General features: G+C 30.2%; 4 protein-coding genes across 5 annotated transcripts; 3 read left to right on the top strand and 1 right to left on the bottom strand.

Annotated features, from left to right (window-relative positions):
* Positions 1-5,204: 5,204 nt before the first annotated feature.
* Positions 5,205-158,291, top strand: LOC141529304 (homeotic protein ultrabithorax-like). 2 transcript variants are annotated; one of them, XM_074245809.1, is made up of 4 exons: positions 5,205-8,566; positions 57,707-57,748; positions 130,152-130,556; positions 156,013-158,291. In XM_074245809.1, exons 1-3 carry the CDS (start codon positions 7,873-7,875, stop codon positions 130,463-130,465), a joined length of 1,050 nt encoding a protein of 349 aa, XP_074101910.1. In that variant the 5' UTR covers positions 5,205-7,872; the 3' UTR covers positions 130,466-130,556; positions 156,013-158,291. The 2 variants fall into 2 exon arrangements, with proteins under 2 accessions (XP_074101910.1, XP_074101911.1); XM_074245810.1 differs by lacking the exon at positions 57,707-57,748.
* LOC141529330 (uncharacterized) lies at positions 112,405-113,299 on the bottom strand. The gene is made up of 2 exons (XM_074245830.1): positions 113,197-113,299; positions 112,405-112,884 (listed from the first exon to the last, which is right to left on the bottom strand). Exons 1-2 carry the CDS (start codon positions 113,251-113,253, stop codon positions 112,405-112,407), a joined length of 537 nt encoding a protein of 178 aa, XP_074101931.1. The 5' UTR covers positions 113,254-113,299.
* Positions 158,292-210,571: 52,280 nt separating the features above from the next.
* On the top strand, positions 210,572-211,567 carry LOC141529329 (uncharacterized). Its single transcript, XM_074245829.1, has 2 exons — positions 210,572-211,040; positions 211,116-211,567. Exons 1-2 carry the CDS (start codon positions 210,728-210,730, stop codon positions 211,565-211,567), a joined length of 765 nt encoding a protein of 254 aa, XP_074101930.1. The 5' UTR covers positions 210,572-210,727.
* A 344-nt stretch (positions 211,568-211,911) lies between these two features.
* On the top strand, positions 211,912-213,118 carry LOC141529771 (uncharacterized). Its single transcript, XM_074246464.1, has 2 exons — positions 211,912-211,955; positions 212,025-213,118. The coding sequence occupies exons 1-2, from the start codon at positions 211,946-211,948 to the stop codon at positions 212,717-212,719; spliced, it is 705 nt and encodes a 234-aa protein (XP_074102565.1). The 5' UTR covers positions 211,912-211,945; the 3' UTR covers positions 212,720-213,118.
* Positions 213,119-243,793: the final 30,675 nt, after the last annotated feature.

Below are 243,793 nucleotides of genomic sequence, written 5' to 3'. Positions count from 1 at the left end.
TGAACGCTCAAGTCTATGTAAAAGCTGACCAGAGCGATGAAGAATGAATGCTGGTTTAGCAAGAGCTGTAGATTTATTCTGCTCATCGCGAGTGCAATGTCCTCTCAGTCTTTCTTTTTGTATTTTTTCATTTTTTACTTCCCGTGGTTTTTTGTTCGCTTTTTTCGTCATTACTATCGTTACCAACTCGAACTACCCAATAAAAATTATCCGGTGTTACCGATTCTTTACTCTAATTTTGCTTCATCTTCAAGGAAACGGTAGCGTCTTATTAATTGCTATTTTCATCAACAATTCTTCTTCTCAGTTATTTATTTATAGGTAGTTAATTAAGATAAATTAAACATCCTCAATATTGATTAAAAAAAATTTCATCATAAACTGATCGACTACTGAGATAAAGAAGTACTAACATGCAATAAATAGAATTTTATAAATTGTGTACTTTCTGATCAGTATTGTATATTTCGGCTCTTTTATTCTGTAATCTACTTTTATTGGCCATAAATCAATCATCAACCTAGTAAAGACATAATGTCCTTTTTTAGGTTGTTTTATAAATTTTCTTTTGGTTTTCACAATTTATTATAAATTTAAGCAAAGAGAATGCAGCTGGTGTATAAAACTTATAAGCTCTCCCGTTTAGTTAAACTCCACTTTAAATACTAAATGAAGTTGAAAAAATTTTATATTAAAAAGTTTAAGTCAATTGTATGAAGTCGATTTTAAAAAATTCTGATTGGTCAGGTATTCAATTAACTTTTAAACTTTCATTGATATAATTGAATACTTTATAAAACTAAAAGATTATCGCTATCAATAAATGTATAGAACGTCGTTACTTTTTAACCAATATGAATCGAACAGATAAAAATTCAATACGATACAAACATTTTTTTTAGGAAAACTGAAAGAGTTCTGCACAGTAAAAAATTTTGCGTCATTGCGTCAAAAAATTTTGTGTTAAATATTTAACACTTTGATGTGTAAATTTAACATTTATTGTGTCAAATTAACACACAAAAGTAATAGACAAAAAAAAATAAACTTGAATCAATAAAACAATTTTGAAAAATTTTATTGTCTTGATGTGAGTATAAAAATTTTTAAACTAATAAATTTTCTTTGGTTTAAGTAATTTTTTACTTGATTCAAGAATTTTCCTCTTGTCTTGAATTAATTTTTTATTTCACGTAGAAACATATTTGCTTTTGTTACAACATGAATCGTCTGGCCTCTGACAAAATTTTGTTTTACTTAAAGGAATTGAATATTTTTTTTAATAGTTGAAGCTAGTAATGAATTATTGAAATAAATATAATTTATCCAAATGTATAAGTAAGATCAAAATAAAATTTACGATATCTCTCGAACGAATCAACCGCTTTTGACCGAATTAGCGGCAATTGACGTAGTTTTTCTAGGTTAAGAGCTGATTAGATTTTAGAGTCGATCAATAGAGCCGTTTAAAAGTTATTTCAAAAAATCACCTTAAAAATTTTTAAAAACCTTTTTTCTCAGTTTTTCTGAAATTTCTCGAAATCTATCGATCCGAATCGATCCAAATTCACAGAAAATCTAAGTTTGAGAGAAATTTTTAGAACGCCGTCTAGTAGGTTTCGATCGGGTTAGTCGTTGAAAAGTTATGTCAGGGAAACTTCTTGTGACTTTAAAACGTCGAGATCTAGTTGAAACTCGATTTCTGTAAAACGGAGTAAAAACAATAACTTCGGATAACTTTCCGATTTTTAAAATCTTCGATTTTCCTAATGGGAAGTTAAAAATTTACTTGAATCGAGTAAATCATTATTAAGAACTTCATCAGATTCTTCGATAATCTACACAGAAAAAAAAATTTCTTGAACCAAGAAAATTATGAGGAAGACTGAAGTTATTTTGGAGCAAGAAGAAATTTTCTTGGTTTAAAAAAATTTAACTTCGTTCAAAAAATTTCAACTTTATTCAAGAAATTTTTAGTCTTCCTTAAGATTTTCTTGATTTAAGAAAATTTACGCTTGACTCAAGATTTTTTTCTTTCTGTGTAAAATTATCTTTTTTAACTTTAAATCTTTTATACCCGAATTTAATTAAAACGTTAATAGTATATTACACCCCTTGGGAAGGAAAATAAGAAAAGCCTCAGATCACATGTAATTGTTAGCCGAGGCGCAGCCGAGATTTAAAAGTTTAAATAAGAATTAATTATCACTAATTCTATTTAACGCAAAATTTCATTTATTGATTTTTTATTCAATAAGTAAATTTGAGAAATATTCATTAGATCGATGTTTTCAATGGGTCAATTCCAATAACAATAATAACACGACCAAGAATTGATCTCGAGTCACTAACTTCATTTCTATTATTATTATGTTATAATTTTTATTATTATTAATCTTTTTTAGTAGATTTCATAGAAATCTAACTATTGCATTGGTCCTTATAACGAAACTTTCGAAAAATTTTGCTATATTTCGACTCAGTTCGTCGAGCTGATTCAGCTATTCCAAAACCAAGTGTGTTATTTAGTGCGTTATTTTAACACACATCAAGTACGATGCTTTGATGGCATAAGCAAACTATACAATTTTAACACACCATAAAACGTGTAAAGAGTGACTATAAAAAAGTATAGTTTGTTTACGGCGTTAAATATGGAACACACTTCATGCGCGTTAACTCTCTTAAAAGAAATCAGTGAAATTCCACTGATTTCTTTTAAGAGAGTAAATTGCGCGCTGTACGCATACTGCATGATAAAAAAGTTAACTTGACTGAAGAAACAAAATCTTGAATCAAGAATACCATTTTGAAGAAAATGATTTTCTTGAATCACGAGAATAAATTCTTAAGTTAAGTAATTATTCTTGGTCTAAGAAACTTTTTTTGTCTCAAGAATTTATTCTCTTGGTTCAAGATTTTGGCTCTTGAGTCAAGTCAATTTTTTTATCAGTGCACACTCTTTAATCTAAAGCAATAACAAACGCGTTCTAATCCTGAACCAATAAAAAATCAGGGTCCATGTTTTTGAGTTATTTCGATACTCAGCTAACTTCAATCAACTATCAATTTTAAAATTTGGGATCAGGGTCCATTTGCTTCGATAATTTACATACTAAACTAACTTTAATTCAATCAAAAGTTTTATATTTTAGGATATATCTTCTAACTTTCAATAATGAACTTAATATCCATAAATTCCAGTAATTTTGTAATCTACTCTGATAATAAAATTAACTTGATTAAAAAAAAAGTATTAAAAAAAAAATGAATCCCGAAAATGTTTTTTGATAAACATCGTTGTTTTAAATTGTGCAGAAAAATTTTCGACTCAATTGAATTTACTTAGTGCAATAATCTCTTTGCCATATTTGCTACATTAATTAATACGATTTTCTATCTTGAATCAAGTTAAATTCTACCAGTGTAAACAGCAAATTAATATCGAGTCTGACTCATCAAATAAAAATTAACCTTATAATGCAATTAAGTAAGAAAGTTGATTTTTATCGGAGAAATAGAGGAGTAAAAGTAAAAATGAGCATGCTCTATAATATCATTGTCGGATAACAGTAGTGTATTGTCATTAAGTGAATCCCTGGCTGGTCGTTGGGGTATCTCCAATGGCGGTTTGAATGGGGCATTAGGCCCGTTTTAGCTACCCATTTTTAACTGGTCTCAATGAGAAAGCGTCGTCTGCTCTTCTCGATCTCACGCCCTCGTCTCATTTCCGACACGCGCCTCAGAGCACCACGCGAACAGAGCTTAAAGGCCCTGACTTTTATGATTCTGTTCGAGTGGTCGTAAAACCCAAGTTTACTACCGTCATGATTATCGAGCAAACTGCCTGCCACCTGTCGGAGCCCCACAAGTGGTTGAGAAATGATGGTAGACTTTTTATGAGATAGTTCTTCATTTACATTGATTATCTAATTTATCTCTCTTTTGGATTACTCATACATAAATGTCTATTTTAACTATTGTTTTTATTCACAACTCACCAGACACTATAGCTCTCCTGTATACGGGAGTAAATTCTCACTTTCTGATTTACGACCTTGTCAATACGTCACAATAATTTACTCAACACAATTCATCGCAAAACCTATACTAACACAACAATACATTTCAAATAACCGAGAAAATTTTTGTATAGCCTTCAGTTGGGTTAGGACAACTTATGACGGACATTACTCGCCTCGTTACAGAATTATTTATGGGGTGTTAACTTTAGGGGCGATAATCCAATGACATTTACATCCTAATATACAGTTGGATACTGCGGTAAACAGCTTGTTGTGATTTTAATATTCAATTTCAATACAAATTTCAAGTGAAAATTATAGTGATTATTGCACAATTCATAATCTGAAGCATTAAAGAGTGCTCTAAGATGGAAATAATGTTTTTGTCTCTTCTTCTTAGCTATTTTGATTGTTATACACCGTTAAAAAAATTAATTTCACATAAAATTTAGATTTGGAATCAAAATTAACTTTATAGTCAAATCTGCTATAGTTTTATTCTATTTTTCTTATGAAAATAAATAAAACAAACCGAATTTCATCAACTTTTTTTTTTTAATCTTTCATGCCGTAAAATAGTCAAGCTGACTTTACTAATAGCATTTTTCTGTGTTCATTCAATACTTTATTTATATATAACAATTTCAATTAGATGCAAATATTAAATGATTTTTATCGAAAAGTTCGATTAGATCTTTCGCCTAATTTTTTTGTTCGTAGAAAACTTCCATGCAATCTGCAATCCTTGCTGAAAAATGATCATAGACTTTTTAAAACAAACTATTAAACTTTTTTTATTTTGACAAGATAATCAGTATAATTTTATTCCAAATTCGGTAAGCATTTATTTGTGTTTTAAAATCTAAATTTCATTTGGAATGCATTATGATCAAAAATTTTTTTTGCACAGAACACACCAGTAATTGTTAATTAAAGAAGGCTGCATCTTATTAAGCAGATGATTTAATCAAGATCAATTCTGTAATTAAAAAAAATTGATTCTTCGTGATAGAAATCAAAGAAAAAAACCTTTTTTTTATTCGTTAAAATTTATTTTGTCTAGAAAGGACTTGAATATTTCAATACAACTCGGCGTCGTTTAATTGTAATTCATAATAAAAAAATAAATTATATCAGTCTTCTAAATATATTTATAAAAATATTGATAAATTGGTTTTCGTAAGCGCATGCGTCACAATTACAGCTGATGTTCAGTCTAATGAGTATAAAAAATACCGCGAAATATTTAAAATAAAAACTACGCAAACAATAGGCGATAGTAAATTTCTTTTGTCTTTGGCAGTTTTTAAATCATAAATCAACGATGGAATATATTTTTTGTTAAAAATTCAATTAATACTATGACCTGTGTACTTTGTGATTTTCCAAATTTTTTTACTTTTTTTTACTGCCACAGACATCGCAACAGAAACAGAAACTGAAAAATAAAACCGACTATTTATAAATCGCTCCCGCATGGATAAAGAATCGTCACTAAATTTACAAGAATAGAAAAAAAGCATTTGATATGCCACTCGACAGTATATATTGAACATAGAAATGTTTAGTAAAGCGATATCTTGAAAGTGTGATCCTGTGAATGTGTAGTGAAGCGGCAGGCACTTAAACGACGTAAAGGACGCGTTGGATGGGCCAATAATCGTTTAGACCACGTTGGGTTACGACGATGCTGGCAGTTTGAACGTCCGAATGGGTATGCCGGGTTAGTTCATGGTTGATTTCAAAGGTGGCGCCCTGAATACTCATAGTTTGGCGCCGGCACGCGTGTCGAGCGCATCGCGCGAAGTTACGTGGTTTTATAGCCCGTAGTGGGAGAAAAGGGGGGCGGTGCTTGTCATGATATGGGCGTTGTTTTCAAACGGGACTACTTTCTCCTCGCGTAGTAGTTTCGTGCGATGCCGTGACGAATTCTATTCTGATTGGTCCTTAAGCACCAGCTTTCCTCTCAACACTTGTTTCTGTTGCTGGCCAACACAAATTCTAAAAAACAGTCTAAAATTTTTAATTTTTCACTCGGCTGCTATTTCACTGTCAGTGGAATTTTTTTCTTTCAATCATTGACATCGTTAAATTTTTTAATTGTAGCTACTAGGGTTAGTCTGAATTTTTAATTTTATGACAGTTTAAGTGTTTGATTATTAGTCAATAATGAAGCAGTGTAAGCTCATAGACTGCTCTTTTGCCGCTTTATCTTCAGCTGCTGCTAGCGACAACTACTCTGATACAGAATAAGGTTCTGAGTTTAATCCGCGGCACATCGGTAGCTTTGTTAAATTGTCAACAGGGGGCAGTAATGTGCTCCAAAAATGACGAAGACAAAGCAGTGGGAATTGCAAAGGAGAAAGCGAAAAAGGGATATCAAAAATAAAGAAGGAGTGAGCAGGCGAGTTGCCGGTTTTAGAGGTGGGAGCGAAAGAGTGAGAGAGTGCGCATATCAAGTTTTGGGGTAAGAGTGGGAGTAAACAAGAGAGAACTCTGTAAAAGTGATTGAGTTAGAGAAAGATGAATGTCACGTGTAATCGAGCCGGGTAGAAAAGAGAGGGTGGAAATGGTGGAAACGGAGGAGAGCTCGGTTATCGCTTAAGAGAGGGGTACCGACACGTGAGAAACAAAGAGGGTAGTATTGGTGTGCGCCTTGTTCCCATACACCAAGCCGCTAGAGGAGGAGTGAGTTTCTGGATTGAAGTGAGAGCGATAAGGAGAGAAAGTTCTGGTTTCTATTAGTGGAACCGAGAAAGCTACTGAATTAAAGTGAGAGAGAGCTGACGAGAGGCCGGAGCTAGCAAGAGACGGTATGAGTGTACAGAGTGGCGGTATACGGGGCGCGAGAAAAGCAGTAGTGTGCCGTGGACCACCGCACTGGCATACCGTGGTTCGTTACGATTCCTTTAGTACAGCTTGCGTACTTATCCAACGTCATCGGCGATTCACATTTTCTCAAGTGCTAGTGCAGTGAAGATCGTACGAGCAACCGTCAAGCTTCGTTATTAACAAGTAGCTTTTATTGAGAACAATCATTTAATTACACACATTAGTAAATGCTAAATTATTATTGCTATAATAATAATATATAATAAGTATTATTATTATTATTATTATTATTATTATTATTATTATTATTATTATTAATGGTATTATTATTGATATTGTTATAATCATCACCGTTATTATTTATTGATTACACGTATTAACATAAACATAAACATAACAATAACTATATCGTAATCGTAATAAATAAATAAATAAATTGATACAAGGTGGTTAACGATTTAAAAAGCAAACATTAATAGCTTACATCAGGTCTTTAAAGAAAGGTCGCGTGCCAACTGGGCCGCACGGGACACCCGAAGCGGCGTTTATAGCCCGTCTTATTGCCCAGTTTATTACATCGTAACGGCTTAACGATAATCGGCCGCACGGGCCGACGAGTTCTCGGCAAAGGTCGTCCGCTTGAACAAACCATAAAACACGCTGTCATGAGCTACCCAAATACGCGCTGCGCTCTTTTAAACTATTGACGATTCTGACATAGATCAAGTTTATCTCACCGGCCGCCGATGACTTTTACGACCTCGCGGCCGGTTTTTCCTTATTTTTACTTTGTGAATTTTACTGTCCCATTGACACTTTATCAATCCTCGTTGTCATCATCATCATCATCATCATCATCATCATTATTAACTTAACTGGTGATTATTATTATTATTGTAATTTATAAAAAGAATTCTGTGATTTGTTTAAAAGTTTTAAAAATACGCTCGAGTTTATTTATAATTAAAAATAATCGTGTGTTTGAGTGAAAAGTGTGTTCAAGATACCCGGAATAATGAACTCGTACTTTGAGCAGAGCGCGAGTGGCTTCTACGGAAGCCACCATCATCAAACAAGTGCAGCAGGTCAGCACCATGATCCGGCGACCGCAGCAGCCTACAGCCGGTTTCCCCTTGGTCTGGGAATGTCGCCGTACGCTTCAAGCCAGCATCATCACCACACATCCAGCAGCCTGGGGATCCATCCTGGGAGCGGGACGAATACCAGGCCACCTCAGGATTCTCCATACGATGCGAGTGTCGCGACCGCCTGCAAGCTCTATTCTTCAACCCCAGAGGCGACCGGACACACGACGTCCTCGTATTCGAGCGCAGCGATAAAAGATTGCAAGCAGCAGGAGCAGGCAGTCGCTGCGGCTGCTGCAGCTCACCAAAACGGCTATGCTGCGGTGATGGCTGCAGCCGCTGTCAAGGACGTTTGGCAGTCGGCGACGTCAGGCGCGAACGGCCAAAGTAATCCCGTGGTTCGTCCATCCGCGTGCACGCCTGAAGGCACGCGAGTCGGCAGCTACGGCAGTCTCGTGGGCGGCGATCCCGCCTCGAGTCCCGGTAACAACGGCTCCTCGAGGTCCCTGACTTCCTCGTGGAACACCTGCAGTCTTAACTCCACCGCGAGCCAACCGGTCGCCACTCAACTACACCAACAACCCACTGGTAACCATACCTTCTACCCTTGGATGGCCATAGCAGGTGAGTTTGCATTCATTATTTCACCTATCTGATTATCATAACTGCCGGGATTAAATATTGCCGTGCAGCGCGTGCTCAACTGAATTAGGGCTACGAGAATATACCCACTCACGTGCTATCACATTTTTTATTTTAACTCAAAAATACGCACCAGATACCATCTTTCACTTTTTTTTCTTTATCTGCTCTCTCTATTATTTTCCAAGCTTTGCTTTTAATTTTCGTGGATGTGATGATAAAAAATCGACTTGATTCAAGAGAAAAAATCTAGAAGAATTGTTTTATCTTGAACCAAGCAGGAAATTTGTTAAAATAGAATGTATTTCTTGATATGAGTAAATTGTACTGAGTTCAATCATTTTTAGTAGATTTCATAGAAATCTAATTATTCTATTTGTCCTCAGAGTGGAACTTTTGAATAAGATGTACTCGATTTTTTTATTTCATTCGTTATGTTCGTGTGAATTTCATCATTTTTATAAGAACAATATATAAAGATTGAATAGAAAAAAATTAAGTGTAAGTTAATTGATCATTAGAATTTTCATTACTATTTTGTATACAGAGAACAAATCTACTTCCATTTCGGTTGCCGAATGGCACTTTTTTCTGGTTAAGTTGAAACAAATCTATCCTACAAATCTTCAATACAGGAAAAAAAATTCCAGTTCTTTAAATAATTTGGTGATACAAATGTTGATTTTTAATTTTCGTACAAAATTTTATTTAAGAAAGGATAAAAATATTAATTAAAATTTAATACAATCTTTGATAGTGAAAACTAGATTCTTAGATTAAAATAAAGTCAGTTTATCTCAATAAAAATTCACAGTTCTTTGAAAAATAGGGTGATATCAATGTTTGTTTTTAATTTTCATAAATCGTCTTGTGGTTTCTCCATCAGAAACTAAAATGGACAAAAACGATAATTTGGATTTAATAGAATATAATGGCATTATTTAGAAAAAGTACTCAGTTTAAAGTAGGAAAACGAGCAGTTTGTGCAATATAATTTTAAGTTAATTTGAACACTATGAAAAATTTTTTTCTGTGAAAAAAAGATAGAATAAAACCAAAGATTATGCCTCTTAATTATTTTAACAACAAGACAATTTTACACGATTAAGATACTTGTAAGAATATAGGTTAAGAGCATCTATTAAAAGTTTTATTGTTCAATTTATTGTCGTCACTGAGGAAGTGAAATAAATCAACAAAGTCCAACATGAATCAAAGCTAGATTTTAAATGATTTCACTTAAAAAATATCTTTCTTAAGATAAAAAGAATATCAAAAAAATTAAATAAAAGTTGGAGTAGATTAAAAATTAAAAATGAGTAGAAGCAGAAAATCAATTGTAAAAAATTAACATTACATAATTACTCAAAGAACTGAGAATTTTTTTATTGATTTAATCAAGATAGATATGGACGATAATTTAATTTTTTAATACAGTTTTCGTAAAGCTTAGTGCGATCAATGTATGTTACATTAATCATAGAGTATTAACATATTTATCGTCTCAGTGAAGCTAAAAATAGTTTATCGTCGAAGCAATCCACTCGGATGAGAATGGAACATTTTTGTAGTTCGGTGAAAGAGCATTAATGAATCGTCGACGAGCACCAATGATCGCAGTATCAATAGTAGCAGGAATAGCAATAAAAAATAGGATTAAGCAATAAATAAAAGTAACGAATGATTAAATTTAAATAAATGTTTTCTGTCGACAATAAAATTATTCCGGTAAATATCTTCATTGAGAGTATTTATAATCGAATATAATGAGAATAAAATATCATCACACCTTCGGGATGGTATAAAACATCTCACTTTCTAATCTGATACCTGTCAAAGAGAGGGTAGGAAGAGTCGGGAATGGAGAGCCCGCTCTTGATGATCTCGAGAGCAAATCTACGGGGAAACAGAATGGAGTCAAGTGCGTGTAAAATTGTCGGGTACGCGATATATAATAGAGAATAGGTTTGGGGGCTCGAGTGTTTCTTCCCCGATACGGGCAGCACACTTGCCCCTCCGGACACTGGGATTCCGGTAGTCAACTGTTTCTATCGTCCCTCTCTATTATCTTCTTTGTCCTGCTCCTGCTCTTCCTCCTATTCCTGTTCCCGTCTTTACTTGACGTACGCACGTATTCACATTACTATTATCGGTATCGGGACTCTTGACGTCTCTGTCTCCTTTGCTCTTTTGCACACAATCCTCCTCGATTTATGTATATGTTTTCTAAAGTTACTCATTCTTGTTTAGTTTGATAAATCCTATTCCCATGCTCTTTGCCATTCTGTCCTACGCTCTTTAATATCATTCTTCAATTTTATAGTCTTTTAGTTTGTCTGGTTCACTTATTTGACAGACTTATTCCCGTTTAAACGCTCATGATAGAATGAGATATTTTTTTTAGCACAAATAAAAATTGTAATTTATTATTAAAAAAATGAAATTGTGGAAAATTTAATTTTTTTATATAAAATCATTTGTTAATAATACTTAATATAAAATTAATCGCAGCAGAGAAAAAAAATCCATATGATTATTATGAGACTGCATGAAATGGATTTATCAATTTTTCAAGCTTACTAATTATCGAAATGATAAAAGAAGCTTTGTCTTCAGAACACGTACCAATATTTAAATATAAAAGGTCACTTTTCATAAAAAGTTGGTTTTATAGTTTGTCTCTAATTAAATTATACCTTTGAGAGGAAACTTTTTTTTTCCTTATAAAATTTCATTAGCTTACTACGAAAATTAATTGAGTTTAATTTTTTTTCTAATTAATATAATATCTTACGGGCTAAGTTTTTTGATAGTGAGATTTAAGTTAATAAACGAGATTTTTCTCCATGAAAAATAATCAATATTCTACATTTTGGACATATTATCTTTAACAACTGTCTTTATTTTTAAAAAAGTGATATATTTTTTCAAAATTTTGAACACATTTAGATTTTTAAAAGTTTATTTTATGACAAAAAAGGAAAATACAAAATATGTTTTGTGCTTTAAAACTTAAAAAAGACCTTTAATTTTTTTTCTATATCAAAATTAATGTATAAAATTTTATAAAAAGAAAATCAAAATTAATTTATAAATTTATAAATTTCATACATTGTTGAATGGTATTTATTGAAAAGAACTTTTCACTGTGTCAATAAAATTAAATTTTGCATCATTTTTTTATTTATCATTTGAATTATGTGAATACTATCTTAATAGTCTTAAATGACGCATATGAATGTTTATATATCATAAATAAACAGTTGTGTAGGAAGAGTAGGTTAATATACTGCGGATCGAAGAAATGATTAACGAGTACATAATCAAAACTAATATAAACAATTTTTGTCATTTTTTACATAATCATCTGTGGTAATTTTTATTAATAACATAAATTTAAATACAAAGTGCTAAATAAATTGCTGTGACGAATCGTAAAGTAAATAATTGTCAGCATATTATTAATTTAATTGTATATTTTTTCCAATTGTTAATTTAGAAAAAGAAACGAGAATGTGTGTTAAAAAAAACGAGTGTACCATTAAGAAAATTTAAATGGCAAAATAAGAGGTGATCTGATAGTATATAAATTTATAAATCACATTTTAATGACTTGTTTGACTACTTTTCAATGTCAGAAAATATTTATTATCTAAATGTATTTAAGATTTTGCCTTACCTCGTAAAGCTTTCAATGAATCTTCTTAAGAATGAGGCAACAAAAGTAAGTGTAAATAGCAAGTGTTCGTCTTTTGAATTAGTGGTATAAAATGTTCTATTAAACACATTGTATTATTTTTGAATGGGACAGAGTAAATGTTCCCACACCCCCGACGGAGAAAGCATTTTGCTTTCTCTGCACTGTTAGATCACTTTCACCGGCGACTTTCCAGATGTGGCCGGGGGTATTTATGGTCCCTCATCGAAGGGTCGGTGTGTCTATAGGGTAATTAGAGGGTGCAAAAGACACTGGTTTGAGGTCTTGCGTTATCTCAAACGCCTCATACCAACATAAGACATATAGACACAGACATTCTTTACTTTCTCTCTGTTACTCACTGACTCTCATCTGTTTATCCTGTAAAAATGAAATAATACCATGTTATTTCATTGTTACTCCGTGCAATTGCTTCCAAGCATACCGTTAACGGCGCACTGTAATTCCGGACGCTAGGACGGAAAAATTATCTCATTGAATCCCAACTCGAAATTTAAATCGTAGATTCAACGTAGGTTGATTGTATTAGACGTTGGAAACGTAGAATCAACGTATTGAACGTTAAAATCATCATTTGAACGTAATGGACCTTAAAAACGTATATGTTGAACGGATCCTACGTATTGTAAATGTGAAGAGAACCAATAATGGGTGAAAATAAGTAATATTAAAACTACTTAAATAACTACACATGCTTGAAACTTAATTAGACAAAAAAAATTTTTTTTTCAGTTCTGTTAAGGAGATTTTACATTTTTAGCTTAAATTTACCATTTTTTTTACGGAAATGCTTTATCGAAATTTTTTGCCCTTGGAATAGTTTCTAAAATTATGTAAAATTTTATGAAATATCATTCATACGATTTTATATAAAAAATAGCCTCATAAATCTGTATATAAAATGATAACTTTTTATACAATTTTATAAAATTTTGTACCACTAGATTTTTACAAAAAAAAAAAAAAAATTGAAACTTTTAACTTTCTGCTAAGAAAATTAAAAATATGTAGTTATCGTTTCTCTTTACATTTATAATACGTTAGATACGTTCAACATACGTTTTTAACGTCCACTACGTTCAAAAGACGATTTTAACGTTCAATACGTTGAATCTACGATTTAAATTTCAACTTGGGATCCCATAAAAAACAAACAGATTTAAATTAAAAAGACTCAAAAAAAAAAAGAAAGTAAATAAATAATGAAGAAATTATTGATGAATAAAGTAAATAAAATAAAATGTGTTGGAGCAGAAACACGTGGTTAGTAGCCTGACTACATCAGAAGTACAAACAGAGTGTGTTCATAGGAGATTTTAGGTGCAACGTACCTCGGGGAGTAACCTCGTACAATATAAACTAGCTACGAATAGCCCTGTAACCGTAACGCTGACGTTTACGACAACGAAATCGCAGCTTGGGTCGTTTACTTCTCCATCCAGTAGTTGGAGGACCGTGCAATGGGCTGTCGGTAACACAGATACTCTTTTTTTTACCAGTTTACCGATTCAGTGTGAGGTTTATTCTCTAGACGGTGGCGCACCGCTACTCGATCATGGAAGCTTATTTTTTTCTCATTCTCTTTCTCAATTTCGGCTATTACACGCGGAGCAATTGATTTTTAAATTAATTGGTCGTCATATAAAAATTAAATTTTTTTTTTCTTTTTTTTCGTCACTTTTATATTTATTGAAAATAATTTTAATCTTTATGCGGTTGAAATTGAGTTGTCTTCAGTTTTTATGATTGAGAAAATTATGCCGACAGTAATTTTATTTATCTAAATTACTGAATTTTTTTTTGTTGAAAGATACCAAAGCTTACAACAGTACGAATTAAATTTAAATTATCGTGTAAATTTTTTTATTTAGTCGCCGCTTCCGGTATTTCAATAACTGTCATGTGTTTTTTTTTTTTTTTTTGAGTAATCTTTAACTTGTTAAACTGTCTACAAAATTTTATCAAGGGAAAAAAATTAAAAATGAAATGAAAAAAACAGTACACACAACTGTCGACGTTAACGCTTATCAGTTTCGCGGTTGAAAATTCTCACACATGTGGAAATAATTATCCTAATGAAAATTTATAAGCAGTTAGTGCTATTATTCTTCAATAAAAATGTTTACTTAATAATATCATTATTATTACGAGCATCTCAAGGTGTATAATTTAAATAATTTGATTACATGCAATTGTTGTTGAAGTGAAGTAAAGTGAAGTAAAGTTCAACACAATGAAATCGAGAGTGTGAATAGGTTGTCGAAGATAGGCGTGTGTGAACGGATGATCGAGTAGCACTGCCTCTGGCTCCATCAACGAGAGCCAAGAGGTATCTTGTCTTGGCACATATATCTACACATGGGTCACACACCAATGGCCTCTAACTAAAGAGGCAGTCCCAAGTGGATGCTCTCAGTATTCATGTGTGTATTTGAGATGCCTTCCTTGTGTTGTTCCATGGCCTGGATGGAGGATGATGTACGTGCGACGCTCTGACTTACTACGCCCTTTTCCCTTCTCCCCGCCTGTCTCGCTTACCTATTACTCGTTTCAAAAACATTCGTACTAGTTTAAAAATCAACCAAAAGTTACTTTTATGTTTACAATCTGTATCATATCACGTTTTTTATATTTTTTTGCATAATAATCATAACTTATGCTTGAATCGTATTTTGGAGTATAAATTTTATTAAATATAATTTTTATAAATTTTGACAAAAAAAATACAACAAAATTGAAAAATTAATCACTTTTGTTTTATAATTAAAATTTGAAATTTAATTTTTTGAAAATTTTCATATATGATTCCATTTTTGGACATTGTCATAGTCTCTATTATCCATCTGCTAAATAGTACACAGAAAAAAAAATTTTCTTGAACCACGAAAATTATAAAGAAAACCGAAGTTATTTTGGAGCAAGAAGAAATTTTCTTGGCTTAAAAAAATGTAACTTTGTTCAAGAAATTTTAACTTCATTCAAGAAATTTTCAATCTTCCTTAAGATTTTCTTGATTTAAGAAAATTTACGCTTGACTCAAAACTTTCTTTCTTTCTGTGTAGAATAGAAAAGAGAATCCTAGAAACAAAAAAAATTATGACACTGAAATTGGCAGACATTGAAAATTATTTTAAAATTTTATAATAATGCAATTATTAAAAAAAAAATTAATTAAAAAATTGCACATGTGAAAATTAATAAAAATTACATTTGAAAATTTTTAGAAGCATTTTTATATTGTAATTGATTTTTTATTAAAATTTTTAAAATTGACGGCTGACGGCTAACTTCAGTATTATAAAAAATTCCCATTTTTACATCAAAAAGATTTGTATGCTAAATATTCAGCACAATTGAGTGTTGATTTGATAATTACATTGAACGAAAACAAAAAAATGAAAAACACTCAACATGAAAATTTTTTACCAAAATTTTTTTGACACAATGACGGATAATTTCTTAACGTATACAATTATTACCCAATATAATTATATTTAAAGATAAAAAATTTTAATCAGAAAAAAAATTAATTTTGTTACTGATAAAATTAATTCGACTTTTCCTTTCGTTAAAAATTATGTTTAATTAAGCTAATTGACTTATAAATTACTATGATAAAAATTTTCGTCTAACTTGTTATTAGTTACTTAATATAATTATATTTGTCACACGCACAGTGAAGGATAAGAATGAATGTCCGAGATTACTGGAGTTTTGCAATAATTTGAGAAAATACTTAATTTGATAGAAATAAAAATTCACTGTTCAAAAATAAATACCCAAATAACAAAATAATAAATCAATACATATGTAGAATTAAAAAATCAGTTGTTAACTCATCCGTGAATGAAAAGCATCCCCAGCAATAAACCTTAGTAATTCAGTGTGAAAAGAATTTAAGTCGTGATACTATGATGCGCCATTAATTTAGCGGACGTCCTCAAACCCGAATTATTTGTCTTGCCTGGAATTCCAGAGAACTAAGTGTCAAGAGTAGAATAAAAGTGAGATTTTAAACGAGAAAAGAGTCAGAGCCGTACAGCCGTAGTATAATAGTGTATATTGTATAGAATATAGAGAATATATAGAATGGAGTTTGTGTGTGATTGCCGTCGGTGCGCGCGCGACCTAGTACTACCATACAAAACTGGCTGACGTGTGCGATGCAACCTTCTCCCTCATTTTGATAAATAACCTGTTTGCATGTACAGTAAAGCAAGCTAGCTTCTCTTGGGTTACACCTATGCATACACAATACACAAATACCTGTACGGTATACACAGTACATAGTAGAGTACATAGAACAGAGACTATTTCACTATCATGCTGTTTTGTAAATTTTATACTATACGACAAAGAGTTATGTCCTCACCCACAACCCGCAACCTACGAGTAATTCTCTCTACACCGTCGACGGACGCCTATCAATTAGTATTCTCACGGTGACATTAAACCACCGAGGTGGCTGACGAGAAAAGTTTCAACATTCATTTATAACTTTTTCGCACATCCATCGCCCCAAACAATTATTATTTCTGTGTACTCCCGTTTTTATAAATTAATTTACTGCACGGCAATCAGTAAAGTGTTATTCTTTATTCTTCATTTTTCATGTGGTATTGCATACCACTCCAATATACAATATACAATGTATTACATATACACTTTTTGTTATCAAATATTGCACGATGAAAGCTCAATAAATTCTGAGCAATTAACGTCAACTCTATAATTAACATTAATACCCTCTTTTAATTTTTTGCGCTTCCCTCAAAGCGTTTGCGCCCGTACTCAATTAATCCTCTTTGAGTTAGTTCGATGTAATCACCAAGGCGGAAACTGGAAATAGATCTCCATGTGCACATAACTCGTTTATACTTTATGCACATTTAAGCATTACCTATATAAATGTATAAATATATAAATGTATCCTCTTTTCTCTGGTGTACCTGAAGGTGCAACTATATACCCTGTATCCGCCCTGATAGGCAGCCATTACAGGTAGCACCTGCTACCCTGACTAAAAGCCACAATGCCGTCATTGCCGACCACGTACACAACAAACTTTTAAGTTGTACAGTCCAGTGGCCTTTGCTTTCAATACTTGTACTTACTCACGCGGTGCAGTATGCAATGTAAGTGTAGGTACTTTTGCAGCATATATTCCATCAGTATGTTGTGCTGTGGTGAGTTCGTCTGTGTCTGGGAAAAAGGTCAAGTTTTGAGGATAATACTTGTCAAGATCGGGAAGAATACTTTTCCCATCAGAACATCATATCGCAAAGATAGTTCATTTTTGTTCATCCCATCGTATAATTCCTTTCTGTTCTGTTGGTCGTGGTCATCTCTTGTTGAGTTGTTGGATGGTTCCGTGGCATGGCCTTCATTGGGATACTCAAACTAAACCCAGCCCCGTGTTGAAGTTGTTCTGTTGTGTTCTGTTCACTCAACTGACGCGGCATGTCTCAAACTAGAGACCATAAAAGACTACTTCGATCACTTATTCCTTGTACCTGTTCATACACATCAATTTTCCTGTAGCTATTTATGTTCTTTATGCATTCTTCTCTCTTTTGCGATAGCCGCGAGTGCCTATTTCCTGCACAAGACGTAATATTCATGTACTAACATGTTTTTAAATCTTTAAAAAACTTTAAATTATTTTATACTGATTATACCTTTCAATCATGATTTTACAATTTTTTATTTCCGTATCTTTTACAATTCATCACGAAATATCACTTAATGCTGATGTAAATATATATATATATATATATATATATATATATATATATATATATATATATATATATATATATATTATAATAAAGTTTTTGAGTTAATTTAAACGCAACAGTGTGACACACTAAAACAAAGTTTAGTCTTGACTTATTTGAAAATAAGGTGCAATACAATATTAATAGAGTTAAAAGTTAGATCAACTACTCTAGCGACATATTTAACGGAGTGCTGGGAGATATTAGGCAGGCGTTAACGGACGTTACGTGTCGTAGCGTGTGTGGACAAACGTCGCCCGTTGTGCCATTAACCAGTGCAATTTACGACGCCGCGGTAGTGGTTACCCACTAACTCAGCACGTTCTTTGTCATGCTTTTCCACAGCATCAAATCTTCATTTTAGACCTGTCATCGCATAAACTATTTGAATATGTAAACAACTCACTGTTAAATTCATGGACATTTAAAGTCTATTTTATACTCTTTTATTATTTTATACTTTATATCCAACGGTTAACGTTTGAGTTGTTTAACTCTTTACAAGTGCACATTCTTCATAAGTCCCCTTGAAGAAAAATTATAAAGAAATGTGTTTTTAAATAACGAAAATGTAAACTAATAATAAAAGTTTACTTGAATGAAAACAAATCTTAAAAAGAGGTAAATTATTTTTAATCAAAAACAAATTTTTTTGAAACTTTAAAATTTTCTTAGCTTAAAGAATTTTCATTTTAATAAAAGTAATTTTTTTTTTTAAACATTTTCTTGAGCCAAGAAAATTGGTTCTTTAATGGAAAATTTATTTTTTTTAGATAAAAAAATGAACAAAATTTGAATAATAAAATATTTTCAATTTTTTTGTGAAATTCAACATAAAAAATCACAAAATTGATTTTTATTAAAATTTATTATTTTATCCTTTTTTAGGCTGATTTCTGAATCTTTCAATAAAAATTTACAAATTTATTATAGTTTATTTTTAAATTTAAAAATCAAAATGTTTGTATAATTTTTTTTCGGAAGACCGAAGATATTTTGGAACAAGAAGAAATTTTCTTGATTTAAGAAAACATTTGCTTGACTAAAGACTTTCTTTCTTTCTGTGTAGAGTATAATATTCTACTCACAAATTTTAACACTCTACACAATGACGAAAAAATTTTTACTGCGTATCTATTTCGGTTGCAGTTACAATAGTCAGCCAAAAATTGGATCAAGAAAATGTATTTTTAAACAAGTTTTACAGATTTTAAATCTAAATTTTTTTTCATTGGAAATTAACCAGGTGCATCATAAATGGATTATTTATTTCAATTGATATTTACAAATTACTTCCTCAATTTAAAATAAAAATATCCTTTAAAAAAGTTATTTAAATTTAACAAAAGCTTATAAGCATAATTTGTTCTTTCTTCACTCACTATAACTTGAAACAGGTTTTCCAGTTCAAGCAATACCGGCAGTCATTACATTGATTTACAATAATTCAAATATTCACATAATATAATTTATTTGATTAGTTGAATTATGTAAGAGATAATACAGTTGACATTATCATTATACCGGACAATAATTTTTCAATATATCTTCATTAACGTTTTTCTGTTAATTATTTATAACATGTTTAAATATTATATAGTATATATTAGTGCAGTTAATATATATTGTTAAATAATTGAGTCAATAGTACTGATGTGGAGATTGTGATATAATAAATACTTTCTGGAAACACTTACGGTCCAATACCATGGCAATAAACCGTGAACGTGAGTATTTCGAGGTTACCAAGGTGGAAGAAGTTGGAACGTGGAGGACGTAGCTCGTAATTCGGCTCGGTACAGGCAATAAAACTTAGTGTTCCGTTCACGGGCACGTTCGTCTTTACACGTCAATTGTGTCCCGGGATCATGCCGAATAAGATACACTAGTCAATCTATTGCCTAAGTCACCCAATACCAATACCAATACAAATATATTCCTCGGGGTCGAAATTCGAAATTCTCTACCCTCTGTCCTCTGTATGTTGTAAAAATCATTTGAATATTTTACAGCCCCCACGTACCGTTACCATTTTATTCTTTTCGCCGAAAAATATCGTAAAACGACCCAATCTGAGAACAATACCAAACGAATAACTGTTGGTTTAACCTCTCGTTTATTGCTTTGGGTCATTTACTTAATATTTAACTTGTCGGTTAGATCTTCAGAATAACTTCTGTCTTCAGTCCCTTGTATTTTAAACTACATTTAGTCTTCAGTCTCGTCAAAACCACCGTTCGCTTTACATCTTCATTTCTATCTAGTCTGTGCAAGTTTTTTTAGTTTATTTTATTTGTGTCAGTTTAGGTTTTTAAGAAAATTAATAACAATAATCAGATGAATAAAATAAAAAGAGTCATTATTGTCAGCTTAATGTGTCACATAAATATTGGTTAGTTTGATAAAAAGTGATGAGCTTGAAGATCAAAGAACTAGTTACCTCATAAATCTTATCCGAACTGATTTAAACGACTGTATTGTCAAAATAATTTAATCATACTGGAGAGTAAGATTAATTGCGATTCAACGAATAAATAAATTGTAGTTTAAAAAATTAAAAACACGCTCTAATAGCAAATCAAACTAAAAAGTGAAAAGTTATTTTGAATAATTTTCAATAAATTTTAGATAAGAATAGAGGAATTGATAATGTAATTTGTTGATTTTAAAGAAAGCACGGGATGCAAAAAAGTTTTTAGATTAAGAAAAATTTTTTTTTGGCTTAAGTTAAATTTAGTGAAACCAAAAATTGATTTTGATTCAAATTTTTTCTTTTAAAAATTAAATTTTTTTACTAGGATAAAATTATAAAATTATTGTATTGCCATAAGTTTTGACTACGTTTGTAAATTTTCAAATTTATCGGACCCATTGAAGTTGATAAAAATGGCGTTAATAGATTTCGTTACATCAATTTATAAATACTTAAAGATTAAGCTAAAAAAAAACGTGGAAAAAATTGTTAATGTTGAAGTTCGAAGTCCATCGATTTCAATTTTTGGTTTTCGTCATAAATGTACTATGGATAAAAAATTATTAAAGAAGTACATCAAAGAGAGCAGTAATTTATGTTGTTACCAGACAAATTGCAAGAAGCCTTGCCATTAGTGAGAAGAATGCAAATTGCTGAGATCGCAAAATAATTTGCGAAACTAAATGTGATTAAGAATAAATAAGAGATGAAGAATAAAAACGATAAGGATGAAGAGGAAGAAAAAGAATAATAATAACTGAAGAACGAATTTTCAGTGTTGAATCATCAAATCTCTTTTTCTCAAATCTTCTCGCTTAAAGATCCCGTTAGTTGAAATAACCGGAATGAACAACAAAACAAGGCACCTGAATTTTGTGATAACTACAGCAGGTTGTGTAGCTCCATTCGAATGCAATTCAAAAGCGATTCCGGCTGTTAAAACTGCCTGATTGCATCAAAGAAACAGTAAACTGTAACATTGATATCGGTTGCAGTTGAAAATAAAAAATAACAACAATAATGATAATAATAATAAATAAAATACGTTTATTACTTGAGCGCTCCTTCAGATTCAGAAACTACAAAATTCGCTTGCGAAACAAGTTTTTCATGGTACGCTTAGCTTATAATTCTGCAGTTCATCTAGATTCAGTACTGATCGATATCTATCGACGTTATTAGCTTCTGAATATCATGTAAAAATAAACTGTGATAGTGTGAAGAAATTCATTTACGTAATAACATCTGGGTGGTCTGCAGCTTAATTTTTTTTTTCATTTATTTTCGAGATAAATTGAGAATACAATAAAATAAAAAAAAATTAGCTCATGCACTGCGATGAATACAAAAAATTATAATTGTAATAAATGTTTCATTTAGTGACATACTCAAAACAATCGATTGATTAATGCTTTTATTTATTATTCAAGTGTAGTTTGTTGCTGAATATTTATGGTTAATTATTTCTTACGACACTAATAGTCATTTAAATCAATCTATCTATTATATTGTTTGATTCCAGTAACCTCAGTAAATTCAAATTAAAAACGATATGATACACTTTTTGTCTTTTGTCTTTATTGGCTGAGTGTATTGGCTCATTGTTCTGAATGCTGTTGTGATCAGCTCAAATTGCTCATATAAATGCATATGTGATGCTATTCATGATTTATTAATTTTAGCTTATATTGTATAAATTAATAATTCAGAAATGCTTTGGTTAATTTATCTTATTAATTATTTATCTCTAAATTGTGGATGTTCATTTCAAAATTTCATAATTGCTCCATTTGATTCATTTCAATTTACATATTATTAATTAATTCGGGGGTTAATTTACTTAGAGAATTATTAGTTTTTTTATTTTTATTTTAACATCAATTACGTGAATATTAATTTTTTGTTTGATCAATTGGAATTCAATTTTTTAAAGGTAAATTTATTTTATGAACTTGAAACATTTTAATAATTCCGTTCAAAATTTAAATAAAAAAATTGTTCTTCGAACATTTGAAAATTTTTTTTCTTTGTCAGTAACATTAAAATTAAAAAAAAAATTTTTTTTTTTTTTAAATTAATTTTTCATTTTTTATAATTTTTTTATTCAAAAAAAAAATTTATACAAAATTTTTGTATTTTCTTTTTAAATTTTTTTATCAAATAGATGAAAAATTTTTACATGCATCAATTTTTCGATTTAAAAATTTTTGTCAATTAAAAAAATCTTTAATTTTTCTAGGTTAAATAAAAATTAAACATATATTATCATTCTAATCAATGATTGCATTTCTTCACCATTTTTCCCTAAAGAATTTATTTAAATCTATTTCAAATTTATTTAAAAAATTAAAAAAAAATGAATATAATCTTAAAATAATTAAATCCTGAAGATAAAAATAGAAAAAAAAAATGTTAAACTTGTCTACAACAAAAAGATAAAAAAGATTGAAATATTGCTTAGAAACCTAATATGCCCCTATTAGCAGCACAACACAATTAATTTTGAATGTTTATTACATTTTCAACGTTCCCACTAAATTTCCCGGGCTCTGGTATAAATAAAATATTCATGCTAATTGATGTTAAATAATAAACAATAATTAATTAAAATATTCACCCGGTTTATCAGTAATAAAGCTCATTGAATAGTAATTAAACTCGAATAAAAAGCCAATAACTGGGTAGTTTTGTCACTAATTGACATTTAGTTTATTACTTTACTATGTGGAGTACATGAGGAAGTACTTTCGAATAATAAATTTCAGAGCATTCACTCAGTAGTGGTGTACTGTACTCTAGATTCGTTATTCATAAAAGAAATAAATAAGCGAGGCAAAAGAGCATGGAGTATGCTTTCGACACCGTCGGATCGCAAGTAAGAATTTCATGGGCATGAGTGGTTTTATCCTTGAAGAGTTACACATTTTCAGTCTCATGTTCATGTACTTTTATTTACCTGTATTTGTATTAGGTTTTACTGCAAAAAGTTTTTTATTTTATCCGATGAAAACAATAGAATTAAACAACGACGTGAGAATTGTTTTTAAATGTTAACACTTGTAGTTTTCGACTTCTTAAATCATTCCAGCTTTATGCTAACCGGGTTCTTTCTTCTGTCATTATGCCACCAATATAAACACAGTGTTGTTGTATATGTATAGATTTGTTGTACACACATGTAATGTGTAATATATATATATATATATATATATATATATATATATATATATATATATATATATATATATATATATATATATATATATATATATGTGTGTGTGTGTGTGTGTGTGTGTGTGTGTGTGTGTGTGTGTGTGTGTGTGTGTGTGTGTGTGTGTGTGTGTGTGTGTGTGTGTGTGTGTGTGTGTGTGTGTGTGTGTGTGTGTGTGTGTGTGTGTGTGTGTGTGTGTGTGTGTGTGTGTGTGTGTGTGTGTGTGTGTGTGTGTGTGTGTGTGTGTGTGTGTGTGTGTGTGTGTGTGTGTGTGTGTGTGTGTGTGTGTGTGTGTGTGTGTAACTCGATGCTGCAGATCCGCATGTAGAAAAAATTGGTATTCATACTGTCGATTGCTCATTACTTACACGATGTTAAATTACACCTGCTCACTCACATCTCTCACGCTCCCCATCTCTATAATATTATTATTTAGTTTTTATTCCGACTCGCTACTTTATTATTATATATAAATCGGATTATTTTTTTTAGTTATTATTTTTATCGTATTTATTTATTTATTTCGGTCATACTACTCGATGTTCCGTAAAGTATTTGGGCTGTTGAATAATAAAACATTCGATATACCGAAATGATCGATTGCATTTATAACAAGATCGTCGACTGGCAGAAGATCTTGACCACTCCTTCTAGGTAATGTTAGGTCTACGTGCAACTCCACAATTTCTCTCTTCTCTTTTCGCTCCATCATTTCTTCACCCTTTCGTTTTCTTCTTGTCGACCACAAAAGATTCTCTCCACCTAGTAATTTATTTCATGGAAGTAGAAATTTGTTGCGAATCAAAACTGCCACGTTGCCGCATTCTCAATAGTTGAACCTCCAAACCGGATACGATCTTTACATTTTTTTTTATTATTTTTATCTTCTTTGTTTACATTGGATTTTTTTTATCAGATTTAACTTTTATACTTCATTGAATCAAATCACTTTAAATCAGTACACTTATTTTTCGTTTGTGTCTTCTTATACAGTCATTTTTTACGTTATTAATCTAAATGTAATAAAACGGATATTCTTGGAATTTTTTTACGATATTTTTATTTATTTATTAATTTTTTTGCATTGGAAAAAAATATTATCTTATAAAAAGTAACTTTGTTGAGCCAATACATTTATTATTTCTTAACTTTGAATGACACGTATCAATTACTCAAATATTTACATTTACTTATAATAAATTACACCTGTGAAATAAATTTGATTGCAAAAATCTCTCGCTTAATATATGATTATTAATTATAAAGTATTTTGCGTTATAAAATGAAGATATATAAGTAAGTTATTAATTATAATAATATTTAGGCAGAAAAAAAATTTTACTTGAAACAAGAAAATTGACTTGAGTTGTTTTGGAGCAAGAATACATTTTTTGGCTTAGTAAAATTTTACTGCAACCAAAATAATTTTTCTTTTCCTAACTGCTTTCTTTAATTAAATTAATTAATTTTCCAATGAAAAATTTTGTTCTATTTCTGTACAATGATTTAAGAATAATTTTTTTTTTAATAAAAAATGAAAATAGAGTAATAATTGAATTATATTTGAGCGAATAAAGAGATTTATTTCTATTAGATTCAAAGCAGAAGCTAATTTTCTTGAGCTACAATTTTGTTGTTTTTTTTTTAATTTCTTCATTGTATGATACCTTACTGCTTCGAAAAACTGCAATTTAATTCCTGTACTCAACTCCAAAAAATATTTCATATTTTAAGTAATTAATATTAAAAATGTTCTTTCTATTCCAAATGAAAAAAATTATTCTTGCATTAATAAAATCTTTGCTAAGACCAAAATTATTTTTTCAAAACTGAGAAGAAATTTTTTGGCACAAGAAAAGTTTTTCTTAACATTATAATAAAAATATACATCATAAACAAAACATCAAAATTCGGTTGAAAATACAAAGTGTTATAATCCACTAATATTTTTTTTTTACATAAAAAGTAGGTAGTGTATCCTGATGTTTCGTTAACTGAGAAATTGTATTAATAAAGTATCAATTCTATGATTTTTTCTAAATTTTGAATCAGAACAAAAAAAAAGCTTGACCGCAATTTCTGAAAAATAAAATCATCTTCAATTTCAGCTTCTCATAAAAAAAAACTGAATAAATAAATTCAAGGTGTTGAATAATAATTAAAAATAAAGCATACAATCCAAGTTAGTTACCTCCTTTGAACAAACACTAAAAGACATAAAATAAAAAAATGTAGAGCAATTAAGAATATTTATTGAGTAAGTATAAGTGAAAAGGGCAAAATTGTCGCATTTGGTCCGAGCATCACCAACCGAATGTACATAAGCAATATGTCTTGGGTGAGTTTATAACGAGTTCGTGACTTGACATAATACAATAACCCTCGAACTCCGACTCTGAAATGTATTTTGTATAAGTTTAAACATTATTTTATAAAGAAATGTGAAATGTGGTAGTAGAAAAGAACAATTTACTTTTAACGGTCTTTGGAGGATCTTTGGTATATTTTTTCAGACATCCCTTCTATCGTTCGTTTTCACTAATCATACTTATATACGGGGTCCACTCTTTACTCATATATATGTATAAGAGTGCACAGACTTGCCAACGGGAATGTACGATAGGTATCTTAAAGCCTTCGGGACATACCTGTTCGACTAAAGTGCCGTGAATCATTCGTTCACCTTCGAAAATGAACAAGCCACACACTTTCGCATCAGCCAATGAGTTGCTCAAGCTTTTACCTCGCTAGTCAGTTATCACCGTGCTCCTGACATGTCTTTATACATTCGACTCGCGTTAGTATCATCATATCAACTTTGTATTATTATCAGTATCCGAACAAGAAGGGAGAGAGGGTAATCATTGGATGGACCTCGCTCTTAACTTTGTCCATCATTTTCTTTGAACTTTTTTTTTTAAATTACATGCAAGTATGTAAATAGATTTATCCGTTTATTTAATATTATCATATGTTTTTTATTTTTTAGTTCAATCCAACACTTACATAATTACACTCAAGATTAATAATAATAAGAATTTTCATTATTATAATGATCAATATTACGGAGCGGAGAATAGGGGAAGGTAGCCTGAAGCGGGTACCTCGCCCAAAGCGGGTAGGTGCTGTTTTATTGTGACATTGAGTGCGAATGTCAAATGATGCATTTGTAGTGATCATGGGAACACTCCTGAGTATTTGAAAGTTCTGATTAGGTGTTCAAGTTTTGACAAAAAGTAACAAAATACAAAATGAAGAAATTGCTAAATTTGTTAAAATTACGAATGGAATGTGTCATCGGATAATTCGAACACTATTACACTTATGATAATATTGATGAAACCATATTATTTTGGTACCATTTAACTCTAAAGGACGATACAAGTTCGGAAGGTTCCCTTTGTATTTTTGATTTTACAATTGTTTAGCAAAAAAATGTGTACCGGGGCAAAGCAGGTAGGACAAAGTGGGTACCTACTTGCGCTGTTCTGATCCAATTCTATATTTATTTTGTCATACAATATTATCAAGTTATACGTAAATATAAGAAAAAAGCGGAAATACATCCTTGATTGAAAACTTGTTATCAATTTCAATAGAACAATGCTTATTTTACTTAAAATTAATGCAATAAAAATAAGATCATTATTTGAATGATTGCAATGCCTAAAAATCTTTTTTTTATGTTAGCTAAATATATAATTTTATTATCAAAATTAGTTTTATCATTAGATTCATCTATTTGTAGTGCTTATCCGCTTTGGGCTAAGGGGTAGGGCAAAGCGAGTTTTTAAACAGTTTTTATTTTTTGTTAATAAGAAATTCTTAGGCCCAAACTAAGACAATATTCCTATCTAATATTGAAGTTTGATCACTTTTATGTCGGATAGAATAATATTCGTTAGTAAGTCGAAGAAAAACTAAAACTTCTAGGCCTTCTTCGTTAGCTTACTCGTTTTAGGCCACCCTCTCCTAATTACACTCAAGATTAATAATAATAAGAATTTTTATCATTATAATGATCAATATTACGGAGCAGAGAATAATTTTAAACTTTTGTCTTATTAAATGTGATGCTATTATTGGAGTAGATAAGTGTCGACAGGACCACGTGTTGACGGTGGAATATGTGCGTTCAGTAGTGGGCCACACGTGTGCAAAGTACCGGGCGTAGTGTATGGCATTACATATATACATAGCCTCCAAGTAAAGTAAAGACCAAGCAAGGGTAAGGATAAGAGCAAGAGCAAGGGTAAGGGAGAAAGAGTGAGTGAGTTTCTACACTAGGAACGTGTTCATGGAGTGTATAGTAACTCTTATGTAGAGACAGGAGCGCGTGCGCAGTTACAGCCGGACACCGAGGACATGGGTATAAACATTGTTGGGAAGATACGCCGATGTTACATGTACCGAATGAAAGACAAAGAAAGAATATTAAGGGACAAAGGCGCGGGATATTAAGATGAACGGTGCCAATAGTATGCTAATAAGCTCTCTTTTTTTTTCTCTTAATATATTTTTTGTCAGTATGTATTTTTTTAAAATAAAAATAACCATTTTTTTTTTAACATTTATTCTGTTTACTTGCATGTGTATAAGGTCACTCTCGTTTTTTGTAATTATCTGATGGATTTTTTACTCGGTGATTATTATCGAATTTGTTGGGTAATTGAAAAATTTCCCAAGCATCGAAGAAATTCTGATTTTTGCGATAAAAAATTTTTTATAAGTAATGACATTATGGGGATCAGATAAATTTTAATACCGATAAAAAAATTATTTGAGTCGAGATAAAAAAATCTTGAAATAAGTTTTGGATTAATCAGGAAAGTCTTCGAATCAGACGGAAAGAACAAGATGACACTGAATATCATCCCAGATTATATTGAGTGAAAAAAAATTTCAAATAGTAGCTTGTATAATCCAGATTATAGTGAGTATAATCCAGATATCACCCAGCATAATCTGGGATGATATTCAGTGTCATCTTGTACTTTCCGCGCAAGTAAAATTTACTGAAACAAAAAAAAAACTTTTTAGTTCATCACTGAAAAAAATTTTAACTCAATTTATGAAAAAATTTTGAATAGCTTTATTGTCTAAATTCAAGTAGAAAAATTTTTGAACTGAGAAATATTTTTCTTTATTTAAGTAAATTTTATTTGTTTTAATATTATTTTGTTTTGATTCAAAAGAATATAACTCTTTAAAATGGTTTTTTTTTTGGTTCAAAAATTTTTCTCTCTAATCAAGTTAATTTTTTTTCCAGTAAAAAGTTTTTTCAATTTATTCAAGTTTAAGAAATTCTAAAAATAATTTTCTCGATTTGAAATTTCCTCTTTTGAATCAGATTAATGTTTTTATCAGTAGGTGCCCGAAAGAAAGTGGAAACAATGAATGTTGAGTTCTGAAATTTGTTTTTTCATTTGAGGCAATTTTATTGGATCAAGAATGAAGTAAAGATTTGTTTGAAACTAATAAAATTTATAATTCAGTCACGATTGTTTTTTGGTAATTTTGTCAAGGATTCAACTGATGGAAAATTGAGAGTAAAAATAAATTTTTCATTTATTGTTATATGAAAAATATAATTATTAAATAAAATTAGATGACAACTAACAGAAATAAAAATTTGTTCAATAATCTCTTATAAATTTTCACCATTGGATAAATTTAACCACATTAACAATCAATTACTCAGTCATAAATATGGTAATTAATTAGTGTTAATTTTATTTAAAATTTATTTAGAGAATGTAATAAAATAATATAAAAATTTGTTCAGTTACGGTGCGATTAATTATTCTATTTCTGATTAACGATGCCAGAGGCTCTATGGGATTTATTGTCTTAGAGTTGTGGAATTCTCGGAAGTGTAAGAGAGAGAAGGCCCATTGGAGCTCTCGGGCCTCGAGACTTGCCTCATCGAATGATAGATTATAGTTCCGTTTACTATATCATTGTGGAAATGATGTATTGGCTCTAGAGTTAGATTACGTTGGGTCACGATCCCTATTATGTCTTTTTCTTTCTTTACAAATTATATTTAACGTCGTTCGGCTTTTCCTATATTATCGAAAAAAAAATTAGTCAATCTAATTGTAAACATAAGATTGTTGTTTGTTTAGAAAATGTACGACCTTTTTCATTTTTTGTTTGAAAATCACGATCCATTGGAAAATTGAAATTTTTTTTTTATTGATCATAATCTATCATTAAAATAAATCGATCCATTTCCACTCATGAACTTGCGTACATAAATAATAACGAATATAGAGTAGCTAATAATTTATTATGACATAATGGTCAAAAAATCTATCGTTGTTTTTTAATTCCGTCTCTAATTACCAAAATAAAAATGTAATTGAAAAACAGGTAAAGTAGGAATAAATAAACAGAGAAAGATACTTAGTCATTGCTTGTAAAACGAATGCATAGCGCTGCTATCGATCACACAGTGTATGTGGCCAGACTACTTTCGGAACGCGAATCAACGGTGTGCAACGCGCGGCAACACTGGGATCGATTTATGAGCTCAAGTTCTTCCAAAAAGAGCTATTTCAAACCTTGATTTACATACCTACCTATCGTGGTAGTCGGCTCAACTTATATATCCTATACGTCGGGTCTCCGACCCTAAACAACACTTGCGTTTCCAATCAGTTTCATTTTTACTAAGTAGTACGACTTATACATTGAGTTAATTTTTTAATTTATTTAAAAAAAAAATGATTGTTATTTTTACATGTGATACAAAGTTCTTAACCCTTAGATGTTTCTCCATTGTTGCTTACTTCTTCGTCAGACCGGCTTTTTAAATAGCTATGACTTGGATTTGCATGGACAAATTGTGACGTATCTATATAATTAATGCGTTGTACTTGAAAAAAAAAGAAAAAGAAATTTAATTGTTGAAAGTATTATAAAATTATAAAAATTTTCAAAAGGAATCAATAAAAATTTTGGTAAAAATAAAATCAACATATTTTTGTGACAGATCAATGCAATTGAGTGACTCTTAAGGTATAGGAGCGATATGACTTTATATCGTCTAATATTAATAACATTTTTTACAAAGTAAATTCAGAAAGGTTCACACGTGTTTATATATTTTCAATGAATATAGAAATATGTAAAATAACTTAAAAATATTCCACTATGTTTATTATTATTAAATTAAGCAGATACAAACAATACTTCAATAATTTGTGTTAATTTTATAAATCCGAACAAAAACAGTTTCACTGTAAAAAAATCGTGCCAAGTCCACGTTCATAAGACTATTAAGAAAAAAAAATTTTATTTCTTTACAAAAAGATATCAAATAAAAAATTAAAAAATCCAAGTAACCGATATGGTTGTATGATTTTCGAAAATTAAAAAAAAATTTTTGTAAATTTAAAAATTAAAAGAAACAATTTTGGAACGTATTTAGTGTGCGTAGTTATGAAATATTTCACTTTTTATGAAATTCCTAAATTGTATCTACTAGGACACTTAAAAAAAATCGAAGTACACAATAACGCACACCAAGTACGTTCCAAAATTGTTTCTTTTAATTTTTAAATTTACAAAAATTTTTTTTTAATTTTCGAAAATCATATACAACCATATCGGTTACTTGGATTTTTTAATTTTTTATTTGATATCTTTTTGTAAAGAAATAAAATTTTTTTTTCTTAATAGTCTTATGAACGTGGACTTGGCACGATTTTTTTACAGTGAAACTGTTTTTGTTCGGATTTCAGTTTTTTTTGTAATTATAATAAAAATTGACAATTTTAATTTAATACATTTCCGGTGGCAAACTATCCCCTTTAAGCTATAGTTCATGTAAAAGTTATTCTTGCGCCACCTGGCGTGTGTAATTGCAAGCTGTCAAATATCTTTTTTATCCTGCCTAGGCCCAAAATTCGGATTCTATCCATTCTATCTGAGACCCAAGTGATACTTTCTATCCTCGGTTTACCTTTCTATCCTCGGTTTACCCATTAGTGCGCATGTGCGACACTATGCGCGTCAGTACTCACACGCATCAAGCTTCAGAACAGCTGTCACGACGCCATTAGTGCAATATCTCGGCAATAATAACACATCAATTGTGATATAATTTACGTGATTTAGTTAATAATTTAAAAAGTTAAATAGTTATAAAATAATTAAAAACACTAAGATGAGCTCATCTGAAACGTCAGCGATGAGTGACAATGACGAAGAGGGTACTGACTACATTCAAGCTGAAGCCCAAAATATCACCAACAATTTGGTCGCAGCGAAATCCAGCGAAGAATATAATCGAACTTATCAAAAATTCATGGATTGGACAATTGAAAAAAAAAATAAAAATCTTACTGAAGATGTATTTTTGGTATACTTCAATTAACTTTCCAAAAATTTCGCACCATCAACTCTGTGGTCTAAATATTCAATGATTAAGACATTGGTTAACCTAAAACATGGAATTGACTTGCAAAAATTTACGAAGCTTATAACTTTTTTGAAAAATAACTCAAAAGGTTTCCGCTCAAAAAATCCAAGATATTGACATGGGATGAAATTAATAAATTTCTGGATACAGCTGCCGATGAAACTTGTCTAGTTCAGAAAGTAAGTTTTATAATAATAATAATGATAATAATAATAATAATTTAAAATTAAGTTAGCTGACATTTAAAAATTTTTTATAATTTTTTTAAAACTATCAGTGCAATTTTTTATAAATATTTTGAGTTCTAATTTAATAAGAGAAAAAGAAATCAAAATATTAAAAACGTCAGTTAACTTTATTATTAATAATAATAATAAAATATATACAATTTATTTACAACTTTTTTTTCTATTTACAAATATATATTTACACAAATTATAATTTTGTAATTAAATTACTATGTTTCAGGTCATTTTAATTCTAGGATTTTGTGGAGCGATGCGATGCAAAGAACTTGGTCTCTTGAATCATAATGATGTCGAAGATGTTGGGTCTAAATTTATCGTATCTGTTCGAGACACCAAAAATTATTACCCACGATCTTTTGTGATCATGGATAAATACTACGACCTTGTCAAAAAATACATTGCTTTACGGCCTGAAAACTGCACGAGTGAAAAATTCCTTTTGTGTTACAGAAATGGACGTTGCATTCGTCAACCAATGGGTAAAAACAACATTTGTATCGTACCCCAAAAAATTACAAGGTTTTTGAATTTACCCGATCTGGAAGGTTATACGGGACATTGTTTCCGTCGTACTTCAACGACACTGCTAGCGAACTCTGGAGCCAGTTTAACCACTATTAAACAACATGGAGGATGGCGGTCTACCACTGTCGCTCTAAGTTACATTGAAAATTCAGTGCAAAACAAGACAAGAACATTCAATAAAATAATCAATTCAGAAAACCAGCAGCCACTTAATGAAAAAAACGTACACCAATCTCAAGAAACTTATCCGCCAGTCAAAAGGACTCGATTTTCAGGCGTTTCAAGTAACGTAGATCTGCAAGATCCACAACCGTCTACTTCTACTTTCACATCTGCTCATGAATTAATTGCTGAAGAAGAAAGCGTACCTTCACCTACACGCATTGAAGAAGATATTGATGGCTTAGACTTCGACATTCCGTTTGAAGCGATACCACAAAAGAATCCGAATTTTCGGTTGACAGCTGAAGCTACAAAACAACCTTTAAAAAAAAGTAAAGAGTCTAAGAAGGAAACAAGAGAAGTATTGAGTGAATTGAAAAATGAAAAAATTTCAAATGCTTTTAATTTGATGTCCCCTGCTGTAAGATTTGAGAACTGCAATATTAACAGCATTAATATTTATACCAAGAATAATGATGATCTTTCGTAATTATGAAATGCGATCGAAACAAATAATTATTTTCTTATCGAGAGAATAATTGTATTTCGTTGTTTCCAAAGAAAGCTAATTTTGAACTTGTGATTATTAAAGTTAATATATAGTTATTTAAGTCACTGAGGTTTAAATAAACAAAGAAGTTATGTACGTGTTACTTTAAAAGCTATCAGATGATATAATTTAAAAAATTATATAATTTAAACTAATGATAAAGTTAATAATGTTATTTAAATATAAAATGTGATTTTCTAATAAACTTTTCGAACTGTTGATAAGAAAAATAATTGTATTTTGTTTTTTTCAACGAAAATATCAAGATTATAAAACAATATAATATAATTTAAAATGCGTATTTTTGAGGTGGGGGGGCTCCGCCCCCCAACCCCCCGCCGGGGCTTCGCCTTCGGCTCGGGTGGCAATCACATACCCGGGACAGAAAGTAGTACTTTGGTCCCATGTTACACAATATACTATTTTTCACTATAGTTTCCCATCTATTATAAGATTAGCATGCATCGTTAAATTATTTAGTCTCTGGCCGTCCGCTTTTTACATAAGAAAAAAGTTAAAATCTAAAAATCTGGGTCGCTATAGTTTGTGCTGATTATTTTTAATAATTTTAAATAGAAATTATAAAGATAATTGATAATAATCAAGTAATACGCGTAATAAAAAGCATGAGCTACTATTATAAAATATCATATAAAAAAAAAAATCAAATTAAATTTGAAAAAAAACTTGTAACCTCAAAAAACGATTCTGCTTACGGTATATACACACTCGGAAGTCTGGTTTGAGAACGGAACTTGGCGCCAGATTCTTCCGAATCTGTTGATAATTGTTTGTATAAGTTAAAATATTCTAAATTAAAGTTGAGCAAGTTGAGTTTATATATTATAAATTATATTATAATTTTAAACTTATGAATTTATTTTAAGTTCACCTGAAAATGCCATGAGACCTCATGGCGAAACGTAGTATGAACAAATAATAAAAAATTGAGTCTAAAAAAATTTTGATCGGGAATAACGGCCTTATGTATAACAAACCTTTTTATTAAATCAATAATATAAATTATGCATAAAACTTGATTATTCTTAGTGTGTTAATAGTTATAAATACAACAATTATTTCATTTAATATCATTAATTTTACACAAAAAAAAGGATATTTTGAAATAAGAAAATTTAATGTTCAGCTCTTTGCTGTTTATCATTAAAAAATAAAAAATCAGTTTTTGCATCGAAATTTTGAGCTATACATAATTTATTAATTTGGAGCAAAAGATTTTATTCTTTAATTATATATTGACTTGATAATAAAAAATCTTAATTCAAGGTAACAAAATTCAGAAGAAATATTTTCTGAACCGAAAAAAAATTTTGTAAGTTGAGATTTCCTTTTTCTTCTGTGTAGAAATAAAAATTTTTGTTTTAATCAATGAAATAATATTTTTTTCAACTAAAAAAAAATTTTATTTACTTAAATTTTTGTTTTCTAAAGTAATATGGGTCTTTGAGAGTGTTTTATTGAATGAAGAGTATATTTATACTTCATTTCAATGAAGTTATTTCTTGAATGATATTCCCTGCATCTAGAGAATTATTTACAATAAACAAACCATCATAACTAATGTAATGGCTTTTTTCACGCATTCAAGATAATTTGAAGTAATCGTTGAAAGATCGTAACGTAACTGTTTTATAATTACTGTATCGTGCAAGAATCAAGACAGACTTTAATCGTAATTCACTTGAGATCATACCAGCTGCCTGCTTATATACAATCGTCTGTTGTAAACCCTTCAATCAGAGAATATACAGCAGTAGCAGCTTTCACATGATTATGTAGCTTGCACAACCAGTCTTAATATTAACAAGATCATCATCATTTCACAAAGAAACATCTACATTTTCATAATAAAGTTCCATATTATACCTATCTCGTATTTTCTATTTCAAAAATAAATAGTCTCTATAAAATTAATACAACAAAGTGGAAATAACATATTATTTTACAGGATGAAGGTCGCTAGGTGTCATTAAACTTTTGAGGCGGCCTGTCTTCCTTGAACAGCCGTCAAGAATTATGATCGCTTTAGCATCATGGACGCTTCAAATTGATAGTTCATTGCCAGAACAGGAAATTCTTAACCAATGCCAAGTTACCAAGTACCGCGGCTTTGAAACGTCTAAAAAACCTGCAATATTATAAAAATATGCTACAATAAAATTATTAGAAAAACGTTATGAGTAATAAGTAGATATGATACATCACAGAAACAGCGATAAAAATATTTTTTATTAATGATTAAAAGTTTTTCCACAAAACCAAAATAATTTGTATTCTGTAGTACAATTAATTTAATCAAGATTAATTCTCTAATATTTAAAACTTAATTCACCGTAACAGAAACAAAAAAAAACATTAACATTTAATAAACTAATGAATATTTCCTATCAATCAATATAGAAAATGTTTGTACAAAAAAAAAAAAATTTCTTGAATCAAGAAAATTATAAGGAAGACGAAAGTTATTTAGGAGCAAGAAGAAATTTTCTTGGCTAAAAAAAATTTAACTCCGTTCAAAAAATTTAACTTAATTCAAGAAATTTTCCATCTTTCCCCTCATATTTTCTTGAGCTCAGAAAATTTACACTCCAGTCAAGAATTTTTTTTTTCAGTGTACCCTTTATAAGAAAATTAACTTGATTTAAACAAAAAATCTTGACCCAATAAAATCATTTTGAATCATGCAGAAAAATTATTAAAACAAGTTAAACTTACTTGTACTGAAAAAATTTTTTGGTTAATAAATTTGTTAATTAGTGCGAAAAATATTTGAAATAAAAATTGCAATATTAGATTTTTCTTTCGACTTATTTGAAGTTAATATATTTTTTTTTATTAAAAGCTTAATAAGCATTATGAGTCATGAATTTTGGGTTTTCCAAACTTTTTTCAATTTTTTCGTTTGTAGAGGAATTATCTGTCGCCGTAATTCTGGTCTAATAAACCTTAGTACAGTATATAGTGGTGTAGAGTATCATATATGAGAAAGTATACAGGGTATGGGATGAGGTTGAGTCGAAGTAGCATTATCAGCACGCGCCCGACCTTATGTGCTCACTAAATCTAGAATAACTGGCGCCACCAATGGATACTTACACGGCCTATATTGTGCTTTCGTTGTTGTGACTGTGTACGCTGCTACTTGTCTTCAATGTTTATTACGTATCTATCCATAAATATATATAATAATAAGTAATAACCTTTATTATAGCTATCCTGAAAGAGAAAATTTGAATGATGTTTGTTCAACACCTTGCCGGTATTTTGGCGTTTATGTACAGAGGGAGTGCTTGTCGATGCTGAATTTTTGATGCTAATTTGAATTTTTCTCGTTGGAATAGTCCGTCTTCCATTTGGTTGCTAATATAATGCTCATCTTTGCTCTGAATCGAGAGAACTGAAAGTGCGGACTGCTCAAGAGCGAATAGGAAGGTTCATTGGTCCAGGCATGGAATGGAAAAATAAAAGCAGCGATAAATAAAAGAAAAAAAAAAAAGAACAAACGTAAACTTGTGATAAACAATATGCGATAATATTTCTTGGCTACAATACAAAGTGCAACTTAAATTCGTACATATTTGCTCTTCAACTTTCATTTTTGCACTCATGTTAGTTTATTTTTTTTTTTTTTTTATCTATATTGTGCTTTGAATCGCTCCTGCGATTTGCAAGAGGGTTAAAATATGACCTGTGTAAAAGGGTGACCTCGTGCAAAACTCATTAAAAAATCTATTTTGTTGAAATGGTTTTGGTGAATAGTTGACGACCTGCGTTATTTAATCGTTTATTTTTGTTGTGACACTTATGAACAGATATAAACACTCTCTTTAATTTATAACTCAATTTATTGCTACTAATCGTGTAAAATTATTTTTAATATAAATTTAATTTATTTATGGTGATTCAGAAAAAATTATAAATATATATTAACCATAAAATTGAAAATTGTTAATACTAACGTTTTAAGCGGGGAAGTTTCTAAATTACCTGTAGGTATATGTAAGCTGTATATGCGATCTATATCGACCATCATTTAAAAGCAATATCAAAGGCCCGATCAATACTTTTAGCTTTATTTTAAATTTAATTTTTATTCTGGTTTGACCAATTTGACGTAATTTGTACACACTTTCGCCGCCAATAGTTTCGTTCCAAGGACTTTACTTCACCGCATTGACGAGGGCAACCATTTTCTGATAAATCTTGCAAAGTTACTTCTTTTTTTTTTACTTGTTTACAATATTATCGATAAATTTTATTTATTCCACAATTTTATTTTATCTACAGTGTTTTAAATTACATTTATTATGCATAAAAATTTTATTTTTATATTACAAAAAAATATCAGGTCGCACATCGTAAAATATAATTCTCACAAATCTCTTTTTTTACTTTTTTTAAAGAAATTTTTACTCTGAATGTATGTTATTTCACAGATAAAAGATTTCGATTCAAGAATAATTTTTTTTAACGTATAAGAAAATTTTTACGAAGAAAAAAAATATCTTGACGGAATTAAATATTTTTTTGATATTAAAAATTTTGTTTCAAAAATAAAATATATTCAAGTTATTTTTTAAATACGACATCATTATTTCATTTAAATCTAACCCATTCTGTTTTATGCAATAATTTTTCCTCGTAAAATCAGTATTAAGCATTCTACTGATTAAACAAAAAAAAATATATAATACTAAAATTATTTTGTAAAAGAATTTGAAATTTTCTTTAACCAAGAGAATTTTTTTTCCGTGAAAAACTTTTCTGATCTAGTCGTAAACAGTCATATCAAGATATGCATGAGAATAACATAACAATTTGTTGTAATTTTCGAATTTTTTGTCTTTTCTAGATGTGTACATCAATTAACATATCGTATTAAACAAAAATTGATTTAATAGTTGATTGAACTAAACATCAAAGCCAGATAAGCTTATTAGGAGAGAAAAAAAGAAATGTTTATTTTATAATTTAACACCTCAACCTTAACTTTCTTACAACGAGACGATTTCGCGATCATGCGCTCTCTGTCGAAGGTTTTCAACTCTACTCTTGGTCAAAAAATTATGTATGGGCGTATCGGAATACATCAATCTAGAAATGTCATGATATGGACTAATATACCTGTATGTGGCCTGATGTAGCTTATTTTTATATTAAGCCTTACCAAATTTTCTGATATGGTCATGTGTACACAGTAAAAAATATTGTGTAAAATCAACACAATTTCTGTGTTAAATACGGTCCACAGAAAATTAGTGTTAAAATGACACAAAGTGTGTTGATTTTTAACAGTAATTTTGTGTGGACCATATTTAACACAATATTTTTTACTGTATACAGACAGATCAGGTCGTATCAAAAAATTCTTTCACGGGTTTCACTTAGAATCAACTTGAGTCTTTGTCAATAATTTTTTTTCGTCTCAAGTAAGTCTTTCGAATATTTATTCCTGATTATAAAAACTTCCTTATAAACCGGCAAAATGTACTTTGAAATGGTTATTGTTGGATATTGTTCAAGAATACCAATTTCGTGATTTGGAAAAAATTTTTAAAGAGTTTTATAGTCAAGGAAAACTCATATGATAAAAGTAATTTTCGTGGTTCAAGTAAATCCTTCTTTTAGCTTAAGGAAGTTCGATTAGTTGTGTTGATAGTATCAAATTTTTTTTTAATTAATTTGCTACCAAATCATTATTTTATTCTCAACAGTAGTATGATACACTTGAGCAGTTTGAAAAATTACATGATGATACAGTCAGAAATACGCTGCCAATAAAACCGAATCAATAAGTAAAAAATAAAAAATAAATCTATTTCGTGAGTAATTTGTATTTAATGTAGGCAATTTATAAAATATAACTGGAGAATTTTTTTTCGATATTACAGAATCGTTTTTTATTATCTATATGTAGACTATATAAATCCAAAAAGAGTATAACAGAGTGTAACAAGGCAATGTATCCAGTTCTCTTGGTCGGGGGCCGTTTCATTACCCGGTCTCTACTCGTATCACGCTGCGTTTGCTAGACTGCTCGCAATTGCACCGGGTATGGATTCAAAAAATCACTTCTCCCCTTTCTTATCTTTATCTCTATCCTCGCCTATAGGAGAAAAAAATGATAAAATTGGGAGTAATGAGGTGAAACATTATTTTCTCAATAGTGATTTACGAAAACAAATAAAAAATAGGTATAACAAGTGGATCATGGAGAATTGAAACTCTTTTAGTAACTGTAGAAAAGAGGATCAAGGTAACGCATCCCCGCGGTGGCCTTTGCCATCTCAATGGAATGAAGTATGATGCATGGGACTATACGCATATGTGAGAGAATAAGACAGATAAAGAAAACAAGATGGGGAGCCTCCTTTGGTCTCCTCGGCGCCCTGGACCGCTTCAACGGCCTCCTTTCCGCTCTTATACCTCTCGAAGTGAAGCCCTCCCGCCTCCATTAGGCTATAAGTCCCAGCCGCGACCAGCCCGAAAAAATAATAACAACAATCATAATAAGAAAGAGACTAGAGGGACTATTCCTGTTACGTTGCATTCCTCTTGTTCAAACTTGCTGGACCACCCTGGATTCGGGACTGTATAGCACCCATGTCGAGATCCTGGGAATATTCAATGTTGATATTGAATTTTGTACTAACTCTAACTATAACCAGCCGTATCAAATGTTTTCGATATCTCACATCATTTCTTAAAATTTATGAAAAATTATTGGCACTAATACACGGCTGGAAAAATTATCTTGATTCAAGAAAAATATTGTTGGTCAAACTCATGAAAAAATTTTTCTGACATTGACGAGTGAATTTCTTGAATCCGTGAAATTTTGAAAATAATACTTTTTTTGGAATCGATAAGTTTCTTTTTCAGTTAACAATTGATCCTGAACTTGCCTCAGTAAATATTAATGCTACCTGATTACAATAAGAGTATTATTGTATTCCATGATAGAAGTATTTTTTAAAAAGATTATTTAATGACAGCTGCACACAGCTATGATTTCACATTCGCGCGGGAAGCTTGGATGTCTTCCAGAATACTTGGCTATACTCCAATTGCTAAGTAATTAATTACTTATTCAGTCTGTGTTGTTGCCTGGCCTATGAATCACAGATGATTGTGCTAGGTAGAATTTACGATTGGGGTCGGTGAAGAAGTAATCAATTTATAAAATACCGGGAGGCTATACACCTGGACAGGTTCTGAGAGATGTGCCGTAAACTCCTTTACCCTCACTTTCTTCCTCTTGTTGTAAAATATGATACATCTCGTTGCTAAATTGCTATCCATTGCATAAACAAATACATCACTATTTCGCATTCATTCACTGGACTACCACTGAAAACTGACAGTTATTCATTTCTGTGCTACTTGCTCAAACAATGTACACTTTCATTTGTTCTACTCGGAGGAAGAGGAGGAGGAGGTGTATGTGTCGAGGGTGGACAGGTAATTTCAGTTATCCAAATACTTAACGTGTTCACCAGCTGTAACATAATACTACCACGTTTACCATTGTTATGAGTAGTTAAACACGTGTTTACATACATACTTGAATAAATATAAGCAGTATACATACACATACACATATACATGTACATTAATGAACAGAATACCTGGTTGGGTAGACATGTCTGTGAATGTGCGATGAAAAGTTGTGTTAGTAACAAACATGATGGTTTTCAGCGATTACAAAGAGCACATCGTTGCCCGTAATGATTATTAATTTTTAATTATCCCTCTACGTGATTACTTATTACGCTATAAAACAGAAAAAAAGATCTGATGAAGAGAGAAGCATGTAATCTTGGGTAATGATGCTCTGTCAGTATAAAAGAGATCACTTGCTGTGTGCAGTGTCTTAAAATGTACATCCCATTCAATTTGCATAAAGTTTGCCTCTTTCACGCCTGCACTAGCTGGGTTCACGTCTGGATGCTTATTGCTCATAATCGAAGATGCTAAGTTACTAATTAATCTACAATCTTCCGTTTAATCATCCTAATTGATAATCAACCGTATTTGTTAATAATAATCTAATGAATTACCGTGTGCATTTAAAAAAATACTAAGCTTACAAATGATTTATTTTACCTGGCGGTGTTTTTATGGCTACTGCAGGGTTATTGCTAAAAAGTGCTGTTGCGTATTTACGACTCATTAATCACGCTGTTAAGTAACTTTTAATTAAAAATAAAAACAAAAATCTACATAGGGAAAATGTTTTTTGTTAGCAAGTCTATGATTTTTTTTAAATCGTTGCAAAAAGTAGTACTTTAGAATACTGGGAAAAAGTTTTTAAATTTAAAAACTATCACATTGATAAAACAATCGATTAATGATAAATAATTTAAAAATAATAAAATTATATTCAATTGAACAATTTTTGAATTAAGAATTTTTTGTTGGTTTGAATAGATTTTATTGGTTCAAGAATTTTTTTAATTAAATTTATTTTTCATAAGAAATTCAAGGAAGTTAATTATTTAACAGCGCATGTATAAATTCTAGTAAAAAACTATTTATTCGCGATAAAAATGAAAATATCAGAGAGAATGTAACTAGAATTATATAGGATTAGCATAAGTCAGGTCGTCTGGTGAATCTGGAATGATGGATCCGCAACGTCCTGGTCGTCGTTTCACGCCGTAGTCATTTACGTAGAGCCGTCAGCCGTCAGGCGTCGTTTCGTGAGGTCGACCGGACACTCCGGTTGAAGGAGAGGGCGTTGCTCAAGTATTCGTCGTAGGCAATGTCCAACCAAGTTGAATTTACGTTCCGTCGAGCACGCGGTTCGGTATATGTATATATATGGACGTCTTGCATACCGCACAAATGAAAGAGGAGAACAGTCGGTAGTCACCTAGACACACGCGATCGCTGCACTCTGAACTTTTAAACTTACCTGTATATAATAAATTATTGCGATTACTTTCGTGCGACCCTTATTTATGGGGGTGCGTTGTACTGATCAAACGGCTGATACGCTTTGACATCAAAGGATTTTAAGACTTTGTGTTACTCTCTCGCTCTACTTCGATTGCAATACAAACAATCATCAGATTTCTGGTTGTCTTTTTTTAATTCTTATTTTTTTATGCAGCGTATTCGTATCATTCTAATTTCTCTCTTGGTGTTATACATCATGTGAGAGAAGTGCGTGGCCATACGTGAGATGGCGCGATAGAATGAACACAGTGGATTATTTATAGCATTTAAATGAACTCTCACCGTGTAATTGCGGCATGATGTATCGACATGATTTGTGAGTTCTGGCTCAATGAGATCCAGCTATATTCATTATTTGCACATATAAACTTATACCGGTATTTTGATTGCATTGAGTCAATACTGAAAAAGTAACTAAACAGGATGTAATTAATCATTTATTCGTTTGATAAATTTAAATTAATTCTAATTCCATCAACAAACTTGTTAATTATTACTAGCTGATTGAAATTCAAGGCTTATGTTTATTTGCAAAAGTTTAATTAATCAAGACATTTATCATAATTATACTAAATTATATAATTTAAATGATAATATATTTATGATTTATTACACAAACCTCAATATTTTTCCTTATTTTTTGTTAAATTTTTTCAAATTGTCTTAATATTCAACTTGCTTAATTTTGATTAAATTTTAATTGCTGATACATAGCATTTTTTTTACTTTCTTCTTTACAATGCATATTTTAATAATACATGACGTAAAAATATAAATGATTGTAAGTAATTTAAGTGAATTTCAATGTACTACTCCTGAATAGATATTATGATGAGCGAATGTATCAAGAAATATTGAGAAAAATTTATTTGTAAAAATTATAATATTTTAATCTTCAAGCCTCAAAAAATTTAATAAGTATTTAGTTTTGAAGATAAAAATATTTATAGGTACGAATAAAAAATTTTTATAGCGAAAAAATTATACTTCGGCTAAGACTATTTTAGTCTCTTTCAATTTTTTTCTTGGTTCAACTGAACCTTTTTAACTGTGTAAATAATAAATTCATAGATAAATATTACTCAAAAGTAAAAGTTCATTAATTAAGCAAACTAATAAACAGAGTCTATTGGCACTTGCATATCTTCAGTATAAGTGAAAAAGAGTCTCCGCTTCTACACATTCGTTTGAATAAATTTGCCTTCTAGTAGTAGAGTTTTTGTTCCAATGAATAAAGTCTAGCGAAAATGAAGTAGAGAACAAGAGAAGGAAGAAATAGAGAATGATAAAGACAGTGCTGGAAAAAATAGAGAAAAGAGATGAAAAGCGGATTTTCTCTTTGTTATAGATTTTATATATATGACTTATAAGTGTCGTAATATATATATATATATATATATATATATATATATATATATATATATATATAAGATAAGTAAGACAATAGTTACAGCTGAAGTATTGTGTAGAAATTAATGTATTTAAACTTTATTTTAATTTAAAAATTTTTAGATTTTTATACGAATTTTATTAATAAGTATTCTATGAATGAGTTATATGCAATGCTTCTGAAGGATTTTATCAAGTTTGAGTTGAAAACTAAAGTAATAATATTATAACGGTATCTGGAAGAGTCTGAAAAATTTCGCATTCATCTTATTTTATTTTGCAAAACTGGTTGATCCGCTCAGATAATATTGTGATTTACGAAGTGCCGATTCCACACGGAAAAAAAAGTATTTTTACTGCCGCCATCTAAAGTATTACTGACTAAATATAACTCCCGTACAAATATACGAATCCTTATTATAAGAACACTGATATATAATTCCAGCGAAAATACCAAACTTTATAATAGTTCTCATATTTTTACTCATGATTTTAAAAAGTACTATATTATTAGTACTTATTTAATCATTTTATACGATATTTTTTTATGTTTAAAAAATAGCTATTTCTTAATAAATTAGATAAATAATAAATATGAACATGTCAAATTCAATTTATAAATATAGAAAAAAATGGAGTAAAATGGATTTTCAAAAATTTTTTTTATTTATCAAACAATAAAGCAGAATCAGTAAAATCAAATTAGATATATTTTTTTATCAATATTTTTCATTAAATACACAGAAAAAAAAAATTTACTTGAATCTAGTAAATAATTTTGAAGAAATTCATCTTCATTCTACATTACATTTTATTTGATTTAAGAATTTTTTTGTCTTGATTCAAGGCAATGAGCTTCTTCAAAATTATTTTCTTGGTTCAAGAATTTCACTCTTGATTCAAGTAAATTTTTTTTTCAATGTATGAAAATAATCATAGAACTGTTATCACTCAAAAATTGTACCAAAAATGTGAACACATATTTTATTTGTAATAAATCAATGAAATTTTTATCTTTCTCACGTTATTTATTTGAACATATATTACTTTACCAATTTTGACATTGCTACCTGAATTCATCTAAGATAAACTATAATTGTATCAATAAAACCTGAACTTATTTTTTTTCTCAAAAATTTCTTCAGCATAATAAGTAAAAAATTTTGACCATTGACTAATTTTTGGTTAGCATTCATTTCAATATATTATGTCAATTAAATTTCTTATATATTACCATATGCACGCGCTTACAAATGAATTCAGTTTATGACCGATTTTTTGTTATATTGTATACACATAAATTTTCTTAAAATATCTCAGAGTTGTAGCATAAGTACTTATTTTCATAATATAATAAGAAAGTACCTAGTTCAGGCTAAAAATAAGTAGGTAAAAGACTAAAAGTTATTTTAAGAGATATTGTACTTTATATATCTTATATTTTTTATTAGTTTGACATTTTTTTGATCCTGTCAAAATTGAGGAAACATTTAAGACAGGGAGCGGAGGAAAAATCATAAATCTTTAGGAAACAGCTGTTACGTGACCCTGCTGTAGGTCCTGACCATTAGAATCCAACAACCGGAAGACATTTCGCTGAATGTCGGCCTAATCTCTCATCGTATTTTATTAAAGAGGAAAATAATAGCTTTATACGCAAGAGCATTTAGTTACGACATTCTTTCAATGTAAAATGGATTTTTTTGCTCTTGTCGAAAAGTCTGTTCAAAAATATTCTTCCTAGAAAAAAATTGCACGGATTTTTTCAGTCATATTTCTTAATTACCATCAAGATTTTTTATTCTTTAACTAAAATTTCATTAGACTAATCAAATCGTGTTTGAATAGTATCCGATAAATTGTTTTACAACTCTGACGTATCAACTCAAAACATGCGTATGTATAGTCAATGTATTAAAAATTATGAATGAAGAGAAATTGATGAATACTTATGGACTAATAAAAAAGCCGATGAAAAAAAATTTTTATAGCTTATAAAATAATTTTTTTAATTAGCTACTGAGTAATTCCTCGTAGTAAGGATAAACAAATAATGAAAATATATAAATATATCAACGTAATATTCTAGCGGGCCTCAAAAGTGGTCCTGTAAATCGAGCGCCATCGCGGAGATAAACGTTGAACTTCTGAGAGCCTGAGTTATGAAACAGCGTTGGTAAAGTTGTTCGCCTTTATCCGTATTTGTGCGTGACCCGCTGCCACGAGGGACCATACGAGGGGACTCTAGAACGTTTTATTATCGTTGGAGCGCTTATAAACTACGGGGAATCGCTTCATTTTCCCCTTTTACGTGGCTGTCATTTGCGACGCTTGAGATTTTACTGCTCCATCTCACGTAACCAGTAAAATCACACCAAAGATTATTACAAACCTCATACGGAGTAGTTTATTACACTTAATCAATTGAAGCTGCTATAAATTCATCAGTAGTTACATTTACATCTATTCCCATAACTTTACTTTATTTCAAATAATTTATTCGCGTATTTTTCAAAATTTCATTATCCATTATGTGGTTGTATTTAAAAATTATACAAATGTGTATGAATTATAATACTCATTGAATTTTAAATAGAAAAAATATTTCATTGTTAATTTATAAGGTAAAAGGGAAAAAAGGAAAATTTATTATTGTCGATCATTTATTTCAAATATTTCGCGGTATTTTCTTTATTCATTAAATTAAAAGGAGCATCAGCTGGAACTATATCACGCATGCGTCTAAGGAAAAAAAAATTACCAAGCTTTGAACATTTTTACACTGCCTGATGGGAAAAATTGGTAGGTTTATTTTTATATTTTGATTAAATTATTTGTATGGTGATAGGGGAAATCAACAAAAATCTTATTCAAAACTAATTTTGAGATCTTAGTGATGCACATAACGATCTTAAAAATTAAAGCCTTTCACTTATTCTAAATCAAATAATAATCCCTATACAAATAAAAAAAATTTCTTGAACCAAGAAAATTATAAGGAAGATCGAAGTTATTTTGGAGCAAGAAGAAATTTTTGTTGCTTAAAAAAATTTAACTACGTTCAAGAAATTTTAACTTCATTCGAGAAATTTTCAATCTTCCTTAAGATTTTCTTGATTTAAGAAAATTTACGCTCTACTCAAGACTTTTTTTCTTTCTGGGTAAACTAATTTTATTAATGTTTAGCAATATGAAAATTTTTCTATTACAATTTGCATTATAGTCTCATTTAAGAACACATGTTCGATTTTTCATGAAAATGAAGTTAGCTGACATTTCAAAATTTTTAGAAATTTTTTTAGGAAAATTTTTAGAAAAATTTTTAGACGTCTGCTAACTTCATCAGTGTCATGATTTTTCTCTTGTAGATTTATTCATTATTAAAAAAAAAAAAAAATACCAAAAAATAAGTATAAAAATGCATCAGATCAGAGCATTATTTTAGAAATTTTATAAATTATTTTTTTCTTATTCCACCTTAGTAATGCCATACCGCAACTCCGGGTGATGATCAAAATTCATTAAAACTTGGGAGTGTTTAGATCTTGATATTTTTTGATCGTAGAGCACTCTCTAATACTTCATACTACTCGTAAAAAAATTGCAGGACAAATTATATCGTATGAATGCATATAAAAGTAGTCAATAAACGAATTTTTACAATTTAACATCGTAAATCTTGAAATGTAAATCTATGAAAGTGAACTATCTAAACATGAATTAGTGAAATTTCACTGGAATAAGTGAATATTCACTAATTTTAAGTGCCAATCGAACCACTGCCAATTCCCTGTGATTACAATGTGACAATTTTTCCTATAATTTGTTTTCCGTATCCGAATCCTGCAATTATTATAGAACACATCGAGTTGATATTCGTAGCATATGTTTTTGAAATCACATACATACAACAGGGTAGTAAAGTTGTCTTTGAGAAGGGAAAAGTCACCAGTATGGGGGATTTTGAAAAAATAGTATGTTGTTATATTGAAAGGAACAATTATCTACGGACAGTGAACAAACCGAAGGGGCAGGTCTCCAGATGGTAAGGAACCACCCCTGCGGCCATGCCCGACAAGTAGTATGGCTGCCGTATCTTTTAAAATGACAATGCTCTAGCACAGGACAACAACGGTGAATTTAAGAAAGAAAAGACACTCTGCTCTTTTGAATTAAAAAGGAAGGAGCATCGGGAGAACCGTTTAAATTCCAAGAGGAGATAGTTGGGAAGATCCGTGCGAGTAAGAGACATATCCCGTGTGTGCCTCGTTAGCGTCTTTCTCGTCCCATAACCGTCGTGGTGAATTCGTGCGGGTTTATCTCTGTTATTCGTTTTAAGTGCCGTGATCGGCTATCATGTCGTCGAGTCCTTCTGAGGAGTTCGACGAACGATATATGGAGCTCGTATTGATACGCCGCTGTTCTGTAACGGAAGTGAACTTTAACTGACAAAGGAATTGTTTAACTGTAAACCTTATTCAATTCCAATATCATTCATTCATTTAAATTCAATGTCTTCTTATCTTAATTACGAGCTAGTGTACTATTATATCGAATTTCGGATCAAATTGTTTCAACTAGGAGTCTTGACATAAATTAAATGATTTTTTTTTGACAATGTGCTTTTGCTAGTCAACACGTCCATTAACAATCCTTGATTTTATTTAAAGTGTTTGAGTTTATTTTCTATTTTTCGAAATCGATAATTGAAATAGATAAGGTGTGCATTGTATTTGTGTAAATGTGTGTTGTTGGTTGTTATAAAAGTGATAAAATTCATTTTCGAGATATCCCAGGACTGATAAAATAAAATAAAATAAAATAAAATAAAAAAAACAAGATTGGAAATGATACGATACAAATTGTAAATAAATATCATATTAACATTAACAGTAAAATTATAAAAGTAAAGCATCGATGTTCAAAGCGTTATGTTGTAGTTGAGATGATCGCTCGCCTGGGAGGTCCGTTATCTGGCCCGACGGCCCACCCTACAGCACAGTAGGCTTTGCGAACACGCTAACTAACTAACTCAGCATTTAGATTGCTAATTGCACCACGGGCATGCGAATGTAATGGTACCTAACGTGGACAATACTTCAAGGGAATTAAACCCTCCCCCACTTGGCTCGTTCGTTGCGTTCTCCCGTTCTGAATGTCGGTCGTCCAGGAAGCACTGCACAGAACAGCACAGCAACCAGCACAGCCAACGTACACAGTATATATTTCCAAATCTAAAAGAACTACTGCTGAATAGCCGCCCGATAGGGTAGGAGACTCCACGTTAATAAATATTGCTGTAACCCATGACACTGCTTTCAGGCTGCACGTTATGTTTGTTTGTTCATGTCCCTTCAGCTTTAATGAGTAAATACATAAATACTAAATGCATTGTAATTACGCTGTAATTATACCGGTACGAGTATACACTTTGCTGTTTTCAATATTAAATATTATCAATTATCATATCATACAAATTAAAAGAATCTATTTGCTCGCCTTTTTTTCTTATTTATTTAATTAGCTTCAATATAAATTATTTACACTATTTAAATGAGACTTACTTATGATACAAAAGATTACGGACTGTAAAAAGCTCTGTTCGACCTCACCCGAGTCAATTGGATCTTGATTATTGTTGCAAAAAAGAACCATTATTTTTTATTTGAAAAATAAATCACAAAAATAATACTTCATGCTTATTTTAAATTAACTTAACAATTCTGCTCATTTTTTTTTAACTTATCCAAAGCAAGTAACTCTTCAAATAAATGTCATAAGTTTTTTGTCAAGATCTAATGAGGATTCTTGTTTATACACATCATCAAAATTTTTGTAATTATTTGAAAATTTTATAAATTATTGTAAAGTAATTTTCTTTATTTTTACTTGAAACATTTCCAATTAATGTTGTTTTGGTTGGGATATTGTAAAGGAATATTTTTTAACTAAATCTCCAGTTAATTTCATTAACTTTAGTATACATTTCCTTGAAATAATACACAGATAGAAAAGTTAGGTTGACTCGAGAGAAAAAATTTTATAATAAGGAAAAGCAATAAATTTCTTGAGCCAAGAGAAAAAATTCTTGAGCTAAGATAAAATTCTTGGTTAAAAAAAAATTTCTTGGCTCCAGAATTTTTCCACTTGTCACAAGAAATTGATTGTTTTTCTTATAATAATAGTTATGATTCAAGAATTTTTTTCTTGAGTCAAGCTATACCTTTTTACCAGTGTATATATCTTTTAAATGAAGAGTTATTACTTATTGCTGATGAAAGTCAGTGATAATAAATTAAATTAGTTCATTTATTTAAATAAAATTCATGTCACGTGTTACATGTGACACATAGAAAAAAATTCTTATAGCTGAGGAAATAAATATTTTCGATAAAAGAAAATATTTATGATGATTGAAACAAAAACTTGCTCTAAGCTAAAAAAATTTTTCTTAAACAAAATATAATTGTGATTGAGAAATTTTTTTTTTCGAGATAATCATTTAGTTCAAATCAGTTCTCTATTCGTATAAGAAAATAATTCTGATATCCATATGCGTCGGTGTGCATGTGTATAAACGTATGACTAACATATCCATGCTCTGCAGGATCTGTAATATCCCGGCCTACCCCATAGATAATGCTTAATTAATTTCAAATTCAATGAGCTATAAAATCATAAAATAAGCTATAGTTCTAGTTGCATTATATAATCGATAAAAAGTATCAGACACTAATATATAATATATAGTATATTATATTACGACGACAGATTTATTAATGGATGATATAATTTTGGAACATTATTTGTGGACTACACTTTATAAATGTACATACTCCGACAATTTAGTGCGCGTTTAAATGTATTGCCCATTAAATAAGAGTCTTAATATTATAACATAATGCATGACAAGTATTTCTTTCTTCTTTTTTGTGAAAATATAATATATAGTATACATGTAAGAAAAATATAAAGCGAAAGAAAAATTTATCATTGATATAATAAAGCATTTCAGTAAATAAAAGTTGGTTTACTTAACATTACATAAAAGTGGAGAAATGTTTAGTTTGCCGTCGTACAATGTACTCAAGTATATATAATAGTGAAGCAGTATATAAAATAACCGCGCCCACCGCAAGCTCGACCATTTTCTATCATCTTCTCCAACATCCAACGTATATATCTCCCTGTTTCTAGGAAGGGTTTATAAAAGTTAGGAATACTTGTGATACTTACGCGTCACCATAAAACATCGTCCCCACACAGTTTCTCCCTTGCAAAACCCTTTTCGATATTTGCTATTTCTACAGCTCAGATAGAAAGACCCTTTATTGTCCCTCTAAGAATGTAGGGATTCTAAGAACGTCTTCCTAATTATTTCTTCCTCAATATAATCAAAATAATTCCTTGTCCCCATCCTCGTACCACTGCCTCAGAAGATAAATTAGCCTTTTCTTTTTCTTCAAATTAAGTATCTCAAGATGAAAAAAACTCCAGCTTTTTTAGTTAATTTCTTAAATATATACTTTATTGGTTCTTATGTCGGAATTTCTTGCTCAATGAAACCTTTGATGAGCTTTTTTTTCAAATAATTATACTTTAGATAAGTTCAAAAATTGAAAAAATAGATCAATGAGAAATAGTGGCCATGTGAAATTTTCAAAACCGTTAATAAAACTATTTTTAAACCCTCTGATTTTTTAACTTAGTTAAAAAGAAAAAACCTTTAGGTAAGAAAATTATTTATAAAAATTTTTCTGTCCTAAATCGAGCAATGAAATTTTATACAAAAGAAATTTTTTTGATTAAAATTAAGTTGTAATTTAATTCGAAAACTTTTCTGGTTGATAAGAGGCGGTGAAATTCTTGATAAATGATTTTCTTCGATCAAAATTTTTTGGCTTGAACTAATTTAAATAAAAAATGAAATTCATTTAAATCATTCTAATAATTATAAGGACATGCTTTGTACACAGAAAGAAAAATTCTTGATAGGAGAAAAAAATTCTTGGTTCAAGAAAATTTGCGGGTGCCTAAAGGAAGAGCGAAGTTGTGTGGGCCGAAGTAAAAATTTTTCTTGAAATTTTATTCTTGATGGAAGTAATTTTTTCTTAATTCAAATTATCATAAATACTTGAAACAAAAAGTTTTTATACTTGATCAAGATTTTTAGATACTTTAGGGAAGCAGCGCCACCTACTTCAGCTGAAAAAAAAATTTTCTCACCTTTAGAAAATTTTTCTCTTGGATATTTGATACCCATTTTATATTATTTTAGCGTGCAATTATACATATTAAATGAAAAAAATGATTCAATATTATTTGATCTTCCCATTTGACATGTTAATCAATAAAAATATTAATTAAAATTTACTTCTATCAAAAAATAAATTTTTTGGAGCGAGAGGCTGAATTTTCTTAAAGAAGATTTTTTTTATTTAAACAAATTTTATTGGATCAAGATACGTATTTTTTAAATCAAGAGAATTAATTTTGTTGGAATAAGTGAAATTTCTTGTATCAAAAAAAATTTTTTTTTCGCTCAAGAAAATAATTAGGAAGAAAAATATTTTCTTGGCTCAAGTGAACCTTTTCTTCGATGTAGTCAAATTCGGATAATCATTTAATCTTTTATAGAAATCAAGAAATTAACTTTTTTCTCACGTCCAACACTTTATTACTTTATTCTATATCTCTTCACTTTTGTATTTAGACATAAAAATTTATTGTCAAAAATGAGGCATCATAGATTGAAAAATAACAAACATGAATATACGACTAATCTTCCGCAGCAAGCTTCATTTAACATTAATTACCCTAACATAAGAATATTTATGAAAATCAAACTGGGTATTATTGGAAGCTTAAGTAAATTTAAAAACAGAGTTGCAACCTTGATTCGTATTTGATTCGTAATTATTTTTGGACGCGGTAATCTTGGGTGACATAAGAATCCATTTAAGTTTTGCGTTTCCGCAAGCATTGCGTCAACCTAAGTAAATTATTAGTCGAGAAACGTGACTGCATAGTAAACAGCGCTCGCAAGGTTTCAAAGTCACACGTGCACCGAAACGTCAATATGTTTCTGGTAAACAGATGCAATTATAGATGGGCGAAGGCCAACTGAGAATGTATGTATATGCATACAATAATTGTAAGCGAACTATTAAATAAAATAAAAAAAATTATCCAGACCATTTGTATTAAATTTGATTAAAATAATTTCGGTTCCTTAATAATTTCCTGATTACGTTTCTGAAATGAATTTTGTACCGCATCATAACGATAAAAAGATTATTCAAATATTTCAGTCTTGATACAATTAGCGGGAACAGTATCACGCCTTAAGTAAGTAGAAGAGGGTTGGCTTAAGTGATAGAGAATAATTTATAAGTTTCATAGCAGCATCAATTTTATAATCATTGTATGCTTATATTAGGGGTGCGCAATCTAAGAACATGCAATGGTTAATAGCAAAAAAATGAAGTAAATTTTTATAAGCAATAAATCATTTTTATGGATATGCAAAAATTATAACATGCTAAAAATAAATATTTGTAAAAAAAGCACAGAAAAATTTTAGAATGAAATTTTTTGTGATGTTGAAGCCCGTTAGACTTTTCACTGTTTTTCCTTGATGGTTTGAAATGGGCAGAAAAAGTTTTAACACCAACAAAGAATTGTTCCCTCGTCGTAGAAAGAGGAAAGATAACGCATCGTCCTTGTGAAAGTTCGGTACTTGCTCACAAAATTCTTTCTACTATCAGCTTTATTTTACCGGCTCTCTCTGATATAAAGTTTCTTTCGTATAACTTACTTGTTACATTATTTACCTAACATAAGTCTCCAAGTCTATATTTTTTTCTCCACTATTGATTTGCATTTATTTTATTTTAGTCCTCTTTAAATAAAAATGACAAATTACTTGCGATAATTTTCAAAGATATAAAAAAATAGTTATGATACATAATAGTGCATAAAAAAAAAAATTATATGGTGATAAATTCACAGCGAAAGCATCGCCTCGGGTATACTGTACAAAAAAGACATTAGGAAGATACTAAGTGCATGATTTAGTGGCTCGAGTTAAGATATTGTGCAGTCTTGATATCATAATCAAAACGTGGATGTAATTTTGTGTAAGTCTGGGCAATATCTTGGGTTTACTTTATCGGAAAAGACAGCTCTTAGTGCCCAGAAATATTTTAATTTATGAGCTAATGTAGTGATGTTTGTCACTAAACAGGCGCCAGACTATTTTGGCTCCTATGATCGCGCGGAGCAACCCCCTTAGAGGACACAATGCAACCCTTCGGATATATATCCGCTTGGATTACATTGGACTACCAATAGGGTAAATACAAATACACATGAAAACGCCTCCACAGCCGCGAGAGCAAGGGAGAGAGTGAAAGGTTGCCCAGTGAAGGCACGTGCGGCGAGGCATTGCGATCCGTCAGTGCGGCTAAACCAAAGGCATAAATTTGATAGGTTTCACCCCCTCTTCCACGAGCTTTATGGCGCCACCGAATTTCCCATTAAATAAACAAGCTCCAAGTTCATTACGACCTTACTCTCTCTCTTTCTCCCCTTCGGTCTCCGATCGAGTGCGACCACGTGCCTTTACCTCTGTATACAGTGTATACTATACACATCGATGTACCAGTCCCACATATCTATTGCTTAGACCGCGAGCTGTGGTCTGGCCTCTGTAAATTTATCGTTCGACGAAGATAACCCCTATCAAATAAACAAATATCCAACACACAATAGCTTATACTTTTCTTGGATGCACCTAAAATGATGCATTTTTTTTTTTTTCGTTTATTTATTGTGAAAGATATAATTTTAATAATTACAATATACATAAATGTATTTAAAAATTGGTTCCCATTATAGTAAACTTTACCAAGTATTAGTTGAAAAGAGATTTCGGTAATATTTAACTAGCATTTTTAAAATCAGTGCATTAAAGAAAAATTATAATAAAAAACTATACGATTCTGCAAAAGTTGATTTTTATTTTTGAACTCAATATCTGAAGCTTAACTTTCGTGTCAGTGGACGATTTAGCAGTTATATTCTCTCTGTCAAACGTTCTTGACACTCACTTTGATAAAAACATTATTTATGAGCAAATTAGACCATATCAGGCCCAATATAAATGCATTAGATTATATCAAAACCTTCACAATAAAAAATTTTGCGTCAATGCGTCAAAAAATTTTGTGTTAAAAATTTTTATATTAAATATTGAACACTTTTTTGAGTTAGTTTAACACAAAATATGTTAAATTTACACATAAAAGTGTTAAATATTTAACACAAAATTTTTTGACGAATGAGACAAAATTTTTTACTGTATAAAAAATAATAACAGATTGGCAGAGCAGCTCTGATCAATCAAAATCAGATCAAGCCATAATAGGCCTGATATGTCTTGATAAGATCTGATTCTAACAGATCTGGCCTTATATGGTAAATATTTATATCAGTTATAAACCATAAAAAGTTAGCGTCGTTAAGCTAGCAGAACCAAAATCCATTTTACACAGATATCATCGATGATTGCTCGATGTCTAAGCAAACATCAAAATTCTAAATGAGACAACTAATTAACAACAAATTTAGCACCAAACGTAAATTTTGTTGCTTGAATAATAAGTCAATGCATGATGGACAAGTTCATACTAGCTTGATGGGCCTCAAGAAATTATGTATGGTCATATTTGAAAATTTTTTAATGAATAATTACAAAAGTAACTTCAAGTTGTAATTATACAAGTTGGTTATTTGTAAATGTTCTAATTAATGGAGGTATTGAACTGAAGTAAATGCACAAAATGATGCTGCTATAGATACCTCTAGTGTAACACGAAACATTGTAACTTCTGCTTTCTGATAATTAGCGCATCCATCAGCAAAAGCAAGCCGGCAGCTAATACCGATCGTAAGTTATCGTTATCCTGTTTCCTCCGTTTTCTCCCTGTGATGCTTCATCGAGTCCCCTTGACCCCGCGTCTCTTCCATTCTATATATTCGAATATATATGTGGCATATACTGTGCGTATACGTATCTATAGATTCACCAACGGCCCGCGTTACACCAACCCCTTCCCCTTGTAACCACCCAGCTTCCCTTATAACTACCCTATATTGGCATGCAACGCATGAGTTGTCGATACCGGCAATAATCTAATAACCAGTCACCGCCAATGCGTTGTCGCGAACCATCGATCTACAGGATTCTCCAAGTTACTCACAAACCAATAAGCCAAGCTTTTCATTATTCTAACATTTATTTATTTTCATTGCTGTTTAACCGTCTGTTCTTCAAAAGATAGTACCTTAAATTATTATTCTAACGCTTGTAACATTTTAATTGATTGATACATAAAAATGTATAAACATCCAGAATTAAAAAACGCTTACAAAAAAAAAAAAAACAATCTTGATTCAAGAAAATGATTCTTAATCTATGAAAATTATTTTGAAAAGAATTTTTGCTCTTGAAACTCTTTTCCTTGGTAATTTTTTTTCTCAGTACATGCATGATCCTAGATGAGTTTCTATCAATTGTTTCGTATCAAAGAGAAAGATTTATAGAAGAACATGAAAGCTCATTTTTTGTTGACTGCTGCAACATATATCAGATATTATTGGGAAAATCTTTGTTTAAGCTTGTAAATCACGAAAAGCAATATTGACGATTGATGATATTTAAAAAGAAAAATAATGTTTGGATGGTAGACATAACTCAAATATCATTAACGAACAATTTAGAGGGTTGATTTGGAGGGATGTATTTGCATGATGGAGCTCGACCTGGGTGCTGATATAGAACTACTAAACAGGTCGTATATCAGGTTGGTTAGTTATAGCACCCGTTTACATACTAGCTCTCTCACATGTACTACTGCTGGCATGTACTCATAATATCCCAACTCCAGCTTCGAGCTTCCAGCTAGCAAACATAGATCTATACATATATACTTATCATGGCGCGTTATACAATACCGATTCCCAGTGGTGTTCTGGATCATTTAGCGGCCCGCGGCTGTAAGATGCGCGCATGTAATATAGCCAGGATGGGCTATCGCGTTTCACAATGTGGTGTTCGACCAATGGTTCAATATATTAGGACCACCTAAAGGTCTGCTCTATCTATCTCATAAACCCCCTCAGTAGCTCTCAAGAAAAACAACTAAAGTCTGTATATGTGTAACCTTTTCTGCTTTCTGCAACAATTGTTAACTACTGTGCGGTGTAAGGTAAAATAGAAGGATAGAGAATTTCATCGTGGGACTTGTGCTGTTTTTATCCGTTGAGCGCGTGATCGTTGTGGTCGTTAAGTCGCCGAGGATTGATTTATCTTGGAAATTCAACCATCCGTTCAACCCTTTCCGCTGCACCTCTTTTTTGCATCACCATCACCACTGCCTCCATTTCCACCTCCACCACCACCACCGACTTCTTTTTCTTCTAAACGACCAAGACTGTAGAGCTTCGTTATGTAATTCACTTCTTGCCTCAAAATGATCAGTTTTACGTCTTTTCATTCTCTTTCCACTGCATTAGCAAAAGAAATAGCAAACGCAAAAAAGTGTAATTTATTTGATATACTTTATTAAAGCTATTGTTTTTATTTCTTTGCTTTAGGTAAGGACGATATCGCTAAGCCGCATTGGACATGGTTGCAAGGTGAGTTTTGCTTTTTACTAATAATTTTTGCGTTATTGCTATATTTTAGTTGCGCTTATATTTGCATAATATTTATACTCTACTTATATTTTCTAAACTTTTTTTGCTTGAATTTTTTATTATTTATTATCCATGTTTATTATTAGTTTTTTTTTTTTTTTTTCTATTTGTGTTATATATTTTAGTATTTTATATTCAGCAGAACAAATTATTGCTTTTTAATAGCATTTCTTCTCCCGATGGATACACAGAAAAAAGGCTAGCTTGATTTCAGGAAAAATTACTAAACTTTTTAGCGTTAGAATTAAATGTATATTTTTATTAAAAACATATCAACATTAATCGGCTCAATAAATATGAAACAAAAAATAAGATGATTTTTTTTCTTACTTATAGAAGCTTTTTTTATGATAAATATCAGTAAAATGTACAATAATCAATTTCTTGATGTGATTTTAATTCATGACCAATCTTCTTTATCAATTAGAATTTATTCTTATTTTAAATTAAATGTACTGGAAAACTTGAAATGCAATTTTTTTAAGCAGTCAGCTATCATAGTTTTACTCGCAGAAATCAGAATATTAAATACACATTCATCGATATTAATGAGTATTATTTAAACTAAATATCAACTCAAAAAGTACTAATGGTGTTTAAAAAAATTTAATATTTCTTTTAAAATACTATTAAGGTTCAAAGAAACTCAAGTATAATGTTAGTAATTGCTATTTTATTGAATTGCCAAGAAAACGGATAACATGAAAATTTTGACTGCTGCGTTAGATTCTACAAGATAAAAAAGTTACAAAAAATTCATATTAAGTAACATGGAAATTGTAAATCTTCTCAGTTTTAATAAAAGGCACTTTATTTTATTCATTGCATTGTAAAAAGTAGTTTTAGCTACAAAGTCAATAAAAATTATCATTACAGAAAGAAAAATATTTTAATTTGAATCAATATTTTTTTTGGGTAGTAAATTGGTTATTTCAAACATGAACAAAAAAAATATACTGCACCAAGAACCGAAAGTAGAATGTTGATTTTCATTTAGTTCATAATTATTATATCAATTTGCTTAATTTTTTTCAAAAAATATGTCTTTTTTAGGGTATTTTACGAAAAATTATTATTATTTTTTTTTAAATCAATTCTAAAAAATTATTGCAAAAATAAAAATTATTTTGTATGCTAATAAAGGTATAAAATTAAGACAAAGTTATGATGATGTGCAATTAAATTCTAAAATCTATGTAGTATCGAAAAATCATCCAAAAACACCATTTAATTGGAATATATCAATTTTTAGTTTTGACACAGGTATTTATGAGGCTCATTAATTATCTTTAATAAATCATCATAAGCCCGTTTCAAATTTTACCTCGGATTTTTTTTCTCAAGGAATTTATATTCTAAAATGAAGAAGATAATTTAATTTCTTAAACAGTTAAAAAAATTCTCTAGTCCAAAAAAGTTTAGGAAAACGATAATTTTCCTGCCTCAAGTGAACCTTTTTTTCAGTGTACACAATTTTAATTTCCAAAGTTTTACTGCGAGAAGTTAGAACATACTACAAGTGTTTATCAATAGGCAATCGAAAAGCATCTCCCTGAATACATATAAATTACTGTAGGGGTTTTTTTTTTTTTTTTTTTTTTTGGCAAGAAAGTGAGTTTATAAAGTATATAGTGAGCTCTATGAAGCTAATTTTTTTTCTTTCGGACATTTTGGAGGGCGCCAGCCGATATCGTGCATCGAAACGCCGTTATATATATACAGGAACGATGCCTTCAGGGGTGATCAATAAATATTGGACGCCGAGGGGAGAAAGAGGCGACGAGTCGAGGCAAGGGAATTGGAGTAGCTAGAGCAAGCTCTCTCGTTTTCCATCCCCTTATGGCAAGCAATAGAGCGAGCGAGAAGACAGTCCTGCTGCGGTTGCCGCCCCCTTTCCTACAGGGTGAGAGTGCGCGACGTATGGCCGATATAACCACGCGTCGCGATATCGACAATCGAGAAACGTTTGGCGTAATTTCGCCTCGCAACCTCTGATCGATATTCTCCCTTCATCTACTTTCCGTTTTTCTTTCCTCTATTTTTTTTTGCTAGAATATTTTTCGGTTGCTAGATTTTTGTCAATACCGTTTCCAAAAATGTCTACTATAGAGAGTACAAAATCCATTAAATGAATAATTACTCGGACAATTTGTTAAGTAAGTGACGTGGTGTAAGCAATCATGGATATTGCAACAATAAAACGACGCTTTGATTAATGTTTCAAGCTTTCAAAACTATGAAAACCAACATTTCCGTTCTCGGTATTTTTCAACAAAGTTGAAACAAAAGTTTTGGTTTTTATATTTTTCTTGCTTGCGATTTTTTTTTTTTTTTTAATGTCATGTATTTTAATTACTTTTTGCAAAAAGTTTTTATTTTTCCAATAATTTTACTTGAAAGATAAAATATGACAGAAGCTTAAATAAAAAACAATAATTAAATTTTTGATATTTTTTTTATAGTTTCCAATCAGTCGATGATTTTTGTAAGATTTCGATAACAGTACTATAAAAGTTCAATTTTTTTTTTTTTCATAATGATTTAATTATATTAAAAAAATTTTGAAATTTCTTATTAATATTCTAAACTCATATAGCAGTATTCACAATTATTCTTTATTTTATTTTTTTTTGTTTTTTTAAATCAGTTAATCATTCTTATTTTATTTATCTATACTAATATTATAAAGAAGAAAAATTTGATTATTTGTTTGCATTGAATAAGCTCCGAAACTACTGAACCGATTTGAGGTGCACCTCAATTGATAAGCCCTATATAGCCAATTAGTCATCTAATATTATCGTCCTTACACTTAAAATGACATTTTGACGACTGGAAATCATGAGTATTGAGTAATTTAAAATAACTTTTGCAACAATCACACGGGGGATAGGTAAAAATGACCATTTACAAAGTGATTAAAAAAGTGATAAGGGTCAATTATAGCTATGAACCCTGGGTAGTATACATTCAAGGACGGCTTTAGATTCCGATGAGGTTTTTCACAATTTGTAGGTAAACCTGAAAATCTAGGTCAAACTGCGACTATAGTAGTTACCTGAAATTTAAAAATAAGGTTTGTCCTAAATTGAGTATTTTTTTATCACAAGGTCAGAGATTTTTTGTAGTATTGACGAATATAAGTGTAACAAGATAAGTGTAACAATTTACAGCATTTAACTTTTATTTTTTTACTGTCAATTGAATCTCATCGTAAAACTATTGCATTTTTCATGTTGTAGAAAAATTTTGTACTTTTTTATACTCAAAAAAGAAAGTACAATAAATCATGACTAAAGATTTACAATATAATTTGAGTAAGCTGCTATATACAATTTTTAAAAAATTTAATAACACAATGATACACGGAAGAAAGAAAATTCTAAAAATTTCATTATAAATGTTAATAAGCGTCCCGTCGTATTCAAAACTAGAAAAATTATAATTCGAAATAACATTTTTCTAAATTCAAATTTTGAATATTAATTTTCAGAGCTTTCAATGTAAATATTACATTCTAAAATGTAATTTTTATAAAATCTATAATAATTACAATCTGAAACTGTAATTTTTCCAGTTTTCATCACGGAGCGCCACGTTACATTGTATATTGTAATTTTTCGAGTTTTCTTTTTTTCGTGTAACAATACAAATACATGCTCCTTTTTAACTCAGTTAGCATAATTTCTTGTAAAAGTTCCAAAAATTAAGGCCAGAAAAATGATATCATGATTTTTGACAGAAACTACTGTTAATAGTATTGATGCGGCGCAAATGATACTCTCAGATACAATATTAGGTCACAATTTCAGTTCATTGCTGAACATGATGTTTGATATAGAACCCACGCGCAATGAGAGATAATCTATGATTAGATGAATAATTTAATTCTGTTCTTAACAATTTGAAAGATCTTTGAAAATGTTATTTTAACCTTCTCAAAAGCAATTTTCTACAATTCAGAGGTAATTTATACAGTACGAACATTTCATTTTTATGAATACTAAAGATTAATTAAGGGTACTGAGATATAAATTCTGGTTGTGAGATTTAGTGAAAAGTTTACCCAAAAACTTTTAAATCCGTAATATTTCATAAAACTCGAGAAACTTTGAGTCGTGTGGAATACAATAAAAAAGCAATGTTACTTGATACCCGATGATAAATAAAAAAATTTCAGCATACAAATGTAAATCACCTTTTTTCGCCCTCATAACGTATTTTTGATCCCCATGTTCATATAAGAAAGTAAATAGAAAGCCTACTAATGTCTGGGTGTTTGTAAAGAGAAGAGAAGAGGTGTCTCCTTTTGGATTTGGTTAGAATTCGAATGAAATAAAAGCGAAGCTGAATGTCTCTTGAGGCGTGAAATGGCTGCGTTAACCATTTACGTACATCCCTCTGTTGCGCATTAGAGGGTGGCGTTCGAGAATGTAGGATAGAAAAAGAGAATAAGAGAAGGGAAGATAAAAGAAAAGAAAAGAGAAAATACGTCCATTTTCCACTACTATAAAACGCGTAGGTAATATCGCTTCGAATCTCACGTTAGAGCTCGCGAAGATCACGCTGAGCTGGTATAAGATAAAAGTTATGCCGCTCGACTATGCTCAAGGGAGTCGTAGATCACCCGTTGGACGTCTGAGGGTACGTAGAAACGAACGAAACCCACCTACCCTCTTTCCTACTTCATCCCAAACACCGAAAGCAACCCTCCCCCACGCTCCAGTATTCCTATCTCGCTATCTCCTCGCTCCAGCCACGCTCAATGTATCTCTCATCCTCATCCTCCTCTTTCTCCTCCTTTTCCTCCTGTTTCTCTTTCTCTATTTTCTTTCCGCATCGTAAATATATCTCTACTATAATATATCATTCAGCTCGCCTTTATATGCGTAAGAATTTCCAGCTTTCTAAGACAACTCTAAATAATACCATAAAGATTTAAATAATTAATGTGCCTTTGAGGTAAACAATAAATTTCATTTTTTAATTTTTATTGGCACAAAAATTTCCTCATCTCTGACTTTCAGTTAAAACTAAAATTTTTTCGGATGTTTAAGGCAAAAAAAGGACGATAGATTTATGGATTGTTTTCAAAAGTTAGCAAATAGATTTTCGATCTGTCAGTGGAGAAAATGGTGGCTACGGTAGGAATTATAAGAATGGATTTTTCTGCCAAGCAAACAAGGAAGGTAAACCGCCTTTTTTTTTTATCATCACGCCCTTAGTCTTGGCAGTTAAATTACACCAGTCCGGAAGAGAAAATTGTCTCACTTGTATTTACATATAGATACGAAAACTAAAGAAGGAAATAAAGATGCAACAAAAAATAGTACTGACAGAGAGTGAATAAATTTTCAAAAACGATGAGTAATTTAAAATAAAAGAAATTTATTATATGCGGGTAATTTATATTTTTCTGCTGTGTAGTTTTCTTAGTTGTTTTTTTCTTTTTTTTGGTTAGATTTCGGATTTCTTTTGATGAATTACAAGGGTTGTGGTTGTTGGACGAAACGAGGTAGGTTATGAACGGACGCATAAACATCCCTCGACGTTATCAGTTGTCGGACGCCGGGGTACCGGATATTGTCGCATCCCCTACTCTGCTCTTGCTGCATCAGAGAAAGGGGATGGATGCCTAGTCTATGGGAGTAGAGATCTACCAAAGGTTGAATAAAAGATGATTTCATAAAAAAATGACACATCATAATATTTATCGCTGGTTGATTTATTTTTAGATTTGAATGTTATTGTTCAAATGAAAGTATATGAACTGTATCTTAAATTCAAATCTAACGTAAAGTCAAATCTATTCGTGAAAGACTACGTTATTGTCTTTTTTTTCTTTTAGAGAAATATCAATGTTTTTTTATCCCGAAATCACTACAGAAAAAAACTTTTACTTTTTTATGAGTAAAGGTACATTTTTATTGCCTCCTAGACTTTCTTTTTTTATATAGCTCCATTTTGAAGTACGCGGAATTTATACCTTTAATTCTTTAACACTGTGAAAATACACGTTTTACAACTTTTAAAATAAAAGTGAAAGTTTTTTTCTGTTTTTTAGGGTGAGTTTAAGTATTTTTAAGACTAAAACATAGCAACTAAGGAGAAAGTTTTAGGTCACCCTAATTTGACGGTGAAAGTGCACTTTAAATTTTACAGGACACAAATTATAAATTTTTTTTTCTAACTAAACTCATCAATATTTAATTTTCATTGATCATTGAAAATGCCGTAGGCAGAAAATCATAGATAGAAACATAAAATGTTAACTTTTACTAATTTTTTAAAAAGTTCATATTTTTTTATACATCCCATTTATACGGAAATAAATATAGCACCATAATAAGATGAAAAATTTCATATACACATGTGAAATAGACGTATGCATGGCTACATATTCTGAATATGCACAGAAAAAAAAATTAACGAATCAAGAGTAAAATTCTTAATCCAAGAAAATAATTTTGAAGAAGCTCATTGTCTTGAAGCAAGACAAAAAATTCTTAAATCAAATAAAATGTACTCAAACCAAGTGAAATTTCTTAATTGAAAAATTTTTTAACTCAAACCAAGAAAATGAAATTCTTCAAAATTATTTACTTGATTCAAGTAAATTTTTTTTTCTGTGTGTTTTCATATGGTTTTTCTGTCAGGGTGATTGAATTTAAGAAAAAATTTTTCAAGTTCGTACGACACATATATATTTGGATTAATACATATTTATATAAATTTAATTTTAAATCGAGAGTTTTCATTGGATTTGCCATGGGCTTAATGGATGTTTGATGTCTAGAATTCAATTAAGGCTTGATAGAAACAACACAATGTTTCAATCAGCAATAAATTCCAAATTCAAGAAATTAAAAAAGTTTATCAGTCCAACTATGCATATAATTTCTTTACCAAGTGTTTCACCCAAACATGTCTCGATTTCAGTGATATATTTGATCTTTTGGGTGCTACGTTTGTGTTTGACAGTGCGGTTAAAGCGTTTCATTGGCTATAATGAAGCATGAAGTCATTTGCTTTCAACCTCCGCAAACATACCTGCTTTAAGAAATCCTATCAACAGGAAATAAAGGTAAACATAGCAGAAAAAACAGAAAAATTGACATAAGAAAGAACAAGAAATGCTGGACATTTAAAAGTAAATTTTGTTTCAATTTTCACCTGACAAATATTACTCGATCGGTTGAAAAAGTGACACGGTATTGAAGGTAACGTGCGAATATGGTCATCAGGCAATTTTTTAGCGGACATAAATTGCGAAAAAACGAGCGAAAATTCGTCGCGTAACTCAATATCTCATGAGAGCGGGTCGGCGAATTTTGAAACGGTTCTTCGTCCAGGACGGTAATAAATTGTTGGGAAATGGATTCACGACTGGTCGGATGGGGCTGTAAGTTATATCGGTCCAATCTGCATCCGTAAACTTTGCCTACAATACATAGTTTCGTCAGAGTAGAGATACATTCAGATAGTAATGGGATAACTGCTGCTTGGATATATTTCTAGTTACGAGGAAACAGAGTCTACAACTGTGTACTCTCTACTTTGTATACTGTGTACTGTATGTGTACAATACAATAAAGATGTCAGCAATATATATACAAACGCTATTCTATAAACGCAAGCAGATGGAAAATAGATGCAGTCGGCTTGCTTAAACTTAATAATTCAAAGATATTTTATATCATATTCTAATAAATAATATTTATATTTTCATTTTATGTGTATTTTAGCATCAGTTTTGTTGATAATTTTTTTCAATTAATCAGAATGGATTGAATTGAATGTTGACAAAATACAATGTTGTTATAAAAATTGTATTATATTACTGGACTACTGTATTCTATAAAAACAATTTGTTTTTTTTTTTTAAATAATAACAATTTTGCCATCATCGAAAGAAAGTCTTAAAATTTAGGATACGTTCAAGTTTAGTCTTCAGTAACTTATGAAAGAGTGAATTAATAAAAAAATCATAAGAATTATTTCCTTCATAGTGTTCGATTTCCTACAGAAGCATATCTCTCTTTCTGGTATGTTTGAATGAAAAACAAAATATAAAATTCCAATGTTTAAAAATATTTTTTCTCATGTCGTTCAAACAAAAAATAAAAAATTGCGATTAGTGACCACTAAATGTCAATATTAAAGGCTCAATTGTTATAGGATCATTTTAATAGGATTCCGTTTAATTTTTATAGTTTTACTTTGTAAATATCGACGCTACTTGTATTAGAAATTTAGTAACTGTATTTTATACTTTTTACATATCATGCGATCATTTTTTTGATACAAAATGATTAATATCAAAGTCAAAATTCTTGATTATTATACTTTAACATTTCAGACATTCACGTAGCGAATATTACTGTTTGAAATAGTATTTTCTTTCATGTAAAGAATAAATTGTAGAATGTAAATGATAAATATTACATAGTGATTATTAAAATCACGATTTTACTCTTTGAAATAGTAATTTTTAGCAGTTGATCATTACTTATTAAAAAATAGACTATTATTTATTACAGTTTACTTTTTTCCGTGCAGAAAAAATTTCATGATCATTTGAAAATAAGAAAGTTGTCTAATTTTTCGATATCACTTTTTTATCTTAAATAAGAACAATATCGATTCATCAGAAATATACATTGGAAATTTATTGAAAAATGTGCCCACAGATTTTTTCGTTGCATACCTTAGTCCTTTATAAGAAGACTCATTAACGAGATTGCTTAAATTAAAGCAACTTCATAATTAATAAGATGGAATAATTGAGCATATTTAATTTAATGCGTAATACGTAATCTTATCAAAAGCGTAAATGACGCCAGTAAAGTAACTCGGTAGCCTCGTTGTGCTTACACATATATATGAGCGAGTGGTTGGCTTGAGCAGCAACCGCGTCTCTTGATTTAAAAAGTTGGCAAATGAATTTTTTCAATAACCATCAGCAAGTCTTATAATTTATGAAATACAAGTTATACTTTCGCTAATTTAACTCTTCCTACGCTTGTTATAATTAGGGTCGTCCAGTGGACTAGTATGTCTCGGTAATCGAGGTGAGTTCGCGCTCATTCAACCGGGAACATTATCCACGATCTGTGCGATGAGTAAGAGAAAGGGGAAGAAGGTGAGGGTGGGCTGCGGGACCAACTGCGAAAGATATTGCAAGGGGTTAAGTCGACAAGGGTAAATGTGGAGCCGAGAAAGCGGATGTTGCTTCAGCAGAGGAGCGAATGAGAGAACTGAAAGAGCAGGGTCGAAAGAGTTGGATCAGGGGTGGAGGCGAGTGCCGGTCGGCAACGAGCAAATAATCGAGTTTAATTGCAAAACCGTCGGCATGATTTAATTACACGGCGCAGGGCGCAAGTATATACATATATATGTTATATGTTATATGTTATATGTATATATTTATACCTACTCTCACGAACATTTATATATTTACCAAGTATGTACATATACTGCACTACACATAGATATGCATCTGCCGTCAGAGCTATTACAAACTGAAGCAGCAATAAACTGGTTCGAGCATTCTTTCGATAGAGAATACGTGATAATCAAGATCTTTCTACACCCACTGTTTTTTTTTTTTTTTTTTTTTTTTTTTTTTAATTATATCCGAGATTTTTATAATCTTACTTTATTTTCTTTTTTATTTATTTGCCCATAATTTAGAGCGCCCCAAATGAATATATTTATTTATGGTAGCCAGCACACTTCGTCATTTAATTACAAGTAAATCAAAATTATTCACGTATAAGAAAATAAAAATTTTGGATGATTCAAGAGTCCACGCTTTATTTAATTTTTAATAGAAAATAAATTGAACCGCCGATTTTTAAAACACAATTACAAAAGAATAATTTGCCCTCTATAGCTGATTCAAAAAACAATTAAAATATTTCATCACATCATTCATATATATATATATATATATATATATAAGGATATATCGTAAATGAAAAATGAAAAATTAGTGACTCAATTTTAATATCAAATATTTCGCGGTATTTTAAAGAGCATGCGCTAAAACTATTTTTGATAATTAAAGTGATTACAAATAGGACACATATACCCTCAAACTAATAAACATTTTAATCTCTCTTTTTTTTTTTTTTAATTGGTGTTTCTATTTTATAATAAACAAAAATAAATATTTTTTTGAAAAATCAGATGTGTTTATACATTGTATTTTCTTGATAATCATTTACCATTATTATCCTATAATTATAGCATAATTAAAATTAGAAAAATTTGTTCAAAGTAGTATATCTCCACATCATATAGTTTGTGCTATTGCCTTTCTTCTCACTTGCTAGTTCTACCTTTGTCACAGGCTACTTCTTGTTCGCTTTTACGTATGATAATTTTTGTTGACGTCTAGTTTATTACTAATTTTTAAAAAACAATAAGATTTCCAATTTCTTAGCGTGATTATACAAATAATATTTTAATAAATATTAGTTTTTCATAACGGCGTTGACATTTCTTGAATGCCCAAAAATTAAAATTTATCATTTTCTTATCTATAGCCTGTAAAAAAAAAATTTGATTAAAAATATCTTTTGCTTGGAGTAGTCCGTCAATTTCAAATTTTAACAGCGTATCTAGTATGTATTAAATTACGCACACTCTTAATTTCAAAAACTTTCTAGAAAATTTTTACTTGTTTCTAATAAATCCCCATATTTTTTTAGTTGTTTTTAGCTTTTAATAAATTTTTAATATAATTATTATTCATTTAATACTTGAAGAGACACTTAAAATAATTTTAACTCACTAATTTCCAAATATAGATGATATTGCATAGATCTAAGACGAAGAGAAATTGTTTCAATTTTTAATGAATATAACATTTCATTTACATTTACCTATCATTAAACAGGTCACTAAAGACTTAAAACTAGCTTAATAATTGAAAACATTTATTATTAAAAAAAAAAAAATTTTTTAATTTGAACTCATGTGAAAACAATCCGTCTTCTTGGTAAAATTTCAGATAGTTTTCTTGTGTCACAATGTACATCAAATATACCATGAATAGATTCAATATAGATCTATCTTAACTCCAACTAAATATTGTTTCGAAGAATATTACTAGAAATCACGGGAATAAATATAGTAAACTTTTCTTTGTAAATAGAGTGAACTCGTGCACCTACATTTAAAACTAACTTCAACGCTGTGTGTTTATAGTGTATAGTGTATACATCTACAAGTGAAGGGTTAGAGTGGACCTTATCTTTGGGGCTTTTTTGTCTGTTACACGACTTGGAGTGGCATAGCAACACGCGAGGACACAAATTCTCACTAAATTGACTTGCTGCAGATGATTCTATACTGATATCACTCTTGAAATGAGCTATACAGTATTCTTGTTGTTTTCACGATTGATTATACCGTTACCCTTCATTATTTTCTTTGCTGGTGAATTAAAAATTTTTTAAATAGTTAATCGATTTAACTTGCCGGATACTCTTATAAAAAGTTGATAAAAGTCTGCTTATAGAAATATTTATTTGAGCGTAATCAGCAGAATTTATTAACATACCTTAGTAGAAATGAAATCGAGTTTTTAGCTAGTAACTGACTAGAATCGAGTGAAAACTTAATTATTTCTATTAGAGTTGGTGCAAAAAATAAAATGACCTCTAATAGATGATTTTTGAAATGTTAACGGATCTTTGTTGATAAATTATGTACAGTAGCAAAAAAAAAAAACATCAAATCATTGTTGTCTCTGTTAGTGAATAAATTTTCACACAATATTAATAATTATATCTGCACAGACATTTAAGATATGTAAAACTTCAATATGTACATTAAATTTTCAGCAGATTCAACTTTTGTGTGTCGGTACCGTCAGTGACATTTATATATTCTTTATACAACAGATATCCAAGCAGGTTTTCTGAGAGAATATGCGGGGTCTCCAAGTAACTTCCCGGAAAGAAGCCCAATACCTCTATAATGTACCACGTCTGGAGTTATTTTTAGACATGAAGCCTCTGTGTTATTCTAAACCGTTGAGAATGCCATTTTTTTTAGTATTTTACGAATTAATAAAGACAATTTTTAAATATATATTATGAAACACCAACAAGTTTACTAAAATTGATTATTTTTTTCAATTACATAATATTTAATGAGACTTGTAAAGTATCTGGGTAGAATCGTTCACTGAACTGTTGAAAAAATTTATTCAATTGATTGTCAGCGTATTATTTGTTTATGTCAACTATTTTTTATTTTGTATAAAAGAAATTTATTTTTTGTCATCTCTTTTTTATTTAAAAAGAACTATTTTAAGTGCAGTTCACAATAAATATTTTTCTATGTTACAGAACTAAGAATTTTGACTCATGTAAAGATTTAGATTTAAATCATCAAATCGCCTATTTAAACGCCTTAATACACACTAAATGTCAAACAATTTATATGAGTGTTAAATATTCAATAAGAGTATTCCGAATTCCTTGTTTAAACGCCAATTTAAAATTTTATATGTTTCCGAGTCTCTGTTTACATTTTTACGACTCTGTTCTATGGCTTTATTAGTCGCCTTGAAGAGCCATAAATTTTTTAATTTATTGAGCCGAACTGTTTAATAGACAGATTTTTTGGAGTACAATTATACAGCTGTCTCGTAATATTTGTAAAAAAATATTTTATTAGCTATCTTACGTGCTTAAGTAATTTATTTATAAGTCGATGTTGAATAATTGGTCGCGAAAATATGTATCACAACACAGAATTTATATCTTTAATATCGGCTGTTTAAATTGAGGTACTTAGATTTAAAGTTATTTAAGTATCCAGCCAGGTGTATTGATTACTTGTATTTTATGAGCCAATTAATCGGGAGAAAGATCGGATTAATGGTCCCTGAAGCATAATAACTGTATGCATATTTTCGGTGTTCGAAAAAACATCACGTTGAGTGTAAATTTTTAAATCAACAATGTAATTAAAGAATTATAAATAGAAAATAATATGACTTAAAACTATTTATAACAGAATTATTAATTTTAAATAATAATTGCGGAAGATATTATTATAATAATTCAAAGCTCGAATGTTGACAAATTCAAAAAATAAATATAGCTAAAATTTTTGAAGAAAATCGTGAAAGTAGCTAAAAAAAAATTCCAGATTATACTGAGTGATATCTGGATTATACTCTTTATAATCTAGATTATACTTATTGTAATCTAGATTATACTCATTGTAATTTGGATTATACTAGTTACTATCTGAAATTTTTTATCACTCAATATAATCTGGGATGATATCCAGTGTCATCTTGCTCTTTCCGTGTATTGAATCAATAAATTTTTTTCTAATTCAATTTTCTCAAAATATCTTATGATTTTGACACTGAACAATATCAAATCTTGATTGAAGAACATTTAATTTAAATAGAAAAATTAAATTTTGAATTAAAACGATAAAAAATTTTCTCTACTGACCATTCAAAAATTAAACTTTCAGTTATTTTTTCTCGACTCCAAAATTTTTTGAATCAAGTATAATTATCTCAAGTTTAGAATTATTCTTTTTGTGTAATAATAAGTTATAAAACCCTGACTAAATATTCATTATTTTTTCTCTCGTGTGGCAAAAAATTTTTATGATCAATTAATATGATTTACGACTTGAATTTTTGGCAATGTAACAAAAAAATTAATTGTTAGAGAAAAATAATTTCTTCATTCTTCCATAGAACATCAAAAGTTGTGCCAAAATAATATTAACAGCTATGAATAGCTTTTCGAAAAAATTCCTATAATTCAACTTATTGTGGAATACAATTAAAAATTAAATTGAAGGTAAATGAGGATATTGATTGTGAGATAATAATTATGAATATCGTAAATATTTAACAGCAAAAACTAAAAATAAGATAGAGCGAAAATACATGAATGCTATTCCAGTTAGTGTTGGGGATGGTAAAATGTTGGCAAAGCCTTAGGGAAGGTTGCCACGACGGGATTGCGCGCGTGCGGGCGGGGGTGTGTCAAGTGCGCCTGCACCTCATAAACTTAAACCCTAATTAACCAGCACTACGGCTACTGTTACTGCTTCTGTATATGCGTATGCTTATTGTTTGTACACACAAACGCACTTTGTTGTTCCTTTCTCTCTCTCTCTCTCTCTCTCTCTCTCTCTCTCTCTCTCTCTCTCTCTCTCTCTCTCTCTCTCTCTCTCTCTCTCTCTCTCTCTCTCTCTCTCTCTTGCTCTCAAAGTTATCTCACTCTATCTCACTTTGTAAAATTAATACCCCGCAATATTCTCTATTGGTTGATTTTCTTATTCTTTTACCCAGCATCCAGCACCCAGTACCCAACTAGTACTAGCACCCATGTATTCTCTAGCGAGAGGCACAGGATCTTTATTGCCTAACTTGGCGTAAATTAGTTTCCACCGCGGAAACTCAGACAGCTTTACTTTTTTCGGTATATACTACGTTTATAATATAGTATAGCATGTTGTCCGTATTATATAACCCAAGGCGATTTCAAAGGGATTCAAAACAAGTTCTAAATCAGTTTGATGTTGATGGGATATGAGAATTATAGGTGTGTAAATTTGTTTTTTTTTTCTCTTTGAACATTTCTTGGATCCTGCCTGATGTATCAATAATTCAATTTAAAATACTTTATTTACGGCTTCGTTAAAGTTGAGGTCTCAATTTTGAAAGTGTATCCCCAATAAATGAACTGTTATGCATTTATGTATTATAATACCAATAATAAATTAGTTTTCTTAATTTTCAAAATTGTAAAAAATTGAATTTTTTAGCTTTTAATAATTTTTCTTGAAATCTTAACATTTTTAATGGAAAAAATAATTCATCGTATAATGCACAACGTAGAAATTTTAAGCTGATATTTTGATTTTGAAAGGTGGTTTAAGATTTTGTTAAGTTTAAATATGAAGTGTACTCTTGATGATCGAGTAGCCGAAATTGAAGGTAACTTTTTAAATGCAATAACTTATCAATCATCTACCTAAAAAGCTAACGTTAAAAATTAAGTCTTTTATTTTGACAAATTAAAATTTTTATATGATTTTTTAATTATCGTATAAATATCTTACTTCAAAGTTAACTTGGTTCACTCTAAAGTTTAAGCCTATATATAGGTTTAATTAAATCCTTTCATCTGTCAGAAAAGTTCGGTCCAGATTTTAGTCTAAATAAGTCTAATTAAATCCTCTGGAATTTTAATAAGTTCATTTGAAAATTATACCTATTAAAATCTAATGTACTTTTTTCAATAGTTTTTTATTAAGAATGACAAAAATCTTGCGTATCTAATTCTTAAAAAGTAAAAAATTGACTTGAAATTTTCATAGTACATATATGTCCCACCCTGAAAAAAGAGTTTTTTTTAACCTAGAAAATTTTTCCTTATGGTTAAAAAATTGGTATTCTTGATTAGAATACGAAAGTTTCTTAGTTATAAGAATAAAGTTTTCTGACTGTCAAAAAACTAGCCTTATAATAAAACGTGGTATTTTAAGGTTAAACAAACCAGTTTTTTTAAATCAAGACAACTCGAGTAAAAAATTTAGTATTCTAGGTCGAAAAAAAATTTTTTTTTCAGTACAGCTTTTTTTAACTTATCATTAATGAATGTGCTTACAACGTATTATATAAACTCTATGATCGATGAAGTTTTTAAGCCTTACAACGTGATTTTTACCGTTCGCTTATACAACGAGATAATAATATTACAGTGTATGAATATAATTCTCAAGACAATAATAAACTAAGAAAAGATTAAATGTTAACGTAATAATTTAAGGTTTGTTCCTTTCAGAGCTGACCTTGTTGAATATCCATCTTATTCATAAAAGATAAATTTATCATGTAAATTTTGTATGTATGCCAATGTACCTGATATGCATAGTACAACATTATAATACGAGAGAGTGTAGTATATACCAACATCACAATTTTGCTGCGGCGATGTAAACCTGCAGCATACTCACGCATACTGATATCTCAGGCTTGATAACGCACGCAAAAGCGCGTCGCTTGTATGCACGCTTTGTCTGCAGGCCTGTACCCTGTACTGCAAAGTGAACAAAGTTGTTTACTGTATATTTACGAGAGACATAGAGTCGAGCATCCGCGAGGAAATTCTTTGACGCAGGGCCAGCACGCAACGATTATTTATCACACTGATTTCTGGTTGTACGTTAAATCCTACGCAGGCTAGTTTATTCGTATACAGGTCACAGAAAACTCCCTGAATGGAAAATATAAGATAGAAGATAGAAGGTAGATGACAAAGGATAGTCAGTTTGAGTATAAGTAATAATGTATTTATTCTCAAGTCGAACCTATTCACTATCCCCGCAAACTGAGTGGAATGGTAAACGCGTTGTCAGCCTCAGAGAAAGTCGTCGAGAATCCTGAAATTCAAGGTATCTATTCTATTCTCACTGTAGATGCACTCGAAATGTGTCAGATCTTTACGACCATCCTATTCTTTATTTCTTTATCTTCTCTTACCTCGTACACAAATAAAACAAGACCTATTTTAAAAGGAATCTTTAGATGAATAAATTAAAATACCGAATAATTCCTCAAGGGTTTATAATTCGTCATGATCTTTAGTCTGTTTTTTTTTTTTTAATTTTTTTTTGTCGTATTTTGTGTAATATTAAAATTATAAATAAAACCAGCAGAACCTGTCTATTATGAACAATAATTAAGTTTGGCTACCTTTCAAAATTTTCAAGTACGCTTTTTTTTGTATTTTTTCCATCACTTGCCTGATGATTCTAAAATCGGCTTCTTTAATAATATTATTAATTAAATTAATATAGAGTATTTCAATTTAGATTTTATTTATGTTTGTCGAATGAAAATAACTGAACTAAGTGATTTTAATGAATTGTTTCATTTTTTAAGAATTATTAAGAGCCAAATTAAAAAAAGTGTATATAAATGGACATGGCCTAAATTTGAATTGTACACAGAAAAAAAAAATTTCTTGAACCAAGAAAATTGTAAGGAAGACCGAAGTTATCTTGGAGCAAGAAGAAATTTTCTTGGCTTAAAAAAATTTAACTTCGTTCAAGAAATTTCAACTTTATTCAAAAAATTTTCAATCTTCCTTAAGATTTTCTTGATTTAAAAAAATTTACGCTTGACTCAAAACTTTCTTTCTTTTTGTGTAGTTAACTTGTTACAACAAAACAAATATAAAAGAACTCTAGAAATTTACAAATCTGGTGACGGCTATTATATTTTAATCAATTAGAACATCAGAACAATGAAGTTTAAAAAATAAGTCATAATAATTAAATAAAAATTAATCAAATTAGTAATATCATTTTTTTTTAGAATTGGCCTTATGTATAATCATAGCTTGATTAAAAAAAAGTCTTAAAATTTCAAAACAATGATTAAGTAATTTATCATTAAAAATATATTTTTCAACAATTGACATTCGAGATATATAGAGACTGAAAATTCGCGCAATCGCATTGAATATCGGGTAGTAAGACAGGATTACAGTTTTATAAACGTGCAAATTCAGTCATGCTTGTTAGACTGTTTTAAAAAGTAAAAAAGTGTCTACATGATATCTATATACAGGTATGGTCTACTTATTACAAAAAAATATTTATTTGCTGACATGCATTAATATATATAAATATAAAACTCAAAGTCAGCACAATTATTATAAAAAGTAATCACTATAAATCAATTATTGATCATGCAATTTCAATAGAAGTTAAAACCGGCGCAACTGGATCTCTCAGGCAGCATGGCCGTCATCTGATCTTTACCATCTCTCTTTACCTTCATCCCGTTTATTATCTCAGTACAATCTTCATAGGTTACTTAAATGATCGAGTATTGGCTGTATCACTTTAATTGCCACATTATCTATAATTAATATAATAACATTTGTAGTGAATAAATCATAAAAACCATTATATTCACTGTTGGAATCAGCACGACTGTTATAGATATCACAATTCGCCGACGTTAGATCGCGGGTGGCGCTGAGATGAGCGTGCGCGCCAACCGCGCTGAATTTAACCACACTATAAAATCAACATGGCGCCCGGTAACCTTCGGGTAAACTCGATTAAGTTCGGGCCTGGTGTGTTTTGTTTAAGCTCCACACATGCGAAGCCATCCCAAAGAAAACCGGTCGATGCCAACCGAAGTATTAACTCGAACCCCAGGCGCACGAGAATTGTTGCGCCGTTTACTTCTGAGCAATATCGAGGTGGGAGATGCTAACTTAATATGGCTGCGCTGACGTTGTTCACAAGTTTCAAAGTCTATTAAAAATAACATTTTCTGTAAATCATAACTCGTGTTAAAATTAATTGTAATTAAGCTCAGATCCTCAAAAATTTTTCGGCTATTTGCAATAACCTCAGTGTCTTGATTTTAAAAACACAACTCACATTTTGCGGCGAACTCATGCGCCGTATCGTTGCCATCTTATGTACTCACGCGCACATGTGTATGTGAAGCACGTGACTTATATTGTGCGTGAGAGAATTCGTGTATCGTCGACGTTGGATTAAATATATTTTTTGGGATTCTACAACATTTTTTGGATAAACCCTACTCTCCTTTTTGTTATCTTTCATATCTTTTATAATTGCTTCGAGGGATGAAAAAAATAAATCTTTTTTTTTTTTTTTTTTTTTTTTTTTAACATTTAGTCTATTGCCGTCAGTGTTAATCTTTTTTTATATATTTTTATCTCTTTCGACGCGTGCATCAAATATTGATGAAAGATTATCAGGTGAAAAAGATTTTTTTCATCAAAATTCACACGATGGCTTCACCTAAATTTTATCGGTGCGTAAATCATCCGAAGTACTGCTCGAAATATTGTTTGACCACTTTTATGACTCTTATATAGTTTTTTTGAAATGATTTATGAATTTTTATTATTTCAGAATTTTTTTTGTTTTATTTGTAATGAACTTTCGATTATCGTTTTTTTTTTTTTTTTTTAATGAAAAATAAATTAGTATCTTTTATTTATATTGTAATTAATTTATAATTATAATGAATAAATAACTAACGATATTTATCTCAATAAAATTATAAACGAATGAAATGATTAGTGGTAATATTATTGATATGAGAAAAGTAGTTAGCAATAAACGTCGATTAAGAAATAAGCTATCAGTTATAAACGATATGTCTTTGAAATGGAATCATGAAGCATGTTATTATGGATGTAATTTTCTGAATTGTTTAATTTTATTAATTCATACCAAAGTATTAGCATGAGACTGAAGTATATATGATTGCTGAGTGAAGCTTTCTCAATTTCTTGAATTAAATTCTGTTCAGAGAGCAATAAGGGTAATATAATTTACTTATAGTCTTGTGGTGTTTAGTTTGTGTAAGTGTTAGTTCGCGTGTAGTTAGACAATGTGGTTTACTTGACTTGACCACGAGAGCAAATAATTATTTTACTCGCTTAAGATGTTTAACTATCAAATGAATTACGTGTTTTAAGAACATTATGTTTCACTATTGATAAGTTATTATAAATTATAATGACAATTATAATGAAGTTTTTAATAATACCCCGCCTTTACTTTTTATTAAAAGTTTCTTTAGAGTAATTTTAGTTTTATTTACGATCCTTTTATATTTTGTTTAAGTCAAAATGAATTGCTGCGAAATTGAAATATTATAATTTTATCTTAAATCTTGAAGATCTTTGTTTATTCATAAAAAAAAAATTTTATTGTAACAATCATATGTGGCCTCTATTATAATTAATAAATTAAATTCATGCTAATTGATAATTTTTTATTTTATATCTTTTTTAATAAGTTTACGTGTATTTACTAAATTAGTAATGAAGTGATATACCGTCGGATAGTATCAGTGATTTTTAAAATAACTTTAAGGGTCTGTTTAAAATTTTTATAAATATAATAAAATTAATTTTTCTTTACTAAATAAAAATTCACACACAGTAAAAGATAAACTTGATTCTAATGAAAAGTCTTTTAAATAAGAAAGGTTTCCTAGTTTGTCTTTTTCTACTTGATTAAAGATGAAGAAATTCTTCAAAATAATTTTTCTTGATATAGTTGGTTTATTATGGTCTTGAAGCCTTTTGTAAAAATAAACTTGGTAAAAAATTTTTAGGGGCAGTTTAAAATTTTTAAATACTTACAAAACCATAAAAAAATTTTTTTTTTAATTAATTCATTATTTTACTTGTAATGTACATCACGTTTGAAGGTCATTCAAAATATTTTGAATTTTCAAGTAATAATTATTTTATTTGTTAAAAATTGACTTTAATTAAATCGATAAATTAACATGGTAATAAAGATGGAACGAGTTGCGATAAAGAAACTTATCAATTGTCAGGGTAATATAACTCGTAAATATGTAATCACGAATAGTAATCTGTACGTTAACAAGTTATTTTTTAGTATTATATTAACACATATGGTATTTAGCAATAAATCAATATGTAATGAAGACATAGATATTTTAAAAGAACATAAACGTCAACCATGACAAGATATTAATTTAAAATAGTCGATTTAAATTACACCTTAAATAAATCGATTAATCGTCGGCAAGACATTTCTCATATTCGCATTTTAATATTTATTTTCACGAGGAATCAACAAGCCATGAGTGCACCATAAGTTGTCAAGATTTATCTGTAGATTATGTTTCTCTCGTTGAAATTACAGTACAACTGCATCACACTTCTCTTTCCTTGTATATGTGTATGTATATATGTGTATGTGTGTGTTTGTATGCATACGAACTGTATGATATGAGAATACTTCTATTTTCATCTCATTACCCGTATGACTTGCTCGTATCTCATGGCGGGTGGACTGTTTTTAAAATTACACCGGCCTGGATGATACTATACTTTACCTTTCTCTTTTTTTATACTTTTCACTCGAATAGATAGACTACGCTTGTTTTACAGTATTTTACAGTAAGTACTCTTATATTGCATGTGTATGCTCACCCAGTAAAATTACATTAAGAATTACAGTAAGTACGTTAATGTCTTTGTTTACATAAAAGATTTATTAGTACAATGTGATGAAAATTATAAATATTAATAAAAAGATGGAAGATATTGAGAAAATTTATTGCTCTACTCCGTAAACGGTTCAGTTAAGGCTAATATGGTTTAGTTATAACTTACAACAAAGCAGTGCCGTCTTTTTACTATGAAAAAGTACATGTTTTCCGTGAGAAATCTTTATTGTTTTCAAATTAATGTTCACATGAATAATCTTTTTTGTTAAACGGAATATTAACTATTAAATAATATTTATACGTAAGGAAACATTTTCTTGATACTTTTAATTTTCGAATTGAACACTGATTAAGAAAATAAATTCTTGGTCTAGGAAAATTTTCTTGTTTCAAGAATTTATTCTCTTGACACAAAAAAATCATTTTCTTCAAAATGGTATTCTTGGTTCAAGAGTTTGGCTCTTGAGTCAAGTCAATTTTTTTATCATTGAATGGACTGAGAAAAAAATTAACGATTTAAGAGAAAATTTTTTGAATCAAGTAAAATTTATTGAAACTGAAAAAAAATTCTTTAAAACAAAAACGAAAAAAAGTTCTCTTGAACTAAGCAAGTTTTTATGAATCGAGGGAGAGTTTTTGAAATAAAAAAAATAAAATGTTTTTGAAAAAAAATTTTTTGATGACGAGAGAACCATTTTTTCTGTATAAAGTTCTCTTCATTGTTCGAATATTTTTGATCAAAAAGAGGAATTCTGCAGTAATTTGAACAATCAACTAGGTAGTGAGGAGTAAAAAAAGAAATAAATGATTAGATCAAATCAGTCTTACATAGAACTAAAAAGAAAAAAAAAAGAATAGTCGTATAAAAACAAAGGTTAAGATAGCAAGAAAGGGGAAAAAAGAACTATTAAAAAAATAGAGGGAATTTGAGAGATAACAATAGGGTACTTTTCTTTTCAAGTTACTACCGAAGGACTGAGAAATCAATTTAGGAAATCGTTTAGGATAACTGGATAACGACACGTCGTATATACAGTCAATCGATTTTTCTTGAATTCCCGAGTCTGAAATTGAAAGTTTTCAAGATAGTAGTGCACTTTTTGGTAACTTTTTTCCCCAAGTTTCATATAAGTATAATAACGCAAAGCTTAGAGATATGTTATATTTGGAATTCGAAGTAGACTCTCAAGGCCATCAGCGTATACGGAGACTAAAATGAAACCCACATGATAAATTCTTCAGACGTGATCAAACAAATAAATAAAAATTTACATTATATTTTCATTATATCAAACAGTATATATCTTTTTCTGATTAAAAGATTATTTTTTGTTGGTTAAATCATTTTTTAAAAGTTAAAATTTTTATTTACTTCGTCGCTCTCTGAGCGTATTTTTTCTCAACACTAAAATTTTCAATAAAATCTTGTAACCGATCGACATTATACACTTCTCTGAGCATTTTATATCCTTGACAATATATTTCATTGAATATCAAACTAAAAAATAAAAACAAACTGGCAAAAGGAATAGTGACCGGATGTGTGCTATTTGCGGTGTATACGTTTAAATGACGAGCTCGGGCTTGGAATATCCGATACAAAATACACAAGAGAGAATGAATGAGAATGAGAATATCTTAACAGCAACACTAAGGAGGAAAAGGATCAATAAAGAGAAGAAGAATCTTCGGACTGTGTGCTCGAGAGCATTGAGTTGTAAAAGCGTTCAACCTCGGCACCCGGCGGCATGGTGCTTATGTAAAAGCGACTACACGTGATGAGTGGATGCTGTTTCAGCATTCTTCTTTAACTCTTTGCCGCGCTTTTACACTTCTGCAAGCATCACTTCGATTAAAATTATTATTAAAGTAAAGTTATCTGTTGTAGCAGTAGTTCAATAGTCCCCATCGAAATAAACCTCCGCCGGTGTTTAATATTCTCTTTTATTTTTATTTTCATTATTTATAGGCTCTTGTTTTTTTTTTTTTTTTTTTATTGAATTGAGAAATAAAAGTAATGTTTTAATTTATTTCTATAAAATAACTAAATCGTCAACTTTTTAACTGATGTTTTCATTAGATTTCATCAAATGTAATTGTCAATCAGGTGAATTATTGCTGAAGAGCAACCAACGTGTACTTATGCAATGACTATTTTTGGAATATCTTTTTTTTTTTAGGTTATAATAAAACGATTATTCTTCAGAATTGACATGTGCGTTCAGTTAATTTCATGAATAAACATTAATTTTTTTCTTAACCATACGCAACTTCATACTGATGATACATTGAGTCGCTGATGAAAAGAATAATTAGATTCCAGAGACAAAATTGTGAACCAAGATTATTTTTAAGAATTTGTTTATTTTCAATCAAGTAGAAAAAGTTTTAAACTAAGTACAATTTGTTAGAACTATCAAAAATTTTGCGCACATTACACATTACAATAAAAAAAATTAAAAAATACGATTTATAACTTTAACAATTCAATTGGTTACGTTCAAATTAAAATTTAAATAAAAGCAAAAGATTGACTTTAAAACAGAAACATTGTAATAGTATGTAATTGCACTATTGTAACACTATTGTGATAGATAAAGAGATATTTGTTTGCAACAAACTGTATTGATTTAAGAGTAATATTAATGATTCAAGAAAATAGTTTTGAAGAACCAGTTGTCAATTCAAAAATTTCTGATCTGGAAATTCGTTTTCTGGGCTTGAGAATTTTATATCTTTGATCAAAAGTTTGTTATTGAAAGATACAATTAAATTTTTCATCTAAAAACAATTCTCTAAAAATCTTTAAATTCTTGGTTTGAGAATGAGTTTCTTCATTAAAAATAACAAAAAAAAAAAAAAAAAAAAAAAAAACTTGAAAATAATAAAATTTTTATTTTAATATATTTTGAATTGTATTCAAAACTTTTTTTATGATATGAAAAGTAATAGGATTCAAGAGCAGAAAACCAAGAAAATTATTTTTAAGAATCAAATGATCTTGAATTTCTAAAATAAGTTTTATTGACCACAAGAATTTCTGAGTTCGAGAATTTTTCAACGTGATTGATCATGATTTCATTGTTAAAAGTGCTTTTTTTAGATTTAGAAAATTCTTAAATTGTGAAATCTATGCTCTTTATTCTCGAGTTATATTTTTCTAATTTGCCAGTGTATTTTTTTGAATTAAGAAACCTTCATATTTTGAATCAAGAGTAAAATTTTAATAAAAAAAATTTTTTTTTGAATCAAGTATTTTTTTTGCAGTGTAACAATAGTGTTTAAAACTGTATCTATTAGCTGAGCTTGATAGCAAAGGTGAAGAATGAACTGTAAAAAGCAATTTAGAGCTATTTATTTATGTAATTGGTGGTGAGTATCGGGTAGGAGTTTATTATTGCAATCAGCCCTTGCTGTGTGCTTGTATGGTCATGTATACGAATGTCGTTTATTCGACATGTTAGCTGTATTGGGCGATTGGTTGGTTGGTAAAAATATAAGTATGCGAGAACGAAGGACAGATTACAAGGAGAGAGAATGAACCGGTTATGGGCGAGGCCCTTTACTTCTTCTTCTTCGTCTTCTGTTTCTTAAACTTATTTTCTTCCTGATCTTTTTGGTTTTTTTTATCGGTATACCCGGTACCCGGTGCATTCGGGACGGACACAGTGGTGCTGGTTGAGCAGACTTTTTTTTCTCTTCATCAAGGAGAGAGGGATGTATTCCAAGTATGGTGGCAAAGAGCATGGTAGAACATCGAAAGAACGGAAGAAACGAACGAGAGATTGCAGTAGAAGGGAGAGGAAGAATATATATATAAATGTATGTATGTACGTCTGTGTGTAAGAGTACAACGAAAAGATAGACGGTCACAGCGGACATAGAAAGAGAAAGATACCCCGAGAATGGGATGAGGAATTCTCGTTGGCTTTGCTTCGATGTCTTTATACGCGCAGAGCTCTTGTACACCGCGGGACATATATCTGTCTTGGGAGAGCGAGGCGCGCCGCCAAAAAATCAGATCGAGTGTAAAAATCGCATAAACTCGTCCTACAAAGCTTGAGAGCTATGTTCAACCGTGGCTTGGCTCAGTTTCTTTACTATCTTCTTCTTCGTCTTCGTCTTCTTCTTCTTCGTTTACTTCTGTATTTTATCCTTTTTTAAATTTTTTTATTGTTTAATCCCGTGCTTTTTTTCCACCTTTACTTTTTCTTTTATTTTCTTTTTCCTCAATTTTTGTAACTGATGCGTTTTTTTGCTCCGTTATCTTTTTTTCGCGCACTCTCCACACCATCATGTATGACTCCACCTCACAAAAATGAAGAGAGGCCGATCACCTCCCATATCTTTTCTCATTTTGCTTGTTGGCCGGTTTTGTATATTCTCCTCCTTTAGGATGTAGTGGCTGGACGCTGGCTGGGACTTAAAAAAAGGTTGCTAAAGTTATGTTGTTCAACTGCTCTTATGAAGGATCCTGCGGTCTCTATCGAATGTGTCTCCATAAGTTTTTTTTCTCTCTTTCGCAGTAGGTTGCTTAAAGGAAAGAAAACCAGCATGCAACAAATAATATTTCGTGGAAGGAACGTCAAGTAAGGCATTAAAGATTAATATCTACTGAGTACATGTCCTGTATTATAAAACTTATGCTCTGTACCCGACCGATGCTCCCTAATGCATTAATGAAGTGATTGGTATTAATAAGTCTATAATTCAATTTTTAAACTTTATCACTTTTAATCCTTCAAAAATTAACCAGCTACCCACCAGGCTTCTTATTTTCTCTACCATTTTCATTCTCAGCTTTGTTAAACTTTTATTTATTGCAAATAACGTTGTCCAAAAAAATTTCAAAGATTAATAATCCCATCAAATACTTTTTGTGTATCTACCCAGCAGAGAGTGTTGCATGATGAAAACGTTTTAATTTTTTTTATATATCCAAAAATAATTACCGAATAAATAGTTGCTGCAATAACCAACCAGCCAGTTATTAACGATCTCCAAGCACGAAGCTTATTGAAGATATTAAAAAGACAATAATGATAATAGTTTTCGAGAAATGCGTTGACAAGAGAAATGACGAGCAAGATGATCGTGCGTGTAGCATCAGTGTGGTACTAATGTGCCAAGGAAAACCCAATAACAGCTCACATGCTCCCAACTTCATAACTTTTATATCTCGTGTTAGTGTATAGATATAAAAATTATATTTTACCGGGAAGCATGTACGATCTCAAATGGTTGCAACGTGACGTGGTAACCAAGGCGTATATGCCTAGAAATGTCACCGCCGTTTATTATTAAAATCATTACATCCGTCTCGTTATTTTCCATCAACTTGTCATACAACCATTTATCCGGGTTTATCATTTAAGAGAAAATCTTGTTAGCTAGAAATTTATTAACTGGGCAATTATTAATTATAACTGAAAATAGCATTAGTTTCAACCGAGATAACTATCTTTGTAATTTTTTTTTAGTCGCGCCATCACTTTCATTTAAATTAATCCATAAAAATAAACTTAATCGTAGATATCTATCTATTATATTGATTCAATTTAATATTTACAAACATTACTACTCGAATGTGTTTCAACACACTGCTACATTTTTTTAATACATGTAAAGTTAATTCAAGATAAAATCCTGTGATAAGGATTAATTTTTTTTTTAATAATTATCCCTCCGTAAATTGATCAATTTTAGTTTCCTGAGAACAAATCATTAAAAATAAAATAAAAAACGGTTTATTACTCATTGTTTATTTACCGATTGAATTAATTTAGCTGAATGTCCTAACTTAACAGACGAGAGTCAATCACTTATTCTCGGATTGTTATCTCAGTAATACAGTCGGCCATGATGGAAATCGAAACATGTCCGATTATACTTGGATGTTAACTTTCCATACTCTTATTCTTGATGGTTTTTTCATTTATTTTTTTATTCTCACAAACGAACTGTATTTACAACAAACCCAATCGAATCGGTGACCACTGCAATGTTGATGTGAACGGAGGGAGTACTGGGAGCAAGCTGTACCAACCTCTCCTTGAATAAAGAGTTCACCAGCAGAAGCCACAGTAGTTGTTGCGAAGTACCTCCTAACGAGCTCGCTTTGTTTTGTAGCACATGTGTGCATGTGCATTCTGTCTCCGCACACTGTCTTTATACGTGAGTATTATGCGCAAGCTTTATATACATGGATGCGATCGATGTATAGAAAACGTATATGTACAGGGTGTTCCAAAAAATGATGCTCATGTCTCTGTTTCTTTATAAAAAACTTTTTTTTTTTATTTTAAAAGTAAGGAAATGTTGAACACAATTAAACTTTGATAAATAATTGTTGACAATTTAATAACGATTGGGGAGGACTAAAATTGGGCTCTCTATGCTATCTTGGCGCATTAATTTCGCCAGTCAGTACGATGCGACCAGGTGTATTTGAACAATGCGTCTTATCAGTGGATCTCATGACTGTGTGCTGAATAAGAGAAGAGAGATGAGTCGAATATAGAATATACGAAATAAAGTGTATAAGTCATAAAATAAATACTGCTGTTAAAGGAAGTGGATTTTCGAAATTGGTTGAAAGTTCAATTGATAAAAAAATGAACAGAGGATTTTAAAAAGGAATAAATTTTAACAAGAAAATACGATAAATTGGCATGAAGCGAAGAAGAAAGGAGTACGTAGATGTGGGCGACACCCGGTATACTCAGCTTTAAGGGGTATGTTCCATCTATAGATAGTGGACAGAGAGACCGGTTCCATACATGGCTCCCGAAGGCTTCTTCTTCTTCTTGTGCTAAGTCCGCCAGAGACAAGCATCAGCTGCTGTTTTCTCGCTAATGAGATGGAATTGGACGTAGCCGAGATTTTTCTAAAGACTCGTCGCGTGGTCCCATTACTGCGGATACTCATAGTCATAGTTTGCCGACGGTACTCACCAGAACGATTTAGAATATCAGGGCCTGAGACTCTCTCTAAGATGGGGTTCTAGTTCGCGACATTCTCGCGCGCATACGGCGGCGCTCTTTGAAACGAATCATTTAATTGCGTCCCATTAGCTCCGGCTGACTGATGCCGCCTTATTCCTCTTCTTTCGTCGAGTTGCCAACTTCTTTCTCGTCATTTGTGTTCACCTCTCGTCTCTTTTCTTCATCGTCATCCGGTCCTCAGGCATCACCATCAGATGTTATGTATATCCCTTACCTCTTCTCAAACTTTTTCTCACTGATGAATAGCGAACCGACTTGGTAGCAATGTTGATACCACCAGACTAAGATCGCGAATCGGCGAATCAACATTTAAAGAAAGAATAAATGAAAGAATACGAATTGACGCCGACATGATGGCGAGACAGTTCAGATCCGTCCTACAACTTTTTTTCAACTGGTCCAAGTTTCCAAAAGACTTGATGCCTTTCTTTTGTCGAGCCTTTGGTCACTGCACCCTTCCTTAACCTCCTTTCTCTCCTCCTACGGGAACAACCATGTTCACAGTCTTTGGTATTTTCTTCCAGTGCACCTGTCGGCAAATTTACCCAAGCCAAATTCTGTATGAGATCACTTAGGGGCTTATGTCCACGATCTGTCCTGTTTTTGATCAGCCAACCTCGAATCGGCAATTTTTTTTTTTTTTTTATTTCGATCTTATGATAAAGAAACCCGATTGCATTATATACAAAACCTTTTGTATTTTTGATTAAACAATCTTTTTAACGAAAATCATTTTACTTATGCTTCGTTTACTTTCACTATTAATCTTATAATCATAAATTACTTTGTGTTTTTATTTTATAAATTATCTAACCACGTTTTATGTATTTCTGTTCTAGGTAAGAGCTTTTCATAATCTCAACTGCTACATTAATGCCGAGGTACATGTATCGTGTCAACGAGTGAGTAGGTTTTAACACAATTATTACGAGAACAAATCGAGTAATATGCTGGTTATAAGATGTATCAAGGTTAAAGATTATTTTTGCTACTACTTTCTTCATATTTTTTTAAAAATCAATCATTTAAATCCAGTCTGTTATTCGAGTTAATCAAATTAAACGTTAATTGAAAAAGATACTACGACTTAAATCAAGTAATCTAAAGATTCACTTTCATTTAGTTCCATACAATTTAGATATATTAATATTGTTAAAAATAATTAAAAATTAGACTTTTTTATGTCAAGTTAGCATGCAAACAAAGTTAAAGAATTATTGAGTTCAATTACATTGTTTCGATTCTTACAACAATTATCTATTATCACGATTCTTGCATATATGTCTCTTATCAAATTTGATGTATATCAAGTAATTTTATTTGTTTAATTTTTCTTAAGAAAAGTTATATCGATATTTGTAAGTTTTAAGAGAAAAAGTCGGTGAAAAAATCTGATCAAATTTATAGTTATTGATTCGAATTTTAGAATGGTGCTTAATTACTCGATCTATCACTTTACAAGTGAAAACTTTGGACTAACTTTTATCACCTAGCTAAACTTGCGAAACTATTAACTATTATTAATTTCATTAAAATTTGACGAATATAAAGAAAAGTTATAAATTTTATAAGAATTTCTGTAACTGATAATTTAAAATATCAAAAAAATCGTTTACTCTATGATAAAAACAAGAAATTTTTTTTCTTGGAAAATTCTTCTTGAATGAAATTAAAGAAAATATCATTTGTTATCATTTTTAAGAAACAAGGAAAGTTTAAAATAATTTTGTGAAGAAGCAATGAATTTGTTAATTTCTTCTCTATAATTATCAGTCAAAACTACTGAAATAAAAAATTTTGAGGACTCAAAAAAATCTATGCGCACGGACCAAGATTTTGAAGATATATTATTTGTAGAGTATCCACAGAGTAATACAATCAATGATGATCTCCAATTCAAAGGAATGATCTTGCAAATCAACAAATCAAAGTGAGCAGTTGAAAAATTATAAAGCAATACTTAACTAGGGTTAGAAAGAGCTTCAATTTAATCGATTTCGTGAACCGATAAAACAGAAACAGTCAGTTAGTAACTCGAAGACAGAGTTATGGAATATTCTAAAGACCAAAGTGAACCTGAGCGTAAGATGCATTGACCAGGAATCGAAGAGAGCAAGAGCAGCAGTAATATCAGTAGAGCCAAGAATTCTATTTCTAAGACACATATAATAGGAAAAAACGGAAGAGCGTTTATACACCTCTGCATCAGCTGGTGATTTTGCTGCTGCTTCTGCTGGTAGTTGGAACCACCGTGACGGCTGCTAGTGAAGATTTACGATCCTTCGGCTATTACGGCAGTTTCATCGAGATGCTCTCATGCGCCAACATATATACAGGATCGCATCGCCAATGGGATCACATTGGCTGCAGTACGTGGGCCTCGCTTATATACTATCGAAAGAGATAGGTGGATCGTTGATACAGCGCTGAAAGTCGTGCTGTGGTTTCGCTCACGCTGCATGAGTTCCGTGATGCTGATGTTTTAAGCACGATACATGCCCTTCTTGGTCTTCGGCTCTGTCAAAGTCATTCAACATTTTTTTCGTTAAGTAATATATATCTAAAAAATTACCGAGTTCAACATAAAATAAAGCATTCACTGAGCTCTGTTCTCTCCACAGAGAGTTCAATTTAATTGTGTTATTAAAAAAATAATCCTGGGATATTGTCCATAAATATTTCTAATGCTGCATCGATATCTCGGCTTCAAGCTTCCAAGAAAATAACAGAAAGATGTCAAATCGGTTAGCGATTGAAACAATGAAATAAAACAGACCGATAATTATAAATAATGATGTGATACGTGATTATAAATATTATTAATAAAAAGATTTGAGATAAAGAGAGCCGATGTATCGATTAAAGACTCAATCTGTGGGTCATCCACCCAGCAGACTCCTTCTGGGTTTTTTTCACTCGACCAAATCCCGAGCAGTAATAGAGTCATTTGAAAGGGTACTAACCAGCACTGCCCTCGTATTTAATTAATGCTCCCGCGTGCGAGACTCTTAGAGAGATATCCCTTTAGTGGTGTGTAATATAAATAATAATAATTTGCGCAAAAAATCCCGGAACATCCCTCGATGATTATCTGCTCGTAAATTTAGGCATAAAGATATCGGGAGTAAATTTTAAGAAGAAAAAAGAATTAGTGCTGTTCTTGGAGAGAAGAGAACAAATCTTGTTATCCTTTTCCTTTTCCTTTTTCGTTTTATTTTGTTTTGTTTTGGTATATATACTTGCTAGTGTGTCAGACTGGGCATTGCGATGTAGACGGAGAAGAAGTAGGGGGTAACGGGCCAATCACGCACCGGCTACTAATTTGCTGGTTTAAACAGCTGCCGTTCTACCGCCTTCATGCGCAAAACCCACTTTATAAGGTCTTGAGAAACTCGCGTTCATCCCAATCGGATTTGATTCTAAACGGCCTCACGCTGGGACTCTTACAGAAAGCTGAGAAGATGAACTTTTTTATCTCCTCACTCTTCATACTTTTATTCCCTTTAGCACGCACGTAAAGATACGTTGCCCTCTAAACGTTTTTTTAGCTTCCCTGCCACCCGCCATTTCTTCTTTGCCCGCCGTTTCTATCATTACTCTCTTTTGTATACTCCTCTTTATCTAACCCTCTCTGTTGTTCCTGTTGCCAATGCTGACGTCGATGTTGCTGTTTCTTCTTCTTCTTGCCGCTCCTCTGTTTCATCTACTCTTCTTACCCGCGGCGGACAAAACATTTCTTAATTGGGTTTCGGGTTTGGAGACGTCCGACCGCTCTTTTCGAGAGATCTTCCAGTCATCGATTATTCATTTATTTTCTTCTTATCTTTCTCTTCTTTTTCTCTCTTTTTACTACATAAGGTATATCGCAAATGCTTCAGGCATATCTGCATTTAATTTTATCATATATATAAGTATATAACCTACATTGTATTATATTTTAGTTGTTAGATACAAAGTTCAATAGATATTAAAGTTGGTTGCTTGATCAACCGTGCGATGTCATTCTATGTAACCCTAATAACCAAGATCCGAGGGTGAGTCTTGCAAGCTAGGAAATTTAATAGTTCTTCCGGTGATGCTAGTAATGGAGGGTTGTCGGTGGTATATGAATATCATTGTGCTAGCTTGTTGACGATTATTTGATACTTCTTGCATTGTAAATTATAAGTCAATGACCATTGAAACCAGTTGTTATGGAGGCTCTCAATGCTACTCTTGGCTTTCATACACTATATAATTATGAAAATTACAATTTGTTTCATGCAGAACAAAATTAAAAGCGTTTAGTCTCTACTGAAGTTGCGGTTAAGCTCTTATACTTCGTAAAAAATTTTTTATGCATTAAAAAATTTTATTTTGTTTTCAGCACTTCATTTGTTAAAAGAATCATTCGATACTTTTTACTCAGTTTTTTTTTTTTTTTTTTTTTTCCGCTACAAAATGAAGAAAAATGTGTGGTGAACAGCCATTTTACCAAGTAAGGACTTAAAGTCTTCATAATTGTTACGCAAGATAGAAAAAAAATTAATAAATATAATTAATTTCCAGAGCAAACAGACAAAAAAATAATCTAATATAATAAATTCCGCTTTTAAATATGACCATTTCCAAGGTAAAATAAGCTGAAAGCTAAATATGGACACGCATAAACATCTGGTAGTTAAAACAAATGTTCATTAAGCTTAAAAGGAGGAAATGTACATATTTTATTTATAACTGAGGGAGTGAAAAGGCAGTTGCTTAAAAATTTTATTTCTTTCAAAGACTTAGTTATTTTAATTTTTCCACTAATTAAGTCATGGTATACTTATTAATGATAAATTTCTATTAAAATTAAAAAAAAAAGTTCTATCTTTTAACATAGTTTAAAATATTTCTTTGAAATGATAATTTTTAGTTCGAAAAACTTGAAACAAACGAATTTATTAAAACAAATCACTGAGTAAATTATAAACTTCTTGTTGGTAATATTTCTTCTTTTTATTACTGAGTGTTTTATCATTTCCATTATTGCGCACTAAACTATCTTGAAATACTCGAGAATGAACTTTAAAAATTCCTTTTCTCAAGTTGAGTAACTTTAATCTCTTTTTTCTTCATAGAACAAAAATATAACTGGAAAAAATGAAGTAAAATGTCAAACTATGAACTTGGTCACTTAATCAGACTTCCATAAAGTTAGCCATTATGTTTTTGTGTTATTTTTCTTGCTCCCCTGAGAGCGTGAAAGCAACCCTTTGGCGGAAAGTTTATTGATATTTTCGGGGACTTTGTTGATGTGCTTCTTGCTAGTTGATGTTGTTTCTTAGTAGACAGCCATAGAGTAGTTTCGTAAACCTAAACCTAAATCCCCCTAAACACTCGCGTGGGGCTAATCCAATAATGGCGCCGATCCTACAGCCATTTCGGGAATCGAACGCCAACATCAGTTTATTGGGCTATACATCACTCGGCATCACCCACGAGGGTTCTCACCCTCTATGTTGAATGTCGAGTCATTCTGAACTACATCACCACATCACACATCACACCAGTGCAGCATTTCTATGGTCACGAATATCTCGACCAGTCTCTTTCCTTTAATTACAACAGTTTGTAGTAAAGGAAGGCAATGACGTCGACAACGCCTTGAGGATGAAACCACAAGATATTGAAGTAGCGCGTGCAATCGTTTCTGAGATGGCGACTGAAAGATTTATCGCCTTACTTTATGCCGGGTATGGTATAAGGTACTTTATCCCTCAAAGCCCTTTGCTCTGCAATACCACAAGAGACCTACTTCCATTTTAGTTTTTATGGAAACACTTTTTATACAATCTGCTATGTTAGACTTGGAACGTGTGGCGATTGAACGACAAGCCCTGACAAAACTTATTTTAAAGGCCATTATTTCCAATATTTCACATTTTATTGCTACTTTTTCTCACCACGGTAGCATTACATATTATATAACTGTTATTAAGGGGCAAGGAAGCGAAAACCAATTTCAGGAGTGGATTGCTGACTTCAGCATCCTATATTCAGACTAACACAGCTAGAATAGTACTCCGATATTCAATGGTATTCAATCGGTGTATGCAAATCATTCCAAATGTTATTCGAGTGATTTACTAACTCTGCGCAATTTGTTTAAGTGTGTCTCGATTCAATTTGGGTTAAGGCACTGAGGGTTGGTTATGTGATACTCCGAAAGTATAGTCCGTGTTTTTTCAAATGCATGGCTGGTCGGCAGAAAAAAATATAAAATTCACAGAAATAAATAAGCTTCCTAGATCCTGATGGGTACACGCACCACCCTTGTGCTATTCTACTTTACTTGAATTTAAATAAAAGTTAAAGGACGGATGGCACAATCCCGGAATGGTATTCACCTTCTAGATCTTGATTTGCCTTGCATGAAGCTTAGGGGATCGAGAATACGGTGGCCAGCGTGCAAGTCTTTTTTTAAACTTTTATATTCGCTTTTTCTCTAGATTTTTTTCGTTTACTTTGTCTGTGTAAAGAATCTTGGATTGAGACTAAACGCCAACCCTTCTTCCTCTAGCTTTTTCTTATAGGCTATCACGCTATTGATTTCTTTACTTTCTTCTTAATTTTACTCTTTTATTTACCTACTTGTTTTTAATGGACTATTTTCATTATCCCAGTCCACAAGTACACAGTTTAATTTATTTAAGAATCAAATTAAGTTGAGTCGATCAATACAAATAAAAAACAGCTGAATATTTTCAACTTTTAATTACCAAAATTGAATTATATGACTTAAATGAGATTATGACTATAGTTGAAGCAAAATTTATCAAAAAATATAAGAACATAAACTAATAATCTCAGAAATTTTGTTAAGGTTTGAGTATAAAACGTCATTAGTAATTATTGTCGATTGTTGAGAAATCAAAAGAAGGTTTCTGTGCAGTAAAAGTTAAAAGACTCTTCTTCGTAATTGAAATGACCCCGTTTAACCACTATAATAGCAAACCCTCGGTTGACCCTTGCCACGACCCTCCGACTCGGTTGGCAACATCGGATCAATCTTAAATTACAACATCAAATTCTTTTATTATTTGTCTCCTTCTGATTTCTTTTATTTTTTTCATGAAATATATTTATTAAACTCGGCAATTAAATACGTTTATCTGGTCCACTAAATTTGATCAACGATAAATATTTTCAGCTAAAAAAAAAAATATATTTGCTGAAATGAAAATAAACATGGAAAATCAACCAGACATATATATTCTATTAATTGAAAGGCTACTATATATGCTATATATGCTTTAAAACTCATTGGTCAAGCATACAAACGCATGGAGCAAAACAGCATTGGAAAGCTGGTTAGTAGGTAATCACTCCCTGAACACACATTTATTATCGGGAATTTAACAACTTCAACATCGCATAGTAACTACTATAAATATTGACGACTACGATTTTGGAGAACGATCGATGTCACGATATAGGGATGTACTGGATCAGTGGTTGTTGGCTATACAGTTCATTAGAGTAAGCAAAAAACAAAGAGTTTTCAAGTGTGGTGTAACAACGATCAGGGGTTGAAAATGGAGCTGAGTGAGAGAATCTAGCGCCAAATACACAGACATATACATGTATATTCGAGACAGAGCTATATCTTTGTGGCTCTGGCAGCTCTACTACTGCGACTGCTGCTACGGTGCATGCTATTCTATGGTGGCAGTAACTTCGGAATCCCAGGGCTTAAGCTCAAAGTGCTCGACCGTCCGGGTGCAAGGGCGCTGTCGAGGATCAGAGGGAAACTTCCCGCCACGGCTTAAAAGCTTGGCGGTTGCTCCCTGGTATAGCTCTAAAGGTCCCATACGCCAACTTTTCGCCATGTTAATGGCAACTATATGACCACGCATGGTAAACCAGCTTCCAAATACTCCAAGTAAAGATATTAGACAACTGTTTTCCAAAACATTGCATTGAATGTTTAATTCTAGTTGTGAAAATTGGGTTAAAAGCGCAAACGTGTGCTGTTTTGCATTTCTATGTTAATTAAGTTATACTCATGCTACTTCAGTATGAGCCTGCTCTCAGCATGATCATTCAATTTTTCTCGGCTCGACATCTCGACACGTTGAAATCGAGATTACCCAATTCCGGTTTCTTTCTATTCAACAATTCGAAATGTTGGACACGGGCTTAATTATTCATCATAAATTGAGGGTTTTTTTTTAATGAATATATTAATTATTGCATGAATAAAGAATCAATTTAACTACTTTAAGGAATATCAGTTAAATTCTATAATTTCTTAAGTGCTGATAAAGACATAAGACTATTCCAATTTGATAATCATTTAAATTACTTCTGGTACATCAAGATTCTTTCATGTTTTTGGCAATTAAATTAACTCTAATGACTTGAAATCGCCAGTGACCGCACTTATTCACAACTAACTAATCTTTTTATGCTAGATATTATCTTGTATCAATTTACCAATTTATATAAATGCCTTCTAGTTAGCTTACTGGCATTACTTCAAGCTGTCGTTAATTCCAGTGAGATTTCAACAATACTGATTGTTAACTACGCTCTACTTTTGTCTCATATTTTCGCATAGTGTTCTTCGTGAGACACCACTTATAGTAAGGTCAGCTCAACGGATTGAATTCCAGTTTACTCTACGCCTTTTTGAATCTTATGAATTACAAAACAGCAACTCTCACTTTTATGACTTTTATTTAGAATTTTCTGCACACTTGCGGAAAAAGAATAGATTTATTAGAACTATTCATATCCTGAACCAATTTATTTTGATATTAAACCGAGTTTATCTTTTTTGATTCTTCAAATGTTTAAAAAGATGAACGCAGAAATCAATACTAAAGAACATTGTGGCTGCAGATTTTTTTAGATTGTTTATCTATCTTTGAAGTTTGAAATTAGTTTAAGCAAAATAATATTTCGTCGCTAATTCATGTAGCGTATCCTAAATTGTGAATATTTTACAGTAGATAAAACACTCTTAAAAACACTATAGGGGAAGGTAGTCTAAAGCGGGTAGGTGCTGTTTTATTGTGACATTGATTGCGAATGTCAAAGTGATTGAACGATAAATTTTATCGATTTCAACTGAATTTTTTTCTATCTTTCTTATTCTTCTTCATATGATCACTAGCTGATAGTCTACTTTTCCAGGTAATGCTACTTGACAATTGAAAACCCGTGGAGAAATAATACTAAGAGAGTATCGAATCGAATTAGAAAATAAAAGAGTGATGAACTCGGAAATTGAAGCTGGAGCCATTCATCCTCTAGAAGCCTTAAAGTTTATTTAGGAAATGAGGTTCGTCTTATCTGGAGCCAGCTAGCAAAGTAGGGCATCCCTGTTGCCCCGAGCTAGTTAAAAATGATCTATATCTAAAAAAATAAGTGATGAGATATAAAATGAACAACAGATGCCAGCCGAGCGCCATTCGGTTTACGAAAGCATCTCCATTGGGACAATGTAGTAGTGTTTGCGGTAAAGGTTAGGGGAGTGTTCGACAGAAGGTTGTACTCACGAAATCGTCACGGGAGTAACTAAAAGGACGTTGAATCCTCTCTTGGAATAAAGGACGACAAACGAACGAGGAGTTCAGAGTATCGAGTTACCTAGTCCACTCACGAGTAACAACCGCCCACATCCACAACAATTCCCTTGATTATCACTCTAACATCCCTTCTAACAATTCGCCAATTTATCCGAAAACTCGTAACTCGTAAAGCATCGGCCCGCCATTGCATTACTCTACCAACTACCACAATATGCACGTCACATTTTATATTGATTAACTACATTATTCTCTCGTTCTTTAATCTTTTTTTCATGACCTGTTGCCCTTCCCTTTGGTGTACTAACTCGAACTGCTCTAATAATTCACTACCATACTATTTTTCTCAAGAAGGGCATTAAATATTGATTAGACAGTCCTACTTTTCTGGCATGCCAGATGATATTTCAATTAATGAATTGAATTTGTTGTGTTCGAACAATCTAATTTTTCTATGATCTTCTGAACTATAGCATTAACATCCAGCAAATCTGTAATTTTATACCCAAGTCGAAAAAATAAGCCTTCATAAGCTCGTAACAATTGCTTGCTGAGCGGGGGTAGAGAGGCCCACTTTTCTTATTCCATTGGTACCATCTGCAGACGCCTGCTGTTAGACTGAAATTAACGAACGGTTGCATCATGAATCATGGCTAAATAAACCAATAACATGATTAAACGGTTTTTATCACCTGAACTTTATTACAAAGAGACAGTAACTGCAATGGTGACAGTAATTATTTTGAATGTTGTTAATAGACTAGAGAATCTATCGCTCATTTAAACCAAATTTATTGAGGGTTGCAAACAAGAGACCGCATGAACCAGTATTCTAATTCAGTTATATAATATCAAGCAATTGATTATTGACAGTAATAGGTATCGAGCTAAAAAATTTGATCCCCAAGATACATTACGCCTATCGGATGGAAATAATTCATTTCTTAAGCATGGTTATGCTCTGCAATACATTTATTGAATTTATGTACAGGTATGAGATTGAATTGAAGTTTCGAGTATTAACTGGACTATAATTCAGTCTGTCCTAGCGAATTGCATGTCAAATAAATAGAAAATCATGGTCCATATGTGCAAGAGCGTTTTACGAAAATTGAATATTACAATGAGGTAGAATAAATGATGGTGATAATAGTTTTATCATAAATTCAGGATGATTTAGAAACTGATGGGATGAAGTTGAACGGGATGAAAGCGTATTCGCATAAGGTATGGTTATATTTAACCGGGTATGAAACTCGATATGTTTCAAGTCATGAATTGATTACATAAGATTATCAGATTTCAGGTGGAATATAGAGTGCCTCGGGAGGCTTTTATAAAGTAACTATACAGATAGAGGGAGTTTAAATGAGAGTGATCGATTTCCCGAAAATTTATAATGCTCTCTTAATCGATGATTCACGTATTCGAAGCACGGATGATGCGACGATGATGATCCGCCATCTCGCCGCGACTTGGGAGGTCCGTTCTTGATATCCCCCCTTTCTACCATCGTCTCCCTTAAAACCCCTTTGCCCTCGGCTGAGCTGTCTACCCATTTCTTCTTGTACACGCTTCACTCTTTTCTCATTCCCCAGCCCCGTTGTTCACCTCCGCCTCTTTCTTCTTCAGCTTCTCTCTTTTTTCTTGCTCTCTTTCGTTTCTCATATAATACTCTGTAAGCTTTTACCTTACGGTCTTGTCTCAAGCAATACTTTCTGTCGTTTTTTTATTTTTTTTTTTTTTTTATGATGAATAAGCTACTATTTGAAACCATGTTTTTTTCTGCCAAAACCTTTAGAAATGTACTTTAGTTGAATACCAACGATATAAATTTACAAAATTTCAAGTTATTGATAACTATAAATATTGACATGTTTATTGTACGGGTACACGGAAAAAAGTAGTTCCTAAAGTCATGCTAGCTGATACAAAAAATGTACCAATTCAATGTCAACTGCGAATAAATTTCAAATTCGTTATATCCAGTGATATAAAATTTGCACTTAATTTTTAGTATATTTCATAGAAATCTAACTATTGCATTGGTCCTCATGACAAAACTTTTAAAAAATTTTGATATATTTCAACTCAGTTCATCAAACTGATTCAGAAAATACATATAGCAAGGGATTTCCATCCAATTCAACATACTTATTCTACAGATACATACCCAAGTCAAGTTTGAAGATGAGCTTAATCGGTCAAATAATTTAGAAATTCCTGAATTTCAAAATTTTCAAAAATTCACATTTCTCCACTTTCTAACTCGAATTACTTTTGAATGGGATAACGTATTGAATCTCTGTAAATTGTAACTGGAAGCTCTTTAAATAAGCTTCAATTTGAGTACCACATTATGTATGTAGTCTTGAAATTAAGTCCCATTCCGCTATGCCAATTATGAAACTTGCTGTTGTAGTAGCTTTATTTTTAAAAGATCTTATGGTTTTTTTTTTTTTTTTATACAACCCTAGTACTTTTTTTTTTATTTATACTGAAATCTATTTCCATTTCGACTGCCGAATAGTCTTTTTTTTTAAGCAGAGCTTGAGATAACATACATGATTGTTTTATTATGATATTTCTTCTACTATAATTCAAAAATCATGCCACTCCTAAGATTCTATAATAAAATGATTCAAGTATTGACTTTCGTGTATACTTTATTCATTATTTTTATCAGATTGTAAGCTTGATAACTATCGATGGAGGTTGCTCCCAAAGGAATATATGTAAATCGATCGATTGATGTAATGATTAATAATAACTAGACAATTTTGTAAAACACTCGATCCGTACTGATATGATTGGCTTTAAATACATACATCAATGGCTGCATGTTTCAAAGAACATTGAATTTGTTAGCTCCGCCTATGTAATGAGGAATTATTTTTTTGCTATTCTCTAAATTTTTTATGTGTAATTTTGTTTATTATTATTTTGTTAACATTATATATAATGTTGTGTAAGAATAAAGTTGAAAATTACAGACATACTTAAATGCAAATGATAAATTCGTTGTGTTAAAAATAAATTGTTGAATACTTTTGATCTTGGATAAAGTTGCTATCAACTACAATAAATAAAACCCGCAATTTATACTTTAAAAATTGAAAAATATCCATCTTTAGTTGAAATTTAAAAGCCATGTCAAAAAATAATCTAGATCATTTCAATGAAAAAATAAACGTTATCGAGCAAAATAGTCTAAGTAGCCAAATGTTTGATCCATGTATAAGTTAAAAAGTAGTAATATATAAGACTTCGATTTTAATATGTTTAACACTTACTGCTGTCATTGGTACATTGTATAATAATCCAGTTTTACGTGGTGTTACAATTTTTGATTTTAAATTAAGCTTTAACACAGAAAAAAAAAATTTGTTGAATGAAGAAAATTATAAAGAATACCGAAGTTATTTTGGAGCAAGAAGAAATTTTCTTGGCTTAAAAAAATTTAACTTCGTTCAAGAAATTTTAATTTTATTCAAGAAATTTTCAGTCTTCTTTAAGATTTTCTTAATTTAAGAAAATTAACGCTTAACTCAAGACTTTTTTTCTTTCTGTGTACAATTTTAAAATAAATTCGAGAGAAAAATAAATGACATACAGAAAAATAATTCAGTCAACATACAACAAAGAGAATTATCTGAAATGAACAGAACATTACTCAGAATAGTTCTTGACAGGAATCATTATTGTCACCGCAGCAACAGTTACTTATCTCGCAGCAATCAGTACAGTCAGGAATTCCAATGAGCAATATTCAGCTCATTTCGGATAGCACAGTTCGTATATCAACTGAATTGATGTTTGGCAGAGCAAATAAGTAACTGTTTTTTTTTCTTTTCAAGTACTATTGAAATGATATTAGTAATAATGATTATAAAATTTTAAAAATAATTGCAATTCGTAACATTAATATTTTTTTGATTCATTCAAAAATAAAGTAGCCTTTAATAACATTGCGGTGTCTTAAAATGATACATCAGTTATATACTTTATGTCTCTATTAATTTCATACAATTGTTCAAATGAAGTTATTTTAACACCGTTTATAACAAATATTGTCTCGTAATAGTAGAAGAACTGCTTATCAACATGATTGAAACCTCGAGGAAGTGATGAATGTAACTTCAAAGTGTACTTGCTTCTTGGAGACGCATAAATTGCTATTGAGATATAGCATTATTCAACTTCAACTCAGTATTATACATTGTGGGATTGAAGCCAAGTAATCACATGGCTGAGTGAAGTGCATCTGTTTGAATTAGCGATGGCTTAACGTAAAAAGAACTGTAGCATTTTCAAGCTTATTTGCATTCGCAAAGTACTGTGGTTTTATTACAATCATTGAGTGAAAAAAATAAGATAAATATTGCCTCGTTTCTTTTATTTTTGACAAGAGAAGACGAATGATTTTTTTCATATTTACACGAAAAAATAAAATGGTTGGCTTGAACCAAAAAATTATCAAGAAAACCACAATGGTCTTACAACAAATTGAGTTTTATATCCTTGAATTTTTTCACTTTTTTGTCGATTAAAGATTAATCAAGTTTAAAGATTAAAATGTTCAATAAGTTAATTAGATATGTTTAATGCCACTACACTATTACATGGAACATACGCCGGAAGGATAAACCGAAATTAGCTAAACGAAAGCGATGTAAACTTAATTTCTGCATCGATAAACGTAACATCAGTAATGACTAGCAATTTGTAAGAACTTTTTAGTTCGGCAATTTGCGTATTTGATACCTTTGAAGGATGAGAGGAAAAGAGATAGAGCGTACAGAAGGATAGGCGGTTTTCGAACAGGTTGGAATCACTGGTTGGCTTGAAAAATACCGTATACAGCTTACAGCATACAGAAGAGAAGACACTGAACTTTAGCGTTTAAGGGCCAAGAGAATGAATTTAAGAGAGGGTAATTGCTGTAAGCTGAGCCGCTTCATCGCGTCTGACCGCTGTATTATATTATTACTTATATGTACTTAGTTAATAAGTGGAGAACTAAATGACATATCACCATCAAAATTATCATTATTTTTATGTCGTTACTGAGGTACAAGTCGACGCACATAAATATTAACATTCATGAATAATATATCCTGCATACAGCATTTATATTCACATAAATGGATGTATGATCACGCAAGAAAAAGTGAGGGTGTCTGTATTAGCGCAAGACCACTGATGAGCGATGGATATATACACGAAAAGTTTGTAGTAAAATTGAACTACAAATTAAATATAAATATAAATGATCTAGATAAGTTTATTGAACGTACTTGCTTTGATGATATGCAGGATATAAACGACATTTTTGTGATTGAGGAATTATAGCTTACAGCATAAATGGCCTCTATATTCTTCTAGTCAATTGACCTCATAGGAAATAAATTATCAAGTCATTTGATATTTATTTGAAAAATAAAATCTATGATAAATATCTTTTTTGATTTGAAAGAAAGTTTGCTTTTTATTCAAGAAATCTATCTTAATTAAAAATAATTATATCATTTTATTCATTGAAATTCGTTTCATTTTTAAGTCGAAATTTGATGTCAAGAAAAAGTATTGACTTTATATACATTAAAAGAGAGGGTTAAAGTTTTTTTTTTTTTTTGTAGCCGCTGTACCTTTTTTTGACCACTTGATGTCCAAATTACTGTGTGAATAATTCTATGAAAATCATAACACCATAAATTTGATTTGTATAAATGACAAAGTTTAAAACTTCCATGAAAATTTCATTTCCCCATTATAATCTTCTACATATTAACTTGAATTTGAGGTCGTTAAAAATGACGCTATAACACGGCAAAACCTGGTAACTCACCCTAGTATTTTAATTTTATTTACTCTGATGAAATTATACTAAAATGCACCATAGTATACTAGGATAAATGTAAAAATATATGTGAACTTTATAATGAAGTGTAAAATAGTTTTTATCGTGGGATTGAGATAAGAATCGAATTCAAGGTAATAAAAGAATTTCTTGAGATAATTCACTGTTAAAAATTTCTATTGTATTTTTACAAAAAATGTGTTGGAAGTAATTACGCACCACGATTTAATAATTTTAAAACTCAGTTTTGTAAATTTACTATACTATTTAGTATAATTTAATATAAGAAAATTACAACATATTTGTTGAAATTTGCTAAACTTTTACTGAAAAAAAGTTTAGTAAAATTCCTAACACGTATTGTAATTTTACTAATCAAATGATACCCAAGATGTTTAGTAATTTTAAAACTCAGTTTTGTAAATTTACTATACTATTTAGTGTAATTTAATATAAGAAAATTACAACATATTTGTTGAAATTTACTAAACTTTCACTGAAAAAAAGTTTAGTAAAATTCCTAACACGTATTGTAATTTTACTAATCAAATGATACCCAAGATGTTTAGTAATTTTAAAACTCAGTTTTGTAAATTTACTATACTATTTAGTGTAATTTAATATAAGAAAATTACAACATATTTGTTGAAATTTACTAAACTTTCACTGAAAAAAAGTTTAGTAAAATTCCTAACACGTATTGTAATTTTACTAATCAAATGATACCCAAGATGTTTAGTAATTTTAGAATGAAGTATTATACTTATACTATGCATTCATTCCATCTATATTTAAGAATATTACAGAAAATTTGCAGTAAATTTACTAACTATTTACCAAAAATTGATGAAAATTACTCAACATTTGTTGTAATTTTACTAAAAATTTATCCAAAATTTTTATAGTAATATTGCAATATGAATGTTGTAATTTAGCTCAATAAATAAATATTAAAAATGTGTGGTAATTATAAAATACTGTATTTTAACTATACTCAATTCATTTTGCTTAAATTTCGGAAAATTATAAAATATTTGTACAGTCGAGTCTTATTTTTTTTTTTTTTTTTTTTTTTTTTAACTAGATTTCCGTTAATATAAGAAAGACATTTGCAATTTTTCAATACGCGTGTTTTAAGTTTATGTAACCACCGAAATAAAAAGTATTCAGTTAATTTAAAATAAGGTACATTTATTAAAAACTCAGTTTAATAAAATTATAAATATTCATGACTTTTATTTCAAGACATAATTAAAGCTATCAAGCATAAGTCAGCAATTTCACACATTACAGATATCGTTTGTAGTATAAAATGATCTCGTTATTCTCATAAAAAATAAATTTTTATAAAATATCAGTAATTGAGATCATATTTCATTACAACTAATATTAATTAATTATTTTATGTAATGTAGTATCATAAAATATAAATAATAATATTATTTTTATAGAAATTAGCACCGTAATAATACAATGGTTTAATAATATAAAAAGTCATATAATAGAGAAGTAATAAATATTAAATAGTGACAGTAGAGCAGTCGTCATGTGTTGATGCAGTTACTCTTTAGTATACTCTGTAGTATACGGTTCAATCATCGTGATCAACTTGATAACTTTAGGATAAACATTTGTTGCTTTTCGGTTCCTACCCCGTTTTGTACCTTTTAAAGGAAAAATTTCGAGAAATAGTCTGAAATTTAAATTAAGTGATAAATTAATTTCATATAAACAACAAAATAAACGGAATAACATAATTTTTAAAAGATTGAAAATTCAGACGAAATAAGTAACAAAGGGAAACTGAGTAAGATGAAATTTTTCTCTTAAAAAACGTCTTAATGCTAATTCTATAATGTCAAGCTAAATTCACAAACTTGCCAATATCAAGTAATAACTTAAAGATTTTTATGACATTTTTTTTCGAGAAACTTAAACTTAAAGTTTTTAGATAGAAGTCAAATGAAAAAATATTTATGCAGAAGAGTTGAAAGTCAAATTTCAATAAAATTTTTAAGCACTCACCGTTGAATTGTCTCCAACGTTCCCTCGATTTCCTTAGGGTAGACGATACCAAATACATAATTAGAAACCAAAATTTAAAAAGTTATTTACTTAATCAATATTAAAATAAATTTATTAAGCTTACTTGATGCCGATTGTAGAAACAATAATTTTTTATCCTCAGTCCTGATCTATTGTAATTATAGTTATCACAGAAACTTTTATCCTTGGTCGTAGTATGATTATAATTACTATCACCACATAAATTTTAATTTTTAATCACCTCAGTTTCACTTTATGTTACAAATTACTGAAAACGTAAGGTCGCTTTGAACTATTACAAAAAGAATTCAATGACTTTGTTGAGCTGAAAATGACGTAAACCTGATGGGTGTCAAAATGCGATTGAATGTGGATTAGTTCGTTTCTCATAAGACGTCTTAGTATCAAGATTTTCTTCTGTCAAAAAAAAGGGGTAGGAGGAAACATGTTAAAGCGTGCATTCTGTACTGTACGACACCACAAACAAACACTGTACTGAATAGTGCGTAATATATAGTCCAGTATTTGTTATAAGTCTATACTGCTGTACTTTTTGTGAGTGAGATATCGTGGTAATATGACAAAAAAACGAACAGACTTAAAACACGTACTAGACTGTGGTGTGTTCGAGCCATTTACCCGAAATAAATTTGACACTGGGTGATATGATTGGGTTTTTAAAATTAAACATATCTGTCGCTAGCGGCTAGTATGCAATTTGAATGTTCTCTCAACGTATAAATAATTTTTTTTTCATAACATTATTTAAATAAAATTGAATAATAAGATTTTAATTATTGAAATGATTTTCTATATTATTTTTTATGAATAAAAAATTTATTGAGAGAAATGTCGTTACTTACTGACAGAGTTTAGTCGCAAATAGACTATAATGTTAAAACCTATTACTATATGTTACCTACACTATGCTTAAAACTATTTTTTTTGCCCTCTCAGCGGAAAGTGGCAACTTTCGTCACGATGCGCGAAACAAAGTTGACGCTTCGCCTGATAAAAAAATAGTATACACTTCACGGAAAGTAAATAAAAAAGCCTCAGATCACACGTTTGTTACTTCGGCTTCGCCTCGGCCACCAATTACATGTGATCTGAGACATTTCTTACTTTTTACTTCTCTAAGTGTATAATATACTATATTGTGAAGTCTAACCCGCTGTATTGTCCTTAGTGAAACACATGTTTTTCTTTTTAACTAAGACCGTAATATTTGGTTATACTGCACATAGTAAAATGAGGAGTCCTTTGTCAACTCAAGTACCTAAAGTCATAAAATCAAGCCTTTACAGGCTTTCTTGTTCTGGCTGCACAAATGTGCCTTAAATGTGTTTTTCACATTTAAAAACTAATAAAATAAAATACGTTATTTTTCTAAAATGAATATTTTTATGAACAAAATATCTAGAATAAAAAATTAAAAGTTTGTAACTGAGTTTTTTTTTGCTCAAAGAATCTAACAGACTCGCCCACCGACTTTGGACCCATTTTTTTCAGAGAAAAGTTTGTCATCAGAATAAATTAATATTGTTTTTTTTATATACAGGATTTGAAATGAATTTTAAATACTTGCAGATTTTGTTGAATCGCTCAAAATAAGTCGGAATTCTAAAAAATGTTATTGAATTTAAATAGTTCAATGAAAATTAAGCAAATCGAAATTATTGATCATGAAAAAAAAAATCGACATTACATAATGAAATATTTTTGCATAATTTAATTTAAGTTTTTAGATAATTCTTTGTTATGAAAAGAATTTTTAATATCTCCATTGTAATAAATAAATAAATTTTCGGTACATTTTTTTTGTAATTTTTCTTCTCGGAAATAAAATTCCAAGAAACGTTTGTTAATATGAAAAGTTTTCTATAAAATCTCAGCAAATAGTCTCGTACAATTGCTGAGATCATTGAAAAAATAAAAATTTTCGACAAAATTACAATTCACAAAGTAATTGTACAATCGAAAATTGAATAATACAAAAAAAGTATTAAATTTTTAAAGTCGTCATTGTAATTCATATTACAACTTTAGTTCGTGAAAACCAAAAAATTCTAGTAAATAAAATTATAAAAATGTTTGCAAATATAAGACATTTTTAAAGTAATTCAGCAAACAGTCTTGTAAAATTATCACACACATTAAAAAAATAATAATTGTTGGTGAAATTACAATTCATGATATAATTTCACAATCAAAATTTGAATATTACAAAGAAAATTACTAAATTTTCAATGACCCTATTGTAATTTCTATTACAACTTTCTTTTGTGATTTTATAAAAATTTCTAGTAAACCAAATTACAAATAATGTTTGTAAATCTAAAATTTTTTTCATGAAATTCGACAAACAGTTCTGTAAAATTACAATACAAGTAGGATTTTTACATTAAGATCGTAAAATTACAACACATCCTACTAAGTTTCCTGACATCTTTTGGAAAATTACTAGAATTGTTTCATAATTTCGAAGTGGTAAACATCGATTTGTAATTTTACTCAACCTTTGTTTTGTAAAATGATTGTAATTTTACAAACATTTTTAACAGTGAACGACTGCGGGATTAACACGGTAGCCTAAAACAGAATTTTATATTATTGTAAGCGCAGGCGTTCAGGCATCAAAAGAATTGCCATGGTTATTTAATCTTACATGAAAACCCGTTTGATATCGAGCATTATCTACCTCACGCTGGTAATTACATTCCCCTGCCAATAAAATGAAAGCATGGTAGCTTGTACATTATGTTTGCGGTAGTTTCGAGATCATGTTTACGTACATTTTGCTATCTTTTTCATGAAAGAACGTGCAATGTATCGACACTTAACTTGTGAGATTAATCGTAATCCTGTCAGCATTAAACGTAAATATGTATTTTCTTTACTGCAAAGATTATACCTGATTACTTTAAATATTTGTGTTTATATAGTTCAAGATTAATTTATTTACGACAAGAGGATTTTCATCTGCTCTTTTATATCAAATAAGCGACTTTTATTTTATATAAACCATGTCAAGCAGACAGTCAAGATATATTGATCAAAGGTATAGAAGCGCGTTCCGTGGTTTTCATTTTAATAAAGGTGGTAGGATAGCCTTTTTAAAAGTCTTTGATATATTTTTGAATTGGAGGGATTTGAAACCTTTTATTCTCATTGCACTTTGATAAAATTTAAACACGAGAGACTCATGTTTTAAAAATTCAATTTTCAAATTAAAATAGTACATACTAATAATAAAACATTTAAACAGGTTTTGATATTTTAGAAAATTTTTCTTTTGTAACTCATATCTTTTTAGTTTTTACCCGTTCATTTCAAAATGGTTTGCTGTTAAAGATATGTTTTTATTATATTGTTAATCATGAAAAAAAAATTGACTTAATTCAAGAATTTTTCCGTTTGGTTCAAGATGATCAAATTCTTCAAAACAATGCTCTTTTATTTCTTGAATCAAGTTAATTTTTTCACCAGTATAAAAGCAAAAATTGATTTCGGATTGACAAAAAACAACTTCAAAAATTAAACTCAATCCCAGCATTCTCTCTTTAACCTTTTAATGAGAACCGCTGTACGAAAAAATGAAAAAAAGTCAGATAACTAAAAAAAAATGATGCTAAAATATTTTATTGTCCAAAAGCGATAAATCATGGGGAGAAACTTTTATAAGGTTGATATTTCACAAAAAGGATTAGGTCAATTTTTCAAATTATTAGCTGACAAGTGCTAACTCTATTCTTGACGATTGGTGTTAGCTTTAATTAAATAACGCTTGTGTGTCTATTAAAGAATTATAAATACGATAGTAAAAGCGGGATTTTTTTCTGTCACAAACTTTATACATATTTGACTATTTATTTCTTTTTTATAGTGGGGAATATTATAATATATGGTAATCTAAAATTTGGATTTTTAATTTTTTGTAGTATTCTGAATAATAAATGGCACAGAGCCACGTAATATTCAACACAATAAAACTCTGGATAGCGTTTTTGTAAACAAAAAATGCATTATGTATCCAATGTTTCACGTTATGAAAATTGCTCATTTTAAAAAAGAGTACTTTAACTACGGATCTGCTATCAATTGTCGAATATCGTAATTTTTGTTGATGAATGCACCAAATATGAAAGATTGTGAATATATATTTAAGAGGAATAAGGTTGTAATTGTGTAGACGCAAATTCTGAAGAAGATTCACCAAGATTGGGTTCTAAAGCGTCGCCCAATCTCGCCTGCAACATGGCGACGATAAAAAAAAAGGAGTAAAAAGCGGTCCCGTCGGAAGTCGAGTGAGCGAAGGAGATGATGCAAACAGCGAAAGAGAAAAAGATGAAGTAAGCGAGTAGAAAAGAATGAGAGATAGTTTGGTTGGTGCAGGAGGGCCGGTCTGCGGGGACTAATTTTTATTTCCCTCTTTTCCTGTAAGTGCTCCACGTCCACCTATATCTCATAAATTTGAATGAATTTACATGTATTTGAATTTAATGCATGTCCTCCTTTCCCGGCTTCATCACATCCATACCTATTCTCCTTTTTTCTCCCTTTGTCTCTTTTTATTCTACCCTTCTTCTACTCTCCATCGTACTACCATCTCTTCTTGTACTCCTTCCACTCACGCCATACTTTATCAAAAGCAATTAAGCTTTTAAGCGGGCATTTGCATTAATCCAATGTTTACAATTACAAAGCACTTCTCGTCGTCGAGGATTTCGAACCTTTCATATGGCATGCCGATCCTACAATTCAAAAGCACAAATTATCTTAAATAGGCCAACTACTAGATAATTATTGCAGATACTACTTTATATTCAATATACATAAAAAATTCATTTTTTTCTTATAATACTTGTGGCTTTACTAGCAATAACAACTGGTATTAATAGCGACTACACCACTATTCTTATCATTTGAACAAGTATGGCCAATTTACTCGAAGCTACTAATTGAAATGATTAAAAAATGAAAACAAACTGTCATTACGTGTTTTTTTTTGTTTTCTTTTATAAATACTTTGTACGCATAAGTATTCATGTATTTGTACGAGAATTTAATTAACTTAATTAAATTAAAATAATGCTACTCAAAAACTAGTACTGGAATAAATACTAATCGATACTTACTGCTTCGAATACTAATGAGGGAAAAAATTTTAAATAGTAATTAATCAGCGATAAATGTTCTATGTAAAAACTAATTAATTAATTATTTTGGTTGATTAAATTTATGCGTCTTGTATTCTGTGAATATAATACATACTATTTCGTTTTATAAACATGGGGGTCGTTAAGATATTTACTACTTTTATTGTAAGCGTTACTGCCCATTACTTTAATGGATATTGAAGTTAACTAAAATAACTCGAGATTTTTTGGGATGATAAATTAATTTAACAAAATTATAATTGTTTATTTTAAAAGGCTCACTATTTTCCGATTTTATACATAAATAATAATTCAAAATGAATCATAAAATATTATAATTTATGATCAATTTTTTCTTATTGAAATTCGATAAGATTTCTAATTATTCAAGTTTAGTATTATTATTTTCGTATAAAAAGATAAATTAATCCAAATTAAAGTTTGTAGAATAATTAAATCGCTTACGTGAATAAAAATCGGTTTAAGAGAATAACGTTTTTGCCATACATTGATCTTTTATGGGAAATCTTGAAAAAACTAACAAACCAACGAGAAAAAGAAATTTTTTGAGCTATCAACAAACTTTTGTAAACCAAAAAAATAGTTACTTAGTTCAAAAATCATTTGTTAAATCAAAATTATTTTTACTACAGCTAAAAGTTTTTTTTTTCTATATAAAAAGAAAAGAATATTTCTGTATCTTTTATCTATATTTAAAAAAGATATATATTATAGGGAGAAAGATAAGGCTTGCAACCCACCATTTTTATTATGCAGTAATCTAAAATTGAAACAGGAAATTAAAGTTTACAGAAAATTGTTATAATACATTACAATTATTATAATGTTTGAGAGCAATTTTTATTAAAACTTATCGATAAGTTTAAAGTTTACAGTAATTATTATGCTGTAGCATAGTAATTTTTGCAAACTTTAATTTCCTATAATAATGCTGGTCAGAGCCTTCTATTTCTTTAAGTAATATTTATCATGGTCATGCGATAATTACTATTCAATTTAATTTATAGAAATAATTCCAATGTTAAATCACTGAAATCTCATAAATGTGAGTAAAAGAAATGACAGTTCTTTCCATACTTCTCACGTAAAATGGTGACTGTTACCTTTTCAATTCAACATTATTCATTTACAACAGAAAAAAAATTCATTGGTTGTTGCATCAACTTTCTTCTTACAAATAATATTTAGATCCTTAAAATAATTAATTATCAAACGTAACATTGTAAAAATAATTAAATATAAATAAATAATTAGGAGCCAAATTTCGGTACAGTAGAAAAAAAATGATTGGTGTTATATCGTGTGTCATTAAAAAAAGAATAACGTGTCCAAAAATAAGACTTCCTGTTAAAAGGAGATACTATAAGTATACAACACGTATTCTTACTTTACTTAGAAGACTCGTTCACTAATGCTTTAAGTGGTAGACAAAATACTTATTTTTTTCGAACACAGTCTCATTATAAACGACAAATCAGACAATAGCTAAAAATAAAGAAAAAAGTAATCGTCATTGGTTTGTGTGATAGTGTATTTTTTCACAAACAGTGTGTCCAAGTGTTCGCGTGCTGCAGGACTCCAACTCATTATCGACACCCACGTGCAAAATACTGTATTCAGTTGAAATGGATCGACTTACTATCCGCCAGCACGTTCATTACCAAAATCCTCTACGTGTGAGGATGGCGAGATTTATGGTCTGTGGTCATTGCCCGAAGGATTTCGAAGTCGGAGATAAAAATGAAAAGAAAAAAAGTCAGGATGATACCTGCAAATAAAAAATTCAAGATATAAATATAAGTTCGTTCAGAGCTCCAATATGTTTTTTTATTTTTTTCCATTTAACTTCTTTTAACAATATATTTAATCTCTGAAACGGTTTAATCAAAGATTTAATTAATGTAATTACATTTACGTATCATTTTTCAATTAAAGGTCTTTTATTTGTTGAACGAAAAGTAATAGAACCATTATAGAGAAATTGAAATATAAAATCGTGCATCCCTGATCAATATAGTTTTTTAATAATCATTGAGATATTTTAACTAACCATTAATATTTTAATATCAAAAAGTTTAGTCATACATTTTTGCGATTTAAAGTGAAGACAACTCCGACAATTTATGTCAAATTTAATGTACGATAATTCTTCAAGCATTTAAAAAGTGGATGCAATAATGTATACGTGTAGGGGAGAGTGGGGTAATTACGGACACCTAAGGAAAAAAGTAAATATTAAAAATACTAAATAAAAATTCTGTTAATTTATTGAGTAAGAACAAAGATAAAGGTTTTAACTATTAATTTTAATCATTATATTTCATTAAATTTGAAAATTAAGTAATTTTTTTGTCAAAAAAAGAAAAGTGTCATTTTCTTGATCCTTTCAAATCTGTGGGGTAATCCCGGACAGTGGTGGGGTAATCACGGACAGTTCATATTAAATAGTAACAAGTAGAATAATTTGACATAAATAAATGGTTTCAACTTATTTATAACTTAGAAAATTAAAATTTTTAAATAAAATTATCTTAAGTAAAAAATAAATAATAAATAGAGAATAAATTTGAATTAATCTCTACATAAATCACAGAGGAACCCTTTGCTTGTGCTTTGACCATCACTGCATTCTTCATGTGCCCATAAATTGCATCCATAACACATTATCCATTCTTCAGTGGGTGGTTCTTCATATTTTCCCGCACAAAAAATACAAAAACACTCATTTTGAGTTTGTTTATTTTCTTTGCTTTGTTTTTTTGGTTTCCTGTCTTTTTTTGGTTTCGTGTCTTTCTTTGATTTCGTGCTCTTTTTTGGTTTTTCGACCTGCTCTTCACCAGGCAAATTGACTAAGTTCTTCACACTTTTTTCAGTTAATGTACCAGTCTTAATTTTTTTATTTTTAATTTCTTCTACCTGCTTTTTAGTCATTCTTTTCTGATTCTTTTCCTCTAAAATTTCTTTCATTGGAGAACTAGTTAGAATAACTGAATGTTTTTTTCTAACTCTTCGGTTCGTGCTTTTCTTTGGTAAGGTAGGCAGGATAACAATGTCAGTAAGGGGCACTGATGAATTGATTGAATCTGTCGATTGATTCAACCATAACTGTTCGTCAGGCAAATTTGGAGTTAAGCTTTTAGTTTGTGCAATTTCTGATAAGTTTTCAGAAGGTATAGACTCAGGTTCTACAGATGTTGAAATTTTAAAAAGATCTTCGAATTTTTCACGGTTAATTGGATGTATACCTGCTGCTTTAAATCCATTAACCGCTTTTTCTATATTAGTGACATTATTATATGCTCTGGTGAACAATTCAACAACTTCGTATTGTGTAATTCTTTTTCCTACATGTTCAGCCATATATAAATCACACTGTCGATAATATGCTCTTTTTAGTGGACCAAAAATGTCAAATCTAATGGTTGCAGGCGATGGGAAGTATGTGGCGGAAGTGAAAGCAAATTTATTCCATGCTGACGACATAATAAAAAAGATTCAAGACTGATGTGACTTTCATGATTGTCTAAAATCAATAGTATAGGTTTGTCAGACGTTGGTTTAGCATGTGAAATAAAATGGTGTAGCCACTCAACAAATAAATTTTCGTTGATCCAACCAGAGTCACTAACTGCTGCAACCATATTACTGTCTCCTCCTCGCAATAAATTAGCATTCATCCGCTTCTTTTTAAAAATAAAGTATGGAGGAATGTATTTTCCCAAGCACTAAATGAGCATACAACGGTTGTAGTAGCTCCTCTTTCTCCACTTGTAGCCTTACCCACTTGTTTTTCACCTTTAAGAGCTAATATTTTAGAATTTCTTTGAACATTTGTGATACCCATTTCATCAACGTTGTAAATACTATCAGCGTTGAAATGATGGCAGTCTATCAAACTTTCTAAATTATCAAAAATATTGATAGTTCATCTGGATTAAAAGCAGTTATTCTATTTAAGGAAGTAGCTTCTGGTTTTCTCAATGAAATTTCAGGGTGTCTTTTGATAAATCCATAATACCAGTCTTTACCTGCCATTTGAGAGTTCTTATTAAATTTGTGATTTAATTTATTTTTCTCTGCAAACTGATAAGCAGTTTTCCGTACAGCTTCAATAGTCAATCCATAAAATAGTTTATTGCATTTGATAATATGCTCAGCCAATTCTTTTTCTTGAGCTTCAGAAAATACAGATTTTTTTCCACTTTTTGGCTGAACTAAAACTTCTTTTTTTAAATGATCATGTATAGTTGACTTTGGTACAGAATAACATTTAGCTGCTTTTCCTATAGTCAATTTTTTACTTTTTACATCTCTTATTGCACGTTCCAAATTGCTTAAATCATATTTTTTTTCAAATTTCTTTTTATATTTTCGAGCCATCTGAAAAAAAGCGAAATTAAATTAAAAATTGTACAGAATGATTATCGATGTGGGGCAATGGCGAACGTCCGAGATTACCCCACTCAATTCGTCCGCCATTACCCCACAAGGTTAAAAAATCAAAAGTTAATTTTTTTTTGAGGTTAGAAATAAATAAAAATGAGTATTTGTGACGAAAAATTTTTTCTTAAATTCTACTTAACACATCGCAAATAACTTATAATTATATCATTTAAGTGTAGCGAGAATTTAACGAATATATACATAACAAATATTACATGCAAAACGATGAAAATATTAAATAATATTTACCTTGAATAAAATGTAGAACCTGCGCAGTTGACTTATTGTCTGACACTGCGTATACATTCACCTACAATTCCATGACAAAAAAAAACAATTTTTTTTTTCCTAAGGTACTGAAATCGTGGTGTCCGGGATTACCCCGCGTCCGCGATTACCCCACTCTCCCATAGTTATTATTCTAAATTAAAACATTGAGATAACTTAGATAATATCGTGAGGAAATATCAATTTTTTTAATTAAAAAAAAAAATTACAATGAAATAAAATCCCTTGAAATTGTCAATTTTCATTAATATAATACAAACAAGGCATTCCTTACATTTATGATTCCCTTTTATGTATTCGTATTCATAATATTTCCCAGTGAAGATTGCCATAATATCCTTGGATAAAATGAAAAATTTTTCGTAAGTTGCACTATAATTATTTTAATTATTAAAATATTTTTAAGTATAAAATAAGAAAAGATTTTGAAGTTCGAGGTTAACTTAATTTGCTATAAAAGAGAACCCTTCCTATGAAAAATAATTAATTCACCCTGCAAACATTGCGCTCATTTCAAGAAGGAATCTTTTCGTTCAATTAAATTCTACTTATTATAGAAATATATATTATGTACATTTGTAATTAGTTAAATGAGAAAAATCATTGCTTATTTTGAGGTTTCGTATATTTTCACGCCGCAAAAATTCTTTTACTACAACTTTGTTATGCACTTGAAATAATTTCAATGCAGAAAAGTTTTCATCAGTAAAATTTATGAAAAAGTTTGGAAAATCCAAGTATACGCCCCATAATTCCATATTTCACAATTAAAATGATTGTTTTATTGCTAACTTAAAACGAAAGTTTTATATTTATAATTTTATTGTAGATAGAATAAAAAATACTTATAAATTTTTCGCGCCGTTGTCCACCCCGAAAAGAAAGGTACTGCGCATGTATAGTAAACGAACCTTATTTCTATAGATATAGATATACAAACGATAAGTGGATTTTAGGTTACTGTTAATTATAATTGTACTACATTGAATTAGACCGGGATCTTTAAAAGGAGTTAGTTTTGGATAATACTGAAGTATATAAAAAAATGGACTTGATCGGTTGAGTTTTTCGGCAGTTATCGTGACCAGGCCAGAGTTTCTATACATACAGACAAACGGACGTCCACGGAATAATTTTTTAAACATTTTTGTTTTATTTAAAAAGCAAAATGTCTTTTAAGAATACCACAAGTGTTGAAATTAGAATTTTTCCATGATATTTGGGTGTAAATAGTATTCTACAAGTGCGATAAAAAATCAATAGAGACAATTTTAGTCAAAAAAAATCACTTGATTTTTTGAAGGCGAGAGTAGAGCACTACCTTATGCACTTCGCTTATGAGGTGTGCAATTAGAAATTTTTTAAGCCAATCGTCAAAAATTTTGCATCAATAAAAAAGTTAATTTAATCCAGAAAAAAAAATCTTAAATTAAAAAAATAATTTTAATAAAATTGATAATTTTAAATCAAACAGATAAGTTATTGAATCAAGAATATTTTTCTTGGTTTTAGTTCGTTTTATTTGTTTCAACAATTTTTCTTTTTGATTTAACCCAAAAATTTCTTTAAAATGAATTTTCTTATCTATAATATTATGCTAAAAAATAATTTTTCTACTCGGCAGCATCCACTGTGTAGTAACGAGTGGATCGTTACGGGTACAATCCATACATCTACGAGTAGCAGTCTGGATACTGACCATCACGATCTATTCGGTGTCATTCACGAAACTATTACTACCGTTAGTATACAGTTTTCCTAACCTCACTCTCCTCTAGACAGCAACGTTTGAATACTGACTATCTATATTATTTACGGATAACTCCAAGGGCACATAATCAAAATTAAGAATCGAACACTAGTTTCTAAAAAATCAAATTCCTAATTGAGGTTATTGTTCTTTTTTCAAGTAGATAATAACCCGAATGAAGATTATTGAGGTTATTATCAACTATCAACGAATCGAATTTTTTTTTCGAATCAAATCTATAGCTCAAATAAATTCTATTCTATAAATTTTTTCCGGCATATTGTGGTGTAAATTGCCACCATTTAATGTTTTTTCGAAACAATGAGACGTCAAGTAGTTAAGGCTTCATATTTATCTCACGAATTTTTTGTTGGAGAATGATATATGTATGGGTATGTATGTGTGAAGAATAGTAGAGCAGTGTGTTGTATTATTTGTTTTTTCATCGAGAATTGAAGCAAAAATAATTCGAAAAAAGCCTGAAGCATTTTCGTTACAATTGTTCGATTGTATACGAGGCCATATAAACAAGCAGAGCGCATCGATAATTCCCACAAGAGGGCAGCGTGGTCCATGTCGCGACGGCATAATTCCAGAGGGATTCAAAGCTAAAGCTCAGGTAGGGCGATGAGAAAGAGTAACAGAGAGGGAGAGCTAGTGGCGCGACAGACCGCATTGTCGGTATGATTTACGCTGATTAAGACTCTGGTAGCTGTGTGTTATCGTTAACTTGTAAGTCATGTAGGAGGGTCCTCCTCGTAGTCGTCGTCGTCGTCGTTCTCGTAGTCGTAGTTTCTAGCAAGAGTATCTCGCAAGGTGTGCAGGTAAACCAAACCGTTCTCTGGCGAGGAGTGTGCGCGTGCGCTCAGTGATATGCTGGTGTGTTGGGATAATTTACAACGCGGAGAGCTCTCATGTTGTATCGTATTCATATGAGTAAACCTGGAGACTGCGGGGATTATACCGTGCGTTGTTCCTGCTCTTCCATGGACCTCTTGGCTAGAGAACTCAAAGGCTAGAGAACTCTCTCGTCGTCGCACCATTGCGACGTACATAGTAGGTGAGGCTGGCAAGCTTAACCATCTCTCCCCCACGGCCCTTGCCCCTATCTTCTCTTTTCTCGTCCTCTTGCGCCACCAGAGTGTAGAGTGTACCTTCCCTATATAATATAGAGAGTGCGGCAAGGGGAATTCTATTCAAAGCGGATGATTCAGTGGCCGCTGCCGCGGCGGATAAGATCTCATGCCGCACCGCAGATCGTTCGTCTTCCACATAAAAACCACCGGTAACCTGTAACTATGTAACCAGTCGAACAAACTCTGACTCTTTCTGGTCGTTACTTGAAAAGCTTCTCACCAATAGCACACCCATGTCATACCCATATTCTTACCGTTTATGCTGCTAAGCCTAGATATAGATAATCTATCGATTCTGCTGAGTGTATTGTTGTCAAAAAAACTCGTTCAAGAATAATGTATAGTATATACACAGCAAAAAAAAAGGTTAACCTGACTTGAGATCATTTTTCTCCAATAGTCAAATTTTTAGTGGACAAAATAAACTTCTGAAATTTTTTAAACTTTGACCAATAGTAAAAAATCTTGTGTAAAATCAACACAATTTCTGTGTTAAATACGGTCCACATGAAATTTGTGTTTTTTCAACACTCTTTATGTTATTTTAACACAAAATTTTCAATACCGACCGTATTTAACACAAATACACAATATTTTTTGCTATGTATAATTATTAATGTCACACTAGAGATCCTGTTCAAAAATATTTAAATGAACAGTAACATATAAGAGTTCATTTTTGTAAGGTTATTTTGTCAGAAATATTTTTGTTAAAACTACATGTGCAGTGAGATAAAAATTGACTCAATTCAAGAAAAAAAACTCTTGAACCCAAAAATTATTTTAGAAAATAAGATCATCTTAAATCGAGCAAAAAAATTTTGAATGTGCTATTTTGATGGCTTAAGTATGGAATAAGTGAAAGTTTCAGAGATGGCTTATAGGGTCAACTGTTTTCCGATTTTTTTTATGATAGGTCCGTCAAAAATTTACGTTTCAGTATTTTCTGCATTTAATTAAAACTTTTCTTTAATAAAGAGTGTTACTTACATGAACCAATAGAATTTTACTTTAACCAAGATAATTTTCGTTGTTTTTAATATTTTCTTGAGTCGAGAAATTCTGCTGTGAAAAAAATGCTTTTATCTCTGTGCAACTACTGAGAACGTTCTTATCTAAGTAGTAGTGGGGGGTATGAGAAGCTTTTAGTGATCCGACTTAACTTTAATTCTAAAAAAATAATGTTTCAAATGAAGCTAAAAATTTCTGGATCTAAAGCAAGTTTAGTTCGGATCAGGTGAAAATTTGAGACCTTTTTTAGTTCAAGATATTTTATTTATGAAAATTGCCGAAAAACTTGGCAATTGATAAATTATAAGTCAGTAAATCTTTTATTGATGCCCACGTCGTATATATTAATAAATTTTCAAACTATAAAGTTTCAAATTATGGTAACATAATCGTCAATTACCAAAAAGTTTTCATCCTCAGCTGACAATATCGCATTCTATTATTTTATGAACCCAAACATGATATTGATACAAGTAGAGATATTTATTAATATTACAACCTGCTTTTGTAAATTTATTTATTCGGTCAGTATAGTAAGCGTGTTTGCTATTTCTCGAATCAATTCAATGTGTACGGCACACAGTTGGCATCTAAGGGGCATTTTAATAATTTTATTATGCTACTATTTTTGGCAGGTACACAAGAAAGTGTATTTTTTACTTTTTTATTATTTTTATTTCTAAAAGTTTCAGTCCAGTTTCCTGGTCTAACCGGATTAGCGAAAGAGAAATAATATTATATGTATATATACATGTATTTATAGAGTTAAAAGTATATAGAGTTGAATGTAAAAAAATTGCTTAACTGAATTTGAAATGAAGCCGGAACCATCGGTCGATGTCGTGCGGCACGACTAAATGTGGCCCTGACTGCAATACTGAATTTAAATATGTCAGAAAAGTTACCTCAGAACATTTTTGGCAGCTACCTGGCGCATATCACCCGAGATCTCCGACTCTCGCGCTAGCTGGATCACAAATTAAGTAGCTGCAAAACTAGTTCAGTTAAAACTTTTTAGATTTATTATACTTCATTATTATTTTCACGCGGGAAGAATAATCATCCAAGCGCCATCAACTCATATCGTGTGTGTACGGTCAAGTCAAGAGACCAGAAAGAGAGAGAGAGAGAGAGTGAGAAAAAAATATTAGACAGATTTTTATAATTTATTTCCTTTTATATTTATGATTATTTCACTCTATTTAGTATATTTTTCAAACATTTTTTTTTTCATTAAATTTTTAAATTAGATCTATTGATTTCTCTTGTACATAGCATAATTCTTATTTACCAAGAAAAATGTATATTTACGATTACCATAGCAACATATCAAAGTAAATTTATTAAGCAGTATACAACGGCTGTATGTAAAACGAGAAATCATAGACTTCATACACTTAAATTTACTCAATTTTCTGAAAATAATTATTTTATCGTTAATTTTAGATTAAAATAAATAAGGTAATAATATTATTTACTCTTTTACGTAAATTTTACAGTCTATGCAATCAATTTTATAAATTTCTAAATACTTAGGGATCAACTTGGGATATCGACATTTTTTTTTAATTTATTAAGTTATCAAGCTTATTAGAAGCAATGATCATCTTGAAAAAAATGTTAGGACCAGATCAAGCCAGGAATCGAACCCGGATCCCCCAATTACCTGTCAGGTGCTCTACTACTTAAACTACATAAACTACTAGATCCCTCACAAAATTTATTCAGGTAAAAATTAAAATGTGATATTTCAGATTTAATGATAGGTTCTAAGTCGATTCACCTCTAGGAAATTCGTTGTAAAAGCAACTTTCGATGCTCTCTTTTCAGGAAACTAGTGGTTGAGTTCACTTGAACAAACGAAAAGATTGAGAAGAAATCATTGTAGGATACATTTCTTAGGATGAAATGACTATCGGATGAATTTGTAAGAGTGAAACGACCTAAGAATGATTTTTTAGAGTTAAAATGGCTAAAAATTTTAATTCCATTAAAATTAAAATCTCATAAAAAATATTGGATAGCTCTAAAAAATGTATATATATTTCTCTTTAGAGTAAAAATAGATAAAAAATTTTCAGCTCAATCGAGAGGAGTTGGGCTTAAAAGTGGTTGACTTGGCGTGAGATGCATCATGTATAATTTAATTCGAAAGACGATTTTTTGATGAAATTAGGATGTAAATCAAAAAAAGTAAAATTGCTTTTAGAAAAATGAATCTTTTTTAATTTTTTTCGGTTAAAAAAAAAAAGATTTTTTTGTTGAAAAAGAAAATCTATAAAGATAATAATTTTCTAAAATTCTGTCTTTTTTTCTGGTTAGAATAAATTATACAGATTTTTTTAAATAAATCCTTAACAAAAAATAAATTTAAATATGAGTAACACATCTAGAAATTTTAGATAAAAATGCCAGTAAGCCTGAATAACGTATTATGTTTAATTACGTGTAATCCATCGAATTGAATTATATATTTACTGAAAAAAGATTTAAGAAAAGATAAAACGTCAAATGGAATTCATGAACGTCCATTTTGAACGCCTTCATCATTACGGAGTGAATTTTTTTTATAGGTTCTCACTATTTCGCGAACGGTTGAGTTTAAGAGTGCGAAAAACTGGAATTCCCTGGGCCCGTGATCTCGATTCGTCTCGGCAATTCTGTAAAAGTAAGGAAAAAATTAAAAACTTTGATCCCACCTACCATAATAATAGTTTCTCGCGGATCCAGACGCGTGATGGCGTCGTTCTGGCTCATCCTTCTTTCTCTCTTTCAGTATCTCTTTTTTCTCAAGTTCGGAACCGGCTTTCCCCACCAATGAGTTAGTTGTACCACACTCAAAAGGAGCTCTTGGGTCCCGAGCAGGCCCCCTTCCCCGCTGGAGTCCTGGAGCGACGTCCTGCCCTTCATGCCGTCCGGGCCCAGTGGAAGGAGAAAAATGTATGTTGAAGAAAAATAAAACAGCACGATGAATGACTAAAAGAGGCAGAAATACAAGAGACAGATACATGCTTTTTATCTTTCTTCTACTTTCTCTCTTTCATCTCTGAGCACCCAAGCTTCTGTATTATGATCCCATATCCGTTCCACCCACTTCGCTTGCAAATTATCAAATCATCTAGCTGATACTTGTTAACCGCTACAAGTTAAGTCATTATAGGAGAATGCAGTCTTCAGGCGTATGTATTATGCATCTATGTATCTTAACACTCAACCAACAGAGCTTCTAAGGATGAAAACTTTGTAAAGCTCACTCTTCATCATAAGAATATATTCTTATTAATTATTGAAATTTTAAATACATCTTCTTTAATTATCAACGTGGTCATTAAAATTTTTAAGGAGAAAAAAATTTTTAATCATACACATACAAATTCTTTTAATTAATATTTTACTTATTACCTTGGGAAGTTAAAATTAAAAAATTAATTGGATGGATAAAAAGAAAAAAAATTTACGAAAAATTGTTATGAATTATTCATTTAACATTCCGAAGCAGTGTTCAAAAAATAATAAATCAAATTAAAGCGGTAAAAAATCTACCATAAAAATTAGTAAGACTTTGACAAAAATAGAAAATCCTTAATAGTATTTTTTTTTATATTATCTTTAAAAACAAAAGTTCCTGATTAATATTAAAATTTTTGGTTTTTAAATTGTTATCCTATACAATTTTATAAAAATGATAACATAAATTGTATTTAATAAAATAAATATATAAATCAAATGTTCCGAACGCTTCGCACTTGCAGTGTGCAAAAAAAAACTTTTTATGAAATAAATATAAATAACAACAAAAATATACGAGCTGAGTTAATCCTGGTGAGGTGGTTATGGTACTGCCCGGAGTTTCTTTCTTAGTGTAGAGAGTAGATATACATACTGAATGGTTTGCGTGAAGTCACTGGAAAATAAAGCGACAATAAAGCATATGTAAAATATCCTTTGGAATTCCTTTCAAGACGAAGATATATAGACGGTGGACTGTAAAATGCCCTCTGGTCGTGTCCATTCCTTGACCAAAGTCTTTCCGCGTGTTCGTGAGTGTCTTCTCTCCCATATCTCTTAACCTCCTTCGTGTTATGCTCCTTCCAACGTAAAACGTAAACGTGAATTCAAGTAAATAAGACAAACGATCCATTTCGTTACAGAGAAAGTATCGTAGAATAGGTGTACGGTCCACCTGCGTATCGAACTACTACACGTTTAACCGTCACCGTCGTCTTTTTAACTTCTACTCCTCGTTCATCTTCAATGAATCTTTAGTAGTTTATTTAAGCCTATCAGTCGTGCTGTGAATCTTAAGCTCCCAACAGAAATAATAATAACAATGAACAAAACTAGGGGGTTACCAAATATAAACTGAAATGCAAAATAAACTATTTTGAATAAAAAGTATTCGGAGGGTGGGAAATCTTGACTAGTAAAAGAGGATTCTAAAAATCAAAGAGGATGAAGAAGAGTAAGAAAAGGATGAGAAAGATTTGGAAGAACGAGGTGTCGTCTTACAACCAGCTCGCTTCGGTTTCTTGAGAATGGACCTTTGCATACCATCTTTTTGACCATCTGATCGTTTGCCCACGCTTTTTATGTTTTATTTTACATTATTTTTATATGTTTTATTTTTACCTCACATATTATCGTCTTTTCTCAGTGTGCTATAGAAATATTAACTCTTATCTTTTTTTTATATTATAATAATTAACACTTTACTACATTTCTTCAAATTAATTTTATGTGCAAATGTGCTGATAATAATTGTGAATGCTTGTTTAAGTATTACACAAAATCATACAAAAATTTATCAGTAATTAGTCGTTGAAAATTAACTTAATAATATGACGGTTAACTGAGCGCATAAGATAGAACTTTAGGATCATATCAATTGATACACTATTATTTCCATTACAAACATTCTAAGAATGTAATGTATAATCAAATTTTTCGTCTTGATTCAGTGATGAAACTTTTCAAATGATTTTTTTTGTTCAAGAGTTTTTTTCTTGATTCAAGTTAGATTAGATATTTTTAGGTAAGAGAAACTTTAAAACTTGTTGAAATGTTACTCAATTAAAAAAAAATATATATTTAGGCTCTTAAAGACTCGTCGAAATAGACAAATACACAGAGAGAAAAAAATTCTTATTAAAAAAATGGGCATTGTTGTGACGAGGAATTGTTTTGCTGAAAATTTTCAACAATTTTATTTTTTAGCTGAAGAAATAAAAATTTTTCTCACCAATAAGTTTCTTGTTGAAAAAAGGTTTTTTTGATTCGGGAAGAAATAATTTTTGAAAGAAAATTACTTGGGAATTGTTATTCAAAATTATTTTTTCCCAAATCTATAAAACTTTTTTCAACAAGAAAGTTAGTGTGAGAAAAATGTTGAACGAGATTGTTAAAAATTTTCAACAAATTAATTTCTGATAACACCATTGCTCATTATTTACAAGAGAAATTTTTTCCCTCAGCATACTTTATTTAAATTAAAAACATGTACGAATACAAGAACTATAGTCGTTAAAATAAAATTTTCTTATTTCAAAAAAACATTCTTCTTGCTCCAAAACTACTTAGATTTTTCAAAAAATTTTCTTGGACAAGTAAACCTTTTTTTCACTGAAAATCTATTTTTAATTTAACTGAATATTCACTAATTCATAGTTATCGAAGTTACATCAATGTATACCATTGTACAGTAGGTACATAAATTTTTTAAATTGAATAGATAAACGATGATTTTTTTCTGAATTTTTCTATCAATACAAAGAGGAAGCTTTAAATGACGTTGCAACTTTAGAGCGCTTATAAAACAGCCACCAAAGCGCTACAGTCGGTTATGCATCGAGCGAATAAGATCAAGTACAAAGCCCACCATATTCACCATGTACATGAATTCCTTTGGGAAATTTCCGCGTCTATACAGGAACTCAAAATTTGTGTATGCTCCTATTTACAAGCTCCATAGATATATACATATAATCATGGTACGCTAGAGACAGCGCTGACAAAGTGGATGAAAATGCCTCAATGTAATTTTAATACGTCATCGGAGGCTCAATAAATTATATCGAAACATAAATATAACACTATTTGGATTAATTAAATAAGTCGATAATTTTTTTCAATGTTCCAAATCGGTAAATAATTTAACGTACAGTACAGAATTTGGCATAAGTGGGAATCGTAAAAACAGTGGGGACTTTTGTCGTGAAATCTAAACTGTTCACTATACGTTGTGTCCCATATGGTCGAAACGACGTATAAGGATCGACCGGACCGCTCTGTCGAGAGTCGAATGGCAAAAAAAGACATGTACATAAAGCCGATATCTTATTCAGAAGCGTTTCATTCGTTCTTCTTATGGTGTACCCTCTTTCGATTTTGCCGGCGCGACATTCTTGCTCGTGTCACGTAACTTTGGGGTTCGTCGATATACACTACACTTGTACTCTTATTCGTTTAGTCCTTGGAACTTTTCCTTTCGAAATAAAATAAAATAACAGTGATCAAGTTATATTTATTTTAATTCCCACGACCTTTTCAAGTCATCTTTAAAATTCCTCAATAAAATAATCTCAAGCTCGACTCCCAAGCACAACCATAACTTTTTCGTCTCAATTTGTCCCCTTAAGAACAAAACAACTTTTTACATCATGAATTTCATCCTTTTCAACCCTTCGGTGCACATTCCCTACGAAAATTGGATGCCAAGCATCGTAATTACGATAATTTTGTTCCCTTAAATTTGACGCTGGAAGCTAGTCGCGCGTCTTGCCCTTATTGCGTAGAAATACATATAAAGGACCCCCTGTTTAGTTAGTTGTGGGTGTTAGTGTGTATATGTGTCCCAAGTTTAAGTTTCTGTTCTCCCTTTCTGTTTTTCGATGTATGTGAAAGTGTATCTGGGTAGTTGTGGATGATATACAAAGTTAGAGACGTACATACAAGTACGCAACGAGGTCCATGAGTCGGAGACATTTAGTATGAGAAACGCGTAGCTACGCAGCAAGACTGTAGCTCAACTTAGGGTACACCCTTCTCCAAGCACGCCAAGGTAGGTAATCCTCTCGGGGGCGTGAGTTACTGCTTTCGTCCTCTGCACCACTTCCCTCCATATACCATCCTTATTTTCTTCCTTTTTTCCCTCATTCTTCCTTCGTCTTGGTCTTCAGTCTACAATTCTCTTCTCCGCCTTTATTTTTAAAGCTAGACCTCCTATTGTTTATTTCCGACTTATAAACAGATTCTAATTTAACAAACAAATAATCAAACTTTATTTCCATATAAATCATCTTATCAAAATTTCAAATTAAAATTTTTTTTTAATTTCTGGTAATTTCTTGCTGACTGCTTGAATGTATCAATTGTTTTTCTCAAAACTTTCGTTTTATTTTTTCTTTTCTGTCGAGCCCGAGCAACATTTTGTTTGATCAATATTTAAACAACTCCTTAAGGATCATAAAAATCTACATTTAGAGGGTTGAAAATGTCTTTTAGGAGGATTATAATGTATTAGGGGAGTTTGATCAACTTTGAGGGAAAAGAAAACACACACATTTTTTACAGACCGTAAATAGAGTGTTAAAAAATATTTTTGTTTACTTTATGATGATTTTATTCCGCTTGGGTCGGGGAAAAATATTATGTTACGTAAATTAATTTGGTCGGATAGAATATTCATGTTATATCTAGCGAGTACAGAATTAAAAAAAAAAGTATATACATATATATATTTTCAGTCTCGTCAATCTATTAAAAAAAGCAAAAAGAGGGTATAAATTCTTTGGATATCTTGAATGTTTATTGCTATTATCTTTGAAAATTTATATTGTATGTTAAATCTACCGTAAATCGCTTTTGCTTCCGACCAATCCATTTAATTTGATTTGATTGGTTACTGTCCAAACAATTTGACTTCAATATATCATTCTAAGGACAATTTTTTTTTTTATTCTGGTTGTTTTATTAACAAAGAGATGATTGCATTAAAACTTGGTATCGCCTTTTATGCATGAATAAAAAGCACACATAGTCAAAATGAAAAATTCGCTACCGCAATCAGCATATTGATTTCAGTCGTGTAACTTTTTCAGTGGTTTTCTTAAGTATGTCCCACTGTCATAGTTAAGAAAATAGAAAATTAATTAATTTTATCAAAAAAATTTTCTTCATTTGAAAAATAATGATTTTGGGCAAAGTAAACTTTTTTGTTTCAAAAAAAAAAAAATTGTTACTTCAATCAAGACTATTTTGGTCTTTCTCAACCTTTTTTCTGTCAACATAAAAAATGATGAAGTGAAAGAACAAAAAGTTTTAAAATAAATGAATAAGAATTTTGAACCCGTTATTTTTCTTTGTGAAATAACCCGTCAACAATATTTTTGGCAAAAGCTTAAACAAAAAAAAAGAACGATCCATAAAAACGAATTTGACGGGTACCTAATATATTTTTCTGTAGAAATTTAAGGTATCTTTCTGAAATCATAAATCTAATTTTTAAAAAAATCCCAACTCTGTTGAACGGAATCCATTCGATATTCTTGAAGTGTAGTGCTCGAAAAGTATGAGAGGAAATATTTTCCAGTCATCTAGGACATAGCTATACGGTTTCTCATTCTTAAACCCTCTAAGAATAAGCCGTCTTTTACCGCACAGCACACTGCAGATGAATGCTTCTCGCTCTTCTGGCATCTACCCACCGGATAAAGCACGTTTCTCGAGTTCAGCATTAAATTTATCCAACCCCTTGGTTAAACATCCACGCACGCTTCTTCTCTCATTCTTCTTATTTCACCCGCAAAAATGTCAGCTTAACCTTACAGCCTAAACTTTTATCGAGCTGAGACATAAGACGATATTCTCCCCGGAATAACGGAACATCCCATCGAGCCAAGAAAAACAGGATTTCATACCAAGTATTGTAGAGCTAGAAGCTAAAAAAATCTAAAAGACAAAGTTTGAGTTGTTTAACAGAGTACAATAAACAAAGACTGGAGAAGAGAAAAAAAAAGCTATCTAAACGAGAGTAGAGAGTAAATTCAATAGTAGCTTCTGGAAGACGAGGGGCCTTGGGTTGTCACATTTTCTACTTTCAGGAGACGGATGGGGGCAGCTTAATTGAGGGAAGTCCTCTTCTTTTATTTATAAGCTTAGACGAAGGGGTGGAAAGTTGAAGAAGAGAACCACCCCTCTACGTGCTCAAGTACCTTTGGAGCAGGATAGAAAACGTGCGCAGGCGACCGGGTGACAAATAACCCTTATAAACGTTGCGCCATAACTTGGCTCCCATTCCACCTTGGTGGAAGCATGACATCGCGGAGTGAGAGTGAGAATCAAGGGACGTGGTGGATGTTGCGAGGGTAGATCACAAAAATAGAGGAATAAAACCCGTGAAGGGGTGGCTAGTTGGGCTACTTGATTACGTCGCTATAATAAACATCACGCCGATATGAACTTCCTCTCCTCCTCTTTCACTACTCGCATTTCAAAGCGTTATATTTTTTCGATCACCGTTACAGAATCGCTCTTCTCTTTTCAACTATCAACCCTGAACCCTCTACCAATAACCGACCGATGTTACAATAAAATTGCAAATATGATGCATTTATTGCAAGGATGATTCGTATTCGATGTAGAACTGTTGGTGCAGAGTTGTGAATAAACGAAAGAGAGGTGCAGTGCATGAAAAAATCGAAACTATCCTACGATTGGCCACGCATTCGATTCCTATCACGAATCATTCAAACTAGTCACGTTTACATCCTTCTATATTCCAATTGTTCATCATATATTTTTTCTCTTCTCCATTTTTCGACCCTAACACTTTGGCTCGTTACTTTTTTGACTGATAAATTTTATGGCTTCATGTGAGACCAGCTATTTTTTATTCGGTAGATTCTGTTAATTCGATACTAAATATAAAAATGATTGAGTATAATGAAATAAATGAAGAATTTTATTGCACCACTCGTAATGCAATGCTTTAAAGAATCCTCTACGATAGCAGAACATTTTTTTTTGTCACTTCTATTTTTATTGTTACATTTTTTTAACTTCACGAAAAGAAAATAGTTTTTGTACCATCAAACAAACAATTTAAGATTTATTGTGGTTTTCAAAAATTAATTTAGTTTAATAAAAATGAAAACAAAAACATCAAAATAAACCAACAAATGTTTCTCGTCGTGCAATAATGTTCGTAGCTGGCGAACACGATTAATCATAATTAATAATGAAAAACTTAATGTTATCAGTTTTCTATACATTTATAAATATCGGAATATTTTTTTTAACGCCCATGCGTAATAACGTGACTGAGTATTAATAGTGAACAAATTCTTGGATAGCTTAAGTGAGAGCTCTTGGCGCGTAAACAAAAGGTCTAGGCTGTCCGAATTAATCATTTCAGCTATTAAAAATAGTCCGAGTCCCCCTTTTTGTTCATCCCTTTTTTCAAATTTTCATAAAATGGCAATTATAATTCCAGGTGATGCTTAGTTTAGAAAGTAAAAAAAATGTCCCGAATATAATCGAAAAAAAAATAAATTGATTCAAGAAAAAAATTCTTGAACCAAGAATATAATAATTTTGAAGAGAGTAATTGTCTTGAATCAAGACAAAAAATTATTGAATCAAGTAAAATTTCCTTAAATCTAGAATTTTCCCACTCAAATCAAGAATATAAAGTTCTTCAACATTGCATACTTGATTCAAGAACATTTTTTTTTTCTGTGTAAATGTCATTTTTTTCTTCTTTATTTTATAAATTAGGAATAGAATATATTGTTTACTAAAACTTTAATGAGCATTATAAGATATAGACTTTTTTGACATTAAACAAGATTATTATCAGTAAACTACTTCCAACTTTTCGTTAAAATAAATATTTTATCATTTTTTTATTCTTCCTTTTATTCTGTTGACTCAAAATATATGTGCTATATACATATCATGTGAATAGTAAAAATACATACTATATAAATAAAGTAAAGGACAGAAAAGAAGGTTGTGTGATATGAGTTGGAAACAATATTTTTCAGAGTGGATCACAAAGAGTAGCGCCAGAGGCAAAGCGGACGTTTTACGAGGCAGTAACGGCCGATAAGGTGAGCTCGCGCCCCCGACGGAGCTTATTCTACTACAGCACCCAAGTGGCTGTTCAACGTAGTGTATACTTTTCAAAGCCACTGTATATGTCTTCACTTCATGTTCATTTTATTTTCCTCCACTTATTCTTTTGATACAGTATTATCTCCCTCTATATCGTCTAGTATCTTTATTATAATTATCATTATCATTATTTAATTATTCGATAAAATTTATTATAATATTTCAACAAATTCTTTCAACACAAATTCTTAGCTAATTAGTGATTTTAATTAGTCATTTGTTTTCGCCATCAGCAAGTCTCTGAGAAATAATTGCGCTACCGGTTCTTGAAATGGCAAGTATTTTACACTGCTGAAGTAGTAAGATATCTGGAATTTAACTATCAATTAATATGGATGGTTATATTGTCACTATCAATAATAACATTAGAAGTATTACGTCACAATTCCCTCGGTGAAATGGGCTGTAAAATTTTTGGAACGTCAGGTGCAAGTTATATTCTGCTTCAATGTGAGATATTTTTTTTCATTCAAGAAATTTTTTCATGGATGAAATGAGCCTTGGAATTAGGACAAAATGTACATATTTTATTTCAAAATATCTACGAGCAAAAACTTCTCGGTTCAACTTATACATAGAAAAAAAGGTTCACTTGAGCCAAGAAAATATTGTTCTTCCAAATTATTTTTTTGAGCGAAAACAAATTTTGTTTTTGACCCAAGAAATTCCACTTATTTCAACAAATTAATTCCCTTGCTTTAAAAAATACGGTTCTTGATCCAAAAAAATGTATTTAAGTCAAGAAAACTTTCTTGTTTTGAGAAAATTCAACCTCTTGCTCCAAAAAATTTAGTTCTTGATAGAAGTAAATTTCCTTCTCTTGAGAAAATTTCTCTCTTGCTCCAAAAAATTAAATATCTTGAGAGTAAATTTTCATTAATATTTTTATTGATTAACATATCAAATAATATGGAATCATTTTTTTTTCATTCAATGTGTATAATTGGGCGCTAAAATAATCTAAAATGGGTATCAAATATTCAAGAGAAAAATTTTCTCAAGGTGAGAAAATTTTTTCTTCAGCTGAAGTAGGTGGCGCTGCTTCCCTAAAGTATCTAAAAATCATGATCGAATATAAAAATTTATTGGATCAAGTATTTATGATAATTTGAATTAAGAAAAAATTACTTCCACCAAGAATATAATTTCAAGACAAATTTTTACTTTCGCCAACAAAACTTGGATCTTCCTTAAGGCACCCGAAAACTTTCTTGAGCCAAGAATTCTGTTCTCCAGTCAAGAAATTTTTCTTTCTGTGTAGAATATCTCTGTTGTGAAAATAAGATACTACACAGAAAAAAAAATTAACTTGAATCAAGTAAATAATTTTAAAGAACTTCATCTTCTTGATTTGAGTAAAAAAATTCTTAGACTAAGAAATTTTTCTTGGTTTAAGTAAATTTCATATGATTCAAGAATTTTTTGTCTTGATCCAAAGTAATGAAACTTTTCAATGTTATTTTGTTGGTTCAAAATTTTTCTCTTGATTCAAGTTAATTTTTTTTCTGTGTAAAAATCATGTGAGTCCTGAAGGACTTATATAGTTCGAACTGGAAATATCTATTCTTGGTTCAAATGTTCTTCTCTTTTTTATATGTACACTTGTCGCGGTTCTCGATATTATTATTTACAATAAAAGTAGTAAGAAAAGCAATCAGAGTCAACATATATAATATGTAGACATATTTCTGAAGAAGAATAAGAAAGAGGAACAGAAAGCCTCATCTAAACAAAGAATAACAGACTGAGCATATATATTAGCATAAGATGTAAGATGTAAGATGAAAGATACAAAGCACATTGGTATGGATTCTGGTCTAACTCGTTTTTTCTGTTTGATGTTTCAGGTGCGAATGGGCTACGCAGGCGCGGTCGTCAAACCTACACGCGTTACCAAACATTGGAGTTAGAAAAGGAATTTCACACGAACCACTACCTCACAAGGCGGAGACGGATTGAGATGGCGCACGCGCTATGTTTAACAGAAAGACAAATAAAAATATGGTTCCAAAATCGGCGGATGAAATTAAAAAAGGAAATTCAAGCCATCAAAGAATTAAACGAACAGGAAAAACAGGCACAGGCGCAAAAAGCGGCAGCAGCAGCTGCGGCGGCAGCGCATCAGCAAGGGGGTGGTGGAGGCCCCGACGGGGGCAACTAGGGGTACGCCTTGCACCGGAGCCCCCCTGACCATCACAATGCCAATCCGCACCATTCTCTGTTAGCATCGCAATGTACACAGCTATATTAAGGTCAGTTCTTTTATTATCTTTACCAAATATACTGACAAAATTATATATTGAAGTGAAAAAAAAAAAAAAAAAAAAAAAAACAAAAATTTTGCTTTGGGTACTTGAAGAAAACAGAACTTTAATAAATACATCTTCAGTATGAGTATGAAAAAATGTGTGATATTGAAAAAAAAAAAAAAAAAAAAAACATCAGCATAAAAGAATTTTTTTCTTAATTTTACATTTGATATTATTTCTAAATTAAAATTATCAAAATTTTTGTGTTATCTAATTTAGTATCCGAAAAAATTGTATTGTATCTGTGTTATATTTAAATCAAAATCAAAATTAAGTCTTCCCTTCTAAATAGTGACTATAGTCTTATATATATATATATATACATATAGGAGAAAGGGGATGAGAGCGAACGAACGGGGTCTTACTGATGAATAAGCGTTGCTCCCTACACATGTATACATGAATTCTCCATATTAAATGTATCAAAATATTTTTTGTATTATTTGTCTTTAAATTAATTGAAACTGTCTTATACGAATAATTATAGTATAGAAGTGTGAAGATTAATGCATAAGACGTCAGTCCAGTTAAGATACTGTTTTGATAGCGAAAAGAATGATATTTCTCTAACAATTTTTTTAGTGGAGAACCGAAAGTTCTTTTATTATCTGCTGTTTCAATTAGAATATTTGTAGATTAATTTTTTTGTGATTAAAATGTAAAGGTTATGATAACAAATGATTTTTATATAAAAAGTGTTTCGATCTTTTCAAATTAGTATTTTAAGTTCTGTATGTATTTTAACAATAAGTTGATTTTAATTTTATCTATAAGAGACATAAAATGTCATAAAATCTGAGAGAAAAAAAAAGAGTAATTACACAATACCTCTTTTGACTTATATTTAATTTTGTTATTTAATTTATTTTATCTTTTAAAGATCTATTTAGTTTTATGAGAAATTGAATTTGTGAAAATTTAGAATATACGAGACATTAAAGAATTAGATAAATTATCTTTGAATTTTATTTGGAGAAGAAAAAATGAATGTCACATTATATATTAAATTCTAATGTAGAAAAATTTCCTGTGAGCTAATTAAAATTCGTTCAATTAAAAAATATTTTATGTTTTAATTTGAAAAAGTAAATGTTCACAAATTAGATCATAAATAAGACAGTTTTTTTATTTTACAATTTCCTGTTTCATCCCCAAAAATTGAACTAATAATCACTAGCTACAGCTGACTTTTTATTTGTTAACAAATATTTCTTTTCAAGAAACACGTGACTGAAAAAACTGATAAAACTCATTCATACTTCTTCCAGAAATTCCGTGATACTATAATTGTAATTATTTTTATTGCATAAGTATGGATCACAATCGAAAACCTTGAAATTATATTTTAAGTATGCAATATTTCTTTAAATTTTAACAAAAATATAAATGCCTTAAAAAGTCCATAAAATATTTGAATAATTATCCTTATTAAGATAATTAAAAATGGTTATAGGATATCAAAATTATTCGCTAGTTGCGTTCAAGAAGATCTGTCAATATCACGAGCGAAACATTTCTTGCATGATTTTCGAAGAAATACTTCAGGCATAAATTTATCATATCAGTAATTAATAATTAAAATCCGTAATTTAATTGAAAACAATTTCTTTGATAACTGAGATAATTTTACAATAATAATAAAGACATTGTATAAATTAAAGAAAGTAGAGGCTTGCAAAGATGTAATTTCATTAGTTCATTAAAGAAAGAAGCTGAATTATTACAACTTCCGCTCAATTTAATATTTTAATAAGATTATAGAATTTGTTAGTATGAAAATTAACATGATTACTTGTTTTGTTTACGAAATGCCCATTCCGTAATTTATCGTGGCTTGTTAAATTAAAAGAACATGTAGTTGTAGAAAAGAAGCAATCTTCAGTATAAACACCTTTTGTCTCGAAAGATATCTTTCGGCAGGATACCTAATGAGACTAAACCGCATATAAGCGTGCACTTTCATAATTTGCTAAGTTATTCTACTCGCGTGCTTCAGCACACCCGCGCTTAACACGTACCTAAAAAGAGATAGTTACTCTGGTGCGTTATATGTTTAGAGTTGAAATGTTGCAGTCTCATGATTATACTTCTCGCCAGTGTATATTCCCTTTCTTTCATTCTCTTCCATTTTACCTTAACCAAACAATTTAAAAGTTGAGGATTTTATCATTTTAAATTTTATACACCCTCTAAAAATATGTTTTTTTTTTCTTTTTCTATACATAGATATGAATGTACAAGTGTGCACGGTTAATCTCACTTACATGCTAGACATCTAAAAATATAAATAATATATACCCTTGTAAAAACACATAAGGAATTCTATTTTCTACGAAAGCTTTGAAGTTTGTTCTTGCAGAATATATTAGGGTGACATTAATCAACGCCTCACAGGGCCCACCACAATCCTTCTATCTAGTTTACGATCGTTAATTGCCATCTTTCATACAGCTCCCTTTAGAGCATATCCGCATCACGCAAAGTATAAAAACTCACACCCGTGATTCCCTTATTTCGTTTTAAGTTATTTCTTACAATCTTTCAATGTTTTCGTTTCCCTTGCCATTGAAAAAATAAAAAGTTAAACGTCCGGCTTTTTTATGATACTCATAGGTATTGTAAGTGAAAAAAAAGACGATGTTTTACGATATTTCGTGGAAAGAAAGTTTCCGAAGCAAACGCAGCAGGCAGGTTAACAGAAATCGGTTACTACCAATTTTCGTGTATCGCTCTGAGTGATTCTTAACAATAATTTCTATTCCTATTTCTATTCTATTCTTTTTTTTTTAAGGGTCGCTGAGGCCTATTCCTTACTTGTGCTTGCCCGGTTTACGACCCTTGATCCTTGCTCTTTGGGTTCACTTTCGAAATCCGTCATAAAAAAAGATCAACGTGTTTAGATTTTCTGCACTTTCTCTTTCAAAGTTTTTTATTTTATCTTTTCTTTAAATTATTTTTAAATTTCTTTTCGTAATGGTAAGTTAACGAGTTTCTCTGGAAAGAAGATAAAAAAAGGAATATACACTCATGGGAAGTCAACGATGTGTCCAGATGTTTTCAGAAATAACTATTCTTCATATGCCGGGTTTTTACAAAGCTTCAAGTAGAATATAAAAAATAAAATAGTGAATGAAAGGAAAACATATGAGAAAAGAGTGAGAACCTTGGGAGATAGGAATGAGGAAAAAGAAAATTGGGGAAAAAAACGAGCAATCCAGTTAGGGTCTGATTTGTGATCTGGTTGTAAACCCTAAAATAAGTCTCCTGCGATACTTTAACTTGTATACATATTTGAAAAATTTGTGTTACATTTAATACATATCATATTTTTTTTAAACAGTTTGCCTAAATTTATGTGTTAATTCGATGAAATCAAAGTATACTTACTGAATGGTAAATATTAGGTTTTATGTTCAATTTTTAACATGTTTTATGTACCAGATTTTATATTTTATAACCTACACTGATAAAAAGATTAACTTGACTCAAGAACCAAAATCTTGAACCAAGAATACCATTTTAAATAAAATGATTTTCTTGAGTCAAGAGAATAAATTCTTGAAACAAGAAAATTTTCTTCGATCCAGAATAATTTCTTGGCTTAAGAAAATCATTTTCTTAAAAATGGTATTCTTGGTTCAAGGTTTTGGCTCTTGTTAATTTTCTTATCAGTGAATAAATAAGCTATAAAACTTATTCTGTAAAAAAAAGAAGTTTTGTGAAATTGTTAATTTTTTCTAAAATTTAAATTAATTAATAGTAATTGTATATTATTACATATTCTGAGACAAAATTTTCGAACACACGCTGATAAAAAATTAATTTAATTCAAGAAAAAAATTTTGATCAAAGTAAAAATTATGTAAACCAAAATAATATATTCTTAGTGTTTGATTTAAAAAAATGTTATTTTTTAAAAAATTTTAATTTATTTTTTTTTAAATTAAATTTACATTATTAAGTCACGTTTTCTTTATTATATAGACTTTTCTAGGCTTAAAATTTTTCCTCTTGGATCAATTTAATTTTTTTATCAGTGTATTCACATTCTTGTCATTCATTCACCTCACTATGTTGTTGTTTTGTACCAATTTAAACGTGCGGGCCATGATGACAACAATTGCTTACAAATTTTACCACACAGCTTGAAATTCAGTATAGAGATGTGTTACAAATCGCACGGCAGTGCCATCGCGATCACCATGTAAATTTAGCTAGTTTCAATCTTTGTATGATTTTATGCAGATAGAACAACGAACGAAGCGTTTATGGAAATTCTGAAGCTTGCACGACACGAGTAACGCTATAGTTTCTGGGTTAGGCACGGCACTCACAAACAGACCTTAGATAAATGTATTGTGATAGTCTAAGGAGACACAGAAACGCGATGGTTGTGTTTTTCTAGTTGCTATTCTCATGCCATATTTTAATTGAGCGTGTATCAGACTGATGACTGAATCGTCGTGATCAGAGTAATGTAAAAACATCACGGGAGAATCAGATATTTCAATATTTAATACTGACACAACATTAAAATGCCTCATAGACAACCAGATATATTACTTTTTTCCTTTTTTTTTTTTTTTACATCCATTGAATTTTAAAGGAACGGCATCTCTATCAAACCAGTTATTGACTCATTTTAAGACTTTTTACTAAGAACTATTGTATATTGTGTGAGAAAGTGTCCTTTAAATATTTTCAACTTTGTAATATATACGGGATCCTTTTAAGGAATCATTGTCTTTCAATCTTTTCAGTTTTAATCGTTAATCAACAATTATTCTTTTTAATAAAAGCTATCGAACTTTATAAATTGAAGCAGACGATATAAACAATAATTGAGTCAAGAAAAATTTTTTCGTTTCTTCAAACTATCATAAAAAAAATTATTTCAGAATACAATTTGTTAAAAATCCCCTCTAAAACTAGTTCGATGAAAAAATCTTCAAAAGTTGTTTTGAAAACTCCAAAAAATGTCCTAAATCGTTACACTGAAAAAAAAAATTAACATGAATCAAGAGTAAAATTCTTGAACCAAGAAAATTATTTTGAAGAAACTCATTGTCTTGAGTCAAGACGAAAAATTCTTGAATCAAGTAAAATTTACATAAACCAAGTGAAATTTCTTAGCTTAAGAAGTTTTCAACTCAAACCAAGACGATAAAATTCTTCAAAATTATTTACTTGAATTTTTTTATTTTTAGTCATTTTTTTTTGTCTACTATTTACTAGCTCAAAAAATTTGAGATTAACACTTCAATTTCCGAAGGTTGTTAAAAATTTTAGATAAGACTTTTAAAATATGATAAATTAATATATTTTTATAAAAGATTTAAAAAAATAGTTTTTTTTTATTTTATGTTTTTTTGCGCCATCTTAATAATGTACCTATCAATGTTTTGGAGTGAGTATCTAAAATGTATTTCAAATTAATACACAATTTTTTGGAACAAAAAGAATAATTCTCTGAAATTTTAAAATTAGAATTAGATTTTTCTTAGTTAAAATATCTATTTCAAAGAATTAATATAAAAATAATTTTCTTGGTTGAAATAAAGCTTTCTTTTGTGCAGCAGTGAATAATTATAGCAAAACGTTCAGTATCTTATAAGGCCCTTAAAAATACCTGTATATTACAAAAATGAGACTAAAATTGACCGGAATTCTAAATTTTAAAAATCACTCCATTTTGTCCAGCCCTCTTTATGATACACCTTTGCGTGTGTAGAGATTTACGCAGCGTGTTCGATCAATTGCCATAGCTCGGTTTTATAGCCACTGGACAGAAATCGTTTGGAGTATATGAGAGTGTTTATTCGCACTTAATAGCAGTAATTCTCATTTGTCTAGAGCCGGCGGCATCAAGTCTTTTCCAGCAAGCTAAGACTCGTGAACGGCGATCACCAATCGGAAGACTCCAAGATTCCCGCTTGACTGCATGGTTTAACAGAAAAATCTCCCGTATACACATACCATTCTGTTATTATGAGGGAACTCGTTGCCCGTTGAGTAAATGTGCTGCGTTTATTTACAAGCTCGATGAAAAGACCAACGGGGAAAAAATTAAATTAATGCGAAACTCGTGCGAAACATTGGCTAAGTAATACGTCTGGAAGATTATTTACTTTTTATTTTTTCAAATAATATGCTTGAAATTCAAAATACTTGTTTTTATACCAACAATTTATTACCTTTTTCGCTCTTTTCCTCTTGCATGCTCTTGTTTTTAAAGAGCAAAAAACATTTTTAAAACAATTTTTTTTACTATTTACATTTGAAAGTCACTATTTTTTTAATGATACTCGCATCAAAAATGAACAACTTAAATGTTTCTATATTTTTTCATTCTTTTGTCAACATTACAACATAAAAGTCACTATACAATAAGTGAATTAACAATACAGAGTATGTTTTCGAAATTATTCACTTTACACATCACACACAAAAAACAAATTTCTTGCGTCAAGAAAATTTACACTCCAGTGAGGAATTTTTTTTTTCAGTGTAGTTAAATGAAATTTAGATATTTTAGCTACAGATAGTTGTCAAAATTGATTCATCTAACGCAAAATAATAAGCAAACATTAAAAATTCCAAAAAATTAATTACACAGTTAATTTATTGACGTTCATATGTTAATAATTACACGGAAAAAAGAAAAATAGAAAAATTACAATATATAATGTAATGTGGCGGTTCATGATGAAAACTGGAAAAATTAGTTTCAAATTGTACACAGAAAAAAAAAATTTCTCGAACCAAGAAAATTGTAAGGAAGACTGAAGTTATTTTGGAGTAAGAAGAAATTTTCTTGGCTTAAAATAATTTAACTTCGTTCAAGAAATTTTTAATCTTTCTTAAGATTTTCTTGATTTAAGAAAATTTACGCTTGGCTCAAAAACTTCTTTCTTTCTGTGTTACAGATTTGATAAGAATTACATTGTAAAATGCAATAATATTTACATTGAAAGCTTTGAAACTTAATAATCAAAGTTTGAATTACAAACATGTTATTTCGAACTGTAATTTTTCTCGTTTTGAATACGATGGGACACTTACTACTATTTATAATGTAATTTTTCAAGTTTTCTTTTCTCCGTGTAAGATCCAAAAAACAAACGTCAGGTCTAATCAAAAAATTGTTCTAAAAATTATTCCAAGCTGCCTGAAGATTTTACTTATGTAGGTACTTGCATAAGATACCATGGAAACATTATCAAAAAATTAAGTTGTTTATATTTTTCAATGTAGCATAAGTAAGCGAGAAAGAGAATCGCAACCTCTATAAAATAGTACGTGAGCTAGAACATACTCTACGTACCCTCTTCCCAACAATTCTCGCCCCTCTTTATAAAAAGTAAATAGCAGTCCCATTGTATTCAAACGAGAATAATTAAATTATTCATAGTAAAAGGTACACAACTATCTTACAATCGAGAGCACGATCAGACTATTATGTTAAATGAAAAAAGAAAAAGGACGTAAACGTAAAAATGCATTGTCTCTCGAATTGAATGTATCAATTATACTCTCGTCAGAATATAAAATCCCAAGTTGTTCTTTCCTTCTTTTCTTCTTTTTCCTCTCGTGTCAAATCAAACATTCTGCATCTACAGATTATTTCATTGAAAAGAGTGTCGGTAGCGCCATCTCGAAGTGTTAACTACGTTCTCCTTAGTTATGGCTGCCCATCCCCAATGAATGTGGAGGCGTGGTCAGGGGCGGGGATCAAACTTGGAAGCATCATCAATGTCAAAAGTTAACTTGATTTGAATTGCTTTTAAAATTGATTTTAAGTCCTGATGTGGAGCAATTTTCACGTCAAATGTTAAATTTTGTAGCAATTTTTTTTGTCAATGATTATTTTTCGAGTAAATAGTGTTTATTAGGTTTGAAGTTGCCGCTGGAATCGTTGCGCCTGATGAATGTATTCCTCCGCGGAACTACTTTCTGTTTATTGGCAATTTAAACGACAGGTGGCAGTGCTATATCATACAATAGAAGAGATTCTGAGGACTCTCCATTACCGACACCCGATTAGTGTACTGTTTTATTTGCGTCTCGTATATCCATTAAGTTTCACAGTCTCTCCGCCAGGATAAAAGCCGGGTACTCTGTCTCTTCTCGGATATATAGATATATTTAAGCTTTTCTTATCGACAAGTTAATAGCATGCTCACTTTACGAAAAAAGTCGCTCGGATGTTATTTTATGGCCATAAAATCACCGGTTATGAACAGGAGAAAATAAATAATTAAGATAAAGTATTTAATATTATTTTTTATGTTTTTTAAATAAAAATAAATCTTAATGCTGTAAAATGATAAAAAGTTGAATGAAATAAAAGTTTATAGCATAGTAAAATTGGCAGACACAAATAGAGTGATACTGTAGTTGTTTGGGCTATCAAAACCAAGAAAGAGGATTTTTATTGGCTGTAAACGAAGACATTTACGATCCATAAAGATGTGAGTGCCGCAAGTAGTCTTCTTCCCGGCTCCCCCGCTGGCTTACGTAACCCATTACCCCTTCTTCTACTAATACTGGTTCGCCAAGGGCCGCCACTGGCACGCGCCCGCACCCGCTTCGAGATTTACAGGTTGCGCTCCCGGTAACACCTCGTAAACTTGGCTTAACGACTTTAACCAGGCCTAACTGCTTCCTTCCTGCAATCAGACCCTGACCTATCCCAACAAATTATTTTTTAGACAAAAACAAACTATAACTTTCACAACTGTGAGAAATTTTTTTTATTCACTACTTGTGGATTTAAATTAAATATTTTATTACAAGCTTTAGACTCTTTATGTATTTTATGGAGCGTTAAATTTTTTTTTTTTTTTGATTATTTATTAAGTATAATTTTAATGCGGCGAGATCTTTATCGATGAGGATTTAAAGTTTATAGGATATTTTATTTATCGGTTATAATATTGTAATTGACTACTTATGTTTATGAAGAGATAATTTGTTGGTATAGTCATAAGTAATAAACAAGTTTCTGTATATTTAGTGATTATTGCAGGCGTGACTTATTATAACTTTATGATTTGTTTGGATCGTAGTTTATTATCATAAACCGTCTGTCATTATGTATAACTACCGACAAAATATTGCAAGTGTTGATTTTATCGTGACATTTATGAGAGTCATTATTAGATGATACCACTTCTGTGGATCGTAAAGGCTACGCCGTGTGGTTAAGCTGGTTTATCGCTGTTGTATAGTAGTGGGAGTCAGTCGGCGTGGTCGTAAAGATCAAAAGGAAGGGAGGCTAACAACTTGAGTGATTGTCCGCTAGAATGCGCTCTTTATATGTCATTATTGATGATATTATTATTTACTCCTATAAATTATTCTTATTTTATTTTGTTTGTTATTTGCATTATTTTTAATTCATTTTTTATTAGACGAAAAATTGAAAAAAAAACCTGGACTTATTAATACATTTAGTGTATCAATTTTATTAATTTTTTTTATAAAATTTTTATTTTATTTAAATTAAAAGATCACTAATATATATATTTAGTCACATTTCAAAGAAAAGTTTTCAAATATTGTGATAATACGAAATTAAATTATAAAAAAAATTTTTTTAAGTATGGATTATACACAGACAATTTTGCTAGAAATTACAAGAAAAAAATGTAATCAACAATAATCAATTATTTAGCTAATGGTCGTGATATTTTATCAATAAAACGTCTTAATTGTTTCTCAAATTTCTTATCAATTAAATAGTTAGAAATTACTAAAATGTTAAAAAATGGCTTTGATGTAGAGGAATTTCTTCTATTACCTTAAGTATTTGTAGTTAATAGCTTTAAATTTATGTTGATAAGTTGATAATTAAAAAACTAATCTTTGAGTATAAATTAAAAAAAAATAACTTGAATCAAGTAAATAATTTTGAACAACTTAATCTTCTTGATTTGAGTAAAAAAATTCTTAGACTAAGAATTCTTTTTTGGTTTAAATAAATTTCACTTGATTCAATAAATTTTCGTCTCGATTCAAGACAATTAAAAATTTCAAAATTCTTCTCTTCATTTAAGTCGATTTTTTTTTCTCTGTACAGTAGGATCTCGTTATAAAACTATTATATAGTTTCTTTTTGAAGATACCGTGATGCCTGATGGTTCATCAAGGAAATAGCGAGTAGTCTTATAATGAGGTTCGATTGTACTATTTACTATGCATTGCATGAACATTTTTAAACTGTTGTTCTTTCATTATGTATTATTACGTTTTTAACAAATTATTTCTTTTAAAAAATTAGGAGAATTACAGAAAATACGAGGTATTTTAATTGTCAAATTGATCACTTTTGAACTCGATACTTTTTGATTTGGCTGAATTTGATTTTACTCAACTCAAGAAAGCATAAATTTAAAAATAATCGGCTTTTTTATTCTGAAACAGACACCACTTTTTCAAAAATTGATCATCTGGAAACGTATCATATAGAAAATTTTAGTTTTAAAATGTATTTTCTAAAAAAAAAAAAAAATTTCAAAGATCAACTTTTAATGAAGCTATAAACTTAAAAAAATTTAATAAATTCGTTTCATCAATAATCTGCTATTTTTAAAAGCGTGTAGTTTCACTGTTAATGAACCATTCTTTTTCTTTCTTCTTTTTTTCTTACTTTTTAGAATCAATGACAAATTTTTTGACAAAAACCGCTTTTAATCATTATCAAAAGCATAAGCGATTTATTATTCACCTTTTTTATAAAAAATTTTAGGGGGCCCATTTTGCCCTCTCTTCCCCTAGATAAACTTTTCAACCATATGTATTTCCTGAATTTTCTTGACGAGCTGAGTTGCGACTGCACAGAAAGAAAAGAAGTCTTGAGTCAAGCGTAAATTTTCTTAAATCAAGAAAATCTTATGGAAGACTGAAAATTTCTTGAATGAAGTTAAAATTTCTTGAACGAAGTTCAATTTTTTTAAGCTAAGAAATTTTATTCTTGCTCCAAAATGACTTCGGTCTTCCTTATAATTTTCTCGGTTCAAGAAATTTTTTTTTCTGTGTGTATATCGCGATATATAGCTAAATTTTTAAAAAATTCCGTCATGAGGAACAATTCAATAATTAGATTTCTATGAAATCTACTAAAAATTTTGCTTCTTTATCTTTGCCATAACATTAAAATCATTCACATATCTTGAGTGCTTAAAAATTATTTAGGTGGCAGGTTTAATGTAAGCAAGTAATTCTATAAAATTATTAAAGATTTTTTCTGTATAAAATTTTAATGTTCAAATATCGAATTCACGAAAGATGGAACAGTAACTTGTATCTCACGATGATATTAGCATTTAAAAGTGAATAGTTAGTTCCCCGTCTAGCGGCGCCATTGGTCTACATTTACACAACAATGAGAGGCCGCAGTCTAAAAACTTTTAGTAACCCTGGGCTTCAGAATTAGAAGATCGGAAGAGGATACTCAAGAGAGTAAGAAAGAAACATTTTACGATAATGCTCTGGCATCGAGTGCAAAAGAGATGATGGTCTTGAACAAGAAGAAGAAGACGAATAATAACATGAGAGAAAAGGAGTGAGGGGAGCTGAAATAAGGCTCACACACTGGTAGAACGGCTCACAGCAAAGGATATTCAACAACGCAAGAGTTAGCCTAGAGAATTCGGTGGTACAAAACCTCGTGTTTAGTTTTTTATTCTTCTCTTAAACTCTCTAGACCAATGCCTTAGCCTGGCATATGGCCTCTCTTGTTATTCTCTTGCTATCCTCTTTACCACTTGTCACTTGTAGATATTTCTAACTGTAGTATGGTGCTCAGACCCATCCCCAGGCTTCCCACTGCGTCATGGCGGCTGCAGCGTTGCCAAATTATCTTATGTGACCACTTAATATGCTTAGCTAGCGTGATAATTTAATTAATTATTTATGCGATTGCATAAAAACATTCATTTTATGTATGATTAATTAAGTTATATTGTAAGTCGAATTTATTTCCTAATTTACGTTTCTTTAGACCGTAAAATCATGATTATCATACCATGTAAAATAATCATCTCTGACCACTGAAAATATTTCATTGAAATCGGTGTAAAATAAAGATATATCCTCAATAAATTACAGATATTTAAGCAAATTTTAACTGTTCAGATAAATCTGATATCCGTCACTGTGATTATTTTTAAAATAAATTTTATTAACAATTTTATATCATAACTAGTGGAACCTGTTCAGATTGTGTAATAAATAAGCGTTGCTACTTTTTAAAATATAAGAAAAACTTTTATAGATGTACGCAAAATGTACCAGTTACGTTCAATTAACGGAAATTCAAAAATTTATATTTTTTATTTCTTCTTCACCTGTCAAATGAATATTATTGATGATTCAAAAATAGATTTTTTTTTTAGTTATCAATATAACTATAGAATTTTTCAACATGAATTTTTTTTTTATCAGATAGGTACGTTGAATGAAAACAACTCAATTGGCAAATTTTAGTGAAAATAAATAGCAATTTTAGATTGCTTGAATTATTGGGAAAGTTATAAGAAAACAACAATTAACCGTTTAAATTTCGTCTGTTCTATTAATTATACAAAATTTCATTTCAATTGAAGAGTATGTACATAGAAAAAAAAAAATTTCTTGAACCAAGAAAATTGTAAAGAAGACCAAAATGATTTTGGAGCAAGAAGAAATTTTCTTGGCTTAAAAAAATTTAACTCCGTTCAAGAAATTTTAACTTCATTCAAGAAATTTTCAATCTTCCTTAAGATCTTTTTGATTTAAGAAAATTTACACTTGACTCAAGACTTTCTTTCTTCCTGTGTAATTTATAATAAAATAAGCTTTAAAAACTTTACCAGATTTATATATTAATGTAAAAATGAATTGAGACAATTGATTTTTACAATTATTTGTTTAAGCTTTCCATTTTCAAAGTTATCGGTTCGAACTAATAATGATAAAAAAAAAAAAAAAAAGTAAAATTAGAAGAAATTAAAAATTTTTAAGTATCTATCTCTAACATAATAACATGAGATAAAAAATTTAGTGAGCTTTAGTGTTGCGTAAAATTACTTTCTCCAGATAATATTTTTTATAACACATAATGGGGATTGAAGAGCGGATGAGTTTAATTGTCTGTGAATTTGTGTATATAGTGACATGGTGGTCAGCCGTGAATTAAAATTCCGTGCGAGTGCCAGGACAATGTCGATGGGCCAAGCACATACACAGAGAAAAATACTACCGCACATTTTGAGAGACCGTTTTATTTTTTATTTATTTATTTATTTATTTATTTATTTTTTTTTTTTTTTTTACGAACGAGCACAATTGCGAATAAATTTTAGTCATGGCAAGGGAACTGCGTCCACATGGGCCGTTATGATTTAACCTAACTCCATGTAATCAATATACAATACACAAATAGTTAATTCAATTACGGCCATATTTTACTGTGTACAATATTAATCAACTAAAAGTGAATAAAAACGTATTCACTGTTTAGTTCTTTTTATTACCAATGCACTTGCATGCATCTTCCAATCTCTATACATATATGCGTATTCGTTTGTAAAATAGATTGAGCGAGTTATTATGATTCAATGTCTGATTACAGCAAGTAATCATTCACTGAAAGAAAAATTAATTTGAATCAAAACGAAAAATTCTTGAACCAAAAAAATAACTTTAGAGAGTTTCATTGTCGTGAATCAAAACGAAAAATTCTTGAATTGAATAAAATTTACTTAAACCAAGAAAAATTTCTTCGTTTAAGAATTTTTCTACTAAAGTCAAGAAGATGAAATTCTTCAAAATTATTTACTTGATTCAAGTAAATTTTTTTTTCTGTGTTTAAGGACGTTCATAGACAACAAAAAGAAACCAATAGGTTATGGATATTGGTTCCTTTCTCACGCACTAGTGCTTCCTCTCTCAACAGACTATCGCTCACTTACTTCCACTCACGTAAAATATCGAAAGTCACTAACTTTAAACATTTTTTATTAAAAAATAAATACCGCTCGTTTATGTTATTTTTGTTAAAAAATACTTGCTATATCTTCAATTAATGATTCTCAGTTTTTTAAAACAATCCTAAGAAAAGTACGATTGATATTTAATAAAACGTTTGCTTGAACGTCGGTCAGCATAGGGTTTGTGTGTAAAATTTACAAATTTTAAATGCTAATATTTCAGAATTTAGTGCCGCAAAGAGTTTTTAAAAAAATTCGTGCATATAGAGGATACTTATGAGTATAAGTACTCAAAATTTCTAAAAAATTTTAAGAAAAAAGTTTTTTCTTAAAGTTTGTCTTCATAAATATTGGTGCGGAGTATATTAATCATTTAAATTTATTTTCTCAGCCGTTGGAGTATAAACTTAGTTGCATCATTCAATAAAATATCGATACATTTTTTGACTAAATCAGTTAATGTCAGTTATACTGGTGTATGTACAGATAGGAATTTATTAACACCGACCACCAAGCAGGACAAATGCGTGAAATGACGCGATTCATTTGGACATATATTTTTTTCACTTGACTTGCACACGAGAGAGAACCTGTACTCGATAAATATCCTTCGTTCAATTTATTATAGTCGCTACTTAGTAATCGCGGGAACGTTCAATTAACGCCACGGGTACGCGTGCCACAGATAAATGATGTAACATATCAGTACGAGATGGCGCAGACGAGCTGTAGTCACGGCAGTTTCACCCAATACCAAACCTATATTCATACTATACCTTCTGTAACGTTAACCGTCGCTCATTTGTAATCTTGTATTTAATTGAAAACTCATTGTTTTCTTAATTATACTTCAACAGCTTACAGTTATGTATTGTTTAATAAATATTCATTGAGATACCGTAAATTGCCAGGTTAGTTATTACTTTTATTATTAAGATTAATTAGAAAAATAGCTTAGAACATGTAACATTTTAATTGTCTAGTAACAAGCAATTTTTTAATAAAACAAATGAATAATTTAACTTTTAAAATGTGAAATAAAATTATTCTTCTTTTAATGTTAATAAAAGTAACTATCCGTGAAAAAAATTTTTTGTAATGGCCTGGTATGTTGTTAAATAAATTAGAAACCAGTGACAAACAAGCTCCTTAGAATAGTGAAAAAATTATTTATTTTTTAGTTTTAAAGATCTTATTTGATTATAATTATAATTTTTTGCAATATTACAAAAAAATCGAACAAGCTTGGCTATTTTGTTTGGTATTGTGAATTACTTACACAGAAAAAAAAAATTTCTTGGATCAAAAAAATTGTAAGGAAGACCGACGTTATTTTGGAGCAAGAAGAAATTTTCTTGGCTGAAAAAAATTTAACTTTGTTCAAAAAATTTTAACTTCATTCAAGCAATTTTCAGTCTTCCTTAAGATTTTCTTGATTTAAGAAAATTTACGCTTGACTCAAGATTTTTTTTCTTTTTGTGTACTTCATTTGATAGTATAGATTATCATTTATTCTGTAAGTGGGTTGCTCAATAACTATTTATTGGATTTATTTAGTTTAAAAAATTGGTCTTTATTTTGGAACAAAATTTGAAATTTGACGTTTTGTAAGGAAATAATTTAGTGACCATACAGCCTTCGTCGGAAGTTTTCAACAAAACCTTATTTAAAAAAATTATATATGGTATAAATGACTATGAGGGCTAATATGGACATATCAAGTCATGTCCGGTCTATTAAAAAAATTATAGGTTGGCAAATCAGTCTTGATTAATCAAAATCAGATCAAGCTATAATGAGCCTAATAAAATTTTCATACTAGGCCATATTAAAAAGATTTTTTAAGGGAAATGAATAATTTAAAATGTTAAATAACTTTATTTTCTTTTATACCATTAATAGAAGTCACTAACTAATCGTCAGAGCATTTTTTCCGGGCAGCAAGTATTATTCTCTAGGTGTGCAATAAATTCACGACGGTATCCAGAGAGTTCAGTTATTTTTTTGCTCCAAGGTTTGTTTTATTCCAGTTATTTTTATTTCATTTTATTTTTTTTTTAATTCTATTGCCATCATTCGTCGCAGTGTCCGAGCATTAAACTTGGGACGTTTTAGCATCAGTGTAAGCTCGTCCGCGGGTGGATTTAAATTTAATGTCGTTTCATTACACTGATGACTGTTTTTGGAAGGAGTTAACAAAAAAAGAGCGTAGGCCCGTGGAGGTAACAGCAAAAAGTGTGTACAATGTTTTATAGCCTTTACATTATTTAGTCAGACCGTAATAAACTTTTAAATTATATAAAACAAGAATGCATGCAAACTGGGTTGGTTTATTTTTCGTAATATTGAAATAAACTTTTCAAAGTTTTCCTCGAGCTCGAGTTTTCGGAGTGTGCTGAGAAGAGGTAAAGAGAAAGGTAGTAGACCTGGTAGAGTGTAGTAAGCAAAATTATATACACAAAGTGGTTAAAAGTGTTGGCACTAGCAGGGGGTGCTGGTGGATAGGGTGTTGGAGGGTGCAAAAGCTAATTGTGATACACTCCGCGGGAAGCTAGTCGACACTGGGCGAGAGGAGGCTCTAGGGCTAAAGTTGGGTGGTACGTATAACTCAAGAAGTAGAAGCAAAAGAAGTAGAAGCAAAAGAAGAAGAAGAAGAAGGAGAAGGAGAAAAGGATGATGATGATGATGATGATGATGATGATAATGATGATGAAGATCAGCAGCAGAAGAAAAAGAAGAAAAAGAAGAAGAAGAAGATGATGATGATGAAGTAAAACCTGGACTAAAAAGAGATAGTCGTAGTTGAGCAACAATGGTGTGAGGCAAGACAACGTAGTTAGTTATACGGTTTGGCTGTGCATGTTGGCAGTACTGGTGTTTTTCATTTTCTTTATATCACCCTTGACGCTCGTAAAACCATTACCCGTGACCGAGCAAACGCAACTTCCATATAGACCGTATACACCCGACTTTGATGATACTAAAACTTCTTTATTTCCTCTCAAGCTGTATAAGCTTTCCTGTTGGAGAACTCCTCACCAAAAGAACCCAATTTCCTTCTTTTATTCGTGTGTACTTCTGTTTTCTTTGTCTTATTGTTTTTGTTTTTTCCTACTCTATTACTTCGATTGCCTATACAATGGGCAACCTCACCGTACACTGCTCACTCTCAGGTGAATATATATACACATATACAGAGTATAGAATACAGAATTCAGTTTGAACGTGCTCGCGGAAAAGATTGGATTTTGCGTGTGCACGTTCCAGACTGAGTCGAACGATCCGTCGGACCGTTGTGCCGGGTTGTACTAAAAGATCTATGCTCTGTTCGTCTTTCATCTTGTGATAACATAAATGCCAAGCTAGCTTTGTATGTCACGCTAACTTTATCGAGCCCACAATTTCTAGATTTCACTACAAATAAATTATTATTCTAAATAATACTTTTAATTATTTTATATAATGTATGTACCAAGTTAACTCAATTTTTGAAACAACAAAAAAAGTTAATAAATCAGAGAAAAAATATTGCTCAGCATAATTATTTCATGATGTTAATATGCCTTTCATTTCATAAATTATTACCGTTTTTGTAGCTTAGACAATATATCTAATAATCTTTAAAGTTTCTCCTCTGAACATCACAGGCTAGATTTAATAAATTAGCTAAATTTGATGTAGAAAAAATTGATTTATCATGAGAATCGCACTGCCCTAAAAGTGAATTAACAGGAACTCATTTACATTCTAACATGTACTGTTAATTCGATAAACTTCTGCACGACTCATAATGCGGAGCTTTCGAGAATCCTCTATTATCGAAAATTTTCTTATAGCTTCTTCTTTTTAACTATTTTCATTGTTATTTTCATGGAACCAAAATAATTTTTAAACTTCTCAGTTAATGATTCAATCAAGATTGATTTTGTAATTTTTAAAAATTAATTCAGTGGAATAAAAATAAAAAAAAAAAACTAGACAAAAAATCTAGTACTTCAATCATTTTTTTAAATTATTAGATTTAGTTTGTCCATAAAGGACTTGATACTTTTATAAATATTAGTAAATTTTTTCCTTGCGCGCATGCGTAATAATTATAGATGATATTTATTTCGATCAGTAAAGAAATTACACTGCGAAATATTTCAAATAATACAATTTCTCAATTAATCAATAATAATGGAGTTCCTTTTTATCCATTTTATACTTTATAAGTGAATAGTAAAACATTTTTTAAAATTAAATCAACATTAGGAGTCATGCAGTTTAGGGTTTTCTAAACTTTTCGTAAATGAATTTTAATATTCATATATTTAGGCACACCAATCATGGCCGCCCTCTTGAAGCGCGTGCCAGAATTATCTATGAAATCCTTCACGTACATGAAGTCTGACCGATTGGAGGCGTTCTTAACTGTGACGTGATGCCGAGATCTTGACTTAGTACCGGAGACACGTGAAACCCTCTCGTACCTTCCCGCGATCCATCTACGATAAGTCAGTTACCGAGCCGCTCTAGCGCGTCCTGCTCTTCTCTTTTCTCGTGATGTTTTATTTTTTTATCTCTGCTTTTCATTGCTCTTTTTTGTACCCATACTTCACTCCTTGCTTGAAGCTCTTGCTGGGAGATTCATCATCGGTGTCTCCTCTTCAGCCTTGTATCTCGAATTTTGTTTTTCTTATTTCTCGCTGCAATGTCTAACCGAGCTTCGTCGTTCACTTTTCGGCTATTCGGCATATTTTAACATCTACCATCCTTTTAGTGTTCTTATTTACTTTAAGCTCTTTTAATATACATGCACTTCTCACTTTGCTAAAAAAAAATTTTTAAAAATAAAAATTAAAAAATATATCTAGAAAACTTATTTCTGTAACTATATGTAAATATTTTTTGTTTCTCTGAAAAGTATTTAAGTTGGTTTTGGCCTTTAATCGATGTTCATAATCAAAATAATCTCTGTATAAATTTTTGGCTATTAAAAATATAAATTAAAACTGCCAGGCAGATAAATGAGCATGGGTGTGACAAAATGATAATTGTCATTCTATAGAAGGGACTGCGTTTAAAAGTGCCTAGTCAGGTATACCCACAATGCCACGTGGGTACTGCGACATTGTAAAACATCAAAAACAATATATCACTTGGTGCGATATCACCAGGAGATACCGTTATATTTTTCTCAAATGTCTGGCGTTGGCAAACTGTATATCCACATGACGTCGTAAAGGGTTGCCTAAATTTCTTCATTATTCATTTTTCTTACATATGAATTCATATATTCTGAATTTTGGAATCACCATTTTATTGTTTCATTTTTTTAAATTTATATTGTGTATACATTTGTTCTTCAAAGTAATATAAATTTTTTCTAAAACACTGGTAAAGACATGTATCTTTAAACTTTAGCTACTGAAGAGGTACTGGATTCTATAAGTTTGGTCATATTGTTTACATCTAGGATTATATTGTCTCCAATAGGTTTTTGTAGTACATTTGGTTGACGAGGAACATTTTATTGAGATCAGAACTGTGGAGTTTTAAATTGTTGTATTTTAGAGAAAAAAATTTTGTTTTAGTACTTTGTTTTCTACGTTAGTCGAATCAATAATGAGTGTTTAATTAAATCATTGTTGACATTATATTGTTTGTTTTTGACTAAAAATTTTTATATAAAATTTTTATTGCAGAATGGATGATAGTATGATTTATGTAAATGTTACTAAGGAATTGTTATTTTATAAATTTAGTGTGATAATGTGGATAGTTAACTAAATATTGCCTTGGAATTAATTCATTGAAATGGATTGATAAGCAATTAGAGTGTAGAGATGTTGATAATTTTAGTATATACTATCAGACAGGTGCAACAAATCGACAATTTGACTTCTAGGGCTTTAAATAGTATATTACATACCTAGGATAGTAAAATAACAAAAGTCTCAGATCACATGTGACTGTTGGTCGAGGCGAAGCCGGGATTGACAAACATGTGGTCTGAGGCTTTACTTTATACTGGCCTAGGTATGTAATATACTATATATTCATTGAATTTCAAGTCGAGTCAATACTTTGATTGTTGAATGTTACTTATGATTTTTTAAATTATTACACAGAAAAAAAAAAAAAAATTAACTTGAATCAAGAAAAAAATTCTTGAACCAAGAAAATAATTTTGAAAAGTTTCATTGTCTTGCATCAAGACCAAAAATTGATGAATTAAGTAGTAGTTTAAGAATTTCTTTACTCAAATTAAGAAGATGAAATTTTTCAAAATTATCTACTTGATTCAAGTAAATTTTTTTTTCTGTGTACAAAGTAGTGAATTTTAGATGTTTTTGAGTGTCCAGAATTTAATGTGATTCCTTAAGAATTAACGGATTATGAAGTAGTTGATTTGGTTGATAATTTTCTTTTTGTCTTTTATTGTGTTTTGTACTTTATTTTCGCTTTCTAATTTATCAATTAAAAAAAAAATTTACAATTTTTTGTTGTTTATAATTTCAAGTAACTCTAAAATATTTAAATTACAGTGAATGTTACAAAAGTCTTGAGCAATCTCTAGAAATTAATGCATTGAATGAAAGAAGAATTTTTGAAATATTTTTAATTTTTACGGTAAAATTGGTAAAATAATAAAATAAATGATAAATCAAATTTTTGACAGTTTTACAAATTATTAAAAAAATCTTAAGTAGCCCCTAAAAATACTCTCAAGAATTTCTTAAACAAAAAATAATAGAAAAAAATTAATTTTAATGATTAATTTCTTTGAATGGTAAAAAAAGGTATAATTGTATCGCCGACACTGTCAAAAATACATGACATTAATCTTTATGCAGATAAAAGATACAAGAAATAGAATATTAAAGAACCAGAGAGTCTGGAGAGATAAGCGAAACCACGCCGAGAGAGAGCCTGATGGCAACACCCAGAGAATCGGATTGAGATCGGGTCTAACTTTTTATCAGTGTTTGGGTGCATCAGCGCGAATCGCGCGAAACCCCTGCGGAGTAACAGCGTGCCATCGCGACAGGGAATACTACTACTACCATTGCGAATCGTAACATCAGTGTTTCAATACTACATACAGGATCACAGCAATGTATGAATGCACACATATATACATGGAAATAGTGTACTATGCAAACCGATGCACACTTACGCCGTCACGGACAACAACACCACGATCGTCCTGTGGCGTGTTGTGCTATGAGCAGCCGCTGCAACCAGAACCCATAAATCTGCTAGGGTATAGATGGCTCTAATGTCACGTGAACTGCAAGCTACCCCATGCAGGGTGCCATGAAACGCCCCTGCTCTTTCCCTCTGCTCGATTTCGAGTAGAGGTATATACAATACACCCCACCCACTGCCTGTATCTCTTTCTCTTTTTGTTCTTTTTTTTTTTTAACGTGTCCAAATTATTGAGTGGATTTTTATTTCTCGTCAATGTTTGAGCATCATATTTCTAAAGTATTCTTTAAAAATCCGTTCGTCCTCTTCAAAAATTAATGTAATATTGTCAAAAATTGAATTATAAGATTTTACAGTTTTGTTAAAATTTTCTTGGACCAAAAAAATTTTTCTCGAGTTAAAAAAGCTTTTTTCGTAAAATGCCAATAAAGATACTGTTAATTAAGACTGAAAATTTACTCAGAAATTTGGAACTACTCTTGTGAAGCCTATTCACGTAGAAAGAAATGGCGACAGAGAAAAGGATGGTTAATCCATGGGGATGGGGGTCTGTGGGACACGCTGTAAGCGAAGCATCCAGTATCTACCTATACTCAGCGAGTATTCAGCTCTTCTCGTCTAGTTCCATCCCACCGATGTGGCCAGTTTACGAGCAACCTGTGGTAACGAGAGCGATAGATAATAACCGTTTCGTGCTGAACCCCTCCTCTTATTCACATAAATGTATATTTATACAACCCTTTTGTCTCTTGCTCTCTTTCATTTTTCTTTTTTACCCTTACCCTTCGTGTTAGGCTTAATCGTAACAAGTATAAAAGGGGCATCAAAATTGCAATTTAACTCCAACTTTACATTGTTTTACGATATATTTTTCATTATTTTTTGACTGAAAGTTTTGATTATGGACAGATAAATCATATGTTTACCAGTTTATTTACTTCTACAAATTTTTCGTCTTGAAACTTATTCTCTTGATTTGATTGCACATCTTCAATAGATGCAACCTAATTTTTCATTTTAGAAAAATTCTTGAAAACTAACAACAATTTTATTTTCTTTGAAGGATTTTATATTCTTGGTTAAAAATCAAGTTTCTTCATTCAAAATATCAAAAGAAAAAATTTTGATTTCAGCTTTATCTGAAACATTTTTGATACTATTTATTTATAAATATATAGAAAAGAACAGAAATTTGAAAATTTGTTGGTATTCTGGAAAAAAATTTTGAAATAAGTACATCTTGTTTGAAAATAGTAAACGATTTTTTTAAATTCATAAAATTCTTAAATGGAGTAATTTTTGTTCTTGATGTAACAGTTTGAATTTATTGGTTAAATACACAGAAAGAAAAAAAGTCTTGAGTCAAGCGTATATTTTCTTAAATCAAGAAAATCTTAAGGAAGACTGAAAATTTCTTGAATGAAGTTAAAATTTTTTGAACGAAGTTAAATTTTTTTAAGTCAAGAAAATTTCTTCTTGATTCAAGTAACTTTTTTTTCTTTGTAGAATTGAGAAAACTGAATATCTTAAGGCAAGATAAAATTTTAAGAATGATATTTTTCTTGAATCAAGTTGTTATTTTTTTTTTTCTTTTCAGTGTTGTGTATCGCTAAGAGGAGTTTATTATTTATTATTTATTGCTTACAATTGCAACGAAATAAATGTATGTAAACTGAAGGTATATGGACGGAGATAAATAATATTTTCAGTGCACTTTGTTTTAATATAGCAGCTATTTTATTAACGTAAAAATGTCTTAGTATTACAAATTTAAAGTGTCATTAGATTTCGAATGTGCAGGCGCGCGTGTCTTTCCAATGGAATTTATTGTGGCTTAAAAAGTCTAGCTCCCTCGAAATCCTGATAAATGTGCAAGGACTGAGACTCTTACGAAAGTACAGGATGCCAGTGAGATAGAAAATGCGATGGAAGAATAAATTGAGTGTGTATGTGTACAACATAAATACAACCCACGAAAACATACCCATTGCTATCGCCCAACATAACTGCCGTCGAGTATTAGTGTACGTCGAGTAAGAGTAAGAGACGTTGAAAAGTAATTCTAGGCTGAAAAGTAAACTCTCTTAATAACTACAACTTGAAATAAATGAGATGTGTAGACAGCTTGTGCAAATATACCGTTAGCGATATCCTGACAGAACTTCTACACTGCTATTTAGCTTAAATACACGTAAAATCGTATTAAAAGATATGACAAAAGATTGCGTGATTTGCTTCGAGGATTATATGATATATATGTTTGCATTTTAGTTGTGAAAAAAAAATGATTTCCATTTTTGAAATTTTGAATAAATTTCAATTGAGCCATCAATTTATTTCACTGCCAATAAAAAGCAAAATAAATCTTGAAATTTTTTATTGCGTCGTAAGTTGTTTATTATTTTCTTGACATTTATTTCAGCTTTATTTGTCTTTGAGCTCATGTTAAACATATATATTTTTTGACATTTTCTGGGTCGTGGCATCGAAACAGAAGAGCTAACTAATGGAACCGAGCAGGACGTAAACTTACAGAGATACACACAAAAGAAAAGAACGACGAGATAAGAAGAATGAGACGTACAAATAAAAAAATAATGTAATAGACAAAGAAAAAAAGAAATCACACAGATCGAGTGGTTGGCGCGAGTTGGTGGCTAGTAAAATCACCCGGGTTTGCCAAAAGTCTTAGTAATCCGTGCTTCATATCATTCCCTTTTTCTTTGTCCTTTTATTTTTCCATACTTCATTTCTGTATCCCGCAACCAAAAGACCTGAGACAAACAACTTTTTCGCCCCTCTCTTAAATGACTAATGGTGTTTCCACATTCCCGGATGATACTTAGTTTTAATCCGTTTCGTGTACTCTAAGCTATTCAGAATGTATATTTCTGTGGAGATTTCAGAATTTGGAAAAGTTTATTTATTGCTTTCGATAAAATCACGTATAAAAATAGTATAAAATACAGGAAAAATTTTTAATTACATTCCTGTGAAGAAATTCCGACGTATAAATAAGATGTATCAAAAAATAACTTTATTTATCTGACTATATCATTATTATTTGCATAAGAATTATATAATTCATTATAGACCGCGTGAATTAATTATTTTACAAATTTCCATCCATATTTTATTATAAAATATTTCGTTTTGAGACAAATAATTGTAAAATGAACCGATTTTTCCATTTATTACAACCAGATCTTCAAAAATTATAATATTATTGACTTTGAAGTAATATGACTTGTATTGCATTTTTCAAGTTTTTACAATAAATTTATATTTAACATTTGTATTAGCGTATTTTTGAGTTGAATTAACTTGTATAAAATCATTTTAACTTCTAAATTTTTTATATAAAACAATAAATCAATTCTTCAATAGACACAAAAAAATAATAATATTAACAAATATCTAGTGACTTTTTGTTTTTTATTAAATTAATAATTTACTTATGGAAAAATAGTTATTTTTAAATAACTAGAAAATTAAACGCGCTTCTGTCAAAATGTTTATTATTGACAATTTAATTAATCAATATTTTTATAAATTTTATTCATTAATATTTAACTACGGCCATAGTTAGCGTTGCCATTATAACCGTTGCTATTGTAACCGTTGCTATTGTAACCGTTGCCAAAGTGGTCACCATAGCAACGAAAAGTGACAACAATGAAAACGTTACATCAACTTTTTAATAAAGGATTTCACTTATAGATTTTTCTAATTTCTATGCATATATATTTTCCTCAGCAAGAATTTATGTGTTAAAAAAATTTCATATATTATAGGATTGTACACAGAAAAAAAAATTAAATTGAATCAAGAGAAAAATTCTTAAACCAAGAAAAATTTTTTAGCTTAAGAATTTTTATACTCAAATCAAGAAGATGAAATTCTTCAAAATAATTTACTTGATTTAAGTGAATTTTTTTTTCTATGTATCGATTAATTTCAGTAATATGTGAAAACTAATTGTAGAATCAAAAATTGCATGAAACAAGTTATTTTCAATAAAATATTTTACAGTAAAATAATATAAAAAAAATAGTAAGATTTAAGACAAAATTTTGTTTCTTTAATTAAAATTTATTTTATTTCATTTAAAAATTTTTTTTTATTTTTCAATTTAATTGATCTTTGATCTAAAAGTTAAAAATATACATATTATAAACAATTAGAATAAATTGATAAAATTACTAATTAAAATGTAAACTTTTGTGTTACAGGTGAGTGGCAGGCTGCTCCAACCGTTTTTATAATGCCAAATAGGTGTCGATGTGCTGTCCCAATCCGTCGGAAGTAAATTTATCGGTTGCGGCGAATGGAAGCTGCACCGGTGAGTGACGAACCCCCGGAGTCTCCCGTAGTGAACTTATGACGCAACCTCACCTCCTGAACAGCTAAAAAATACCCCACAGACCAAATCAGCCATGCCCGAGTACGGTACATTTGAATGCCAATTAGAATCGCCAAAATGTCTTTAGAGTGCGCCACGGGATTCTTGTTTAGAGCAATATAATACAAAGCCTTCAAGTGGGCATAGCTTGGTTATTCTCCTGACGGAGTTATATTCGAAAATGATAAACCTGTCAAGTTGATAGGAATCAAATGCCCATATGAAGGCAAATCTATTAGTATGAATGATATCATTTCTAATATAAATTATGTACAAACAAACCCAAAAAAGAAAAATATCTTGACTATGAAAAAAAATCATAAATACTATGGTCAGGTTCAGCTTGGTATGGGTATTTTAAATATTAAAAAAATAGATTTCATTCTTTTTTCTTCTCACGACAAAAGTATGAAAATTATATCAGTTGATTATGATAAAAAATTTATAAAAGACTTATTTGTATCCTTACAATTAATATTTTTTAATAATAGTCCTCAATAGCTTTAGGTTGTTAACTATTGTTTCTGTTTCTGAATTAAGTAAATAGTGCATCGGCATCCGTAGTATTAATTTTTATAGTCGTGAATAAAAGTGAGTGAATTTTACCTGTACCGGGATCGTGCAACTAAATTCGAGCGGACAAAGTGATATAAGTTTTTTAAATTTAAGTTATAAATCCAATGGCTAACTATCGTCAATGGTAAATAATTATTATTATCAATTATAATGAGAGCCAAGGCTCAGATATTATATCACCAATAAATATTATGTGTATAAAAAATTAAATTTAAACACAGGCTATAAATATAATAATATTTCGTACGTACTTTACGATTTATTAGGACTAAATCCTAGTAAACATACACTTATATATGTAAATTTTCGAACAAGACGGTGTACAAAGTTATCAAGATTTTTTATTTTTTATTTTATTAAAATTTAATTATTATGTTATTATTATGATTATTATTATCATTATGTTATATTATTGTCAATTATTTGTCAACTATTAGTTATTATTAGTATGAACTATTATTATACTTATTATCATCATTACAATTATTATTATAATTAATATTATTAATATAACTATTAATTTTATTCTTACTATTAATATTATTATTTTTTGTAATTATTTATTTGCTGAAATGCAAAAAAAATTAAATGTTTAAGTGCCCAGCGCGTCCGTTAGTGAACAAAAATATATGAGTACTGGTTTTGTTATTCTTTTGTTATACTTTTTTATTGTCTACGACAAACGTGGACACCGAGTTTTTGTCATTGTTTCTGATTACAATAAATTCAAACTATTATGTTTGATTAAGTATTAGTGTAATTTATAATTAAAAATTTAACATTTTTTTCGTACGAAAAAAAAAAACGTTGTAAAAATCATACTACTATATAATTATTACCAAGTATATTTTGTTCTTTTTTTTTTTTGTCAAAAGTTTTGTTAACATTAAAAATAAATAATGGAAACTTGGCTCAATGCTAAATAAATGAAAGGAAGGTTATAGGTCTGCAGTGGGCAAATCTTTTACCTTTTTATGAAAATTGGGATATGTCATTAGTTTAATAAAATTTGGAATAAAAATAACAATAAAATGATTAAAAATAAAAATGAAAAATAGCTACATGTACGTACCTCTGCGTTTGTTAAAAATAAAAGAAACATCCAGCCCGAACAAAAATCGTGGCGATACTCATATAGTAAATTTATTATAAATAGGTAATAATTGATTGTATACGAGTAGCCGCTAAGTGAAATAATGTGAAGAATGATGGAAGGCTGATGAAGAAAAAAAATTAATAAAGATTGATTGAAAGAAAAAATTTAGAATAAAAAAAGTAGATAATGAAAATACAGTATTTATAAGAGGACTGTAATTTAACTAATTATTTAATTTATAAAACTTCGGAAAGAGCTCTCTAATCACTTCAGTGGTACTATATACGTAATTAGGTAATTAGACTCACTTGTAATTGGAGTTGATGACTAGAAATCAGTAGTAATTGTGTTTATGTGTGAATGTTACACGTACAAAATTCGTTATCATCGTTTATTTTTATTTTTTTTTTTTTTTTTTTTTTTTTAATTTAATATATTAAAATACTGATAAATATTGAGAAAAGAAAACTCGATTCTGATGATAATTGATGATAAATGTAGTTTAAAAGTGATCAGGGCTGAATTTGCCTATTGTGACACATGTACTGAAAGAGGGTAGTTTTAATTAAAACGGTTGCGGTTTTGAGTGTCACTGTACTGTTACGCTGATTATATAATTGCTAAAAAAATGGAACAAAATAAAATATTAATTCAATTTGAAAACGCTTTGACTCGATTGTATCATTGCTCGTGGCTATGGCCAACGACACACTCCTAGCCCAATTCAAATTTCACCTGCTTGTTACACATATCCTCAAATCCCATTATATACTTAGTGCCTTATAATTATTTTTTATTTATTAAAGTTTGCATTCACTAGAAACTATTACTATATGCATTTAGAAGCTTACTTATCATGCATTTTTAGATGCTAACTTTTTTTTTTAACATTATATCATTGAACAAAATTTATAAATAATTTACAATACCAATAAAGAGTTCTCAGAAGTCCTCTAATGTTAATATCAATTTATATAAAACGGCTTAGGTATCTTGTATAAATATTAAAATTTTTTTAGTTTTGAGTTGATGCATAAAAGATTACGTTAATAATATTCGAATTTAATTTGAGAAAAAAGAATTTATAAATAATTTTTTGGTTCAGAATAATTTTAAGAAAGAAGCTGAATATCTTAATCCGAGTGAATATTCTTTTGACTAGAAGAAAAGTTACTTGATGCAAAAAAATATTCTCTTAAAAATATTACTTTTGTTTCAAAGTATGAAGCTCTTTCAACTCACAAAAGTCTTCTTTGAATCAATGAAATATATCTTAAATGAAAAGTAAAAAATTATTCGTCTACTTTCTACGTCACAAGAAAAAATCAAGTATTTTTCTGAATTCATTAAAGTAAAAATTTTGATTCTTTTGATGGAGATTTTTTCGCCTTAGGTGAGAATATTTTGAATTTAGAAACTAATATTTAAAATAAGAATATAAAGTTTTTAGAAAAAAATAACCGAATTATTGTTAGTTGTCAAAAATTGTTCTTGTTGATTGGAGAATTTAATAATATTCGTAAAGGTAATTTATATTTTTGAATCAAGTAACAATAAGCACAAAGATATTAATCGAGGAATCTGTAAACCGAGAAAATAAATCATTTTAATAAGACGAGAGATAGGTTAACGATGAAATAGTTTTCTTTGTTCAATAATATTTATTTTTGACCAAGTTAGTTGTTCTATGAGTGTTAGTATTGAAAAATTTGATTTGGAAGGTAAGTTTCTTACTTAAATATAAGAAAAATTATTTTCTAAACAAAAAATTAATTCAATATATTTAATGTTGTTAGTTAAAAAAATTTTTCTTAAATCAAAATAAATACTCTTTTGGTCTTAAAAAAAAAATTTGTAAAAATGATAATTTTCTTATAAATAAATATTTGGTTAAAAAACAAGTTATTTTATCGTTTTTTCAAAATAATGTACAATCGAATGTTAGTTCATAAATAAATGCACATACGAGGAGGAATATTTAATAATTTGATGCTTTTCAACTATTAAAGATTTCGCTGTATTAAATCCTACGAGGACATCAATTTCAAAGCAATTCACATAAGAAACGTGCATCGTTTTCTTTACGGCTGATAAAATGATATTGGTAAAAAGGGGGAGTTGTGTTACACCCACTGGGAACGAGAATTTCAGTCTAAGTCACATAACGATTATTTTCACATTCGTTGATCCGGGGTCGAGGTTGTCACTTTAACGGACGAGTATTTTCTCCTGCGTGATATTAATATGTTATTGCAGAAAGATACCCTCATGAAAGTCGACAAGCGGTATAAAAATATGTCCCACGTATTTTGAGCGGTCAACTAAAACACGAAAAACAAAAATATAAAAAAATATAATGAAATACGAGAATAAGATGATCTTGTGTGTCTAAAGTGTAATATAGTGACTGTACGTATATGTAACACTAAGTATCAACATAATACAAATACTTATAGGACATACAGTCAGTGGTCCATACGAGAGACCGACGGTATTTCGCGCACGAATACAGGGGTTGGTGCGGATATACTACTGGTCGAGTAAAATTCACCAGACGCCATTTGTATTAATGAAGTCTCCAACAATGGTACGCGCTCAATGAATTATGTACCTATGATCGTGCTGAACCAAACATTGGATTCATAGGAAGGAGAAAATTTTGGTGAGGGAAAATAAAAGAAAAAAGTTTTCTCGTAGATAAAAAAATAGTAGCTCGTTCATCATACTTTATTCGAGGATAAAACTAAATTTCTCCAAAAAATACAATTCCAAGTTTATTAATGTTTTTCAAAAACTTGTCTGACTTTTGAACTCGATCCAATGTCTAGTTTTTCATTTAAAATGCTAATACATTTTTATAAATTTAAAGTAAAACGTAAGTTTTTTGATACCTCCACCTAAATAGCTAAATAGTTAAATACATAAATAAATGTGATGAGTTTATTTAAAACTTTAAACACGACAAAGTTTATGGTGGTTACTGCGTAAAACGCAACCCATTATCCAGAAGACACAGTACACATCCATCTCATGGTGGCGCAGATAAAACGACCGCTTTACTTTGGATTACATGAGCGCAATTTACGACAGACATAGAAGCACCTGTTCATGCTTGAGAAGTAAGAGAGATTGAGGGAGTGAGAGAAATAAAACGATGAGGTAAGAAAATACATGGGTGGAAGAGCAAGTAAGGGTAAGGGTAAGGGCAAGGTGGTGCCGGCAGTAGTAGACAACGCTGATAGAGGAGCGAGTCACTTTTACCAAGCTCAAGAGATAGGGGATGAGAATAGCGTGCTTCACAGACGTTGCGGTAATTGAATCTCAGTAAGTCTCTAAGAATACGTATATACATTTTGTAAATGTATTGTTAGTTTCCAAGAGTAAGTGCTGGTGAAGTTAAAAATATGAGGCAATTTTCAAACTTGAAATTAAATCTTTTGCCTGTTTATTATTGTTATTATTATTATTATTTTTTATTTTTACTTTTTTGGATGTACAACTTTTAATGTATAATTGCCATTTTTTAAGTTTATATGCATACAGTGTTACTTTTTTTTATGTAGTAATTAACAGGGCTATTTTTATTCATTTTAAAGTCAGCCTTTTTGCAAAGAAAAATTCTTGGCTCTTATCGAAGCTAGTGGCGGAAATGATGCCGCATGAATCACGACAAGCAGTCGTGGATTTCTATAGAAACACCTCGTCCACGATTTTACATATTCCAAAGCAATAAATGGCAATCTTCCATCTTTCTGGGGTGAGATAAATACGCATATCAGAATACATTTCTGTATTCATAGTGTCGTAAAGTAGAACGATTTAAGAGACGCTGAGGTCCGCCTCGGGAGATGCTTTTGGCAGAGATTTTTTTCCACCCAAAAAATAACATCTATAGCTAGCTTCTCTCTTCCGAGTTGAGAAAAGACCCCCCCTCTCTCTCTCTCTCTCTCTCTCTCTCCAGAGAATTTTTTTGCCCTTAACACCGTCAGAGATTTCTATATCTGATGATAAAGAATTCCCGTTGCTACTTTACTTTTTTACACTCGATTTATTTTAAAATAGCCAAAAATGTCTGCTAATAATGTTGCCGGAAAAATAATAAATGATTATTTTAAAAACTCTGTTGAATACATAACAGAATTATTTATTATAAAAAATGAGCGAGTTTTCTCGAACTAACAGGTTTGAATTCCTGCAAAGATGATAGCGTGCTCTTCTCTTATATAATTACTTCTCCCTGGAAGAGGGTGTCGCGCATGTGGTTGCTTGTTGGCATTTATACAACCAAAGTTTCTTCATCAGTGTTTGTATGAGTGAGAGTGAGTCTGTTGACATTTTCTGTTCACCCTTCGTCATCATTCTCGTATATCTGCATAAACCAATCCACGTGGTTTAGTTGTTGTGTATATGCTCACACTTTACACTTACGCTTGCACACAAATGCCGCACAGAGTACAGATATACGCGGTAAGGGTCCCTTTATTAACAGTTGCAGAGAAAACGAAGTGGGGCAAGAGGAAGGTTATTAGGCAACACGGCAGCACATTCCTCATCCGCGTAACCACGCCACAACGTGTATTATGTAACAACACGGAAACGAACCATGCAAGGGTAGATGCAGTCTAGATGAATCCCTCCCTCTATTTCTTTCTCTATCCACTTTCACCGGTAATGAGAGATTGCTTAGTTACTCTCGGTGGACAAAAATAATGAGATTAAATTATCATTACTGGGCCATTAATTATTTATTCATTTTTACTTATTCACACTGGCCTTAAGTAGAATATTTCTTGTTACTTGAAATTCTTTCATAATTTTCTATTACCTCAGTAAAAAATCTTAACTGGCTTTTCAATCAACTTTATCATCGTTCTTTGAGATGATCGATTTTTTTTTTATTTTTAAAAGACTTTCAATAAGCTTAAGGTATCAAAAAAATTGAAGCTGTGTAATTCGATATGTTCTAAAATTAACTAACGAAAATCAATTTTTGAAGAATATAAAAATTCGCTGAGAAATAAATTAGGAATCGAGATATCGATCTTTAAAGTCAAAACACATTTTTCGTTCTAAAAATTAAATTTTTTAGTTAAAATTTCGTTCCAAAACTCAAAATGCTTGTGTTTATTTTATGAATAAGCAGTTGAAACTTCAAAGTTATTCAATCATTTTTTCACTAACTATATACAGAAAAAAAAAATTAACTTGAATCAAGAGAAAAATTCTTAAACTAAGAAAATAATTTTGACGAGTTTTATTGTCTTGGATCAAGACGAAAAATTCTAGAATCAAGTAAAATTTACTTAGACCCTGAATAATTTCTTAGTTTAAGAATTTTTTTACTCAAATCAAGGAGATGAAATTCTTCAAAATTATTTACTTGATTCAAGTAAATTTTTTTTTTTTGTGTATAATTTTTTTATAAAAACTAACGCGAAAAGACGCTGTTAACAACTCTTATTGATCCGATGGGATTAAAAAAAATAGAATTATAGCTTTTTTTAAGCATCATATTTTACCTGTTGATACTGAAAATGTCAAACCAATAGTGTCTGAGAAAAAAATTTTTTAATCAACACATGTTTCATCGCTTATACCTTATAAAAAATTAGAGAATGACTTTTGGTTCTTTGTTGAATTTATTGTTATCTGGTTCTCTATCCACAAATCCATCAAGAAGATTTTTGTGGATACGGTTCCAGTTGGATGAGTGGAGTTGTCTGATTTCATGGGCTATTTTGCATGGGAAATTATAATTTATAACTAATACTATTTCGAATTTTGTGGTATCAATAAATAATCAATAATATTCCTTGTTAAATGAATAAATTTTGAAGTGTATAAATATGCAGAGAATCCAAATTCGAATATTGAAAATTATTATAAATTTGTAGCATTCAAAAGAGTAATGTATAATAATTATTCTAAATAATATGCTTTAAAAAATGTCCAAGAAATCGTCAAAATTCTTTTTTCAATTGTTTTTTTCTATTCTGATATAATTTTTGAATCATCTTGACAGTAAAAATGAAATGAAACAACTATAGTATGCTGAATCAGACAATATGGTGTATGATATAAAAATAATAAAATAAATAACACGAGACAAAAGTAAGAATAAAAGAGAGAAAGAAACCATAGATAGGAAAAAGACAAAAAGAGACAAGCGGGTAACTACCCTTTACAATCCGCACACCCGTCGCCCACAAATAAATTTTACCTCTCTCTAATTGGCCTTTCTTCTATTTTCCCCCTTCTATTCTGCGATCCATTCCATCTCCAGTCTTCTCACTTCTCTCGCGATTTCTCCATCTCTTTCTCCAGCAGTCACGCGGCAAGCACACCGTAACCGGGCAGTGATCCAGGAAACGTTCACTCCAATCCACCCCCATAGTTTCTTCGTCTTTCTTTTTCCAACGTGTCTATACCGGTATCCTCTATACCCATTCTTACACTACTCGTTCTGTTCTTCCGACTCAGTGCAAATTATTAGAATTATTAGAGATTATATAAGCCGCAAAGTGTCCGTTGGTCCGGGAGAACTTAATTATGAATTAAGTTAACACTTTTGGCTAGATAATGTATAACTTTACAAGTTCTTCCTCCAAGGAGTTTTGCTGCAGGGTTCTTGTTGATTCTTTCTCAAATCTTCTACTGAACTATAATCACATATTTGATCGTAATTAATTATATTAGCAAATTATAGACGCTGCACACACAGAAAAAAAATTAATTTGATTCAAGAGAAAAATTCTTGACCCAAGAATATAATTTTGGAGAGGGTAATTGTCGTGAATCAAGACGAAAAATTCTTGAATTAAGTAAAATTTCTTTAAATCAAGAATTTTTCTACTTAAATCAAGAATATTAAGCTCTTCAAAATTAAATACTTGATTCAAGAACATTTTTTTTCTGTGCAATAAACATATTGTGTAAAATTTGTACTATTTATGTTAATGCTCGAAAAATTTATAATACAAAGTTTCAAGCTCTAAAATATTTCCATACATTTTCGAGCTCTTTGAGGCTTTTTTGCAACTAATTTTAATTAATTTAAAAAAAATTTATTTTTCTTATAAAATAATTATTTCTAATGAATTATTCTCAGGTCCGCAATAATTTGAACTTGATAATTAGTAGTTCCAATTGTTTTTTCGGTTTTTGTTGTGCACAGAAAAAAAGAAAGTCTTGAGTCAAGAGTAAATTTTCTTAAATTAAGAAAATCTTAAGGAAGATTGAAAATTTCTTGAATGAAGTTAAAATTTCTTGAACAAAGTTAATTTTGTTAAGCCAAGAAAATTTCATCTTGCTCCAAAATAATTTCGGTCTTCCTTACAATTTTCTTGGTTCAAGAAATTTTTTTTTTCTGTGTGCATTACGATGAATATTCAATTGCTCAGATTAACTTTGAATATTTAGAAAAGAAACTTTGAATTTTTCATAATCAAGTCTAACTAATTAGTGTAATCGTAAGAAAGTCCGTGAATCTATATGTTTTATCAGACTTGGTATGAAATCCTGTATTGATAAAAATCAAGATCTAAAAAATTTTTAATCCATGTTGGGCTGATAAAATTTTTATTTTAATTTTGTTAACTTCTTAAGTCTCTACAATTAAGAAAATATTTTAAATATAATATTCCCATGTAAAAAAAATCGTTTTAAAATTTGTTTAAGATCTAAAACGTGACACAAACCAAGACTATTTTAAGACGCCAAAAAAAATTTCCGAGGTTTTGTACAAAATTTCTTCCTATGAAAATCACTTGTCCTAATGCATAACATGAAAGTCTCTATAATAATAATAATAATAATAATAATAAGCAAAATAAAACACACGGCACACGTTGAGTGACCTCGAACCTCGCCGGTATAAAGTCTGGTATTCTTTGTCTGAGGGAAAAATTTTATGCAATACGAGTCATCACACCCTCTACTCAGTGTTTTTATTATTTCGGGATCGACAAGAACCTTGAAAATCCAGAGCAACTTGTCCACGGCAAGGCACTCGCTACCTAACGGTAGATCGTGGGTTCGGATGTTTGCGGAAGCACCTACCAGTGGCTATTCTCTGTTACACCGCTAACTTTAAGATTTTCACACACTTAAAAATAAAAAACAACAATACCTGCATTTTTATGTAAGTGTAACGGTCACCTCAAGGAAATCTGGACTATATGTTTCAAGGCTGCTTTGATTTTTCGAGTCACCCGGAACTAATGAAGGACCACGGTCGTAAATTTAGAGAAGCCATAGGAGGTATCTTAGCACCCCTTATCTTCCCCTATTTCCTTAAACTCTGCGAGAAGAGTAAGTTTTTTTTTAAACTCCACTTTATGTTAAATGCTTTTTTATTTATTTATCTCTTCAAGGTCGAATTAAACTTTTTTCTTCCTTGATTTTTCTACCTCGATTCAAAGAATACTTATTATTACATTTATTACCATTTGTAGTATCAGAACAGATATATTGATTGAGTTAAATCTTAGGAGTGTTTGAGTTTTCAGATAATAAACGTGATCGCGATGAATATCGAAGTTTTCGAGTTTAATGGATTGAATATTCAATTTTTTTTTTTTTTTTGTTGAAATTATCATTACTGAAGAATACATAAATTACTTCTAGGATGCTCGAGATCACTCTTTGCAGAATATGTGTTTACAGCATAATTATTTCTCTATCTATATGAAATGGAACTTTTGAAGTTAAGAAAACATTTTTCTTGCTTCAGGATAAACAATCCTGTTTAAATATAAAGCTTTAAATATTTTTTAAATCAAAATCCAATTGTTTCAAATAAAGACAGATTGTAAGGAATTAAAATATAATTTTTGAAAACAAAGATGTTTCATAGTATTTAAAAAAAATGTACTTACTCAACCCCCAACTCCGGCCCCTACCCCTTGCGCTAATCAACTAAAAGTTTGGAAAATCCAAATGTGTATGCCTTAAGCGCTCGTGTAATTTGTAAATTTTTCAAATTTCCGCACACTCCGATAGAAGAAGCAGGTTATCAATAATTCTGTTTATATATTTTTTTTATATATGGCAGTCTAAGATGTAAATTTTTTAGCTTCGACAGTGCACATTTTATTATTTTGTAATTAAACGAACAATAATAGAGTTGTGGTTTTCTTAATCAGTTTGTCACAATTAATTTACGGACATATTGAAATAAAATTTAAAAGAATGTTTTGTTTTTCAAAAGTTATGGTGATTACAAAAAAAGTGTTACATGAATTTTACAGGATTTTTTTTTTTTAATTCATTTTTTATCTAAATTTTTGTGGATTGGACCAGCTGTTTATTGTTCAGAAAAATGAACATTAATGTTTTCTTTTATTGTGGTATAAAGGCCGACTGACTTTAACCACTATATTATTATTTATTTAAATAAAACTCTGGTAGAACCCAGTTTTTTCATTTTTAGACGAGAGTAGAACATACCTACGCTCGTGTTTAAGGCATGCAAAATTACTTATTCTGTAATTATTTTATCATTGGACAATAATTTCTTTTCTAAAAAAATATTTAAAATAAATATTATCATTTTTTGCGCTTAAGACACTAAATCGATTTTGCAACTCGGATTAAAATCATTTGTTCTACAAGCTAGATTATTTTACCATAAAATACATTTTTTTCCCGTTCAGTCATATATAATAAAGACATTTAACTCATCTGTGTCAAGAAGATGCAATATGAAAACGAGAGTTAAAAAGCTAGTTGATTGCAAAACAAAAAGCACAATAATTATAATGGTTTCCCGTACGGCTCCCTGGGGAGTGACGGAGTTCATTACAGTACGAGAGTGAAAGAGCGTCGAGTTAATTTGTAATCGTTTGAGTGGTGACTCGATGGGCGCGCCTTAAATTGAGTGGTACTAGATTATACCGAGTATTAAAGTAGTACAAGGGGAATATGATGTTACAAAAAAAAGTGTTGATGTCAAAAAAATATAAATTGTTGCATATTATAGGGGAGAAACTACTATGACTACACAAATCAAGCTCACAACACTACACACATGCCACTGGTGAAATATAATTTGTTTGTATATGTACAGCGCAGCTATTAAAAATGCTCTTTAAAATAGTGATTCAGTGGTAATATTTTCATATGTTTAAGTAATTTATACAGGAAAGTGCGATAGTCCTTGGTAAAAGAGTAGAATGATAACATTGTGCCAAGATTGGCCCAAGCCAATCAAATGATCTTTTATTTCGAGAAATTCACTCATAGATCAATAAATTTAAATTTTTGGATCAAGAGCGAAAAGTTTTTCATTCAAAAATTTTGCGAATTCAATGACATTTTTTAAGATATTATTATTTTGAATCTTTTAAACATTCCCAAAATTTTGGAATTATTTTTATTGTCTATATTTAAAAAAAAAAAAAAAAAGTATAAATATGTTCAACTTAAGAATATGTTGAAGTGAAAATTTTTATTAAAAAATTTTTTTTTCGCTATTTCAAGAGAAGAAACTTGTTAAATCACGAAAATAAATTATAGTTAGATAAAATATTTCTTCCTTGATGGAGCATTTTATTGCAGCAATCCAAGATAATCCGCTAAAATCAAGACAACCGATGGTCTTCAAAATAATTTTTTTTTGATCAAGAATATCTTAAATCAATATACTTTTTCTATTAGGGTTGCTTTACTCATGCGCGCTATTTTACTACTGCCCTCCACAGATTGAAAATATAAATTAAATTTGAAAAATAAGTTAAAAAAGTGTTTGTCTCTGTTATTTTTATCGTATTCCCTTGAAAACGTAGCAATAAATTAGGAAAGAAAATTAATGGAGATTACAATAAAGACAGAAAGATCTAAAAGAAAAAAAAAACAACAAAAATAAATGTTAAACATACTTACACTTCTGACATTTAGTCTCTATACATTATCGAAGATTTAAGGGAGTAAAATGTTGTACAGAGTGAGTTACGACTGCAGCATCAAGTGACGGTAGTTTCAGTATAAGACTGGTATATTTCGATAGTGATAAGGAAAATAAAGAAAGTGAAATGCTAGAAGAGGAAAAGAAAAAGGAGGAATAGAAGGGGAAGAGAATAAGAAAAACGAGGGAAATGCTTACAAGAGAAGGAGAAGAATAAGAGCGAATGCTAGCAAAGAAAGATGGAGAAAGTTATGGGACGAGGCATTGGTGAGGGGTGGAATCTAGCTCGCGGTACTCGGCAGCAACGCCAAAGAAGAAGGAAAATAAGGGGTTGTTCGGCGCCGCCGCCCCGTGCTTGGCTTGCAAACTGACTTCCGTCCTCCGTGCGACTATTCAGACGCCGCTGTCGGGTTTTTACAACAAACTCAACGGCAGTAGCTGAGATGGAAATGGTGAGCTGAAAGAAAAGAACAAGAAAAATAAAATGTTGCTTGGAAGAAAAAGATGTAGTGAACAAGTACAGAAAAGCGGTTGTAAGAGAGTGAGGTCAATGAGAAAAGAAGCTAAATATAGTCGAAGCGCCCATAGAAAACTACTCGCCGACCGGGACACATACTCCGTGCTACAGGCATTTCTCCGGCAACTACTTCGAGGGCAACCAGCATTTGTAATATATCTTTCAGTCTTATCTGCCGCTCAATGTTTACTGCCTGATAGACTCTGGTGATAGTGCAAGGGGGTGGCGACGGCCACCATCAGACCAAAACCCTCTGTCAACCCCCAAACTTCTTTTCCAGTCACTTATTTTGTGTATGCCGTTATTTGTGTCACTGAACAAAATATTTCACGAATAATACGAATATTGCAGAAAAAGCATTACAGTTGGAAAATAAATGAACACTGAAAATAAAGAATAGATATTCTTCTTATTTACGTATAAGGGCGACTCTTATGACTCTTATGAGTAGAAAAAATATCCTTCTCATAGCTATCTAACAGATTGCCAAAGTAGCATTGTAATTGGCACTATACGCATAAAGATGAACATGAAGATTAATAACTTATTACCACGATTCAATGGTATCATGAATATATCAAACGGCTTCTTGCTATATAGCTAAACGGTTCGTGTTAATCTCTATCTGCAGCTTTAGCACGATATAATAATACTCACCAATAAACGTAGAATAAATATTTAATATCTTTTATTGATCAAGCTCAAGTGCATGTTGAAAGGTCAAATAGAAATTTTTACCGGTATTCTTACAGTAATTGAGTTAATAAACTTCATTATGCTTGCATTGGAAATATACATATGGTAAAAATTTAAAAAAGTTCTAGCAACAAATTTTACCGAAATCTATCATAAAATAAATAAGTTTTCATGTCGTTATTATTTAAAAAATTAGTATAAGTGTACAATATCCCAGAATTATCGTGATTTTAACGGTAATTTTTTGAAGAAATTTCTGGCCATGTACCAATTATTTCCGTGTGCGCATGGATTTATCCAAATATACCTATGCATTACGTTCATGATGACAACCATAAAACAACAAAGGTGCTCTACACAAGGTTATTTAATTTTTCTAGGAATAAAAGTGATTTAGCGCTACCTACCTGGTCAAAATAGTGAGAATTTGTTATCTTACCACGACGTTTCTTATATACTGATAAATATCTCATCATTTGTGTTATTCCCTTTTTCTCCGAATATCTTCTACAGAAATAACTAGCTCTATAAGAACTTTTTTTTCATAAGATTTCTTAATTTTACAAGAATAGATACAGTCTAAAATAATAATGAAAAAAATGTAAATATTTCGTTTGTTTACATCAATGAAATTTTAAAGAGGAGGTCAATTAATCAACCAAGAGTCAAAATGACATAGTAAAAGCAAGATTGCTATTTTTCTTGTGTCACAATCGGCAGGAAAAAAATCAAATTTTCACCACTCAATGGCTGCTAATCTCACGTGAGAGGTACGTTTTATTCGTTCGCTGATACCTGTTACATTCGCTGTATATGTAGAAAGGCTGCTCAGTTCACATGTTTCATCTGATTTTTTCATCCATGTGGGGTAATCATTGCTATAAATCGTAGTTATATTTGTTTGAAGTTTAGACGCTGTCATTTTACTAAAAGTTACAAATATTTTGGATAGTCATGGCATGACTTACGATCGAAATAACAAAAAGAAAAAATTTAATAAACCACAGACATCCGATACATTAAATCAGATGATCGCATGTTCTTTTGTCGTCCTTGGTTCTTTACCATAAATACTTATGTATGTAAGCTAATAAAAAGAAAGTTAAACTTCTAGGTACAGAGAAGATGAAGTAAACAAACTCAGTATCTGTAATAATAATAATTTTAATAATAATAATAGTTATAAGACAGACTTACATTTGAAAAAGTACATATCAAAAATATACAAGTTGGTTCGATCTAACATTTGTCCATGTACCGGAATTTCTTTGCTTCCGATTCGGTTGATCAATGAGCTAAGTTCCATGCTTCCTAAAATTTAGGTTAGACCCTTTTCTCTTTCGAAACTCATCGTTCTTTCTATTATTTTTATTTTTATTTTTATTTTATTTTATCAGCGAACCCATTGATTTAAATGAAAAGGAGGAAAGAAAAAAAAAAGATGAATTTGAAAAAAAGGAGATTGTGTGGGTCCAACTCTGAAAGTTGCTTGGTGTGCAACTACTCTCATGAAAATTCTATGCGATGGAAAGTCGAGAAATCGAATACACTCGAAATTTATTCAAACTTCGACAAATAGCCGGAAAGTGTAGAAAAATTTACGATACACAGAGACACTTGGTTTGGGAATGGAAGATAACTTTTCCGTCGGATTCAAACGTATACACTGGCTGTATCGAACGACCATTTTTAGATTCCAATGAAAGTACATTAGGATGTATACATATATACATATCCAGGAAGAAGTTCGTTTGTGATTTCCCATTTCTCTTCTATTCTCTTTTTAAGTATATTTTGTCAACCAGATGGTGCTTTAATTGTCGTTAAAACTTAATTTTTTATAAAACTTATTTATTTATCGGTTCTTTTTTTAACAATGTTGTTTGCTTTATTTTTAACGTAAATTTAAACAACAACAATGTATAAACCATGGTCGGGCATTACCTTTTTTCGATAAGCATTAGATTTGTTTGCTTAATTTCTAAATTTTTTTGGTTTACTGCTAAAGTATCGATTTTTCATAGGGAAATTTAACAACAATTTTTGTAAATAATAATCTGATAATATAGCTGACTAAAATGCTGTGAAGTTATTGAATAAACAAATTCATAAATCAACCGTCTATGTAAAAAATATTGTTTAGAGTCAAGGATTAAGAGAATAAAGCTTAAAATAACAATATAAATATTGACCTTGCCGCTTACGAAAAATTAAAAAAAAAAATAACTGTGAAAATTGATGTATATTCTCGAACGTAATTTATGAGCATTATAATAGTGCTGAGTGTCTAAAATACATCCATTAAATGTGCGCGTCACTAATATAAAAAAAAGGGATGATCTACGATCATCTCATCGAATATATGATAATAAATGTAAAATATGGCAAGACTATGGAAAGTGCTGCGACACTTTTCGCGATCCTTCATCACGTAAAGCTGCCGATAAGACCGTCGTTATTGGAATCTTGATAGTGGTATACGTTCTCGATCGGATTTGAGGCGTCTTTTTAGAAAAATATCTGGGCTCACTGGGTGACGGCAAAAAAAAGATGGAAAAGAATTTGAGAAGCCTTGCAGGAAAAGGAGCATAAAAAGAAGAAAAGGTAACATGTGTACGTAGCAAAGTTTTTTTTCTGTGGGAATTATATAAATCTATAAATTATGTTTGAATTTTTTATCCATCAAGTATCAAGTTAACTGCTAATTTACAAAACGTCATTGCGAAACATATATCATCCGCAATTGGATTAAATATATTTGTCAACGTAAGTTAAGATTACGAATTTATTCAATGTAACATGGAATTCTTTGTAACACAAGTGAATGTAAATGAAAGAGGCACTGCAGGATAGATAATTTAGTGGTTTTCCTTTAATTTTGGAAAAACTTAATCGTTCGAGCTCGACATAAGTGTCAATTCTAAAAATCCAGCCATCACTTTTTTCATTTTCTACAAAATAAATCAGAACTTTTTCCAAAAATAATTCTTTGTCTAAAAAATGGTGTTCAAGTTTGTCCCAGAAAGTTTTTATAGATGTTTTATAGCATCCCGATTCGCCTTTAACGCCTACCACATATATTTTGTCTCAGTTTGCCCCGGTTTCTCCGCTGTAACAGTTATCCACATACCCAATATTATTTATTCATATCTTATGATTATTTGATGAAATGCATTTTGGTGCAGAGCGAAGAAATAGTGGAGTCATCGAAGAAGAGACTACTTTAGCGGAATATTTGGATGCGGCTGGGACTAGAAAGCATGTATGTATGTATATACAAAGGAGTTTTAGTGAGACAGTGTATGCACAAGAGAGAAAGAGAGCATGCCAGGGATCGGTGCAGATATATATCCACAGCCATGCGTTACGGGTTCAGCTAAATCCGCCATGATGAATGTGTTGGCGGGAATAAATCCGTAATGCACACCCCCACCAAGAACCTCATCCTCATTCTCATCCTCATCCTCATGCTCAGCGATATAGATGCGACTACTACTACTATTGCTACTACTACCACGACAATTGGGCTGCTCCCCGAACTGCTTTCAACCACTATCTTTCTCACCCTCATCAACCCTCCATGCTATCTTTCTGACTCTTTTCATCCACATACGTACTTGTATCCAAATGAGAATGTAACTCTGTGCCTATACTACACTTTCCACTAACTACAACTAAACTCCATGATAAAGTTGTGCCTGCACACTCGAAAAGTGGTACGCATGCGCATCAAAATAATATATAAACGTATATACATATATGTATTCACATGGATAGGAGCACGCGTCGTTAGTTTTCTTTCTCACTTAAACCTACTCTTCTTCATTTTACATTGGTGCTTTATGTCTCTCTTCAATTTTGTTTCCCTCCTTTTCGCACTCATCTAACGCCCTGAGTTGGGTTTATTTATATCCTTATACGTGTATACACAGCGGCAGGTAGACCTTCATTAGGATTTATAGATGGAATCGTTCGTTCTGTCCCACACGTGCATGAACGCGACTAGAGTACAAGACTTTTTATTTTTTTTTTTTTAATTTTTTTTATTTTATTTATACTTTATTTTTTTTCTTTTCATTTAGTTTGTGTCTGTCATGTAAATGAGATGCAATAATCGCGAATAAACACGGGGACATGACATATGAGCTTCGACTTTACGGGATACTTGGCATTCATTCACACATTCGTATTTCCATATTTGGTCGGCTAAAAAAACAACAACAACATTTATTCAGTGACACACTATAATGAAATATAAGAACTAAAATTATATAAAATATATTTTTGTCAAAAATTTCTCTCGCGAACCGATGTCATAAATTAATTGATTCGAGTAATAAATTAAGGATAGATTCGTATGAATATATAAGATATGTACATTACATTATAGTAGAGTCTTATATCAATCTTGGTGATTCAAATTTTCCACTACAGTGTGCACAGCTACGATAACCCACACGTTCTCCAAGTAGCTGAGTCCGTAAGGTCTGTAAATCATAACCGCGAGAACGTACAGATTGCCGGATCAGAGGCTCGAGTGTTGGTTATAAATTCGCAGTGCGAATAGGTGTGAACAGACGTGAATAGCAACACCCTCTTTCGTTCTTTTCAGTCAACATTTAACATTCCACGTTAGAGGATGTCGTACGTCATTCCAATGGTCTCGTGTGTGACCAACTGCCCTCGATTTGTGCTAACTCATTTGTTCTTTCTATAAAGTCCATGTGCTGAGCTTCATGATTTGATCTACTTCAAAAGACACTAACTTTATTTTCATCTATCACATTTAGCAATTATAATTATTAATAATGAAAGATTCACTTGATGTTATCAATAATGAGTAAGACTTCAATTAATAGACCGGAAAATGTGGAACTTCATCTTAATATATTGCACTCTCGATAACGTAAAGCATTTGATGTTGCGCATTACTCTCATCTGGTCAAGGTCAAGCTATTTTTCGGATTAGAATCATTTCCATTCATTAAATTGTTAGAGATAATCAAATATTGATTTTTTTGTTTTTTTTTTTTTAAATATATCAAACATATTGTTAGAAATGACGAAAAAAATTCCGTAAAAGTTAAAGAGTTTAATATTGTGGCATCGCAATACACATTTTAATTCACAATTAAATTCATTTGGAAAAAATTTTCGTCAAACTTTAGAATCATTAACTCATCAGTAAATTATTATACTGTTAAGACCATAGAATAGTATTTTACTGAAAAATAAAACGCTCTACAAAAAAGATTTTTTGTAAATCTATCTTTTCAAAAGTTATTTAAAGTTAAAGTTGAATTATAAAATTTCAAAATTTCTTCACTTTTTGAAAAATTTATTGGACTGATTGTAAATTTTTTCTTAAGGAAATACGAGTACAAAAACAACTTTTGATAAAAGGTTTAATTTCTTTTTATTATGAAGTTTAAATATGTCTAAACAAATTCCGAAAATTTGATGAAGATTGCCCGATTATTTAAATAAATTATTAACTTTAAAGTTGAGCAATTTAACATTGGTCTCATGAGGTAACCTCCAAACATTGATACATTTCTGTATTTTTCTCGTAAAACTGTCGGTAAATATTTTTAAAAACTTATGGATGAAAGTAAATATATTAGTGATAAATTTAATTAAAAAAAATTTACACTTGCCCGACTAATTAAAGTGTATTAATTATAAGAAAAATAAATACCGCCATTAGCCGATGTTAAATGTATATCTATATTTTGAGAAAAATCATATGGTTACTGCTCTCCCCTTACCGCGCTAGAGTTGATGCCTATCCCCAACCCGCCTAGCGCTCGTACTTCCTTAAAATTATCTTTTTAAAGCCTTTGATAATTTTGACAATAACTCATGCACATTACAACAGTAGTTTTGTCAGAAAACAATGTTTTATATATTTTATTAACTGAAATCAAATCACGATTTGTCTAATTGTTTGCAATTTTTTTATTTTTTATCTGAGATCAACGATAATAAACGTTTTCCTCTTTTGACTTTGACAATCGGCAATACAATTTATTTTTGATTAACACTGAACGAAAATTAGGAAGCGTACATTTTCGGAGTTTCCAAATTTTTTCATCATTAAATGCAAAAAAATTTGTAAATAACTAGAATAAAAGTACATTATGAACATAATTGTTTAAACAACTGATTTATACGCAATAGATATAAATAACATTAATTCACTTTCTGATAATTTTAGTGTATGTCTGAAGAGCAGTATGCTGGAATCCGTGATAGGAATATTCGACGGAGGATTTATCCGTTTCTCTCCTCTCTGTCTCGGCGAGCCGAGAGGTTGATACACGAAGGATAATCCTTAGGGATTAATGCGGTATCACGTGGTTCCATGCGTGCACCAAAACCAACCAACGTCCACCGACAATTGTATATAGCGTGCCATGGATTGTATATAACAACCCTTTTGCTCAGCTAGAGCTGAGGGATGTGAGAAGGGAAGAGCCGGAGGTGAAGGAAGACACTATGGGCCCACCAATCTCTCGCGATATAATACCCTAATTCCTAAATCTGTCACCATACGTCTCCGTTACTATAAATATTTTTAGCCCCAAGTTTCTCTGATGATCATAAGAAGTATATTATATTCTTTCGTTTAAAATATCATTTAGAAGAAAATTATTTAAATCTATTCCACTCGAATTTAGGAAGATCATATTTATTATTATTTCATTCAATATACTATTAAAAGAATAAAATTACGTGAGATTAAAGTAAATTAGTCATTTCTTCTCATCGGAAGGGTTGGAACACGACACATAAGTAATTATAGAAGGGTTCTGGATAATATTGTGATTCATAATTTCACGCAGACGCACATTAGAGATAGTTGTGTATCTTCTTTGCTCATTCTCTACAGAAAAAATTTTAATAAGGACATGTGCACGGCACAAAATTCATTTTTAATACGCATACCAAATGCCTGTGCAAACATTTTTACTTTTTTCAATATTTTAAAAAACATGTAACATGTTACATTATAGTATTTTCAAAGTAGATGAATCAGATTATAGTAAATTATATTATATGTGAATTAAGAGGCAAATAACTTCAAAATGGTGTAGTCGCAACATGAACAAGTTTTCTGTTGCTTTTACTTGAGTACGAGAGTAGCAGATGTCGCTACAAGCTGTAGGTAAGCAGAGTTTGTAAAAATTCTTTTTAGTGGCGCATCTGTAATACACAATATAAATAAGTTGAATGTCGCAGTTAAAATAGAGTTGGACTCTAAAAATCCCTCTAAATATTGTGCAGAATATCTTTTTGACACAAGTATCTTTATGAAAAATATTTTAACCTCATTTTGAAACAGACATTTTGACATATATTCGATAAAAACATGTTTAACTATCTTTCCAAAAAAATCTTGAATATCTTTCCAAAAATATCCTTCGATATTTATATATATTCTTTAATAGTATATTATACCCCTTGGGAAGGAAAATGAGCCTCAGATCACATGTAATTGTTGGCCGAGGCGAAGCCGAGGTCAACAAACATGTGATTTGAGGTTTTCTTTTTTACTTCCTGAGGGCTATATACTATTTTTTTGTCTGACGAAGGCGGAAAGCGGCAACTTTGTTTGGCGCAGCGGGACGAAAGTTGCCACTTTCCGTTCGGAGGGCAAAAAAAGGATATTTTTACATACACGGAGAAAAATATCGCTCGGGTAGCTATTTAGAAGATAGTGATAGTAAGAAAATGTATTTCTGCTACGGCAAAACACGTCGCGATTTACGCACACAGTGCCACAACTCATAACCCATGATTCGGATTGTGGGTCGTGATCATCGCGATGTTGTGAACGAAACATATTCACATACAAAGTATAGTCTCATAAGTAGCGTGGTAATCGTAGGTCTCAATAGTTAGCACTTAGTCTTAATATTTTGAAAGAAGTTTTGATCGGATCAAAAAATAAACCAAATTTTTGATTTTATTCAAAACGAAAAATGCGCAGTAATATTTCCGCTAATTCCATACCTAAGTGCTTAAAATTGCACTTATGACGTTTTTGACCTCGTCAAGCTCAATAATATAATTTATATATTATTTTGAGCTTTCCGAGCTCAAAGAGTTAGTTGTTTTATGCTTTTGAGCTTTTCTAACTTAAAAATCTGATGGGAGTTTAATAAAACACTATTCTTTACAATTTCAAACTGCAATTACTTTTGAATGAATTAACCGATTTTTACGTGGTTGGTAATATTCAACGCAGTTTTTGAATCCTGTGATTTACTTTCAAACAAAAATTTAACATACCAAAAATTTTGGATAAATTTTAAAAATTCGGTTCTTCCGAATTTTTTCGACAACGATAACTCACAAATGAATCAACCAATTTTGACCGACTCGGCAGCGATTGACGTGGTTTTTTTTTTTGTGTTAAGAGCTGATTAGTTTTTAAAATCGATCAGTCAAGCCGTTGGAAAGGTATTTCACAAAAACAGTTTTTCAAAATTATTATTTTTGCAATTTCTTAAATCTATCGGATTAAATCGGTCCAAATTGTATTAAAAATCTAAATTTGGTCAAGCCCCTTCGAATGGTACTAACCTCGATCAAATTGGCTAAGGCCTTCAAAAGTTATGAGGGTTACATACACACATACATACATGAATACGTGCAAGAATACATACAGACATACGAACATCATCGCGGGAATAGTCAGGAAAGCCTCCTAGGACCTCAAAACGTCGACATCTGATGGAAACTCGATTTTTAAAAAACGGGATAAAATCAATGACTTCCCAATTTTTAATTTTCTCAGCGGAAAGTTAAAAAAGTATTCATCGCATGAGATATCAAAATTTCAACTTGACCAAATTTTTCTCAAATTGAACATATATTTCAGAGGCTGTAAAAAATAATATATCGCACTGGTGAACTAAGGAGTGAATATGATGATCGTGATTATAACATTCGCTTTAAGATTTATGTTACATTTGCTTTAAAGATTGTGTAGTTATCTTCAACTCGCCTACGGCTCGTACATTTATCACACTCTTATTCACATGAATGTTTAAGTTGATGTTGATGTTGATGGATTATTTACATCTTCCACGCAGAAAAAGAAAAATTTTAATGACTGAGAGTTTTAATTACAATACTTCACCAGTAGTGTGGTTTTAACTCCATAGATAATTTGCATAATCAGTAATAATGAATGTAGTGATGTACAGTTGTTATAATTTGAGTAAGCCCGTTTAAGTTGATGATAAAATCAAATATCAGTTCAACAACCCTTATGACAGTTATGAGAGAGGAGAATTTTATATTTATATGTTAAGAGAAAAAGAGAACACCAATGAATCCCCAGCTTGGTCTCATCCGCGGTAAGGTTTGGTTCAATCGTTCTTTCATATATTGTCAACTGTTGAGGAGAAGTTGAGAGTATGAGAAGAACTTTGGGGTTGTAGGACAGCCAAGGGGTAGTTATACAAGTTTGGTACAGTTCTACGTGTTCTACGTATACGGTTTTAGTGTTGAATCGACAGACTCGGAGGGGTTGGCGAACGTTAGATGGTGGGGGAAACAGCTAGGCGGAAGTGACGCTGGCGCCTCGACGGAGCCGATTCGGGCGCCGGTGCGCTCGGTTGCTTTATATTGTCGTCCTCTACTTTTGACAACACTACATCTTCGTTATGTTCTTTTCTATTCGTTTTGATATACTTTCAAGTTATTCTTTTTATTATAATGTAATCATTGTCCAATACTTTAGTGAAATTTCTGTGAAAAAAAATAATTATTTTTTTTAGGAGGTCGATCACGATACTGTATTATGATGTGATTTAGTACATTGACGTATAAATAATAAAAATTTGAATTTTAAAGTATCCGTTAAATCAATTCGAAATTAAGTTGCATCGAATTAGAGAAAAAAAAAGCATACTTTTTTTCATTACTTTACATGTTTTTAAGAGAAATTTTTTTTCAGAAAGAAAAAGAATTTTTTCAGAAAAAAATTTGGTTTTTTTTCGGTATCATAACTAGTTTTTTGGAATATACCGGCCCAATTTTTGAAACATACATTAATTTAAGATGATGTATCACTAAAAATTTCGATAACTGATTTACTATTTTAATCATTTGCACGATGTCAGGGTTGAAGTAAGGTGCAAAAAAATGAATGTTGAATTCACCAATATTAGGAATAGTTTTATTTTAAAGAGATTACAGGCTAATGATTCTCACTTAGTATCAGCATGTGATTATCAATAAGTTTCAAATATTTCAATAAATATGCTTGAGCTTTTTATTCTCGATCTAACAAACAATTATAGTTTGACCAAGCAAATAATAACTTTAAAAACTTATTTATAAAAGAAAGATGAGACTTTCTTAAAAAGAAGTCATTTTAGATATCAAAGGTCTCACAGTGAAAATGAAGAAAGTTTTTCAACAGTACTTTAACGTTTCGTAATTTTTGATTGCGTGATTAATTGAAAAGAAAAAAATTGTTGATATTTCTATAGAAAATCTAATTTCTTATAGAAATATGATGATGATATCTAAACAACGATTCGTGGTACAGGGTAAAAAATTTTGCATCATTGCGTCAAAAAAATTTCTGTGTTAAATATTTAATACTTTCTTGTGTTTATTCAAGAGAATTAATCCAAAAAAGTGTTAAATTTTCACATAAAAGTGCTAAATATTTAACACAACACTTTTTGTCGAAATGATGCAAAATTTTTTACTGTTTGTGATGAGTTACAAAACTCTAAATTGAAAAAAAAAAATTATTGGTTTATTATTTCGATTAAAAATTGAAATTTATAATTAGATTAACCTTAACATTAATTTAATATTACAAACTCAAATTTTAACTTCTTATAAACTTGTTTTTGGCACACTTTTTCACTTCCGAAGTTAATCAACCCTGAAATAGCCAAATGATCGCAAGAACAAAAAAATCGTATAGTTGCTAATTATAAATTTTCTTTGTATTCCAGGCATCGTATCCTGCTTTCATCTCACTCTAATAATATAAAATTATATTATTGAACCGGTGTTTTATTCGTACGTGCGTGATTTTCAAATCTAACAAACACATTGTAGCAATGAATAGCGTGGGACAGGCGACAGGTTTTTATTTGCATGCTCAAATATATCAGACTCTCGATCTCAGATCCTCGATTTTAAAGTTATCTTTTTAGAGTACGTGTACTCATGAAAGAGAAAAGTGTTGCGCACGTTAAACCAGTACGTGTGATGACAGAATCTGACTCCGAGTTGATTAATTATGGACGAACAATCCCATCTGTCTATCTCACAGCATGTAATCACACATACGAGACTAAGTGCATCACAGAAGCAATTAATATCGTTAACTTTGCAATCACTTCAATTGAGAATAATCACTCTCTGTATAATATAAATAAATCAGAATAATTCTATTATAAATGCGATATCCTCATCACTATAATAATTTTAATTAATAATCAACTTTAATCGTTTGTTATGAAATCTTTTAATAGATCTTATTCAGAATGATAATTGTATGATAAAATTTTTTTTGAATTAATATTTTTAAGATTGCATCGCATGATTTGTAATTATTGAATGATTTAAATTATTTAAATTTTATTTCAGTATTAAAACAATGTTCCCAAAATCAATAAATGCCAGGTATAGATCGAAATTTTGATTAGACGACTACTTGAGTTACAAAATAAGTACAATCATACAAAGATAGAAGAATTCATTTGATTCAAGATAAAAATTTTTCAGAATTTCTTCGCATGGAGACATACAAAAAAGTTCTTAAACTAAAAAGTTTTTTTTGATTCAAGTGAATTTTATTTGGTTCAAGGACATTTTGAATGATTCAGGATGTAGAAATTTTCTTGGTTAAAGATTTTTTATCTTGAGCCAACTGAATTTTTTCATCAGTGTAGACTTCAAAAGTAAATTTAAGTTTCGTTTTATTCTGATATTCACCATTATTTTCCTATCAATTTTCAATTAAATCTTTCGGATGATCTGTTAAATATCATCAATATCAAGAGTAATTTTAAAATGAAAATTTCCATATTGCATTTGATAACCATGCATAAATAAACAAAACGATTGGTATAAATGATTGGTTGTGATGATCAAAGTTAAACAATATTGAGCATAAGCACCAGTTGCAGTAAAATTAGCTATATTGAAATTTTATCTACTACTGGCAGTCCATCCCGGATGTGCACGGGTATTTATCAAAAATTAAAAAATTAATTATAATATAATATAGTCTATGTCACTCAGGGATAGTGTAGCTTTCCAATAGTGAAAGAATTTTTCAAATCGATTCAGTAGTTTCGGAGCTTATTCAATGCAAACAAACAAACAATCTAATTTTCCTTTTTATAATATTAGTGTAGATAATTAAGAATTAATCATTTAAAATGATTGGCGTTACATTAATTTTTATTTTTCTGCATCAGTTAAAAACTAAACTTCATTGGATTTACGAAATGATATATTTTATGATGCTTTAAGACAAATATATATATATTTTTTTAAGAATCCTATACACCTTAAACAAATCTAATTTTTTCCAAAATATTAAAAATACACAAAATCAAGGAAAATTATCCGCAAGCTTTGAAAAGTAAGGTCTAACTAGAAAAACGTTAAATTATTTAGTCAACTAAAAAAACCAGTATATTTTTTTGTTCGAAATTATTTCTACTGTCAAACTATTTTCTCTATAGAGATTTTTTAATGATAGATAGTATGATTAAGAATGAGAGACCCATATTTGTATTCTCTACCATTCATTGAAACAACTTGAAGACATAATTCAACAAATAACTTAATTTACTGGAACTGAATTATTTCCTAGCCCAAAAAATAAAAAAAAAATTATAATTATCTGATTTATTTTAATGAAACAATTTTAAATACTCATGGCGCATTGATGGGTAGCAATGAAATGCAGATTTATATCTGTGTAATTATTGATTAAATAAATATATTTCTAAAAATATTCCTAGTTCATAGGTTATTCCCGTTCAATTACATATTACCACTTGGTTATTAACAGTTAATTATTTGTAATGGAACAATGGAATTTAAATTAATAGTTTTGTTTCATTAATTATTTTGTGCAATTTCGAGGGTTTCGCGTCGGAGTTAAATAAAATATATGAGTAGTGAACTGTACATACGAGAAATAAAGCATGTGTGTGAGTGCAGGGAGGATGATATTACGTTGGGGATGATTATACTCGGTGTATCCAGAAACTACACTCACATTTATACTATATATCTTTTGCATACTGCTGCGCAAACTCTCTGATCACGTTCCTTGTTATGCACGCGCATAAACACGTGCCACACGGTTCCTGTAAACTGGACGTCGACTACTAAGTAAATGACGGCATATATTAAGCTTTTTCATTTCACCGTATTTATGAACTGATTCCACAACAATTTTATACACCTATACATTCATAATTTTCCGATTCTCCTGAGACCAGACCAGCAATGATACATTGTTCTACATGAGCAAACCCACTATATTTCCTTCTGAATTATAAAATCCAGAAATTTTTTTAAAAGTTTTCAGTAAATGAATGAAATTGTTAAAACAATATTGTTTACTTAAAATTATCTTTTAGCGTAAAAGGCACACACACACACACACACACACACGCACACGCACACACGCACACACACATACGGACATCATCGCGAAAACATCTAGGGAAGCTTCCTAGAGCCTCAAAACGTCAAAATCTGATACGAATTCGATTTTCGAAAAACGGGGTGAAACCAATAACTTCCCGAATTTTGAAAGTTTTCAATTTTCTGAGGGAAGTTAAAAATTTTTTTTAAGATGGTTTTTTTAAAATAACTTTTTAATGGCTCTATTGATCGATTTCAAAAACTAATTAGCTTTTAACATCAAAAAACCACTTCGGTCGCCGCCGGTCCAGTCAAAATAGGTTGAGTTATCGTTGACGAAAGAAAACCGAAAAAATTGTTTTTTCGGAATTACTCCGAAATTTCTAGTCTGATCAAATTTAATCTAAAGATTCTTTATGAGGCTTAAAAAACTGCGTCGAATGCCGTCACCCCCGTAAAAATCGGTTCATTCATTCAAAAGTTATTGCGGTTCAAAGATCTGAAAAATAGTGTTTTATCAAATTTCTATCAGACTTTTGAGCTCGAAGAGGTCAAAACCATACAAAAGCTATTTTTTTAAGCTCGGAGAGCTAAAAAACACATACAAATTGTATCTGAGCTCGAAGAGCTCAAAAACGTCATAAGTGCAATTTCACGCGTAGGTATGTAATTGGCGGGAAGTTGCAGAAATGGCCTTCTTTTTAGGGGTCAACCTTTTCCTAATTTCTTTATATAGAAATTATATGTTCACATATGTCCTGAAGTATTCTGATGTCGCCAAATTCCATATTAGGCAATACATGGCTACATCAAAAAAATTTTCTATGGGATAATTTATTCATCGAGAAGATAACATAAAATTTCTTGAAGTGAACGATTCGTTTCTGTCACTGTTAAAACATTTAAAAAAAAGCAACAAAAAAGTTTTTCATTATCTAGTGTGACATTGGAGCTTTCTTTCCATAAGATTTTTTCATCGGGCTTAAGATACTAAAAAATAATAAAAAATACTGATGATGTTTATCATGATTTTTAGCCTGCGAGGATCATTATTAATGTTGATTACGTATTTCAAAAGATTGTAATTCCCAGATTGTTGAATCATAAAAGAATCTGCAATACGTCAACCCATCAAGCTTGTTGACTACTATTCCTTCAATTTCAAGACCATAACCAACCCAACGGCAGAGAATATTCGGTGATCCCTTGGACATTTTTTTACCCCAACAAACAGAAGCTAAGAATAGAAAATATTTAAGATTTTCAATCAAAAGTTCATTTCTATCGAGCTAAATTCAAAAAATTTAACTGACCTCCTGATTTATTGTGACACAACCATTCTCCTTCTCTGAATTCGGCAGATCTCACACATTTGTTGTTTCGACATTCTGTACGAGTCGACATACAATTAGATGATTCAATACAGTAAGTTCCATTCAAACTGTAGTATTTATTATTCCATCGGATAGTGTCTTCAATGGGTTGACATCGATTATCAACACAAATGGTTAATGAATCTGAGCAATCATCGTTAGTATAACAAAAATCCTCGATCCCTGCGACACGATTATGATTTTTAAAAATTTAGTCTGCTTTTGTACGAATTGATATTTGGAGTTGTATTATCACCATCGGAACAATTAAAAAAATTCTAATCAGTGTAAGAGAAGGGCGGAGAAAAATAGACCTCTATAAAATGTTTATAAGGTGAGTTTTATAACTTATTTTTCTTTTTTTATTCCGGGTATCGATTTGGTATTATCGATTTAGTATATCGATGCCATTCGAAAGGGTTTGACAATACTTTAAATTTTGAATACAATATGGACTGATTCGGACCAGTGGATTTTGAGAAATCACAAAAAAACTACGAAAAAAAATCTGGAAAACGGTTGATCCTAAAGGTTATCCCGGCAACTTCCCGCTAATTCCATATCTAACACTATTATTTTAAATTTCATACCGTCATAACTTTGGAATGAATCAACCGATTTTTACGCGATTGGCAGCAATCGATTCGGTTTTTTATGTCCTTTAAAAGAATCGACAACAAAAATTTTTCAGACAAAAAATTTCAGACAAAAAAATATTTCTCGAACGAATCAACCGAATTTGACCGGATTAGCGGTGATCGACGTGGTTTTTCAAAGTTAATAGCTGATTAAAATTAAATGTACTTGTGTGCATTATAATTTACACTACTAGTATCAATTTGAAAAACTGTGGATGATGAAAGTATTCGAATGATGTACACCAAGTACATTAAATTTTTTTCCTTAATATTTACGGTCAAGCGTTTTGTTGATCTAAAAAATTTTTTGTACTTGGTTTTTTTTTCGATTTAATAGTTTTTTTCAAAAATCGAATTATCATAGCTTGTAACATTAATTGGACGTGTACTTGGCTCGAAGGTTTACAGTGAAACTGTTTTTTGTGGGATTAAAATATATGTTAAATATGTTCGTTCATGTATGAAAAAAAAACTATAAATTATTGTTATAGACAGCCATCTAAAACCGGCAACTTAACAGCTCGGATGAGTTGTCGACCTTATCAATTTTTCAAAAATTTTTTAATAAATAAATTTTCAAGTATTTAAACTTCAATGAAGTAGAAAGTCAGTAGAGTCAACGGTTTTTCAGATTTCTTTTCTTTTATAAATAATTGTGTTAGTGACTTCGTAGCTTTAATTAATATGAGTAGTTTGTAAACTGAAATTCAGAGCATTGTTTAACTTTGATTAGTTGAGAGCAATACGTAACCTCATACGCTTTGTATGCGTTCGAAACGTACGATTACTCGAGCATAACTGCAAAATTTAGCCTTGGGAAACTCCCGACCTATTCGACACTTAATATTTATTTTTATTTACCTTCACCTTAATAAAACAAAAATTTCGAGAGTTAATTTGGCTCCCAATTTCTGTTTAGAAATGTTAGTGATCTTATTTGGTCTCCTCCCTCTTCTACCCATGCAAAAAAGTTCTGATTCAAAATGAATTTAACATTGAAATTCATATTTTGACACAAATATGAATTAGTTTTAAGATCAATCCAAATTGATCCTAAATATAAGAATATTTAGGATAAATTTTATACATAAAGAATTCTTAAGTCTTCATTAAAGTTCTGAAGCAGGATCACAAGTTCTACCGGCGTGCTAATTTCGATCTACAAATTAATTTAAAATTTGGATTGATCTTACTCAACGCAAATTTGTATTCTACCTATTCGCCCCTCTTCCTCTCTTCCTGACTACAGATCATTACTAACTTTTGTCGTTGTGCTGATTTCTGTGTCATGGTTGTCCTCGGTTTTGTTGATTGTGTTAAGAAACTCGACATTGTAACAGATTCCAAAGACAGCACACATTGACGACAAATGATTAGAAGTTTGCATTAATTCCCTCAATGCTGTAAGGTTGTAAGCAAAAATTTTTATCATTATCACCATTATAGTAGATATCAGTTATCTTCATTCACGAATTTCTCGCCGTAAAATTCATATATCATCGTCGATTGGTATGATCAAATTCTCGAATGAAGAACTTTTTGTTCTTTATCCCAAAATTTTATTTATTTTAATTAAAGAATGGATTTCTTTAATTGAAAGTCTCAAAGCAGGAGTGAAATATTGTAAACGTTATTTTTCTTGAACCAGCGTAAAACAAAAAGTTCTAATAGGATTATGTATAGATTAAAAAAAGTTTACTCACCTTTTGTAGATGTTATGACTAATGCATCGTCGTCATAATTGATTTCGACGTCTGTTGATGAAAACCCGTTCGATAAACAGGCTCCAACGAGAACACATAGAAAGAGCAAAGAATTAATAATCTTCATTGTTATTTTCAATCCTAGTAGGTTGCTAAAAAAAAAAAAAAAATGAAAAAATTATTATCAAGAAATTTAAATCAATAAAGGTTTTAGATAGAAATCAAGTACTTACTCAAGACCAACTGTCGTTAGTTATTTGTTATTGAGATGAAATCACTGCTGGTATTTATTGTGCGATTCTATAATTCCAGATTATTATCCAATCAATGTTCTGATAGCGGGAATTTTATGCAATTAGTATTTATCGAATGTATAAAATAGAAACCAATGAAGACAGAGTTTTTTTATTTCTACAAAAATTCCCAATTCTAAATTTTTGTCAATAGAAAATCCATTAATTTATTACCAACTCAAAAATAATCTGGAAATTTTGGTAAATTTCGTAACAATAAATTCCTAAACCTCGTAAATGATTACCAATTATGTTTTTTGAAGTAAATTATCTATTTGATAAAATGAGAATTAATCCATGTTCATTATTCATGACAATTGTCTAAATAGATTAAGTAAGAAATATTCACGAAAAAAAAAGTATTGCTCTCAGAGCCATACTGTAATGCTACTGTAGCTATCCCCACTTAACTAACTGTTTGATTCTTACTAGAGCCATCTAGTAGATCGCTCTGACAGGAATACATCAGTTAGCTAAAATAGCTAAACCGAATCGCTGGGAGAGCGAAATGGTATTGCTGTGAGCAGTAAACGCTTCGCTGTAGTCTCAGATTTCACGTGCAGTCTTGTGTGTTGACATATTTCATAACCTCAAAAAAATTTGTTTTATTTATCGTGGATTCACTAATGACTACCAAATAAAATGTTATTTATTGATTGATTCAATAGTATATTACACCCTCAGATCACAATTATATGTGATCTAGCAGTTTTCTTATTTTCCTTGCTAAGGAGTGTAATATACTATTATTATATCGAGTAAAAAATAATTTTATAATAATGAATAACCAATAAATTAGTAGATAGCTTATGTTTTTTTTTCTTTTTCACTTTTAAAAAAATTTAAACTTAGTTTAAATAAAAAAATTCACAAAAATTATATTGCAACAGTTTTTTTTTCAATTTTTAAACGTTATTTTGAATTGTTATTTTTGTATATTACTTACAACTTTTTTAAAATTATCAAACTTCTGGTTATAATTATATTTAATGACATTAAAGATAACAGTAACTTGATAATTTTTTAATTTTACTTAACAAATAAATTTTTTTCCGAAAAATTATTTTTTAAAAAATTGAATTTATGATTTTTTAAAATTTCGACATGTCAATTTTTTTTTTCATGTTTTTATACCATAATTTATTTGTTGAAAAATTCTAAAAATTATTAAATATCTGCTAAATTAATTTTCATTTATATTTATTAGTGATAAATAATATGGAACCATGTTTTTATTTAAATTATAATTTATTATAATTCATTATGATAATTATCGAATTTTTTATTGACCTTTTTCATGTTATTTAATTTAATATTTTTATTCAATCAAAATTAAATAAACAATTTCAAATTCATCAATTAATAAAAATAATTTTTGAAATTATAATTTATAAATATTGTTATGTATTAAAATTAAGAATTTTTAAATTGAAACAAAAAAAAAATAAACAGAAAACTGAAAATTGCAATCTGAAAAACTATATGAATTTTTTTTTTAATTATATTAAAAAATGAACAAAAGCTTTAAACAATTTCTTTATATTTTTTTTTTCGAAAATTACATTAAAAAAAAAAAAAATTGTGACATCGTATATTTTTAACCAAACTATATAATTTTAAAAAAGAACATTTAAGCTATTTCATCTCGAGTTAGCAATTTTAGAATTTTCAAACAAGAAGAATGCCTTGTTCTATCTAAAGGAAATAGATACGAATAGAACTAGAAAAATAGCTCAACCTTGATAAGTTAAAATTATTGCAAAATTTAAAACGCTTTGCGTTATATGTTACGTGCGAATAGTTAACCTCTGAATGAAAATCTTACCGATTTTATCATTAAAAAAATACTCCGTTGTAACCTTAAGTATGTGATCATACAAAGGTTCATTAAAAAGTTTTTTTTTTCTGAGTTGAATCCTCAGGAACTCAAAGGGCAACTTTTAAGTCTGGGGTGTACCTACACCTATATCCTGTCTTCTCTCAAAGAGGGAGAGTTTTTTTATCTTAGTGGCAAGTCACGCGGAGCGAAACTGAACAGTAGCAAGAGAAGCTACCAAGAACAAGAGAGAGACAAAGAACGCGTGAGTTGTACAATGTAAGGAGGGAAGGTGGAAAAAGCGAGGGTGTTATCTGGGTGGCGGTCGACCGAGTACCACATAAATATAAGACTCCTCGTTAATGCCTGTGGTAGCTACTGGCGTTACGTTTCGCAGTAAGTAAATTATGCGATATGAAATTATTAGCGCCATTAAAGAAATTTATATTTTTTGGCCGGTACCAAACCACCACAGTCAACTCTTCTCCCCCCAGTAGTATCTGTACCGTTGACGATTTTTCTACTTTTATCTGAGCTTGCCTTACTTTTCCTTACTTTCACCCTCTTTGCACCCACCTACTTAGACTCATGCTCAATCTCTATCTCTATCTCTATATTCTTCATTTTTTTACTTATAATGTTCTTCTACTTACATTTCTTTCATGCTCTTTTCTCTCCTTTTTACATTTATGTCTGTTGAATGTTGAAGATCACAAGAGCTGAATGATATCGCTGCTAAAGCAGCAAACCCTTACTGTCATTTTTTTTTTTTTTTTTTTTTTTTTATCTATAAACTCTTTATACTCCCACCTATAGTTTAATGTATTTGCAAGAGCCAATTTTCGTCTTTATCCCTCAGTATGATCTATGGTTACGGCATTTTGATCGCCGGATACCACTGTCGTTTACTCGCTCTGTATGTAATATGTATCTCTTACCCAGCACACTCCTGCTTATATTTACTATCCTCCAGTTAAAACTTAAGTATATACAAATTTATTCATTTTTTTTAATTTATGGCAATAATATTTTGAGCAAGCAATTTTTAAATTTATTCGCAAACTAAAAACTTTTTTTTTCTCATTTTTTATAGTCATTACTAATTTTTTATTTTTACAAACTTTCATTTGATCAATGATAGGTCACATCCCTCACTTACAAAGTTAAATCTTAATATAATATATAAGAAAAAAAAAAGCTATCATTTTAATAATTTATTATTATAATGAATATAAAAGTATTTAAAAGATATTTCACGTTGACCAGTAAAGAATATAACTCAGAGGCGAACGATCAAATTGCGAAAACAGTCTTGAATTTTGAGAGTGACTGTAGGCTACATTCTTAAGCCGCCGGCAAATAAAACGAGCCAACGAAGACAACATTATTACGAAGCGCTGCCAGCCATTGCTCATGCTCCGCTCATGCTTCCTTAAAGTATTCTCTCTTCTCTATCCTGTATAAGAGAAGAGTAGATATAATATATATGTATATACACACGCATTTATATCGGTACATACAGAATACAGGTATCTCTCAATCTGTATTCGGATTCGCATTTACACTACACTGAACTCCTGCCGAGCTGAACAATAATTGAGCTGGTTTTGTTATTCTCATTAATCAGTAACTGATCTTCAAGGTTTATGTTACACACTCGAAATTATTCAAGTTAAACTCGACTTTTTATCAAGGATTTATTAATGTTTGAATCGAGTTAAATATATTACGTAAAATTTAATAATTTTAAAACAGAAACCATTACCGAAATTCGAAATTCGACAATCTACAATCGTACGTCGTATATATCAAGAGAGCTTGCGTGTATGAATCCATGAAATAACTTGTAAGCGTATATCATCCTAGCATGATGTATGTAATGAAAGCGTATATCTATAAAGAATAAGGGAATGAACTTGTAGAAGGTGCTACAATAGAGTTGGCACGCTCTGCGGTCATAGAATCATCGTTGTCTATTCAATGAGCTTGAAAATAGCCTTTTCCACCGGATATTTCCCGGCAAATCTTGTAGGGTTCTACTTTATGAAGTCCTGTGACCCGCTGCTCTTTAAATCCCATCACGTATCTTCACCATTAACCCTCATTAATTCTTAATCATTTGTACTTGAATACTATTTTCAGGACATCAATAATCGCTTTCATAGTTTTGAATTAATTTGGCATAATTCATAATATGATGCATTAAATGAAAAAAAAAAAAAAAAAATTTAATGATAAATAAATAAACCAGCAAATCTTTCCTGTCCAAAAATGTAAAAGAGTTAGTAGCTTGGAAATAGAATAAACGGATAAACAAACTCCATTACTTCATTCATTTTCTGGGTTTTCTTTTTTTTTTTATTTTTATTTTAGATTCGTTTTATCTATAAGAAACTTGGTATTTCAAATGGCTCTCTAATTCAATATCGTTTAATTGTAATTAATAATGAAAAAATAAGTTTTATCAGTCTCTTCTATACATCTACTGCATATTGGTAAATTTTTTTCTCATCAGCGTGCATTTTAAATACACATCCAATGCTCAGTTTAATAAATAAAGAAAATACTGTTGAAAATTTTAAATAAAAAATACGTAAATGATTGATAATAATTAATTTCCTTTTTTTCCACTTTACATTATAAATTGATAAAAAAATTTAATTTTTTCTTAAAAACTCAATGAGTATTTTAAATCATGTACTTTTCAATTTTTCAAATTTTGTTTGAAAATACTTTCGATTTCGTTAACATTTAAAATAAATTTATAAAATTCCAAGTAGACTTTTTATTGAGATAAAATTAATAATAACAAAAAAAATCCGTAATTAAAAGAGAATTATTTTGTCTTAATGTTTTATTTATAATTTCTTCATTGCGAGATATATAATATGGAAAAAAAAAAAGTAACCAGTAATCTTGAGGCTCACGCCTTTTTCTCACACTTAACTCCTCGATGCGAACGATATATTTTTCAAATGTCACACAACAAAAAAGATACGCCATTAGTGACATTCGCACATGCCGCAACTGATATTTATGTTCCCGTTGGAACGTTGAAAGATGGAAAAACAACTGAAGGATACTCAAAGAGAATTAGAGCTTCTAGTTGGACATTGAAGTTTTATGTACGAAAGTTACTTAAGTAATAATTGCGGATAATTTACATGTTAATGTATACAAAGAACAATTTTTAAATAACACTTAAGGCTTTATATTCATTAAAAAAAAAAAAAAAAGAAAGTACCATTTGTCATTAAAGATGGTACTTTAAAAATTAAAGCAGCATATAACAGATGAAAAATTTTTTCGTCAACACTTTAAAATAAAAATTTAAGTAATGGAGACAAACAGTAGCTACGGTCGCGTGTGTATACGCCATCTGATGGTAAGTAGAGAAGTGTTAGAAGTATAGAGGTAAAAGGGTCACGCAGGAGGTCACTCCCGAAGAAGTAGTAGGATGAAGGGGCATGAGGAAAGGGGGTGGCTTCGACGAAGGGTAGAGTGTACACCAGAGTGGTGAGAAGAGGTAGTAAGAGCAAGAGACGAAGAGGAGCAAGAGGTTACTCTCCATGAATCACGACGCGGAGGCTGATTTAGGGGCTCACAAGATATAGATACTGGCTCGCCTCTTCGCCAACTTCTCTGTAAATTTTTTGCAATATGTTGTGTTCTGGTAGTTAGGTTTTATATGTACCTGAAAATTTGATAATTTCATTTTTCTTACTCTACTACAACTGCTTATCAACATTGTGTGTGATTGGGTGTATAATAAACTTGCTTATATTATGTGTAAAACAATAAAAAATCAATCGCTCAAAAAAAACTAAATTTAATCTTTCAAAGTTGAAGGCACTTATACACACAAAAAACAAATTTCTTGCGCCGAGAAAATTTTAAGAAAAACAAAAGTTATTTTGGAGCAAGAAAAAATTTTTTTGACTCAAGAAATTTATCTTGTCTCAAGAAACTTTGACTTCACTTTTTTTGTGTGAAATATAAAGAATGAGAGGTTAATAACGAAAAAAGAAGTAGAAAAAAATATACGACTTATACACAGTAAAAAATTTTTTGTCATTTTGAGAGTGTTAAAATTTGTGTGTAGAATATTACACTCTAGTGTGTAGAATTTAACATTCTCATGTGTTGATTTAATGATTTAACACATTAGAATTTTAAATTCTACACACTAGAGTGTAATATTCTACACACAAATTTTAACACTCTACACAACTACGAAAAATTTTTTACTGTGCATAATGTAACATCGGTTGAATCTGGATTAAAGATGATATGATACCAAAAAAAAAAAGATGTTAATGATTCCAATTTCGATTACGTTATTATTTTCACATATGTAAGTTGTAAATTAAATTTTTGTAATGCTTAAAATTACTAAACTGCAAATTAATTTAATTTTTATTTTTTAAGAGGCTACAAAAAGTTTTTTTTTGGTTTTTAAAATTTTAAAAATTTCAAAAGATATCAAATAAAATTAAAAACTGGATACATTTGAAAAATTTTTTTCAAAATATTTACAGCCCCGAGAACTCTCTTTGACATAAACTCAAAACAATTAATGTAACTATCAAAGTTCTGGAAATATTAGAAAATAATTTTGAAAAATAGTGAAATAGTGAAGAAAACTTTCAATTAAAATTCATTCAAATCGAAAGAATTAAAAACTAAGATATACAATTATTTTCAATAAGCCAACACTCAAGGTGATTTTCAAACTAATTCGAGAAAAAAAAAAGAAAAAACAATTTCAATACATTAAATATTGTAGCAGTTGGAGTGATGGTATATAGACTATACATTGACAGACTAATTGACATCAACTCCAATTTTTTTTCAATCAGTTTTTCTTCGTAATAAATAGAATGGAATTTTTTTTCAAAACATCAGATGTAGTCAAGCTTTATGATGATGTTGAATGAACATTTTATTACTGAAAAAAACTTTTTCAAAAATAATTTATATCTTAAAAAGTATATTGTATGACGGTACGAAGTGTACTGATTTTATACACCGTAAAAAATTTTGCTTCATTGCGTCAAAAAATTTTGTGTTAAATATTCAACACTTTTATGTGTAAATTTAACATTTAATCTGATAATTTAACACAAAAAAATGTTCAATATTTAACATAAAAATTTTTAACACGAAATTTTTTGACGCATTGACGCAAAATTTTTTATTGTGTGTGAGGGTGTGTCATCTATTTGTACAACAATCACACGTATGTCACATTTCTGGCCATGCAGCAAAAGAGATAATACCAATAACAATGTAATCAACTTGAGGAGACTTATTCCAGATTGCTTGACGCTAAATTGGACTGAGATGCTTTGAAAAATTAAGTGTAATGTATATTATTCCGTAGAGGATTCTAGTTCATTAGAAGTTCTATTTGGCATTCGAGCAACTGGAATAGAGACATGAAATTGCTGAGTAAATATGCAACCAATAGTGAGAGACGTCGAAAGAGGGTAAGAGAGGGAATGTCAAGCTAATATAGACCGGGAGTTGGATGACAAGAGGGGATGCATAAATGAGAGAAGATATATACAGATATAGGAATATATTGAGTGGAGGAGAATGAGGGAGAGAGTAAGTGTGAGAGTAGCTGTTGGTCGCTTCTCCATTTCAAGCCTAAGCGCGGCCATTCATCAGGATTTCGGCGCGCAGACGTGCTTTATTACTGTTAGCTTGAAATTGCTATCCTACAACTCCATTTCACGCTGTGAGTGTGCATACTAGCACTGTTGGCAGTGCTTCACGCTAGTGGTATAATGCATTGAAACCTTACGTGAGGTTCGGTTGCGCTGGTGAACCAATCCGTTAACCCAGGGATGAAGCCCCAGATTCCGCGGGCTCACCTTCCAAATCCTAGCAAACCTATTGCTTCGTGGATGCATGCTTAAATTGCCCTTGTCTCTGCTCTCTGTTGCTCTCTATGCTCTCCATGCGGTTTAAATGATAGTGTATGAGCATTCAAATGTTTAATGATCATTCCTGACACGGACAAATACACTTTAACAATTTATTAGCAGTGTTAAAAACGAATAAGATTAATTGCTTGAAAAAATACATCAGATATATTGCAGATAAAGCAAGAAGTCATCAAAAGAAAAATAAATAAATAAATATATATATATATATATATATATATATATATATATATATATGGATGAAAGGAGAAGAAAAAGAGGAAGAAGAAATGAATAGAGTGTACGATTGTGTTGTTGGAGAATTAAAGCATATTTTCTGGAGGCTGAAGGGGAAATATTATTATTTTATGTTTCATGTAAGACAGCAACCCTTGTACAAATATAAGCAAAGAAAAATAATATAGATGAGAGTGTAAGCGAGTAGTACAAAGCAATATAAGGAAGATGAAAAAACGAATCTCTCTGTGCACAGAATTGGGTGAAGAATAAGATACCAGACACATATTTTATTGTGCCCTCTTCAGTGCCGCCCGGCATCGTATACGATCCCTTATTCTGAATTATCATCGTGCAAGGCGCTTGGCCAAGACGTACATACGTCTTATGGACCAGTGGAGCTTGCGGGGGGAAAATACTGCGCCGGCGACGTCGGCAGCACCGCGTGGGCACCCCATAGAGCATCGCGAGATATTGTACAACCAGTATGCGTTATTTTTCATACTTTTGTTTCGCTCTTTTGCGCTTGCCCATGTGAGAAATCGACGATTCGCAACTTGTACTTTTACCGATTCTCTATCGATTTGATTTACGATACCATTTCTCTACCATTTATTCATTCTCTTTTCTTCATTTGTTTATATTGCTCTATCAACCAATTATGTTCTTTTAAATCATAAAACTATCTCTTTTATTTACTCTTATCAATTTTTAACGCTTTATTTGATCAATAAACTACAAATATTTGTAAATTAAGTGGATTAATGCAAAAGAATAATAAAAGTGAATTTTAGAACCAATTGATGCTCGGCTAAAAACTTACAGTACAAGTTACTATATGTTAACATAACTAGATTTTCATTAATCTTAACCGTGCAATGTAACACTTGAAATGTTACCGTTTATTTATTTACTTTTTTTTTCTTTAACCTAGTACTTAATCAGTGGTATTGTCAACATTATTAATTTATGACTCGGCTCTTTTAACCCCTACGTTTGACGATGTTTACGTGACTTTCACTATGGCCGTCGTTAATTTTTGCCACAAAAAATTATTTTTACTATTGTTATAACAAATTTAATGCAGAAATTTTGATGCAATTAAATAATATAAAAACTTAGCTTAAAAAAAAAAACAATTATAATAATGTAGTAATCAAATGTACTATCTATAAAGTTTTACAGAAAATGTTACTTAGGCGTTTTTGTTTATATACTCGCTGATTATATTCTATCGATTTCGAAAATTATTTTTGTCTCTTGTAATCATCTTAGATTATTGAATATTTTGGCGAATTGCAAACGTCACAATTGTTATATATTTACACACACATAATCTTCTTCTCAAACGTCAAATAGTTGACAACATAGTAATTTAGTAATAAACTCAAGAGAAACATTCTTATACACTGTAAATATCTTATACATTGTAAAAAATTTTTTGGACCAGGTGTAGTGTAAATGAGTCGGTGTGAAAATTTTTGTATGAAAATTACACCAAATACTGTATTAAACTTAAGGGTTATAAATTTAATATATTTACACCGTCAACCGTGTCAAATATTAAATATCGACTCTTCACGTTGAAAAATGTATGGTAATCTTAAGTTGTCGAATTATATGAGCGCAGCCATTTGTATTTGCAATTAAGTGCTTCACTCTTCTGAGATTCTTAAAAAGAAAGAATTGGAATGCGCGGCAATATTAGACGAAAAACTTTTTTCATTCTATTTGTATATAAATACATATATATGATATTTGTGAAGTACATAAAATATATAAAAATAATAAAAATATATAAAGATACAATTAATATCATATGATAGTAATCATTACTATCGTGATGGTACTGGTGGTAATAGTTATGATTGCAAGATTTGAACCAATAACATGAAAGTGAATAGTATTTAAATTATCATCGGGAATCGTAATCATTAAAAATAAATTATGGTAATTGTTACCATAAACTTCTCAGCGTGTATATTGTTAAATTACTTATAGTAACATATAAATAATCGAGATAAATAATTATAAAAATATTAAAATGTTCAACAAACTATTTATTATACAAACAATGTGAATTTAGTTGCTACACGGAGAAAAAAATATCGCTCTCATCACTATACGTAACTTAATTATCACGATCCAGGCGAAAAGTAATGGGAAAGTAGTGGCGCTGCAAGCGGTGTATCGTGATTATCACGATACGTATAGTCCTTAACACTATACGTTTTGAGGTAATCACAATAAGTATAGTGATAGAATACAAACATTTGTTAACAGTCGCTATACATATGATTGTGATAATGACAATACAAAGTTTCGTGTTTATCACGATATTTTTTTCTCCGTGTAATTCAGGATAAAAATTGAATAATTAAAAATATCCAATCAACAATTATGGCTCATTGAATAAAAATATATTAAATAACACGCAATGGTGCAAAAAAAAAAAGATTTCACGTTGTTAAAATTACTCGAATGGAAAATTTACACCGAGAGAATTTTACACCGTTTTTTCACACTACACGGTCATAGTGCTTCAGGTCCATTTTTACACCGAAATTTTTTACAGTGTAATTTGCGTATACAGTAGCTTACTTTCACAGCCAAAAGTTTTTGATTCAACATCATTATTTCTGTAGCTTATAACGTATTTTTACAGAGGCATCACTGTAGTAATTGCTTTATCCAAAGACAAATGTAAAAAATTAATGTGACATTAAAGATACTTTAAAAATTAAAATAACTATTCTATATGACTTCAAACAAATATTTTTGAATTCAATATAGTGGAAATAACATGAAAAAATATAATTTCAGATTTACGAGAGATAAATATATCTATGTTGCTGTAGTTGTCTTTCTTTCCTTTATCAAAAAGTTTTAGCTTATAGTAAGATCGATGGATATCGAATATGAAAGTTGATGTTCTTTTTTGAAATATAAGTTTGTTTCAGGAAACATAAATCATGAAGAACTGAAAAAAAGCTTGGGTTACCTGGATCCCTCTTAAAAATTTATAACGAAAAGTAATATCGAAGAACTGTAAATTTTACTCTTTTCATTATACAGTTAAATTACCATTACAAAGTTTGGTATATATAAGTATATTTCTCGGTTATTAGTGAATAATTTATTATTTTGTCTCGATTCAAATCTGTATCGTAATCTTTCGGAATGTTTGCTGAAATGAATTTTTTCACAATACAATATTATTGCTATAAGTGTTTTGCAAATGGAAAAAAATAAATTCTTGAGAGAAGAAAAAAATATTTATGGAGACAATAATTATATTGTTGGTAGCAGTAAAATAAGCTTTGTTAAAAGAAAATTTTCACTCAAGTTAACATTATATCTTCAATGAAACATCAGTTAGTAGTATAATTAGTTCATGGAGAAAAATTCTATTTAAAAATTACCGCTAAAATCACAGTAATCGTGGGACAACTTCTAATTGATCACAATTCCAGAGTCGAAAAAATGAACTTACATGAGCTTAAATCCAATTGTTTTTGATAGCAGTTAAATTTATTTAAGTTAATTTTTTCAACTCGGGTTTTTCAAATAAAAATTAATTTATTTTACGGTGTAAGCCGATGATTCGGTAAGATGCATGGCAGGCTCCTGTGAAATATATTGAAATAACCTGAAAAATTACGTCAGTTAACAAATGGTAAAACCGTGTTCATCTGTGTATAGCCGTGTTTATCCATGTTCAATCTGTGTATAGCTCAATTTCAAGCAAATTAAAACTTCAAATTTGATGGTAATTCAAAATATTAAATTCGAATTCCCTTGCGACTGCGAGTCCACTCTGGAACCACTCTGTTTCCAGAGTCAGAGTGGAATCATACTAGATCCAGAGTGTTTCCAGAGTGGTTTTGTGCCTTTTTTTCAGAGTGAAACCAGATTGGATACAGATTGAAACCAGACTGTATTCAGAGTGAATACAGAGTGAATACCTAGTGAATACAGAGTGAATACAAATTGAATACATAGTGGACCCATAGTGAACACATAGAAAATTCAAGATCGATACAGAATGGAATCAACGTGAAACCAAAGCGGAGCCAGATTGGTTATTCAGTGAAACTATAGTGGAGCCAGAATGAAACCAAAGTGGATACACAGTGGATTCACGATCGATACAGAATGGATTCATAGTGGACCCGAAGCGGGTCCAGATTGGTTATCGAGTGAGACCAGAGTGGATGCGGAGTGGAGCCAGAATAAAACCAAAGTGGCGTCGGAGTTGAATCAGAATGCAACCTGAATAAAATTCGATTGGAATCAAAATGGAATGAGAGTAGATAAAGAATAAAACCAGAGTAGAACCAAAGTGAATACAAATTGTTGCAGAGTGAACTTTAATTATTTTCTTAGCAAATCCTTTATGAATTTTGAGTTACTCCAAAGTATTTTTAGATTAAATCCAAAGAATTTTTAGAACGGACCTGTCATGTTTACACTTCAGTATACCTACTGTGAATTTATATCGATCTTGTTTCGTCTGATCAAAATACATATGGTATTTTTTTGGTCATTTAATAGTTCATAAATCATGAACCGGTTATTCTTTATAATCTCATTGGATTTTTTTGTTTAGAAAATTTTCAAAGTAGCTGTAACTTTGGAATAATAGTAACACCAATTCATTTTTTTAGCCTGAACTGTCGAACATTTTAAAGATTTTTAACTTTTTTTGGATACAAAAGAAATTCGGGACCTATTGTCTCGATTTTTATTGTTATTGGTACAAATATCAACAAACTCCAATTTCAAATTTTGATTTCTGGTTAAAAACATTTTAGAAACCGATCATGCCGCCATCTATTAGATTTTACTTCAATCTCTAACACTAAAATTAATTCTCAGATTACTCATAACCTACATTTATTTCTCAGCTTGATCAAAATCGTTCAATTACTAGTACTGATGCCTTTTTGATATATAAATAAATTTTTTGAGTTCATTTATCCGATATTTAAGTAATCAGTTAAATATGGAGTTATCACGTTTACGTCAAAACATTTTTTTGATTGGTGATGTTGACGTTCAAATCGTAGGTAACAAATTACCATCGAAATTGCAAGCTTTGAAAGTGTTATTTTTTTATACACGTATTTTAAATAATACTATCACAGATAGTGTTGCTGCAGTGATTGATGAAATTATTGTGTTTTGGAAGAAAGCTCGAATTCCCGTTCAAGATATGCAAAGATGTCGAGATAAGTTGAAAAAACTGTATGATGAGTGGCGCATACTTCTTAAACATAGAAATCGGAGTGAAGTTGCTGTGAAAAAACAAAATGAATTTTCCTGTTCATTAAAAAAATTATTTGACATCGCACCGTCAAATGTATTTGAAATGGTTGATGAAAATTCCAAAGAATTCTTGAATAATCAGAGATCAGATGAACGAATTGGTTTTATTGCAAATATTAAGACGAAATACGATGACGATGAAATTGGTGTTATAAAATTAGAGAAACAATTGGATTTCGAAAAACGAAAATTGGAAAGTGAAAAAGAAAAATCATTATTTGGTAAATTATAATAATCAACTTACTCATTGATATTTTATTATTTTATAGTGAAGATATTTTTTGTCTTATCATTATCCTTTTTTGTAGACAAAAACGTTGAATTCTTATCAAGCCAAGGAAGTGCTCAATCAGTCTCTAGTGGAGAAGTATACATTCCAACTACTGCCGGCCAATTTAAATCAAGAAATATAAGAGGAACTCACAATATTCTCAACGAAAGAGTTGTAGCTACTTTTGACCGTTGTAAAGTAAGCGATAGAGATGCTGTGTTTATAACTACAGCTATTTGTCAGTCGCTTATCGATTTAAAATTATTAGAAGTAGATATTAATTCCATTATTGTCAATCGATCATCTATTCGCCGATGTCGGCTTACTATGCGAGAGTCAAAATCAATAGAAATAAAAAAACATTTCCAAGACTTAAAGTTATCATCTATTGTTGTACATTGGGATGGAAAATTATTACCTAATTTGTTAAATACAGAAACTGTTTATCGATTGCATGTAATAATTACTTCAGAAAGTAAAGAAATTATGTTAGGTGTAGCAACGAGTGAAGATGGAACTGGAATGGCACAAGCTTCTGTAGTTCATAAGACATTATGTGACTGGGGATTCGACATATCTGTAAAAGCAATATGCTGTGACACTACTCCTTCAAATTTAGGCCTTCGTAATGGTGCTGCTGCATTACTGGAAAAATTGTTAGAAAGAGATTTGTTGTATCTTCCATGTAGGCATCATATATTTGAAATAGTCCTAAGATATGTCTTCGAAGCTGTTTTTCCAAATACTGTTGGTCCTAATGTTCCACTTTTTATCCGATTCCAAAAGCAATGGGGAGATTTAAATAAACTCAGTTACAAAACAGGTTTAGATGATCCGAAAAATGATAATATCTTGACAAATGAAAAAATTGAATCTATTAGAACTTTTGCGACTGAAACTCTTGCATCACAACTGCCTCGTGATGATTACAAAGAGTTATTAGAGCTTACTTTAGTTTTTATCGGTGTCATCCCCGAAAAATTTAGTTTTCGTAAGCCAGGAGCTTGTCACCATGCATGATGGATGGCAAAAGCTATTTATATATTGAAAATGTACATGCTTCGGGAGCAATTGTCATTGAAAAAGGTGAAGATAATAAACTACGGCAAATATGTGTTTTTGTGACAATGGTTTATGTTAAAGCTTGGTTTTCGTCGTCAAATAGTGTCAAAGCTCCGTACCATGATCTACAGTTTATAAAAGAACTCAACAACTTTAAGGCAATCAACAGTAATCTTGCTACTGTGGCAATTAGTAGATTTATGAATCACTTGTGGTATTTATCACCAGAATTAGCAATCATGGCTATTTTTGATGAGGAAGTTTCACAAGAAACAAAATTAAAAATTGTCGCTAAGCTGCGTAAAGAAGAAGAAACAATTGTGATTGATGATATTCCGGAAGAAGACTTGGATTATACTAGTGAAAAATGTAGTGTTAAACTACATCGATCAATTTTTCAATAGATTCGAGTTACAAACAGAATTTTTAAAGATTCATCTTTCTGAATGGGCTCATAATGAACACTATAAAACTGCATTACGATTCGCTAAAAACTATCGGTTGTGAATGACTGTGCTGAAAGAGGAGTTAAACTAGTGCAAGATTTTTGTAATCGTTATACTAAGGATGAAAAACAAATGCAATACGTGTTACAATTGGTTAAAGATCATCGTCAAATGTTTCCTGACGCACTTAAAAAAACTAATAAAAAATTTCATGAAAGTATCTGTAATTAAAAATAAAAATGGTAATGTTTGTACATTTTCGATTCATTAAAATACTAATAATACACTTCTTTAATTGATTAATACTTTTCACGTAAATTATAGTTCAAAATTATATGCATAAGTAAAAAAGTAATCTAATATGAATAATAACCCGTCTATGATTGTTGAATTATTAAATGACCAGAAAAAACTATGAAAAAGATTATAGTTTCAATTTAGACCTCGAATAACTTCAAAACCGTTAGAATTATCAAAAAATGATAAGAGACCTTTTTTGTAGACCGTTAAATTTTGCATTAGAAAAAAAATTTTTTGATGTGATTTGTTGGTTAGTTTATGACGTAAAAAATTCCAAAGTAAAAATATAACTTTTCCCATGTTATTTTCCTTTAAAACTTTGACCGTCGGGGGGCGCGGGTTAATATTAAAATTAAGAGCTATAACTTGGCATGATTTTTTTTTGATACTCTCTAAACATGAATTAGTGAAAATTCACTGAAATAAGTGAATATTCATTTTTTCTAAGTGCTAATCGAACCACTTGGAATTGGCAGTGGTTCGATTGGCACTTACAATTAGTGAATATTCACTTATTCCAGTGAATTTTCACTAATTCATGTTTAGAGAGTAGATTTTGAACCGATTTTGAACTATCGTGAAAAAAAATTTCAAAAAACCCAACATAAGGACCACCTAATATATATATATATATATATATATATATATATATATATATATATATATATATATATATATATATATATATATATTGGCCACGTCTAATCATATATAATCAGATTTACTTATGCATTATTATATATGATCATATATAATTATTTTTACTCATATATGTCTGATAAAAAAATGCTTTCGAGAATAACAAATTCATTTCATAAATACATAGAGAAATGGAATAGTACGGTAATGGTTCGTTACAATATTAGGATAATCAATTCATGACAATATTAAATAAAAAAATCGCAGGCGTATGGAGGGCTCGAACTCAAATCTTTTTAGCTGGAAGCCGTCTGGAACGCTGCTCACTCGTCCAAGTCACCAGCATTAATATTGAAAGACATAAATTTATTAGACTTTTAACAACAGAAAGTACTGGTTTTTATAAAAATTTTTGCAATTTCATCAAATTCCGGAATTCAATAGATTTTTGTAAAGTTTAAGAACTTATTAAATTTGATAAAATTCGCAAAGTACAATAAAATTACAAAAAAATTATGTCATTATTAAAAAAAATTAGAAAATAGTCACTGTCCAATAAATTTTTCGGTAATTATTGACAGGCTGTATGTCAGTGTCAAAACAATCGTATTGCCAGTCTAAAAAAAAAACTTTTTAAGGTCCCAAGAGTATTATCGCAAGATGTTTTGATCATATATGTTTGATCATTCCAAACCTCATGTATAATCATATATGATCAGACAAAAATTTTTTTTCATCGTGTATACGATACTACTTGACGTACAAGTTCATAGAAATTAACGTGATAATTAATTTGGATATCTAAATCGAAACATTGTCAAGTTTGGTAACTAAATAAAATTATGTAATATCGTTATAATATTCTGATCGTTTCATTTTGTTTATAATTATTGGACCTACTAATTCTTGAATTTCATTTTTTCACTGGAAACCGACGAACGAAATGCTACTACGTTGGTCATCATTAATTTTTGACTTCTTTAAACCATAAAATTTGAAAGTAAAGTAACAATGAAAGTGAACTTTGAAGTATTACGACAAATTTATTTTTACTTTAAATAAAAGTCATTGGAAAATTAATTTTTTCAAGTTGTATATTTTTTTCCTGTGATTTTTAATGCACAATTATAGACTGTATACATATAGTGAATAGGTTCATGTACGAAAAGCATTTTAAAAAACAGCTGTAGTAAAAACTATGTCATGATTGATATGTAATTTTTTTAAGAGAATTTAGGAGAAAAATTGAAGCATACATTTTTACCGACATATATTACGCATGACTTTATTTTCTTCACCAGATATATTATATATAGACATTTACAATTTTCTGAAACTTACGTTCTATATGATAGGAATTTTATATTTTCTATTTTTGATTTTAAATACAATTTTCGATGTTGATCAACTCATAATTGATATAATAAAGTTTTTATTAAAATAGTTTTAGTGTACGTAAGATTGGGAGAAATCTTTAAATTTGTCAAAGATGAGATGAATAACAATTTTGATTATAAAAACTGATTGAGAAGAATTAATTTTTAATACTCTTTAATCAACATTTTTAAATAGAGATGTGACTAAATAAACAAACTGTTAATGTTGATTAATATATTAATATATATCATTGAAATTATAAAAGGATACGTTTTCCACTATGTAACATCTTATTATGTACATTTATATAATAAAGATGGAAAAAACTTTAAGAAGTATATTAATAATTGATTAATTTTTTCCAATGAAGGTAATTTATTATTTATATTAAATTATTTACACATTCAGATCCCTATGAAGTTTTATCGGATCTGACTTTAGTTTTGCTGTAGTTTTATCTTAATTAATTTCGATTTTATCCGAACTTATTCTAAATTTACTGACAGTTCAATCTAATTTTTAATAACTCCATTGTGACTCATGCAAATTTCACGTTGACTTCACGCTAGTTTAAATCTGAATGAATTCTGATTTGATTATTATTTTACTCTGATTTCATTTTAATTTCATGTTGATTCCACTTTGAAGCCATCTTGATTTTATGTAAAATTCACTTTGATTCTAATCTGGTTCCATTCTGGTATCACTCTGGTTCCACTTCGGTTTCATTCTGGATTCACTTTGATTCCACTCTGGTTCCACTTTAATTACATTCTGAGTCCAATTTGATTCCACTCTAGTTCTAGTCTGGGTCCACTCTGGTTCCACTATAGTTTCATTCTGAGTCCAATCTGATTCCACTCTGGCTTTAGTCTGGGTGCACTCTGGTTTCATGCTGGAAAACAGGCACAAAACCACTCTGGAAACACTCTGGAACCATCATGATTCCATAATGTTTCCAGAATTTTTTCAGACTGATTTCAGAATGATTTGAAAGTCGCAAGGGTTACCTTAATGAAGTCAAAAACTTTTAGGTGGTTGTCGTGTGAAGTATCAAAAAATGATTTTTTATGGCAGAAAAACAGTAAATAAGAAATAAAGCTACCCACAGTTCATTCAATAAAATTCTAGTTAATGTTTATTCATACTTTTCGTACAAAAATTCAGAATTTTATCCCATAAGTTACGAACATCATTATTTATTATTAAAAAATGGATGTAGATGTTCTTATTAGCGAATTTTCTAACTTCATATCTTTTAGGAGGCGATTCTTTAAAATTTTCAAATAGTAATAATCCAAAAAAATATCATTTGAGTAATCTAGATAAACATATTACACATCTACTAGATATTGAATCGGTTTTAGGACAAAAAAATTTTTGATTTACTTTTTTCTTATAAATGAAGGATTTTCTGAAATGGAGTTAGACAATTTAATAATTAGAACATCTACATAAACAATATTGATAAGCAATAGCATGTGCGACCACAAAAAGCTGCACGCAAGAAAGTGATCGAAATGTTATTGTAGATACCACTATTTATCAAAAAAAATTTGAAGGTAAAGATAATCGAGGATTGTTCAGAATTCTGTCGTGGACACACTCGGTTGAGGGGAGGTGAGGGGTGAAGGATGAAATAGATGAAAAGATTGAGAAGGATAGAGGGATCTACACAGAGGACAAGAAGAGCAACAAAGAAAATAGGAGAGTAGAGAAAGAAATATATAGTTGAAGAAAAAAAAAAGAAGGGGTGGCGTTTTTCTTAGCCAGCTGAGCCGTCAGAGATTTATTTCCGGGCAAGTCAAGACAAATGGTGAGATTGTGTCCAAAATTTTAACAACACATTTGGGTGAACACGTCCCACTACAGAAGCGAAAGATACTAGCTCACGTCGTGTACAAGGGGTGCGCCCACCCATAGGATGAAAGGCGAGCGAAGGTCGTGGAGGGACATTTTCGCGAGGGAAAAGAACTTTTCTAGTTATTTCATTCTCTTCACTGCTGCTGCGACTGCTGCTTACCTTAGCGCGCAAATGCGCTTTTAAACCTCTCGATTTCGTGTCAGAATTGAGCCGTGAAATAAGATTAGCCGTATATATATATTTATATACATATTTATTCATCGAAATAACAAATGACTTAGTTTTTTTTTTGTTAAGGGTAGTATGTAAATTTATAAAGATTGGTTAGATGACATTTAAAAAAAAACCAAAAAAAAATTGCCTTTATATATCGATAAAAAATTTTACGAAATTGTTTTTTGCGAAAGGAAATGTCACCAATAGAGAATGGGATTGAGTCTATCACTTTTTAATATACAACATCGAATAAAAACAGACGTAACAATGAAATTCAGTTTATGGAGTTACTATTGAATTCCGAGATATTTGTTATGATACCCAGGGGGCTTAGCATCCAACGTATGTTCGGTATTGTTTTCTCTCGCAAAATCTTCACACATTTAAGATAGTTTTTTTTAAGTTATGGGAATCCTGTTAAGCTCGCTTTTAAACAGAAGAAGTAATCATAGGATTACACGCCACAAAACAAACATGCTTTAAGCGGTTAAAGACATACTTTACTTAATCTTTCATTGCATAAACTAATTTGCATGATAAAAGTAAATATGCACATCAGATAGTCCGCACTATTTAAAATTATTCTAAACATGATCATAAAAAAATTTAGAATATACCTAAATACAATAGCTATTACTAGCAAAACTTGTCCATTTTGTGAAAAATGCATAAAAGTATTGTTTAAATGATGGAAAAAATTGTTAATTTCAGACGTGTATGCAAACTTTAGCCGTTACATTCGATTAACTGAAATTAAAAAATACACTATTTTTTATTGTTTTTTGTCACTTGCTAAACATTTTATTGATGATTCGTAAATCGGATTATTTTTTATACTATACAGAAAGAAAAAAAAATCTTGAGTCAAGCGTAAATTTTCTTAAATCAAGAAAATCTTAAGAAAGACTGAAAATTTCTTGAAGTTAAAATTTTTTGAACGAAGTTAAATTTTTTTAAGCCGAAGTAATTTCTTCTTGCTCCAAAACAACTTCAGTCTTTCTTACAATTTTCTTAGTTCAAGAAATTTTTTTTTAAGGAAAAAGGAATCAGATCCCACACGGAAAAAAGTAAACTGTAATATTCACTCGGATTCCGGTTAGTTTTTATAGTTTCAAACAGTAAAGCGGACATCGGGGTGGCAAAAATGTGAATATTACAGAACTTAATGTAGAAAGTATAAAAGCCACAATTTATAATTTAATATCCAAAATAAGTAATTAGTAGTTGTCACTATAGTAAATAACGACTCTTTTATCTTTAAAAATTACAGTTTCAAACAGTAAAAATTGCCATTTCAATATATAGTCCATATTATGAAGAGAAGGGGAACTCAGATGAAAGAGAAGGGGTCTCACTCTGGGAGAATTTAATATTTCAAACAGTAAAAATTATACTTTTAAAATATACATTTTACCAGTCTAAGCAAGTCAATAATTACAGTATGATTTTTAGCGTTTCGTTTAAAATTTACCATTTTACTTTGTAAATATTGACGTTGCTTGTATTAGAAATTTACTAACTTTATTCTATACTTTTTACATATCATAACAACATTTTTTAGGTACGAAATGATAAATATTAAAGTCTGAATTGTTAATTATTATACTTTAACATTTTAGACATTTACATGGCGAATATTACTGTTTGAAATAGTATTTTCTTCCATGTAAAGAGTAAATTGTAAGGTTTAAATTGTAAATATTACAATGTGAATAGTAAAATCATGATTTTACTGTTTGAAGTGGTAATTTTTAGCAGTTGATCATTACTTATTATAAATCGACTGTTATTTATTACAGTTTACTTTTTTCCGTGCATTTTTTGCGAGTTTTGACTATTGACTAACTCCACACTCTCATGCATTTTTATTGTAAGGATAGAAATTTGAATAGCGTGCTAAGCGCGCTTTAATTTTAACCAATAAGAAATTAGGTCTCATTTTTGCGAGTTTCGACTATTGACTAACTTCACACTCTCTTGTATTTTTATTGTATATAGTCATTCAGTATATTTTTTTTAACAGGTATGTCGAATGAAAACATCCTAAGTACATGACTATGATGAATTATTATAACTAATTATCAAATCAATTATTATTCAAGAAATAAAATTTTACTTAAGGTTATTGAAATTTCATTCATCTTTAGGAATTTAGTCTTTATAAGATATAAACAAAATTTTTAAAAATTATCCATATGGACTAGATCTAAAGTTTAGATCCAGAATCTTTAGATAATCATTGAGACTTTTATTTTTTTTTTTTTGTATACAAATGAATCGAAAAATTCGATTAAAGTCTAACTATTCTTTATTTACAATAAACAATCTAATCTCATTTGAGAGTACAGTCTATTAGCTACAACTTATATTGAAACAAAGATTAAAACTTTATAGATTTATATATTAGTATAGAAATACAGCTGGGGTATTCCATGCCAAATCGACCACTTTTGACCCCGACCCTTTTCGATTTGGCCGAAAGTTTTCCATCCTTTTCTACTCTATAAAAAACGGTTCTCAGAATTTTTTTGAATTTTTTTACCTAACTCCAAAAAAGTTATGAATTTTTAAAAAAAATGGCTTTTTTATTTTCAAATAGCCATAACTTTTTCAAAACTAAACATTTAGGTACCTTTTTTTTTTTTAAATTTTTGTTTTTAGATGTACTTTCCGATAAAAATATTAAAAAATTTTTGTAAGTCAATACATATGGAATTTTTCAGTTTTTGACAAAAATCAATGATTTTTCGAAGTTCGACATTTTTTTTTTTTTAATTTTTTTCTAAAATAAACTTTAATCAATTCCACAGTTATCCCTGTAGAACCCAGATTGGGCCGATTTCTCTTTCTATTTTTTTTATTCAATTGAAAAAATATTGTTAAATTTTCAAAAATGGAAAAAAAATTTTTTTTCATAAATTTTATTTATATAATGAGATAAATACAATTCAACGATTTCACGGCATTATATTCACAATTTAGAGGCTTCATCGATGACTGTATTTAGTAAGATTCAAATTTTAATATATCAATTAGATCGATAAACTAGGGATAACAATTATCGACTTACCTATAGCCAGTAAACTAGATGCTATAAGCTACCCTGATAGCCACCTTACCTATAACTTACTGTCAATCTACGTCCGCAATTTGAAGCAAACTTGACGGAAAGAGTTGGCAAAGCGAGCGATTACCTATTAGTTACCTATAACTTACTCTGCAAATAGACGTCAAAACTTGCTATACAAGTATTTCCTTCAAATTGTAGTAAAGTTGAAAGGAAATTTAACTACAAGTTTGATTGTTAACTTGTATTCAAGTTGCGGCCGTAGATTTACGTCAATTTGCTTACAAGTGTTGTTGAAAGAAGAATTACCGCCCACTTGATGTATAAATTAACCGTAACTGCTGGAAGTCAACACTTACTGAGAAAGCGCTGGCTATCAGGGTAGTATGTTTTGATTAAAAGTGCGGCTTTTTCATTTTGAAATCTAAAACATAACCTATAAATCTTTTGTGCAATCTAGTGTTTTATAAAAGATTGTCATGTCATTACATTTGTTGTATAAATAAATAATTTCTCTAGTTTATAAGCGCTTTTTTAATTTGTCTTTATGGCGTCAAAAAAGGTATTTGATCGGTGTTGTAATCCTTTTGAGTTGGAATCTCATTTTAAAAAAATTGGTTTACGTCCGGCGACTGATATTATGAAAGTAACGTTAGGATTAGATGATAATTATTTATTATGCAGTTCATGTCGAAAAAAAGCTTCAGAGTTAGTGAAGCAACAAACAAATGCTCGTAATGATCCTAGTGCTGATGTAAGTGACCGTGAAGACAACTATAGTGACAATAATGACAACAATGATCAGGCTGATAATGATAGTAATACAACTGCCATGGATCTCCCATTATCCTTATCATTCCGTAAGTTTTTTTAATTATTTATACGTTACTTGAATACATTTCTAGTAGCTATATGTTTCACTATTATTTTTTAAGGTTCCATGTCATTTGATAGCGAACCCAAAGCATCACAATCAAGCTCAGGATCCCAAGTTAGCGCTGCAACTCAATTACCCGTAATAAATCATGCATTAGAATTGTTAAATCAATCACCGATTCCATCGAAGAAATTGAATGATAATCAATTTTTGAACAATAAAATAAATCGGGTATCCGACAGCTTGAAAAAAGTTTTGCTTTCTTCTTCAGATGAAGAATCGTTTGATGACGATGGTGAAAATTTTCGCTCTCTAATTAAAATGTTGTATGATAAATTCAACGATAAAGAAACTGATAAGTCTTTGAAAATACAAATTTTAACATTATTACCTGTAAAATGGAGTGAGAGACGTATTTGTGAAACTATGAATACATCAAGACATTTGTCAAGAGTAGCAAAAATTTGGTTGAAGAAACGGGTTTACTTTCTACACCTGAATCGAAATTAGGTATGGGTAGCGTAAAATCGATGTTTTAAATACACTTGAAAACTAAATTACTCAACATTTTTGTATAGGGAGGACAATTACTGATCAGGTAAAATTAAAAGTTGAAAATTTTTATAACGATGATGAGTATAGTGCTCAAATGCCCGGTATGAAAGACTTTGTATCAATTCGAAGTGATGATGGTAATCGGATACACGTCCAAAAAGACTTATCCTGTCTAACTTAAAAGAATTATACCAATGTTTCTGTGAAATAAATCCTACTGAGAGAATTGGATTTTCAAAATTCGCTTCTTTGCGACCAAAACATTGTGTGTTAGCAGGGGCAAGTGGAATACACACCATCTGCGTGTGTACGATTCATCAAAACGTGAAGTTAATGATGCTTGGTAATTATCAAATTAATTAATAATTATAAATGCGTGAATTTTAAGTTTACTAAATTACTGTTATTTTAGGTGCAAATATTTATTCTTTGACAAGGAACACAGAAAAGCCCATTAAACACTACAGCGATTACTTGAGCATGATTATATGTGAAAATCCATCTTTTCAGTGTTATTTAGGTGGATGTAAAAACTGTCCTGGGGTCGATGAGTTGAGTAAAATTTTACTAAAATGTTTTGAGGACCGGGAAATCGAGAATATTACATATAAATATTGGATATCAAAACCGAGAAGTAGTTTAGAAACTATTATTAAGCCTACAGAAGAATTTGTGGAAAAATTTTGTAGTGAGTTAGAAATTCTTCTACCTCATTCGTTTATTGCTAAGGAGCAAGCCCAATTCTTGAAGACATTGAAAGAAACATTGAAACCAAACGAATACGTTATTATTTGTGATTTTGCAGAAAATTATGCCTTCGTAGTACAAAATGCGGCAGCTGGTTTTCACTGGAATAATAATCAGGCAACAGTTTTTCCAGTCGTTATTTATTATACAGTAAATAACAAACTTGAACACAAAAGTTTAGTAATTATCTCAGATTCTAACAAACATGATGCCGTTGCTGTTCATGTTTTCATCGAAATAATAACTGATTACGTGAAAAGTCTTCCTGAACGTTGTAACAAGATTTATTATTTTTCTGATGGAGCTCTTCAACAATTTAAAAACTTTAAAAACTTTGTAAATTTATATTACCACGTGTGATGGAATCGGTGGTATTCTCAAACGACTTGCAGCGAGAGCAAGTCTCCAACTCGCGGTAGACAAACAAATAACGACACCAGAAGAACTTTTTGAATGGGCTTCTGCACCGGATAACTTGCCGAATATTATAGTGAAGTTTTCCCCAGAAGAAGATTATGACACAGCAGTAAATGATTTAAATGATCGATTTTTGAAAACGAAACCGATTACAGGAACTCAACAACTACATTGTATAATTCCGGACAAAAATGGTTGTTTACTAGTTAAAAACTTTTCGAATTCGAATGAACACAGAATTTGTAAAATATTTAAACGACAGAGAGAAAAGTAATTAATTTTAGCTGCATCAATTATTGATCTTACTAATTACAGTCATCGATGAAGCCTCTAAATTGTGAATATAATGCCATGAAATCGTTGAATTGTATTTATCTCATTATATAAATAAAATTTATGAAAAAAAATTTTTTTTCCATTTTTGAAAATTTAACAATATTTTTTCAATTGAATAAAAAAAATAGAAAGAGAAATCGGCCCAATCTGGGTTCTACAGGGATAACTGTGGAATTGATTAAAGTTTATTTTAGAAAAAAAAAATTAAAAAAAAAAAATGTCGAACTTCGAAAAATCATTGATTTTTGTCAAAAAACTGAAAAATTCCATATGTATTGACTTACAAAAATTTTTTAATATTTTTTATCGGAAAGTACATCTAAAAACAAAAATTTAAAAAAAAAAAAGGTACCTAAATGTTTAGTTTTGAAAAAGTTATGGCTATTTGAAAATAAAAAAGCCATTTTTTTTTAAAATTCATAACTTTTTTGGAGTTAGGTAAAAAAATTCAAAAAAATTCTGAGAACCGTTTTTTATAGGGTAGAAAAGGATGGAAAACTTTCGGCCAAATCGAAAAGGGTCGGGGTCAAAAGTGGTCGATTTGGCATGGAATACCCCAGCTATAGTTTATATAAAAAAAGCGGTCGATGATGAGGACTCATCATAACTAAATCGATCATCATCAGTTCTTTGGCTGTTCTTTTTATAAAAATAGTAAATAAAGTAACATAACATCTTGCAGCTTATCAAATGGTACAACATATTTTTATCTAATTTTAATTTTAACAAAAAATGTATGTGTCAGATTAAAAAAATGAATTTTAAAATAATATCAATGTTTGCTATGAGTGATAACGGTCTTGTTTGGTATTATAGAGTCGCGTTATTCACGTTGAGTGCGTGACAGAATATTCAATATAAATATAGCCCGAAAATATTTTGGTTTATCAAACAAAAAAAAAACGTTATATAGGCAGCGTAAGCATAGACCGACCCTAAAGTTAGGCCAGTGCGTGCCCAGCATACCAAGGCACCAATTTCGTCCGGATATAAATAATAAAATGAGGAATGGCTTGTCCGAGATCCTGGACAACCCCTCCAGCTGAAAATTAGATTTCCTATCTGTCGTGCGCACGCGGCACTTGAGTGCTCGCTCCCTCTCATATTTTGGTTGTACGATGAAGGGTAAGGATGAAGGCTTTTTATTAGTTTTGCTGTTGAAGACCTAAATTGCCTCGTATACCCACAACCCACGGAAGATCATTGAAGGGTCTTTGTAAACCAATTATTCTTTCCCAATCTTTTCAACGTGGTGAATGATGTACTCCCATTTTTCATCAGTTTTTTCCTTTTTTCATCGGTGACCACTAATAAAAATTATTGATGGAAAATCCTAATAACACAGAAAACAATACAGTCTTGATAATTTTATAATTAATTAATTTTAAAGTACACTAGATAGAACTAAGGTACCCACGGGTAATAAGGCCAGTCTGGTAATAAGGCCTAAGTGATAGAAAAGCTATTTAAAATAACCGTTTCCGCTAAAGACTTTTCTAGAAGAGGCGTCTAGCATAGAAATGTCGCTTCAAGTTGATAGAGTCCCGATACAACGTTCCTTGTCTTCTATATTTTATTATCCGTCATATGCTAAAGTAGTGCAAAAGAATTCCTAAAAAACGTTTTGAGTAAATGGTAAACATTTTTTATTTAACAATTTAAAATCATTGTTCTAATTTTTATCAACATTTCACAAAGTATTATTGCTCAATTTAAGTGATGATTGATCTCTAATACTAATTTTATCAAGTGTAGTGTAACTATTTCCAGTATATAATCCGCAGGCCTTATTACCCTACCGTAGTAAAATAAGGCCTATTCGCAAGGTTTTTTGAAAAAATTTAATTTTGAGTTTGTTTATAGTGAAAATTACCATTACTCCATCATATTTTATGGCTAATGTATTAATTAAAAAATTAATGATACATTGCAATAATTAAATGCAATATTTTCGATTTTTTTCAAAATCTCCCTTAGCTAGGCCTTTTTACCCGCCGGAACCTTATTTGTCAAAGAGATGGTTTATTAATGATCACAATCATCAATTGAAAAAGAATAACAATGATTAGTATACATTTTTAACCGGAATCAATTTACATAATACAGACATTTGAAATCCGTATGTCAATGAGAGGCGTGAATTTAAATGCTGGGGTTGAAGGAAGTAAAAAAAAGAAAAGAGAAAAAAGAAGAAGAAAGTGGTGGAAGAACTGAAAAAAGCACGTCTACAGATGGGCTTTAGGGTGTGACACAAAACTTAGGGAGAGACAAATGCGTGGCGAACGCAATGAAGTCGACTCTGTGGGTGGGCTTTGGGGGTTCGATTCTGTCAGGCTCAGAGGATGAAATTGTGAGGGTGAGTAGGTCCTTGCCGACTGATAGAAGGAGCGGGGGATTGAATTATTACTACAACACAATATCTCGCGAGAGCAGCCTGAGAATTGGTCGAAGGATAAAGAAAATAAGGGTTCTCGATGGACAAAATGCTATCCCCACTTCTTTTTTTTTTGTCAGGCAATATCCCACTATCACAGTTTTTGTTCTTCACGGAGAGGAACATCAGAATAAAATAAGGCTGTGGTATTTTTTCCTTATCACAGGGAATGATTGATAGGGATCTAAAATAAAATGGAGAAGAGAAAATTTACTATCAGGTTATCAACATTTCGGTGTATACCTATAATTTAATATATTTGGAAAGAGAAATTTTAAACTGAATGCTATTTATGAAATGAGTTACCATTAATTTTAGTTGAGGGATTTATTGTTACGAAAAGCTAGAATCGTGGCGTCGTTCAATTTACGTGGGATTCACGTAATAGCCGACCACCGCAATGCGAGAAAACCCATCTAACTCTCGATCGCATCTTTCTTTATTACATAAAACAATACTTATAAATTTAATTTAATTCACCAAAAAACGGACCGAAATAGAATCAACTTTGCATTTGATTTACTTTTTATTTATTATCTAACTAAACTAAACTCAAGATCAAAAATTCAATTTATCATTTTCAAGAACTTGTTAACAATGGTACTAGGTCAAAATTACTTGGCAAAAATAACTTTGGTCGAAAGTAACTCGGATAAAAATTATTCAATGATATCGTAATGAATTTAAAAATTATCACCATAAGTATTTATTACCATAATTGATGATCATTAAAACGATCACAAATGAATACAAGAATTATCATCAAACTCATCATGATCGTGATGATCTTCATTATCATTATTTCTATTATGATTATGGCTGATATCATGATAATTGTCATCATCATATTCATTGTCATGTTCGTGATTTGATTACTATTATAGGAATAATTATCAATTTATCGTGATTATCTTAATCTTTACCACTAATATCAAGGTTGACATAAATATGTTCATCAACTTTATTTTCATCACATATCAGAATAATCATTGAATTGAGTTATTAGAATCGGAGTTATTCTGACTTGAATCATTCTTACGGGGTCGATAAATTAGATTGGAATTAATTTATTAGGAGAATTTAGTTTTAAACGTAAAAGGTACTTTGTATAAAACAAATCTTTTTATTTAATTAATGCCTTTAATGGGTAAACTATTCTTAGTTATGAATTTAAACGATACTTTATGTTATAAGCAATATCTAGAATAAAAAAATAATGGAAGATTCAATTTAATTATATAAAAAGAGTCATCACCAAGTTTCGGTTCTGACGAATTACAAGCAGTTCCTGACAATAAAAAACTAAGTATAAAATTGAGAGTTGCAGCTTTGCATTTTTAAGGCAGATTCTGAGATACAAAATCAAATTTTATTGACTAACAGCAGTGAATAACATTATTTTATGATAATTGATGGTTTCATAAAAATAGTTATGCACTCACATCAGTTAATAAAATATGTATCTTCAAAGATTTTGATGCAAAATCCCAGAAGAGCCTTTTATAGATGCTTTTTAAGAATCAGCGAGTCTTCCTCGCATGCTTTACTATGAAATAAATTTACGTACACCAATAAAAAATTAATTTGACTCAAGAGCCAAAATCTTGAACCAAGAATACCATTTTGAAGAAAATGATTATCTTGAGTCAAGAGAATAAATTCTTGAAACAAGAAAATTTTTTTAGACCAAGATGAGATTGTTGTCCAAGTAGATGTTAAACTTATTATCATCATAAAAAATAAATGAACAAAACGAATGGACAGTTTTATGTAAATTTACGATTAATGAAAAATTTCAATATTTTCATAACCTACAGTATAAAATACTGCACATGAAATTATTTTACATTTGACACCATAATTTTTTTTTGTCTTTTAAGCTTAAGTAATTATTTTTATAATTTCATATTTGTTTCTACTTGTGAGTAACATACTATGTTTCTTATAATTGTTATTAGAAATAATTTATTATCCACTGAAAATAAGTATTATTTTTATGTAGATATAATGAAGGTTGGGTGAACATATGAGAAACAATAAAACTAAACGAGATAAAAGATAAGGGCGGAAAACGATTTTTCCCTTTTGAAGCACATTAGAGGGTGTATAGAAAATAGGCTAAAAACACAATAAAACTGTATTAGAGTAGCTGCAAATCTATAGTTTAGAATGTTATAAATAACTTTGGATCGTACATGGTTTAACTTGGAAAGATTGTTTTGAACTTCAATTGACTGTAGACGTTATAGTTATAGTAGCTCTGTCTTCAATAGATGATATTATGGATGAATACCTGTAAAAGAGTGAATATTTCCTTATAAGCACGATTTGGCGTTTCCAAAAGCTTCATGAAATGATTGTCATTTTCAGCATTTATTTTTACTTTAATAACCATAAAATTTATTGATATATCCTTATAATTTATCAAGTATCTATCTATTTGAAGATTTAAAGAATACATTAATATCAATTGGTTTTGTAGTAGGACAATAGTAAAGGTGGATTGGAGGAAATTTCATGCGTGTGAAAGAAGTGGGATCACGCAGTGAGCAGCAACATTTCTCTTACAGAGAGGGTGGGTGGGTCCAAGATTACATATATATAGATATATAATACAAATATGTTAACCTAGATGGGGATATACAATATAAAAGTTTCTGCGCATTTAGGCATAAACTAACACAAATAAGTGCGTTGGTGTGTTGGTGTTCACATATGTAACAAATGCCCACCTATTCTTCTTGGTGCGTGCGAAGGATAGACAATAGTGTGAGAATGAGTGGATAGTGAGTAAGAGCGCACAGTACCGGTGGATTAGAGAGTAAGAAGAGTATAGAAGTAGTTTACGGGAGAGGGTGGCCAGAGAAAGAGAAGCGAATGGGAGAAAGGTATAGTGGGGGATGACAGAGATGAATTCGTTTCATTTCACGCTGGGAAGCTCTCGCGTTCCCCGCGTCCGATGATTTACTGGGCTACAATGTGGTAACCCATGATTTATCACTACCAACACGCCGCCATCGCTACCACGCCATACCTGGTCTCAGTTAAACTCTGTATAGCGTGGTGTGGCCCGCTCCCAACCCTCACTTATTCGTGTATACTCAAAACTTGTCTCACGTACCTGTGTCTAGCCGCTTCCACGGGATTATTCCTTTACCCGGTACCCGAACCAAGGAATGGAGGGATGAAAGCCTACCTCCCATCTTCCCTGCATAGTTACAGTGAACTACTAGAATCTACGCATGAAACCCATATCACGATGCACCTATTGCACAGCAAAGGAAAAACTAATATAGAACGTGTTATTCAACATCCGTATTTCCTGCCCTCAATTGTTCAAGTTTTAGCTGATGGAAAATTATCATCATTTGGAATAAATTCTTCCTTCAGAGTTCCCTCGACAAATTTCTTCTCTTTATTATTCCCTTTGCCTCAAATTGCTTCCACTCCCTATTCCAACTTGCCAGCGGATTAGTCCTTTTTGGGAGAGAAGGAAACTTCTTAAGTCCACACCCTAGTAATTTATAGAGGAAGCGCACTGTATTTTTTTTTTTATTCATTGGTTTACATCTGTTGTTTAATAACATATGATAATTATTGTAATTATAACAACCATTGGAAAACTACGTAAGAAAGTTTTCTGATCTGGGCTGATATCGGTTGATCTATTCATGTCAGGCTTTTCTAATAACTTTTAATTTTCACTCATATTCTAGAAAACGTATACGTTAATTATAATGCCATATCATCCATGATAAGCGAATGCATAAGTATAATTATCAGCTGAAAGAAAAAGACGAGGGCTTGAATTCCGGGTTGAGGATCAGGTTGTGGTTTTACCCGTAATATGTGAGCCCATTTGTGGGTGCAAAATATCTTGGGCAACCCAAACGCGACCATATGATGGCCGTGATGTCCAAAATGGTTCGGTCAATGACAACAATGATACTTACAGTAGTTATAGATACTTGGTAGTAGATGTAAATACTAAAGAGTAAGTATTGTGTTAGCTGTTGTAGCCACAAGGCGACCTGTATTGCAGCCACGACAGCCCGCTTAACTCATTCTACTTATACTTGTTCTTGTTACTACTACTGAAGCTGGGCTCTTGTGTATTGGAGTTATTGTTGTTGTTTTGGAGGAACTCTGCCAGAGACTGGATACTAAGATCTTACGAAGTGGGCATCCGCAACTTGCGACCTCTGAAAGTCGAGGAGGAATAGCGGCTTCGAGGGTCCTTTGTGAAGATTCATTAGGGATCTTGCTGATCCGAGCATTTAAACCCCACAGTCGCATCGCTTTAACCCCCTTGTTGATTTATAGAGGACGGATAAAACTTTTGCTAGCTTCTGTAAATTGAACAGGTATACACCGAGTCGACACTGAAAAATATTAGCTATATTTTTATGGAAATCATTAATTATTAATGGATATTTTTAGATCCATTGATAGAAATACGTTTTATATTATTATTTATATATAGAATAATTTAATGTCAGTAGAAGCAGAATGCGGAAATTATTATTCACCTTGAATGGTATTTTTGAATTTCCATTTTAATTTCAAGTAAGGAAATATTCTAAAGAAATAATGAATTTTATTGTTGTTAATATATATGATAACGCGAGAGATACCCTTGGGAAGCACACTCTCCCTTCACTGTTTCGTAATATCAGTCATGCTTTCACTAGAGTCAAGTAAAGATCCCTACTGTCGTCTCTCTTTGTTAACTTACATATTTTCACGTACAATATTGCTGCATGGTGGTGAAGTAAAAGTGAGCAATATGCTAAAGTTTTGCACAGAATAATTGAAAATCTAATACAATAAAATACTTGGCATGTCGAACATGATCTACACATTGTTCAATAATGAATTATCTTGATCAATTATAAAATAAAAAAATTTGTGTTGTATCTCTTCCAGTGAAAAACATACAATGGAGACATTAATTTATTCCACGCTTCATAACGTGAATTACTATTTATTTGTCAAAGTTGAACTATTTTTATAATTTTATCTTCTTCGACGCATGCTTATAATAAGTATAAACATAAAGAGAAAATGAAGCATCAATACTTCTGATGTTCAAAAACTATTTTACTTTATCGATGAGAAAGAAAAATTGATTGAAAAAAAATTGGAATTGATATCAATTAGTCTGTGAGTATAATCTGTATGCAATCACTCTGGCTGCCAAAATATTTGATGTATTGACACCGTTTATTTATTATTTTTTTTTTTATTAAGTTCAAACTCAAACTGAGTGGTACTCTATTGAAAATGATACTCCTATTCAGTGTCATTTCGGTGTAATAAATAAAAAATTAAAATCGACTAGTCTTTGTATATTTATGTTCATGCAATTGCGATAAAATTTTTTCGGTCACTCGAATAACACGAATGCTTAAGATGTACAAATTATCTTTTCATTGTAACTTTTTTTTTTTAAATAATGAAATTATCTAACTCTGTTCTATTTGAAACATGATCAATATAATTTTTTTTTTTTTTTTTTATCAAAAATCGAATAAGTGTTATGCAATGCTTTTTTGATTTTCCAAACCTCTTATTTGGATTAAGGGTAAATATTATGCACAGAAAAAAAAATTTCTTGAACCAAGAAAATTGTAAGGAAGACCGAAGTTATTTTGGAGCAAGAAGAAATTTTCGTGGCTTAAAAAATTTAACTTCGTTCAAGAAATTTTCAATGTTCGTTAAGATTTTCTTGATTTAAGAAAATTTACGCTTGACTCAAGACTTTTTTTCTTTCTATGTGGGAATAATCTGATGATGTTTCTGTGTTCACATTTTAAGATCAGAGTTCAATGCAAAAGTGATAAAATTTTGTGGTAACTCAAATAAAGAAAGCTTTGAAATTCCTGAAATATGTGAACTCATGAAAAAAACTAGACTTGATCAATTTTTGAATCGAACCGGATTTTCTTTCAAATTATAATATTTCTGAATACATTTTTCATCTGTGTGATCGTATAATGCTGAAGAATGTTACCAGTATTGTGTGGGTACGCCATACTAAATATTTATTGTAACTAAATAAGAGGAGTAGTGATACACATTCATACATGTGAATGTACCTAAAGAAGCATAGACCTTTTGAGGAAATTACACGTCGTGTGAGGTATAGTCGTAACCGCGAAAATTCCTTCGACTCGGATAGTTTGTGACAATAGGCGAGAACCATTTTTATCGTCATTTAATTAACTGGCGCGCGTGGCATTTGCACGAATAAAGGAAGGGTCGATACTAGTAGTGACCTCCGCGTTTCATTGTTGCTTTGTGATTCTCTCTGAACAATTGCGTGAATTAATCTACTAGCATATTTGACTCGTTTAATTTACATTGGTAAACTATCTTTGTCATATAAACCCGTGACTAATTACTGCAGAAAGCCGCTTCAAAATCACAACTTTTTTTTTTTTTTTATTTATTTTCAAATTGACAAGATGCTCGACTGTATGGTTCCCTGTGAGAATTTATAAGTTATTTGTGAGTGACACGGCTCAGTTGATTTAGTAGTTGTAATTTAAATTTATAGTATATAGGGGTATTTTATTGTTGTCTGGTGAAAAAATTCAACATATTATGAGTGAGAATAAATATGACAATAGGAACGCTAATATAAAATGAATCCAGAAAGCCGAAGGCTTAACTCGCTATATAGAAGCTGAATAATTTATATAAACGCTAATAAAATTCATTCTATGGAAACGCAGATTTATTTTAAATTATATTTTTAAAAATACTTATATCAATAACATTCAATTTGTGAATTAGAAATTGATACATCTGAGTTTATAAATTGATCAAATCTAAATAAAGTATTACATCAATAAATCATGTTTAATTAATTTGAACATATAGTTTTTTTTATTAATATAGGTGTGTATATAAGCCACTAGGCTGAATATGTATGCTTAATTAAGAGATCTCATTGTGAATATAATAACTATAAAGTTAAGTTTGAAGTTAATTGATCGCCCAATAATAGATAAAGAAAATAGAGAATTTGATTTTGTAATCATACTCAACATTAGTATTACAGACATTTTTATATTGAATTATTTTATTTTCATACCAACGAAAAAATTAATTAAATTCAAAAGAAAAAAGGCCATTCGGCAGCCAAAATTGAAGTAAATTTCATAATGAATAGAAAAAAAAATACTAGGATTGTGTACAAAAAAAAAAAAAAAACAGTGCAACAGCAAATTTCATAATTAGTATAACGGAATAGAACACAATTTTGAGACTACACATGTGATTTGGTTCTCAAATTGAAACTGATTTAACAAGCTTTCAGATACAATTTACAAAGATTCAATAAGTTATCTCATTCAAAAGTTATCGTACAAATTATAGATGATGGTTGATTGAAGTTAGCTTTATATCGAAATAACTCGAAAACATGGACCCTAATTCCTTACTGGTTCAGGATTAAAGCGCGAGCGTATGCACGCAATTTGAATTCCTACAAAGTCAAAAATTTTGCGTCATTGCGTCAGAAAATTTTATGTTGAGTATTTAACACTTTTTTGTGTTAATTTAACAGAATAAATATTAAATTTACATATAAAAGCAATAAGTATTCAATACAAAAATTTTTAACACTAAGTTTTTTGACGCAATGACGCAAAATTTTTTTACTGTGTAGTTCGAGTAAGGAAGTGAAGAATATGAATTGTTAAGCTATCGTCGTGACAAGCCACGATATAATAAATATACATACATGCATAAACTTTTGAACCATTTGTATTTTCTGACTCAGCTCGTGGAGTTAAGTCGAAATATAGCAAAATTTTTCAAAATTTCCGTCATGAAGACCAATGCAATAGTTAGATTTCTATGAAATCTACTCAAAATCTTGACTTTTAAAAATCGTCTCGAAAAATTTAATTGTATTGAATCTTTATAAATTTTACTTAAAGACCAAAAACTGTTCTACCACAGTCTAGACAATTAAGTCAAACTGTTCAAAATAATTTTTGAATTTTTCCTTTCAAGAACTTAATTTTTTTATCAGTGTATGCTAGTCAAATTTTTTTTTTTTTTCAATATCAATTTATTACATTAAAGTCAATCACTCAAATACGCAAATTATTTACTGGTTGGAAAATCGACCAATTTAACTATTGATGTCAATGTGTCTTTTTAAATACGCATGTGCTATTCATCGACAGAACTAAATGTAATAAATTAAAAATATAAAGTTATTTTTGGTTTTTTTATTTAAAACTCAAATCTTATAACATGTTTGAGATGAAAAAAGGAAAAGCTTTGAATTTTCGTTGCATATTTATTTGAATTTATATGTTTCATAGCAGCAGCTAATTTTTTGTGTAAATAAATGTTTTTTATTTGTTTTAACAGTTTCTGTAATTCGTTGAGTTATAATAATTATTTAAAAAGACATATGATCATTGTTGAGAACGGAGTAAATTATTGAAATCAATGTTCAAATTTATCAAACATCACAGCTTAAAATAAATAAGTAAAGCTCAGAAACTCTGAGTTCTTACAGGTTTAATACAAGAATTTTTTTTATATATCTCCAGTAAGAAATAATAAATGTATAAGCATTGCAGATAGATTTCAGAACCTTGAAGGACATATTCAAATTATTTTCTAAGTGAAACGAATTTGAGAATGTATATCACCTGTTAGAATCAAAAACTACATTTATTTTATCGAGGTCAAAATCTATAGGTAAAAAGGCAATTTCAATATACTCAACTAACAAATTCGACTGTAAGAAGGACCTAGTTGCTTTATATAGATATACATAGATAATAGATGCTAGGTAGAATGACAATACAAATACATTTCAAGGATACCAGAGACAGGAGGAATATTAGGATCTAGATGGAGAAAAAGAAGGAAACGATGAAGCACGTGAATGAAGCTAGCGGAAGGACTTCGGAAATTAAATGTCTCCAGGATGGTCTTTTTACGTCGACGTGACGTACTGGCTGGTGGGTGTTGCTGTACCCGCTCCTGTCATTTGTTTTCTTATTGTACTAGTCTATATACTGCTTCTCTCACCATTCGAGCTGAGAAGTCTGGCACACGGCGGCAGGCAGGATAATTTCCCCACGATAAGAAAGAAGATAAGCTCGAGAGATACTTCGGAATCCTTTCCATACCACTGTAATTATTCACTAGTACCAGTGAATTTTCGTCTTTTATATACAGGCTCCATTTTGATTTAGTGGGAAAAATGTTTTACTATTTATTTTTTTATTATTCTAACATTGTTGAATATATTTTATATAAGTGTATATTTTTGTTTCAAGATATGTATACTTACTTTTTCTTCATTTAAAAATGCACTTTTAACTCAATAAATTAAAACTCCAAGATAAAGAGAAGAAAGTTTTCTTTCCAAGAATTTTACTCTTCAATGAAGCACCTTACTGCTTTTAAAGAAGATATATTTTGCACGAGAATTCCTGTTGCGCCAAATAAGAAATTCGTGTGCAAAGACATAATAGTTCGAGACAATATACACATTTTTAAAAAATGTTTTTAAAAACAAACATTGTTAGATTTCTGCTACTTTTTAAAGTACAAGAATCTTAAATAACCTCAAATCATAATTTAAGCAAAAATTTTTATGTTTTTGCTACCTTGAATGAAGAAATTTGTTTTAAAGTCAGAGCTATACAGAACTAAATAAGGGATATTTTGGCCTAGAGTCATAAATATTGAGTGTTTTTTCAAATTCTTTAAAAAATTATTAGCATCCATTTTTTTTACCAGATAACTCTATTGTTATTGCAAGAATATTAGAAAAAAAAAATTGGAATCAAAAAATTAAAAATAGAAAAAGGTAACAGGTTAGTCAAGTGAGAAGTCTAAAAAAAGATGGTGCCCTATGTAGGGTTTTGTAAACGGCCATGAATGGGTGCTTAGAACCTAATCATTGGTTGTTGGTACAATCCTAAAAGGGGCGCCGTTGCTGACATGATTCGAACTCTTTTAGTGACTAAAAAAAAACAGGTAAGATTTCAATCAATAAATAAATTTTTGTCGTACGGTTTCTCAAAAACAAATTAACCGATTTAATTCTACGACACATCAGTCGAAAGGGTTTATCATAACTTAGATCTGATTAGATTTGAGAGTTAATTCGTCGAGCCATTCCGAAGAAATAAAAAAAAAACTGAATTTTTGGGTTTTTTTTAGAATAACTTTAAATCGTGCGGAGAAATCGAAACAAAACCATGTGTACATTTTTTGTGTTTAAATAACTGCGTCGAATGCATTTTCGAAAATGAAAATCGCATTTTTATTAAAAAGTCAGAGCTGTTTAATAAATACATTTGGAACTCGAAGAGCTCAAAATGTGAAAAACGGTGCTTTGAGCTTGAAAAGCTCAAATAGGGTAAAAGTACCGTGTTTGGCCAGTCAACATTTGAATTAATTTATTAAAAATTATAATATTATAACCATGTTTTTGTTGAATTTTAAAAAATTTATATTAAAATAAATTGAGTTTGTAATGGTTTATTAATATAAATTCATTTCTGTCGATTATTTGGACAAAAGTGGCCATAAACGGTACAGTGGCCACAAACGGTACTTCTACCCTATAAACCAAAAAATACATTTTAATGCGCTTCAAATTCAAACTTAGCGGGAAGTTCTAGGGTTGGCCTGCGCGGTTAACCGATTTCCAGATTTTTTTTTCTAATCCAGCCAAGAATCCCCCCCTCAAAAAAAAAAAAAAAAAAACACGAAATTATTGTTAGTATTAAAGAATTGTTTTAAAATGAAGAATTTTATTTTAATTATCGAAGATAACATCTATCTCAGTAAATAATGTTTTGGAACAAAAAGTTCGGAAAAAAGTCCTAATCCAAGAAAATAAATTCTTGAATAAAAAAAACTGTCTTACTGAAAATATTTTTTTTTGGATCAAAAATACTTTTTACCAGTGAACATAATAATCATTCCGATGATAGATTTCAATCAATATGTTTTTAATAGCATGCTCAGACACTAAAAAAAAATAAAAAAAAAAAAAAAAAATGCATTTCATTATTTTTGACTTTTTAATAATTTCGTAATTAGAACTCATTTTTTAACTCGACAGTTGGCATCAACTAGATTCTAAACTGAAAATAAATTAGTTCAACTTGATGCTGGTTCATAGTATCAAAAAACGTTTTTGTTCATGAAATAGTTCTGTCACAGTTTCTGATTGTTAGATGATGTTTGTAGTATTTTATTGTAGTAACTTGATTTTTTTTGAATGAATAATCTAATGCAAGAATAATTTACGTTTCAGCAAGATCAAAGAATATCTAACGGCATTTCTTACTTCCTATTCGTGATAGGCTTCATGTTAGGTGCCTAAAAAAAAAACAGAAACGAAAGAGAAGTCGATAAAGAAAATGCAAGAAAAAAGAGAAGAAAAAAAAAGAAATCCAGTAGCATTTGTTGAGAGAGATGCCATATAAGTTGTTCTTGCATGTATGTACGTATATATGATGTGTATATATAAGCGGTTTTTCTACTCAGACTAGCTTAATTAGATAGGCTGTTTATAAGGAGCGGTAGATCGTCTAAGCACTGATAATCGTATAAGGCAAAATCAAAGATGCATAAATATGCAATTTTTGTACTAGCTTCGCATGTAATAGTTTGTTTTAACTACTTCTATTTATTTTTTTATGCAATACAGTTGAACGTGCAATAATGGTCTTTGAAAAATAGTTGATGCTGCGAATGTAATATAGGTCTTACAAATATACATAGTTGTAGCGTAATAATGTAATAATCCATTATCATACTTATTTCCAGTTATTCTTTACCATAATTTCCAGTATCTTGATGATGCTGATCGATAAGATAAATGAAATTCTTCATCATAAATAATAGAAAAACAAAGTCAAAATATTATGACAATGACACATTTACTGTTACAGGTAATACCTAGACAATAGGATAAAGGATACTGACTATGCATTATTACCTGCAAAAAGGAATTGTATGACTTTTAGTTATACACTTTCACTTTGAGTATTATAGTCTGTAAGCCTTGGAATACAATCGTTTAGACGGACAATCATTGACAAATCTTGAAATGTCATAATATTTAAGGTATCTTTTTCCGTAGCTGAGGTAGCTGTCAGGTAGAAAAAAAAATGAAAATAATAGTAATAACTGCCAGTTGATAATTGAAATCTATCAATCAAAATTATAAAAATTGATTTACCGAACTAATAATACTTCGGTGTATAGATTACGTAAAAAATTGTGTTGAAATTACTAACGATCCGAATGTACAATGATTGAGATCGAAAATTGTATGTACTTTTTTCATTGCATGCATTTAGCTGATAAAAATCTTATATTTTAAATTGAAATATGGAATGGGAGGAAAAGCTATTTAATTAAAAAACAATTCTAGATTTATGTACAGTAAAATAAAAGCGATGAATCATGCTTCACAAACTTCATAACAGGACACAAAGTAATTCATAACTAAGATTTAAAAAAAAAAAAAACAGAATTATAGATTTTAATACAAAAGATATGACTATATTGGGTTTATTTTTATGTAATATAAAAAGTAATAATAAGCAATAAATTTTTATTGAAAAAGTTAATTAATTTAATAATTTCAATGAGTATTTACTTCTATGACAATAAGTATTATCAACACAAAAGACTGAGCAGATAATGGATGTAATTTTCACCATGGTATATAATCGAGTGTTTAGTTATTGTTTCCGAAGTAGATTACAGACACGAGGGATCTTTATTACTGTCGTAGTGTATAACTACATGCATATACATAGATATAGATTTTATAAGCAATTTCGCGCTATGGGCTGCTTTTCTTACCCCATTATCGTGTATGTATATACACATTCGCGCATAGACTGCAGTTTAAGTTCACACCTGTTGTCGCGCATCAACGATTATGACTGCAATAACATTCCGTCAAACTGTGAATGTGCAGGTTAAAGCTGGCCAATCTGATAGACACTAAATTCCTAGCATATACACATAGTATCAAAAATTTATTGTTATACAAGTATTTAGTAGTGTCCCTGAAATTATTCCCCTTACATAAATTCAGATTTTTATCTTATGTTTCTCATGCTTTTAAAAGATACAAAGTACATACGTAATTTCATTATCAAGGTTAAATAAATTCATGCCTAGCTATTGAATGGAGCCTTAAAGTTCTTATTTGTTCTTTTTTCCAAATTTGTAATATTTAAGTCCTCAACAGCGTCTCAAAGTCCTCTTTTGAGAACCTAATGCCTTAAATTGTAGGATCTATTCAAATTCTAACGCTATAAAAATTTTCTTTACAAATTCAAATGTAGCTCCTCAATAAGTCCTTATAGGCTCAATATATTTTAGAAGCAATAATAACTTAATAAATTCTTAATTTAATTAAAAATAGTGCCCCAATTACCCGTGAAAAAAAAAAAAATTGTCTTAAAAATGTCCCAAGCGTGGGACATCCAAACATGATACAATAAGAAACATTTTTAGGACATCTTAGAAATAATCAGAAATTTTAAAATAGTCCATTTCAGTAATTTTTCGTGGATTTTAAGTATTTTTTTGAAGATTTTCGAAATACTTCTAAGATAATTTTAGAATCAACGCGTTTTATTTGAAATAATTTAATTAGAATTTTCTCCTTATAATCTTATGCGGAATATTTTTTGAATAATCTTAAAAAATTTTTCTTAACTATTTGAGAATAAATTGTTAATACTTTTAAGACATTTTTGCGACAACTTTTAATCATTTTTAGGACAATTTCAACATGTTTTTACAACAAATTTGAAAACTTTTTAAAACAATTTTACTCCAATTTAAAACGTTTTTTAGATGATTTTGAATAAGATAATTTATTTTTGCATAACTGTAGATTTATTCTAAAATTAATGCATCAAAACTTTTAGGACAATTATAGGACATTTTTATGACAATTTTAGGACATTTTTGATCCATTTATAGGACAATTCTGTAATGCAAAAATAGATTATCTTTCTTGAAATGATTTGAAAATTGTTCAAAATTATTGTGAAATTGTTCTAAAAATGTTCAAAGTTTGTTGTAGAAACAATACAAAATTGTCCTAAAAATGTCCCTTATTGGGTCACGTTTGGATATCCCACACTTGGGACATTTTTGGGACAATTTTTTTTACACAGGTAATGATTAAATTTTTCATAAGTAAGATAATTGTTGAGAGAATGAATGACATAAAATTTTACAACCAGATTAAGTCCCAACTTTTTTCACTGTAACATTAGAAGGTATTTAAAAATCCTTTTTTAAAAAATCAATTACCAAAATTTTCACTCGGCTGAATACTTCAGAAGAGAATTAAATTAATTATCCATTCTTTTTCAATAACTTCATTTGGTTGCTTATCGGGCTTGATTAACAATCAATACCAAACAATCAATTGAAAAAATGAATGAACAATAAAAAAGTAACACAATGAATTGAAGAGTGGGCGTAATATGAGTTGTATTTTGGGGAATTCAAAGCCATATTTCCGATTTGCATTCATTTGTCTTCCTCTCATATATGCAGTATAGTAAAATTTTCGGCAGTAATAGCATGCTGGACTGAACAGATATGTGATTGTATAAGTACTGGGAGGTCAAAGGAAGCTCGAGAGAACTACGATTCATTGATTTCATGTCGCAAAAATTATTTATGATACCATACATCGTACTTGTCGATATCACTCGTTGCGTCACGCGTTATAATACAGGAAGTATCTTTACCCGTAAAAACAAGGTATTCCAGTCTTCAAGATGACTCAAATACTGTCCATTTATAATATATCAGGTTTAATTAAATACAATAACCGGAGATAGCTGAATGTTTTTAAATTCATAAAATAATCTGACAGGATAAAATATGCGTATGAATATAAAAATGAAAATTTAACATTCATATTCTCATTCAGTATATAATACCTGCGGCAAATTTTATCACTGATCTCTATCGAACAAGTATTTCCAGCATTCAATTTATGTGATGCATTGGTCAACGTACAGTTATGATGAACCGTGAAAGTACGCATAAATATAAAGAAGAATCAAAAGTGATGAGGAAGTGGAACGATTTAAAATCTGCTACCATCCACGATGAAATTGGCCACCAGTGAAAAACACAATTTCGTGGTAGAGATGTGACCTTTTTGCGGTGAATCCAATTTAAAGTAGAGAGTTGAGAACTCTGGCTGCGTGAATTGTAGAGTGCTTTTCTACCATTAATTGAACATAAATGAATTCCATCAAAAATCCAATTACACTTAGTATTTTTGAATATTTTTTATTTTCTATGGGTGTAAATAACACTAAAAAGAATAACAGCACTCTCAGTTATATATTTTATTCGCAATGTATTACACACTGTGCTTAAGTAATTATATAATTTCACTCGATGTCGATTAATTCTAATCAACTCTTATAATTTAGATGAAAAATATGAAAATATATCATGTAAGCAAACTATTCTTAACGTGATTGGTCGAATATATCATAAGCATAAAAATATATGCAAACCCGAAACTCAAACGCAAATTTGAATTCCAGTTAATAATAAAAAAATAAATGTCGTCAGTCTTCTAATAAATTTTTTTCATTCGCGCATGCGTCACAGTTCCAGCTGATGCTCAGTTTAGTGAGTAAAATAAATACCGCGAAATATTTAAAACAAAAATTATGTAAAAAATCGATCGAATTTTTTCCCTTCCTACTCATCTTTTTGAATTAGTAATAAAGTATATTTTCCATCCATAATTTTATAAGTATTATAAGTCGTGTACTTGTGAATTTTCCAAACTTTACTTGGATTTACAATTCCTTTCACAACTTGAAATAACAATAAAAGATAATCAGCACATCACATAATACCATTATCAATCAATTTTGAATAACAAAAAAAAATCAGAAATTCACAAAATCATCCGCAATAGACGCTACCGTTGTTAATAACCGTGAAACGAGAACATTTTGCGATTCATCGACGATTCCTATCTCAATTGGTGTAAGTACGCGGGAGCGAGTCTTGACATGCCAGTAGTATGCACGTTGACTCAATGATCACGAGTAAGAGAGAGAAAAAATAAGAAATTGCATGGAGACCCCCACTTGGTATATAATGCATCTCCCGGTCGCAGATCGTATAGTGTCCACGAAGGTGCACGACGTGAATGCTACAAATCACCATTACTCGATGTATATCTCCGTGCTATGTAATTATACCTATAGCGCCAAGCATCGGATAATGGCTCAATTCTGATGCACGTGCACAAAACGATACCCATATTATATTTATTTATCTTTTATTTTAAAATCTTCAAAGTCGAAAAAATGAAATTTTCAAATAAAAATAAAACAACTTGTATTTTATTACTCAATTGATTATTTTTTCACATAAAATCACCTGCTATGCTGATTTGGTGAATTACATCACATTACCTATCCCGCATATGTCGCGATAATAATAAAACAAAGTACATACATATTGAACGTAAGAAAAAAAGAGGAAAACAAAATGACCTAGTCTGGGTTTGTAAAAGTATAACTACTGCTATGTTATCGATGGGAGAAAGTGAGAGAGGAATATCGGGGTTCCCTTGTCAAGTATCATTTTCCCTTCTTCTTCAACATCCAAGTGCTATTCCCGCCATTAACAACGCCCTTGCATATAAATTGTATACTGTCATTGTGTGCGCTTGACTCCGCGCGTGTTTGCGGAGATCTATCTTCGTTAGACCCACGTGTTCGCTCCCAGTGATTCTCACTTGCTCTTTTGCGAATAGTCCTAGTTGCTTCCAGTTCCAGGTCTATAGGAGTCTACAGTTTACTGCTCTCTACCTCTACTGGGTCTAGTCTTTCTCTCTTTGTCTATCTTTTTCTATCTTTCTCCATCATTCTCACTGACAGGTAGCCAACCAGCAGTTTATTATTCTCTGGGTCTCACTCTCACCCGGGTAAACTATTATTAGTTTTGTCTTTTTCTCTCTCCCACCCTGTCCTCAGTCGGACTCTTGACCGGACAGAGCCGAGGCCGAAGTTGGTTACTGCTGTCGCGGGGGCCGTGTGTGGGGGACACCAGCAAAGGGGCCACGGGGGAAAGGGAGTGCGCGACAAGCACGAGGAGCCGAGAGCAGCGGCACGACGTATAGCGGAGGCAGCGCCGCGTGGCGGCTTATGGTGGGGACTATCGGCCGTAAACCATTCGTGGTGAACATTTAACTCACGTATTGCCATCCGACAAGTTTGGTTTGCCCCGCGAGAGAGCGTAACGCGAACGTAGACGACAACTACTACGGCCGACTAAAAGGAGCGGGGTGTACGTCCTATTTATTCAACCAAAACTATTTTATTATTGTTTTTATATTTTTAATTATTTTTGTTTATTGCTCTCTTGCCGTCACGTGTTTATTACTATACTCTGCTACTCATATTTTCACTATCAACACATTTCTGGTTATTTCTCGTTATCTCTGCTCTTGTTTTCTATTGAAACGTGCGGAATATGTTCGGTAGAATTTTTTTATTTTATTTACAAAAATAAACAAAAAAAAACAAAGTATCATCTTCAAAACCGGACCAGCAAAACAACTATTATCACGGAGTATTGAGGACTACTACGGGTGGACCTAGAGGACAGGCGAACTCAAGATCAGGACAACTACAAGAAGTTAGTTCCAGTGAGCAGCAACACTAGCTAGTTGTTTATCAATCATCACTGGGTCATGACGAGAAAGGAATGGAAATGTCTACTCTCGCAATCATATTTGCATCTTCACTGAATCATCGATTTCGCCATAAAAGGGTAAGTCCACAATCTAACATCTATGGACATACAATTAATTCTTTATACTTCATTTTTCATGGTCAATATTTATTTAACTCTTAGGTTTACTTAGTTTCAGCAAATAGTCATTATTGGTAGCGATAGGTTTTAAAAATCAATTGTAGTAATATTCATTTTACTGGCAACTCACACACTCCCGCCAAAAATTTGACGTACATACTCAAACTCCGTCGGATAGTTTGTAACTTTAATTTGTTATGAATTACAACAGGTTTCCACATTTGAGGAGCTGATTTTCTAAACGGTATCTTCTCGTATTTTAAAAGAACAGTTTTTTTTAACTTTTATATATTAATTACTTCGAAAATTATAAAGATTTCTAAATGAGCATTAAATGGTAGCTTCATAACCGATAGCACTTTATAGCTAAATTAAAACAGTTCAATAAAAATATTTACAATTAGAGATAACCAGTTTTTTGTCTCGATTAATCAAAAGTGAAAAGATATCCCTTTGAAACTTAACTCCTCATTTAAAAATCGGCTGATGTCTTCTTGTAATTTAAATTGTTGCCATCAGCAATCAAATATGCTAAAAATTATTGGGATGATGATTACTAAACACTTATGATAAATAAAACAATTAATTTGTTAAAGATCGGTTGTAATTGTTGAACAAGTTTTTAAAATTTCATTCTTATTTACTAGTTCAATGATCAACCAGTTTTACGGTTATATTGTTTATAATGAATTTAAAAAATAATAATATAGATTGTATAGATTTATTATGAACAATAATTTATGCATGTAAGATAAAAATCTTGTAAGAAATAGAAAAAATTATGAAACAACACTGATAGAATAGTCACAGGAAGTGTTATATAGAGTCTGACGGAGGCCATAAATAAGGATGCGACGGTCGACTGCACTGCAGGCGATGATAAGCGTTTCTATACCCCTTTTTCGTGGGTACCATTCCCTCCTCTTGGTTTATATCTATTTACTTAGAGCTTTCATATATACTATTTACATCGTGATTTTCTCTTGAATTCAGACAAATCCTCTAAATTATAACAATTTAATTATTATACGCCATAAAATAAATTATTTGATCATTCTTCGGCTTATAATATTCTTACTAATGACGAATTATAGATTAAAAGTTACTTTGTGACATTATTTACAACGCACATGCATGTTTTTGTTTAATTGATTTCCATTTGTTTTTCGAAGATTTGACTGCTCAATAAATTCCATAGAAATCAGAAAACATCTAAACATTTTTAGTTTTCACGTAACCAACAAATTCGTACGAAAGAAATTTTTTTTTAAATTGTACTATTAGTTTTTTGTTATTCTTAGATCAGGATAATTTTTTTAATGTAATATATTTATTAAAAAAATACTGAAAATTGTTCAATGTCTGCTGATTTCATCACCATGTTCAGAAAAATAATATTCATTAAATTATCTATTTATCTGCGTTAAGATCCATAATTTTAAATATCTAAAATATAACCCGGTCATCAAGTTCGACTATTTTTGTTTTATGTCGATTTTATTTCCAAATAATTATTTAAAATACATACACATAACATTACAAAATTTTTTTTCAAAACATTTCAAATCAGTAACAAAAATTAGACATACCTTGAAATTATTTATCAATATGACAATTAACCAGTTGATCAAATCAAAACAATTTCTTTTTATCAGTTTTTTTTAGAAAAACTAAAATAACATTCTCAGTCATAATTTTGTTACTAAAATAATAGTCAAAAATTATTAGTATTATTACCTATTAAATTTCCTGAGAAAAATGAAAAATAAAACTGATTTTTCAAAATTTGAATTTTAGTAAAAATTTGAAAAATTACATGACATTAAAAATAAATTATTTTATTAGTTCTAAAGCTTTTAATGTTAAATGAAATTCTATTGCGATCTAAAATCATGAATAAAATATTTTAACAAAAGTCCAGCGATTTATAGTATTTTCTTTTATATATTAAGTGTCAAAACAAATAATTCAGAAAATGGAATTTTTGTATGTCTATTTTATTATACTTGTTTCAATTTTTTTTTTTTTTAATTGCTCTATTTATGATGAATTTTAAGAAAAAACATTTGAAATATGATTATTATGGGTGGATCGTAAAACTTAAAAATGACCTAAAATATTATGAATAGTTGACAATACTTAAAAATATTAACAGAAGTATAATAAATAAAATGATTTGATCAAAAGTGGAATTTATTTAAAACTAAACAGAGAATATTAAACTCACATAAAATACGGGATTTACAATAACCGAATTTAATATAATGTACGGCATTAAACCAAAAGATATTTTTAAAATATCACGAATAAGTAGTGAGATGGGTTGAGCGCCTACGGGCAGCACGGAACGGCCATTTCTCATATCAGTTTAGTCCGACACTTTAGAGAAGTTGCTCGTGAAGCCTGGGGGTGTCACACCGTCACCCAATGTCTTTGGAAGCCAACCCCGTTCCAATTTATCCACCCTTGCAATACCTTTCATTCTAAAGTAACTTCATGATTCAATCCTTCCTCTCAACTACCTCTAAACGATCTGCTCTCTTTTCTTCTCACTTATTCTTCACTACTTTAATAGTCCATAACTATTATGCTGAATATGAACTGAAAGGAGCCTGGAAAGTTTAAAAAAATTTTAGGGGTAATATAATAACAATAACTTTTATGATTTACAATTAACCTTTTTGAAAAGTCGTAAATAATCTTTGTAGAAAATTACATTTAAATTATCAAGTAAGTCATGATTAATAGTTTTAAATAATTCAGGTTAATCTGGAGCTACAGATTGTTTAAGCGGGTTATGATAAAAAGTAAAAAAGTATTTCGTAGCTATTTATCAAAAGTGCACTATTTTCGTTATGCGCGTAACATCTTTAATCATAATTAATTAGAGGCGCAGTGCTGCGGTCGTTGCGGAACGCATGCATAAACGTACTGCAGTGGCGAAAAATTTATGCAACCCATCTCTGAATCACATGTTTTTATGTATATGTGGATGCTATTGAGAATTTTAGCTTATATATTTATATATTTATATATATATGCATTTGTATACGTACTAAGCCCATAAAAAACTTCTTTGTCGTATTTGCAATTATAAAACAAAACTAAAAATTAACAAACAAACAACAAGCATAACTCATTTTTTTTATTGATGGACTACAGATAAAATAGAGTTCTAACGCGAATTTTATAGATATTATGGAGTGGCAACGATTCGTCACGCCGCAAAACGATCTCGTGGATTTACGTTACTCGAGCCGGGACTAAGTTTAAATCTCTCTACCCAGGGACCACTAATTATCGTAAATTTATAGTTCATGGCTCTGGATAACGTTTCATTGATCCCACTTTCATCGTTCTAGCTTCATTTTAAAAACTTTGTTATGGTAATATAGTATTGTGACTAACATTTTTCAATTATTCAAGATGAAAATTATCAACATTTGCGCTTACTTTTTAATTAAACATACATTTTAAAAAGTTTAGAAAATTCTATAAAAGTGCACGAGTCATATGCTCATTGAATTTATAATAAAAAATTTATTCTACTGCTGACTTATAAAGTGAAAAAAAATGAATTTGTTATTATCGATTACTTATGTAATTTTTATTTACAATATTTTGCAATATTTTCTTTACTTACAGAAAAAGAAAAAATTTTTTGAAAAAAAACTAATTTTGTTGGCTCAAGAAAATAGTTGTTTTAGTCTTCTGAAAAATATTGTTGATTCAAGTAAACTTTTTTTCGGTGTACTTAGCTGAGCGTAAGCTGAAATTATAACGCATGCACGTAAGAAGAATTTATAGATGAACGATCTTTAAAAAGAATATGTCTCAAGTAATAAATTTTTGTCAAGTTATCATGTTTTCAAACTACACTAAAAAAAAAAAAAAAAAAAAAAAAACATTAATTTTAACTCAGAAAATAATTTTGAAAAGTTTCATTGCTTGGAATCAAGACCAAAAGTTTTTGAATTAAGTAAAATTTACTTAAGCCAAGAAAATGAAGTTCTTTAAAATTATTTACTCGATTCAAGAAAATTTTTTTTGTGTACATATGCTTTTACATTGTTTGAAAAGAAAAATTTGCTACACGGAAAGAATTTTATGGTACATACTATCATCAAAGTATTGTAAAAAGTTCTATGATACTTTAATGGTAATGAATACTATCTTTTATTATTACAAATACGACATAAATTATTGAAGGTACCACTAATACATTAATTTTTGTCATCTGTTATATTACTATAAAATTGTATCTTCAACCATCTCAGATAATTTCATTAAATATCTCAATGATAACTTTTAAAATTAAATTAATAATTTCTACAATCTTTGATGATAATTATTACCATCAGAGTTTATATTTTATTAAATTGATATTAACATTAAATAAAAAGTCATTTCTAATGTTGATTAGAATAAAATATTAGAATAAAAAAAAATAATTTTAGTTATCAGTTTACCTTGAAAAGGCACAACTCCAGGTCAAGACTTTTCCAACGATACCAAATTTAACCATAAAAACTCATTTTCTTTTATACATACACTGGCCCTAAAATTTTGCTTATTCTTTTAATAATATAAATTATTATTATTATATTATTGGTAACGTTTTTGATTAATTCAGTGCTTACTTTTACTGAATAGTTTCTTATACAATTGGTAACTTTAACTACTTGTGATGATAAATGTAACCATCTCGATAGTAAGTGGTACGATCGCTCTATTTTAGGAATTATCATTTTATTATTTCACTGATAATAATTTCAATTATTATATTGATCATTTTAACTTTTACAAAATTAATCACCACAAAAATAGTAAAATCTACAAAACAACTATTGTTAGGATTAAAATAAAATTCGCTCCATGTAGTTTATTTCCTTAAATTATTTATTTCTACTACACAATCAATCAATTTTCATAAATTACAGAATTATCCTTAATTAATCTATTCAATCGTTTGCAAATTAATTTGACTCTGAACTAAAACAACTACAATAATGGTAATGATAACCAAAAAAATGGCAAAGAAAATTTTTGATCGTAGAGCACTCTCTAAAGCTTCGTATTGTGAATTGTACATTTATTTTTTATTTTTCAATCGTAAAATTTTTCAAAGTGATTTGCAACAAGTTATAAGCTCATATTAAATATCGATTGGCATGTTAACAGCACATTTATTTTATTACTAAGTAAAATTATTTCTCTTACAAATTGATATTTTAATTTATAGTTTGAAAGTTTTTTATGTATGTATCTGCGAAAGGATTGAGTAGAAAAGAGAAAAAAATTTTTTTTTAATATATTGCATGTATAAACACGAATGTAAAATTTTATCAAAACTAACAAATTATTCGATCGTTGACTGAATATAAAATGAATTTGAAAGTGATAAAAGCGCCTCGTTTGGTAACTCAATTGGACAATTCGTTTAGTATGTCTACCACGAAAAATCGGTCATTTCGGAAATCGTTTACGACATAGGGATCGTAGCACCCTGTTGTTGAAAATTGAGTATCTCCGTTATGTAGGGGTTGATGAACGAGGGAACAGGCGAAATACCGAGACATGAAAACGATGGCGATGACGCGGTAGCGGCAGCAGTCCCGTTTGTTTGCCGAGCGTGGTGAGTTAGTTTTACGAGTATTTAAATGCGTTATTCCCACCGCCATAATGGCATGTTCGCCGTCGGATCACTTTACGTCTTTACGGATGCTTTACATCGTCTCATTTTAATAGTTTTCTCACTGATAACAACCAAAGAAGTTGTTCTTTTCGTTATTCATTCACTTTTTCGTCTATATTGTTTATTTTTATAATTGATATCGTTCGTTCATTATTTTATTTCAATAAATGTCATTAGATGTTAGAAATATTGTTAAATTTTTGAAACTAAAAAAGAAAATTTTATTAAGTCATCGAAAATTATATTTGAATTCACATAGAAACTCACAATCTTGAGTTCAATAATTTTGAAGAATTTCATCTTCTTGATTTGAGTAAAAAAATTTTTAAACCTAAGAAATTTTTTTTTGGTTTATGTAAATTTTACTCAATTCAAGAATTTTTCATCTTGATTCAAGTTAATTTTTTTTTCAGTGTAGAAAAAAATATATAAAAAGCATATTTATAAATTTAATATTCAAAATAAATACATTACTTGGATTGAAACTTTTATTGTTGTTAATAAAATTGAAAAATTCTTCCTTAAAAATTTTTCACAGTTAAAGTTTTCAATACAGCAATTTTGCAATGCAAAATAGTATGATATTATGCAAGATTTGTTTTATCGGTGTGCATTGTTAAGCTATTAACTTATAGGCATTCATAAAAACAGCCACAATCTTTTACTTCCATTTTAATAAACTAGAATTCAAATTTGCGCGCGCAAGCACGCGCCTTACTATAGCGTTTGCATATATTTTCATGCTCATGATATATTCGACCAATCATGTTACGAATAGTTTGATGCCACATACATTTCATCTCAATTTTATATAAGGATTGAAGTCACTTCTAGATACTTACAAAAAGGGATGTCCCTAAGGACAGAAACGCCTGTTTTTAACCCGCTAGCTTGTAACATTCAAGATTGGTTTCAGATTGACTTGTTTCGGTGGATTAATGCTTAAGCAATATAGGTTTTAATGCTAAATTTATTAAAAAAAAAAAAAAAAATACAATGAGTTATTTGTTCTCATGATGCTTCTGTTTTTGGTACAATGATAAAAAAAATTGACTTGACTCAAGAGCCATACTCTTGAACCAAGAATTCCATTTTGAAGAAAACAATTTTCTTGAGTCAAAAGAATAAATTCTTGAGCTAAGAAATTATTATTTGTCTAAGAAAATTTTCTTGTTTCAAGAATTTCTTCTCTTGACTCAAGAAAATTGTTTTCTTCAAAATGGAATTCTTGGTTCAAGAGTTTGGCTCTTGAGTCAAGTCAATTTTTTTATCAGTGTAGTATACAAAATTTTTAATTTATCAAGACTCGTTGTCCAAATACAAGGAAATAAATAAAATGTGAACTTAGAAAATGAATGTATTTACATTTAATAAAAAGTAAGAAGGAAATATTCTATTCTGAAACTAATTCGTAGAAATTGAATAAAAATGACTGATTTCATTTAGGTGTATAAAACAGTTGGAAAAACCTAATATTTTTACAGTTGTATACGAAAATTAAAATTTCAAAAAATCCAAAAGTTACAGTTTCTTAATATCATTAAATTTTGCAACTAAGGATTAATTTTTTTTTATCCTAATTATTATCTACTGACAATAATTACCCATACGTAAGAAAAAAATTTATGAGTGACGAAGAAAATGCACTTACTCAATAAAAATATGTAGTTACATCCGACGGAACTTAATCACTACAATCACTCAAGTTTACCAAAATTTATATTTGAATTTTTTTACAAAATTAAATTAAAAACCAAGCAATAGTACAAATAAAAAAGGACACCTTTTTTCGAAAACATTCGTCATTGGATATTTTAATCCTTCAAGACAGTATTTTAATATTTTAATTTTACGAAAAGATATTTTGACATTATTCCGTCACGATTAATTTAAAATATCGAAAAAAAGTGGACGGAACCAAGAGTACATTCATTCTTGCATTAATTATTGAAAAATGCTTCTATAGATTATTCACATGTCATATAAGTAAAAAACACAATGAAATTAAATTTTTGATGCTGGACATCGATAATTTTCACATAATTATTGTTTCATCCATAAGTAGACAAACATGCAAACCAAAAAAAAAACGTTATGTTGAACAAAAAAAGACGATATTGTTTTAATTAAAATAATCACTTTAATCTAAATAAAAATAAATAACGAGTCACCCCTGAGTTAAAGATAGTAATTAACCACATGGCTGAGAAATCTTTTGGACATAAAATTATAAAATATTATTAATTTGTTATTTATTTATTTATTAATTAACTTTTTTTCATAAATGACAAAATAACTCGAATAACATCCAAGATTTAAGAAATAATTCAAGATTATGGACAAGTATACAATTAATAAAATTATATTATTATTCAGCGCTTTTTATAATTACATATAAATAAACATATTTTTTTTTTAAGTTTGAAAGAGATATCGATAAAATATTCTTTATCAATTATTAGTTTGATGTTGATAACTCATTAAATCAATCTCCTTCATTGACTTTTGAAGTTATTGCGAAGCGCGCATGATGAAACGTAATAATTATCTGCTATAAATTGTGTGAAAAACAGTATTTTTCAATTTATCAATTAGTTAAACCAACATTTTAATCATAAAACACGAATGTTTAGATCATTTTTTTTTAACTGCAAGTATAAACACAATTCACTGCTTTTAGCGGATGAAGAAAAATTTTTATGACGGTATTAACATCAAACATTATTTTTCTTACATACAATTAAATACAACACAATAATACTCATAACCATTTATTATTATGTCAAGCAATCCTTAATTAATTGTAAAGTTATAAAAACATGAGGAAGATTGAATATATTTTAATATAGAATGTGTAGACTCTGCTCATAATCTAAGTTGTTGAGTTTAGAGGGATGAAAGACAAGTTACTTTTGTTTTAAAAATCCTGTCACAATCTGTCAAACAAAATAAAGATAGGATGTGCAAAAATTACGTTAATATCAGTCAAACAATTTTTTAGAAAAATGATTGCATATTGATCGAATATGATAAACAAAAATAAAATAATAAAAATAGTTACAAGTTTATAGAGTCCCGATATAACGTTCCTTGTCTTCTATATTTCATCATCTGTCATATGCTAAAGTAGCGCAGAAGAATTCCTAAAAACGATTTGAGTAAATGGTGAACATTTTTTATAATTTCATATTTAATAATTTAAAATCATTGTTCTAATTCTTATCAATATCTTAAAAAGTATTGTTGCTCAATTTAAGTGATGATTGATCTCTAATACCAATTTCATCAAGTATAGTATAACTATTTCCAGAATGTATAATCCGCAGGCCTTATTACCCTACCGTAGTTAAATAAGGCCTATTCGCAAGATTTTTGAAAAAATTTAATTTTTTGTTTGTTTATGATGAAAATTACCATTATATTTTATGGCTAATGTATTAATTTAAAAATTAATGATACATTACAATAATTTCGATTTTTTTCAAAATCTCCCTTTGCTACACTGATAAAAAAATTGACTTGACTCAAGAGTCAAACTCTTGAACCAAGAATCCCATTTTGAAGAAAATGATTTTCTTGAGTCAAGAGAATAAATTCTTGAGCTAAGAAATTATTCTTGGTCTAAGAGAATTTTCTTGTTTGGCTCTTGAGTCAAGTCAATTTTTTTATCAGTGTAGGCCTTACTACTCGCCGGTACTTTACTTGAAATTATGTAAGCGATGATTAAAACTCAATTGTATGACATCTAAATGGTCCAAAAAATTACAATAACATATGATATTTACTTGACATATAAAATAGATTGAATATCAATGTCACATACAGCATCATTTCAATCCCATGAAGCGGGTCAGTTCACCATTGATGTAAATGTATGAAAAAATTTATCAAGAATATTTACAATAATATAACCAAATTTTTTTAACCTTGCAACTTTTCATAAATTTAAATATCACTTTATTTATTTAAATATCACATTTATTTTTAAAGAATAATCGGTAGACGTTTTTTCTCACCATCTAATTTATTAAATATGCTTTGTATAATACACTGAAATTAATTTTGAAAATTAATAACGAGCAGATATAGAATAATTGATCAAAAATTGAAAGAAATTCTAAGAACGTTACTCTCGACGATTAGATCACTTTCAACTATAAGACTAAAAGACTGCAACACGGACAATACCGTTACGTTCTAACGCACCGCGTGTCGTGAAGTTTTTTGTATAAACGTATTTTTTTACAGCTGTCGTAATTTACGACGGGTTTCATGGTCAGGGATTTAGCTTCGTACAAGTTTTATTTACCTGATGTTGACGTTGGTCGACCAAACGGAAAATACAGGTGATGCAATTAAGCTGCGACCTTGCTCTCAAAACATTTATTGCATCTCCTTTTGTTACATTTAAATGTATTAAAATAAAAACTCAAGAGAGTGAAATGTTCTAATTTTTTTTTTCGGTTGTATTCACAGCATTTTTTTTTTTTTTTTTTTTTTTAATAATAAAAGAATCATTCAATAGAATTTACATATTCCATCAAATGCAATTTTATAACATTGGAAGCTACAAACTTTTATCGAATAAATTAATTTTTACATTTCTTGAATCTGAATAATTCTGTATGAAAGTTTCGACCGATTAAATTTA

Source organism: Cotesia typhae, unplaced genomic scaffold (genome assembly GCF_013202065.1).
Source record: "Cotesia typhae breed Kobodo isofemale line unplaced genomic scaffold, CoteBio_Ctyphae contig_48, whole genome shotgun sequence".
Classification (NCBI taxonomy): domain Eukaryota; kingdom Metazoa; phylum Arthropoda; class Insecta; order Hymenoptera; family Braconidae; genus Cotesia; species Cotesia typhae.
This window is presented reverse-complemented; position numbering and strand designations above follow the sequence as displayed.

What these genes read in the sequence shown, in the direction of transcription:
- LOC141529304 (XM_074245809.1), top strand. Translation starts at nt 7,873, where the DNA reads ATGAACTCGTACTTTGAGCAGAGCGCGAGTGGCTTCTACGGAAGCCAC. An exon ending in CCCTTGGATGGCCATAGCAG is followed by an intron (nt 8,567 to 57,706) that starts GTGAGTTTGCAT and finishes TCTTTGCTTTAG; the next exon opens with GTAAGGACGATATCGCTAAG. An exon ending in GCATTGGACATGGTTGCAAG is followed by an intron (nt 57,749 to 130,151) that starts GTGAGTTTTGCT and finishes TTGATGTTTCAG; the next exon opens with GTGCGAATGGGCTACGCAGG.
- LOC141529330 (XM_074245830.1), bottom strand. Translation starts at nt 113,253, where the DNA reads ATGTATACGCAGTGTCAGACAATAAGTCAACTGCGCAGGTTCTACATT. An exon ending in GGTTCTACATTTTATTCAAG is followed by an intron (nt 112,885 to 113,196) that starts GTAAATATTATT and finishes GCTTTTTTTCAG; the next exon opens with ATGGCTCGAAAATATAAAAA.
- LOC141529329 (XM_074245829.1), top strand. Translation starts at nt 210,728, where the DNA reads ATGGCGTCAAAAAAGGTATTTGATCGGTGTTGTAATCCTTTTGAGTTG. An exon ending in CCCATTATCCTTATCATTCC is followed by an intron (nt 211,041 to 211,115) that starts GTAAGTTTTTTT and finishes TTATTTTTTAAG; the next exon opens with GTTCCATGTCATTTGATAGC.